The following is a 288,358-nucleotide window of genomic DNA, read 5'->3' as shown; positions in this document are numbered from 1 at the left end:
GTTGGCGAGTGTTCTTGATCTGTGTGTCCATGATCCGATCAGTTGCAGCTTGTTCCATGCAATCTGGATTTAATTCTGTGGGTTTGAGCTGTTCTGCAATGTCGGATGTGTCTAGCAATGGTGGAAAGTATGGCCGAAGGCGGTCCACATTGAACACTAGGTGCAGGCCAAGGAATGGGGGAATGCTGAGCTCAAATGCATTGTCTCCCATAGCCTTAGTAATGATGTAAGGACCATATCGGAGTGGTCTCAATTTCCGATAGGCTCCAGTAAGGCGTTCCTTTTGCAAATGCAACCAGACTTTGTCGCCCACCTGAAACTTGTGTGGCACCCGATGTTGATCATGTCGCTGCTTGTACTTGGCATTTGATTTCTCAAGAATTTCATGGACCTGCTGGCGAATATGTTGGATGTGCTCAATGAAGCTGGTGGCCTTATCTGTTTCGGACTGGACATGAGCTGAATTCATGTGAGTAGCTGCAAGTGGCATGGCCACATCAATGGGGCATAGTGGCTGGAATCCCAAACCCACCTAAAAAGGGCTATGGCCAGTGGAGCTGTGAAGAGCTCGGTTGTAGCTATGCTGAACATAGGGGAGGCTCTCGTCCCATGTGCATGGATGCTTTGAGTTATACATGCGCAGAATGTGCACAATCATCCTATTGACAACCTCTGTCTGGCCATCAGTTTGAGGATGGAAGGTTGTGGACTTCGTGAGTTTGGTGTCCATCATTGACCAGAGACTAGACCAAAATGTGCTGAGAAACCGACTGTCCCGATCTGAGATGATAGACTGTGGGATCCCAAAGTGCACCCACACTCGTTCAAAGAAGAGCTTAGCAGTGGCTTCTGCTGTGATATTCTTCTTGCAGGCCATCATAATGGCCATCTTTGAGAACCTGTCGACGACCACAAAAACACAGTCATTTCCATGCTTAGTGGAAGGAAGGCCTGACATGTAATCCATGGAGATGGATTCCCAAGGTCGACTAGGGGTAGGCAACGGGGTGTAGAGGCCTTGCTTCTTAATGGTCGGTTTGGCAATGGCACAGGCAGTACATGATCGGATGTACTTCCCAACATCCTGTCGAAGATTCGGCCAATAGAAATAATTTTGCAGTACTGCCACTGTTTTCTCGACCCCGAAATGCCCAGCAGCCCGACTGTAGTGTGCTTCCCAAATCATCTTGGCACGCTCGCTTGAAGGAACACAAAGGTGACCGAGGTGGCATAATAGGGCATCCTGGAGGTGAAAATCTGCAACCTGCCGACCCTCCAAGAGTGTCTGGTATGTGTGGCCGAATTCTGGGTCGCTTTTGTAGAGAAGTGGCCAATTAGAAGTCTCGTGCCCGCAGGAGTTGAGCACGGTGGTTAGCGCCATGATCGGTGGTCGACTGAGGCAATCTGCAACATTATTGGTGCTGCCCTTTTTGTACTTGATATTCAAGTGAAACTGTTGCAGGTATGTAGACCACTTCTGATGGCGATCATTTTGCAATTTCCCTTGGGTCTGTATGAACTGCAGAGGTCGGTGGTCTGTGTGGATGACCGTTTCCTTCCCCAAAATGTAATGCTTCCATTGTCGGCAGGCCTGTACAATGGAATACATCTCTTTATCATAAGTGGGGTACTTCCGGACTGTGTCTGAAAGTGTTTCACTGTGATATGCCACTGGATGTCCATGTTGAGTAAGGACTGCCCCAATAGCATAGTCAGAGGCATCTGTCTCGACCTCAAATGGTTGTTGTAAATCTGGTAACGCGAGCACTGGTGCCGTGCAGAGGCGATCCTTCAACTCCCTGAATGCCTTCTGTTGAGATTCAGACCAAAAGAATTTTGCTTTTGCCCCGCCCTTGGTGACTTGACTCAAGGGCCAAGAAATATGAGAAAACCCCAACACAAACCTGCGGTAGAAGTTGGCAAGACCTAGAAAGCTGCGTAGCTCTGTTAGAGTGGTTGGAGAGGGCCAATCCCGAATGACTTGGACCTTGGCTGGATCGACATGCACCCCCTGTTCATCAATGATGTATCCCAGATACTGAACCTCGGTCATGCCAAAAGTGCATTTCTCCAAATTGGCACATAGCTTGTGTTGCCGCAGTGTTTGGAGAACCTGTCGGATGTGGTGGAGGTGCTCTTCCCAACTCTGGCTGAAGATCAGAATGTCATCCAAGTATACTACTACAAAGGAGTTGGTGAATGGCCGCAAGATGTCATCCATTAGCCTCATAAAGGTTACAGGAGCATTCGTCAATCCGAAAGGCATGACCAACCATTCGAAGAGGCCCTCCTTGGATTTGAAGGCAGTCTTCCACACATCTGAGGGTTCGATTGGTACCTGGTGATATCCTGACTTCAGATCGATCTTGCTGAAATATTTCGCCCCCTTTAGTTGGTCTAGGAGGTCATCAATCCGTGGGATCGGGTACCTATTACGGACAGTGATCTTGTTCAGTGCCCGATAGTCAATACAGAGTCTCCACGTCCCATCCTTCTTTTGTACCAACACGATCGGGCTCCCACAGGGCGATGAACTCGGACGGATGTGACCTTTCTGCAGGAGCTCCTGAATCTGCCTCTTGATTTCATCGTTCTCCAGAACGGAGCACCGATAAATTGGTCCATTGGGTAGCGGCGCACCTAGGGTCAGATCGATGGAGTGCTTGACTTGACAGTGCAGAGGAACCCCTGCCGGGGAGGTGAAGATGTCCTCGTACTCCTCCACAATCTTGTCCATCTGTAGTTGTCGTGCAGAGGGGCCCCGTTTGGAGGCCACGGCCACTATCTTCTTCTTTCCTTGAGGGCGTATCATCAGGAAAACAAATTTCCTGGTTTTGGAAATGATCTTACTGCATTGTTTTGCAGTAATCAAAGAGAGGGCGGCAGGTGGTGCTACCTCTGGTATCCTGAACAACTTATTTCCCAATGTAATAATAACTGCACGGGGCCTCGATTCATACACAGCATGTCGCTTCCACAAGTATGGTTGTCCTAGTAATACATCACAAACTTCAAGGGGAGCAATGTCACACAATACCTCATCCGCGAAGGGCTTGATGTTTTATGGAAGGCGACACTGCTGGCTCACGCGAAGATCTCGTCCTTGGTGAAGCCACCCAATGGTGTATGGTTGTGGATGTGATGTGGTCGGTAAGCCCAACTGCTTCACGACCTCTGCCGAAATGAGGTTCTTTTGACTCCCGCTATCAACAATGAACTGTATCGGGGAGCCCTTTACCCACATCTGGGAGTGGAAGAGACGCTCCTCCTCCTCTGGATCTTCGGGTTCATTTTTCTGGATCTTTGCGGTAGCAACAGTGGCGCTGGGGTCCGCATCAATGATCTGCTTCCCTTTTTCATACCCCTTATCGGGTTCTGACTCCGTGTCGGAACATGCATCTGATTCTGAAACCTTTAGCTCAGCCACCAGTGACTGCTTGGCCCGACACTCACTTGTGTTGTGAGTGGAGCTCTTATGGAACTCGCACCATTTTCCAGTGTCCTTTCTCGGCTTCGCGGCGCTGTTCTTTGCTTGCAGCTTCGGCTGGTTGTCTTGGGCTGTCCCACCTTGGATTTGTCCTTTGTTCTGTGGTTTAGGGGCACCTTTCCCCTGCTTTGGATTCGCAGATCCAAAGTCTCGCTTCTTTTGTTTAAACTTCTGCTCGACCTTGACGGCATACCGGTATGCTGCGCCGAGCGAGGGGATGTTTAGGAATTGTATTTCTTCCTGGATGTACTTGTGCAGGCAGCCACGGTATTTGAGTATCAAATGTTGCTCCGAATCCTTGATACCCAACTTTGTGCGAAGGGTATGGAAAAGATTGGTGAACTCCGGCACGTCTTGGTCCCTTCCCTGCCGCAGCGTGGTCCACTTTATGTATTCATCCTCATAGCTCCCGACAGGGTAGTACTGCTCCTTGATAGCATCCCGGAACGAATCCCAGGTGGGTGCGGCTGAAAATAGTGAGCCAGTACTTTCATCCTTCTGCTCGCAGTAGGTTTCCCACCAGTCCTTGACGTGGGGGGCTGCTTTGAGGAGAGAAAAAACAATCTTTTCCCGACTCGAAAATTCATGAACAGAAAAATAACCCTCTAGCAGATTTAACCATTTATCTACGGCATCTGCGTCTATCTGACCTTCGAATATGGGGATTTCAAAATTAACTTGTACCTTAAAGGGTGTGGCGTTTCCAGAGTAGCTGCTGGAAGCCGATGCGTTGCTTCTCGGTAGCCGCTGAAGGATCTGAGCAAAACTGTCCATCATCGCGTTCCGTTGTCGCTCGAGGGCTTCTTCGAGCAAGATTTTGATGGGATCTCCTGCCCCCTCGTCTTTCTTCTCGTCCGCCATGGGAGGCCGTCGGGATTTGCGAGGCTGGTCTTGCAAAGGTTCAACCAGTTCAAGCCTTAACTCCTTATATCCCGACCTTGTTGGGGACATGCAAAGAAAAACAGAGAAAAAGCAGACCGCTCTGATACCACTGATCCGGATTTAAACAGGAACGCAACAAATTACAGAGATAACCATATACACAAAGATGCAGCGGAAATAATATTTCATTTCATTAATGGAAAATACTCAAATATGCTTACAACAGAAATGGAAATAAACTAGCTAGGGCGATGGTAGCTTATCTCTGAGAAGAGATGTGATGGCTACATGCCTCTGAACTGTCTTACAATGAGGCTCGGAGGCCTATTTATTGTTGAGAAACAATAGAAAACCCTTCACATTCCAAAACCTAACCCTAGAAGATGAAACGCCAAATTGTGGGCCCCGTTTTTGGGTAAGTTGGTACCTCAACTTCCCGGGGTCGCGAATTGGTCATACTATCTCCGTTTGACGTGCATGATAGCCCGTTGGAAAGATCTCTCCGAGGACTACGACGGAAAAGACGATTTTTATCAAAAAAATCATTGGCGGTAGATTTCCCAAAAAACGTCGTTTAGGGCCTCAAAACGGCTCTGGAAGTTCAGGACCCGAAAAAACTGCTAAAAATAGTAAGTTGTGCTACAATTAAGGAAACTGAAAATGCTGAGAAAGACAATGGTGGGGGTCCGGGTGGACTTGGCAGGTGGCCACCAATATCCACCTGGATCATGCATTGAGCATCTTAGAGTGTCTCCGAGGAGCTTCGAACCCTGCCTAAAAGGTTGATCTGATAATGAGATCTAAGAAAATTAATAAGGTATTACAAACTCATGTGCATGGATTTGTCTATGTTATTTTATGCAATGGATCAATCAAATTGTGAAATAAACAGACAATGAAGCAGTAAATAAAAACATAATAGACAACACATAACACAGCAAAATTTAATGAGGAGTTCACCCAATACTCTTGGGCTACGTCTCCTGGTCCAGCCTTTGGCCTCTCTATTATGTCTTCCAGCAGAGTTTTTACAACAGTTTGAGCTCACATGGAGACTCAATACACAACAGGTATAACAGTAAGAGTTTGCTTGAACCTCTCAAGCTTTCTCTGAGTACACAAACTCTATGAAACTCTCTCTATCTCTGTTTTGGCACTGCCTGCAATACTGCTTGCCTGTGTTTGCTCTTTGTCTATGGCTTTAGAGCCAATCTAGGCTGCCTGTTCATTTCAACTCCTCAGCTTTCAGTCTCCCCGGCCTCTGTCTGATTCAAATCCCTCTTCCAGTGTTACACAATCATTGCATAACTCCTAAAGGGGAGGTGGCCACCTATTCTGCAACGTAAGAGTGCCTCGGGCCCTTGAAATACTTCGTATTCGCAAACGCGATCGTTTTCTGTTTCACATAGGAAAATACATTTACAACTATGAAATTCCACCAAAACACAATTCATTTCGGACTTCAAAAGTCCTTAAATATGGTCTATTCCCCTATCGAGTCCGTCCTCAATCACTATCGCAAGTCGCTTCGGCCTTGCTCCAAGGTTCCCCTTTGTATTTTTAAAATGTGTTAAAACTGTGAAAATACATTAGAAATGGCTTTTCTCTAGACTTGAAACAACATATAATAGCCTTAAGGAACCCTTTCGAGTCCGGCTTATCGTGTCAGCCTTCATCCTTTGCAGTTCGTTTAATAAACGAAAATCGCGAAAATACATTAAAAATGGCTTTGCTATGGATCTCAAATTTTATGGAATAATATTCATATAACCGTCGGGTTCGGTTCATTGGATCGCATATAAATATGTGTCTGCCCTTCTGCATGGCTCCGATGCGACTTTGCGATGCGATTAGTTGCAGTTGCAAGTCGCAAGGGCCTCGGGTCGTGGTGAGTGCCGCTATTGCAATTTGCCGATGCGATACGGTCGTGCAACGTGGTCCGTCGATCTACACGCTTGATCGACGGTCCTCGTTGACCCGGCCAATTGTTATCACAACACACATGTGATCTCCGCCAATATCCGCTGATTGTGATTCACCGATCGGATCTAGACCGTTGATCGGCCAGATCTAACAGCCCCTATGCATTCATTGTTGCCACCGTCGATAGCTCTGTTTTTTATATTTTCTATGTATTTTTGCCTCCTGATAGTGTTTTTCAGGCTTTTTAATAGGTTTGATCATGCGATAATTTTGATCTTTTGAATAAATTTGAAGACTTAGAGAGTGTTCTTAGATCCATTTGGATCATGCCTTCCCACTGAAAAGGCTTTTGTACCACCAAAAGTTGGTTTTCAAGCATCACTCAAGTAAGGATATAAGTGCCTCACTTGTCCAATCTCTATCCATTTTGCACTGCTGGGTTTTGAACCTTTGAGCCTGAACCTAAGGTACTCCACGTCCCCTCTGCGCATAGTCGTCACTTTCCTGTCCAGAAATGTATCTTCCTGCATCTCATTGAGGTATTCAGGCAACAGATGATCAATGGAAGGCAATTGACTTTACTCTTCTAGATCTTCAATTAATGAAGGTTCAAGCTGTCTTAAGTTTTCTGCATTTACCACTGAATAGATGTTCATGTAAGCTGGAAAATCAAGGCGGAAAGCATTCTCACCAATTTTCTCAAGTACCTTAAAAGGCCCATACCTTATTGGCTTCAGTTTCTTTCCTTCACCTTGCATTCTGTCTTTGCTGATATACAACCAAACTTGATCACCAATTTGGAAGTTGTGCTCCACCTGATGCTTATCATGCCTTGCCTTGTACTTAGCTTGGCTCTTTTCCAACTGTTCCTGCACCGCCTGGTGAATTTCTTGGATCTGTTCAATGAATCTGGTTGCTTTGTCCACATCGCTGTGTCCAGCAACTGCTATGTGTTTTTCAAAGACAAAATCCAAGGGAGACCTTGGTATAAAGCCAAAATAGGTCTCAAATGGAGATCTCTATGTAGAAGAATGTTTAGCACGATTGTAAGCATGTTGCACATAACATAAATGTTCATCCCAAAGCTTGGGATGCTTGTTGCAATAACCCCCGAGCAATTGGATCACTGTCCTGTTGACTACCTCTGTTTGGCTATCTTTTTGTGGATGAAAGGTTGTGCTTTTCTTTAGTCTAGTGTCCATCAATTCCCACAGACTTGACCAAAACATCCCAACAAATCGGGAATCTCGATCAGATACTATGGAATTGGGTAACCCAAAATGCACCCAGACATGCTAAAATAACAACTTTGGTGTTTGTTCAGCTATAATATGCTTATTACAAGATATTAAAATACACATTTTGTTGAACCTGTCCACAATAACATATAAATAGTCATGTCCCTTTCTAGATTTTGGCAATCCCCCAACAAAGTCCATGGAAACACTTTCCCAAGGACGGGAAGGGACTGGTAGTGGAGTGTATAGCCTAGTTTTCTATTGCTGGGCTTACTTTTAGCACACATGGTACACCCTCTTACATATCTAGAAACGGTTTCATGCATTCTTGGCCAATAGCAGTATCTTTGCAGCTATGCAACTATTTTACTTACACCAAAATGACCTGATATCAGAGAAGTATGTGCCTCCCTAATTATGTTAACTCTTTCTGTTTGTGGAATGCATAGCTTTCCCAAATGATACAAGAGCTAGTCCTTAACACAGTAATCCAATTCTTCTACTTTTTTGCCATTACTTAAAGCTACATATACATCTTTAAAGTCTATATCTTGAGCATATTGTTCAATATAGCTTTCATGCATTACTGAGTTATGCTTAAGTATAGTAGATGCATTTATGATTGGTCTGGACAACATATCTGCAACTTTATTATGGATGCCCTTTTTATCTCTGATGACTAAATGAAATTGTTGTAGGAAACCCATCCACCTATAGTGTCTTGATTGCTGGAATTTAGTTTGTGAGTGCAAATACTAAAGTGGTTGATGATCAGTATGTATAACTATTTCTTTGCCCATTAAGTAATGTTTCCACTTTTTCACACTCTGGAGTAATGCATATAATTCTTTATCATATGTAGGATAATTAACTACTACAGAATTAAAAGTCTCAGAATGGTAGCATATGGGTTTACCATGTTGCATCAACACTGCTCCCATGGCATAGTCACTGGCATCTGTTTCGATCTCAAATGGTTGTTGAAGATTTGGAAATGCTAGTACTGGTGTTGTACTAATTTTTTCTTTCAAGGTGTCGAAGGCTTTCTGCTATTTTCCTCCCCACTGAAACACCTTATTCAATCCTGTCAAAGCATGTAAGGGAGCTGCAATTAAGGAAAAGTTAGCAATAAACTTTCTCCAATATTGTGCTGCTCCTAGGAAGCTTCTAACTTTTGTAGCAGACTTGCGTTTAGGCCAATTTATAATGACTGCAACCTTAGACGGATCTATCTTCAATTCACCACCCCCTACAATATGATCCAAATAATTCAAAGATGTTTTGCCAAATTCACATTTTGATAATTTAACATAGAGATTTTCTTTTTTCAAAACATCCAAAGTCTGCTTTAAATGTTCTTCCCATGTTTTACTGAATACAAGAATGTCATCTAGATATACAATTACAAAATCATCAATAAAAGGCCTAAGTACATCATTCATAATGCTCATTAAAGTGGCAGGAGCATTAGTTAAGCCAAAAGGCATAACTAGCCATTCATACAGCCCTTGCTTTGTCTTGAAAGCAGTCTTCCATGTGTCTTGCTCTGCTACTTTGACCTGATGGTAACCACTACGCAAGTCCAACTTGGAAAAGTAAACAACTTCTTTCAGCTGATCCAATAGATCATCAATGCGAGGAAGGGGATAATGATTCTTGATCGTTATTTTATTCAGTGCTCGGTAATCAATGCACATCCTCCATGAACCATCTTTCTTTCTCACCAACACGATTGGAGATCTGCATGGTGATGTGCTTGGTCTTATGAACCCTTTCTCAAGCAGCTCTTGTACCTGCTTCTTGATCTCTACATTCTCTAAAGCGGATAACCTGTACATTCCGATGTTAGGCAATGGAGCATCTTGCTGCAAATTAATGTCATGTACAATTTCCCTTTTGGGTGGCAGACCTTTAGGTTCTTGAAATAGTATATCATATTCTGAAACAAATTTTTCTAAATCAGCTTGCTGTTTAGTATCACAACCTTCAAATACATTGGTTTTATCAGGTTTCTTTTCCTTTACAACCATCAATAAAAACTGCTTGCATGAATTTACAATTCTTTTCATCTGCCCTAAGTTTATGAGAGTGTAATTATTCTTGAGTTTATGAGCTCTTACAATATATTCAATTCCATCTTTAACGAGTTGATACTTATTTTCATCTCTATAGAAAATGGCTTTTCTATCATACAAGTAAGGACTTCCTAAAACAGTTCGACATATATCCAAAGGAACGGTATCTAACTCAACCTCATCCACAAATATTGATCCAAAAGAAAACCTAAGTTTACATCGTCTAGTCACTTGTAGCTTTGCTTTATCACATACCCAACCTAATGGATATGGCTTCTTGTGAGGTGTGGTTAGTAGTCCCAATTTCTTTACAATTTCTTTAGAAATTGAGTTTACTTGTGATCCACTATCAAACAACGTATCAATATTTTGATGCTTGGAAATAACTCTAATATGAAAAAGCTCATGTCTTTTCCTCTCATTTTCTTCACTATCAATAGTTTGGGCAGAATTACTAGTAGATGCTTCAGAATTTTTACCTTTTATACTTGTGGCTGTGGTTGTTGTTTCATCACCTGAGTCTGACCCCAAATCTTTCTATATAGCAGCAACAGTCTTCTTCTTCTTGCCATCGAACTTCTTGGGTTTCAGCTACAGATGCAAAGACCAGCAAGGTTCATCATCATGTCCATCCTTCTTATAGTGAGTGGATGAACGTTTGGCCTTCTGTATAGAATTTGCCTTCCTCTCTTTCCATTTATGCTTCCTCTTTTCCTTGTTTTTTCTTGCAGTGGGTTTTGATGATCCCCCAATCTCTGGGTTCACATTCTTGCCTCTAGCCTCTAGATGGGTAGCCTGGACATATACCTCATCTATGCTAGTAGGGTTAAACATGAGAATGGTGTGCCTCAAATAGCTGTGTAGACCACCTATATAATTTAGCAAAGTTTCAGGTGAGTCTAAAGAAATGCCTAGAATCAAAGCTCTTTTTCTAAACTCTTGTGTGTAGCTTTGTACACTTTGCCCTTTTAATTGGAAAAGAGTTTTCCAACTCATCATAGCTTGCTGCATATAAGCTAGTGGATAGAATTGTTTTTTTAATTGCAGAAACAAATTCACTCCAGACAGAAAGAATTTTACCATGCTTCTTCAAGTCATCTTGTGTCCTGCCTTCCTACCATACCAAGGTAGTTCCTCCAAGGTGTAGGTTGTCCAGCTGAATTTTTACTCTTGTCTGAATCAATATTCTGAACCCTGCAATACACATCAATCTGTCTAATCCAGTTATCTAACTTCTTGGCATTTAATTCTCCATCATATATTGTCAAATCAAATTTAACATCTAATTTAATCAAAGATGTTTTCTTCTTATTATTTTCAAAGCTATCAGGAGGTGTGGATAGAGGAGCCTCTTTTCCTTTCCCTTTGCCTTCAGAATGGCCATCTAGAAGAGATTCTTTTGTTCCTTTGTCTTGTTTGGAAGTTGAAGAATCTTCACTTCGACCTTTCTTAAATTCTCTATACATTTCTTCTACCATGGCTCTCATGGTCATGAAGCTGTCCATGAGCTGAGAGTCTGATTCCAAGGGATTTTCTTTTGTCATTTTCCTCCTAGGATAGATTCTTCCTATTTCTGGGTTAGCTTCAACCAATTCTCCTTTTCCTAATTTGAGCTTTGACCTAGTTATCATTCACCAATCCAACACAAGCTTGTCTAACCTTAGTAAACCTAAAGCTCTAATACCACTTGATCTGATAATGAGATATAAGACAATTAATAAGTTATTAGAGACTCATGTGCATGGATTTGGCTATGTTATTTTATGCAATGGATCGATCAGATTGCGAAATACATGGACAATGAAGCAGTAAACAGAAACATAATAGACAACACATAACACAACAAAATTTGATGAGGAGTTCACCCAATACTCCTGGGCTACGTCCCCTGGTCCAGCCTTCAGTGGTGGCCTCTCTATTCTGTCTTCAAGCAGAGTTTTTACAACAGTATGAGCTCACATGGAGACTCAATACACAACAGGTATAACAGTAAGAGTTTTCTTGAACCTCTCAAGCTTTCTCTGAGTACACAGACTCTCTGAAACACTCTCTGTCTCTATGTCAGCACTGCCTACAATACTGCTTTCCTACGTTTGCTCTCTATCTGTGGCTTTAAAGCCAATCTAGGCTACCTGTTCATTTCAGCTCCTCAGCCTCTCCGGCCTCTGTTCGCTTCAAATCCCTCTTCCAGCGTTACACAATCATTGCATAATGCCTAAAGGGGAGGTGGCCACCTATTCTGCAACGTAAGAGTGCCTTGGGCCCTTGAAATCCTTCGGATTCCCAAACGCGACCATTTTCTATTTTACACAGGAAAATACATTTACGACTGTGAAATTCTGCCAAAACACAGTTCATTTCGGACTTCAAAAGTCCTTAAATATGGTCTATTCCCCTATTGGGTCCATCCTCAATTGCTATCGCAAGTTGCTTCGGCCTTGCTCCAAGGTTCCCCTTTGTATTTTTAAAATGTGTTAAAACTGTGAAAATACATTAGAAATGGCTTTTCTCTAGACTTGAAACAATATATAATAGCATTAAGGAACCCTTTCAGGTCCAACTTATCGCATCAGCCTTCATCCTTCGCAGTTCGTTTAATAAATGAAAATCGCGAAAATACATTAAAAATGGCTTTGCTACAGATCTCAAATTTTATGGAATAATATTCATATAACCGTCAGGTCCAGTTCATCGGATCACATATATATCTATATATATGTGTGTGTGTGTGTGTGTGTGTGTGTGTGTGTGTCCGCCCTTCTGCATGGCTCCGATGCGATTAGTCGCACTTGCAAGTCGCAAGGGCCCTGGGTCGTGGTGAGTGCTGCTATTGCAATCCGCCAATGCGATACGCCAGTGCAACGTGGTCCATCGATCTACGTGCTTAATTGATGGTCCTCGTTGACCCCACCGATCGCTATCGCAACACACCTGTGATCTCCACCGATTGCTGCTGCTGATTGCGATTCGTCAATCAGATCTGGGCCGTTGATCGGCCAGATCCAACGGCCCCTGTGCATTCATTGTTGGCACCACCGATAGCTTTATTTTTTATGTTTTCTATGTATTTTTTCCTCCCAATAATGTTTTTCAGGGTTTTTAACAGGTTTGCTCATGCGATAATTTTGATCTTTTGAATAAATTTGAAGACTTAGAGAGTGTTCTTGGATCCATTTGGATCAAAAGTGCTACATGAGAAAGCTACAGGTAAGCCTGCAATTGCTACAGGCGGGCTAAGAGGAGCTACATGAAGAGTTCGGAGGAGAAAAAGGAGTCACAATGGCTCGATACTATCTAAAAACCTTCATGCACACCCATAATTTCTCTGATAAGAAGTGATACCCTCCTTCATTGTTTCTACACCCAATTTCATAAGCAGTCTACTTGAAATTAAGAGCCTATAGCAGTCAATTGATCAGTAGGGGGTCATTTTGGAAGATTTTTGTGGTTAAGAGAAGAGAAAATAGTTTGGTTGATATCAATTTGAGCACCCTTCTTCCTAACTATTACCAAGCATCGTGCCACTATTTCACCACTTTTTGTGCCACTGTTTCACCACTGAGACTGTTTGATGTTTTTTTTAATTCCACACCTACATAGCATCAAGGAGTAATAGAGAAGAGATGTGGGAAGGAGTTAATAGAAGGGAACACCAAGACACCAGGAGAATTCACCAACACCCTCGTGTAGTTGACATCTTGAGGAACCACCAATGGTTGGGTTACTTTGAGCTGCTAAAGGGGTATGATGATGATATTGCCCATGAATTTGCAATGGCATTACATTCTCAAGAGGAAGACAATGCCACAACCATTGTCATGGGGTTGGCCATCTCTCTTAGTCCTGAAACCATCAGCAGAGTGACCACCTTACCTCTAGGAATTATATGGAGCAAAGAAGACACACAAGTAAATGTCATAGCTAGGAAAAACTTCTTCCTTTCAAAAGAGAATCCTATAGAAGACAAGAATGGAGTGAGAAGAGAAAGTATGCCTTACCCTTGGGATGAGGTAGCTTACCATATCCTTAAATATATATCTTGTGAAGGGAGATTAATTGCGGTTTATACCTACCACTTCAAGCTGCTCCAGCCGCTGATATTCAAGGAAAAACTACCTCTTTCTCAAAGACTTAGTGTCCCTCATTTATTTCTGCAGTCAATCATGGAAATGAGTCAAAAGGTAAGGGAAGGAAAACACCAACATTTATCTCACCATGGCCTCATCAAATTGATAGTGGTGGATTCTTTGAACCACTTGAGAATCCCTGTCATATGGAACAAATTTGTGGACATGGATAGGGAGACTTTCATAGAAACACAAGCCCTCACACCAGGAGAGACTCTAGCCTCTAGTATTGGAGGAAGAGAAGGAAAAATAGAGGAAGAAGAAGGAGCAAAGACAGAGGAGGAAGAGGCAGCAAGAACAGAAGAAGAAGAAAGAAAAATAGAGGAAAAAGAGGCAGCAGAGACAAAGGAAGGAGAAGCAGAGATGAAAGGAGAAGAGGAGGAGAAGAAAGGAGAAGAAAGAATAAGCCCTGAGGAGACTTCTCCACCCCAAGGAGCAGAAGACACTGAACAGGAAGTAGTTGCAACCTTAGCTACATTGGGCACTCCTATCAAGCCCAAGAGGAAGAAATCAAGACCAAGTCAAATGTATTTTAGAACCAGGAAGAGCACTATAATTAGACAAAAGAAGCCACAAACTCCTCCAAGGGTTCCTATAATTATTGATGATTCACCAAGCAAAAAGGAAAACCGTTATGCTCCTATACCAATAGGTGTCATATTTCATGATTAACTAGTTAAAATCCCTAATATGTTCATCCTTTCCCTGCTACAAAGGTTTTCCATATTTTGAAAAATCGGAAAGTTAAAAAATGTAAAGAGGGTATGCCCTAAAAGAAAAATCAAAGGGAAAAAAGAATGAAATGGTAAAAAAATGAAAGAAATGAACCCCAAATCAAATAGACCAGGAAAGTGTGCAAGTCCAAAACGCCACTACTATTATGTTTTTGCAATAATCTAATGGTGTGCAGCTTGTTGATTCATACCACTAATGATGAATGGCCAAACAGCTTAATCTTGGATAGTTCATGTTTCAATTTCCTGTTTTAGAGATAGGGAATAAAATCTGTCCACACTGTTCAATCTTGGCAGATAAATAGTTAGGTAGAGAAGCGAAGGAGCTCAACTGTTTAACCTGAGCCCTTGGAAGAAATAAGTGCAGATTTAGGTAGGCTTACAATGTAAAGAAAAGAAAAGAAGATTTATGAGGGTTTGCTAGTCCAAGTGCACCCAATACGAAAATAAGAAAAAATGTTATGTACAGTAGGCTGGGTAGGCAGTTTTGGTGTTGCAGAAAGAAACTTGTGATAAGTTTTGTCTCTCAGAATGTTAAAACTTACTTCTATCACAAGTATCATGGCAGGTGTTTGGATCCAGGTCAAGCAAAGCATAACTAACTCCCCTCCATCCTTTCTCCTAAATCACTCACTAATGTCCCCCAAGGTGTTGAGATCTGCTCAATATCCCCAACTCACTCCAACTCATTTCATGAAACCCTAAGTAAAACCCTTTTACTTAGGAAAATGTACAAACATCACAAAAAACCCCTCTTTTCCCTGTAGCCTAAGCTCATCACTCACCACTTCCCAGTTCATAAACCATATTCATATTAACTACTAAAATTATTTTATAACTCCCTAACACTTATTCCCCTTTCCCGTATAATATAAATCTATATAAAACCCCGCATTACTACATACCCCGCCCCGGTTTAAATATAAACCATATTATTATGAAAATGGGAATTAAAGGTTTATCAGAAACCTTATAATAGCCCTTCATGCGCAAACATGGGATTAATTAACCTTTGGTTAATTAATAACCAAGCCCGTAACCTCGCGAACCAATGGTAAATGACCCCGATATGTTTAATTAACGTTAAATATTGTATGGGCCCCGCGCCGTAACCCTGAGTCACCTCTGACGCCCGTCGACCGTCAGATCTGGGCCCACTCATCCAACGGCCCACGATCATATCGTGAGCCCCTCCGCCGCCAAAGTTTACCGCCCGGGGAGTCGGCGGTATTGCGCCCGTACCATGGACGCGTGGCGCACTCCCGCCGTGCTCGCTGCCTCTCCGCCCAAAACCACTCCAGTGCATAAGCGGTGCGGGGTGAAACCACTTACCACCCTCCCACTGACCCCCCGCTGACATCACCATCACGTCACCGCCACATCACCATTTCGTACCCCTGCTAAACGACAACCTATCTCCTCGCTAACGTCATCTATCATTAAATGTCAAAATTACCCGCCAAAGCCAAATTTTGTTAAATTATCTGGAAAATGTCATTTTTCATTCACTTTCTCTGCGAACTATTTCCATGCACATTACGCTCGTTGATTGCTCAAGCACCCAATCCACCACCCGACCAAGAAATTACAGTGTCATGCTCTACAACTCGTCAGTCAACCTCCGAATCGCATTGTTTTTCGCCTAAATACAGGTATTTACCCTGGTTTCACTTCCCGAACCTGTAAATTCATTTTTCTTCTATGAATTTTACCTAAAAAAGCGAAATTCAAGCTGCAAACAGTTCACAGTTGCCATATAAGGACACCAGAACCACTGTTGTTTTGCCCATTTGCCTACAGAAGCCCGACCTCCAGTTGGAAAACACAAAAACCAAAAATGGAAGCTCCTGTGGCCCTCAATGTGGCGCCCCTCAATGCACCTCATAAGGACCAGGATTGGTTACCCTTGGCTGACAGAGATTTTCAACTTAAAGAGTTATCTGGTGATATGAACCATCTCCGGGCATTTTGTCGAATTAGGAATAGTCATCTGAGCAACTATGATATCCTTGGAATATGGGAATCTAATCTCCCCAGGTATTACCTTCCCTCATTCAATGTGTTCCCAGATATTATTCACCATTGTTGTGCAAACTATGACCCTGTCAGTAAAGCAGTTATGACCCCATCCAGAACTGTTCTCTTTTACATAACTGTTGAATCTATCAATGAGATGTTACACTTCCATCCCACTCAGCCCCTTGCTCCTCTTTCCATGGGATTTTTGCTTGAGTAAGACTCTCAATTGCCCAATGCAGAAATAATCCAGATTGCTCGATTATTCATGAAACCAGATTTCCAACCCCAAGGCCCACCTCCCTATGTGCATTCCTAGTTCACTGAAATAGGCAGGCTTATTCTTGACATGATATCTTTTATCTTAGGATTCAAAACCAGTGAATTTGTTGATGAAACCATCCTAGTTATGTTGTCAATGTTTACTCCAGGACAGCCCCCTGCTATCAAATATGATTATGCATCTTTCATTGCCAATAAAATCAATGAGCAATTCATAAATCTGGACAGAGAAGGAGTCTTCAAGTACACCTCATTCATATATCACCTTCTGCTATATTATCAGCCAGACAGTTTTTCATTTCCCATCAGGAAATTGGATTCCAAAGGAGAGAGGAGGTCTGTGATCTTTTGGACCTCGATCTTCCACAATGTTTGTGAATCCCCTTATACCTACTGTGAATTCATTGATTTGTTTGTACATCCAACCTCCACTCTATTGATAGGAGCTCCTCCTCCTAGGCTCTCTGGTGATATAAAGAAGATTTTACAGCTCTCCAAAAACTACAGAATAGGTGACTGGTACCTCTACCAGAATCACACCGAAATCAGAATATATGGCTGTGAACTGTGCCCTTACAAGCTGCCCAAATATGTGCCCATGAGACTATTTGCACTGGAGTATTTCAGGTAGCTTATCAGTGCAGATTTAACTCACCTTTGCAATGTAAAGAAAAAAGCTTAGCTAAGAATAAGAAACCAGTTAGGCCCTTTTATCATCAATAAGAGGGAGGCATGGGAAGATGTTGATAAGATGTTAGGGGAAGACCTTAAATTGAAGAAAAGTTTCTGGTGGGTGCCATATGACCCAAATAGCTTTATAAGTGACAGAAAAGTAAGAAACAGGCTATCAGCTTACATACATCATAGGATCCCTAAAATAGAACAATTTTCTAATCAGGATGAGTGGGTAGAGGGTACATTAATAGAATAAATTACTGAACAAGAAAAGATGGAAAAAGCTATGAAAGATCTTGAAAAGACCCTTGACCTGGACTCTTTTGGACAGGTATCTTTCAAGCTGCCTCAGCAAACCGGAGTGGGTACATCCTCTGTTGGAACTTCACAGCAGCCTGCACAAGAAACCAGCGCACCAGTTACAGGGTCTTCTAAGGGCAAGCAAGTGGCAGGCATGGAGCAGCAAGCAATGACTGATCAGCAGGGGCAAATTCCTCCAGTCCAAACCAAAGCAGCAGAGATTCCTGCATTACAGACTCCTCTAAATGAGGAAAAGGGCAAGAAAAGAGGCAGGGAAGAAGCCACACCTATCAGTGGGCCTGCAGAACAACCAGGGGAAAAAAGGCAAAGACTGAATCCTCTGTCTGAAGAGGAAATCATTGAAGAAACAATAGAAAGTCTAAGAGGAGAAAGGATAGCCAACCAGCAGACTTCTCCAGTGATAGAAACATCAACTAGCTCACATAGGCAAGAGCTAGAAAGGCAGCATAGTGTGGAAGTTTCATCCATTAGGCCACCAAGTAAGCAGACCTCTGACATCAAAAGAACATTCACAGAGATAAAGGCCAGGAATGATCCACTAAGGCTGCAGATTTATAACCAGTATCTTAAGATGGCCCCCACAAAGCAGCAAAGATTGATGTCTTCCTATGACATTAAGGAGGGCAAAATGATCATGAGTTATTTCAAGCCCAAGGTGCAGCAACCACAATCAGCAGCTGACTACATCAAGACAAATCTGGAGGTTTTCACCAAGGATATTCATCCAATAGACCAGATTGAGAGCATAAACAGACTGGAGAGATGGTATACTCCACATTAGCTGATAAAGCTATATTAGCTTATAAATTGCAAAACTCCTTGAATAATACCTCTGCTCAGTTAGATTTGGAGAAAGCTTCTTCTCTAGCAAAGGACAACAGGATCAAATCCTTGGAAGAAATTATCATTGAACTGGGACATGATCCCAAAGATGCCAAAGGCATAAAGGCACTAATGAAGAAGAAAGAAGAGGACATTGCCGCCCTCATAAAACAACTAAAACTGCCTCCTTCTATGCATCCACAGACTGCAGAAGTTGTCCAATAGAAATCTGAAGAGGACATGATGGACCTGCTCATGAGACTGAATGAGAGATTGAGTGAGACAGAGCAGGCATTGGAGAAAGCTCTACAAGAAAAGCAGGGAGAGTCGACCTCCCAGCCACCTGAAGTAGCTCCAACAGTCACTACTACCCCCTCCACACTTATAACAGCATTGCCTCCCACTGTCTTGGCATCAACAACAGAGGTCATCGCAGGAACAACATCAATAGCAACAGCACCAAGCAGCAGTACAGGCATGAGCACAGAGCAATTAATAAAAGCCATGGAGGAATTGAAACTCCAAGTGTCAGAGCTGAAGCAAGTAAAAGAAAAATTGGCAAAAGTTGAATAGAGTTATGATAAATCCAAGATGAATGTGGCAGAGAAAACAAGGGAGATCAAAACATTGGAGAACAAGGTGAGAGCATTAGAAAAGGATCTCTCTCTGAATAAACCTCTAGCAGAAATCAGAGGAATTTTGTGGACCAACATCACTCAATCCCTTAGTGATGTGTGGAGGTCTATACAAACCATTTATGAGCAGATTGACTTGATAAGAGTGGCCCAAGTGGAGATTCAAAAAACAAGAGCTTTATTGGGACAGATGCCTGAACAAGCTAACCGACTAATACATTTTTTGAACACCAAGACCAATGAAGAACTGGAAGCACTGGAAATTAGAGACAAAACAAGCACCATTCTTGACATCAAGAGAGTTCTAACCATGAGAACTCTAATGCAAAATTTGGACAGAAGATGTCAGGACATGCAGGTAGAGATTAATTCTTTCACAGAAAAATTTACAGTCTTGCATGAAAAAGGTTTGCCAAGTCCTTTGGGAAGTAATGATCATTTGATGAAACAAAAAGACTATGTACATAAATTGAATACATATGCTATTGATCAAGTTAATACATCATCAAGTACTTCAAGAGAGAAGGCACTTCCATCTGGTCAAGCCCTCTACGACAGCCTGGAAAATTTGTTTTACATTGAGCATGAGGTGAAGCATCTGTTCACCATCCCACCTAATTTCTTCAGATACACAGAGGCTGACGAAACTTTAAGGAAGCTTCAGAGACATAAATTACCAGGACCGAAGTGGTGGCAAAGTATGTTAGAGATCCTATAAACTTATCTTTGGTCAATTGAAAATTTTGGACCATCTACTATAATGCAGAGAACAGAAATGAATCAGAGTCATGCGGGTCAAAGTGCATCACATCAGGGTCAAAGAAAGTTCGGCCAAGGCAGAATAACCAGCACAGAGTATCAATAGAAGACGACCGTGAACCGACTTGCAGCACCTACCTCCAGTACATCTCATAAAGACGGAACAGCCAGCACAGCATCAAATTTATTGCATCAATTTATTGTTCCCCTGTTTTCGAGACTGTCTGTCTCTATCTTTGTAAAACGCATTAATCATCACTAGATATTATCTTCTTCAGATATTTTATAAGATTTTTTTGATATTTTTGTACAAATACCCCCCCTGGACGAAGTATTTGGGGTTGGTTGTTGGTTGGTGAATGTTCATAGTATATGACTGTAATACTGAAGTTTTCTGGAGTAAAAGGATGTTGGAACCATTTTTGTCTGGCTTACTGAATGAGGAATTGATGCTGAGGACAATGTTACAGAATTCTTGAATCATCTTATGGATCAATAAGTCCCTTCTAACTTGTGTTTTGCAGTTTCTATGTTTATTATATCATATGTGTACCATGATCTCAATAACAAAGAAAATGAATAATTCAGAATTTGCTTGACTGCACTCTGTCTTCCATCTTTGTTATTTTCTATGTTTTCTGCAGAATTAGAATAAACAGTGAATTCTTAATTGCTCCTATTTCCCCTAATTCTTTCATCTTGAAAATTTGATAAGGAATTCTTAATTTCTCCTTAGCAGTAATCATCCATTTTCCCTCTGTCAAATATGATGAAGGATTCTTAACTGCCCTTCATCCAATTGACTCCATTCCATCTGATTCCAGCCTATAAATTGTTCCATATTTGAGTACCTTGCTCTGTGATACCTCCTCCAATAAGAAACCCAATCCAGGAACCTATTCTTCTTTGACTCCATCATGCCCAATGGACTGAAACTCTTCAATTTTACCTCACTATTCTATTGAATCTCCATCCCTCCAACAAAACACAAAACAAAATCCTTGTACTTCATAACTAGCCTAACACATATAAAAAAAACAAAGCTAAAACATAAAGAGAGAGCCCTCACTGCATGCAGATTGGCTAGAATCTGTATCTAAAAGATTGGTATGTGGTTACCTCGGCCGTATTCCCTTTCTTACAACTTTAGGGAACAACCTGAGTGATAACATCATTGGCGACTCCGTTGGGGACTTGAATAATTATTTGTTACTACTGTTTATTTCATAAGCTACAGATGGAGGCTGAAGTTAGCCAGGTAGCCTTTGAAACTGCTTTTGTTTTACAATTGCAGAAATAAATGAATGCTACTTCAGTCTATCTCCAGTCTAGTTTATGTATTGTACCAATTGTCTAAAATACTTGATCAGTCCCTTCTTTCAGTAGCTCTTTAGGAAAATTCATAGTCTCCTCATCTAAAAAATTCCTAAACTATTTCAAGAAAAACCAAAAACATACTCAGAAGCTGGCTCCAAAGAAAAAGATGTGTTACACCAGATCAAATCCTGATCCAAATCCCCTACCTGTATTTGAAAATCCTAATCAGATTCCCAGGATCCTTAGAGAGCAAAAGAGCCAAGAACATTTTGCTAGTTCACACCTTGACACACATCAGCAGAACCCTATCCAATCTGAGCTTACTTCTGGAAAAACACCAATCCTTTCTGCCATTGTTGTAGCTTCTTCAAGCTCACCATCAACACTTCAAACCATTTTTTCCACTCCTCCATCCTCAACTTACATTTCCACTGTTATCCCTACCCTTCCAGTTGCCACTCTTATATCTGCAAATATGGAAAACCGATATGCTCCCCTGCAACTACCTGCAAATCCAGGGGCCATGCCTCAAGATTATCAAAGAAAAATCACCTATTTTGATGGTACTGGCACTTACACAGCTCAACAACACACTAAGAAAATGACAGATTATTTTGAGAACTATGAAATTGATGATGATGATGTCAGAATGAAAGTATTTGTTCAAAGCCTAACAGGAGAGGTTAGGACCTGGTTTAGAGCACTGCCTGCAAACACTATCAATGATCCAGAAGCCCTTTATCAGACCTTCTTGAACAGATGGGAAAATAAGAAAGATCCTCTCCATATTTTATCAGAATATGAAAACTTGAAAAGAGGCCCACAAGAAACTGTTCAAGATTACTGTACCAGATTTAATAATGTATACAATGTTATCCCTCAGAATCTCAGACTTCCTCCAGATTTGGCCTTGATCAAATTCCCTGATGAATTTGATTCTGATATGGCATATCAGCTTAGGGAAAGAGCTCCTCGAAGCCTAGAAGACATACAGAGTATAGCTGTCAGTGTTGAGGCCAACCTGATTTCCAAATGAGCTCGAGCCAGAGCTGAAAGAAGGACACCTTTCAAAGAAGAACCTTCTGCATTTGAACAGAAATTAGATGCTATAATCAAAGGAATGGATAGACTTGGTGATAGAGTAGAAACAATTGAGAGAAAATCCCCTTGGGATGGTCAACCGAGCAATACTGAGAGAAATCCAAACTTCAGAAAAAACCAGAATCCGAACACTGGAAAGACTGGGCCTGACCAAAACATTAGACCCCCATTCCAGGAAAATTACGCTGAAGTTTCAACTTCCAGTGAGCCAACAGAGGATACTCAAATTAACTTAATGGGTCTCAATAGTGAGCAACAATTTTTTTTGACCCAAGAAGACCAAGAAGCTCACACTCTTAATCAATTCCAAATCCAATCAGGTGAATCATTTGATTTTATGGAGGGATATGACACAGCCATCTATGAGGTCCACAAGCAATATAATCTGAGGAGCATAAGGATAGATGTTCCTGAAACTAATAAACAAAAGGATACTAAGCAATCTAGCAAAGCTAAAAACAAAAATCCTCCTGTACAAACCCTTCCTAGAATAAATCCTAACCCAAATAATCCGACAGTTGAAGATGTATCAGACAATCAACAACCTTCAACTTCCATTTCTGCCAAAGAAACTGTGGAAGAAGTTCCAGAAATTGATTTGGAAACAGCTTCAGCCCATAACAGCACTCTTGGAAAAGAAAAAGGTACAAAAATTACAGTAGACAAAGAAAATCTCACTGCCCGGGATGCAAAAATTCAAATAGAAAAACCTTTCAACCTTGAGATCGAAATAGGCAAATTAAAGATAGCCATTCCATTGTCAGAATTGGCCAAGCATGATGTCTACAGAGATCAAATTAGCAGATCACTCCCGATTTCGGAAAACAAAGATGCAGTAAATGTCCTTGATGACCAACCAGAATTAATTTTCGGCCCTGAGGTAAACAGTAAACTCAGTAGATGGAGGGGTCCTTCCTTTCTATGTAAGTCTAAACATTCATGATAAAGTACTTCATAATGCCATGTTTGATTCTGGTGTTTCTCATAACTTAATGCCTAAATCTGTAATGGAAAAATTGGACCTAGATATTACCAGGGCATACAAGGACTTATTCTCTTTTGATTCAAGCCAGGTCAGATGTCTAGGACTGATCAAAGATTTATGTGTATCATTAGTTCAATACCCTGCCAAGACAATTTTAATGGATGTAGTGGTAGCTGACATACCACCAAAATATGGCATGTTGTTGTCCAGATCGTGGGGTGCAAAGCTCCAGGGATCTTTACAATTGGATATGTCCTATGCTACCATTTCGGTATTTGGCCAACCAAAGAGATTGTATCGAGAATCCCTAATGAAATATGTGGTGAGTAGTCAAGAGAAACCCCAGAATTTTCCCATCTACTCCATGCATTCTGACATGGACTCCTTCATCTTATACAATGCTGAAATTTATCCCCCAACTGATGTCAAGGCTTTAGCATTAGAACAAGAAAAAATCATAAATGAAAAATCTAGTGTTCAAACTCAAAAAATTTCTAAAATAATTGATATAACAGACACTCAAGAGAAACTAGATGAAACTAAAAATCCAAATTTCCCTAGTAAACAAATTTCCAAGACTCCTGATACTAACTATGAACATGAGGTCCTCTGGTACTTGGAATTTGATGGATCAGTCAATAAACTAGGAGCAGGAGCAGGAATTTGGGTACACAATCTAGAAAATGATCATGCTGAAGGGCATGCTTACAGGTTGAATTTTAGGTGTACTAATAATATGGCTGAATATGAAGCCCTATTGCTAGGACTTAAATTGATCAAGAATTTAGGGGCAGTTAGGATATCAGTTTTGGGAGACTCTAATTTAGTCATCCAACAAATAAAAGGGAACTTCCTCACAAATGATCCTAGATTAAGATCTTACAGAGGGGCAGCAATTGAGATCCTCAATTCATTTCTGGAAACACAGCTTGCCAAGATTCCAAGGAAACATAATTTGCATGCTCACAGTTTAGCAACATTTGTCAGCACTTGTAAATTACCATTTGAACCCAATCATCAGTTTACAGCTGAGATTAGGCACAGGCCAACCATACCAGACAATATAAAGAATTGGCAAGTGTTTGACAATGATACTCAGATTAACAATTTCTTGACCCTTGCGGAAGAGTTTTCTGGCACTTATATAGACATGGATGCTGTTAATTATGTTGATCGAATAGATAAGATTGAAACAAACATTTCAGCAGAAAATGCAACTCAATTGCTGCACCCAACAAAATTTACCAAGAAAAAGTTGCAAGATATTAAAGAGGTAGACATTGATGAGGTTATTGGAGGAGAATATGAAGTTATTGATTTAAAGGATAATTATTTGCCCACAGGATTAACTCCGTTGGAAGATTTCTTTGATTCAAATGATATCCCAAGGAAACCCAAAATGCAGCCTCTAAATGCAGACATTGAGGACTGTAACATAGGAACCGCAGAAAATCCTAAAATGATAAAACTATCCAAAACCTTGCCCCCTTACCAAAAGCTTAAATATGTTGAACTGTTCAAGGAATTCCAGGATGTTTTTGCATGGAGCTATGAAGATCTCAAATCTTATGACACTTTTGTGATCCAACATACAATACCCCTCAAAGAAAATCAGAAGCCATTCAAGCAAAAACTTAGAAGGGTCAACCCTGTACTACTCCCTCTAATTGAAAAAGAAGTCAAAAGAATGTATGAAGCTGGGATAATTACACCTATCAGATTTTCAGAATGGGTGTCTAATTTAGTGCCCACTAGGAAGAAAACAGGAGAAATTAGATTGTGTGTTGATTTGAAGAATCTAAATAAAGTTTCTTTAAAAGACCACTACCCCTTACCTAAGATGGACTACCCCTCGCCCGAGTTTTCTGCACGAGTTTTTCGCCCGAGTTTCTCACCCGACTTTTCTAAACGAGTTTTTCACCCAAGTTCCGTCCGTCATGCGGGCTCATCCACACACCACGGAACTCCTTGTTCAAACTCATGTTGATTGAATGATGATCGAATGATGGTCGTTTGCCTCCAAACGCCCTTCAATATATACGAGCGGGTAGCAGGTTATGTCACCCGGCCAACCCATGCCCAACACCCAAGCCGACTCGTTCAACATGTTGCCTTCACCGGAGTGGAGGGTCGGCCCGCCCAACTCATGGGACCGCCCTCTCAACTCACCCAACATCGTATAAACTCGTCTCCAAGACACTTCGCATGCATTTGTTCATGTCTCCTTCGCACGGTGGAGTCGCCCTGCCTGTCGCACGGACCGCAGGTCCTTACACCTCTTGTGGTGGTGGCCGGGTGGTGGTTATCTAATTCTCAGAAGACGAACTTCTTCAACTTGGTTGGACAATGGAGCAGGATGAAGTTGCAGATTGTGCTAACAAGGAAGAAGAAGTCGTGATGTTTGAGGATGTTGTGGATATGAAAACGATGGAGGATGAACTTGAGATTGATCAAGTTGGACCAGGATCATGCAGTTTGTAGACATGGATGGATGAGGATACTCACATGGAGGAGCCTCATGATGATGATGAGAGCATCTTACCATGGATGTCTATGATGAGACCTTGTATGGAGAAGCAAGGATTGTTGATTGTTGCAGGACTTGTTGGGGTTGTTTGTGACCTTATGGTAGAAGGTGCAAAGGCCCGTGACAAGGGAGGAACATGATGATCATTGCGGAGGAATGGGTCATGCTTTAGCCACATGGAGAATTGGCTAAGTGCCCGGCATGACTCATGGACAGATTGGAGGAGGGCACACACTTGAGGTATGATGATGCTTGGGTGGACTTCTCATGGCCGAGACCAAGAGATAGTCTTGGTGGAACCTTTAGTGGGGGAGCTATGATGGAGAGACTCATGTGATGATGATATGGTTGGGTGACCGAGTTCACTAGACCGAAGATTGCAGACTTGGATGAGGATGACCGATTGTTGTGATGGGTCTACTTAGTTGGACTACATGGGCAACTTAGTCATGGACATCAGGTTGGAGACATGGAGCATGGCAGTCTATGCAGGGACATTGTGCAGGAGCACTTATAGAGGTGTCGTATGGGCATCCAATGAGGAGTGCCAAGGCAGGGATGTTGTGCAGGAGAATTTGCTGATGTGACATGGAGATGTTTTATTTATGAGCCGATGGAGAGGTTGTGCATTGTTGTACAACAAGGCCATGGACTTGGATGGAGTTGTGAGAAGACTATGGAGCATTCCTACTACATGGAGAGCTGAGGCATATTGCAAAGACCTTTAGGCCAAGACTTGTATTCTTGCTGAGATGTTGGTTGGAGATGACTCATGGAGCTCATGATGACATGAGGTTGTGACTTCCAGGGAGACTTCATATATAGTGGACTTGGAGGATCTGATGCATTGAGGAGCTGAGGTCAGAGACTTTGATGCAGAATGGGATGCATACTTTCGAGTACATGTATGGGTGTGGCTTGGAAGAGTGACTTGATGTGGAGGATCAATATGAGACACTTTGGAGTGATGGAGTTACAATGATGATGATGCCTTGGTGGCAACACTTGGGCATGGGTTGAGCCGAGACTTAACCACTTTTGACACATGGGAGCTGATTGATCTATGATCATGGGCAGCACATGGATAGATGAGACAAGTGTATACTTGTTTCTATGGCAGACTTGAGGGATGGCACATACAGATATGATGGAGGTTGCTTCATGGACCTGGATGTGGCACATCGAGAGTCGGGATTTTGATGAGATGATCTCTTCACTTTGAGGAGATGGATGTTTTGCAGATGGATGATGTTGGGATGGATGCGGTTGATTTCATGCAGCACATTGGTACCAAACATCATGGACAACATGTTGCAGACGAGATGGAGGTTACTTCATGGACCTGAGCATGGCTTATACTTGTATGGAGATGGATTCTTGATCGAGTTGAGGATGTGACGGGATGTTCTGAGAAACGACTGATGATGGCATGAGGATGTTCACTCTCATGGTTTGAACGTGACGGTTGGATTAGCTACCCAACTAGTTCAAACACGGGGACGCGTAGTGTGCAGAAATGTGTTAGCATTATGTTGGAGTATCATGGCAGCAGTTCACACGATGACAACACATGATGGGGTCGACACGATATGTTGCAGTGGGCATGTAGCTTGAGATGGAGGGGCTAGCCTTCCACGATGGGAAGCAGCATGTGGAGATTGTGATAGGGTGGTTGATGATCATGGATTGAGATGATTTCTGATGTACGACATACCGATGGGGTGTATGCCTTGGTATGGATATCTTGGTGACAAGTAGTTGCCGGGATGAGATATTGTCGAGGACGACAATGACTTCAAGTGGGGGAGGATGTAAGGACCTGCGGTCCGTGCGACAGGCAGGGCGATTCCACCGTGCAAAGGAGACATGAACAAATGTGTGTGAAGTGTCTTGGAGACGAGTTTATACGATGTTGGGTGAGTTGAGATGGCAGTCCCATGAGTTGGGAGGGCCGACCCTCCACTCGGGCGAAGGCAACATGTTGAACAAGTCGGCTTGGGTGTTGGGCATGGGTCGGTTGGGTGACATACCCCGCCACCCACCCGTATATATTGGAGGGTGTTTGGAGGCAAAAGACCATCATTCGATCAACACGAGTTCGAACAAGGAGTTCTGCGATGCGTGGATGAGTCCACACGACGCGTGGAACTCGGGTGAAAAACTCGTTCAAAAAAGTCGGGTGAGAAACTCGGGCGAAAAACTTGTGCAGGAAAATCGTGCAGAAAACTCGGTCGAGGGCGAACTCGGGCAAGGTTGTTCAGACAGAACTCAGGTGAGATCATCGGGCAGAAAACTCGGGCAAGGTTGTCGAGCAGAAAACTCGAGTGAGGTCGTTCAGGCAAACCAGGTGAGGTCGTCGGGCAACCCGGGTGAAGTCGTTCGGGCGAACCGGGTGAGGTCGTCGGGTGACCCGGGTGAAGTTGTGTGGTGACTTGGGTGAATGATTTTAGGTGAACGAGTGGACGTGCGGATGGGCGGCTGGGTGAGGGCGCGCCATGCACGCCGAAATGAAGGATCATGCAGACGGGCGACCCAGGTAGGGCGCGTCGTGCACGACAAAACGGTGGAAACGGTGAAGTGTTGGAGTTGTGAACAGAGGTGTGACTCGTGCGGAGGCACCCGTGTGTGGCGACTTGGTTACGACGAGGTGCGCCCAAGTTGGGCAAACGACACGATCGTGCGACGAGGCGAACAAAGGGTTGGTGAGTTGTGCGGAGGCGCCGACGAGCTGGGCAACCGAGTTTGCCGAAGTCGAAAATTGTCTAAGTGTAAATTTGGGATTTCCCAAGATTTAACTTGTACTTATAAAAAGATTATATCTATTGATTCGGGCAGACTCATATTGCAGGGAGTTGCCCTTCCCTTTATACTGTTGTGCAATTATATATGTGTTAATTGCTGTTGATAATGAATATGTATGGGTTTTCATCTGTATAAAGGCTAATAATAATACTTGGTAACGAAAATAAACTAAATATCGAATGTTAATGCGTAGTCTATGAACATAAGTATTGGTGAAAAGAAAGTGTTCGGTGGTGCCGCACCTCACCATAAGCGGTTGAAAGACTACCGGAGGTGTGGGGGCGTGACAGGCGGGTGAGTGGTGGTTATCCGATTCCGAGAATCAGATAGCCACCGTCCAACCGCCCGTGGTGGTGGTCGGGAAGTGGCTATTCGATTCTCGGAACCAAATAGCCACCGCCCGGCCGCTCATGGGGACGGTGGCCGATAAAATTGGTTTTTTAAAATAAAAAATAAATTTTGTTAAATATGTTTATTGTACTTAAAAAAAACCAATTTTATCGGCCACCGTCCACACGAGCGACCAGGCGATGGCTATTTGATTCTGAGAATCGAATAGCCACTTCCCGGCCACCCCCATGGGCGGTTGGGCGGTGGCCTCGGAATCGGATAGCCACCGCCCAACCCCCCGTGGGGGTGGCCGGGAAGTGGCTATTTGATTCTCAGAATCAAATAGCCACCGTCCGGCTGCTCGTGTGGGCGGTGGCCGATAAAATTGTTTTTTTAAATAAAAAATAATTTTTGGTTTTTTTTAAATACAATAAACATATTTAATTGAATAGCGGCCGGGTGGTGGCTATTTGATTCCAAGAATCGAATAACCACTTCCTGGCCACACCCAAGAGTGGTTGGGCGGTGGCTATCCGATTCTCGGAATCGGATAGCCACCACTCAACCGCTTGTGGGGGTGGCCGGGTGGTGGTTATCTGATTCTCAAAATTAGATAGTCACATCAACGACAATCAGGGGGTGGTTATCTGATTCCGAGAATCGGATAGCCACCACATGACTGCCAATAGGGTGGTTATCCGATTCTCGGAATCAAATAGCCATCGTCCAACCGCCCAATTTGGGTGGCTATCCGATTCTCGGAATCAAATAGCCATCACCCGGATGCTCGTGGGGGTGGCTATTCAATTCTTGGAATCGAATAGCCATCGCCCGGTTGCCCATGGGGGTGGCTATCCGATTCTCGAAATCGGATAGCCACCACCCAGCCACCCGTGGGGGTGGCTGGGCAGTGGCTATCTGATTCTCAAAATCAGATGGCCACCGCTCAGCCGCCCGTGGGGGTGGCTGGGCAGTGGCTATCCGATTCCGAGAATTGGATAGCCACCCCCATGGGCAGTCGGGCGGTGGTTATCCGATTCCGAGAATTGGATAGCCACCGCCTGACCGCCCGTGGGGGCATGGCCCTGGGTGGCGGAGCTGCGTGCAAATATATTTTTTAAAGTTTTAATCGTAAATATATGTTTTTTAAAGTTTTAAATGTTTTTTATTTTTTAAAAATTGAAAATATATGTTTTTTTTTAAATCATATATAAATATTTTGAATTTAAAATGTTTTTAGGTTTATATATATGTGTGTGTATTTTAAATTTTTTTTTTTCTTTTTTTTTTCTTTTTTTTTTTAAGTATATTTTGTTTTTTTAGGTTTTTTTTTTAATGTTTTTAATCTTGATTTTAATAGTTTTTTAGATTTTTATTGGCTTTTTTTTTCCTTTTTTTTTTTTTAATCTAGTTTGTTTTTTTTTTTTTATTTTTTTTTTGTAGTTTTTTGTTGATGCTTTTTAAAATTTTTCTATTTTTAGTTCCTTCATTTTATATTTTTATATTTTTTTGTTGGTTTTTTTGTCAACATTTTTTATGGTTTTCTCACACACACACACATATATATTTTATGTTTTTTTCTGTCTTTTTTTTTTTATATATTTTTATATTTGTTTTTTTTAAATAAAAAGTTTGACATAAAAAATTTAAAGTGTCAAAATTTGTTAAATTTAGAAAAGAATTATTTACATTTCATACATTAGAAAATTTAAAGTCAAAAAATAAGTCTTTTAAAAAAAGGGCCTGATGTAGAATCACTACTTTTTTAAATCAGTATGCATATTACTAACATTCTAAAACGTAATGTACATAAAAAAAATTTAAAGTGCCAAAAACTATGCTTTAAAAAAAATATGTGTGTTCTGCATCCCCCCTTTTCAAAATCGGGTCTCTTTTGCTATCTCTACGAAACGGGTAACAGTATCAGTTCCCGTTTCAAAGTTTACATTGTTGGAATAAATAGGACCCAATGAAGGAAAAATTGAAGAGGTCCATCCTCCTAAAACCAAAACCAAGTCACCAATAGCACCTGTGAGTAGGCCTACCACTAGGTCTGTCATCTTCAAGAAGCCAAGTACATAATTTTCCTTTGAGGAAGAAGAAAAAGAGAAGCTACAAGAGGATCAAGGTTTGCTATAGGAGAAACAGAGTTTCCTACAGGAGGGGTAGAGTTTGCTACAAGCAGGATAGGGGAAGCTACAGGAGCACAAGAAATATTCACAAGAGGAACCCACCACCTCAAAGACTATTGGAAAAGACCTACATGAGCTCCAAGAACCTAGCCCACAACCTAGATTAAACTCCTACTATAAATTCATTGGAGGAAGGATTATTCCTGAAAAATTGCAATCCCACTTCTTTATGAGTTGGAGATAGAGAGAGGTAGAACCCACAGGTGGATGGAAATTGCTAAAGCTAAGAAAGTAGAGGATGCAGGCCTCATGGAAGAAAAGGTTATTGAAATGGGCAAAGATTCAAGTGATTTGAGAATGAGAGAGTCTATGATGAAGGAGCAACTACAGGCAGAAAACATGAGGTTAAGAGAGAGGTTGCAGGAGAAATAAGCATAACTTGCCACCATGGCAAGTTTCTCCATGGAAGCACTGCAATGCAGACACCATCAAAGTCTTATGTCCTCTTTCTCAAAGAAACGTGGTTGCAGTTCCAAATCAAAACTTTGGCATAATATGGATCTCTGCCTTTTCAGGACTACAGGCAGTTCATTGAATTTTGCAACCAAACTAATATGGAAGACAGAGAAAAATTGGTTGAATTTTACATGCACGACCACTTTGACAAATGTGAATGTTTGGGATCCCAATTCAAGATTGGGAGATATGCGGCTGATGGATTTAGCATCCTAGATGACTCATGAGGACACAAGATCCAAGAGGTGAAAAGGGTAATGGAAAAGGAGGAAAAGGAACCATTGTATATTAGGGCAGAGCTAGTGAGCCCAAAGGATGTCATTAGAAATCATAGCCTCATCTCCAATGATGTTGCTTTAGCACCCAAATACATTGCTACCCAGGAGAAAGCCATTCTACACTTTGAAGACACATTCAGGATGTTGGGAATAGAAATTTTGTAAGCTTGCCAGAGGAGATGGCATGCCTTACCCCACAATCTACAGATCAGAGAATATCACTCTCCTAAAAGGCTAAGGAATGCCTTGGAGAGAACACCATTGTACAAGAGGATCATGCAGAGGATGAAAATCAGGTGGATAGGACTCAAGCTCAGTCCACCCTTGTTGTTAGGCTTACAAGAAGGAAGAGATGAAGCAGGAAAGAGGAAGGAGTGGACAGAGATAGAGAGGAATACAAGTTTTTACCCCCAAGAGGGCACACCATCTGAGGAGCCTTGGGATGTCAGGGAGGCCACCAGGGCCATGAAAGAGATGCACATGGATGACTGAGTTGCTCAGAGGATGAGAAACACCTTCAGTAGGGGGGTGATGATGAGTCCCATCAATAGGTACATTTTGAATATCAATATGCCATCCTCCAACCTTAAAACTATCCTTCTCTTACATTAATTCAAATTTTTTGTTATATTATGCTTAGTAAGAGGAGAAAAAGGTGTTTGTCATAGTATGTGGCGTAATGTGGTTTAATTGTTGGAAAATGAAGCTTTTTTAAGGCTATTACTATGCAGGGTCTTGATGGAGACAACTAGGAGAGAATCTAAGGGGTTTTTCCACCTCCTTAACTCCCTAAACTCGGCTTGGGATCACAATATCCTCTCTCACCAGTTCGAGTTCATTGGTAGCCGAGTGACTCCTAGTCCAAGTGAAGACCAAGAGGGACAAGATCCACCATTTTCGAGATCAAGGAGGGAACCAATCCTACTTTCAAGGGAGTTGCTTCAGCTTCCCTTTTTTATAAATAAACTAGAAGAAGATCTCATTAGGATTCAATTTTTTTGTTCATCTAGGTGTAGCTATTGAGCTTCAAGCTTGACATTGTTATTTTAAACTTTTATGTGATGTATTATACCTGTACTTTTTGATAATGAGAAGTTGGATTTTAAGCTGCATTTGAGTTAGTTTCATAAGGCTGAGAGCCTTGGGTTTGGGCCCAACCCAGAGGCTTTGGTCCCTCTTCTTGTACTTATGTTTCTTCTTAATTCCAAGCAGTTCATATTTTCTTGCATTTTAGTAGAGATTAATCTATAAAATCTTGTGGTTGCAACCTCTACATCACCTTTCTTGTGGGAGAATGAGTGGAAGGATTCACAACCACAGTCCAAAATGATTATGTTTACGATTTCTTGGAAATATATTATTGTTAGTTGTCTTGTTTTACATTTGCTTTTTGTAGCTTAGAAGTTAGTTTAGTGATTAGATCAATGGTATTGCATAAATTAGATGTTATTTAAATTCAACTAATCTTTTCCATCATAAGTTATTCCATTTTGTCAAAGATAAATGGGTGCATGTATGTGATTGATTGTAGGGATAGTTGATCTGCAGGGAAGGGCACCTTCACCACTTCTATCTTAAACTCCTTCATCTTCTCCTTCCACTTCCAAACTCTGTCCCAAAACCCTGTTTTATAAGCCATTCTTCCTAGTACACTGAGAGCACTCATCTTAGTGAAAGATAGGCCTCTAAGAGGTCCTAAGATTGTCTAGGGGCTCAAACCAGCCTCCCTCCATTTTCTTCAACTTCCATCTACCTCTCGATACACTTAAGACAACATTTTCACCTTCAAAAACCACTTGGATGCCCTCCTGTAGCATTGCAGGCCTCTTGTAGCACTCGTCTTTAGCAATATTGTAGCGGCATTTTCCTTCATCAATTTTGATCCCCACTGCAACTTTGACTTAGTCTATATGCATAATGACCCCCAGTTGTGATTTTATTATCAGGGAAAGCTCTTAGGCCACTCTAACCTTTCCTTTTCTTCACTTCAAAAACAAATTATAGTTAGTTTCTTTATCATGCAAGTAGGTTATTGATTTATAAGCAAGTGTGAACTAGGTAGATGGTACATACAATTCTAATTGGTAGTTTGATGAACTATGAAAGATAAATTAGCTTCCTTTCTACAAGTAGATGTGGTAATTTGATGAATTCTGCAAGATAACATAGTTTTCTTTCTGCAAGTAGATTAGCCTTTGTCCTTTCATGAATTGATTAGTTAGCATTTACAAGTTGAGTCAATGGCATTTCTATTTTCATAGCTAGAAGAAATTTCCAATTGTACCTTTATCAGTAAGCTTTCATTATAATTTAGTAGGAGGAAGGGTCTCTGAGCACTTTTGATCTAATGTCATAATTGAGGGTGGCATGAGTGGAATCCTATCTATTGTGCATATAGCATTGTCACCTCGAAGTTTGTACAAACCTTGGGTTGATAATTTGAGTTGAGGAGCCCTTGGGAGTTGCAACATTCTTGATGCAATACCAGGGCTCACTAGGAGGGTCCATGAAGAAAGCTCACCATCAAAGTGGAGTAAACTTGGGAAACCCTTGCTATAAGAAACTTGGTTAATTTAATCTAAACAACAATTTTAGAAGAAATTATCCGACCAAAATCCTAGAGCATTACAAGTGGAATTCAAGAACCAAACATGAAAATTTCTTATACATTTTAGTAAAGAAAAATTGTTGGCTCTCTTAGCCTGAAGCTAGGTTATAATTTACCAGTATGAAAGACCAACTTTCACCCAGGTGGTACCAATTTTTCCCAGAAAATACATCACCTGCCAAGTGGCAAAGGATTAGAAGTATGAAAAAGGACAAAAACTTCAAATGTGAATAGCAAGAAGGAACTCCATTGGTAGGGTTTTAATAAATCCAACCTCACCACACTAAGTGAAATGAGAAGGTTGTCGTGCAGAATAACAAAATGTGTCACGAAACAATACACTCATAGTAGCATGTTTTCCACAAAGAAACATGAGAATAGTTAGTACCATGAGAAAAATGATAGTAAAGTGAGAAGGGAATATAATTAATGTAAAAACAACGACTACTCATAAGGAAGTGTCTATTCATGCCAAACTGGTCTCAAAAGGGTCATAGATTTTCAGGAAGGATTCCATCCAGAAATGCACAAAAATAATTAAGTTCTGAAATAACAAACCCTGGAACATTAGCAACGTTATCCCTTCTAGACTCTTGACCTGCAAGCAGCCATAAAAAAGACGATTAGCTAAGAAAGCCACCTAGTATAGGGAGGATTGTTAGTTTTTGATATTTGGGTAGCATCAGATAGGTGTTCTAGTCTCAACTTTGGTTGAAGAGGCTCAAAAACATAAGAACTCCAGAACCCAGAAAAAGTTTTAGGAGAAAACACCTAGAGATGGATCAATTAAGTTAATTAGTCAGTAATTAATTTTTCATAAGTCTAACTTAGTAAAATGATTAATTAAAAAAAAAAATTAAGAAAGGTGAGAGTTGTTAAATAGTGAATCCATACAGGTGAGGATGGTTTTAGAAAGAGGAGGAATGACCTGTTGTGGAGTTTTGTGAACCCAACGTTTTGGACTACAAAGTGAGTCCATCATCATGAGAGTTCTCTAGAAACTTGCATGGATCAACTCAGAGATGATCTTAGCCGTTGATGAACTTAACCATGGTTGTTTGTGAGCCAACGAGAGATTATAAGAGGAGGTCGATGGGATTGCAGTTAGATACTTGAGACCAATTTTCCTTGGCAGATTGAGTTATCCAACAACAATAATTGAGTAGAGAAGAGGAGTTCAAGCCAAAGGAGAAGCAGAGTCAGTGAGGGGCAAAGACAGTGATTCCAGTTCTTGAGAGGCAAAAACAAGTGATAGAAGTATTCCATAGTGAAGATTCGTAGGGGTTGTGCAGTACAATTTAGCTAAGAGGTAGGTCGATTAAGCTTCTAGAGGCTGCAAAATTTTTCCATAGGTCCAGACAGTCACTTCTTACAATAAAGATAGGCATGAAAACTTAATCGGAGGCTGAACAGAGCCACATGTGCGAGGGGCAGCGCAGTGACTGTGCAAGGGTTTGGATGAACAAACTTTATAAGGCAAGAAATATCGAGATTTCTTGTGGAGAGAGAGAATTTTCTCTCTAACTATTTTTATCAGATATTTACTAATTGGATATCCAGCTAGGCATCCATAGTTTGTACTCAGAGATTTCATTGTTGCATAATAATAGAACCTTCATCTACTACACTAGTTTTCCCACATTGAGTTTTTCTTGGGACATTTGTCCAAAAATAATTGTCATATTTTTGTGTGTGTGCTCTATATTTCTTAGTTTCCAATTTTTTATTTCCTACAACATTTTTATTGTGAAGAATTAGCAGCGTGAATTATTCGTTGTTTGTTGTAGAAAATAAATTGCATAATAATTAACCAACTAGAAGAATAATTTCCAGTTGCTGCCTTTTTAAGGAATTTTCACACGGTATCAGAGAAAGTTTGAAAAACTAGTGGCTCATATATGAAGAGGGAGAAATTAGCAGTTTAGAGGGAGCAACAACACAATTTCTCTAGATTTCTTAGTATGGTTGCATATTGAGGACCACCTAGATGCAAAAGGGTGAAGGGGTTACTCCTTATCTCACTAGAATTCAGAATGTACAAGATGAGTTGTCAGCAGTTGGAGCAACACCTCAAGAGGGTGAGCTGTTGCGCATAGTCATTAATGGGTTTACATTAGAATGGGAAACTTTGATATAAGGTATTACTGGACGATATCATATGCCTAGTTGGGAACGATTATGTTTGATTTCACATAGAAAGAAATGAGGCTCACTCTAGTTGAGAGAAACATCAGTGACAATAGTAGCACATGATCGAAGAGTGTGAAGGAGGAGGAAAATGTATCCCTTGCATCAAAGGGGAAGGCAAAGAAAGGTCCCAGTAAAGGATAAGGCTCACAGGGAGGAGACAAGAAGAAAAAGGATATATTGAAGACCAAATGTTTTAGGTGTGGTGAGTTCAGCCACTGCAATACTCAATGTCCTTAGAGGAAGAAGGATAAGAAGGAGAAGCAGGAGTAGGCAAAAAATTCAGCAGAGATAGATAATTTATCTTCAATGTTGGAGGATGAATTCACACTATATGCAGCCATACCTCCATGAGAGGGATGGGGTGATATGAATTTATAATTTCTAGAGTTGCAGAGTTTTGGGTAGGGTCCAAGGAGGATAACATTGGACGGGTGCTCCATCTTGGGTCATTACTGTTGCTACAAGGTCCGACAATATTTAGTAGCAGATGAATCAACATCAGATGCCACAATCAATTCTAGAGGGACAATTGTAGTAAGATGCTAAGGGGTGCAGATTAATTGCAAGAAAAATAGACTCAGTAGACAATGTAAAGGCTAGTAGCAGTTAGACACTCAGGAGACAATTTTGATCCATCGACACAAATGATTTATATTTTCAATTCTTAGCTATAGTAGTTGCAGAAACAACAATAACATGAGATAGTTGCAACGTAGAGCAGAGTTGGCGTTAGTACAGGGTGTACAATGTAGTGTCAATAACAACGCACAAGCAACATGGTTCAACTACAGTTATGGCAAATGAATCAAAGTTGCGAATTAGTTGATGGGCAATGGAAAATTATCATAGTTGTTAGACATCAGCATTGTGTATAGGAGAAGATGTTATGAGGTCATCTAAAACACCTTCCTTGCTAAGAGGGAGTGTTAGTTTTTTATGGTTGTGTGGCATCAGACATATGTTTTAGTCCCGAATTTGGTCTAAGAGGCTCAGAGACTCAGAAACCCAGAAAACGTTACAGGAGAAAACACCTAGAGATGGCTCAATTAAGATACTTAGTCAGTAATTAATTTTTTTTGAAGTCTAACTTAGGAAAAATGATTAATTAAGAATAATTAATTGAGAAAGGTGAGAATTCTCTAGAAACTCATGCTCGCATGGATCAACTTAGATATGATCTTAGCCATTGATGAGGACTTATTCATGGTTGTTGGTGAGCCAAGGAGAGATTATAAGAGGAGATTGATGCGGTTGGAGCTAGATACTTGACATCGATTTTCCTTGGAAGATCGAGCTATCCAACAGCGACAATAGAGAAAAGAAGAGGAGTTCGAGCCAAAGGGGAAACAGAGTCAGTGAGGGGTAGAGATAATGATTTTGGAGGAGATTCCAGTTCTAGAGAGGCATCAACAAGTGATAGAGGTATTCCACAATGGAGTTGCGTAGTGGTTGTGCAGTAGCTTCAGTGAGAAATTTGATTTAGTTGAGGGAGGTAAATTCAACTTCCAAAACCTAGGAAAATTTTCCATATGAACGGAGAGTCACTTCCAACAGTAGAGATAGGTAAGATAACTTGATCAAAGGTTGAACAAAGCCACATGTGTGAGGGGCAGCGCAGTGACTACGCAGAGGGATTGTGCAAGGGTTTGGACGAACATACATTTTGAGGCGGTCAATGTCGGGTTTGCTTGTGGAGAGAGAGAATTTTCTCTCTGATTAATTTTGTCAGATATTTGTTGATTGGATAGCTAGTTGGGCATCCATAGATTGTACTCAAAAATTTCGTTGTTGCATAATAATAAAACCCTCATCTATTGCATCGGTTTTCCCACATTGGGTTTTTCTTAGTACATTTGTCCAAAAATAACTGTGCCATATTTTTGTGTATATGCTTTATATTTCTCAGTTTCCAACATTTTATTTTTTGCAGCGTTTTATTGTGAAGAATTAGAAGTGTGAATTATTCGTTGTTTGTCTTAGCAAATAAACTGCATAATAATTAACCAGTTAGAAGAAGAATTTCCAATTGCTACTTTTTCAAGGAATTTTCACAAGGACAAGGAGGAATGGAAGAGAGAAAATGCAAGTGAAGCCAATGTTTACCTATAAATGTTGCGCATGACATTGGCCAAACCCACCCCATGAAGATAATAACATATTGAAAAATGGAAAAGGAGGAAGCCATGGAAAAAGGGTAAAAATTGTTCACGGTTAGAATGCATAGTGGGAACTGGGGTAGTGACAAAAGGAGAGATGACAATGAAATGAAAATGGACATAGATCCAATTCCAACCCTAATCCTAGATTTCCATGGGATTCACACCGCACGATCTAAACCTTTCAAATTAATAACCAAGTGGTGGTCACGTGATAATTTCAAATGTGGAACAATGCCATGTTACCAATTAACTTGAGTACATGTCATCGTATTGAGTAGAGGCCACCAGTTGCTAAGTGGCCTAGGTATTAGGGTTATACATTAGTTGTATTAATTGGAGGACTGAGGTTACGAAAATATGTCAATTCTAGGATGTCAACATGGTGTTAATCATAAATACATCATGTTATTAGTAGTCATGTTCAATACCTAAGAGATGTGGGCAATAAATAACTATATAGTCCTGCAACATCTAAGTGGAACACGTCTCATTCAAAGACCATTAGGTATGTTACAAGTCATTAATAGTGTAGGAACCATGTCTAAAAGACCAAAATAGGCACACCTAGTTACATAAGGGATTAAGAAGGTAAGCCAAACTTTAATAAAGACCCTTGTGGTTACTTAGAAAAGATTTTCGATGGGAGGAAAAGGTGCCAATTGATAAAGTAAGTAATGGTCATAATTGTCCACTAAACAAATCCACTATATATATATATATATATATATATATATATATATATATATATATATATATATATATATATATATATATATATAGATATATATATATCCTCTCGACTAGCAAATGAGGTATTATTAATGGTGGTAAAAATCCCCCATAATTATGTAACCATATTTAAAGTAATAGAGACGTTGTCCATAAATTTTTGTTATGGGGTTGCTTTGAGAAAGCCTCAGTTGTTATTTATAGCAATAAAACAAAAAAAAAGTGTGTGTGAAATAGTTATGTTACATGTGGTATCAGAGTTATAGATTTAAATGTGAAGCCTAAGGGTCAAACCATAGCTAAAAGTATTTTTAGAAAATGTTGTGTTCTAAAAAATTAAATTGGTTTTGTTGTAATGACGTACAAACCATTAACGTCTATGGGCCAACCCACAGTCAAAAACTTAAAAAGTTACTGTGTAAGTTACACATAACTAAGAAGCAAAGAATACATGAATGATAAAAACATGTACTAGACATGCTGATAAAGGAGAGTAGATCTATGTGCAAATAGGAGATCAACTGACATCTCCTACATCTCAATTATTGAAAGAATTAAAAGACTAAGGAAAATAAGTCTAACTGGTTATAAAATAAATTGATGGAAGATTGTTATAAATGGGAGCAAGGGGCCAGAAGTACGCTCCATTAAATAAACCATCCATAGAGATTTTAGTAGGGGATTAACTACATTGAATTGGGTGAGACAAGTGTAAAAAGTGTGTGCGGGTGATATCTAGGCCGAAAGAGCAAAGTCTCTTGTTGTTTTAATCTAATAATTATACCAGGAAAAAGAATAAAAATAAGAATTGGCATATATACATGTTTGGATCCAAAGAGAATGCAATAGTATTATATAGTAGATGAGAAAGAAGGATGGAATGACAAGATTAATAAAATCATTCCATCTTTCTTTCTCATCTACTATATATATATATATATATATATATATATATATCACATAGACTTCTTTAGTGCTAAAGCACTACAATTTCAATAAAAAACCTATAGTACATAACATTCAAACACATGGATTTAATGCCAACACAATAACACAACAACACATAGACTTCTTTAGTGCTAAAGCACTACAATTTCAATAAAAAACCTATAGTACATAACATTCAAACACATGGATTTAATGCCAACACAATAACACAACAACATGGTTACACCCATATAAAAAATTTCTATAAGAAAAGAGGCAACCTCTTTAGACAATTTGGAGTTCATGGCCGAGGCAAGTGAAGTATATAATAACAGAAAAAGTTGCATCATTCCTGGTTTTGACTATAATAATAGTTAACGGTTGTTGCAGGAAGTGTAAGGAAGGTAATACACATTGGTAGTAAATAGGCTATTGAATGCATATGGTATTGAATTAATCTTAAACTCCAATAGGGAGGACATAAAAATGATAGAAACAACCATTATAAATGCAATATCAAAAAGGGAAAAATGAAGAATACCCAACAAAGGATTAAGGGGGAATTTTGCCTTCGATTCATAATTTGACATAATCAAGAAAAGAGATATAGTATAAAGCCTGTCTCTATAAATTGAAGTATCTAGTGTGTTGGCTAGTTGAATTGTTTATTGATTAACAATCAAGTACCACATTAAATTGTCAACCTGGGAAAGTCTTTTATTTCAAAGGCTACCGCGTACTGTATGTACTTAACTCTAAAAGCATCAAAAAGTTGTAGTATACATAATTCTCACGCTATGTTATAACAGTGCATTGCAAAGATAAAATGAAAGCAGTTAATTAAGATTATAAATCTGAAAAGAAAAGTGATGGATGCTCTGTTAGCAGAGGATCAGGACCCTATCCTCCAAGCAAGGACGTTCAGCACCTGCCCCTGTAACCAGATTGCTAATACACACTGCAATTCTAATTCACCGGTGAAGTACAGTTTCAAACGATTAACAAAACAGAGTGCCAGCAAAAAGGAAATTATCAGAGGTAATGCTACAGAATCCAAAACAGAGTATCAGCAGAAAGAAATTACCAAACACACTTACACACTTGACAGAAAAGTAAATGGGTGAATCTTGTGAGGAAGGTGGGCCCGGTCCCTCTCACAAGATTCCCCAGAACACAATTGCTAGATTAGGTGCTCAGAACAATCTTCTATTCATCTGCCAAAAGATCCAGTTACAATAAAAGTTCAGACTTTGCTGTTGTCTTTCAGAATTCCCCTTACAAAACTATTTTTCTCCCCCCTTCTCTAATGTAGATGTCTCCTCTTTATAGAGGAGACATCTATTACAATAGACTATCACAGTTCATTCAGTTAGACCTTTCTGTCAAAAATAAGAGTTACAGGATGCTGTTACAACAGTGTGACAATGTATTCTTTCTTGGGTTTCTTGTTGTTACACAGCTGGTAACCGAACTTCGACCGTCTTCTTGGGATCCTCGCACTATCCTTTTCCGTTTCCCCATGGTTGTTGATTTAGTAAACCCGTGCTGTTCCTGATATTTTAGCAACTGTAACTGTGTTTTGCCCTTTTTGGACAGTTGCTGATCATGCTGCATCAGCGTGGAATTCTGGCGATCTTCAGATAGTTGTCGTTTGTTATTTCCAGTTGTTGCAAAATAGCATTCCCCTGCTTTAGATAGTTGTCGTTGCTGGCTGTAGCAACTGCGTAGTTGCTGCTTCTGGTGTTGCAGCAACTGCGTAGTTGCTGTTTCTGGTGTTACAACAACTATGAATTATAATTCCTGCAGACTTTAGACAGTTCAATGGTTACTTGGCAACTTAGTCAGCTTTTCCAAAGATAAATATAAAGATACTCATGAATATGCAATGAACAATTAAACATATAGATATGCGGAGAGTTACTTCGTACCTTGGGGTGATTAAGTCATTATGTAATCAAAGCTTTCAAATATTGAACTGAAAAAGGATAGTATTATGGCAAAAATATAAGGTCAAAAATGGTCAATTCTGAGTCCTAACATAGTGGTTTATAAGTTGGAAATGCTTTAAATTCGAAATGAATTTATAAGCCCTATTGTTGCTCAGTCTAATACGAATATAATCGAAATTTACTTTTGACTAACCTTGTTAGATAAATAGTCTATGCGCTTTGTCCATTTATAACTACCATTTTAAGTTCTTTTTACCATACTGGTATCTCGTATAGTCAAGGAGATTACCTGAGGGAGATGACCCCTTAAATGTTAAATTCCAGACTTGTGTAGGGAAAAGATTTCATCAATTGGTTAGTTGTGATTAAGAGAGAGAGAGGTGGAATGAAACTCATGAATAACATGCAGAAAATATTACATAGGAAGAGATAAATTATCTATTGTCTGGAGAAAATGTATATGTATATCATTTTATAGCATAAAATTGTTATCAAAGTTTTATGGTCATTATTAAAATGTCAAAAAGGGATGTTAAACAAGTAAGTTTCTCGTTTAATACTGTTTTTGTTTTTTGTTTTTCAAGTGGTCTGAGTTCATTAGAGATTACATCAGGCTTAACCTGTGGCTTGAGAAATCGCGACCTAGGGGAATCTAAGCCATCAAAATCACCCAGGGATCGCACTAGGCCTGGGCCACACCAGCCCTTAACATGACTAGATTTTTCCCACAGAGTTTTGAACCGGTGACCTTCACACGGGGGCTTCTCTCAATGAACCTCTGACATATCACGTGCATTCGTGTCATATTAAATAATACCCATAATTTGACTACATATTGGAAAATACCTCTAAAAATCACATAATTTACCCCCCTACCAATATGTACCCAATATACCTTCCCTATTAAAAAAAAAACCTATTTTCACTAAATATTGTAGGTATCCATTTTTTCATTAATATTTTTTATACCCCTTTATTTGTTTTCATTAACTTTGAGCTCCATTTTTTATACCTGCCAATATAAAAACCCTTTACCCCTTATATATCCCCCAATATATTATGTCATTTTTACCTCAATATATATCCCCCAATATGAACCCACGTGCTATGATATTGCTCCCCTAGTGAAGCCCCCCGTGCCTTCACATCACGGAGTGACTTAACACTACACCACATCACCGTCTATTCTACGCCTCGTGGGCTTCTCGTTAAACACTGTTAAACCAAAGTAAATTGTGACATAAATACTATAAGGGATAATATTGGGAAGAACCTATATAGAATAGGTACTTATTAATTACATTATTCCAGGTATAAATATTTGGGTTCCATTTATTACTTGGAAAGTGAATCTTAAAAAAATATAGGGTACTAAAGAGGAAACCACATTATTAGAAGTGTAAAGATAAGATAAACATTGTGGAACTAGTTGTTTCAAAATGCTTGGAGAAGTTCTCTAAAAATGGTGGAAGATTGGCGAAAGGAAGCCAAATGACTCAATATGTAGTTATAAAAGTAAAATTCCAAATCCCGTATAAATTTTGATAAGTACTACTATTCTATTGAGAAATAAGACAAAGGGAGAGAAAAACTTGTGGATAATCTCATACAAGTGAGATGTAAATTGGATAGAAAGGTTTGGGTAAGCCTTATTAGCCAGTAAGTTGATACAAAGATGGAAATTGAGAAAATTAATGGTACAAGAACCTACCTTATAACTATTCTTCCATACAAGGTATGGTTCAGGGGGAATTTTGTATATTATATTGAATATTTTTGTAGAAAAGAAACAGAAATTACTAAAAATAATCATGATGCTCTAAAAGAAATATATCCAGGAGTATATTCAAATTATAATATGAGAATGCAAGAGCAAGAACTTAAATTAGAAATAGAGAATGCAAAGTATTTTTATGTACAAATGATCTCTAAACTGAGTTTCACACACATTCTCTAGAGATTCATTGGACCAATATAATTATGTAAGAAGGGTTGAATCCTGAAATTAATAGTGTGCTTTAGGTTGAGCATACAGAAACTCAAAACATCAATTGTTGAACAAAGGAACCATGACCACAAGTATCCTCAGGTAGTATCAATGAGGTCTCTACCTGGAAAAATAATCCATAATGCCATAATGAAAAACTCAAGAGGAAGTCTCAAATTCAAACTTGCTTGGATAAGGGATTATTCGTAGGACCCTTGTAAATGTATATATCATAGACCGGGAAAACAAGTTTGTAACCAAGAGAATTGGTTGGTAAGAGGATAACTTAAGAATAAATGGATAGTCACATATGTGAGAGACCTACTGAATAGGTGATATGTCATTAAAATGGGATGGAATATCACAATAAATTCCTCTTGCCTCTATCCACTAGATATTCCTTCAACTAGAAGAACAAAAGAAGTTGGTATACCTTCAACATATCAAAATTAAGCTGCCAGGTCCATAGGATTAATATAACAAGGGAGGTTGCTAACAGGAGAAAGCAAGGTTGCAGGGGGAGTCCATTAATGCCTTTGTCATTGAAGTCAAAGGGGGATAATTCTTGGTGATTAAGAAAAAGACAATAGTATTCGTGGAAAGTGAGCATGTTTCACAACAATGGAACAATAAAAGAAAAATACATCACAGGGGGAGCAACATCCACATGATGAGAAATTGATGATGCATACAAAGGAGAAATAAGAGCACAAGCACATTTTGTAGCCCACTTTTTTTTCATGATGATGTTTTGTTTGATCATGTTGTTCCATCAATGCTAAAGGGGAAGAATGTTAGAAATGTGTTGCCATTGATGGAAAATGATGGAAAAGGTGTTAATAGATGATGGTAAAAGACAAGATGACTGTAATATGAGCAAAGCATGGATGGAGAAGGTGCAGTGACTTTTAAGCCATTTTTAGAGTATAATAACGCGTCAAAGTCAAGTGGAACCAACTTAGATGGGAAGAACTCTAAAAGTGATTTCTAGTGGTATATGGAAGTCAGAAAATGGCTTCCTGGATTAGGAGATATGGCCAATCAAACCCAGGCACCCTACAAAGTTAAAATGTAAAGCTAAACATGGTAGAGGTATTTTGGAGCAGGTTTAGTTTGGCAGTATTTCCAAAATTGGCGGGGGAATAGAGTTAACCATCAGGCAAGTTTGTAAGTTGATAACGTGCCACACCTTCCCACCGACAAATCGTTAGAATTGTGTGGGTTCAGTGTGCGCAACTGTTAATGCGCAAGGGGGGGGTCATGCAATGGTTGGGTTTGCCCATACTGTTGATCATTAGATCGATGATGGAGGTTAACTGGGTGACCCCCCGCCCCTCCCCCCACCCCCCTATAGACCACAAACCAGGCAGGGCAGTGTGCAAACCACTAATCGGTTGCTTATAACCGTAACCATGACCATTAAGTGACCACGACATATGATCGTAAACCAAACAGGACACCTAGGTTATACGGTGACACACGATGGACAAAGAGAGGACTGGTAGACAAATGAAAATGGGACCAACAACGACATGGACACATAGGTGGCAAGCATAGGTCAACGCTGATGACATCGATAATAGTGGCGTGGCATGTCGTACTAGTGACACATGGCATATATTTTTGGACTTTTCATGTGGCCAAGTGTGCCATTTCTCAGTGACACGTGGACCACTCACAAAAGGCCACGTGGCACTAGCGACATAACATGACAACAATAGGACAAGGCACAAGATGGCTAAGCCCTTAGGGGGATTAGACTTGGCTATAACACCTTGGTCTGATGGGATAAGGGGCCAACATCATGGGTTTAATGTGAAATTCAACAACATGGGAGTATTTGGAGCTATATTTGGCATTTTCTCTATATTTGTAATTTAGCCAAATTAGTAAACTCTAGTTAAATTTTGATAAAGTGCCAAAATAAGTAGAATTGACAGAAAAACTATGAGATTGAGTTCAGTTCAACAAATCAGTGCTTGAAAACTTGGAGAACACACTCAAACAATTAGAGAAGAGCTATGATAAAAACAAGAATAAATTTTATGCATGAAGGAAGACCTGAAGTTAACTATAAGGCAAAAAAACCTAAATTTAGCAGGAAAATTTCTTTATAAGTTGAATCAATTAAGGAATTCTTTGAGTGTAGTGTATTGTGCAATTGTGTGTTGAAGGTGTTTTGATGAGTGTTTGAGAAGATAAATTTAATTGTTTATGTAAGGAATTGGCCTTCTTGATTTGAGTATGAAAATTATATGAAAGATGAATCATTGAGGTCAAGCAAGTTGTAGCTTGCAGATCAGGGGTTCTAGCTCCTTCCAGTAGTTGTTGGTAAATTTTTAGGGGTTGGAGCTCCTTTTAGTTGAAGTTGATAAATCACAGAGTAGTTGCTTACTGTAGGTTGTAGCCAGAGAATTTTGTAACAACAAGTTGTAGCTTGCCTTGTGAATATATTTCAATTTTTTTTGAAGAATTTGTATGTTCCTCTGTGTTACTTATATTATTTCTTGTCAAGCTGATACGAATTAATTGTTGAATTATTTCATGGTGTCCTAATATCCTTGCACAAGTGAAAGAAAATATAAAATTCATACAATACTGTTTGACCCCCCCTCTCAATGTTGTCCTGGTTTCTAACACTTGACCCTGTGGTAAGTTTTTAAAAATCCTGAGTGCCCTCCTATAGGAGATTTGTGCAATTCCAAAAGAACCTTTTGTTTGAGTTGGGAGTTCTTACATAGATATAAGAAATCTTTGTACCATATTGAATCATTCTTTGAGATAAATGTATCAAATGCATTGGAATCTTGCTGCAACTTTTGAATGTGTAACAACCCCAGGTTAAAATTTCATGTAATAAAGGTTAATAAAGAAAAAAAATGAGCAAATTCATGGGACACATATTCCAAGTTGAATGTTGGGAAAAACTCTATAGTGGGCATCACTTGTTATTTATTATGGCTAAGGAAATTGGAAAAGACATTGGAAAATGCTTTGGAAAGGCAAAAGGCATTTATTAGCATTTATTTATGAAAATAAAGGAAAATAAGAGAAAAGGGAGATGAAGGGTCACATATTTGCATGAGGAGGAAATTGAAGGAAAAATAGAGGAAAATGAAGAAGATAGAGACATCAATAATAAAAAGGCTCTTGAGGATTGGTTCACAAATTTTTTCAACCTTTTTTCCAGTTTGGCTTTGGAATTTGTTTCAAAGAGGAGAAAATCACTAAGAAGAGAAAGAAAGCTAGCAAAGGAAAGCAGAAGGACAAGGAAAGCAAAGGAAAATCAAGATAGGTTAGATCAAGCTACATGAGCACGAGGATTTTGCAGGTAACAAGTTGTATGTGTGATTTCCTAGTTGGGGCATGAATTCATGGTACATGCATTTTTTATTTGGTTCATTTATTGTCATTGACATGGGTTATTCTTGGTTTGACATTGGTTTCAGCATTGCCTTGCCATCTCCTGGATAGCCATGGTGTGATGGGATTCATTTGTGGTTGAACTTTGGATTGCCAGAAGGTTTTGGAATCGCATGAGGTGGTCTTAGGAAAATTCCCAAGGGTTGGGGGTGGAGGTGGTTTAATGTCTGGTAAGCCCTCAACAGGTGGGTGGAGACAGGAAAATTCCTCAAGGTAACAGTGAAGAAATTTTCATGCATCCAAGCTTGTTTTGGGCTTAATGATCTCTTGACTAGTTTTGGCGAGATCGTGATAGCCTGAGGGTGGAGGTGGTTTAATATCTAGGAACATTGGTTATTTATGTCTTGAGATCCCACATTCATGCTTGGAATATGACACTAGGTTGATTGACTGAAAGAAAGATTTGGTTAAGCCCAATCTATGGCTAGGTGGTACGTGGAAGTCCCTAACTTGGTTATCTTTTACATCAGTTAATAAGAGTTATTTTCCTATGGTAATCTATGAAGACTTGTACTCATTATTATGAAGATTTGATGGTTTTTTTGTCATGGTTAATATTCCGGTTATTTTCTAGTTATAGGTATGGATCTATTATGTGCTCTAGCTATGGCTTTGTTCAGGATTTCATAAGTATTTGATGGTTGATGAATGCATGGGCTAACAATTGTTGTTGTAGCTAATATGAGAGGGCATTAGACCTTCTTGGTGATTCTCAAATATGGTTAAGACTAATATTATCATATATGCATTCATACCCTATAGCTTACATGTTTGCCATATGTTTGATGAAATGACTGTTATGGATTCAGAAATATAGGTAATTTTTTTTACTCCAGTTTGATTGAATGGTTTTGTCATCATGTCATTTATGATTCTAGAAAGTTTCATTAAATTCTGGGCAGTGCTCTAGAGACTAGCCCTGAAAATGTGGCATTGATTCTAGGACCACATGCTCAGAACTGGAGAAATTGGGCTATAACCGCACGAATGCAGTGTTGTGCATGTGGTTGGAGTCCTATAACCACATGCATGTCTTTTTGTGGGTGCGGTTATGGATCCAGGGTAAAGGAAAAAGGTTCCATCTCACGGTTTGGTCACCTGGTGATTGTTCAACCTCTGAGTGACTTGTAGCCCCTGTAGGATGTCAGTATGTGGTCAGTTTGTCAACTCCAATTCCTTAATTGGATCTAGGAGGTTGGGTCATGTCATTGTATCCCTTAGCTCATGTTTACCCTGGAAGGCCGGTTAATAGTGGGTAAATTTGGGGGGGGGTGGGGTGGTTACAGAATGAGTGTCCACTCCTCTTCGTCATTCTTCCATTCATCCCTTGCTTCAATTATCCAATGAGGGTGGATAACAGAAATGGCACAAAGCAGTTCCTCCACATCCTCACCCCTTCTTCAGAGTGCAATTGTAACAACATTTTGCATCTCTTTTTTGTAAATGATTTCAAATTCATAACTCAACAACATTGTCCTAATACTTCTTTTTCTAAGAGGTGATTATGACAAATGTCCTTATTACAATCAACAATTAGACTTGAGGTAGGTCACAAGCTTCTTGTTGATCACCTTTATTACTTCATCATATCAATTAGATAACCTCACCACTATCTTTGTAAATCAACAAAGATTGCATCAAATGATAAAATTTATCGCATATACGGGACTTAGAAAGTTTTCCCTACATGGCCAAACAAAATACAAGTTAGTAAGACTTATGTGACATCAAATAAGTCTTTACAAAATTCAGTGTTAAAACTTTAAATATACAATGGACAAGGTAAATGGAAGCATAATCTACTCAAGTGAATTGGGTTTTGCAAAATTCGATAAAATTATAAGCAATCTTGCAAGCCCACGTGGTAAGAATGCTTCAAATGTCCCTCTTAAAAAGGTAGCATGCAGTATAGAAGGTGGAGCTTTGGAGAGATAATTTACATACACAAACAAGTCCTTCCTCCAAAGAGATCATCACTCAAGCACACGAATGATTAAAGGGATCAATACACAATTCACATCATAACATAATGATGCGTGATGCAACCAAAGATCAAGAACCTAGATGGAATATGGCTAGCAACACAAGATGCATACCATAGGGATATGAAGCTTTAAAAGAGTGTGAATGAAGCAACGCCTTTGAAACCCTAATGTGCTCAGGAGAACATAAACATAACTATGAAGGCTTCAAAAGAAAAAGGGGGACCCCAAATTTGGGTGTTGTTGTAGCAGCTACAATAGGTAAATTATTTATTTTATTTTATGTTTATTTGACGAAGTTAAAATGTTTAGATTATATAACATAACATAACAAGATATTACAACATCTCTTCCATTCTAGGTTGGAGAGTGTCTTTCAGCGCAAAGATCCATAATCTTAAAAGGTCCTTTAGCTCTTTAAAACTGAGAGCTCACTTACCTTTCAAACGAGTAGGGATATAGAAGCATTTAAGAAATGAGAGTGAGTGCATTCATTTAGGATTCTAAGCCATGACTCTAACTTTATTTGTCCCTAAAGATGAATGGAAAGCCCACTCCAAATATTGAATGTTTCAAGTTAATACATAGTTCATTTCATAAATCTATCAACAATATCACTGAGTGTGAAGATCTACACTAAAAAATATTAGAAATTATGACCTTTTAATAATTAAACCCATATTTATATAAATATAATTTAAATATAATTAGTAAAGTATTTAATACAACCATAGTATATCATTTATAAGTAGAATCACGAGTTGGAGTTGTGAACTCTTCAAAATCCAAGTGTCCTTGGGTTTTTCAGGATGCTAAATCCATATATACAGTGATAAAAATTATTTCACCAAATTCCGACCAAAAACTCCAGAACTTATAATAAATAAAAAACACCTTTAATATATATTTATGCTTATAAAAATATTCATATTCTTCCATGTGATTGCACCAAGATGGTACATATGCCAAAATGTATAATAAATAAAAAACACCTTTAATATATATTTATGCTCATAAAAATATTGATATTCTTCCATGTGATTGCACCAAGATGGTAGATGTGTTGTAATGTCATGTAAACATTTCACCTAGTCAAAATAAAATAAAAATAACCCCATGTTAAAATAAAAATAACTTCAAACTAAAATAATATATATATATATATATATATATATATATATATATATATATTACTCAAATTAAGTGTGATTTTTGAGCTCCATGTTTATGAGAACCCATGGTATTCATGTGGAATATAGCCTATTTAAAGGGGGAAATTAAACCAACCTAGACTCATCTTAACTTAAAAGCCTCAAGAGAAATCAAATCTCTTGAGATATAAATATCTTTTAAAATGAAAAGAAACTTGATACCTCTAAACACTTAATAAATCCAAAATTAAGATTAATTTATGCTAATTATAATAAGTCTTTTAGTCATATTAAAAATTAAAAAATGTAATTGCTTCTAATTCATCCATAAATCAATCATCCAAATTAAAAAAAATAAATTATTATTTTAAATTAAAAACTAATAAAAATATTTATAAAAATAAGAATTATCTAAAAACTTAATCCTTAATATCAATCTATACATATTATAATAAATCTTTTAATCATATTGAAAATTAAAAAATATAATTGCTGTTAAATAATGAATCCATACATGTAATGATGGTTTTAGATAGAGAGTAGGAATGACCTGTTACAAAAGATAGGCATCATTCTAATTCGATGCATATCTTTTATTTAAAGTGGTAATGGGAATTAGCATGATGCCTATCTTTTGTAACAGATCATTCCTACTCTCTATCTAAAAATATAATTGCTTCTAATTCATCCCTAAATTAATCACCCAAATTAAAAAAATCATTATTTTAAATTAACAAAATAAAACTATTTATAAATATTTCATAATAATAATAATAATAATAATTTAAAAACCTGATATTTAATTAAAATGGACCTCTAATTTACTTTTATACCAACCTACACTTTTTTTTTTTAACACTTTGTTTTTTTTGTTGGCATTTCATGCTTTATTCTATTTCTTCGTATCTCATATACGAGAAAAATATTATTCACTGATACTTTTAATGTAAAATTTTACAATTTAATTATCCATTATTATAAATATCTAAATATTTCACAATTTCAACATTTTAAATTAAGTAATATTAAAATCCCAATATTAATCAAACGCATTTTATTAAAAATAAAATATTAAATAATAAAATTATTTCTTTTAATGAAAAATATATTCAAATGCTACATTCAAATAAAAAAAATAAAATTAACAAGTCGCGAAGATTTAGACGTTTATGAAATGCCACGTGGCTGGCAACGTGCATACATATGGCGGTGACGACATGGCATACTCATAGCCGTTGATAAGTTGACGAAATAATAGATAAGAAGAACAGAGTTAATAAGTACAACGATAACACAGCTTGAAATTTGATGAATGGAGAGAGCATGGCGAACGCTCTTCCTACACAATCCCATTCTCACAGAACCGCCATTTCGTGCTTATGCAATGGCCCGGCGACGTCTCGAGTTCGAATCCAATCCCGGACCGCCCCTGCCCCTTCCCAGTTTGATGCTAAAGGAAACGACGAAGCCGTAGCGAAATGGCAGGGAGAAGCTACAGTCCCTCCCCGGTTTATCACTACCAACAGGACGTTCAAGGTTCGAGCCCGCAGCCATTCATTATTTGGCAGGAGCACGCCCGACTCTGTTATTGACTCAAGTGAGGATGAAGATAATGAGGTAAGTTTGTACTAATCTCGAACCAAATTTGACTAAAGGTCAGTGCAATAATTTTGGTATAGTAATCTTATCGGGAATTAGTAAAATGAAATTTATCTGGAGACATAGGGTTTGTGTGAAGCGGCGTTCAGGCTGAGAATTTTGAACAGAGCATCTGTTCTTGTTATCATGTCTAATATCATTATCAGTGTTTAAAACTCACCTCGAAGTGGAATTCTTTGGAATTAGGCTGGTTGCTTTATTTACACTTCATACCCTAATCTGGAATACGAACTGCGGAAGACATAGATACCCGTTAGACCAGTGACAGGATATAAGTTACTATCACCAAGGAGGCATCCTTATAGTGGTATCCGCCATTTCTCTTATTCCCTTTCACATTCTTTTGAAGTAGTCATGATACAGAAAATAAACACTGAGAGATAATTAAATTGAAATTCTATTCATATCGAGGAATGTTGTCACAGAGGGTTTGACTGGCTGGTCAGGCAGGTGGGGTGATGTTGCCACTACCAGGATTCAATTCCCCTTGAGACTGATATGTTCAGCAGAAGCTGTCATAATCGCTTAAGTGGTGGAAGTTTCTCACCTCTTAATAGCGGGATGTATGCTCTGGACTGGTAAACAAGAAGCATCTCAAGTGTTTCCATGACCAAGGATGACTAAATTAGGTCAATGGGACTTCAGAGTACAAAATGTACTAACGTCTGATGCATCGCATGCAAACGAAACAACAAAAGAGAAGTTAATTATAAATCGAAATTTAAATCTGAAGACATAATGATAAATCATAGCTAGCAAAACTGGTAAACCAAAGCAATTAAGCCCCCCACAAAGTGAAGGGCAGCTAATTGCTTTCATTGTTAATACCTGTAAGAGAGATGTTAAGTGACGAAGAGTATGCTGGGTAATTTCTTGGTGTGAGTGGCAAGGCCAAGGAATTGTCGACAACATTAAAGAAGCTAGATATATGTCTCAGAGATAATATTTTGTGGTGACGTTGATTCCAATTGTGTTTGACCCTCCTTGAGTTATTGTTACAACGCAATCTGACATTTGTGTGACATGGGTCAAGGAGCAGTGTCCAAAAGAACTGTGCTTATCAGAGTGGGTAGTAGCTGGAAGGCATTGGTCCTGACTCCTACTAGTGCTTGCCACAGGAGCAAGGAAGCTTAGGAAGTAATCTACGTAACTACAAGGGGGCTTTGAAAGGTAGCTGCCTTTGTAATGTACAAACCAAGCATCATTGGTCAAGATATCTAAAAACGTAGAAAAGATGAATAGGGATTCACTTGATTCTCTATGAAGGCAATAATATCTTCCGATGATCTCACACTTAAATGGGCATTTGAATATAAGGTTATGATACCTTCCTATGGTGCCATCTCAAGTTGCCTTATTTTTATTAATTCAAAAGTCCTAGGCTACATATAGTAAGGTACATTCTAATCAGGACCACATGATTAAATATTGTATCACTCACTAGGGTAGAATGAATCTATAAACTTTGTTTGTTGAACAGGGTTGAGATATAGGAACATTTCATCTTCAAATGCCTAGTTTAGTAGTATGATTTAGTATATGTAACATCCTCAGGATGACCCCTTCTATGTACTCAAATATCTTATTGTTAGGTTGGTGAGCAAGATTGTGTGGGGCTTGTATGCCCATGTATATTTAATTGTTTATTTATTTTGGGGTCTGTGTGCCTATGTTTATTATTTTAAGGCAAGCGAATCTAATGTTGTAAATGCAATCACACACATGATCATAAAAATACTTCATGGATGCAGATAATTTGACAAAAAGAGTATAGGGGGCGAGAATCCACAAGAGGGAAAGGTGAGAAGGTAGAACCTTGACATGGATCTTAAGCCTAGGAAATGACAAAAAAATCATAAAATTACTTCATGAATGAAACCATAGCCTTCAAGGATAATATATCCCATGACCAAAGTAAGGGGAGTGAGTCCCATTTGTGCCACATAGTAGAGGAAGTACATGCACATGTAAGTCAAGTTTTCCCACCATCTTGGAAGAGCCTTGTACCATTCAACCATGATTTCTCGGAGATCTAGGTAACATATATTGGGGGAATGATGACTAGCACCTAGTGGTTGGATCTCCGGCTCATTTTCTGGTTGCAGGTTGTATGTGTGGATTTGGAAAATGAGAAAACAAAATATTGTGGAAAATGCACTTTCAAGAAACGAGGAAGACACAAAGGGTTTACTATGTGCTATTTGTTGGAAAAATGGTAGCCATGGTCACTATTTTCATTATCAAAGTCAAAGGAGATATTATTGGTTTTTGCTATCCAAGTCGGCCTTATTTCTAAACAGGTCAGACCCACCTCTTGAAGGGGTTTGACCCTTGGGCAAAACCCCTCCTATTGGACATGTATATATTGGAATTCGTCCCTCCTCTTTTGAGCATGCATCCAACGTCAAAATTCGTAAATCTTCTCTAGTATTCTATTCACACGTGTGAGGGAGAAGGAAGACATCTGTTGACCAACGAAGTTTGATTTTTCTCCTCTCTACTTTGACTAGTGTTGGCTTGGACTATTTTGTTGTGGTTTGACCAAATCTCTATCTGTGATTGGAGGTTGAACTATTCAGGGATATTTGACCATATGTTGATCGAGTTTGAAGCTGTGTTTCTATGGTGTTGACTGTGCTTTGACCACAGGTCAAAAATCATGGCGTTGACCAAATTTGTTTGAGGAATTACAGGACCGAATTTCGGCCCTTTGACCATTCTTGAACTAAATGTTGACTGTCTCTCTCCCCTTTGACTTGATTAGACTGAGCATTAAATGTGGTCTATTGTTTGATATTTTGACTGGAAGATTAAGATGTACAAATTGATTGAATTGAAAATTTCTCATAAGGAAATATTACTAGGTTTTCCCTTGTGTGGAGTTTTGTCTCAAGATTTTTTTTTTGTATCTCTTGTATCATTGTTTCATTGTGATCTCTGCTGCTCTATGGAATTTAAATGGTTGAAAATTTTCATAAGTGTAACTGCTTGATGATTTGAATGCTCTAAGAAGTTAACTTGTATTATTGGAAGTAGTTATTTGGAAGAAAATTGTTCTAGTCTACCTAGCTACTAGAAAATCAACACTATTCTATTCCACAATTTGATGGGCCAACTGAGATTGTGAATAAGCGTTTAGAAGGATATCTATGTTGCTTTGCATTTGATAGATAAACACAATGGGTCAAATGTTTTCCCTTGGCAGTGGTACAACACATCCTTCCATACTTCTTCATAAATATCACCATTTATGGCACTTTATGGATATCACCCTTCCTGCATCACATCATCCTTGAGGGGCTATAAAGGCTCAAGTAGTAGAGGATCACATACTGCACTAAAAAGAGGTTCTCAAACTATTGAATGACAACTTGGTTATACCACAAGATCAGATGAAACAACAAGCAGATCAATATTGGAGTGAAATAAAATTTGAAGTGGGGGCTTGGGTATTTATGAGACTACAACCATATAAATAAATGCCCCTCAAGCAACAAAAGAAGGAAAATAAGTTAGCATTGAGGTATTATGGCCCTGTTACCGCTCAAACTAGCAGGGGGCCTAAAAGGGACTGCTTAAGTGACAACTACTAGATCAAGGGCAATAATGGAGACTTAGCCCATCGTCACCTCAGCTAAGACTCCCTACTCTACGGATTTTCACCGATGGGAGGAGACCCGGTATATGGAAAGTCACTTGTGAAGGATGAATCAACAAATGGATGTGAAGTGACCTTTATGATCCTTTTCCTAGAAGGAGGTCAAGAATGGAGCTTTCTTTCTCTTTACCTAAGGTACGAAGCTTTCTAGGAGAAGGAGATGAGGATTTAAGGGCTAGGTTGAGGGGATTTAAGGGCTAGGTTGAGGGGATATGACTTGTAAAGGAGTTTCCCAATCCCTAAAATCCTTATTGAACTTGGTATCCCAAGTGGTTCTTGAAGGCTTGACTTTTCAAAGGTATGGGACCACGCGGGACCAAGTGGACCCAACCTAGGTTAAGGGGAGGGAGTTTAGTAACCAATGATGATCTTAACCCAGACAAGGAAGGGGAAAGGATCAAAATGAGAATTTCCACTTAAAGGTGTCAAATTGATCCTTTGAGGTACTAGCCTAGGGAACACCAGGGCAAAGTTTGTGTGAAAATTCCTAAACCAGAATCCCTACTACAACAACGGATGATATTTATCCTACTTGTCAGATTTACATGAACAAGTTATTTGCAGTTTCCTATGACAAATATTGAAATACATACATTGCAGCCTTCACTTAATTAATTTATATGCAGAAACAAGAGACCGAGCAAGAAAGAAAATACAACACAATAACACCGTTATTTTTGGACAAATGTCCCCAGAAAAACCCAATGTGGGAAAATCGGTGCAGCAGATCTGAGGGTTTTATTATTATGCAGTAGTAAAATTTGAATACATCTTTGGAAGCCTTCCTGACAATCCAGTTACAGAGAATAAACCTGATAGAGAGATTTGTGAGATTACCTCACACTATCACTGGAAATCCTGGCTGATCTAGCCCTAGAAAGATTGCCCCCGGCTTTTTTGGCTGCCTCTGCGCTGTCTTTGTGTCAGCCCAACGTCAAGCTCACTGGGGACATCGTCAATCCTCTGGTTGATCGATTTGCTGCCCAAGTGATTCAATTTTTGCCTCCTAGTCTCATACCCCGGCTCTCGGCTTTTGAAACTCGAATTCCCTCTGCAAATTTTGGACTCCCTCTTGGCTCCTGTGCTGCCTCTGCGTGGCTCTACATCAACCCCTCTGGCTCAACGTCGCCACTGTTGGATCTCCCTCTGTCTTCTCTGCTGAGTATCCTCCGATTGGGAAGGATTTCCTTTTGGATACTGTCGTTGCCCCTCACTGCAAAAGCTCACTTCGAATCTCTCTCTGGCAGTTGCTCTGTTTTAGAAATTCGATCTTCTGAACTCTCTCGATGTGTTCTCTAAGTGCCCATCAAGCCTTCTCTTATAATCCTCTTGCTGATCAGTCAATGACCCAGATTAGATTCTAATCAATGGCTAGGATCATATTGACTTGATCTCCACCTTCTTCTAGAAGTTTCACTCACAGTTTAGATTAATACCCATTAATTATTTTAATTTCCTAAATTTAGACTTAGGGTCCCAGGAATTTCCCAAAACAATTTCTGGGTATTGGAGAATGCATGTGTCTAAGCCTCCCTGCAAATTTTGAGACTTAGAACACATCTGATGCTATCAGAAATCAACAATTTGATCTCAGAGCTAGGGCTTGGGATATCTCACAATCCCACCGTCGGAATTTCTTCAAATTTGGAAGAGGCCTTGGGGGCACACCAACGCAGTAGAGGTTAGGAGATCGAACTTTTTTTGTGGCTACTTTGTCGCGAAAGTGTTGCCTTAGGTGACCCAACTTGGCTAGACCTAGAAGAGAAAGGGAAAGGTGAAGAAAAATGGTTCTTTGAGTGACCACCTATTGGTAGACCAGTGTCTAATCCCTTGGGGAGAATGGAGTCTAGGAGAATAATGAGAAAGGACTTTTTTTCTCGGTCAAGGAGGCCTCAAGGACTACTTCACTTGGCCTTTAGTGCAAGAAGAAGTGACCTCAAAGCTTTATACTTCGCTTTTCAAAAAGAGATGGCATAGCAAGATAAATTCAATGGTATAATTATCCCTAGGAGATTTCTTTCAACATACATGGCCAATACATTGAGAGATGCTATATAGAAATAATAATTCCACAATTTCGCAATTATGCAATGTAGCAATTAGCCCTAATAGCGAAAATCCCATTCCAGTGCATATGGCACAGTAAAACAAGAATAACATTAAATGTGTGTACTTAAATGTAAGAGAACATATCCAACCATCAACAATTTGACAATAAAGAAGCTCCAAGATAAAATAACCCAATCTAAACATCAAAATTCATCCATGCTCCAATTCATCCTCCAACAAAGAAGTGTGAAATTCTCAAGAGAGAAGAATGATCCAATCCAAAGTGATGATACAAATGAATTCAAGTCTATCCTATTAATACACTCATTAGGAGTTCGAATTACCTAATTTGAGCCTACATTAGCCCATCAACTAAAATAATGTGCAAATAACTATCTATTGGTGACAAGACCACCAAACTAGATGATAAATAAAATAATAAGCCTCCTAGGAGGTCGAATAATTAATAATGCATGTCGTTGGCCTCTCTAAGAGGCTTGATGAAGTCCATAAGTGCCAAAATTATGAGTTGGACTTCCAAAAGTAATGGACAAGGGGTTGGCCCCTTGTTCTCCACATAATAAACCTGTGGTGCTCCCAATGGCTGTGAGGGCGCACACAAGTGACCGCATGGGTATCAAAGTAAGTCGAAGATGCCTGTAGACCATTTGTAAGGGCTCAAATGATGGTGTAAGTGATGCCACATCAGCATACAGGTCTTAGGTCATCTGCCAAGTGCATGGTACAACTGTGGGGCAGACTAGGCAAAGGTGAACTAGGTGCATCTTCCTCGTCCAATAGGTGAATCTCGAGCAATCTCTAAACATATATGGGGATCGATGGAGTTACATTTGTCAATGTAGCCCTCTGGAGGGTTAGGACCTCGTATAGGGAGACCAAACCCAAGATGGAGACCACCTGCAATCCTGCATAAGATCCAACGCATCTCCTAGCCTTCTAGCAGAACAAGTCATCAAGGAAATCGAGTAAAAGAGCTTACAAACCATGGACCACAAGTGGGGACTTCATAATGGCTTGCCCTTCCAGAATGGGCTTTGGTAGGTGCTAATGTCTCCAAGCTTTAAATGGGGTTAACCAAGTATCCCATTAGGTGGTTTCTACTCCTAAAGGGGATAATATGTCCAAGGTACATCCTTTAAAAGGTGGCGGCATCTGATAAAGAGATGAATGGAGTAGGGAATGAAAAGGGGCAACCCTGGGCCACATGCTGGGGTACAAGGGTAGCTAGTAAAAGGGAAGCCCACACTTGGGTATATAATGTATAAAAGGGAGCAATCGTGGTACATGAGGTGACCCGACCTTGACTTTTCTACCCTTTTTGATCCCTTTGCCTTTTTATGATTTTTCTTTAATTAACTGCTCGAGGGGTAAGACAATCATGGGTTCCTATATGATGAAGGAGGCTCATAGAGCTTGTAGGAACCGGGGTGATGGCCATGATGATGGGGTAGAGCTCATGTATTGGATTTTTTCCACGTGCTAAATGTGTTTGTCCCGACCATCTTTTGCATTTTGTGGTACATTTCTTGTTGAGTGTGGCCAATCATGCCTTTACTTTTCTTTTTAGCTGCATCAACCTCTGGGGCATCATTCCAAGCCCAACCCAAGGTGTGGGCAAGGGGAAGGAAAGAGCTAACGCTATGTGGACCCAGTGGAGGAATGTGGACCCAGGTGGGAGAAATGATGAATGGGGTCATAATGAGTGGCAAGGGGGCAATATATGTGGATGAGGGAGTGGGACCACGCAACCAAAATCAGGGTTTCCCATGAAGTACCATACTTAAAGCCAAAAGGGTCAGTAAAAGAGATAGCATGGGACTAGAATCCAAGGTTAACATCTAAAAAGGGTCTAGGGGACTAGAGCACAGACCTAGCCCATTCCTTCCCCCGAATTCCCCCATTAATCCATGCCCATAAGTGTCCATGATAAGCAAACTACAATACTCAATTACCAAATGACAAGGCATACCTTTAGGTTCAAGAGGCCCACATTCAAACATACGATCATGGCAGATGGGTGAGGGACCACATGGCTAGCTCAGGTGGCGGAGAAATGGCACAACGAGCTAGTTGGTGGTTGCAAGGGGCTGCTGGCTACTGGCTAAGGACCATCTTAGAGAAAAAAATTCTCCTAGGGATATCACCCACAAAATGGTGTGTAACATGGCCCTACTAGGTGTCGCAGAGGATTGGAAGTATGGCTTACAAATTGGAGTTGCCTCCATCTTCATGTGTACATCTAATTTTCCATGTTTCTCGCTTGAAGAAGGTAATCAGTGACAAGATCCTAATCCAAACTATATTACTAGAGATTAATGAAGAAATGAAAATCATATTAGAACCAAAAACATTCCTGGAAATAAGGATTAAGCAACTGAGAAATCGAGCAATTAGTGAGCACCTCAACAAATGGACGAACCTCTTAATTTTCCACTATTCTATGTTGTTACAATCACTTTAGCCAATTCTTAACTTCAATTAGTAATCAATTCAATCTTCCAGTGATCAGTAGCAATTGTAGATAGAATGGTAAATGCAATGTACAATAAGAGACAATCATGAGCAATGACAAAAGGCACAAAAATTGGTCAAAGACTAGGGAAAAACACCACAAGGGGGAAACCCTTTCAACTTCTTCTTATTAGATTGTCATAAAATGTTCAACAAAGAGAGTGCAATGATCTAATTCATCAATGAGTCAAATTCAATCCTTTGACTATCAAACAATGTTAACCAACCAATATCAAATGATGACCCAATAGTCAAATTTGTCCCATGTCAAATCTGGTCAAAGTCAAAGTCTGCAAATCTGTCAAAGTAAAAAGTAGTCAAATGTGCCCTAACCAGTTCAACAATCAACGGTCAAACTGTCCTCCAAGAGCTTAGTCAATAGTCAATAAACTCGGCCTCCAATGCTAGTCAAACCTCAGTCAAAACAACTCCAAAAATCATAGTCAAATCTGGTCAACGAAGAGAGAATGTCTGCGGTCAACTGTAATCAACATGCCCAAAAAACTTCGGTCCTTGTGCCAATAAATGAGGCCTTCCAAAACATGTCAAAGTCTAGTTAAAGTGTGTCAAAACGTCCCAAAATAAGGCTAGTCAATGCTAGTCAAAGTCACCCAAACAGAAGTGGCCAACAAAAAAGAAGACTTCCTCCTTCGCACGTGTGAAGAGAACCCTACATTTTTTCAGATGTACGAACCAATGAGATAAGAGAGGGATGCTTGATGATGTCTCCAAATAAGGTGCCTTGATGCTATATTTATATGTGTTGGATGACGACAAATTAGCCTTTTAGGCCGACCTTGACTTTTGTGCCATTGTGGGTTTTCACTTCAAAAATTAATTTTTCCTTAACCAAATTAAATTCTTCCAAGGGCAATTTGGGGCTACTTTGGATGAGGAAGATTGTCTAATGGAGGGAATTTGTCCTTGAGCTACCAAATTAACACTCCCTCTCGGTTAGGGAGAAATTTCCGACTGCAATAAATGTTGCATCTCAAACATCTCATCATCGTCAAGTCATTCGTCACCTTTTCTCATCTCTGCTCATCTTTGATGAACACTCTTGAATTTAAAAGAAGAAGAATTTGACATCATAGGGGAACTCTAGCTACTACCCTCTATCCAATGGCAATAGGTGAGATCCACATGCTAAGCAAGGGTCACAACCATCCTATTGTTTAATCAATAGGAGAGATATAACTTGCTATAGAAGGAAACGATCACATCCATCCTATCGTCCAGTGACAATGGGTGAGATCCATGTACCGGTAAGGGCAAGGATCACATCCGTCCCATTGTCTAGTCAATAGGCTAGATCAACTTGCCGTATAAGGTAGTGATCACATCCATCGTAATTTCTGTTGATCTTCGCAAGTTGAGCCTCAAGAGTCAAGTGGTAGAACACCTGCATCCTCTATGCTTGAGTGAGATAACACTTGCTATGCAAGGATCACACCATCTCAAGTCATTTCAACCCATTGGCTAGATGGGGAGGCAATCCCAACAAGCCCTGCTTGTGGGTAGGATACATAATGAGGTATGCTTTGTCAATCATGATAGGGGGAGATACACAACTTGTCATAAATGAGAAGGATCACGCACACCCTATGGTGACAATAGGCGAGGTACTACTTACCTCAGAAGGTAAGGATCACAACCATCCTATTGTCCAGAGATTCCTCAACCCTAGGAGCTCTCAGGCTCAATTCCTCTCCTTGTGAGGTCAAACAGGGGGAGAGAGCATAACTCAATTTTCTCGATCAGCCGAGACCCTTACTCGAGAGGGTCACATCCATCAGTTCAAGCTGCTCTCTAAAGACCAAGAAATTCCCTTTCGACAAAGCCTTGGAGAGTATGTCTACTATCTGCTCATCAGTCAAAATGTGATGGAGTCTTACGACTCCTCTTTGTACCATGTCTCAAATGTAGTGGTACCTGATCTCAATATGCTTGGACTTGTCATGAAATACAAGATTCTCTGCCAATCAAATCCCACTCTTGTTGTAGCAATATATCACTCTAGTATTCAGGACCTGCTAAAATAGCTCTACAAAGAGCTTCCTCAAACAACCTGCCTCACAGCTAGCCATGCTAGTAGCAATGTATGTTGAGATTTGTAGCTTGGGAGGTACTCCAAGCCTTGAGGATAAAGGGTTTGGAGGAAGGAGCTCCACAAGTGGCCTTGTGGGCTTGAAACCCAAGCCTGGGGTTTTGCACCCAAAGTTGTTGGGCCAAAACCGTGATGAGATTTCTACATGTGATGATTTGAGTTGATAGAGGACTCTGAGAGCAACCGGATGCAACAAAAATCACTTGAATTGGAGTTGTAGAAATGGAGTTATTAATTTTTGAAGTTATGGTATGGGATCGTGGCACAAAGTTAAGGTTGGCTTGATGTTTTAGAGGCCTTATGACAGATTGTCAAGCTCACCAAGGGTATTTGTTGGAGCCCTTGAGAATCCTATTTAAGGAGGTGAGATGTGAGGCTAGAAAAGTCAATTGTGTGCATAAGAAGGAGCTCGCATTAGGTGAGGAGTTCTCTAATTTAGCCGCAGGTTTGGGCAGACTCCAAATGAAGGGAAAGGAGGCTAGATTTTGGTGTCCTTCACGACTGTTTGGAGGCCGAGAAGATAAGATAGGTGTTGAGCAGTGAAAAGGGGCTTTTTAACCTCTATTTACCTTAAATTAATTATCAATCCAGGTATGATTTTTTATCTCAAGAGTGTACTCAATCTGAGGCGGTCACTTGTTCAAGAGTAATGTTTGCAGTATAGCGCTTTACAAAAGTAAATAAATGCTAGAGACAAACTCTAATTGTAATGGCAAGAAACTTAAATGCTTTGAAACTAAATCATTCACTTAAGAAACTACAGCAATCATCAGTCAAGGATGCAGTAATGATAACTCTTTCCCTTGTAAACTGATGTAAATGAAAACCAATCAAAGGCAAGATCTCCAATTTGAGAACTAGACAGCAGTAGTCAATGTTCGCTACAGTTGTAGATCTTTCTATTCACACCAAAGAAAATACTTGAAATAACAATTCAATTAACAGAAAATGAACAACAACTAAATCTATTGGAAAGATCGAACAACAAAGCTTAATCTACAGGAATTAAGCAGCAATCTTAACCGAAAGGAATTGAACAACAATCTTTAACTAATAAAGGAATTGAACAACAATCTAAGAAAGGAACAACAAACCTAAGTAAGTCTATGGAAATTGAACAACAATCTTAATCAAGTGTAAACACACAGTGACTATAGAATCAATAATCTTACTCTAGCATAATGGGCATTAACCACAGTTATAAAGGAACAACAATTGCAGTTATAATGGAACAGTAATCAAATGAACAACAATCACAATTGTAAGTAAACTGTAGCTAAATGAACAACAATACCAATCGGTAAATGAACAACAATATCAATCTGTAAATGAACAACAATATCCGAGTTAGACAATGCGATATTGTTTCAGAATGAACAGCATAACATTTTCAGTTGCAAATAATAATCTTGCTATTTCAATTACGAATTCGATATAACAGAGCAAGTCAATGAAATGTTCAGGAACAGAAGATTACTGAATAAAGCGAATTTAAAGGAATGCAAAGGAAATCAAACCACACACGACTGTAATCGGAAAATAATGATACAGAAAGCAAGTGATCCACTAGGGTTGGGCCCTTAGCCACTAGGGACGCACTGCTGCGGTTACTCCAGGATCAGATAATGGAACAACAACTGAGTTATATATTAATCATAAAGGAAAAGTTACAGCTATCGCTCTTTAAAGAGAGTCGATGATCAAAGTTCAGATTACAACAGTAAATTCTACAAATCAACAATAATATCCGCCCCTTGGGCTAGCAACGTTGTCCCTTTTTATAATGGCCAGGCGGAAGTATAAAAAATACAGATAAGTCTTGAGGTAGCGATCCCTTAGGATCCTATTCGCTATATCTTTAATCTTTAGTTATTGTTTTGTCCTCTTGCGCTGATACCGCGTTTCTTCTTCCTTTTCCTGGTCCATGCGCTCCGATCTTGATTTCCTCGTCTGGATGCGGTTTCTTGTCAAAGGGACAACAGTTGGTTCTGCTTTGTCTTTTCCTCCGGAATGGTGATTTTCCATTTTCTTCACTTTCTGCATAGAAAAAGACAATAATTAATCATTTTACATCAATCACAAATCTCCTTAATTCTATCATAATCCTTTAACATATTACCATCTTAGAATGTAAAGAAGTTATGATTTAAAGGAAAAGATAAAGAAATAGATGGTAAATACATACCTTTTCCAATGCTCAACACACCCCCTTGCTTACCCTTTTTCATGCCCTCATGAAAACATTGTAATTGACATGCAAGGCAGTTAGGGAATAGGCTGGAGAAGGATTTTCATGCAGTGGTCTAAAACCATGATTTCTAGCTAAGACTTCAAAAATATGCCCTGTCTGACCTTCAGGCAATTCATATAGGGCTCTATACCCTGGTGCAGGATACCAGATGATTGGACTTTGAAACCTATAGCCTAACCAAGACGGGCCCTCTCTCAATATGAGGTTACTATAGGTAACCAGGCGATCAGCAGCTAGCTTAAAATTTTCGTAATTGAATGGCTCTTTGTCTTGGACATTCCGATTGGAAGTCTTGTATCGGAATTTGGCTGCTGCTATGGCAAGGTCTTTGATGGCTAGGAAGTATTCTACCCCTTGCTGGACAACTGCTTTGTGAATAGGTCCCAATGTCTGGATCACACCCTTCTTTCTCATTAAGCTTCTATGCTTATTTCACAATTGCAATGGGTTTCTAGGTTCACCCCTTACCCATAGATCTAACCCGTTCTTCTGTCTCTGGAAGGTATTGTGGGCTTTAAGCCACTTTATCTGGTTAACAGCAAAAGAGATGAATGCCTGAAGCTGGATATCACCCACAAAAGGGCTAGGGTTCTTTTCCGTTTCACTGTCCAACACAAGATTATGCAAATAAAACTCACATAGCAATCGTTGGACTTTCACCCCATAATGCTTACAACAGTTTATGAAATCATCAATAGTTTTTAACTCTATAGGCACCCCTAACTTGACAGCCTTAATTTTCAATTGTAAATACCTTTCCATAAAAAACAAAGCATAGTTTTTGGCAGGTGCCCTATATGCTAGAACATCAATATACAGAGAACATAAGGTATCCATTTGACTCATAACTATGTCTAGTCTATTGGTTACCTTTTTAACTTTTTCCTCTGCCCTACGCCATCTATCGAAGGCCTTGCTCTTTGATGCATTGATGTTCTTTACTTGCTGCTGTAACTTCTGATATTTCTCTTGAGGAATAGTTTCCTCTGTGAGCTTTTCTATCGTTTGTTGGGCCTGTGCCAAATCCTTTTGAAGTTTCACTATCCTCGGATCATTGTCCATCATAACATTTTTGGGCTGGAGATCTACCTGGATCTCCTTATTGCGACATCTGGTTCTTATAGTTTGTGTTTCCTTCTCATGAACTATCCGATCGGTCATGATGCTAGAGGACAATGCCTCTGTCTGGACGTCCTTATTACAGACTGGTGTGTTTTCTGTTTGGGCTTCTGCATTTGTAATAGCCACATGTTGTTCCTTGCGGTCCTGAATAATAATGGGTTTGACTTGAGTCCTTTTGATCTTCTTTTTATGGGATTTCGCCTTGGTGGCTGCATCCTTTGCTCCAGGGGTTCTTTTTGAGATTTTCCCCATTTTTAGGACCCTTATTTGTTGTCTGAGTTGTTTAATTACATTTAGCAGTCTCTGTTGTTCCTTTCGCAACTTTTTGATTTCATTTGTTTTCTTCGAAGGAACAACTGTTTCTTTTCTTGGGCTTGGGCTTTGTTCTTTAGGGATTGTACCCTCGCCCTGGCTTATTTCCATGTTTTCTGCTTGGAACACTTCTTCAGTGTTTTCGTCCTCCTGATTAGGTTTTTCAGGGGTGGAAACCCTGGGTTGATCTGCTATTTCCCGGGCAGCTTCTTCTTCTACTTCTTCTTCATCATGCATTTCTTCGGATGTACTCTGACTGTGAGCAGAGTGTTCCTGTGATTGCCTTTCCTCTTCTTCCTCACCATTCATTTCTTCAGATGCACTCTTATTGTGAGCAGAGTGTTCCTGAGATTGTCCTTCTTCTTCTTCCTCATCACACATCTTCTCAGATGCACTCTTGCTGTGAGTAGAGTGTTCCTGCGGTCCTTCTTCGATATCGGGGTTGAGTGGGCTGGACATACTCACCCATATTGGCCAAAATTTGGGCCAATTCGTCTTCTTGCAGAGGGTTTTGTAATGGGCTTTCGCTGGGTTGCTCTGCTTCCTCCCCTTCTTCCTTGCCGGAGTGCTCAGTTTCCTCTTTCGGTTCCTCTTCTTCATTTTCCCCTCCTTCAAGTTGTGGAGGTTGCTCGTCCTCTGAGTCATGTATCTCTAATGGCTAGCTACTGTTTCCTTGGGGATTTCCCAACATTCCTCTGCTTCTCCCCAATTTGACGAATTGTCTTCATTTCTGTGGTCTAATTGATGTGCTAACAGTGCTTTTTCGTTTTGGGGCTGGCAAGGCCAGTCCCCCATCTATTGAGAAAATCAATTCTTCCCAACTACTCTGCTGTTGGGCGAGACTGTAATTGACTATCAGCCGAATTAAGCTGTGATGACTTACTACTGATTCTACATGACGAGATTTTCTTATACTTCGAGCAGCATCATGCAATAAAAAATTTAAGTATGCGGGCAAATTCACAACACATTTTTGTTTTAATATAGCTAACAGTTTGAGATGGCGTGGTCTTACCACGTCTTTTCTGCCATCGCAAGTGATGTAGCTTTGCACAATTCTGGCTAATTCTGCCCAAGGCTCTCCCAGGGTTGCCGACAAGACTCCTTTTCCTTTGATAGTAAGGCTCTGTCCTTCGTCTCGGAAGATGGTTATAGTGTCTTGAAGTCTCATTTTTTTCAGGGTCCATACTGGTCCAACAACTGGCAGTCCCGATACTTCAGCAATTATTGCATCTATTACTGTTATTTGCCTCCCCCTCACCATGGAATGATTTTCCTGCAAATTCTGCAGAAATTCAATGGCCACTGTCTCGTTAGACTGCTGTAGTCGGTTAAGGTAGGCAATCCATCTTGCTCTTACTAAGATTTCGCGTGCAGTGTTGGAGACCATTAACACCTGCAGTTCGCTATGTATTGATCTGCCTCCCATTTTGTTCAAGCTTAGCACACTGTTAATTTTTCCAGAGAAAAAACACAGAGATGACGATGGAACAACAAGCTGTTCAAGCTTTAGCTCACTGTTAATTTTTACAGAGCAAAAACACAGAAATGGTAATGGAACAACAAGCTGTGCATATTGGGAAATACAATACCGTTAAACTTGCTATTCCTGAGTTTTGATGGAGTCATAGTACCTCCAAATGAGGAGTTGACACGTATGCCAGTGCATTATGGAGGTCACCTGCGCCCCCTTGAAATGTGATAGGCTGTCCTCGGCCGACAAATAAAGGAGCAGCATGCTGGACTGCAGTTGTATAGGAAAATAAAGGAATGGCGTATAGATTCATGACATGTTTACAAAAATCAATGGATTACTGAAATCGAGGCTTATGATGGAAATCGCGAATAAATATGGAAATGCCGTGATATGATGCGAAAAATAGAGGATAGGATAGCTTGACGTAAGTAAAAGTTCTTATGCGATCATTATCCACTTTAACCATTATGATTGATTTATAAATGATTTTCATGTATAAAAGGTTCGAAAGGGTTATATAACATAATCTCATTTGAAATCAATATAAAGATATAAGAAGAAGGGTTTATAATGACTATTGGTGTATGAAAAATATGACTTCAATACCATCAGCAGAGCTCTGTTGCCCACAGGTGTCCATAACCTTGACAGAGTTGCTTATTTCACCCTTGGAACCATAATCCTTTGTGTATGCCTAGGAAAGTGCTGTGCGATGTCAGAATGGAGGCCATTGTGCTGGCTTGGTAACCAGATGAATCACAATGCCATTCACCAGGAAGGAGTGAAAGGTGGGCAGGCCGGCTCGTGATGAGACCTCCTGTTCCAAGGACTTTTTATTTTTCTGATATGCCTCTTGGATCATATCCCTGGTGTGGTGGCCATAGTGGGAATGCCACTTCACTTTCTTCCTTATGATCATGGTAGGCTGGCTCTTGGTGAGACCCCCTATCCTTCATCTAACAAATCATGTTAGTAATCATATAGATATATATATTTTTCTCTCTTTTATATAGCACTTTCCTATTTATATACAGAGGGTGGCTCAACACTCCTTAAGAGTAGGGATGGTGGAAGAAGTCTGAACATCTCAATAGAAGAAAATATGCCCTTATTCTTATTCAATAATAATGATCAAAGAGAATTATGAAGATTTAAGGAAGAACCAACATGATAAAAATAATCAATCAAATTGGTTTTAGTGAAAACAAAGACAACAAAGTAATATAAATAGTTGTGTCATTTCCTCTTTTTCTTATCAATTCAAAGCAATTTCTCTAAAGATAATGATTTTTCTTGAGTTTGCTGATTTCAGTATCCTCTAGTTTTTTGTATTCTTGCATAAATGTATAGTTGTGCTTTAAATGACCATCTTTCACAAAAAGCCTCTAAATGATGAAACACGCACACACAAAAACAAAAAAATGCACTCAAAAGGTGTTGTTCCTTAGATGGAACCGCTGCTGTTCCTTAAGAGGGACAACAAAAGAACATTTGCACGTTAGAACAACTTCAAGAAGTATTATCGAAGTCTCCAGTCATTTCAGTCCAAGTTGAAGATAAAGAAACAAACACTGATCTAGTCAAAACCGTAACTCAAGTAGAGGATAAACATACTGAAGTGAAGACACATGCAGAAATTGTAGTTCAAACAATGGACATTCCAAATCATGATTTAGTAGCCAACTCAACAACAACGACGCCTAAAAGAAATCAGGTAACAACCACTAACATGATAAGGAAAAGTCCAACCAGAAGAACTATTTATCGACATCTGAATCACAAGAGAAGACTTTTGTTAAGTTACGGTATGTTCTATGCTTATAACAGTTTACTTATCTTTCTTATTATTATCCACAGATTATCAATCACATGTACATAAAGTAAAGTGCAGATAGAACATTAAACGATCGACAAAAAACAAGCCAAGACAAGAGACACAAGATGTGGCGGCTAGCCAGGGACAAACCCCAATGTGGGGAAACCCTTTGATCAAATCTTCCTTTATCTTCAATAATTCAGCAGAGAGAAATAGTACATAAATCTGATTTACATCAATAGCAGCAAACCTTAGATCAGCCAAACTAGGGCAAACAATATCTTGCAAATCGACTGTCGGATCGGCTTGATTTCTTCACCAAAAAATGCGGCCTTCAGAGGAGATCCAGATTCACCTACAGCGCAGTTCTGAGAGGCAGACTGATGGTCAACGCTGGTCAAACTTTGGTTCTGCAGTTGTAGCCCTAAAATTGCGTCCTTCCTTCCACGTGTGAGAGAAGAGTCTCTTTCTGCGCAGTAGGAGAAGAGCCTCTTTTCTGCGCAAGAGAGAGAGAGAGATGTGATGAGATGAGTGAGTCCAAATGAGGAAAAGACCTCCTGTATTTATACACAATTGTTGATGATTGAATAGATGCGACTGTTGGGCTTCTGAGCCTACATGAGTTGTAGGTTGGCTTGATAATTATTCCATAATCAAAATAAATTCATATCTCCATAAATACTTATCGGAATCGGATGATATTTAGATCAATCCTACACCTCTCAACGAGAGGAATCTAATAAAAATATTATCAGCCATGAATAAGATGACCCACATGGAGTTTGGCCCTAGTTTCCAATTTTATCACTCCCTCTCAACTAGGGAGAACTCCATCTGCAATGTGTCTGTCGATCGCTACTATTCATCCATTAAATGCACTGCCTTGTACAGCTTGACCCCTGCTCTGTTTTGCTCTATCCTGCCTGCTCTGCTCTGTTCTGCTTTGTCTGAATTATGAAGAGGAAGAAATGATCGAGGATGTATCATACTGACTCAAAGTCAGTCTTAGAGTGTGTACCACTGGTCCCAGACCAGTCTCAACCGACCCGAAGTCAGCGTCATAGTGGGTACAACCCCTACCACTGGTCCAAGACCAGTATCATCCTCCACTGACTCAAAGTCAGTCTCAGAGTGTGTACCACTGGTCCCAGACAAGTCTCAACCAACCCAAAGTCAGCGTCATAGTGGTTACCACTCCTAATATTGGTCCCAGACCAGTATCATCAGTATTAGAGAGTGTATCATTGGTCCCAGACCAGTCTCAATCGACTCGAAGTCAGCGTCATAGTATGTACCACTCTCACTAGTCCCAGACCAATCCTCCACTGACCCGAAGTCAGTCTCAGAGTATGTATCACTGGTTCCAGACCAGTCTCAACCGACCCGAAGTCAGCATCATAGTGGGTACAACTCTTACAAATGGTCCCATACCAGTATCATTGATCCCAGATCAATGAAGGTCATCCTAGCATAGGGAGTACGGTAGATACAACGATGCGTCCATCGGTACTACGATGGTCCCTATCCTCATTTCCTTGCTCATTGATCAGCTGAGAGGTACTTCCCATGAGTCCCAGATTGCATGGGTAGGATGCCTCGACAGGAGAATTAATCAATCTTGTCCTCACAGGAGAACTAATCATCCTGCTACACAATCGTCATGGAGAACACATCATCCAGACCTCACAGGAGAACTAATCATCCTATTACATAATCGTCATGGAGAACACATCATCCAGACCTCACAGGAGAACTAATCATCTTGCTACATAGTCGTCATGAAGAACACATCATCCAGACCTCACAGGAGAACTAATCATCCTGCTACATAATTTTCTTGGAGAACACATCATCCAGACCTCACAGGAGAACTAATCATCCTGCTACATAGTCGCCACGGGGTGACATAGGGAAAGTTTTGATTCTTTTACCCTATTCGTCATATGTCGCTCCAAGAAGTACCCCGCACCCCCCTCGGAGCTCCTAGATCTCAATACATCATACAGGACCCTCATCAAAGGGTTTTTGAACGACACCAAGTCGTTCTCGAAAAGTCAAAAATTTGACCTTTCCTAGGGGCTTTGTCAGAATGTCGGCGACCTGTTCATCTGTACCGATATGTTGGAGCCTTATAGCTCCCCGCTGCACCATATCACGAATATAGTGGTACCTGATATCGATATGCTTGGAGCGATCATGAAATACATGATTCTCTAATAAACGAATCCCACTCTGGTTGTCACACAGGATCACGGTGGTATCCAATGTAAATCCAAATAGTTCACTGAAGAGCTTTTGCAACTAGACTGCCTCACAAGAGGCCATGCTAGCAGCAATATACTCTGCTTCGGCGGTGCTCAAAGCCACCGACTTCTGCTTCCTGCTCATCCAGGATATCGAAGCAGATCCTGAGGAGAAACAACACCCGAAAGTGCTCTTATCGTCCTCCACATTGCCTGCCCAATCAGCATCAGTGTATCCAAGTAGTCTCATATCTCTGGTAGTGTATCTTAACCCATAAGTAATTGTGCCGCAAAGATATCTCAACACAAAGATTGGTGAGGTTCAACCATATGTTGACTCAACGTGTTGATTGCGAAGCATATATCTGGACAGGAGTTCACTAAGAACATTAATGTTCCGACGAGTTGACGATACTCGGTGGCATTTCGCAAAACAGGTCCAGCAACACTACCGCTTAACTTTTTGAAGTCAAGCTCCATCGGGGTAGTTATAGGCTTGCAGTCCACCATACCGAATCTTTCCAATATCTGCACCACATATTTTCCTTGAGATATGAAAATTTCCCTGGTTTCGTCCATACTTCAAGTCCTAGGAAATAGTGCATCAGTCCTAGGTCCTTCATTTCAAATTCAGAAGCCAACTCCCTCTTACATTTGTGAATGAGAGGGTCTGTGCCTGTTAGGAAGAGGTCATCCACATATAGCACCAGTATGAGAGGTTTGTCATCTTCAACCTTAAAGTAAAGTTTAGGATTGGCTTCACTCCTAGTGAATCCCAACTTCATCAAGTAGCTATCGATCCGATCATACTATGCTTGGGGTGCTTGCTTCAGCCCATAGAGAGCTTTCTTCAACTTGCATACATGAGATTTTCAATCATAAGTCTTCTTCGGGTTGCTCCATGTAGACCTCTTCTTTGATCGAACCATGCAAGAACGCGGTCTTGACATCCATCTAATGTAGGTTCCATCCTTGTGAAGCTGCAAGGGCTATGATCGAGCGGATGGTGGTATATCTAGCAATAGGTGCATATATCTTGTCATAGTCTATACCTTCCTTCTGGGAGAAACCACGAGCAACAAAACAAGCCTTATACTTTTCCGTACTTCCATCTGTTGCATGCTTTATCTTGTAAAGCCATTTAGAAGTGACAATTGTCTTGTCCTGGGGTTTTCCCAGACATCATTCTTCATAATAGACTCATATTCTTCAGTCATAGCATCCTTCCATACTTGATGCTTGACGACATTTGAGAATGATGAAGGCTCATTTTGTATGATCGTGCTCATGATGGTCAGGTATCCCTGATACCTGTTAGGTTTCTTACTTTTATGGAAGGTTCCTCAGGGTGCAACATGTCCTTCAGCATCATCAAGTAACCCCCTAAGCCATGAAGGCCTCTTCCTAGAAGAAGAAGGCTCATGTGGAGGAGGATCAATTGGATCCATGGGTTCCTCCACATCGGGCATTGTTACATCATCTGCCCATAGAATCTTCGGAAATCTTTGATCATGGAGCATGGCACAGACAACTTCCACAATCGTACGGTTCTTCCTTTCTGCCACACCATTTTGCTAAGGAGTATATGGTGTAGTAGTCTCCCTCTTAATGCCAACCTCAGATATGTCTGAGTGAACCAACTATAATATATCGGAGGTCTTGCTTGGGCTTGAGGGGAATGGTCCTCTTTTGAGCTTTCCTTTGGCACATCCCGGACATACACCTTCTTTCTCTACTCAGAATTCGGGCATCCCTGTCACCATTTGTCTTACATCGGGTAGAGCTTTATAATGAAGGTGGGAAAACCTCCGATGCCAAAGTTCGGACTGAAGAGATGTGTCACAAGACATGACACCTAGCGGACTTCCACCGACCTGATATAATGAATCAACTCGAAACCCAAGAGTGAAGGCATCTTTAACATTATTTTTCCATATATGTACCTTGCCATCGCTGAAGGTTACCTTGTAGCCTTTGTCTTCCATTGCCGAGATGGACACCAAGTTCTTTTTGAGGTCAGGTACATATAATACATCCTGTAAGTGGATCGTATTACCTTGATTCAATTTAAGAGAGACGTTGCTTACACCTTTCATGGGATATTTCATATTATCTCCAAGGACAATTTCTAGGTTAGTTTCTTTCTCTATTAGATTATGGCGAACTTCTTTGTAACTAGTGAAGTGCCTTGAGGCACCACTATCAATGAGCCAAATTCCCATTGAGTCCTAAGGAGCAGAGGTAGATAGAGCAACTGGTAGATAATATTCATCCTGCTTATTTTCAACAATGTTGGATTCATACCTGGAATTTCTAGCCTTCTTGAATGGTTGTCATCTTCCTTGATTTCCAGCACTCCTTTTACCTTTGCTATTGAATTTGCCATTCCTTTGATTACCATGAGAGAGATTTAGATCGTCGTCCCGGTGTGAGTCCTTTCTATCAGGGCACTCCCTTGCATAGTGACCTACTTTATCGCAAATGTAACATCGTCCTTTTCTTCCACCCTTAGGTCCAGCCTTTCTTTTTGATTTAGTCCCGGAATTATTTCTTTTCTTAGCATGAAAAGAAAAGGCAGTAGGAGGACCTTTAGGCATGGGCATTTCTGGCTCTTCTACCCTTGTTTCTTCTTGAATGCATCTAGCCATTAATTCCTCGAAACCAGGAATTACATTATTGTTCAGAAGAGTAGTCCTGAACACGTACCATTGGGATGGTAATCCTCCAAGAGTCGTGAGTGCCATTTCCCTATCAGTGATAGTCTCCTCAATAGATAGGAGATCGTTCTTGATCTCGGTGATTCTTAAGAAGTATGCTTGCATACTCTCATATTTTCCCTTCTTAATTTCCTTCAGCTTATTTCTAAGAAACAAGACTTGATTTGCATCATTAACATTAAATAAACTCACCAATCTATCGTAGATTTCCTTGGAGGTGTTCAGGTCGGAGATGTAGGCCACCAAGCGCTTGTTGATAGAGTCCCCGATGATCTTCTTTGTTTTGACTTCGCCGGTTTTCCATTTGTTCCTGGCAGTAGCAGGTGCATTTGATGGAGGCTCAACAACATTGCCTCTCACATGGTCCAACACTCCTTGATCTTCTAAGGTTAGATCGATAGAAATCTTCCATCCGTGATAGTCAGCTTTCTCACGGAGCTTGTCTTCGGCAGGGAAGAGTGTTGAGGACCCCATAGTTCTTTTAGGATAGCCTTGCCAATCTTCTCTTCGGTGATTGCTCTTGCTCTTGCTCAGGCTTTGTCTTCACCTCAGCTCCGATACCATGTTAAGTTATGGTATGTTCTATGCTTATAACAATGTACTTATCTTTCTTATTATTATCCACAGATTAGCAATCACATGTACATAAAGTAAAGTGTAGATAGAACATCAAACGATCGACAAAAAACAAGCCAAGACAAGAGACACAATATGTGGCAGCTAGCCAGGGACAAACTCCAATGTGGGGAAACCCTTTGATCAAATCTTCCTTTATCTTCAATAATTCAGTAGAGAGAAATAGTACATAAATATGATTTACATCAACAACAACAAACCCTAGATCAACCAAACTAGGGCAAACAATATCTTGCAAACCGACCATCGGATTGGCTTGATTCCTTCACCAAAAAATGCGGCCTTCAGAGGAGATCCAGATTCACCTACAACACAGTTTTGAGAGGCAGACTGATGATCAACGCTGGTCAAACTTTGGTTCTGCAGTCGCAGCCCTAAAACTGCGACCTTCCTTCCACGTGTGAGAGAAGAGTTTCTTTCTGCGCAGTAGGGGAAGAGCCTCTTTTCTGCGTAGGAGAGAGAGATGAGATGTGATGAGATAAGTTAGTCCAAATGAGGAAAAGACCTCCTGTATTTATACACAACTATTGATGATTGAATATATGTGACTGTTGGGCTTCTGAGCTTACATGAGTTGTAGGTTGGCTTGATAATTATTCCATAATCAAAATAAATTCATATCTCCATAAATACTTATCGAAATCGGATAATCTTTAGATCAATCCTACACCTTTCGACGAGAGGAATTTAATGAAAATATTATCAGCCATGAATAAGATGACCCTATGGAGTTTGACCCTAGTTGCCAATTTTAACAACTTTCCAATTAATCTATGTACCAGTATCACTCAGAACAAAAGCGACAAATCTATGTTCCCAAGAATACTAAAGTTTGCAGAATCCAGTCCTATAATAACTATTCATCACAAATTTTCAGAGATTAGAAGATTCCACAAAAGATTAATTTAGGATGGTCTGATCTGTTCTCATTATGATAATTTTGTCTATCACTCAGAGCATCCTATCATCTTGTATCAACGAAGATGAAAGTTCAGAGACGCAAAGATATTCTCAATAAGCTTTGAGGACAACCTCTTGAAAAGAGGCAATGTTATGAATATAATTCATATAAAACAATAAATATAAATATAAATATAATAATAATAAATAATAATTAATTAACTAATGGTTAATTAGTTAGTAATGAAGAGGCATGTCTTAGAGACATGACTATTCATGAAAGGGCACCTGCCTAGGGTATATAAGCAGACCCTCATGCTCATTTGTAATCATCTCATATCTTACATCAATTCAATATACAATATTCAATATACACTTACATGTCTTACAATGGACATTTACCTCTTTGAAGTATTTTAAAGATTTTCGTTGCATATACGACTTTTGGTCGTCACAACAATATTTGGTAAAAATTGCATTTGGAACATTACATAGTATAATTGCCAACTTGATCTTCCAAGCAACAAAGTTTGATGAATCACCCAAATTCTCATTATCCTTGAAGAAAGATGTAGTCATTTTGATCAAAAGGGATGTGCTCCTTTAGCTTCTTCCAAAGATGATTGCTTTAGTCTCTTGCCTCTTTTGGGTTGTCTTCACCTTGGCTTTGATAGCATGTAATTGTCCACTATTCTATCTTATTACAATCACTTTAGCTCAATTCTTATCTTCAATTAGCAATCAATTCAATCTTCTAGTAATCAATAACAATTGTAGATAGAACAGTAAATGCAATGTACAATAAGAGACAATCAGAAGCAATGACAAAAGATACAAGATTGGTCAAAGAGCAGGGTAAAACCCCACAAGGGGGAAAACCATTTCAAATACTTCTTATTAGATTGTCATAAATTTTTTAGCAAAGAGAATATAATGATCTAATTCATCAATGAGTCTGTTGTTTCCTCACTTGCACATCTAGGTTAGTGTGGGAAAAATCCTCAGCTTCATAAAGTGTGACTTAGTGGCAAACTAAGAGAAGAGGTTGTCACCTATTACCAACCCTCTCCGTTAAAGCTTTCTCCTAGTTAAAGGTAAGGGGGGTGGTCCCTAATGAAGGTTCTTGGATGAAATGTGAGTTTCTAAGAGTCTAAGGTTAGTGGAACTACTTCAAGATATAAGCAAATTTGTGAATATATGAGCAATATAAAGATGTGTATTCAATGATAATCAATGCAACATCCAAGAGATAAGAATGTAAACTAGTGCCTTGTAAATAATTGCTCAAATGAAATAATAAATACTTGCTCAAATGGACATTCAAGGTAAAATGATAAGTAGTCTCGCAAAAGAGAACAATGTTAGATGAAATATGAAATATCACTTGCAAGATACAAATGAAATATTGTACTTGTAAAGAAATGCTCAAGTAAAAGATAATATCATTCCATGATCATAAGCTAAACATCAAGTACATATGATAGCTGTTGAGAAATCAATGCTTATAGGAATTAGGGTTTGATTCATCTTTCTTAATAATTACTTGTGAATTATATGTTGGCTTTTTTTACTTTTTAATTAGTTTATCTTTATCAAGAAATTACTAGATTATATGTATATGAAGATCACAAGAACAAGAGGCACAAGATGTACGTGCACAACTAGGGAGAAAACCCTATAAGGGGAAAAATCAGTCAAGAACTCTTCATTCAGTAGATTCAAATCGAGATGAGACACTTCCAGACTTCTTAGACCTAGACCAAAACCTCCTTCCACCACCGAGTTAGCCCTTCCCTTCAATATATGATCTTCACAAAATACTCCAAGTGACAACTCCCCAGCTGCAGCTTCAGTTCAGAATTTTGCTCCCCCAGCAGCAAAACTTCGATCCCAACAATTGCCAAGAACTTTGCACTTGTGAGAGATAGATAGCCCAAAAATTTCGATTTAGGTCTTCCTAGCAAACTTCGTCCTTCTCCAGCTACTTCGCTCTTTTTCTGCTTCTCTTCCTTGAAGATCGAACTTGTTGAGTGAATACTCTCCAAATGAAGTCGAGTTGCTCAATATATAGGCTTCTTGTGAGGTCGAATTTCCCTAACCCAGGTCGACTTGATGAGGGTAGGGCCGACTTGGTGTGGAGGTGACAAATGACCATTTTGACTCAAAAATAAATATTTTTATATGATACAAAAGCCCAAGAAGGGTCTAATAAAAATGACATTAACTCTAATGATTCAAGATAAAACCTAAAAGCCTTCAATGGAGGTTTTGACCTAGAAAACATTGACCCAAGCATGAAACCCATGCTTTAATAAGTCATTTTCTTTTTGACAAGTACAATAATGAAGACCAAAGCTAGTTACATTCTTCAACAATAGTAATTTGGCATGTAAAGTAAAAATGGTAAGATGAAAATCCATACTATTTGCGAAATTCTACTTTGAAGGAAAGACAACTTGAACTTGCAAATGAGATTCAATGGATCCAAACTATTACTTGCAAAATATAAGTTAATGTTGCACTTGCTAAAGGAAGTACTCAACAACAAAAGATAATACCATCAATAGACAATGCAGCCATCCATCATGACAAGTACATTAGATAAATAAATTTGCAAGTAAATTTAAAGTTCTTTAAAGTGAGTAATTTAGAATGATATGCAATCTATGTAATGGGACATGCAATTATCTTGGTTAATTTTACTCTATATGCCTATTCTAAAGTGAGAGATTCTCTCTTCAAGTTCTTACCAAGGGGTAAAGAATCAAGACTGGGGTGACTTGCAAGGAAGAGGGGTTGAGGAGGCACTAGGTCTGTCTTTAACGATACCCTTCCCCTAATCCTTAGAAATCATGTGTTTCGTCGTTCTTACAAGAGAACAAAGCCACCTTCATAACTGCAGGGTCACACACTTTACCTTACTCTGTACCAAATGGAGAAATTTTCAATGAAAACTTTGTCCTATTATGTCTATACAACCAAGCTTATGCTTGGAGGTAAGTTTTAAATGTGTAAGTCTAAACTAAAGCGCCTAAATGAAATGCTTGAATGCTGTTTTTTCCCAAGAGAGTGTAATGAGAGAAAAAATTTCAAGTATCCAATGTCTCTTAATGGAATCAATGAATTGAAATTAACATCAAATCATAAGCTTTGAAAAAAGTAAATTGCATGTGAATATAAGTTTACAAGTTGCCCAAAAATAAGTAAATGTTAACCTTGCAAATTTGCTCCAAGTAAATAAAAATGCTTCAAAAGGATATCAATGAGCAATATAATTAAGATAACATTGAAGATAACATTCACTCACAAGTTGACATAATATAGTGAAGCATGTATCAACAAAACATATGAAGCAAATGCTAAGTGAATGAAACTAGACCAATCAAAATTGCCAATGTGAAATGCTTGCTTGTGACATGTTGTAGCAAATAAAATGAGTTGCCCAAAAAGATTCGAATTGTTGTAGCTTAAACAACCATGAAAGTTAATTGCCCAACATAAGAGATCTAACAAATGAGGTAAGCAAACTTGATTGCAAAAAAAGTTAAGATGTTGTGAGTGCTATATGTTGAAATTATGATTTAAATCATGCACAAGTTAGATTAGATTAACATGAGGAAAAACATGCAAGTAAGTTAGAAACTAAGCTAAGAAAATCAATCCACCCAAAAGAGAAGCCCTTCTAAATAAGGAGGCGGGATGCCATGGGATAATTCCCAAGCTCCCTCACAAGAAAATAAATCTTTTTTTAAGGAGAGAATTACAAAGTTGAACCTCCTTTATATGTGAGAGGAAGACTTCAAGGTTTGGGAACTTTTTCCAATAAACTTTAATCTCTAGTCACTAGGATCCTTCCTTTAGGAAATAGGAACAAAATTTTGCAAAAAGGAGATGACTACAAGATGCCAATGATCCTTTCTATTGAATTCGAAACAAATTTCTGAATTTCGTCCCAAAAATTTCAGCCTTCAACAATAAAAAAAAAAATGTGCAAGGAGGAGAGGGTAAGCCTCGCTCAAGCCCTCGATTTTGCTCGAGATAAATGGAAGCCTTTAGAACCTTTTGGACAATTGTAAGAACCGAAAACTGAAATGCAGATACAGTAAGAACCGAAAAACTGAAATACAGATACAAGAAGAATTTTAAATCAGGTACCTACTTGAACTGCTACCTGAACTGCTGCAGATGATGTTGCCTGCGGCTACGCTGCTCCAATTATCGGGAAACCAATTCCACCCAGCCAGACTGAGCAGAGCTTGGCTGCTTAATCCAATAAGCTTCTCAACAGAAGCTCACTGTCCCCCATGCCCAAAACCTCAAAATGTGCTTAAAGCTCTTCCAATGGTCAATTTTCTTCCTCCTGGTTTTCTCCTGATCTCTGTTCCCCCCCTTCTTAGCCCATTATCTGCGGTTTATAGGCTGCGTTTAGCGGTGGCCGCCCTGCACACCAGCGACTCCACCGCTTTCTCTCGTGGTGACAACATTCCTCATGAGCGTGAGTCACACTCCCGTTACAGGTGTTTATATGTAGCATTAAGGTATTTAATGTTTAAACCTTATATATGTGTTATTGTCATTATAACACTATCACGCCTCATTATAACCATATAGGGTATCCTTTATAACTTTATAACAGTTATATGTTACTTTATCATATTGTTTGTCATTTAACTTTATGATATTCATATATACTTTTGTTTTATTTATATTTGTTTTTAATATAAACTTTATAACTTTATATTAATTAATTATTGATACTAATACTTAATCTTTATTCTATTTTATTAATATGATTTTTTTTTAATATTCTGGAGCGTATAATATATGTATTTAGAGATGGGTCGTTACATACACTCCCCCTTCAGAAAACTTCGTCCCGAAGTTAGAGTTTTTATCTTATCTGATTACTTATGATAGTAATTAGTACCCCCTTCTTAGGTTTTTAAAATTATTATTATTATTATTTTTTTAAATATCAAGAGACTATAAAATTAGAGTTTTAGGTTTATGATTTTAATGGACATGCCTTGCCCTATCCAGGTTCCCAAGCTATTCTAAAATCATCCTATCCTTCCTAATCTCTTCTGCTCCCATCCTATTCGTCCTCTACTGGAGTATGCCATGGCGTCAGTTTTACTGACCTAACCATTCATAAACTCTAAGGTGACAGCGTCGGCTACACCGACCTGATTCCCAGTAGGCATCCGACAGTCATCATCACACGTCTAGGGGAGCGTGATTCGCACAGTCCTCCCATGACTCCAGGGTTCAGAGGATAAACGGTGGGCAACACCTCCACCCCTCCCAGTAGAACTTAGGGCTAACACCCTATCATAGAATCACTTGGAGCTTTAATTGTTCTGAGGTTCTGTCATCACGTGGTCATCCCGGTAACTGTTTATTATCTGCAATCATACACTTATCCATGCATTCGTAAAATGTGCATCAGCATATTCAAAATAACTCATGTATTATTCACATATGACACTACAGTATAACATATTTTACCATATTCTATGCATGTCTTTTGACTTTCATCTAAAATGTATTCACTTCCTGATTTCTATTCCATTGATCATATTGACATGTATAAATAAAACAGATTTACAATATCTTAATTTCTATTAGAAGTAAAATCATTTAACTGTCTTAACTTTACTTTGACAACTATAATTTAATAAAATGAACCACATATATCGTTTTGGTATCCATGTACCAGCAGAAGTTAAACATATATTATGTCACAAAATTTCACGTTTATCTATAATCATTCAAAATGTTTCTAAGTCTCTGATTGCAGTGAAGTAAATATATACTAAACATAGTTTAAAGTTCTTTCAAAATTGACATAGATTAGGGTATCCTTGACCTATGTCCTCTGTATTTTCCCAAGTTGCTGATCCCTAACATACATTCGCAACATGTCTTCAAGTACTTGATTTACTCTTTCAATTTTAAGTCAAAGCAACACTGGCCAGTTTAGAAGCCCTATTAAACACCTTTTCAGAGGCTTCCATGTTCTTTGTAGAGACGTTGCAATGCAAGACATAAATTTCCAAGACATGTAACAATAACCAATAATTTCTAATAATAACAGGAGATCAAGTAATCGACATAATATGCAAGTACTTCACAAAATAGAAGATTTTCGTTAGTGTTCACTTTGCAACTTCTAGACCCACAATTAGATGGAAAGATAGAACAATATGGAATCATATCAAGTAATTGACTCACTACGTGAGCACTTCACACTTTTTTTTTTTTGCTTGGTATTCATTTTGCAACTTGTCGAACCTATAGTAAGAGCTACCTGTTAAAATGAAATATCTTACTTAATCTGTATCTCTAGAAAAGATAGAATTTATGAGAACCAATATACTCGATGGGTTCTACAACAGTTTGCAGGTGGACATCCTTAATTTTAAGTAGTTCACATAAACGATAAACTGTTTTTATATTGCACTCCAAATAACAGAATCTACAGATTCTGTAGGTCTTGACAAACGGAAGTGACAATTTCTTATTATAACATGTTGTAAGTCTTGACAAACTGAACAATATATGTGATAATGCTTGTTTCGTTAATAAGAATTTGACATGTTTAAAATTTCTTCCCAGTCAATTCCTTAGCAGTTGAGTGTGGGACCACGAGAGGGAAAGTTAGGGTTCTACAGTTGTACAGAAATCTAGGTATGTAGATAGATAAAGAGCACCACATAATTAATAAGGTGCACATTGACTCGGAAATATAGAGGTCCAAATACTAGGAAATACTAATAAGCTTTGGCATCATCTAGAAGCTCAGCTATGGTAAAAACTTTGCTAGCTGAGGCACAACATATATAGAATACGTTTCTGTTATCAAAGAACATTTTAAAACCTCATTCATATCCACGTCAATTGAGAGCAATTTTTTCAGCCGCTCCGAGATTGTCAACGCCAATGTTGCCAATATCGCAAGAATATAGTCAATATCATGATATCTCACCTGGTACCATAGCAGTTTGACCTTTAGCCGGAAAATTTACCATAGACATGTCATGATTAAAATCTAGAAGAGATACAGTTCAGCAGTATATCATAAATGTAGATTGGGGTTAAACGGAGGAAATAAATTAGGATAAAATGTGATTATGATTGTTAGAACCAGTTTTGTTTAAGAATGACCCCGTCAAAGGATACAATTAGTACAATTTTGTTCTCTGAAGAATGCTTTGAAAAGTAGTTTTTATAAATTGCACATAACACTTTAATGGTTGATGCAAATTGGCTGCAATTGGATTTATAGAAAATTTTGTGCTATCATACGTTCAAATTTCACAATATTTGGCAGAAAACTTGCATAGATATTATCTGAGAAAGTTTAGTGTGTAGACTGGGCCCAAAGAAGGATAAGAAAACATAAGTCAACTTAAATCTGGCATAAAATTCGACTGGTATCCATATAAGGTGATTAAAAGATTTTTATAAGAGAGCATAAACAAGAATAATCTATGAGAAATTTGGACCATTCCATTTGGTGGTTGAAGAAATATCTAGTTTTGATGTTAAAGGTCTTGGAAAATACTAGCTTGCTGAGTTTAATCATTATTGTAGAACCTTCATAAATTTCAGCATGGAACTTAGTTTTGAAGAATTATTGAAGCAGTATTGATGATAACAAGTATGGATTAAACTTTTTACTAGTCACTTCTAAAGATTGCACAGATGTTGCAAAATTCATGATGATGGAGCAATTAATCCAAGAAAATGGTTGACCTCTTTCCAAATCTTTGCACTATTTTAAACTGATAACGCTGCCTTTTCTCGATTCCTAATTAAAGGAATTGATGCAATAGCAAGGTCTTGATGATTTCCTTATGGTTACAAAAGTGCCCATTGCAATAAATTACTATTGTTTTTATATTTATAGAAACAGGCCAAAATGGCCTCTTAGTTGCTTGCTTCTTGCAGGCAACAGCAATGGAAGGTGTGAAGAGCAGCCTTCAGACCGACTATATTCTCAAGGCAATGAATTTGGAGGCAAACCAAGCTGTAATTCAAAGCTTAAATAAATATTATAGGTAGCAGATACTGCGGACAAACTACCGGTTTCTGGGAAAAACTCTACTAAGTCTAAGAAACAATCTAATGAAAGCAAGCAAACTGTTGATGTTTTATTGCACAATCAAGTGGCTGTGAGCAAGAAACAGAGAGTGCTAAAGCACCTTTGACAAAAATGAAAATGAGGATTGCGAAGAATCCATGATTGAGTCAACTGCACCAGACAAGGTGTTGGTAGTAAAGTGGTGTCCCTTTAACTGTTTACAGTCTGATGAGCAATCTGATCATGGGTTTATACAAAATCTAGAACATTATTTGATACAATGCCATTTATGATATGAAAATACATGGATACTTAAGTTAAAATCCATTAACTAATTTTAAGGAATAGATTATTTTACAAAAATAGAAATCAAGTTCACAATTTTTTTTTTTAAAGTTGGATAATCCCAACACTACAAGGTACAGTCTGAAAACAGATTCACGAAAAAAACATATTCAAATCAACCAGCTACTAGGAATAAACCATAACAAGGATGAGAAACAACTGGAAGCAATTAGGATGGATGCAGAATTAATGACAAAAAGGGTCAAAAGATTTCAACTTAGACGACATCATAGGATACAGGAGTCCATCTGACAATAGAATCTAATCTTACTCTTAACTAAATCAAAGTGATAAAAACTTAGACCTATGAGTGAGATACTTCTCAGCTAATTAACGAACAATGTGAAGCTTCCTCCAACCAAAGGCTTTTGCATAAAGGAATCATGATAGTATGACTAAAGAAGTTAATCACATGTGTATGCAAAAGAGAGAGAGATCTTGCCAGGAAGTACCTATAAGCACATACAGGAAGAACCCGACAACAGAGACCTAGGCAAATATAAACATTATGATTCTCAAAATGCTTCAACCTTACATCCAAAATGCAACACATTCACTATAATTCCAAAGCCTATACATCCTCGGTATAGAGTATATATCAAGTCGAAATAAGAATATAAAATACTCAACACATTGGTTAAGGCACGCTCTTTGTGGAGGAGATGGCTTGAAGTCGAATCCTATGGAAAATTTTGACATATATCTGACTGAGGGGGTGGGTATTTCTGTTTTAATGTGTTAATCTCATAAAATTACTCTGGAAGAGTTCTGTAGATTTTCTTTCATAAACAGAGTCTGGAAAAAGGTGTCCGTCACATTTGTGCACATATAAAGATAGCTTTGATTTATCCTGCCGTCTCGTGTTAAGGTGTAAATGGAGCAGTAAGAGACGAAACTCTACTATAATTGATGCAGGCTTGTTGAAGACAGAGACATCCTTTCATTCCTTAAGACACGACAGAGGTTTATGATGGCCCTTCAGTCATATGGATAAATTTACAACTATAAGAAGACTTGGCTCCATCTCAACTTATTTGGTTCCAACAGAACTCGAGATTTTGGGCAGAACTGTACCCAACTGATTCTGAGTGAATGTATATGATTCAGAAATGCTCAAAGACATACATTGCCATAAGGCTTCTGTTCCTTACTATGCGATGATTATGTCAGTACATGGCTAAAGAAACTTGATGTCACACATGCTAAGATGACAATCAGTACAATCATAATTGTGAGCAATCATGCTATATTGCTGTTATAATAATGCTGAGACATGTGAATACTGATTTCATACATGGCATAGTGATGTGATCAATATAAGAGAGCTGAATGTCAATGCTAAACCAAGGTCCTGCATTTGTGCAAGTGTGATATAGTCATAAGGATACTATAGTGCGAGTCATAGTACCCAACTGATTCTGAGTGAATGTATATGATTCAGAAATGCTCAAAGACATACATTACCATAAGGCTTCTGTTCCTTACTATGCGATGATTATGTCAGTACATGGCTAAAGAAACTTGATGTCACACATGCTAAGATGACAATCAGTACAATCATAATTGTGAGCAATCATGCTATATTGCTGTTATAATAATGCCGAGACATGTGAATACTAATTTCATACATGTCATAGTGATGTGATCAATATAAGAGAGCTGAATGTCAATGCTAAACCAAGGTCTTGCATTTGTGCAAGTGTGATATAGTCATAAGGATACTATAGTGCGAGTCATAGTCTTGTAGAGTGTGTGAGGTCCAATGTCTACACTTACAGTGCACTGATCTATGGACTTTGCAGGGAAGGCAGACTGGAAGAGGCTGAAATGTTCATTGGTGAAATGAAGGAGAAAGGTTTACAACCCAACCAAGTAACATACACATCATTGATGGATGGCAACGTCAAATCAGGCAGGGTGGATCATGCTTTTAATCTATTTAAGTAGGATGATAAATTTAGGATGCCAACCTAATTATCGAACTTATTGAGTGCTTATGCATGATATAGTTCAAGAAAACAAGACACAGAAGGAACACTTGATTACTGATGAGGATGCAGTAGGTAGTTCAGATCCTGATAACTTAGATGGAATTCATGACCTGGATGGAATGCCACTTGAAATAAGCAGTGATCTCGCATTTAAGCTTCTTGACAAAATGATGGAGAAGCATTGACAGCCTACTGTAGATACTTATAGTGCCTTAATTGCAGGATTATGCAAGGCAGGCAGACTCCTTGAGGCAGACCAGCTGATTAAAATATGTTAGCGAGAGAGCTCTGTCCCAATGAAGCAATTTATGTAGCTCTTATTAATGGGTGCTTTAAACAGGGAAACTATATCGATTCTCTGGAGTTTTTGGATAGAATGGTTGAAAATGGTTATGAACCACAACCGTATATGTAAATTTAACCTGTTTTAGATCAATTATATACCGTGAATGTCCAAAATAGAATGACCATGTGCAAAAATAAAAGCTCCGATATGAATTTAATTTAAAAGCTATGAATTTAATTAAATTTGAAAACTCCGATATATTCATTAAAATGTAAATTTAATCCAGTAAAATTAATATGTATGAAAATCTCAGGAACAGCAGCAACCTCGGCGTTGTCTAATGGTAACCATATGTAAGAACCATCGTTGGAGTTAATATTTGCTTCCAGCGGAGACACATGGTCAAATCTATCCCGTGCCATGCCCAAAATAGAATGACCACGTGTAGCGCGGATAATAACGTCTTTGGAGGCGGATAGTCCCCATTTCAGTGAGGCGGATGCAATAAAATCCAAAATATTAGCCCATCCACCGTATCCGAACTTGATGGGAGCTTACATCGACTGTCAAAAGGGTGGGACTCCTCCCGAGTTGCGTTGCGTCTAGATGCGCTTAGCCATGAATACGAAAACCAACAACATCGGTCGAGTCTGAGCATCGGAATGGACCCAGAACGAGATTGGTAAGGCGTGGTTGATGGAACGCATAGGTTATGTGTTCAAATCCGGATCCGACCCAAACTAGATCAATTTATGGGGCTTACTGCGAAATGTTAACTAAATACCACGAGGAGCTCACAAAGCAAAGCCTTTCAAGAAGCGATGTCATTTTTTGAATAAGATTGAAGCCCAACTCAACCCCTTAAGCAAAGGAACAAAGTTACCCTATTGAGAGGAAAAGTAGAGTGAATTCGAAGAAAACCTAATATGCTGTAAACCATGCCAAGCGTAATTCAAGACGGCCAAATGTAAATTTGGAGATGTTCTAAAAAAACCTCAAGGCCATGGACCACATGGGGCATTTCAAATCTCTAATGAAAATATGTATTAATACGCCAATTTGAAATTCGGTACGGATATTCAATGTACAGGGACAACACAACAGTTAAGAAATCAAAATTATCGATTTCATGTACCCATCTGTTCTTCATAAACCCATTAGCATCCATTTCAACTGCCCTTTTCTCATTACCACTGTAAAACGCCGTAGAGAACTCACGCGTCTAGGGTTTAGTGGTAACACACAACGCTTGTAAACATGGGGTCTTAGATTCAAACCGCAGAAATGTAACCGAGAATTTCTTAAAAGTTTTTACGCAGCAGAATTTAACCACAATTTACACGAGCGTAGGGCCTGTGAGGTCCCGAAGGGTTTGAACTTGGCTCTGATACCATGTGTAAGAACCGAAAACTGAAATGCAGATACAGTAAGAACCGAAAAACTGAAATACAGATACAATAAGAATTTTAAAGCAGGTACCTACCTGAACTGCTACCTGAACTGCTGCAGATGATGTTGCCTGCGGCTACGCTGCTCCAATTACCGGGAAACCAATTCCACCCAGCCAGACTGAGCAGAGCCTGGCTGCTCAATCCAGTAAGCTTCTCAACAGAAGCTCACTGTCCCCCGTGCCCAGAACCTCAGAATGTGCTTAAAGCTCTTCCAATGGTCAATTTTCTTCCTCCTGGTTTGTCCTCCTGGTTTTCTCCTGATTTCTGTTCCCCCCCTTCTCAGCCCATTATCTGCGGTTTATAGCCTGCGTTTAGCGGTGGCCGCCCTGCACACCAGCGACTCCACCGCTTTCTCTCGTGGTGACAACATTCCTCATGAGCGTGAGTCACACTCCCGTTACAGGTGTTTATATGTAGCATTAAGGTATTTAACGTTTAAACCTTATATATGTGTTATTGTCATTATAACACTATCACGCCTCATTATAACCATATAGCGTATCCTTTATAACTTTATAACAGTTATATGTACTTTATCATATTTGTTTGTCATTTAACTTTATGATATTCATATATACTTTTGTTTTATTTGTATTTGTTTTTAATATGAACTTTATAACTTTATATTAATTAATTATTGATACTAATACTTAATCTTTATTCTATTTTATTAATATGATTTTTTTTTTTAATATTCTGGAGCGTATAATATATGTATTTAGAGATGGGTCGTTACAACAACAACAAATGAGGACAACAAAAAGAGCTGCAAATAGTCACAAAGAGGGCTGCAAATACTATGCCAAAAGTCCTGCAAAAAGCGTGTTAGATGTCTCAAATGGATGCTCTTTCAAGCTGCCACAAAACAAGTTAGTATGGCTACAAAACAAACCAAAAGTTAGCCTAAAAAAATCAATGAAGAGAATGAAATATATATACAATATAATCTACAAAGACTAAGCTAAAGAGTGAGTAAACTCTCATCATTGCTTAGCCATAATTAAACTCCAAAATAGCAAAATGATATCAATGAAGCACAATATTTTTAAAAGAGATGATTTTAAATTTGAGAATAGCTTGGCTTGTATACAAGCTATGGCTAGCACCCCTACAATACAATTGTATAAGATTAGACTATGAGGCTCAAAGAACAAATGGGATTTCCTTCATAAGCATATCGAGAGTAGGTTGGTCTCTCCAAAGATTTGCCCTCACACTTGATCATTCATCCAACTAAATATTTCCTTTCTACAAGACACAATCAAAAGATTAGCTCCACATATAGATTTAAAAATTATGCAATGAGAAGGAGGCCTAGAGATTTATGTGAAATCTACTAAGACTATCTAAATTTAAAGCACGATTTCTAAATCATGTATCGATGCAAGATAGCTCTACATCAAGACATATCCTAAAAGTATATGGAAGCATAAAATAATTAGCACATATAGAAGGAAAATAAACACAAGATCATACCACGCTCCAAGGAGGAAGAACTTCTCATGAATGAAACCCCAAAGTCTTTATTGATGTTTGAAAGTGTACAAAATAGCAGCGCTTCCGTAAGCACAATAACTAGTATCAAGAGTACATAGTGAGAGCCCAAAGCTCACTTAAATAGAAAAATGGGAGCAAATTCCAATGAGAAAACCATGTGACAAGTGGAGTTGGAGAAGATCCCAAGGCAAAATCGAACTCTTGAGTGGAGGATCCAAGTGTATCCAAATGCAATTCGAATTTCTTTCGCTGGCCCAACGTAGTCCTTAGAGGCTTCCACACATTTCTAGAGGAGGGACATGTGTGTACTAGAGTGGAGTAGTGGGAGACCACTCATCTCTTGGTGTAACTCAAGTCAAAGAACACCAAGTGGGTGACTCATCCATGAAACTCGAGCTGTCTCCCTAAAAAACTGCAATGTGCCTAGGGGAACTGGTGGTCCCCTCCAAGAAATTTGATTTATGGCTTAGGTGGAGTCCACATCATTTTCTAATTTGACTTTGACTTTTAGATGAATTTTCACATCATTTCCACATTATTTTAGCACGTGTGGATATTTATTTTTCTCCATGTATTTAATTGTTGGGCTAATTTATTGCCACATTTTCTACTAAACTTAGGAAAAGTGGGTTTTGAGGGTCTATAACTTATTTTTTGCCCCTCAAAGTGTGTCTTAATAGAAATTTGAGGGTGAGATGTGTAATTTTGAGCATACATAGCCGATACAACTTCTCGAGACATCACTTATTACATTTTACAATTAGAATTTATTAAAATTTCCTTCCATCGGGAATTTTAAAAATAAAAAAATTGACCCCTAGACCTAATCAAATTCTGCAAAATTTTACGAGTGATTTAGTATGGTAATATACAACGACTCTAGGCACTAGGACTCACCCAAGGCCTTTTCTCAAGTCGCACTCCGACTTTGGGGTTATGCTTGGAGGAAAAAAACTCAATTAATTATTAAATTGCTTGAAAGTACCTAATAATTAACCAAGCAAAAAAAACCCCCTAGGTAAACTCACTTGAAGACAATGTCCGAAGTTACCTAGGCCTGTTACATGACTCAATTCATCACACTAGCATCACTTTACATTATCCCCATAGGGCTTGTGGAATCTGAGTACTGTTAATTTTTGGTAGCATCGGAAGTGCTCTAGCCTTGAAAATTGATGGAGAGGCTAAGGCACATGAGTTCTAAAGAACCCAAAAACTATTTGCTGAAATTCCACCCAAATTGTATTTTATTTAAATAATTAATATTTTTAATGGAGTTCTTAAGTCTAAACTTAGGGAAATCAAAATATGGGTGAGAATGATCTAGAAGACGGATCAAGTCATGTTTTAATCTTAGCCGTTGATTAGAGACTTAATTTCGGCCGTTGAAGACTCAACATGAAAAGTATAAAATGGAGGCTTGGTGTTCATTTGGAAACACACACAGGGAGAGAGAATTGATCTAGAGTTCGATTTCTGGGGCTAGGAAGCTAAGAAATTCGAACTAAGTGATTGTTCAGCAGCAAAGGGGCAGTGAGAATCCAGAAGGACTTTTCGAAGAATACTAACAGAGAGGTGGAGAGAGCTTGTAGAGAGGCAATGCAATAGCCGAGAGAGTTGACGCTGGGCCAGTATAAGCCCACGCAGCCTTGACGCAGAGCCAGAGAGGCCTATGCAGAGTAGATAAGTTGCTTGTGACGTAGAATCCAGAACTGCCGAGAAGAACTGGAACTGTTGAGAATTGCTGGAACAATTGGGATAACTGATGCAGAGGGAAGAGAAGCTGACACAGGGTTGACGCAGAGCCTGAAAGGCTGATGCAAAACCTACGCAGGGTCAACGTAGAAATAGTCGGGGTTAGCCAGTTTTGTGTCTGATCAATGGGAATTCTGCTGGGTGAAGTGAGGTAAAACTCACTCAGATTTTCGCTAGTATTTTTCTCTGTAAATAATTGCTAGATGAGCATCCTAGATTTGTATTAAGATATTTCTCCTGCATAATAATAAACCCCCAGAACTGCTGCACTGATTTTCCCGCATTGGGTTTTCCAAGGACTATTGTGTCCAAAAATAAGTGTGTCCTATGTATCTTGTTCTTTGCTTTGTTTTCTATTTCATGAGATCAAATATTTAATTAAGTGTAGGCTGCAGAAGTAGTTTGTCTCACTATTCAGAAGAATAACTTCATGAATGTAATTTAAAAATCAAGTAGGTGAAGTAGATTTAGATTTGCTGTAGTAGGGGTTCCTTTGAGTCTAAGAATTTTCACAACTACAATATAGAAGAAGATGAGAAGAAGTTAGAGTTAAAAAACTCTGATGATATATGAACTTTGATGGTACATGAAGCGTTTAACATATCCTTGGGCATGGAGTCTTCAAAAAAAATTTAGGTGCAACTTTAGTGGTCAACAGAGTCAAAGTCAATCCTTTGACTATCCAACAAAGTCAACCAACCAATATCAAATGATGAGCCAATATTCAAATTTGTCCCAAGTCAAATATGGTCAAAGTCCGCAAATCTATCAAAGTCAACAATAGTCAAATGTGCCCTAACCAGTCCAGCAGTGAATGGTCAAACCGTTCTCCAAGAGCTTGGTCAACAGTCAATAAACTTGACCTCCAATGCTGGTCAAACCTTCGTCAAAACAGACCCAAAAATCATAGTCAAATTTGGTCAATGAAGAGAGAAGGTCTGTGCTCAAGACCTACGGTCAACTGTAGTCAACATGACCAAAAAACCTCAGTCCTCGTGCCAATAAATGTGGCCTTCCAGAATAGGTCAAAGTTTGGTCAAAGCGAGTCAAAATGTCCCAAAACAAGGCTGGAAAACACTAGTCAAAGTCACCCAAACATAATTAGATTTCGGCTAATAGAAAAGAAGACTTGAAGACTTCTTCCTTCACGCGTTTGAAGAGAACTTGCTCAAATGTACGAACCATTGAGAGAAGAGATAGATGCTTGATGATGTCTCCAAATGAGATGCCTTGATGCTATATTTATAGGCATTGGAGGAGGGCTAATTATCCTTTTAGGTTGACCTTGGCTTTTATGCCACTGTGGGTTTTCATTTCAAAAAATAATTTTTCCTTAACCAAATTAAATTCTTCCAAGGGAAATTTGGGGTTACTGTGGATGAGGAAGATTGTCTAATGGAGGGAATTTGTCCCTGAGATGCCAAATTATCAAAACCTACTAGTGGAAGAAGAGAGATGGCAAGATGAGTTGTTCATGCAAAGACACTAGTAGTTAGTTAAGTGTTGAGAACAACACTTGTTTGAAGGGGAGGGGCATGTGAAGCCCTATATAACCCCCATGTTAATCCTAAAACCCCTTATTAAACCCTAGATATTGAGTGATTACATTTCTATTGTTATATTATTATGTGGGTTAGAACCTTTCATGGTCCCATTTATTATAATTGTATGTTTGTCTCCTATATATACACTAAGGAGACATAGTTGTAGGATCATCAAATCTTTCCTTGTACCTTGTATTCATTGTAAAAGGAGGTTTCCCTCTTGAAGGTGACTGTAATTATTTGTTTCTTATCAATCTAGGGCACAATGTTCGTACCAGGTTGTGCTCCAACTCCGGGATGTGGAACAAAAAAAGGTGAGTACCTTTTGGTAGGTGAAGCCATGGAGACCCCCCCCGGCCCCAAAAAAAAAAAAAAACTTTCTCTGATGGATAGCCCTGAACCTCTGATTGCATGTTCGACCTTGTTTGTTAGTTGGATCTTCTTTTTTTCTATCCTTTGCATGATTTGAATCATGTGCAACTGTCATAACCTTTGGGCTAGGTTGAGGACAATTCCCATCATCATACCCGGGGATTTTAGTCAAATGGCATTTCGACCTGCTAATCCCTCCCATCATATGCTGCCCACACAATTTACAATTCAATCATTGCCGGTTTGTCCCATCTTCAAGTTTCCCATATTGCCAAAATGGGTCCAAAGCCTTTGTCATATTTGCAATTGAAATGGACAGCTTCAAAATCAAACTTAAGGCATCAAAAAGCACAAGAAGATGCCACTAAATCCCCACTAGAATAAATAACAGCCTATTGGTTTAAAATCAAACCTCTAGATTAGATTAATAGCAATGGAAGATGACAATAAGAGGGTGGATAAAAAATTAAAATCAAGTTTGCTATCCCATTAAAAAAAACCCTTACATTGTTTTATTGGCATGACAATCATGGAAAAATGACAAAAATAAGAAGAAAAATGTACGAAAGCAAAGAGGCAAGCAAGCATGCATAAATCTATGAAAAATGTCATTAACATGGTGGGATTAAATCAGTGAAGCAGCAACCTTATTAAACCCGCAGGTAAGAACGGGTCAGAAGGGAGGATGGATGACCCTCATTAAACCTGTGTTCTTTACCCTTACTCGGTGGGTTTTGTACAAGACCCGTTTACCCTTCTAAGACCCGTGGGTAGCCTATAAGACTCGCATCGGACCCCTATAAGACCCTTTCGGCAACAAAACCCCCAAACTGTCCAAAAATTCGTTTTTTCTTTTTATTTTTTTCTTTTTTTATTTTTTGGAAATGAGGTGGAGGAAAAGGGAAATTGGAGGGAGTCGTGCAACATTGGTATTAACCATTGATGGTTTGAGGAAACGATATTCTCTTGGTTTTGGCTTGTATTGAAGATCTTTGAACGACAATATGATTAGCAAAGTTTCATCTTATGTCTGGCATTCCATCTTCCGTCTCTTATTGATTTATATTCCCAGGATTCATGTTTAATGCTACTGCAATAAGAATTTGAAGCTAAGTGTGGTTTTTGTCACTTGGAAAAAGGCTTTGGATGAGGTGCATTGTATCTAAGGCTTTTGTTGCTTTTACTTAGTGGTTGACAGACCTTATCTATTACATGTCATTTCATTGCAAGATATATTAAGGCTTTTGTTGCTTTTACTTAGTGGTTGACAGACCTTATCTATTACATGTCATTTCATTGCAAGATATGTTATTGATTATCAGCCTAAAGTAGGAGCTCGTCTTAATGTTATTTCAAGTTCATTCAAGCACATCTTTGGAAGGGCCTTTTACTCTTTTATTTCCAACCATATTAAATCTGCAACCATTACTAATTTTCTGCATGTTATAACAACAATTATTTCTCCCAATATTTATCATCCATAACAAGTTCTCTTTATTGCTTCATAGCTCCATATGCCCTTTGGGATATTTGGCACTAGTCTTTCCCCATCAATCACCTTTAAAATAAAGCTAATAAACTCGATAAAAATTTATTTTACCAAAGTAACTCTTCACTTCACCCAAACTCTTCACTTCACACATCTTGGTCATGAGTTATGGCCTTAGTAGTCCCTATGATGGATTAGTTCTTTCAATTTGCAACCCCATTTTGCTTTGGTTTTTTTGGAACAATTAGTCTCCACTTGATTTTTGCCTCCTTGTATAAGCCCTCGTACTCCTTGGGGGTATAATCAATCCCATTGTCTAATTTCAAGACTTCGATCCTCTTCCTTGTTTGGTGTCAACTAGAGCTTTGAACTCCTAAAACTTGCTAATGACCTCATCCTTGGTCTTTGAGAAGTAGATCCAAATCTTTTGAGAGAATTCATCGATAAATGAAACATATTACATGCTTCCTAATATTCATGCTAATAAAATTAGTCTATAGACATCCAAATGCACCAAGTCTAAAATCTCCTTAGACCTATGCTCATTGCATGGGAAAATAGCCTTGGCATGCTTGCCAAGTGTGCACCCTTTCCATACTCCTTGTTGTTGAATGCTGAACTCTAGAATACCTGTGACTATCTCCCTTAGATAGGGAGTGCTTTATGATGCAAGTACCTCATTGTCTTGTGCCACAGGCACAACTCATACAAGCCATCTTTGTTATGTACTAGGGCTCGAATAGGTTCATCCTACGACTTGTATTAATTGCCTTCACTAACCACCTATCACTTGTGCTGCTTCTAGGTTAGATTCCTTTAGCCTGATGAGGACCTACTAGGTCTTGAACTCTACTGCATGGCTCCTATTCCCCATAACTTAAATTGAAAGCAAGTTCTTCATGAGAGCTGGAACAAACAGAGCATTGTTAAAGTCTAAAAGGTTACTTGATTGGAACTAGAAGGGAATGGTACCGACTCTTGCTACTGAGTACTTGACATCATCACCAAGTTCTACTTGAAGCCTTGAGTTGTGCCCTTTCAGATTGGAAAAATCTATTGAGCTCATGTCATATGCCGATATACCCCATTGTCCACATACCAAGTATCCCTTGGAAATGTGTTGGTAGAAAGGCAAGATGCCATCGAGAAATCCTTCTGGAATTTGGTAGAAAACTCATTCCTTTGAGTTTCTGCAGAGGTTGCCATTTGCTTTTGCTACTACTGCCCTTTACTCTTCTTCTCATTTGGACACTATGATGCACAATGCCCATGCTTATGATAAATGATGCATTTGATCTTGCTCAAGTCCATCTTCCTTGGCCATGAATTTGACTCCTCATTATAGATATGAGATGATGTTATGAATTATTGCATATATTGTGGTTTTTATAACTTATAAGGATTGGAATTGTCATTAGTTTCTTTTTTGTGCTTAAAATTTACCACATTTTAAGTTTTTTTTGTTTGTATTTTGACGAGTCTTATAAGGGTTGTTCCCGAGTCTTATACGAGTAGATGAGTCAATGCCTCGCCGAGTCTTATACGAGTATGAGTCGTGCAACATTGGATTAAATACATACCTATGAATGGAAGATTCAACACCAATTGGCAAATGAAATTGAACCCGCTGGGCCACTAAAATATCCTTGATGGTGATGATGATGGTTGTTTAGCTATCTCCACAATTAGTGATGATGACCACAAACCCTTCTTCATTCTCCAACAACCAAGAAACACAAATGAGAAAAATAAAAACCAAAACTGCCAAAACTCTGTGGGTTTTGCTGGCTTGGTGATTCGAAAAATTGGTGAAAATTGTGATTTTTTAGTAAACCAAGTGACGTTTACTTTGTAGGAGAAATCACGATTTTTTTGGGCCAAAAAATCATAAATTTTCGGCATACTGTCGATGTTATCAACATTGTTAGTGCTAAATGACTTATTCTTTTCAAAACTTGTTAACGTGCTGTTCGAGTAATAAATAACTTGGTGTGATTAATGACACAAAAGACTTGTTACAAGAAAATCATTCTCGATATTGGAGGTTGCCATTTTTAACAATTAAAAAGACATCTCTGACTACCCCTCATGACCAGAAAATCCTCTTGTCTTAATACCTGCCAATGTTAGGAATCGAATTTAATTCATTTATTCTACTTGCATATGCATATCAGCTTTTTCATATGACAAGGAAATTCATTAAGATGACATTATGAATAATATAGACAATTTAGGGCCATAAATAATGCTTAATAATGTGAATCCAACTATCTCTGATGAAAATAACAGACATGGGCACTCTTGTGTACATAAGCTCATACGCTGATCTATAGAAGAATGTGTGGTAAGCATATTGTTTAAGGATTCCTCTTTGCCAAACCTCATTCAAATTCTTCATAGAGTAGTCCTTGATAAATTTACAACCAAAATTATCTATTGCAATAGAGTAGGCTTTGACTTGCATGCTTGATAATGACAAGTAGGCAATAGACTTTTTGTTGGCCCTAGTCAAAACAAGGATATGTTCTTCTCTTTTCATCTCAACTAGAGAATGGTGGTAAGGCTAGGGATATTGTGCTGATAACAAAGTTTGATATTTTTAAATGTGTCAGAAATTCTTAGAACATGAGCTGTGATAAATATAGTTTTCCGATTATTGGCACATTCATTATTCATTTCTTCGATATCTATTCCATCCTATGTCACATGGTTCGGGTTTGAACTCGAGTTCGGCAAAGATTAAGTCTGATTTTAATTTGAATTTTCTAATGAGGGTTCGTATGAGGTTCGGCATTAAGTTCGATTATATCTATTCCATCCTATGTCACATTGTTCGGGTTCGAACTCGAGTTCGGCAAAGATTAAGGCTGATTTTAATTCGAATTTTCTGATGAGGGTTCCTATGAGGTTCGGCATTAAGTTCGATTATACATATTTTTCACTATATATATATATATATATATATATAAAAGAACATAAAATAATAAAAAATCAAAATCAATCAATAAACATATATGAGTAAGAATTCTGATTAGTAAACATACATGAATAACTTAATCATAATAACATCTAATTATCAATGACATTAGTTAAATGTAAACATACACCATAGTAGTTTGCAAATGCAAAAAGAAATGGCATAATTTTCAATCTTCAAAATTTAAAATAATGTCTATAATGTCAAAAGACATTATATACTTGTAATCTCTGAAAAAATCACAAAATTGAAACATAGACATTATATACTTGTAATCTCTGAAAAAATCACAAAATTGAAAAATTGAAACATAGACATTATATACTTGTAATCTCTGAAAAAATCACAAAATTGAAACATAATCAGAATTTAAACATACAAATTACAATACAACTATATTGCAAAATCATGGAGAACATCTTCAAATTTCAAAATTTAAAAAAGGAAGTCAATAATGTCAAGTAGTTATAATCCATAAGCGCGAACCTCATTTTTTTTTTATTATCAAATTTGGCTTTAGGTTTGACTTGAGGCTTGAATTTGATTAGATTTGAATTCGATCAGGTTTGACCTTTGGGTTTGGATTTCAGGTTCGGCGAACCTAAACGAATCTGAATTTTTTTGGGGGTTTGCCGAATTTCGAACCTCAAGGTTCAAATTCGGCAAACCTTATGACATTGATTCCATATTCACTCCTAAATCATCTTGGCAAATAAAGATGAGTAAACTATGCTAAGTCACATGGTTTGGGTTCAAGTTTGTTTGGCAATTGATGAAATTTGGTTCGAATTCAAATATATATATCACATTGACTTGATTTAGTACATTTGCAATATATATATCTTTTTTTGCTTAAGCAAGAGTCGAACCTTCTTTTCATTTCTCTGTATAAAATATATTACATAAAATACAAAAAACCCAGGGTGGAAAATGGCCAGAGATAAGGCTATCTCTAGGCGCCTTGGGAAAAGAGCCAACGGCTCGCGACCTGAGCCAAGAGACTACTGAATCACTTGACCCGTCCTCCAAGATCCAACGAGTGAGAAACTAAATGATTCAAAAGTACGTGACCCCTTCCCACATAGCAGTGTAATTAAAAAGGAGATATGGCCCACACAAAACAGAAATCGGGCCCGCTAAGGAAACCAAGTATCTGACCCGGACCCCCCAACATGCACAGTGATCCTGGGCCGTTGATCCTCCACTGCAAGATCCAACGGTTGAAATAGATATCGGGTAGAAAAGAAGCCAAGAATACCCGCCCGATGAGGGCGGTATTCTCTCTCTTGCTAGAGCCACGTGTTGCGTGATGAGTGGCATTGGGCTCATTTCTAGGAAACCACTTTCGGAGTTGAGGGCACCCGATGAACCGAAAACCACCTTGAGGGCGGTATAGAAGAACTAGTGGTGGACATAAAGAAGAAATAGATCTTATACCTAGAAGATTTCGGGTCTGCTGAGGAAGCCATGAATCTGACCCGGACCCACCAACATGCACCTTGAATCTCGGCCATTGATCCTCAACCGTTCGATCCAACGGTTGAGAGGGATATCAGATGGAAGAGAAGCAGGAGGAATACCCGCCCGATAAAGGTGGTATTCTCTTTCCTTCCTGCGACAAGTGTCGATCAATGAGTGGCATCGGGCTCATTTCAAGAAAACCACTTCAGGTAATGAGGCTTTCCGAAAACCCGAAAACCATCATAGCCGTGGTATGAATTAAAAAATCGTTGATTCGCTGCGTCCATTGCCGACATATCCATATCTATGGTAGGAATTCCACTGTTCCTTCTGACTGGAAACTCCCCACCCCATCTCCCTGTAGAGAAAAGCTGAGTTGATCCGTGGAGAAAGATAGATTAAATAAATCCTCTTGCTGTAAATCATCACCCACCCTAGAACCTTGGGTCTGAGCTGTTCTGGGCTGATATAGCTGACAACGGGCTGAATGTCGTTTTCAAAATTACCCCAGGAAAACCGCTTCCTGTTGATTGTGAATCTACTAAAACCCAACTGTTGCGATCTGCTAGCATCCCCTGTTCTGATGGATTTCTCGGTCCACATTCGCTTGGTTGAGACAATCATCCCTCAATCTACCCTGGGGAACCTCTTTCCATCTATACTTATTGCTGCTCTTAGCACAGAGAGCGCCTTTATTGGCTAGTATATCCGCCAATTTATTGGCAGTCCTGCGCACATGTGTGAACCTTAAGGTTCTCATGTTCTGAAGGTGGAGATGGATCCTTTGATAGACCTGAAGAAGCCTCCAATGTCTCGAGACTTTTTCCGGAGCCGAACCACAACAGATTCTCTTGACCGAATTGATAATCAACTCAGAGTCTGCTTCAATTATTATGTTCTGAAGATTGTTGTTCTTCAGGATTTCTAAACATTGCTCTAGGGCCATTAGCTCCGCCATATTGTTTGTGGCTCTTCCCAAATTACAATGAAAAATGTATTGTATACAACCCTTTTCATCCCTTATCACTCCCCCATAACCAGCCATGCCCGGATTTCCTTTTGAGGCCCCATCTATGTTACATTTCATATATCCCTGAGGGGGTGGATGCCAGAAATCTTTATCAGTGACTGGTTGCCCTACCAATCTGTTATTGCCCTGAGGAATAAGCCCCTGCATACCTAACTGAAGTAGTATTTGCACATCAACATTTGAAGGGAGGTTCTTAGGGGGTGTTTGCATTAAAGTCCCAACCGTCTCCTTGAGCTGTTTTAAAATTTGTTCCATGATACTCTGGGAGGAACTCTTTTTATTTTTGAAAATTCTATTGTTGCGTTCTTTCCAGACGTCCCAAATTAGGAAGCTGGGAGCTAAAGCCCAAGCTTTGTTTACCATTTCATAATCAGAGAAGTTTCTCCTCCAATTCCTTAGGGTATTGGTAATGCTTCCTCTGTCCCTATCTGTTTGTCTGAATATTGAGGCAATCCCATCCCACAACGTGGAAGTAAATATGCAGAGGTTGAGAAGGTGCTCCATAGTTTCCTCTTGTGATTCACATAGCTGGCATCTGGATGGGCCAGAAACACCCCTTTTTCGGATGTTCTCCCAGGTCAGAATTTTCTTATGATGCACTAGCCACATGAACAGTTTGGTTTTCATCCATCCTTGGTTCTTCCAAAGATTCTTCCAAACCCCATCCAGTTTTGTAGAATCAAGCTCAAGGGCTATGCGTTTTGCCTCTTTAAGGTTAAAGGTGCCTTCATTGTTATTTCCCCATCTTAGTTGGTCAGAATCAGCTGATATCAGGATCTTTCTTTGATCCAGGATGGCTGTTAGAGCATCAGCCTGTGCTTTCAAGAGGCCATTATCCCTGTAATCCATTTCCCTCCAAGTTCTCCATTTTCCTCTGCTATTTGTCTGATCCCAAAATTCATTTACTCGGAGTAACCCTTTGGTGTCAGTATCATGCTTGAGATCTGCAAAGTCTTCTCTTAACAGCTTAGGTTCCTGTTGCCATTTATCCTCCCAAAACCATGCAAGGTCTCCAGCTCTAATTTCCCAGAAGCTATTTCTCTGAACTATGCCTCTATTCTCCCAAGCTTTATTCCAGATGTGGGAGCCTTTTATGATTCCAGACATTCTTATATGGTCCTTGTCTTGCCAATTACTTGCATATTTCTGGTTCCAAATTTGTGCCCAAGGAGCATCTGAATCTTTTATCCATCTCCACCATAATTTTGCCCCCAAAACCTTGTTTAGCACTTCAGGATCATCCAGTCCTAAACCTCCGTGTGTTTTAGGTTTACATATCTTTTCCCAGGCAACCAAGGCCCATTTCTTCTTTTCTTCCCCTTTGCCCCAAAGAAAATCTCTTTGGATATTTCTGCATTGTTGCATAACTCCTTTTGGAGCTGGAAGGGCTGAAAACATGAAGATGGGAACTGATTGAAGGACAGCTTTTATAAGCACCAGCCTGCCTGCCAAGTTCAAAGACCTGCTTGTCCATTTTCGAGTTTTGTCCTGCAGCTTATTAATCACAGGCTCCCATACTGTCTTGTTCAGAGGTTTGTCTGTGAGCAGTACTCCCAAATATTTGGATGGTAGCATATCTCTTTGAAAGCCCAGAATTCTGGAAATGTTTCTCTGAATTTGCAATATATATATCACATTGCATTGACATAATTTAATACATTGAGTTATGTATACATTTATGATATTTTAAGTTTTATAACTAATGAATAACCTGTAACCTGTCAGTCCTGTGCATTGTGTAATTTGGGTTTAATTCTCATTTGACCTATAATTTGTAGATGTGTCTTATAAAACTTAAAATATCATTGGTTATAAAACTTAAAATATCCTAAATGTATACATAATATATATATATATATATATATATATATATATATATATATATATCACATTGACATAATTGAATACATTGACTTATGTATACATTTAGGATATTTTAAGTTTTATAAACAATGAATAACCTGTAACCTGTCAGTCCTGTGCATTGTGTAATTTGGGTTGAACTCTCATTTGACCTATAATTTGTAGATGTCTTATATCACATTGACCTGATTGAATACATTAAATTGTGGATACATTTATGATATATTATGTAACCAATGAATAATCCATAACCTGTTGGTCCTGAGCATCTTGTAATTTCGGTTGAATTCTCCCTTGACCTCCCTTGACCTATAATTTTATGTGTCAAAGCATTGAAAATCATGTACATCTTGTCAGATTTCCAAACTCACCTGACCCATGCTCATATTTAAAAATTGTATAGTCCAAGAATAGTCCAATTTCAAAGTTATTACAACTATTTTTTATGACCATGAGATCTTCAGCCCATGTTCACACTAAACATAACCTGAGCAAAATGTTTGCAGCTTTGAATTTTTTCTGATTATGTCACTTGTCTAGTCAAATGTTGCATATAATATACCATTTACTGTTTTAGCTTTTTATCAAAATCGTTATTTTGTATCCTGATTCCTTATATCTAGCCATCTTCTCTGGTTCCATAGATGCATCCCTATCCCATGCTCTTATTTGACTACTTTGAAAAGTGATATATTAGTATCCAGGATCCTCTGTTTTAATTTTTACTTACATATAACAGATCAAAAAACATAAAATTTGACAATAATCTTAGGGTTGGTGGTCATGGGTCTACATTTTATCTTGAAGACGAGTAATATGTTTGTTATTCTATTTTGGCAAATTCTTTTCGTACATTATTTTCAACTTTTGAAATAAACTTTAATGCTTGAAAATTATTCATGCCTATGTTTCTATGCCAATTTTTCTGCAGTTCACCTCCTTTTCTTATAGAAACAAACAAAATTTTATTATTATGCATATGCAGTACTAATTAGACTTTATGCATCCTTTTGCAGAAAAGTCCAGTGTCAACTTCACGCCGACTCTTAATATGTTCTATTTGCATGGGTGTTGCGTCAACAATTGTTGGTGGAGCTTGTTCTGGTGCAATTGAAGAAAATGATTCAAGCACAATGTTGGATGAAATTGAAAAACCTAGACCTGTATGCAAGAATTGTCGAGGCAGCGGAGCTATAATTTGTAAGTTCTTGCACATCAAGCTTGCTTAGCACAGTAGTGGGTTAGAGCTAGTATAATTTGTCAAGCTTTCAATTCCTTTATTTTAATACAAGAGTGGCATGAACCGTTATTCTAATCATGCTTGACTACACTATGATTATGATGCGCTGTTTATGATACTGATGATGATGCGAAGGAACTTTTGGAGTGGCCATCTTTTACAAATGCAAATTTGGAAAATTCTCATGATGGAAGCTTACACATAGAGTGATATTCTTGGTCAACAAGAGGAGGACATGATAACAGATTTGTTTCAACTTCCCTTGCTTCCTTATCTTGGTAATTTTCAGTTATCCCCATGCTTGGATTTAGATGACCATCCATTTGTCAAGTCAATATTGGAATGCCAGTTTGACCGAAGTTCAGAGGCTGCTGTTTTGGGCTGCGTTGACCAGCGTTGACCTCCCTTTGACTGCGCTTTGGGTGTGGCAGCTTCTCTTTGGCAGGCCATAGATTTGGGCATGGAAACCGAGGTGATATGACCTCTGGTTTGACCAGTGTTGACTGCCCTAGTTGCTGGCTGTAGTTTGACTTTTGTTGACCAGCATTTGACTGACATTTTCTAGGTTGTTTTGGACTGTTTGGGTTTGCTGTTGGAGGCCGCAGTTGACTGGGTTTCACTGAGCTGCTTAGAGGAAGATTTCTGCCTTGTTTGATGGGCGTTGACTTTTCTGGTTAGGGATTTATTGCTGCTGTCATAAATGATCAGACTTGTAAATTTGTACCATCTCTCTCTGCTGAACTATTGAAGAATATAAGAAGAATTGATCAAGGGTAACGTGGGTTTGTCCCTAGTTGGTGCCACATCTTGTGCCCTCTTGTCTTGGCTTGTCTTCTACTGTTTATGTTTATGTTCTATCTGCATTTTACTATCATGCTGATGTGATTGCTAAATTGGATATTGATATTGGGCTAATAAAGAAATTGAAGTAAATTGCTCTTAAGCATAGAACATACCAAAAATTAACATGGTATCAGAGCTGAGGTGAAGACAAAGCCCAAGCAAGAGTGAAAGAGCAATCACCGAAGACAGTTGGACAAGGACAAAAGGCTCAATGGGTTCCTCATCCCACTTCTCGGCTGAAGACAAGCTCCGTGAAAAGTCTGACTATCATGGATGGAAGATGTCTCTTGATCTGACATTGGAAGAACAAGAAGTGTTGGATTATGTGAGGGGTAAAATCCCTGAGCCTCCTTCAAATGCACCGGCTGCTACAAAGAACAAGTACAACAAGGTTGAAGTCAAAGCGAAGAAGATTATCAAAGATTCCATTGACAAGCGACTGGTGGCCTACATCTTCGATTTGAACACCTCCAAGGAGATCTATGATAGGTTGGTCAGCATGTTCAAGGTTAGTGATGCAAATCAAATTTTATTTCTCAAAAATAAATTGAAGGATATTAAGAAGGGCAAGGATGAGGATATTCAATCCTACTTCTTAAGGATCACTGAGATCAAGAATGATCTTCTATCGATTGGAGAAGTCATTCCTGATAGGGAATTTACTATCACTACCCTTAGAGGACTCCCACCCGAGTGGTATATATTTAGAACCACTATTCCCAATAATGATTGAATTCTAGGGTTTGAAGAAATAATGCAGGGTCTAAAGGTCATTTCAATCGAAAGCCTGGATCAAAGGGTGGAAGGAAGGGCAAGTGCTTTGTTCGCAAAAAGTTTGGGCACTATGCAAAGGAGTGTCCAAATGGAAGGGACACCTCACATGATGATGATCACAATCATTCTAGTGGCAACTTCAACAACAACAATCAAAAGAATGGCAGGTTCAATGGCAAAGGGAAAAGGAATGTGGGACATCAAGGAAATGGTCAACCCTCCAAGAAAGCAAGGAACTCCAGGTATGAAGAATCAAATGTTGTTAACAATAATCAAAATGAGTACTATCTAATATCGGCCCTCTCCACTACCTCTCCTTTGGACACTTTGGGGAATTGGCTAATTGATAGTGGTGCCTCAAGGCACTTCACCGAGTACAAGGAAGCTCTCTCTAATCTGATAGAGAAGGAGACAAACTTGGAGATTATTCTTGGAGACGATGCCGCCTATCCTTTGAACGGAGTAGGGAATGTTATAATTCAATTGAATCAAAGTAACACGATTCATTTACAATAATTTCTATATGTACCTGATCTCAAGAAGAACGTGGTGTCCATTTCGGCGATGGAAGACAAAGGATACAAGGTGGCATTCATTGATGGAAAGGTACGTGTTTGGAAAATGAATTTTAAAGATGCTTTTACTCTTAGGTTCCGGGTTGACACTTTGTATCAAGTTGGAGGAAGTCCATTGGGAGCCATGTCTTGTGACACATCTCTACAATTTGAGCTATGGCACCGGAGGTTTGCCCATCTTCATTATAAAGCTCTTCCTGATGTGAGACAGATGGTGACAGGTATGCCCGAGTTCAAAGTAGAGCATGAAGGTACATGTCCGAGATGTGTCGAAGGAAAACTTACAAGGGGACCATTCCCCTCAAATAATAGCAAGACTAGCGATATATTGCAGTTGATCCACTCCGACATATCTGGTATGATGCCCGTAAACTGTTTGGGACGATACTTATATTATCTCACTTTTACGGATGGTTATTCTCTCAAGACTTGGATCTACTTCTTGAAAAAGAAGGATGAAGTGTTCACCTGGTTCCATCACTTCAAAGCCATGATCGAAAACCAATCCGAGAAGAGAATCAAGATATTGAGGACTGATAATGGGACTGAGTATGAATCCAATGAATTCCATGACTATTGCAGAGAAGCTGGCATTAAGAGGGAGACCACAACACCATACACTCCCGAGCAGAATGGTGTGGTTGAAAGGAAGAATTGTACTATTGTGGAAGCTGTTCGTGCCATGCTTCATGATCAAGGGCTTTCGAAGTTTCTATGGGCCGAAGCTGTGAATACCGTTGTGTATGTTCAAAATCGATGCCCTCATCAAGCATTGAACTCCAAGACTCCCGAAGAAATGTTCACTGGTAAGAAACCCGATGTCTCTCACTTTAGAATTTTTGGAAGTCCCGTATATTTTCATGTGCTGAAAGAGAAAAGAAGCAAATTGGGTGCATTTGGGAAGAAAGGAATCTTTGTGGGCTATAGCGAAAATTCTAAGGGTTATAGAATTTATGTGGATGGTCAAAGGGAAGTTGAGATAAGTCATGATGTCACCTTTGACAAAGATATGGCTTTCAGCAAGATAAACAACCTTCTTATCCCAAGGAAGGACAAAGAAGCTAACACTGGAAGACAGGGTGAAAAATAGGATGAGACGATGCCGGATATTGATGAACCTATGAATCATATTGATCCTCCTCCCCAAGAGGCTTCCTCCTCCAAGAGGAGACCCTCATGGCTCAGGGAGACTCTCTAAGATGCCGAGAGACATATTGCATCGAGGGGGATTTCCCGTGAGAGCAAGAAGCCGAACAGGTATCAAGGATACTTGATCGCCATGAGAACTATCATTCAAAATGAACCTTCATCATTTGAAGAAACTGTGAAGCAACAAGTGTGGAAGGATGCTATGAATGAAGAGTATGAGTCTATTATGAAGAATGATGTCTGGGATGTGGTTCCTAGACCCCAGGACAAATCGGTTGTCATCTCTAAGTGGCTCTACAAAATCAGGCATGGAGCTGATGGAAGTGCAGAAAAGTTCAAGGCTCGCTTTGTTCCCTGAGGCTTCTCTCAAAAGGAAGGTGTAGATTACGATGAAATATTTGCAGTTGTTGCCTGATACACCACCATCCGCTCGATCATAGCCCTTGCTGCCTCTTAAGGATGGAACCTACATCAGATGGATGTCAAGACCGCTTTCTTGCATGGTTCGATCAAAGAGGAAGTCTATGTGGAACAACTCGAGGGGTTTGAGGTTCATGACCGGAAATCTCATGTATGCAGGTTGAAGAAGGCTCTCTATGGCTTGAAGCAAGCACCCCGAGCTTGGTATGAGAGGATTGATAGCTATCTGATGAAGCTGAGATTCACTAGAAGTGAAGCCGATCCGAACCTTTACTTTAAGGTTGAAGATGATAAACCTCTCATATTGGTACTTTATGTGGACGACCTCTTTTTGACAGGTGCAAACCCTCTCATTCACAAATGTAAGAGGGAGTTGGCTTTTGAATTTGAGATGAAGGACCTAGGACTGATGCACTACTTCCTAGGGTTGGAGGTCTGCCAAAAAGCTAGGAGAAATTTTCCTATCTCAAGGAAAATATGTTGTGAAGATATTGGAAAGATTTTGGATGGTGGACTACCCCGATGGAATTTAACTTCAAGAAGTTCTGTGGTAGTGTTGCAGGAACTGAATTGGGAAATGCTTCTGAGTATCGTCAACTCATAGGAGCACTGATGTTCTTAGTGAACTCCCGTCCAGATATATGTTTTGCAGTTAATACATTGAGCCAATATATGATTGAGCCTCATCATTTACATTGGATTGGTGCCAAGAATCTTTTGAGATATCTTTGGGGCACAATCACTCATGGACTGAGATACACTGCCGGAGATGTGAGTTTGCATGGTTATTCAGACACTCACTGGGCTGGCAGTGTGGTGGATTGCAAGAGCACTTCTGGATGCTATTTCTCTTTGGATTCTGCTTCGATATCCTAGATGAGGAGGAAGCAGAAGTCGGTTGCCTTGAGCACCGCTGAGGTCGAATACATAGTTGCAAGTATGGCCTCTGGTGAATCTGTCTGGTTGAGGAAGCTCTTCAGTGAGCTGTTTGGACATGTGTTAGATACCACTGTGATCCTCTGCGACAACCATAGTGGGATCTGATTATCAGAGAATCCTGTATTTCATGATTGCTCGTAGCACATAGATATCAGGTACTACTTTATTTGGGATATGGTACAACGAGGATCAATAAGGCTCCATCACATTGGGACTGATGAGCAGGTCGCCAACATTCTGACAAAGCCCCTGGGAAAGGTCAAATTCTTGACTTTCCGAGAACGACTAGGAGTTGTGGAGAGATCCTCTTATGAGGGTCCTGTATGATATGGACATTGAGCTCTGGGAGCTCTAGGGGCTTGGGGTACTTCTTGGAGCGATGAGCAACCATAGGGTGAGTGGTTCAACCTTCCCCTAGTGGTTTTCTTTGTACAAGGTGAGTGGTTCAGCCTTCCCCTGTGATACCCTGTGGTGACATGTAGGCAGGATGAGTGGTTCACCGTTCCCCTGCTGAGACATCCTACCCATGCAGTCTAGGACTCATGGGAAATACCTCTCATCTGGCCAATGAGTAGGGAAATGAGGATAGGGACCATAGTACTACCGATGGACGCATCGTGTACTACCGTACTCCCTATTTTAGGATGATATTGATCTGGGATCAATTGGAACTGACTTCGAGTCAGTAAGAGTGGTATGACACACTCTCTTTTGATTGTAACTGACTTTGGGTCAGTAAGAGTAGTATGAGACACTCTTTTATTTGGCATTGACTTCGGGTCAGTAGAGAATGGTATGATACATTCTCGATCACTTCTTCTTCTTCATGGTTCAGCAGAGTAGAGCAGAGCAGTGCAGGGCAATGCATTGATGGTAGAGATAGTACCGACTGGCGGATGGATTAGCAGATGGAGTTCTCCCTAGTTGAGAGGGAGTGTAAAATTGGCAAGTAGGGCCAAAATCCATATGGGTCACCTTATTTATGACAACTGATATTTTTCTTGGATTCCTCTCTCCGAGACGTGTAGGATTAATCTAAAGATCATTCGATTCCAACATGTAAAAATGAAGATATGAATTTATTTGTGTTATTGGCAAATTGTCATGGCTAGCCAACAATCAAAACATGCATTTTTACCCCCAGTTCATCCTCAATGTTGCATATAAAAGGAGGAGACCTCAAGGCATTATTTCATCATCTCATCTTCACTCATCTCTCTCTCCTCACTTGATTGGGTACGCAGATAAGGGTAGTTTTCTCTCACACGTGCGAAGGAAGGAGGATTTTCTGTTTAGTTGCGTTGACCAGTTTGACCGAAGTTCAGAGGCTGTTGTTTTGGGCTGCATTGACCAGCGTTGACCTCCCTTTGACTGCACTTTGGGTGTGGCAGCTTCTCCTTGGCAGGCCGCAGATTTGGGCACGAAAATTGAGGTGATCTGACCTCTGGTTTGACTAGCGTTGACTGCCCTAGTTGTTGGCTGCAGTTTTACTTTCGTTGACTAGCATTTGATTGACCTTTTTTGGGCTGTTTTGGATTGTTTAGGTTTGTTGTTGGAGGCTGAAGTTGACTGGGTTTGATCGAGCTACTTAGAGGAAGATTTTTTGTCCTGTTTGACTAGTGTTGACTTTTCTGGTTAGGGCTTTACTGCTGCTGTCATAAATTATTAGATTTTTAAATTTGTACTCTCTCTGCTGAACTATTGAAGAATGTAAGAAGAATTGATCAAGGGTTCCCCACATTGGGGTTTGTCTCTGGCTAGTGCCACATCTCGTGCCCTCTTGTCTTGGCTTGTCTTTTACTGTTTATGTTTATGTTCTATCTACATTTCACTATCATGCTGATGTGATTGCTAAATTGGATATTGATATACGGCTAATAAAGAAATTGAAGTAAATTGCTCTTAAGCATAGAACATACCAAAAATTAACACTTATCGCCAACTGGTCATTCAAGATGGAACTGAAAATTATATGTTTTGGATCGAAATAGCCCTGTGGCATAATTGTTTTCAATTTGTAGGGTTTTGCCAGGATCTTAAGTTAAACAAAAGGATGCAACAAACCTTAAAGTTGGAGCAATTCTTTTTTTCTAAAAACCTAAATTCACCCTTCTCTTTTCATCGACATTTTTGTGGAAAAACCTTGTCAGATTCTTGATGATTCTTTCTCAAGACTTTGGGGATGATGTCAACGCAAGCCATGAAGGTCATGTCATGGATAATATGTATCACTCTTATGAGATGATAGGGTTGCTTCATGAAAACCTTTCTTGGAGCAAGGATGAACCAATATTGTTTTATTTCAACCATACTATAGCCTGTCCTTATGATTTTGATTCTTTCCTAGATCACTGTGTGAAATGGATTTTAGCTTATGCCAACCTTGGGGCGTCTTGCAGTCTTTGTGGTACTTCACCTCTCTTGGAACCGTTGAGAAATCTAGGGCATCAATATTTGGTGATTTCTCTTCCTTAGATAACTGCTTGTGAATGTTTTTTACTTTCTTAGATTAGGATCTTCTTTTACTTTGATTATTAGTGTTCTTTCTCATCAAACAACTACCAATGTATAAACCACAAAGAGACAAAAGACACAGAATATAGGCTATTAGCCAGGGCCAAAACCTCTCTTTCTTGAGAGGAAAACCAGAATAAATTCTTCTTCTTATAGAGATTCCAATTGACGAATACCAAGACCAAGACCCTAGACCATGCTCCAAGACCAAGCCACAAGACCTCTTAATTTAAATCGTTTCTTCAATGGTCAAACTATTTGCTTCTCCTTCCTTCTTTGCTATCTTTCAAATCTCGGTTTCTTAGATTAGACCTGCTACCTTCAGTAGCCTTGGTTCCAGCACGTGTAATATATGATGTGTTAGTTTTTGGTAGCATCGGAAGTGCTCTAGCCTTGAAAATTGGTGGAGAGGCTAAGGCACATGAGTTCTAAAGAACGCAGAAACCGTTTGGTCAAATTCCACCTAGATTGTATTTTATTAAAATAATTAAATATTTTTAATGGGGTCCCTAAATCTAAACTTAGGGAAATTAAAATATTAATGGGTATTAATCAAAATATGGGCGAGAATGATCTAGAAGGCGGATCAAGTCATGTTTTAATCTTACCCGTTGATTAGAGACTTAATCTCGGACATTGAAGACTCAACAGAAAAAGTATAAAATGGAGGCTTGGGGTTCATTTGAAGACACACACAGAGATATTGAGGAAATTGATTTTCTGAGGTGAGAAGTTCTTAGGAGGAAAATCGATTGGGGAGATCTTGCAGTAGAGGGGCAATGAGAATCTCGGTGGACTTTTCGGATAATACTGATAGAGAGGCGGAGAGATCTTGCAAAGAGGTAGCATAGTAGCTGGAAGAGCTGAGGTTGGGCTAGTCTAGGCCCACGCAGAGCCGAAAAGCTGTCTGTCACGTAGCATCCAGAACAACTGGAACTACCGGAACTGTGGAACTGCCGGAACAACTGGGAGAGCTGATGTAGAGGGTAGAGAAGGTGACGCAGGGATGACGTAGATCCATCGCAGAAATAGCCGGGGTTAGCCAGTCTTGTGCCGAGTGAAGTGAGGTAAAACTCACTCAGATTTTCAGCCAATATTTTTCTCTATAAAGGATTGCTAGATGAGCATCCTAGATTTGTATTCAGATATTTCTCCTGCATAATAATAAAACCCTAAAAATTGCTGCACCGATTTTCTTGCATTGGGTTTTTCCAGGGACTATTGTGTCCAAAAATAAGTGTGTCCTATGTATCTTGTTCTTTGCTCCGTTTTCTGTTTCATGAGATCAAATATTCAATTAGTGTAGGCTAAAGAAGTAATTTACTTCAATATTAAGAAGAATAACTTGATGCATATTTAAAAATCAAGTAGGTGAAGTAGATTCAGATTTGTTGCATTAGGGGTTCCTTAGAGTCTAGGAATTTTCACATGGTATCAGAGCCAAGTTGATTTTGAAACAGACGTAGGGCCGATGCAGAGCCAGCGCAGAAATAGCCGGGGTTAGCCAGTCTTATGCCGGATCAGCGAGAATTTTGCCGGGTGAAGTGAGGTAAAACTCACTCAGATTTTCCACCAGTATTTTTCTCTGTAAAGGATTGCTAGATGAGCATCCTAGATTTGTATTCAAATATTTCTTCTGCATAATAATAAAACCCTCAAAACTGCTGCATTGGTTTTCCCACATTGGGTTTTTTCCGGGGACTATTGTGTCCAAAAATAAGTGTGTCCTATGTATCTTGTTCTTTGCTCTGTTTTTGTTTCGCGAGATCAAATATTTAATTAGTGTAGGCTGCAGAAGTAATTTTCTTCAGTATTCAGAAGAATAACTTGATGAGTATTTAAAAATCAAGTAGGTGAAGTAGATTCAGATTTGTTGCATTAGGGGTTCCGTAAAGTCTAGGAATTTTGACATGGTATCAGAGCCAAGTTGATTTTGAAACAGGAAGAGCAGATCCAATGCTGAGCAGTGAGGTCGAAAGCTGCACTTGGCAACAATTCGAATCCCCTAGAAGGGTTTGCGCTGTCCATGCCGGTAATCAAATCCAAGGAAATCTCTCTCTAAGTGAGACGACAAAGAGGCACGATTTCCAGTTCGTGAGTTTACAGAGGCAAAAGGAATGACACAGAGCCTCAACGCAATACATGAAGGGCGTAGTTTTTGCCGTGTCAGAAATTCGCTGGAAAAGAGCGAAGGCACGTAGAAGAGGAATTTTCTCCTAAGAACCTTTCGCCGGAAACTTCGAATTTCTCACTTGCTGAGCAGCTGAGGAGTGCTAAGCAATGACTAGAGGAGTCAGTTCGACAGTTGGGTGAGATGGCATCGCATGGGCTCAGAGATTAGGAGAGGTTGGACGGTGCCTCCAACTATGTCATATGGAAGACCATAATCTTAGTTGTTTAGGAGGAATATTGTCTTGAGGCCTACGTCAAAAGTGTTGTACCTGTTCCTGCTGACAACGATCAAAAGAAGAAGTATCAAAGAGGCTGATTCTCGATGGAGTTCGAGATCATGTGGTCTCACACTTGCAGGGCAAGGATACAACCCGAGAGATGTGGGAAGCCTTGTCTTCTCTGTATGAAGGCTCTTCCGAACAACGGAACATGTATTTGGAGTAGAAGTTGCGACAGAGTTTGATGCAGAAAGGAGAAGGGGTGAACCTCTATCTTCAACGTCTTCAGGACACTAGAGACCAGCTTGCTGTAGTGGGGACCACTCCTCATCCAACCACGGTGGTGAGGATAGCCTTGAATGGAGTCTCGGATGAATGGCAAGTTTTCGTCCAAAGCATATTGGGCAAAGAAAAACTACCTTCATGGGAGGAGATGTGGGAGGCTCTTCCACAGGAGGAGTTAAAGAGGGACCTAGTGAAGGTCAACCTCAATGGAAGCTGTGGGAGTCGCATAAAGATGAAGGAGGAGGAGGCGAACGCAGCTCTAACATCGAAGGGACAACAAAAGCCAAAACGAAAGGACATTTCGAAGGTGAAATGTTTCAGTTGTGGCGAGATGGGCCACTATGCATCCCAGTGTCCTTTGAAGAAAAAGGATAAGGATGAGAAACATGATCCTAAGGCTGCTTCAGCAAAGATTGATGAGGAGGAGTTTTCCATGAGTGCCCACGCATATCCAGGAGGAATTAAGGAGGGACCTAGTGAAGGTCAACCTTAATGGCAGCAGTGGGAGTGGCATAAAGATGAAGGAGGAGGAGGAGAACACAACTCTAACATCGAAGGGACAACAAAAGTCAAAACAAAAGGACATTTCGAAGGTGGAATGTTGCAGTTGTGGAGAGATGGGCCAGTATGAATCCTAGTGTCCTTTGAAGAAAAAGGATAAGGATGAGAAACATGATCCTAAGGCTGCTTCAGCAAAGATTGACGAGGAGTTTGCCATGAGTGCCCACGCATCTCCAGGAGGGAGATGGGGTGATATTGAGATGTAGCCAGGAGCACTATATGTGAGCAGGATCCTTGAGGAGTCCACCTCTTGGATCAATTCCTTGCTACGAGAGCCCAAGATTCAACAATAGCGAGATGGACTTAGTGCTAGATGATGTAGTGGATTGTTTGGAGGACAGATGCAGTAGCTTGGGACCAGAGACTAATCAATGCAGAGCAAGGTTGGCAGCAGTGCAGTTGGCATAGCGCAGAAGTCAACAACAATGCAGAAGATTCAGAGGGTCAGTGGTAGTCAGATTCCAACATTCATTGTATTATGCTGAACACAGTTAAGTTCAATTAATTTTGGATGTTTTTAAGTTGCTTCTCTTAGTAATTGAGTTGTAGTACGGATGCAGTGTTAGTAGTGGTAGTGCTAGCAGCATAGAAGATGTAGTGTTTGCGAGGGAGTTATAGTACAGATGCATCAATGGCAATGGCAGTGTCATGGGCAGCAATACAATAGCAGCAACAACACAGCGTTGGTGGAAGCAACAGTGCAGAAAGGAGGTGCTTCAGAAACAAAGCAGCGTGCAGGTGGACATTGTTGCTAGAGCACTTTCCTCTCTAAGAGGGAGTGTTAGTTTTTTGGTAGCATCGGAAGTGCTCTAGCCTTGAAAATTGGTGGAGAGGCTAAGGCACATGAGTTCTAAAGAACCCAAAAATTGTTTGGTCACGGATTGTATTTTATTAAAATAATTAATATTTTTAGTGGGGTCCCTAAGTCTAAACTTAGGGAAATGAAAATATCAATGGGTATTAATCAAAATATGGGTGAGAATGATCTAAAAGGTGGATCAAGTCATTTTTTAATCTTAGCCGTTGATAATCTCGGTCGTTGAAGACTCAACAGGAAAAACATAAAATGGAGGCTTGGGGTTCATTTGGACTCTGGAGACACAAAGAGATTGAGGAAATCGATTTTCTGAGGTGAGAAGTTCTCAGGAGGAAAATCGATTGGGAGATCTTGCAGCAGAGGGCAGTGAGAATCCGGGAGAAGGACTTTCCGGAGAATACTGACAGAGAGGTGGAGAGAGCTTGTAGAGAGGCAGCGCAGTAGCCGGGAGAGCTGACGCTGGGCTAGTCTGGGCTCACGCAGTCCCTATGCAGAGCCAGAAGGGCTAGCGTAGAGCAGAAAAGCTGCCTGTCACGTAGAATCCAGAACAACTGGAACTGCCGGAACTGCCAGAATTGCGGAACTGTCAGAACAGCTAGGAGAGATGACACAGAGGGCAGAGAAGGTGATGCAAGGCTGACGCAGAGCCAACGCAGAAATAGCAGGGGTTAGCTAGTCTTGTGCTAGATCAGCCGGAATTCTGCCGGGTGAATTGAGGTAAATCTCACTCAGTTTTTCCGTCGGTATTTTTCTTTGTAAAGGATTTCTAGATAAGCATCCTAGATTTGTATTCAGATATTTCTCCGACATAATAATGAAACCCTCAGAATTGCTGCACCGGTTTTCCCGCATTGGGTTTTTTCAGGGACTATTGTGTCCAAAAATAAGTGCGTCCTATGTATGTTGTTCTTTGCTCTGTTTTCTATTTCATGAGATCAAATATTTAATTAGTGTAGGCAGCAGAAGTAATTTTCTTCAGTATTCAAAGAATAACTTGATGAATATTTAAAAATCAAGTAGGTGAAGTAGATTCAGATTTGTTGTAGTAGGGGTTCCTTAGAGTCTAGAAATTTTCACATGATGTACCTTGTTATCACTTTCCTTACATACTTCAGTTTGATGTATACAATGAATCTTCCCTTGATTCGATTTCCCAAGTGACCTTGCTAGCCTCGAACCCTCTAGAACTCTTCTCGGCTTCTTCTGCAGCTAATATTGCCTTCCTTCCTTGCGCAAGTGACAGGAGACAACCCTAAAATAGATCTGTAACAACTCGGATATCTTCCCTTCTTCTTCGTTGGTGAGGAGGCTTCCTTCTTGAGCTTCTCACTGATTATAGTGTTGCTCTCCTTGGCTCTTCGCACTATTTCTAACTGCAGACCATTACAGAAAATACTTCTCTGAAATTCTGTCCCTAAATGAAATCCGCACTGCCCTATTTATAATTGTTGGAGCCTGTAATAAGTCGACATGACTTGGAGATGAGCCGACGTGTCTTCTGGAGAGATATTATTATTTCTTTTGCAACCGACTTGAAGGGAGATACTTGTGCTTGTCTTGGAGGGCTATTTATACTTATCTAAAGACTCATACAAGATGTGACATGCCCAAGAAGGGTCCTTCATACATGACATAGTCTCAAATTGACTTTTATGACTAGATGACAAATCCTAAAGGCTCACAATGGGATCCATTACTAAAAATAAAATTCCTTGCTCATGAAACCCATGGGACAAGCATTACAATAATAATTTTATTTTTCTTCTTTTTATCAATTACATAAAATCACAATTACACATGTCATTATGAAGACCAAACTTAGTTACACTTTTCAACACTCCCCTCTTAACTAATGAGGTATTCATAACCATTCATAGTCTGAAGAATTTCTTATAAGAAGAGTTGGATTGATAACCCATCTATTTAGCATCATATCAACCAAAATTGTCACATAGCAAGGCCTTGACTAGCAACTCTATCTCTCCATGAGATTTGGGCACAATGCTGGCGAGACCAATGATGTATAGACACCCACATCATTCTCTCTCGAAACATACCCCACTCGGGTTCTCAAGGTGTTTTCCACTAGGACTATTCTTATCTTGGATTCCTAGTCCTCAAAGAATATCAGTCCTCTACGACTACTCTTATCTTGGATGCCGTAACTCATCCTCAAAGAGTATTGGATGCCAGATGGTTACCCAATCCTCCATTCTGTGTTCCCAAGTGAAGATAAGAATGATGTGTCTATCTTTCCCTCTTAACTAGGGAGGTATTCATAATGGTTCTTGGTCACCATAATCTGAAGAATTTCACATAAGAAGAGTTGGATTGGTAACCCATCTATTTAGCATCATATCAACTAGCATTGTCACATAGCAAGGCCTTGACTAACAACTTTATCTGTCCACGAGATTTGAGCACAATGTTGGCGAGACCAATGATGTATAGACACCCACATCATTGTCTCTCTCGGAACATACCGCACCCAGGTTCTCAGGGTGTGTTCCACCAGGACTATTGTTATCTTGGATTCCTAGTCCTCAAAGAATATCTGTCCTCTATGGCTACTCTTATCTTGGATCCCCTAAGTTGTTGAAGGAAATGTAACTAGGTTTGGTCTACATAAATGTACTTTTGATATTTGTATTTATTCAAGAAAAGAAATATTATTTTTATAATATATGTCAATGAGTTTCTTGCTTATTGAAATAGGTTTAGCACATATTAAAGTGCTATAGGTGAGTCAAATAGTCAAAAGAAAATGTTGAAGACCTTAAGGGCATGTTACACCAATGTACGTTTATATATTAGAGTCAAGTGAATACCTCCAACCAAAGTTAACAAGTCTCCTCCATGCAACGATACCTACCAAAGAAGCAGTTCGAATTATAAATGCCTAGTCGGCCTAAAAGGAGGGACAATCCTCTATATATAGAGGTTTTCCACTCCATTACAACATCAAGGAAGCACCTCTGAAATCTGTGAAGAGAAGGCACAAGGAAAGGGTAGAAAAGAGCGAAGAAAGGGTCTCTATGTGTAGCGAAGGAGAAGGGTACATAACCGAGCTCAAGAGGATTGTTTCTAGGGCAAGCCACAACCAGACGTGTGAAGATAATGAGGGTATATCTGCTGTATTAGCAACCCTCTCTCACTCAAGTGAAAAGGAAGCACACTCAAGCGAAGAAGAAAGGAGGACCTCCACACAAGAATCTTGAAGGAATCCCCTCACATGTGCGAAGAAACAGTGATACATTGTTGTCATATTAGACCTGCATCTACATCTAAAGAAGGGGCTCGGTTGGAGGAAGGATAAAGTGCTCTTCATAAGTAAAGGAATCTACCAAAGAATAAAGAAGAATCTAGCATATATGTCAAGAAGGAAGCTACCACACTAAGTGAAATGTGGTCTCTATGCAAGACAGAGGAAACCAGACTTAAAGCCAAGGAAGATGTGGGATCAAAGGAGCAAGCATTTGCTACCATGGCCAAGAGAAAGGGAAAATTTGGCAAATTTGGTCCACAAAGAACAAACAACAAATATATGTCCAAAATCCAATGCTATGGATGCCAAGAATATGGACACTACAAAAGGAATTGTCCTAAGCTTAAGAAGGACCACAACAACAAAAGAAAGAGGGAAGAAGCTCACATGACTCAAGAGGTGAAAGAAGAAGAAAAGAAGCAAAAGATGGAAGATCCTCCAGATCTCTACTATGACTAAGTCAAACTCTTTACTTAAATTCTTCTTTCAAAGTTTTGAGTAGGATAGGAGCATGTAGGCATAAAATAAAATTGCATGGCTAGAAACATCTTCTAGAATCTAGAAGCATGAAGTACATAGAGTTCTAGATACTCATGTAGAAAGAACATTTATAAATGAGAACAAAATGCATGGTTAGAAATATCTCTAGAATATAGGAGCATGATGGACATATCCCAAGATATTCATGTAGAAGGAGCATACCTAGAATAGGACCTCATCCACAATAAAAGAAAACTGATCATGATTAAGAATCTTCGAAGACCTCCATCATCCAAAGGAAAGAAACATTTGCAAGGCAAGGGTCTTTAAGATCCTATGATGGAATCTTCAAAAGAAGGTTCATAAACAAAAGCAGATGTCTCATTGGGAATCCCATTCATGAGATTCAAGAAAAATATGATATGCAGGCAAGCTAAGCTGAAGCAAGAAGGGCCACACCAAGGACAACCAAATGAAGCTAAGATGATCAAAGGAGAATCAAGATGAGGTATGTATGCATCAAAGTTAGTCATGTTATTATATGTATATTATTGAGTCATGGTAGTAGTTCTATGACATGATCAAGTATGAAAGAGTCTCTTTCACCAATGACATGCTCGAAGGCATGTACTACAATGCAATGAAGGTCAACAAAAAGGAAATACTCACATAAGAAGTATAAGATTGCTGACTAAGAAGCAAGTAAAGAAGAAAATGTTGACTAGTCCTAGAAGCAAGCAATGAAGAAGTGCTCCCACAAGGAGCATAAGGTGGTTGACTAATCTATAAAAGAAGAAGCAAATGAAGAAGGAAATCAAGCATGTGAAGAACACCATGATAAAAAAGAATCACTATTTGATAAATATACTTTAAAGACATATCCCGAAAGGAGGCATGACAACTCCGACAAAGGAGGAAAAAGATCAAATGACCCTTGACACCTATGAAGGCCTTGGAGATATGAAAGGTTCAGATAACTGAGTCTACTCTACGAAGATGTCATGATGAAGAAGCCATCCAACAAAAGCACCATTTAATGTCGAATAAATATTAGGATGAAGTCATGAAGGGCTACTAGATCAAAGCATGGGAACAAGCAAGTACAAAGAAGCATCCATTTGAAGAGTAGTCCGAAGCATAGAGAAGATGACAAGGAATAAACAGATGAGAAGATAACCTGATATATGACAAGAAGGCCACTTTCCAGGAAGGAAGAAATGACATGACTAACCAGGAAACTGATCGATGGATGGTGCGCTGCCAGGAAGAAGTTCAAACAACAACTTCATGACATCAAAGGAAGGAAGGAGATCAAGTAGCTGAAGGACCCACGAAGAAGAAGTTGCTGATGAATGGACAGGTCCGTAGCTAAGAGGGAGTTATAACCAGTTCCCAATTACAAAGGAACTTGGACAAGTACCTTGTCAAAGGATACTTGGGCATGTCTTCCTCAATTGAGAGAAAGTGATAGACACAACATTCTTGTCTTCACTTGGGAAGAAAGAATGGGAGGATTGGGTAATCATTTGGCATCGGATACTCTTTGATGATGTGTAGGGCATCCAAGACAAGAGTAGGCAAGAGGACCGATATTCTTTGAGGGCTGGGAACCCAAGACAAGAATAGTCCTAGAAGGTCATACTCAGTGAACACCTGGGTGGGTATGTACCTTGGTCCTTGAGAGACAATGACTAAGGTGTCTATAAGTCATTGGTCTCGCCAACATTGTGATCTGATCTATTGAGAGATAGCATTGTCAGTCAAGGCCTTGTTGTGGAAACAAAGTTGGTTATTATGATGCTATGATAGATGGATTGCAAATCCGTTTCTCTTATGAGAATTCTTCAAGATTGGAACATAGCCAAACACCTTGTAATGTTGTATGAATACCTCCCTAGTTAAGAGGGAGTGTTGAAGGAAATGTAACTAGGTTCGGTCTTCATAAATGTACTTTTGAAATTTGTATTTATTCAAGAAAAGAAATATTATTTTTATAATATATGTCAATGAGTTTCTTTCTCATTGAAATAGGTCTAGCACATGTTAAAGTGCTATAGGTTAGTCAAATAGTCAAAAGAAAATGTTGAAGACATTAAGGGCATGTTACATCATGTATGTTTATATATTAGAGTCAAGAGAATACCTCCAAGCAAAGTCAACAAGTCTCCTCCATGCAACGACACCTACAAAAGAAGTAATCTGAATTATAAATGCCTAGTCGGCCTGCAGTCTTCTAGTCGGCCTTCAAGTCGGCCTAAAAGGAGGGACAATCCTCTATATATAGAGGTTGTCCACTCCATTACAACGTCAAGGAAGCACCTCTGAAATCTGCAAAGAGAAGGCACAAGGAAAGGGTAGAAAAGAGCGAAGAAAGGGTCTCCAAGCGCAACGAAGGAGAAGGGTACGCAACCGAGATCAAGAGGACTGTTTCTAGGGAAAGCCGCAGTCACACGTGCAAAGATAAAGAAGGTATCTCTGCTGTCTTAGCATCCCTCCACCACAGTCACACATATCTCATTGGTTGGGCTAGAAAAGTAGGCCTATAAGGCCTCTCACTCAAGAGAAAAGGAAGCACACTCAAGCAAATTAGAAAGGAGGATCTCCACACAAAAATCTTGAAGGAATCCCCTCACATGTGCGAAGAAACAGTGATACACTGCTGTCATATCAGACCTGCATCTACATCTCAAGAAGGGGCTCGGTTGGAGGAAGGATAAAGTTCTCTTCATATGTAAAGGAATCTACCAAAGAATAAAGAGGAATATCTCTTATAGAAGATACCTAACAAAGACTAATATCAGTTGTCAAAAGAAGGACGAAGTGCCGGGAAGCAAATTGTCGGGAGAAGGAAGACTAAGTGTTGGGGAACAAAGTGCAGAAAGGAGGAAGGACTTGACTTGTGCTTGGAGGACATTCTAGTCAGGGGTCTAGGGGTTGGCATTGATCAATAAGAAGCTTCAATAAGAGAAACTTACTAAAGGGTTTTCATCTCAAGAGAAGTGAGGTTTTGGCCCTCGCAGAGAGCCAACATCTTGTGTTCTTGTTCTTATGCTTTTGGTAGTAGTTTGATGAAGTACACACGCATGCATTAATAAGAAGAAAAAGATTAAGCTAACAAGAAAAGTTGTTAAATTATGGTATGTTCTATGCTTATAACAGAATAGCAATCACATGTACATAAAGTAAAGTGTAGATAGAACATTAAACGATTCACAGAAAACAAGCCAAGACAAGAGACACAAGATGTGGCGGCTAGCCAGGTACAAGCCCCACAATGTGTGGGGAAACCCTTTGATCAAATCTTCTTTTATCTTCAATAATTCAGCAGAGAGAAATAGTACAATAAATCTGATTTATATCAGCAGTAGCAAACCCTAGATTAACAGCATCAGCATTAGCGACTTCATCATCAAACTAGGGCAGACGATATCTCACAAACCGATCGTCGGATCGACTTGATTCCACCACCAAAAGTTGCGGCTTTCAGAGGAGATTTAGATGAACCTACAACGTAGTTCAGATGAGGAGATCTTCTAGTCCACGCAGGTCAAACTTCACTTCTGCAGTTGTAGCTTCAGTTTCGGCACTTTCGGCTTCAAACTAGGGTAGTCGATATCTTGCAAATTGTGTTGGATTGACTTGATTCCACCACCAAAAGTTGTGGCTTTCAGAGGAGGTTCAGATGAACCTACAACACAGTTTAGATGAGGATATCTTCTAGTCCACATTGGTCAAACTTTACTTCTGCAGTTGCAGCTTCAGTTTCAGCAGCTTCTGGCTTCACGTGTGAGGGAGAGACCCTTTTCTGCGCAGTAGAGAAGAGACTCTTTTTTGCGCAGTAGAGAGAGAGAGATGTGATGAGATGAGTGAGTGCAAATGAGGAAAAGTCCTCTTGTATTTATACACAAATGATGATGTTTGAATAGATGTGACTGTTGGGCTTCTGAGCCTACATGAGTTGTAGGTCGGCTTGATAATAATTCCATAATCAAAATAAATTCATATCTCCATGAATACTTATCGGAATCGGATGATCTTTATATCAGTCCTACACCTCTCGACGAGAGGAATCTAATAAAAATATTATCAGCCATGAATAAGATGACCCACATGAAGTTTTGCCCTAGTTGCCAATTTAACACTCCCTCTCAACTAGGGAGAACTTCATCTGCAATCTATCTATTGGTCGTTACTATTCATCCATCAAATGCACTGCCCTTGTACAGCCTGACTCTTGCCCTGCTCTGCTCTATTCTGCCTGTTTTGCTTTGTCTTGTTCTGCTCTTCTTTTGTCCGAATTATGAAGAAGAAGAAATGATCGAGGATGTATCATACTGACTCAAAGTCAGTCTCAAAGTATGTACCACTAGTCCCAGACCAGTCTCAACCAACCTGAAGTTAGCGTCATAGTGAGTACAACTCCACTGGTCCCAGACCAGTATCATCCTCCACTGACTCAAAGTTAGTCTCAGAGTGTGTACCACTGGTCCAAGACCAGTCTCAACCGACCCGAAGTCAGCTTCATAGTAAGTACCACTCCTACCACTGGTCCTAGACCAGTATAGCAGTCTCAGAGAGTGTACCACTGGTCCCAGACCAGTCTCAACCGACTCGAAGTCAGCGTCATAGTATGTACCACTCTCACTGGTCCCAGACCAGTACTGCACTGACACGAAGTCAGTCTCAGAGTATGTACCACTGGTCCCAGACCAATATCATTGATTCCAGATCAATGGAGGTCATCCTAGCGTAGGGAGTACGGTAGATACAACGATGCGTCCATCGGTACTACTATGGTCCCTAACTTCATTTCCCTGCTCATTCATCAGATGAGAGGTACTTCCCATGAGTCCCAGACTGCATGGGTAGGATGCCTCGACAGGAGAACTAATCAATCCTGTCCTCACAGGAGAACACATCAATCCTGCTACAATTGCCATGGAGAACACATCAATCCAGGCCTCACAGGAGAACACATCAATCCTGCTACAATTGCCATGGAGAACACATCAATCCAGGCCTCACAGGAGAACACATCAATCCTGCTACAATCGCCATGGAGAACACATCAATCCAGGCTTCACAGGAGAACACATCAATCCTGCTACAATCGCCATGGAGAACACATCAATCCAGGCCTCACAGGAGAACATATCAATCCTGCTACAATCGCCATGGAGAACACATCAATCCAGGCCTCATAGGAGAACTAATCATCCTGCTACACAGGAGAGCGAATCATCCTATTCCACAAGAGAGCGAACCATCTTGTCCCATAAGAGAGCGAATCATCTTGTTCCAGTGCGCACCACCAGGGCAGGGTGAGTCACCCTGTGGTCGTATGTTGCTCCAGTAAGAACCGCAAGCCCTCAGAGCTCCCAGAGCTCAATGTATGCAACATGCAAGACCCTTGTACAAGGGTTTCTTGATGACTCCAAGTCGTTTGGGAAAATCACAGATTAGATCTTTCCTCAGGGCTTTGACAAGGTGTATCGACTTGTACATCATCTTAATGCGATGTTGCCTCCTTGCTCATCGACTTACCATATCCTAGATGATGTCTATCTGCTGGAGCAATCGGCGAATATGGGATTCCTCAATAATCGAATCCCACCTCTGGTTGTTACAGCGAATGACAGTGGTATCCAATGTAAATCCAAATAGCTCACTAAAGAGCTTTCGTAACCAGACTACCTCACAGGAGGCCATGCTAGCAGCGATATATTCTGCTTCGACAGTGCTCAAAGCCACCGACTTCTGCTTCCTGCTCATCCAGGATATCGAAGCATATCCCAAGGTGAAACAACACCCAGAAGTGCTCTTACAGTGTACCACGCTGCCTGCCCAATCAACATCAGTATATCCAAGTAGTCTCACATCTCCGGCGTGTATCTTAACCCATTAGTAATTGTGCCACAAAAATATCTCAAAAGATTCTTGGCATCAATCCAGTGAGGCTCAACCAAATATGAACTCATAATGCTAACTGCAAAACATATGTTCGGAGGTTCACCAAGAACATCAATGCGAATGAGTTTATGAAACTCAGAGGCATTTCCCAAATCTGGTCCAACATCACTACCATATAACTTCTAAAAGTTAAGATCCTTGAGGTAGTCACAGGCTTGCAGTCCATCATACCGAATCTTTCCAATATCTTTACCACATATTTTCCTTGAGATAGGAAAATTTCCCTTGGCTTCTGCCACACTTCAAGTCCTTGGTCCTTCATTTCAAATTCAGAAGCCAACTCCCTCTTACATTTGTGAATGAGAGGGTCTGCACCTATTAGAAAGAGGTCATCCACATACAGCACCAGTATGAGAGGCTTGTCATCTTCAACCTTAAAGTAAAGGTTAGGATTGGCTTCACTCCTAGTGAATCCCAGCTTCATCAAGTAGCTATCGATCCTCTCATACCATGCTCGGGGTGCTTGCTTCAGCCCATAGAGAGCCTTCTTCAACCTGCATACATGAGATTTTCGATCATAAATCTCAAATCCTTTGGGTTGCTCCATGTAGACCTCTTCATTGATCGAACCGTGCAAGAACGCGGTCTTGACATCCATCTGATGTAGGTTCCATCCTTGTGAAGCGGCAAGGGCTATGATCGCGTGGATGGTCGAATATCTGGCAACAGGTGCAAATATCTCATCATAGCCTATACCTTCCTTCTGGGAGAAACCACGAGAAACAAAACGAGCCTTATACTTTTCTGTACATTCATCTACTGCATGCTTTATCTTGTAAAGCCGTTTGGAAGTAACAACTGTCTTGTCCTTGGGTCTGGGAACTACTTCCCAGACATCATTCTTCATAATAGACTCATTTTCTTTGGTCATAGCATCCTTCCATACCTGATGCTTGACGACATCTGAGAATGATGAAGGCTCATTTTGTATGATCGTGCTCATGATGGTCAGGTATCCCTGATACCTATTAGGTTTCTTACTTTCACGAAAGGTTCCTCGGGGTGCAGCATGTCCTTCAGCATCATCAAGTAGCCCCCTAAGCCATGAAGGCCTCTTCCTAGAAGAGGAAGGCTCATGTGGAGGAGGATCAATCGGATCCATGGGTTCTTCTACATCAGACATTGATTCATCATCCTTTTCTTTCGGTTCCCTGGTGTTGGCTTCTTGATAGCTCCTCAAAGTCGGAAGATTGTCCACCTTGCTGAGAGCCATATCTTCGTCAAAGGTGACATCATGACTAATCACGACTTCCCTTTGACTGGCTACATAGATTCTTTAGCCTTTAGTATTTTCACCATAGCCCACGAAAATTCTCTTCTTTCCAGATGCACCCAATTTATTTCTTTTCTCTATCGGCACATGAAAATATACAGGGCTTCCAAAAATTCTAAAATGAGAAACATCAGGTTTCTTACCGATGAACTTGTTGTAATATATTGGAGGCCCCCTTTTGAGCTTTCCTTCGACACATCTTGGACAATACACCTTCTTTCTCTACTCGGAATTTGGGCATCCCTGTCACAATTTGTCTTACGCTGAGTAGAGCTTTATAATGAAGGTGGGTAAACCTCCGATGCCAAAGTTCGGACTAAAGAGATGTGTCATAAGACATGACACCTAGCGGACTTCCATCGACCTGATATAATGAATCAACACGAAACCCAAGAGTAAACGCATCTTTAACATTATTTTTCCATATACGTACCTTGCCATCGCTGAAGGTTACCTTGTAGCCTTTGTCTTCCATTGCCGAGATGGACACCAGGTTCTTTTTGAGGTTTGGTGCATTTAATACATCCTGGAATTTCTAGCCTTCTTGAATGTTTGTCCTCTTCCTTGATTCTCCGCTGTCCTCTTACCTTTGCTATTGAATTTGTCATTCCTTTGATTGCCATCAGAGGGCTTTTGATCATCGTCCCGATGTGAGTCTTTTCTATCAGGGCATTCCCTTGCATAGTGACCTGTTTTATCGTAGATGTAACATCGTCATTTTCTTCCATCCTTAGGTCCAACCTTTCCTTTTGATTTAGTCTCGGAATTATTTATTTTCTTAGCATGAGAAGAAAAGGCAGCAGGAAGACCTTTAGGCATAGGCATTTCTTGCTCTTCTACCCTTGTTTCTTCTTGAATGCATCTAGCCATTAATTCCTCGAAACCAGGAATTACATTATTGTTCAGAAGAGTAGTCCTGAACACGTACCATTTGGATGGTAATCCTCCAAGAGTTGTGAGTGCCATTTCTCTGTCAGTAATAGTCTCCCCAATAGATAGGAGATCGTTCTTGATCTCGGTGATTCTTAAGAAGTATGCTTGCATACTTTCATCTTTACCCTTCTTGATTTCCTTTAGCTTATTTCTAAGAAACAAAACTTGATTTGCATCATTAACTTTAAATAAGCTCACCAGTCTATCGTAGATTTACTTGGAGGTGTCCAGTTCAGAGATGTAGGCCACCAAGCACTTGTCGATATAGTCTCGGATGATCTTCTTCGCTTTAACTTCTCCGTTCTTCCATTTGTTCCTGGCAGCAGAAGGTGCATTTGATGGAGGCTCAATAATATTGCCTCTCACATGATCCAACACTCCTTGATCCTCAAGGGTTAGATCGATAGACATCTTCCATCCATGATAGTCAGCTTTCTCATGGAGCTTGTCTTCGACAGGAAAGAGTGTTGAGGACCCCATCGTTCTTTTAGGATAGCCTTGCCAATCTTCTCTTCGGTGATTGCTCTTGCTCTTGCTCGGGCTTTGTCTTCACTTCAGCTCTGATACCATGTTAAGTTATAGTATGTTCTATGCTTATAACAGTTTACTTATTTTTCTTATTATATTCCATAGATTAGCAATCACATGTACATAAAGTAAAGTGTAGATAGAATATTAAACGATCGACAAAAAACAAGCCAAGACAAGAGACACAAGATGTGGCGGCTAGCCAGGGACAAACCCCACAATGTGTGGGGAAACCCTTTGATCAAATCTTCTTTTATCTTCAATAATTTAGCAGAGAGAAATAGTACAATAAATCTGATTTATATTATCAGTAGCAAACCCTAGATCAGCAGCAGCAAACCCTAGATCAGCAGCATCAGCATTAGCGGCTTCATCATCAAACTAGGGGTAGACGATATCTCACAAATCGGTCGTCGGATTGGCTTGATTCCACCACCAAAAGTTGCAGCTTTCAAAGGAGGTTCAGATGAACCTACAACGCAGTTCAGATGAGGAGATCTTCTAGTCCACGCAGTTCAGATGAGGAGATCTTCTAGTCCACGTAGGTCAAACTTCACTTCTGCAGTTGCAGCTTCAGTTTCGGCAGCTTTCGGCGTCAAACTAGGGTAGTCGATATCTTGCAAACTGTCTGTCGGATTCACTTGATTCCACTACCAAAAGTTGCGGCTTTCAGAGGAGGTTCAGATGAAGCTACAACGTAGTTCAAATGAGGAGATCTTCTAGTCCACACAGGTCAAACTTTACTTCTCTACTTGCAGCTTTAGTTTCAGCGGCGTTCGGCTTCACATGTGTGAGGGAGAGACCCTTTTCTGCGCAGTAGAGAAGAGACTCTTTTCTGCGCAGTAGAGTGTTATGGAACCAGCTCAAGAAAAGATAGAAAAGATAGATCAACGCCTTAGAATTCAGCCTCTTCGAGGGGGCAACCTCCTTTACATTACATAAATGAATAATTTTTCGATGATACAAATGAAAAGACCTCCTTTCTATATATATGAGTCTAAGGGGTCATAACATAATCAGATCCGACATAACAATAATAATGTAAGGGCACAATAATAACAATAGTGGGCTTCTATGGGGCACAATAGTAACAATATGGGCACTACATGGGTACATCAATATAATAAGTGGGTTGTACTAATAACAATAAGGGGTTACACTAGTAGTATAGGGGCCTAACATGCTCCTCTCCTTCAAAAAGCGTTGTCCTCAACACTTGACTAGTTCTTGATGCTTCTGTATAAAATTCTTGTCCTTCCATGTGGAATCTTCAGCGGGTAAGTTCTTCCACTTGATGAGATACTCTGAAATTGATCGATTTCGTAGTTGTCGGGTTCTTGTTTCTGTGACTGCTCCAGGTTCCAATATGATTTTTCCTTCCTCTTCAATTTCTGGCAATATTGTTTGAATTGGGATCTTTTGAAACTTTTGAATAAGTGGCCATACTTCTTCGTCCTTCTTCCATTCATCCTTTGCTTCGTTTATCCAATCTGGTTGGATAATAGAAATAGCACAAAACAATGCTTCCACATCCTCATCCTTGAAGAGTCTTCCCATTCGGCAAGGTCGCCATTTTTTAAGTGCATGTAGTATTGCCAACATTTCCTTCTCATAAATAGCTTGCTTGAGATGTGGCAGTAAAAATACCCAATCACCTACATCAAAACATTTTTCACTACGATGTTGATCTACCTGTTGTTTCGTTTAATTTTGCATCGAAGTGGCGTTATCCTTTAAAAGTTGGAGAACTTCTTGTTGATGCTTGATGTGATCTTTCATTGCTTGAACCTTTTTCTTCTTGATATGTCCTTCTATCTCTAGAGTTTGAGGAGTGGTAATTTCTTCCAATCCTTTACAAGATATGGTCGGATTCATTTCTTGATGCTCGATGTGATCTTTCACTTCTTGAACATTTTTCTTCTTGATATGTCCTTCTATCTTGATAGTTTGAGGAGTGGTAATTTCGAACAATGAATTACAAGATATGGTTGGACTCATTTCTTCTTTCTCGATGTGATCTTTCACTTCTTGCACATTTTTCTTCTTGATATGTCTTTCTATCTTGAGAGTTTGAAGAGTGGTAATTCTTGCCAATGCTTTACAAGATATGGTCTGATTTATTTCTTCTTTCTCTGGGGTGGGGTCCTGGCGTATATCTTCTTCTTTTGATGTTTCTTGATCCTTTTCTTCCTCCTCTTCATATTCTATGTAAAATAATTTCTTCTCAGCACACTTATGACCTTTAGTGCATTTGCTATCACAATTGTAACAAAGCCCCTTTTCTTTTTTTTTCTTCCAATTGTTGTGGTGTAACCCTTGTAGGTTGTGGAAGGCTAGGAGAAACAACACTTCTATCTTTATAGTTATGAGGGCTATGCTTTCTGATTCCATAATTTTGATTTCCACTATGTCACAAAGCCCTTTTACTCTTTCCAATTGTTGTGGTGTTACTCTAAAGAAGGTGTTGCTCTTTGTATCCTCATAATGTGTTATCATTTCCTCCGTGAAAATTGACCACGTAACAAGTTTTTTACGAGAACAAAGCCCTTCATACCATAAAAATTGATCCGGTTCTAAATATGAAGATGTAATACATACCTTTTGTAACAGTGGTACACCATGTAGATCAAAATATTGCTCCATCTGAAGTATCCAATTTACCGGATCCTTGCCATCAAACTTCTTCATCTTGCTTTTTCTTGATTTTAGGAGCTCGATCTTGAAACAACTGTAACTCTGTACTCTCGGATCTTTAAGTTCTGAAATTGTGACATGTAGTAGCTCTCTGTGTTCTCTTTCCAATGCCACTAGTCTGATCCAAATTGGATTCTCCAAGAAAGAGTTATGCACAATCTCCCAAGATGACCTGATTATAGACCTTTCCAGAAAAGCGAACTTGTATGAAGTGCCACGTGTCACTATTCGACCTTTGGATGTGAAAAAGATATACAAGAAACTACAGTCCGTCCTCTTTCTGTACCTTCTTACGAAATTTCAATCCGATGCTCAGAGAGAAAGTTATGACGATTTTCCCCAGGTCACCTGTTTGGATTGTAATTCAAGAGTCTGCAAAAAGACCAACTTCCTCAGATCATATCTCCGAAAATGTAGCGCGAAAAGCTCTAAAATTTGGATCCAAGATTTAGCACGATTTCCTCTCAAATGGGTTTTGTTTTTAGTTTCTGAAACGTCGTAGAAAAAAAGGTATAGCGAAAATGCCACGATGACCTGTTTGGAGCAGCGAAACCCTAGAATCCAAAGCTCTGATACCAAATGTTATGAAACCAGCTCAAGAAAAGATAGAAAAGATAGATCAATGCCTTAGAATTCAGCCTCTTCGAGGAGAAACCTCCTTTACATTACATAAATGAAAAATTCTTGGATGATACAAATGAAAAGACCTTTCTATATATAGGAGTCTAAGGGGTCATAACATAATCAGATCCGACATAACAATAATAATGTAAGGGCACAATAATAACAATAGTGGGCTTCTATGGGGCACAATAGTAACAATATGGGCACTACATGGGTATATCAATATAATAAGTGGGTTGTACTAATAACAATAAGGGGTTACACTAGTAGTATAGGGGCCTAACATAGAGAGAGAGATATGTGATGAGATGAGTGAGTGCAAATGAGGAAAAGTCCTCTTGCATTTATACACAAATGATAATGTTTGAATAGATGCCACTGTTGGGTTTCTGAGCCTACATGAGTTGTAGGTCGGCTTGATAATAATTCCATAATCAAAATAAATTCATATCTCCATGAATACTTATCGGAATCGGATGATCTTTATATCAAACCTACACCTCTCGACGAGAGGAATCTAATAAAAATATTATCAGCCATGAATAAGATGACCCACATGAATTTTTTCCCTAGTTGCCAATTTAACAACAGGCTCGACTGTTAAGGAGAGGACCTTTAGGTGCTCGACTGTTAAGGAGAGCCCCCCCACCCAATAAGTAAATTGAGAGAAAGATGTGAAAACCTCCGCCATCTTATCGGTCAATAATGACATATATAAAGAATGACCAACGGGAAAGGACATTCTTGCCTTCGGTCTGTTAGAAAAGAGCGGTACGGCGCTCAGCTAAGCGTCGGTCCCTATCGACCGTGGTCGGTTGTGGTCACCCGCCGTTCTACCCCTATCGGTCGGTTAGAAAGAGCGGTCACCCCCGTCGTTCCACCCCTATCGGTCGGTCCCGAGAGCTGGTTGAAACCGAGGAGAGCTGGTCAAACTAATCCCACCAGGCTGGTCGAAATAATAAGCCGAAGCTGGGCCAACAACCCGTTATGCTAGAACGCGTGGGGGCTGGTTGAACCCGGGCTGGGAGATGAAAGGAATACGGGCTGGTCAAGGCCGGGCACCGACCAGGGTGGAACGGCGGGTGACCGACTACTGACTTTCCTAAAGGCGGGAACGGGTCCTTATCTATATAAATGTTCTGGTCTTCCTCTTCCAGTGTAGTTGGTGCTAGTGAAACTTCCAGGAATCCTGCAGAACGTGGGGATTCTTCAATAGCCAAGGGGGTAACAAGGGTTTCTTTCCTTCTCAAAGTCCTCCGGACGCCGGGAACCAGATGTTGAAATTTGGTACCGGAGGACAGGTGGTTCCCTTAGGCTTTGATCTTTGGCCTAGGGAAAAGTGTCCAAAAGAATTTAATTTTTCTCCTAAAGTGACTTTATAATTTTATAAAGTTAAATCTAATTTAAAAGTGACTTTAAGTGATAAAGTTATTAAGTCTAATTTTAAAGTGACTTTTATAAAGTCAATGAAAAATTAGAAAGGAAAAGTGACTTTGGAAATAAATGACTAAGTGGGTCTTTATTAAAGTGGGGTGAATTAAAAAATAGAAAGTGAGATTTAAATGAGCATTTAATCTCAACCATTGATCTAAATCTATTTCAGCCATTGGATTTAGAGATCACCCAAAAGTCACTTGGATCACCCAAAAGTCACTTGGAGTTATATTAAAGGAGGAAAAGGAGGAAAAGGTCATTCATTCTTTCATGAGCAGATTGGGAGAAGGAGAGCAAGAGAGCAAGAGAGATTTCTGAGCAGGAAGGAGTAGGAGACAGCAGCTTGGCACACATTCCAAGGCAGCAGTTGAGCAGATTTGTACAGCTGATTCAGCACATAGTGAAAGGCAGATTTTTGCACAAACATCGAGGAGCAGTTTGCTGATTTTTCTGCACACAAAATGGAGGTCGTACAGCATTTATTGCTGTCCTGTTTGCTGTAATTTCCAGATTGCTGTGAGGCATGGGAAAGGAGATAAGTTGTAAATTTGCTTGCTGATTTTTTGTTGAATAATTCTCACTGTAAAAAGGCAATTTTCAGAAATAAAGAAGAGCTCTCAAACTGGTTTTCCCCAAGAGTTGTAGGGGGCTTTTCCAGGGTCAAGTTGACCAAAAATATCAGTGTTTTAATGTGTTTTAATGGCTGTTTTTAATTGCTGATTTTTATTTCTGCAATTTCCAGCATTCTGAAAAATTTCCAGAATTTGTGTTTTCAGCCATATTTATTTTTTTCAGTCTGTTAAATGTATGGTTATGGGAATGGGCATTTAACTACATGGGAGAAATAAGGTGAAACTTAAAACCGGGGTGGGAAAACAGAAATTTTTACATGGTATCGGAGCTTGAGTGCTGAAGGGCAGTTTGGGACAGCAAAAGGAAAAATTACAGTTGCTGATTTTTCACTCAGAAAATTCCAGCAAGCTGATTTTTTTATAAACAACAGTTTTATCTTTACTACAGCAGTGCTATTTTTCAGTTTTAGGACAGCAGGATGTCATTGGGATTGAGGGTGGAGGATAGGTTGGATGGGCATACAAATTACAGTGTTTGGAAGGAGAGAATGCATAGTATCTTTGAGGAGGCAGAAGTCTGGGATATCATGGTGCATACCGCACAGAACCCTGTTGTTGTGCCCACTGATGTTACTCAGTTGGCTGAGTATAAGAAGAAGAACAATAAGGGTAAGAGGCTGATTCTAGACGGAATCAAAGACCATTGCATTCCTCATGTGAGAGGAAAGAGCAATGCCCATGAGATGTGGACAACATTGTCCAATCTCTACCAGAGTACCAATGAGAACCGGAAGATGGTCCTGAAGGAGAAGCTGAAGAACATTAAGATGGGGAATGATAGTGCAGCTGGATATCTCACAAAGATTACCAATGTGAGAGATGAGTTGGCAGCGATTGGAGAGGCCATTCCATCCACTGAGTTGGTGCGTATTGCAGTGAATGGCCTCCCCCGTTCATGGTTGAACTTTGCTGATGGGGTTTGTGCACGTGAGACCCTTCCCACATGGGAGAGGTTTTGGGATGATTGCATTCAGACAGAGATCAGGAAAGGACAGCTTGGGGCAGCCAAGCCAGTTGAGCAGGATGAGGACGTAGCACTGGTGGCAGGAGGCAAGAAAGGCAAAGGGAAGAAGCAAGCTTCCACAAGCAGTGGTGGGGGCAAAGGCAAAGGTAAAGGTAAACAGGGTAACTCACAGAAGGACTATTCCAAGGTGAAGTGTTGGAATTGTCAAAAAATGGGACACTATGCAGTTGTGTGTCCGGAGAAGAAGAAGAAGAAGGGGAAGAACCAGGACGTGGCAGCTTCAGCAGAGATTGAGGACTTTGCTGCTCGTTTTGACCGAGAGTTTGCGTTCACTACGTGTGAGTCCTCTAGTACAGGATTACCTGCCACACAGGTTCAGAGGGAGCATGCTTTTCCCTCGATTAGCGGAGCATCTTCAGGTATCTGGTATGTGGACAGTGGGGCTTCACGTCACATGACAGGAGTCCGGGAGTACTTCTCAGAGCTTTCAGAGAGTGGCACTGATATTGAGGTAGTAGTCGGTGATGACAGAGTTGTTAGAGCAGTTGGGGTGGGGACAGTGACATTTCAGAGGGAGTCCAAACCTCCCTTGAAGGTGTCAGAGGTTCTTTATGTGCCAGGGATGAGGAAGAACCTCATATCCGTCTCAGCTTTGGAGGACAGAGGATATGAGGTACTGTTTAGGGGAGGACAGGTGTTGATGTATCCCAGGGACGCTCCAGCTGATTCAGCTAGAGTGATAGGTGTACGCCATGCAAAGGTGTACAAGTTTGCATTCCAGCCCCTTTTGGCATTGAGCAGTAGTACCGACAGTAGAGCTAGCAGTTCTGAGCTGTGTGAGATTTGGCACCGCAGGATGGGACACATGTATCATGGAGCCTTGAGGACATTGCGGGAGATCACTACAGGTGTGCCAGATTTCAGTACTGATCACTTTGATACTTGCAGAGGTTGTGTGATGGGCAAGTTTGCCAAATCCCCTTTTCCCAGCAGTGACAGCAGAGCGACGGGGATACTTGATTTGATTCATTCCGATGTGAGCGGTCGGATGTCTCATGTTTCCTTGAGTGGATATGAGTACTATGTGTTATTCATTGATGATCACTCCAGGAGGACCTGGATTTATTTTTTGAAGACCAAGAGTGAGGTCTTCAAGCGGTTTCAGGAGTTCAGAGCTCTTGTGGAGACTCAGACAGGTCGAAAGATCAAGTCCTTGAGGTCGGACAATGGAGGAGAGTACACCCTTGGAGAGTTTGTTGATTATTGTGCGGAGGCAGGCATTAGGAGGGAGTTCACCGTTCCTTACAACCCCCAGCAGAACGGGGTTGCGGAGAGGAAGAACAGATCCATCATAGGGGCTGCCAAAGCCATGATACATGATCAGGGGTTGCCATTGTTTTTGTGGGAAGAGACCTGCAACACAACTGTTTACTTGCAGAACAGGAGTCCGCATCGTGCCTTGGGGCACATGACTCCGGAGGAGGCTTTCTCTGGGAAGAAGCCTGATCTTGGTCATCTTCATATCTTTGGATGCATTGCATACTCCTATATACCCAAGGAGAAGAGGACCAAACTAGAGCCCACCGCAGAGAAGGGTATCTTTGTGGGCTACAGTGAGACCTCAAAGGCCTTTCGGATTTACATCCCTGCACAGAGGAGAGTTGTTGTCAGACGGGATGTGAAGTTCGAGGAGGACAGGGCCTTTAGGAGGTCACGGGAGTTAGACTATCTGGATCAGCCAGACCCTCAGCAGCAGTTGAGTCAGTTGCAGGGATCCAGTGGGCAGGGATCAGGAGGATCCGGAGGTACATCTATGAGGATGTCAGGCCTGTCAGTGAGCAGTGGCTCGCCGAGCCAGAGGGGTGGTGCTCCGGGCAGCATGCGGAGCAGTTCACTAGGGAGTCCACTGATGGACAGTTCACACGGTACCTCAGCTTCTACAGGTTCAGGTGCAGGCAGGAGGACAACAGACAGACAGTCAGGAGTTCAGGCTACTGATGGTGATGAGGAGGAGGAGTTTCATTCTCCTATGGGAGAAGCATGCTCAGGGAAGAGGAAGCCCAAGTGGCTTCAGGACACCTTGAGAGATGCCACATCTGTTGCTGAGCCGAAGAGGCCGGTCAGAGAGAGTAGACCACCTGAGAGGTTCTGTAGCTATATGGCGATGGTTACCAGCATCCTTGACTCTGAGCCTTCTAGCTATGAGGAGGCAGCTAGCCAACAGGTCTGGAGAGAGGCCATGCAGGAGGAGTATTCTTCTATCATGAAGAATGATGTTTGGGAGGTAGTGCCGAGGCCTGAGGGCAAATCCGTGGTTACTTCTAGATGGCTTTACAAGATAAAGCATGCTGCAGATGGCAGCATTGAGAAATTCAAAGCGAGGTTTGTGGCTAGAGGGTTCTCCCAGGTAGAGGGAGTTGATTATGAGGAGACCTTCGCTCCCGTGGCTCGATATACTTCGATCCGCTCCATTATATCGATAGCAGCAGAGATGGGTTGGAAGATCCACCAGATGGATGTGAAGACCGCATTTCTCAATGGCTTCATACAGGAGGAGGTGTACATTGAGCAGCCACAGGGCTTTGAGGTGCATGGGAAGGAGTCCCATGTGTGCAGATTGAAGAAGACCCTTTATGGCCTGAAGCAAGCTCCCAGAGCTTGGTACTCCAGGATAGATGCATACTTGCAGGGGATGGGTTTCACAAAGAGTGAGGCAGATCCGAACCTTTACTTTATTGTGATTGGTGAGGAGCCTCTCATTCTGGTGCTGTATGTGGATGACTTGATCATTACAGGTGCAGAGAGACTCATAGAGCACTACAAGAGAGATCTTGCGGCGGAGTTTGAGATGAAGGACATCGGCTTGATGCATTACTTTTTGGGTTTGGAGGTGTGGCAGGAGGAGGGGCATTTCTTCCTGGGGCAGGGGAAGTATATTGTGGACATCCTTAGCAGATTCCACATGGAGGATTGTAGACCCATGTCGACACCGATGATCACCAACTGGAAGAAGCTTCATGCTTCGGATTCCGAGTTGGTGGATCCCACATTGTACAGGCAGCTGATTGGTTCCTTGATGTATTTGGTCAACACTAGACCAGATATCTGTTTTGCAGTCAACACGATGAGTCAGTTTATGTGTGAGCCTAGGAAGGTTCACTGGGTGGCTGCAAAACACATTTTGCGGTACTTGCAGGGGACAGTGGATTATGGTCTGGACTACAGGCAGGGAGATGGAGTGAGATTGGCAGGATACACTGATTCTGATTGGGCAGGTTGTGCTTCTGATAGGAAGAGCACTTCAGGGTGTTGTTTTGGGTTGGGTTCAGTAGTAGTGTCATGGTTCAGCCGGAAGCAGCAGTCAGTAGCACTGAGTTCAGCGGAAGCAGAGTATATGGCAGCCAGTCTAGCTAGTTGTGAGGCTATCTGGCTTCGCAAGATGTTGTTTGGCTTATTTGGTTAGCCGTTGAGACCTTCAGTGATTTACTGTGATAATCAGAGTTGCATTAAACTCACGGAGAATCCAGTATTTCATGACAGGTCAAAGCATATCGGGATCAGATATCATTTCATCAGAGACTATGTTCAGAAGGGAGCTGTGAAGCTTGAGTATATTTCCACTGATGAGCAGGTTGCAGATATCCTTACAAAAGCCTTACCACGGGGCAAGCATGTCTACTTCAGAGACAAGATGGGTGTGGTGAGGAACACCTTCCTCGGTAAGAGGGAGTGTTGAAATTTGGTACCGGAGGACAGGTGGTTCCCTTAGGCTTTGATCTTTGGCCTAGGGAAAAGTGTCCAAAAGAATTTAATTTTTCTCCTAAAGTGACTTTATAATTTTATAAAGTTAAATCTAATTTAAAAGTGACTTTAAGTGATAAAGTTATTAAGTCTAATTTTAAAGTGACTTTTATAAAGTCAATGAAAAATTAGAAAGGAAAAGTGACTTTGGAAATAAATGACTAAGTGGGTCTTTATTAAAGTGGGGTGAATTAAAAAATAGAAAGTGAGATTTAAATGAGCATTTAATCTCAACCATTGATCTAAATCTATTTCAGCCATTGGATTTAGAGATCACCCAAAAGTCACTTGGATCACCCAAAAGTCACTTGGAGTTATATTAAAGGAGGAAAATGAGGAAAAGGTCATTCATTCTTTCATGAACAGATTGGGAGAAGGAGAGCAAGAGAGCAAGAGAGATTTCTGAGCAGGAAGGAGAAGGAGACAGCAGCTTGGCACACATTTCAAGGCAGCAGTTGAGCAGATTTGTACAGCTGATTCAGCACATAGTGAAAGGCAGATTTTTGCACAAACATCGAGGAGCAGTTTGCTGATTTTTCTGCACACAAAACGGAGGTTGTACAACATTTATTGCTGTCCTGTTTGCTGTAATTTCCAGATTGCTGTGAGGCATGGGAAAGGAGATAAGTTGTAAATTTGCTTGCTGATTTTTTGCTGAATAATTCTCACTGTAAAAAGGCAATTTTCAGAAATAAAGAAGAGCTCTCAAACTGGTTTTCCCCAAGAGTTGTAGGGGGTTTTTCCAGGGTCAAGTTGACCAAAAATATCAGTGTTTTAATGGCTGTTTTTAATTGCTGATTTTTATTTCTGCAATTTCCAGCATTCTGAAAAATTTCCAGAATTTGTGTTTTCAGCCATATTTATTTTTTTCAGTCTGTTAAATGTATGGTTATGGGAATGGGCATTTAACTACATGGGAGAAATAAGGTGAAACTGAAAACCGGGGTGGGAAAACAGAAATTTTTACACCAGAAAGGCCATTTGCATGCGTTTTACGGCTACTTAAAAGGCCCAAGCTGGGAACCTAGCCAAGTAAAAAGACTTCATAAATTCTTATCTAGTCAAGAAGAATCACACTACACCTAATTGCCCTTGATTCTTCAACATAATTCATCCTCAAAGAGTATTGGATGCCAGATGTTTACCAATCCTCCATTCTATGTTCCCAAGTGAAGACAAGAATGATGTGTTTATCTCTCCCTCTTAATTAGGGAGGACATGTCTATTCCAATAAAGGAATATACTCATTCCTATGGAAGGAATGTACCTAAGCTCCCTCTTGGCTTAGGAATTTCCAAGTTTCTTCCAAGTAAGAAACTTGTTTCCAGGCTCCCTCTTAATTAGGGACCTACAACAGCTCCTTAGGTGGAGATGATGGGACAACCAATTGCTTGAAGAACTCCTCCTCACAATGTCATGAACTTCTTTTCATTATCTAGGAGTCTTCATGTTTGGGACTTCTACATAGGGCACCGACCATCCATCACTTTCATCCATGAGTCAACCATGTCATCATCGAAAAGTGATCCATTAATCCATATCTGGCCTTCCTTCATGCCATGTTTCTTTCTTCATGTCATGTTTACTTAAGGATCTTTCATCCTACTACATGTGCATCGGTGGTGGAAGACATCCATAGATCTTCCCTTGGCAGCCCTGCATAAACCCGTTCAGATATTTGTTCAAAAATAAAGGAATGGACATTAAAATCAACATCAACTTTGTCATGGTATTTCATCTTGACATCTTCTAGATTGCATCAGCATCCTGCATATTGTGAAAATTCCTAAATCCGGAATCCCTACTGCAAGAAACTAATGTTACGTCTCCTACTTGTTAAACCATACAGGTTATTTACTGTGTTCTACGGTAAATATTGAAGTAAATACAACTGCAACATTCACTATTTAAAATAATATGCCGAAACAAGAAACTGAACAGGAAATAGATACAACACATTGACACAGTTAGTTTTGGACAAAAGTCCCTGGAAAAACCCAATGCGGGAAAACTGGTGCACTAGTTTTGAGGATTTTTATTATTTAGCAGTAGTTATTTATGAATACAAACTCTGGATGCCTTGCTGGCTGTCCAGTACAGAGGATATCACTCAGCAGAAGAAATTAGTGAGATTACTTCACTCTACATTTCAAGTCCCGGTTGATCCGACAAATAAAACAACGAGTCCTCGGCTACCTCTGTGTTGTCCCTATGCAATCACTGCGTGGGCCTGCATCACCGCCTTTGAAGAACTGCATCACTTCCTATACTAGATCGATTTACTCTTAGGAGCCTCGACTTCAACCCTCCCGGCTCAGAACATCGAACTCCCAGCTAAATTTCAGACTTCTGCACTGAAGACACTGCGCTACTCTGCGTGAGCCCTTCATGGCTTTGCGTCACCCTCACTAGGAATTGTGCTGCCTCCCTCCGTCTTTCTCTGCCTCTCTGCTACATATTCTTGGCTCAGGAAAAGATTCGCCAACCAAAAACAATCTTTGCCCCTCTCTACGTGATCACCATGAAATCATTGCACTATTCTAGCCTCAGCAATTTGATCTGACTGATCAACTCTCGGTGTGTTTTCCAAATGACCCTCAAGCCTCCTTAAATAATCTCCTCGTTAAAATTCAATGACCCAGATTAAATCTTAATAAATGGCTAATATGATTTTGGCTTGATCCTCGTCTTCTTCTAGAAGTTACACCCACAATTTAGATTAATACCCATTAATTATTTTAATATCCTAAGTTTAGACTTAGGGTCCGATTAAAAAATAATTGATTTTTTTAATAAAACTGTCTCCTGGTGGAATTTCCAAAAACGATTTCTGGGTATTGGAGAATGCATGTGTCTAAGCCTCCCTGCAAATTTTGAGACTTAGATCACATCCGATGCTACCAGAGATCAAAACTCCCTCTTAGCGAAGAATGTGCTCTAACAATGCAACCTGCTGAAACATCACTTTGTTTTGTAACATCTCCTTCTGCGTCGCTAATGTCTGACATCCTATCCACCAACTACTGCGCAAATGCTGTGTGTGTACTGCTACTGAGCCTGCCACTGTTAACATTGCATCCGTATTGCAACTTCCTCTCAATTCTGCATCCACGCTGTTGCTGGCATTGCCACTGCAAACTGCATCTGCACTGCAACCTTCTCCAACTGCTGCTGCCTGCATCAACAACGGAAAAGCATCCCAAATTACTGAACTGGTGTTTAGTATGATGCATCACACTGCTGGAGTCTGACTGCTGCTAGTCTCTATGTTGACCCTCTGAATCCTCTGTGCTGCTGCTGACCTTTGCTCTTTGCCATCTGCATTGCTGTTAACTCTGCTCTGCACTACTCAGTCTCTGGCACCCCTAGCCACTACAACTGTCACTCCTGCACTCCTCTGCACTGACACTGGTCCATTCTGGTGCTACTGATCCGGGCTCCCGTAGCAAGGAATTGATATGAGAGGTGGGCTCCTCAAGGATCCTGCCCATCTATAGCTTTTTTGAACCACATCTCCAAATCAACCCACCTCCCTCTTGGAGGTATCTTAGCTGTCATGGAAAACTCATCCTCCTCGATCTTCGTGGGCGCAACCTTCGAATCATGCTTCTCATCTTTGTCCTTTGTTCTGAGAGGACACTGTGTTGCATAATGACCCATTTCACACACCTGAAGCATTTAATCTTCGAAACGTCCTTCCGCTTTTGCTGCTCCTGCTGCCCCTTGGATGCGAGGGCTGCATTTTCTTCCTCCTCCTTGGGCTTTGACCCACTGCTGCTGCTTCCGTCAAGTTTACACTTAACCAAGTCTCTCCTCAACTCCTCTTGCTTAAGATCTTCTCACATCTCATCCCAATTTGGCAAAGTTTCCCTGCCTAGGATACTCTAGACAAAGACTTGTCAGTCTTCAGAAACAAAATTTAGGGCCAGCCTTACAATCTTGGACCCTTGATGTGTAGACCCCACAACTGCTAGCTCCTCACGGGTCTCCTGAAGCTTTGCGAGGAATAGATCTATGCATTCCCCCTTCTTCATTTGTATGGATCTCATCTTCTGCTCAAGGTACATCTTCCGCTACTTGGAAGATCCCTGATACAACGTAGACAATGCATCCCACATCTCCTTTGCACTCCCTCTGCTAGCGATGTGACAGACTACATGCTCCTTCACTCCATCGAGGATAATTCTTTTTGCTTTCGCCATTTCTCCTCTGTACTTCTTGAGCAGATCTGGATGCGCGGGCACAACCACCACGCTGTTGATGTAGGCCTTGAGAAAATTCTCATTTAGAAGGCACAACATCCTTGCCTTCCAAATCACATAGTTGGATGTCCCATCCAACCTGTCCCGATCTCTCAACCCACTGGCTACCATCTCTGCCAATCGAAAAGTCAAATAGCCTCCTCTCTCCTCTGCGTAGCACTGGACTGGCCTACGCACTCCCTTCTAGAGCTTGTATATTTGCCCCTTCACTACTGCTCAGCTAGTGAGAATTCAGACTCCTTGGCTGGAAGTCCTTTGAGGAAGAATTCCCTCAACTGTGTCTCTATCTTCCCTCTGACGTCTTTCTACCTAGCAACTGCCTGCTGAAAACTGTGTCCCACCAGAAAAACCTCTTTGCTAAAGCTTCTGCTGCGCTGCTCCCTTTGTTGCTGACAAATCTCGATCGGGCAATCTTACCTCTTTGTCGACTCACTCAGAGAGAGATTACCATGAAAATCTTGCCCTCCTGGCCTAACTACGCAAACCCTCTGGGGATTCGAATTGCTGCCTCTTCAGGAATTTCGAATTCCCTTCTTCCTTCAGTGTTGGATCCTCTGGCTCTGTTCTTCTTGCTTCACCCGCAGCTCTGATACCATGTGAAAATTCCTTAACCTGGAATCCCTACTGCAGCAAACTGGTGTTACTTCTCCTACTTGTTAAACCATACAAGTTATTCATTGTGTTCTATAGTAAATATCGACGTAAATACAACTGCAATTTTCACTATTTAAAATAATATGTCGAAACAAGAAACTAAACAGGAAATAGATATAACATAATGACACAGTTATTTTTGGACAAAAGTCCCTAGCAAAACCCAATGCGGGAAAACCGGTGCAGCAGTTCTGAGGGTTTTTATTATTAAGCAGTAGTTATTTCTACCATGGAGATATCCTAGTCAAATCTTCTTGGTCTTTCGGATGTTGATTGCTTTTACCATGGTTGCATATTCCACGATCTTTTCCTTCCTTTCTTCACACATTTCATTTCCGGGGAGCTTCCAATCAGAGTTCCTCAATTGTATTCAACCACCTCATACTTCATATGAGGACATATTATGTTGATTTCATCTAGTGAATGTGTGACCCATGCATTCCTGCATCCCTTTGAGGGAGGAGATATTTTCTTTTGATCATGCTCTTAAGATAGAGCATTGGTTCATGATATCTGCAACCATATGACATGACTTCCACAATATCAAATGTAAGCACACATACCTCATTTTTCCTTTGGGTCATCCAGACTTCCTGCAACAGCTTCCTTGATTGAAAGAGCTTCAATCCCTTGATCTACTTCACTTTTATGTCATCATACCATCATCCCATGAATTCCACAAGTTTGGAATTCTTGATGAAACACTTGCTTCCCCTCATGATCGGTGAACCTTTCAATGAAGATTCCATCAGAGAATCTTGAGGATCTAAAGTATCCCCATCAACAGATGTTTCCTTTTGACAAATGTATGATGAACCTTGAACTAGATGACCTTGCCACTTATGTTTCCAATGAGATTCCCAAGAGCTATATCCTTGACTTCCATAGATTCTAACCATCTTTCATGCTTCTCTATGATGATGTCCCAAGCTCTTTCTTTCAATGCTTCTATGATGCCTTGATGCATCCCATTTAGTGAATCATGATAGCCATATCTTACAATAGAAGACTTAGGAACTTGAAAAGAACTTAGGTGAGGAAGACTATCTCAATAGTGGAGATCTATTACTTCCTCCTCCTTGGATTTCTTCTTTTCAACTTCCTCCACTTCCTCAGTGATGTGGGCTTCTTCTCTTCCTCTTTTGTTATTGTCCTTCTTGAGCTTAGGACAATCTCTCCTATAGTGCCCATATTCTTGACACCCATAACATTGTATTTTAGCCATGTTCTTCTTCTTTTTCTAAGGACCAAACTTTCCAAATTTTCCCTTTCTTTTTGTCATTGCAGCATATGCTTGATTTTGCTCACCTGCTCCCACATCAGATTTGGCCTTTAGTCTAGATTCTTAAATCTTGCACAGTGACCATAGATCTTGGAATGGAGTAGCTTCTTTCTTCCCATAAATACTTGAAGTAAAGTTACCCCACTCCTCCGGTAGTGCATTTAATACAACTGTAGTCATTTCTCTATCAGACATGACTTCTCCCAGATCTTGTAGTTGATCTCGGATTTCAGATATCCTCATAAAGTATGAGGCTATTCCATCTTCCCTTGACATCTTCAGCTTGTAGAGTTCTTGCCTTAATGAGATGACTTCTCCAACAATGCTTACGGAATACAACTCTACCAGTTTGTCATAGATTTATTTTGAAGTTTCAAGTTTGGATACATATGGGATGAGGGGATCCTTGATAGATTCTATGAGAATCCTTTGAGCCCTAAATTCCCCTTTCATATACTTTGCAAGAGCTTGAGCATCTTCCTTTCTTGGTTTAGTGATAGATCCTTTGACATGTTCCATAACCTCATTTTCAATGAGATTCAGATCTGTCCTTTTCTTCCATTCAAGATAGTTTGAAGCACTAACCAATTTGTTGCTTCCTTTGCAAAAATACATTTTGACAGATTCAGTTACTTACTTGAAAGGATGCTCCTTCTCCTTGTTGCTTCCTTGATGTTGATGATGATATAGAGAGAAGAAAGCTTCTCCTTGATGAAGGTAGTTTTCTTCAAGAGTGATCCTTTGAGCCCTAACTTCCCCTTTCATATACTTTGCAAGAGCTTGAGCATCTTCCTTTCTTGGTTTAGTGATAGATCCTTTGACATGTTCCATAACCTCATTTTCAATGAGATTAGATCTGTCCTTTTCTTCCATGCAAGATAGTTTGAAGCCCTAACCAATTTGTTGCTTCCTTTGCAAAAAGACATTTTGACAGATTTAGTTACTAACTTGAAAGGATGCTCCTTCTCCTTGTTGCTTCCTTGATGTTGATCATGATATAGAGAGAAGAAAGCTTCTCCTTGATGAAGGTAGTTTTCTTCAAGAGTGATCCTTGATCCCACAGAGAGTGAGATCCCTTTGGATCCTTTGATGAAGATCAATGATGATTTCTTGGTGATGTCTTCAATGGTAAGGACCTTGATTCGCAGATCTCTTGAACATAGCCTTCTTTTCTTGATGATGATCCCTAGACTTCTTTATAGACTCCTCCTTCGATCTAGGTTATAATGCTTCCTTTGTAGATCAGTAGATCTTGTCTTAAAGATTATCTTTGCTTTGATGCCTTCCTCAAGATTTGATCCTTGAGTGTCCCTTGATAAGATGCCCTTCCTTGACTTTGTCACCTTAGCTCTAATACCATGTTGAGAAATCTAGGGCATCAATATTAGGTGATTTCTCTTCCTTAGATAACTGCTTGTGAATGCTTTTTACTTTCTTAGATTAGGATCTCCTTTTACTTAGATTATTAGTGTTCTTTTTCATCAAACAACTACAATGCATAAACCATAAAGAGAGGAGACACAGGATATAGGCTATCAACCAGCGCCAAAACCTCTCCTTGAGAGGAAAACCCGAACAAATTCTTCTTGTTATAGAGATTCCAATTGACGAATACCAAGACCAAGACCCTAGACCTTTTTGCCACTCCAAGACCAAGCCACAAGACCTCTTAGTTTAACTCCTTTCTTCAATGGTCAAACTATTTGCTTCTCCTTCCTCCTCTTCTAACTTTCAAATCTCGACTTCTTAGATTAGACCTGCTACCTTCAGTATCCTTAGTTGCAGCACGTGTAATGTATGATGTACCTTGGTATCACTTTCCTTACATACTTCGGCTTGATGTATACAATGAATCTTCCCTTGATTCGGCTTCCCAAGTCACCCTACTAGCCTCGGCCCTTCTAAAACTCTTCTCGACTTCTTCTGCAACTAATTCCGCCTTCCTTCCTTGCACGAGTAAGACCAAGACCCTAGACCTTTTTGCCACAAGACCTCTTAGTTTAACTCCTTTCTTTAGTGGACAAACTATTTGCTTCTCCTTCCTCCTCTTCTATCTTTCAGATCTCGACTTCTTACATTCTTCAGTGTCCTTAGTTGCAGTATGTGTATTGTATGATGTACCTTGTTATCACTTTCCTTACATACTTCAGCTTGATGTATACAATGAATCTTCCCTTGATTCGGCTTCCCAATTCACCCTACTAGCCTCGGCCCTTCTAGAACTCTTCTCGACTTCTCCTGCAACTAATCCCGCCTTCCTTCCTTGCACGAGTGACAGGAGACAACCCTAAAACAGATCTGTAATAATTCAAAAATTTTCCCTTCTTCTTTGCTGGCGAGGAGGATTCCTTCTTGAGCTTCTCGCTGATTATAGTGCTGCTCTCCTTGGCTCTTCGCACTATTTGTAACTGCAGACCATTACAGAAAATACTTATTTGAAATTCTATCCCTAAATGAAATCCGCACCACCCTATTTATAGTTGTTGGAGCCTGTAATAAGTTGACATGACTTGGAGATGAGCCGATGTGTCTTCTGGAGAGAGATACTTATTTCTTTTGCAGCGGACTTGAAGGGAGATACTTGTGCTTGTCTTGGAGGGCTATTTATACTTAACTAAAGACCCATACAAGATGTAACATGCCCAAGAAGGGTCCTTCATACATGACATAGACTCAAATTGATTTTTATGACTAGATGATTAATCCTAAAGGCTCGCAATGGGAGCAAAAAATAAAATTCCTTTCTCATGAAACCCATGAGACAAGCATTATGATAATAATTTTTCTTCTTCTCATCATTACATAAAGTCACAATTACACGTCATTATGAAGACTGAACCTAGTAACACTTTTCAACAGAAACATCCTACTCAAATGCACAATGTTTCGGGCTTTGGAGGGAGAGGAGAAAGTCATCATCTATGCTCGATACATCCCAAGTTCAATGATCATTAAAGGGTGATTAATGTCCTTGCTCTGGTGCCCAAAATGGTCATCAAATGTGATTAGACATCCTTTCTGAAGTCCTAGAGTAGTCTTATACAATCCCTCAAGGGATGCCAGCTGTGCCTAGGAGTAATTATCTAAAAAAAACCTCAAAATCAAGTGAGATAATCATCGTAGGTAAATAGCCATAAAGTGTCATAGTGGGCCATATTTAATGCAAATGGTACCTGTTATTACTCAAACTAGTAGGGGACCTAAAGGGATCCCTAAAGGGAAAATGCTAGACCAAGGGCAACAAACGGAGACATAGCCCACTGTCACCTCAGCTAAGACTCCCTTCTATTTACAGACTTTCACTGATGGGAGGACACCTAGTATATTATGGAGTCACCGATGAAGGAGAAATCAATGAATGGATATGAGTGACCCAAATAGTCCCTTTCCCAGGAGAGCTTGAAAGATGGGGCTTGCTTGCTTTATAAGAAAGGTACAATGTCTTTTAGGGAAAGGGAGGATTTGAGGGTTAGGTTTATGGGGTATGACTTGTGTAGGAGTTTCCCAATCCCTAAAATCCTTATTGAAATTGGTATCTTGGATGGTTCTTGAAGAAATGTCTTTTCAAAGGAACAGGGCCACACGGGACCAAGTGGACCCAGTCTAGGGTAGGGGAGCAGAGTATGACAACGAATGATGTTCTTACCCTAGACAAGGTGGGGAAAGATCAAAGAAATAATTTTCACTTGAGGACGTTGATTTGATCCTATGAGGTATTAGCCTTGGGGATGCTAAGGCAAAGTTTGATCTTGGAGCTAGGGCTTGGCTTTTCTCCCAACTCCACCGTCGGAATGGCTTCCAAATTGGAGGGGCCCTTGAGGAAATACCAATGCAGAAGACTCTAGGATATCGAACTTTTTGGAGGGCTAGTTTGTCAGAAAAATGATGCCCTAGGTGCCCCAACTTGGCTAGACCTCGATGAAGGTGAAATAATGTGATTTTTGATGACCACCTTTTAGTAAATCAGTGCCTTATTCTTTGGGAGAATGGAGTCTATGATGAATATGAGTAGGATTTCTTGGTTTCCAGTCAAGGAGGCCCCAAGACCACTTCGCTAGCCTTATAGGTCTAGGATAAGCAATCTTGCAGCGTTTCTGTTTCGATGTACAAAGAAAATGGCTTATCAAGGTCAAATTCTTTGATAAAACTAACCCTAAGAGATTTCGTTCATATTACATGGCCCATACATTGAGAGATGCTATAATAGAGACAATTCCGCAATTTTAAGCAGTAAATGCATGCAGCGATTAGCCCTAGAACAACGAAAATCCTAGTCCAATGTATATGACAAAGTAAAACAACAATAACATTAAAAACATGTACTTACATCTAACAAAATATATCCAACCATTCACAATTAACAAGAGAGAAACTCTAAGAGAAGATAGACAAATATCCACACATCAAAATTCATCCATAAAGCTCCAATTCATCCTCTAGAAAAAGTGTGAAAATATCAAGAGAGAGGAATGATCCAATCCAAAGTGATGATGAGCAAATGAACTCATCTCACTTGTATTTATACACTAATGTGGAGTTCAAATTAGCCTTCTTTGGCCTACATAAGCCCCCAAAATAAAATAATGTTCTAATAATCTAACTTTTGGTGACAAGCCCACCAAACTAGCTCACAAATGAAAGAATAAGCCTCTTAAGAGATCAAATAATAATCCATGCATGTTGTAGGGCCCTGTAAGAGGCCGAATGAGGTCCATCGATGCCATAATAAAGAGTAGGACCCTCAAAAGTGATGGACAAGGGGTTGGTCCCTTGTTCTCAAAACAATAAACCTGTGGTGTTGTTGTCAATGGGTGTGGGGTCACAATAATAACCTCATGGGTCTCCAAATGGGTTGAAGATGCCTGTAGATCATTTGCAAGGGCTCTAATGATGGTGTAGGTGATGCCACATCATCTTGCAAGTCCTGGATCATTTGCCAAGTGTATGGTGCAAATCTGGGGCTAGCTAGGCATGATGGATCAGGTGTGAAAATTCCTTGGACCCAAAATCCCTACTACAACAACTGATGATATTTCTCCTACTTGTTAGATTTACATGAACAAGTTATTTGCGGTTTCCTACGACAAACATTGAAATACGTACTTTGCAGCCTACACCATTTAAAATAATATGCCAAAACAAGAAATTGAACAAGAGAAAGATACAACACAAATGATAGTTATTTTTGGACAAACGTCCTCGGAAAAACCCAATGCGGGAAAACCGGTGCAGTAGGTCTGAGGGTTTTATTATTAAGTAGAAGTTATTCCTGAATACAACCTCTGGATGCCTTGTTGGCAATCCAGTACAGAGAATATCACTTGGTAGAAGAAATTAGTGAGATTACCTCACTCTACACTGCAAGTCTCGACTGGTCCGGCAGCTGAACCAACGAGTCCCCGATTACTTCTGTGCTGCCCCTACGTAGTCACTATGTGACCCTGCCTTAACCTCTAAGGCAATGCATCACCTCTGCTTGGGAATTGATTTCTCTCAGGAGCTGACTCCCCCCTTGGCTCAGAACGTCAACCTCCTCAGCATATTTTGGACCTCTGCATGGAAGCCTTCTGCATTGCTCTGCGTGAGCTCTTCCTGGCTCCGCGTCACCCTCTCTAGGCACTGCACTGCCTCTCTGTTGAGTATTCTTGGCTCTGGAGAAGATCCTCTAGCCAAAACTCCCTTTGCCCCTTTGCAAAAGATCACTTCAAATTCTCTTCCTGGCAACTGCTGTGCTTTAGAAATTCAATCTTCTGATCTCCGATCAATGTATCTTCCAAATGCCCATCAAGCCTCATCTTATAATCCTTTTGTTGAGAACCAACAACCCAGATTAGATCCTAATCAATGACTCGAATCATTTTGGCTTGATCCTTGTCTTCTTCTTTTAGAAGTTTCACCCATAGTTAGATTAATACCCTTTAATTATTTTAATTTCCTAAGTTCAAACTTATAAGCATCCATTAAAAATAATTAATTATTTTAATAAAATTGATTCCGGGTGGAATTTCCCAAAATGATTTCTCGGTATTGTGGAATACATGTGTCCAAGCCTCCCTGCAAATTTTGAGGCTTAGAACACATCCGATGCTGCCAGAAATCAACACTCCCTCTTAGCGAGGAATGTGCTCTAATAATGCAACCTACTGAAGCATCACCCTTCTTTGTAACATCTCCCTCTGCGTTGCTAATTTCTGACATTGCTGCCCACCAACTACTGTGCAAACGCTGCATTTGTACTGCTGCTTACCCTGCCACTGGCAACACTGCATCTCTACTGCAACTCCCTCTCAAATTCTGCGTCTGTGCTGCTGCTGGCACTGCCAATGCCAACACTGCAACCTTCTCCAACTGTTGGTGCTACTGCATCAGCAACAAAAAAGCATCCAAAATTGTTGAACAAGTGTTCAGCATGATGCATCTGTTGTTGGAGTTCTGGCTGCCGCCAGCCTCTGCGCTGACCCTCTGAATCCTCTGCGCTGCTGCTAACCTCTGCTCTGTGCCATCTGCATTGCTGCCAACTCTAGCTTTGTGCTACTGCTGACCTCTGCGCTGTCCCATATGCACTGCTGCCAACTCTAGCTCTGCGCTGCTCAGTCTCTAGCGCTCTTAGCTACTACAACTGTCACTCTGACACTCCTCTGTACCAACTGACACTGGTCCATCTTGCTACCTCTGATTTGGGCTCCTGTAGCAAGGTATTGATCCGAGAGGTGGACTCCTCAAGGATCCTACCCATTTGTAGTTTTTTCGAACTACAGTTCTATATCACTCCACCTCTCGGCAAGCATGGCAAAGTCCTCCTCGATCTGTGCGGATGCAGCTTTCGTATCATGCTTCTCATCTTTGTCCTTCTTCCTAAGAGGACATTGTGTTGCGTAGTGACCCATTTCACCACACCTGAAGCATTTGATCTTTGAGACATCCTTCTTCCACCTCCATTGCTCTTGCTGCCCCTTGGATGTAAGGGTTTCATTTTCTTCCTCCTCCTTGGGCTTCGACCCACTGTTGCTACTTTTGTCAAGCTTGCACTTGACTAGATCTCTCCTCAGCTCTTCCTTCTTGAGAGCTTCCCACATACTATCCCAGTCTGGCAAAGCTACCCTGCCCAGGATGCTCTGGACAAAGACTTGCCACTCTTCTGAGATTGAGTTTCGGGCCAGTCTCACCAGTTTAGAACCTTGAGGTGTAGACCCCACAACTGCTAACTCATCCTGGGTCTCCTAAAGCTTTGTAAGGAACAGATCTATGCGCTCCCCCTTTTGCATCTGTGCAGATCTCAGTTTCTGCTCTAAGTACATCTTCCGCTTCTCAGAGGATCCTTGATACAGCGTTGCCAAGGCATCCTACATCTCCTTAGCAATCCCTCTGCTAGTGACGTGACAAACCACGTGATCCTTTACTCCGTCAATGATCATCATCTTAGCCTTTGCCATTTCGCCCTGGTACTTCTTCAGCGGATCTGGATCTGCCGACACAACTACCACGTTGTCGACATAGGTATTGAGAGAATGCTCATTTAGAAGGAATGTGTTAAGTTATGGTATGTTCTATGCTTAGAGCAGTTTACTTCTTTTTATTATTATTATCCACATATTAACAATCACATTTACATTAAGTAAAGTGCAAATAGAACATTAAACAATTGACAGAAAACAAGCCAAGACAAGAGACACAAGATGTGGCGGCTAGCCAGGGACAAACCCCAATATGGGGAAACCCTTTGATCAAATCTTCTTTCATCTTCAATAATTCAGCAGAGAGAAATAGTACAAAAATATGATTTGCATTAGTAGTAGCAAACCCTAGATCAGCCCTAAAATAGGGCAGACAATATCTTGCAAACCGACCGTCGGATTTCCTTGATTCCTTCACCAAAATGTACGGCCTTCTGAGGAGAGTCAGTTCCACCTACAGCGTAGTTTTGAGAGAGAGTCTGATGATCAACACTGGTCAAACTTCCGATTTTGCAGTTGCGGCCCTAAATTCTGCGCTCTTCCTTCCACACGTGTGAGAGAAGAGTCCCTTTCTGTGCAGTAGGAGAAGAGCCTATTTTTTGCGCAGGAGAGAGAGAGAGAGAGATGTGATAAGAGTGAGTGTCCAAATGAGGAAAAGACCTCTTGTATTTATATACAAATGTTGATGATGAATAGATGCGTCTGTTGGGCTTCTGAACCTACATGAGTTGCTGGTTAGCTTGATAATTATTCCATAATCAAAATAAATTCATATCTCCATAGGTACTTATCGGAATCGGATGATCTTTAGATCAATCCTACACCTCTCGACGAGAGGAATCTAGGAAAAATATTATTAGCCATGAATAAGGTGACCCACATGGAGTTTGGCCCTAATTGCCAATTTTAACACTCCCTCTCAACTAGGGAGAACTTCATCAACAATTCGTCTGTCTGTCACTACTATTCATCCATCAAATGCACTGCCCTGTACAGCTTGGCCCTTGCTCTGCTCTGCTCTGTTCTGCCTTGTGCTAATCTGCTTTGCTTTGCTCTCTTCTGCTCTGAAGAAGAAGTGATAGGGGATGTATCATAACATCCTACATTGACTCAAAGTCAGTCTCAGTGTGTGTACCATTGGTCCCAGACCAGTCCTCAACCGACCCAAAGTTAGTGTCATAGTGGGTACAACTCCTACCACAGGTCCCAGACCAGTATAATTGATCCCAAAATGAAGGTCTTCCTAGCATAGGGAGTACGGTAGATACAGCGATGTGTCTATCAATACTACTATGGTCCCTATCCTCGTTTCCCTGCTCATTGATCAGATGAGAGGTACTTCCCATGAGTCCAGGACTGCATGGGTAGGATGCCTCGATAGGAGAACTAATCAATCCTGTCCACAGGAGAGCGAATCATCCTGTCCCATAAGAGAGCGAATCATCTTGTCCACAGGAGAGCTAATCATCATGTCCACAGGAGAGCAAATCATCTTGTCCCACAGGAGAGCGAATCATCCTGTCCATAGGAGAGCGAATCATCCTGTCCCACAAGAGAGCGAATCATCTTGTCCACAGGAGAGCGAATCATCTTGTCCACAGGAGAGCGAATCATCCTGTCCCACAAGAGAGCGAATCATCTTGTCCACAATTGCCATGGAGAACACATCATCCAGGCCCACATGAGAACTAATCATCCTGTTCCACAGTTGCCACGGGGTGTCACAGGGAAGGTTTGATCCTTTTACCCTGTACAAGGTGCACCACCAGGGGATGGTGAGTCACCCTGTGGTCATATGTCGCTCCAAGAAGTACCCCGCGCCCCCCCCCCCTCGGAGCTCCCAGAGCTCAATACATCATACAGGACCCTCATCAGAGGGTTTTTGAACGACACCAAGTTGTTCTCGGAAATTCAGGAATTTGACCTTCCCTAGGGGCTCGTCGCTGCACCATATCTCGAATATAGTGGTACATGATATCGATATTCTTGGAGCGATCATGAAATACGAGATTTTCTGACAAACGAATTCCACTCTAGTTGTCACATAGGATCACGGTGGTATCCAATGTAAATCCAAATAGCTCACTGAAGAGCTTTCGCAACCAGACTGCCTCACAGGAGGCCATGCTAGCAGCAATATACTCTGCCTCGGCGGTGCTCAAAGCCACCGATTTCTGCTTCCTGCTCATCCAATATATCGAAGCAGATTCCAAGGAGAAACAACACCTGGAAGTGCTATTACAATCCACCACACTGCCTGCCCAATCAGCATTAGTGTATCCAAGTAGTCTCACATCTCCGACAGTGTATCTTAATCCATAAGTAATTGTGCCACGAAGATATCTCAACAGATTCTTGGCACCAGTCCAATGTATGTGGTGAGGTTCAACCATATGTTGACTCAACGTGTTGACTGCGAAGCATATATCTGGACGGGAGTTCACTAAGAACATTAATGTTCCGAGGAGTTGACGATACTCTGTGGCATTTCGTAAAACAAGTCTTGCAGCGCTACCGCTTAACTTCTTAAAGTCAAGCTCCATCGGGGTAGTAACAGGGTTGTAGTGCACCATACCGAATCTTTCCAATATCTTCACCACATATTTTCCTTGAGATAGGAAAATTTTCCTTGGCTTCTGCCAGACTTCAAGTCCTAGGAAATAGTGCATCAGTCCTAGGTCCGTCATTTTAAATTCAGAAGCCAACTCCCTTTTACATTTGTGAATGAGAGGGTTTGCACCTGTTAGAAAGAGGTCATCCACATACAACACCAGTATGAGAGGTTTGTCATCTTCAACCTTAAAGTAAAGGTTAGGATCGGCTTCAATTCTAGTGAATCCCTGCTTCATCAAGTAGCTATCGATCCTCTCATACCATGCTCGGGGTGCTTGCTTCAGCCCATAGAGAGCCTTCTTCAACTTGCATACATGAGATTTTCGATCATAAATCTCAAATCCTTCGGGTTGCTCCATGTAGACCTCTTCTTTTATCGAACCATGCAAGAATGCGGTCTTGACATCCATTTGATGTAGGTTCCATCCTTGTGAAGCCGCAAGGGCTATGATTGAGCAGATGGTGGTATATCTGCAACAGGTGCAAATATCTCGTTATAGTCTATACCTTCCTTCTGGGAGAAGTAACGAGCGACAAAACGAGCCTTAGACTTTTCCGTATTTCCATCTGCTGCATGCTTTATCTTGTAAAGCCATTTAGAATTGACAACTGTCTTGTCCTGGGGTCTGGGAACTACTTCCCAGACATCATTCTTCATAATAGACTCATATTCTTCGGTCATCCTTCCATATTTGATGTTTGACTGCATCTGAGAATGATGAAGGCTCATTTTGTGTTATCGTGCTCATGATGGTCAGGTATCCCTGATACCTGTTAGGTTTCTTACTTTCATGGAAGGTTCCTCGGGGTGCAGTGTGTCCTTCAACATCATCGAGTAGCCTCCTAAGCCAAGAGGGCCTCTTCCTAGAAGAGGAAGGCTCAGGTGGATCAATAGGATCCATTGGTTCATCCACATCAGGCATTGTTACATCATCTTTTTCTTTTGGTTCCCTGGTGTCAGCTTCTTGAGAGCTCCTTAAAGTAGGAAGATTATTCACCTCGCTGAGAGCCATATCTTCGTCAAAGGTGACATCATGACTTCCCTTTGACCGACTACATAGATTCTATAGCCCTTCGTATTTTCACCATAGCCCACGAAGATTCTTTTCTTTCCAGATGCACCCAATTTATTCCTTTTCTCTTTCGTCACATGAAAATATACAGGGCTTCCAAAAATTCTAAAATGAGATACGTCAGGTTTCTTACCTGTGAACATTTCTTTAGGAGTCTTGGAACCCAATGCTTGATGAGGGCATCGGTTTTGTACATATACGGCGGTGTTTGCAGCTTTGGCCCATAGAAACTTCGGAAGTCTTTGATCATGGAGCATGGCACGGACAGTTTCCACAACCGTATGGTTCTTCCTTTCCGGCACACCATTCTGTTAAGGAGTATATGGTGTAGTAGTCTCCCTCTTAATGCTAGCTTCTTTACAAAAGTCATGAAACTCGTTAGATTCATATTCGGTCCCATTATCAGTCCTTAAGATCTCGATCTTCTTTTCAAACCTCCGATGCCAAAGTTCGGACTGAAGAGATGTGTCACAAGACATGACACCTAGCAGACTTACACTGACCTGATATAATGAATCAACTCGAAACCCAAGAGTGAAGGTATCTTTAACATTGTTTTTCCATACACGTACCTTGCCATTGCTGAAGGTCACCTTGTAGCCTTTGTCTTCCATTGCCGAGATGGACACCAGGTTCTTTTTGAGGTTAGGTACATATAATACACCCTGTAAGTGGATCGTATTACCTTGATTCAATTTAAGAGAGACATTGCCTACACGTTTCACGGGATATTTCATATTATCTCCAAGGACAATTTCCAGGTTAGTTTCTTTCTCTATCAGATTATGGAGAACTTCTTTGTAACCAGTGAAGTGCCTTGAGGCACCACTATTAGTAAGCCAATTTCCCAGCGAGTCCGGAGGAGCAGAGGTAGATAGAGTAGCTGGTAGATAATATTCATCCTGTTTATTGTCAATAGTGTTAGATTCATACCTGGAATTTCTAGCCTTCTTGAATGGTTGTCCTCTTCCTTGATTTCCAGCTCTCCTTTTACCTTTGCTATTAGATTTGTGATTCCTTTGATTGCAATGAGAGGGATTTTGATCGTTGTCCTGGTGAGAGTTCCTTCTACCAAGGCATTCCCTTGCATAGTGACCTGCTTTATCGCAAATGTAACATCGTCCTTTTCTTCCACCCTTAGGTCCAGCCTTTCTTTTTGATTTAGTTCCGAAATTATTTCTTTTCTTAGCATGAGAAGAAAAGGCAGCGGGAGGACCTTTAGGCATGGGCATTTCTTGCTCTTCTATCCTTGTTTCTTCTTGAATGCATCTTGCCATTAATTCCTCGAATCTAGGAATTATGTTATTGTTGAGAAGAGTAGTCCTGAACACGTACCATTCGGATGGTAATCCTCCAAGAGTCGTGAGTGCCATTTCCCTATCAGAAATAATCTCCCCAATAGATAGGATATCGTTCTTGATCTCAGTGACTCTTAAGAAGTATGCTTGCATACTCTCATCTTTGCCCTTCTTGATTTCCTTCAGCTTATTTCTAAGAAACAAGACTTGATTTGCATCATTAACTTTAAATAAACTCACCAGTCTATCGTAGATTTCCTTGGAGGTGTTCAGGTCAGAGATGTGGGCCACCAAGCGCTTGTCAATAGAGTCCCGGATGATCTTCTTTGTTTTGACTTCATCGGTTTTCCATTTGTTCCTGGCAGTAGTGGGTGCATTTGCTGGAGGCTCAACAATATTGGCTCTCACATGGTCCAACACTCCTTGATATTCTAAGGCTAGATCGAGAGACACCTTCCATCTCTGATAGTCAGACTTCTCACGGAGCTTGTCTTCGGCAGGGAAGAGTGTTGAGGACCCCATAGTTCTTTTAGGATAGCGTCGCCAATCTTTTCTCTGGTGATTGCTTTTGCTCTTGCTCAAGCTTTGTCTTCACCTCAGCTCTGATTCCATGTTAAGTTATGGTATGTTCTATGCTTAGCGCAGTTTACTTCTTTTTATTATTATTATCCACAGATTAGCAATCACATGTACATTAAGTAAAGTGCAGATAGAACATTAAACGATCGACAGAAAACAAGCCAAGACAAGAGACACAAGATGTGGCGGTTAGCTAGGGACAAACCCCAATATGGGGAAACTCTTTGATCACTCTTCTTTTATCTTCAATAATTCAGTAGAGAGAAATAGTACAAAATTCTGATTTGCATTAGCAGCAACAAACCCTAGATCAGCCCTAAATTAGGGCAGACAATATCTTGCAAACCGACAGTCAGATTGCCTTGATTCCTTCACCAAAATGTACGACCTTCTGAGGAGAGTCAGTTCCACCTACAGTGCAGTTCTGAGAGAGAGTCTGATGGTCAACGCTGGTCAAACTTCTGATCTGCAGTTGCAGCCCTAAATTCTGCGTTCTTCCTTCCACACGTGTGAGAGAAGAGTCCCTTTCTGCGCAGTAGGAGAAGAGCCTCTTTTCTGCGCAGGAGAGAGAGAGAGAGAGATGTGATGAGAGTGAGTGTCCAAATGAGGAAAAGACCTCCTGTATTTATATACAAATGTTGATGATGAATAGATGCATCTGTTGGGCTTCTGAGCCTACATGAGTTGCTGGTCGACTTGATAATTATTCCATAATCAAAATAAATTCATATCTCCATAAATACTTATTGGAATCAGATGATATTTAGATCAATCCTACACCTCTCGACGAGAGGAATCTAGGAAAAATATTATCAGCCATGAATAAGGTGACCCACATGGAGTTTGGCCCTAGTTTCCAATTTTAACAGAATGACATCCTTGCCTTCCAGATGACATAGTTGGATGCCCCATCCAACCTGTCCTAATATCTAAGTCCACTGGTTGCCATCTCTGCCACGAAACTGCCCTCTCTGCTTCTTACTGCTGCTGCTCAACCAATAAGAAAACGGACTTCTTGGCGGGAAGTCTACTGAGGAAAAATTCCCTCGCTGTGCTTCTCCTGTCTTTTTTGACGATTTTCTACCCGACAAACTGCCTGCAGAAAGACTGCATCCCACCAGCTCTTTCCTCATGCTGAGGCTCTACGCTGCTCCATCTGGCACGACAAAATTTCGATCTGGAAGCCCTTCCTCTCTTTCAACTCACTCAGAGAGAGACTTTCCTCGAAAGTTCAGCCTTCCGAGCTTGGACAACGCAATCCCTTTGGGGATTTGAACTACTGCCTCCTGCAGCTATTCAATTTCCTTCTCTACTCAATGTTGGGTTCTCTGGCACTATTCTTCTTACTTCACCTACACTGCTCTGACACCACGTGAAAATTCTTTAAACCTAGAATCCCTCCTACAACAACTGATGATATTTCTCCTACTTGTTAAATTCACATGAACAAGTTATTTGCAGTTTCCTATGGCAAACATTGAAATACATACACTGCGGCCTATACCATTTGAAATAATATGCCGAAACAAGAAACTGAACTAGATAAAGATACAACACAAATTACATAGTTATTTTTGGACAAACGTCCCCAGAAAAACCCAATGCAGGAAAATCGGTGCAACAGATCTGAGGGTTTTATTATTAAGCATATGTTATTTCTGAATATAACCTCTGGATGCCTTGCTGGAAATGTAGTACAAAGAATATCACTCAGCAAAAGAAATTAGTGAGATTACCTCACTCTACACTGTAAGTCCTGGCTGATCCGGGAGTTGAACCAACGAGTCCCCGGTTACTTCTGCGCTGCCCCTACGTAATCATTACGTGGGCTTGCGTCAGCCTTTAAGGCACTGCGTCACCTCTGTTGGGAATCGATTTTCTCTCGGGAGTTGACTCCAACCCTCCCAACTCAGAACGTCAACCTCCTCAGCGAATTTTGGACCTTTGCGTGGAAGGATTCTGCACTGCTCTGCGTAGGGCCTGTGTGAGCCCTTCCTAGTTCTGCATCACCCTCTCTGGGCACTACGCTGCCTCCTCTGTGTGTCTCTCTACCTCTATATTGAGTATTCTTGGCTCTGGAGAAGATCCTCCAGCCAAAACTCTCTCTGCCCCTCTCTTCAAAGGATCACTTCGAATTCTCTTCCCGACAACCGCTGTGCTTTAGAAATTCGATCTTCTGATCTCCACTTGATGTATCTTCCAAATGCCCATCAAGCCTCCTCTTATAATCCTTTCGTTGAGAACAAACAACCCAGATTAGATCCTAATCAATGGCTCAGATCATTTTGGCTTGATCCTCGTCTTCTTCTAGAAGTTTCACCCATATTTAGATTAATACCCTTTAATTATTTTAATTTCCTAAGTTTAGACTTAGGCATTCATTAAAAATAATTAATTATTTTAATAAAACTAATTCCAGGTGGAATTTGCCAAAACGATTTATGGGTATTGTGGAATACATGTGTCCAACTCTCCCTGCAAATTTTGAGGCTTAGAGCACGTCCGATGCTACCAGAAATCAACATCAGGTGCATGTTCCCTCACCCAATATGTGAACCACGAGCAATCTCTGACTGGCTGCGGGGATCCATGGAGTGTTGTCTCCTACAGTGGAGGCCCATGGCTATCAATGCACACCCTACATGTGCCAATGTAGCCCTCTAGAGGGTTAGGACCCCATATAGGGAGACCAAACCCAAAATAGAGACCATCTGCAATCTTGCATAAGATCCTATACGTTCCCTAGCCTTCTAGTACAACAAGTCATTAGAGAAACTGAATAAATGAGCTTACCAAATCATGGACCATAGGTGGGGACTTCATAATGGCCTGCCCTTCCATAATGGGCTTCGGGATGTGCCAATGTCTCCTAAACTCCCAATGGAGTTAACCAATAATCCTATTAGGTGGTTTCTAATTCTAAAGGGCATAATATAGTCAAGGTACATCCTTCAAAACGTGGTGGCATGTGACAGGATAGGTGAATGAAATAGGGTATGAGAAGGGGCAGCCCTGGGCCACATGCTGGGGTACAATGGTAGCTAATAAAAGGAAAGCCCATACTTCGGTTTATAATGTGTAGGAGGGAGCAATCGTGGTACATGAAGTGCCTCAACCTTGATTTTTCCACCCTTCTTTATATGCATTTTGCATTTTTATGATTTTCTTTGATTAACTGATTGGGGCTCAATGGGTAAGAGCATGATGCATAAGATATAGTAGTGAATACCCCCCTGTAATGGTAGGGCAGTTCATTTCCCACTAGGGGTTGGGACAATCATGGGTCCCTATATGATGAGGGAGGTTCATAGAACCTGTAGGAACTAGGGTGATCGCTATAATGATGGGGTAGAGCTCATGTATTGGCTTTTGCCCACGTGCTAAATGTGTTTATGTCGACAATCTTTTGCATTTTGTGGTACATTTTCCTATTGAATGTGGCCAAATATGCTTTTATCTTTTTTTTTAGCTGCATCAACCTTTGGGGCATCATTCCAGGTCCGAGTCAACGTGAGGGCAAGGGGAAGGGGTGAGCTAACCCTATGTGGACTCAGTGGAAGAATGTGGACCCAAATGGGAGAAATGATGAATGGGGTAATAATGAGTGGAAAGGGGGGAAATATAAGTGAATAAGGGAGTGGAACCACGCAACCAAAATCGAGTTTTCTCGTGAAATACCATCCCTAAAGCCAAATGGTCAGTAAAAGAGATCTCACGGGACTATAATCCAAGGTTAATATCCAAAAGCAGCCTAGGGGACAGGAGCACAGACCTAGCCATTCTTTCCGCTGAATCCCCCCATTAATCCATGACCAGAAGTGTCCATGATAAGCAAACTACAATACTCAATTACCAAATGACAAGGCATACCTTTAGGTTTGGGAGGCCCATCTTCAAACATACGATTATCACAGATGGGCGAGGGAGAACATGGTTGGCTAAGGGGGCGGAGAAATGACACAATGAGCTAGCTGATGGCTGCAAGGGACTGCTGGTTGCCGACTGAGGACCATCTTGGAGAAAACATTTCCCTTAGGGATATCACCCAAAAAATGGTGGGTGACATCTGGCTCAAACTGGGACATTATCTCTCAAAGAAGTGGGCAAAGCTACTCGAATGGGAGGTCAAGAGAACTCCAACAATCTCTTTGCTACCATAGACTTATCAACTGCACATGTGATGGATGAAAAACATGGGGCAACATGCTTTCGCGACGTCTCATGATCGCACATGCTATATGTTAGGCCATAAAATCAACAAAAAATAAAATATGCAAATATTCATCTATCTACCATGAGAAATATCATATAACGTTAATTCTAATGCAGAAATGAGCATGCAATGCATCCTACCCTAACATGCATATGGCAAAGCTATTATTAAGTGTGATCATAAAGCTAGTGCAACCAACATATCATCAAGTGAAGTCAATATAAATATGCCTACCTATATGATTACCCATGCAACAAGTCCCAAAGCGAATGCAAACCCAAAAACATGGAGGATGCTGTGGGCTGGAGGTGGGAAAATATGATGCCCACATATGGATGATTATGTCAGAAGAGGTAGGAAAAGGATGTAATATAGTCCATGAGATCTTCTCTTGTAACCAAAATATAGAGATGTCAACAACCAAGCTCATAAAATTTCGATGGATGGCGATCTCCAGCGTATCACTTCTACCATTGTCCTTACTATTTACGTCATGGCTTATGGCCTTCATCGGGTTATTATTAGCAGGAAAGGGAGGCTGATGAGATGGAGAAACACAAGTAGGTTGCACATGATGATTACACTGGAGAGGGGATACTATGGAGTGATCAAAACCCTGAGGGTGCGTCCAAGGAGGAAAAGTATAATCCATGATGGGATTTTCCTTGACACTATACTCGAGAAGGGGAAAGGGCTCATAGTTACTTGAGATCATATGACCACGGGTGAGGAAATCACTTGATGAAGACTCAAGATGATGACCAATATGAAAAAGGGAGAAAGAAATATTGCATTCAAAAAATTGTGTTTTCCCAAAGTAATAATCTAAAGGCTCAAGTGATTTGAACATAGAATCATACTTAAGGGAAGTGGGAGCCTTATCAATTTCCTTAGTATCAAAGATTGGGTCTCTACTAAAAGGAAAATTGATTCCAAATGCCCCTCTTTATGCAAAGGAAAATGAAGATTCTCCTTCCCAAGGGTATCAATGGGCATGTCATCGTAAATAATGCCCGAGGGGAAGGGAAGACCAATCTCATCCTCATCCTCCTTGTCGGTGTTGTAAATGGGAGCACAATCAAATTGACGACCAACAATTTCCCATTTCACCTTTTCAATGTGGAAATAATCTTCAATGTCATCTTTCAAGGGGCTAAATAGGGAATGGAATTGGGTGCCATACCTTCCTTAACATAGAAAATCGCATTCGTAAATTAACTTTGAATTAGTACCACACGTTGCTTCTTGGATTCTTCTTCACAGCTACAGAACAACCAGTACAAAATCTTCTAATACTCAATCATCATTTATGGAAACCCTTATTGAATCATCGATCCTTTGCATTTTATGGATTTGAAAAAGACAACATGCTCTTTGTAAAATCACAAGGATAAGACCTAATGTACATGGAATAAGATAAACGATGTATATTCAAGGAACGTCATTGGCATTGATCCTTTTTGGGTCAAAAAAGCTATGAATTTTGTTCTAGTAGACCATGGTGGCTTTTCCTTCAACAAACGACTTTGTTCATTTCCCAAAAAAAAAAACAAAAAAATTTCCATTCACAGCGAACGGAAACTACAATACAAAATTTATATGAAAAAAATCACTGCAAAAGACTTCCTCACCCATATATCAAATATTCTTCAAAAGAACTTATCACCTTCCAAAAACATTTTTTTCAGTGTAGATCTTGATTTTTTCCAAACGCAGGCTCCATGTAGACTCAAATCAGGTCTTTAAGTCTTGTTATCTGGCAGGCTTCATGCACATGCTACTTCTTCAAGTCCTCAAATAGATCAATTATCAACTAACACTACGAGCACAACATGATTCTCCCTTGTGAACCAATCTTTCACATAGTTATAGTGTGGGTTGTTTATTCATTTTCCTAGCTCGTTGTAGCATTTGAGTGTTGTTGTCAGGTAGTTGATACAACAATTGTCCAACCCGTCCAATAGACTGAGGTCATCCAAAACAATATGCAACTCTCCAATCTAGTTTCCCACAATCCCTATTAGTCACATACCACCAAGCAGCCATAGTCTCTGAGAATGGAAATTTTCCCTGCAACCTTCACCTCTTTCTAGATGTTTATATAATTGGTCGCTCCAACGATCCACACAACGACAACACAACTCACGGTCTTTATGTATACGAACAATCACGCCATCAAATCTTTGATGCAATCCATTCTCCAGGCAATCTTTACAAATCCAAAATCTCACAAATAGTGAAGGTAAACTTCTACGTAGTCTCTTCACGGGCTCCACAAACAGTGCAATACCTGCAAATCTACACTACAACAATTCATAATTCATAACACTATTGTAGGTCCAAATGACTCTCAATTACTGTGCTAATATCAATAGCATATAGGCAGCGATTTTAGTTAATCACTCTAACAATTCAATGATATAATAGCACTCAAATTCCAATATAGTGCCACAACAAATCCTAGGCTCTGATACCAAAAACTGATTTCGCACGCTGGGGGCCTGCAAGTTGAAAATTAACATACAACATAAAACTGAAATCCACACAATATGTATGCACATAAATATCCAAAATAGTTCATTAATAAATAAAATATTTACAAGAGAACTATTGGCCTACTCATTGGCCTCTCATTCCTCTCTCTCACTCACTTACATGCCTCATGGGCTCTCCTAGATTTATACAAGTGGATATGAACCCAAAGTAGGTTCTAGATCCTAAACAAACTCCCAAATATCTCTCATGATCCATAAAAAGTCTTTAGATCCTCCCATGATCCATAAAAATCTCACCTAATCCCTTATCTCTAGATAAGATCTAACTAACCCTCAAATCTCTCTACTCTTCCGAAATATTTTCGAACTCTCTCCTATTTACAATAATTCTCATTCTCATACAATTCTCCTAAAACCATAGGAAAATACATTAAATAATTAAATCTTAACTTAGGGAACCAACTCCCTTGGTAAACATGTAACCCTAGGTTAGATGCTCCTGCATGACTGCCCCTTCTCATCCCCTATTTCATTCACCTATTTGTCACATTTTGAAGGATGTAGCATGACTATATTATCCCCTTTAGAAGTAGAAACCACCTAATAGGATTATTGGTTAACCCCATTTGGAGTTTGAGACATTGGCACATTCCGAGGCCCATTATGGAAGGGTGGGCCATTATGAAGTCACCACCTGTGGTCCATGATTGGTAAGCCCATTTACTTGATTTCTCTAATGACTTGTTGTACTGGAAGGCTAAGGGACAGGGACGCATTGGATCTTATGCAAGATTGCATATGGTCTCCATGTTGGGTTTGGTCTCCCTATATGGGGTCTAAATCCTCCAGAGGGCTCCCGACACATGTAGGGTGTGCGTTGAGAGCATTGGGCGTCCACAATAGTAGAAAACACTCCATGGATCCCTACAACCATTCGGAGATTGTTCGTGGTTCACTTATTGGATGAGGAAGATGCTCCTGATCCATCATGCCCAACTGGCCCCAGATTTGCACCATACACTTGGCAGATGATCCAGGACTTGCACGATGATGTAGCATCACCTACACCATCATCCTAGCTCTTGCAGGCAATCTATAGGAACCTTCGATTTGTTTGGAGACCCATGAGGACACTTGTGTGCCCCCATATGTCATTTTGAGTACCACAGGTTATTACAAGGGGCCAATCCCTTGTCCACTGCTTTTGATGGTCCTATTCTTCATTGTGGCACCCATGGACCTCATTAGGTCTCTTAGAGGGCCCTACGATATGCACAGATTAATATTTGACCTCTTGAGAGGCTTACTCTTTCATTTATGAGCTAGTTTGGTGGGCTTGTCACCAAAAGTTGGATTATTAGAACATTATTTTATTTTTGGGACTTATGTAAGCCAAGGAGGCTAATTCGAACTCCTAAGTTGTGTATAAATACAAGTGAGATGAGTTCATTTTCTTATCATCACTTTGGATTGGATCTTTTCTCTCTCTTGAGATTTTCGTAGTTTTTCTAGAGGATGAATTGGAGCATTATGGATGAATTTTGATGTGTGGATATTGGTCTATCTTCTCTTGGAGCTTCTCTCTTGTCAATTGTGAATGGTTGGATATATTCTGTTACATGTAAGTACATGCTTTTAATGTTATTCTTATTTTACTTTGTCATATACATTGGACTAGGATTTTCGCTGTTCTAGGGCTATTTGCTGCATGCATTTAATGCTTAAAATTATGGAATTTTGTCTCTATTATGGCATCTCTCAATGTATGGGTCATGTAATATGAAAGAAATCTCCTAGGGGTAATTCTATCAAAGAATTTGACCTTGATAAGGCATTTCCTTTGTGCATCGAACTATAAAAGTTGCATGATTGCTTCTCCTTGACCTAGAAGGCTATCGAAGTAGTCTTGAGGCCTCCTTGACTGGGAACCAAGAAATCCTACTCATATTCATCATAGACTCCATTCTACCTAAAACTTAAGGCACTGGTCTACCAAAGGTTGTCACCAAAAATTACATTCTTTCACCTTCTTCCAGGCCTAACCAAGTTGGGGCACCTAGGGCATCAATTTCCCGACAAGCTAGCCGTCCAAAAAGTTCGATCTCGTAGGGTCTCTTGCGTTGGTGTTTCCCCAAGGTCTCCTCCAATTTTGAAGCCATTTCGACGTGGAGTTGGGAGAGAAGCCAAGCCCTAGCTCCAGGATCAAACTTTGCCTTAGCATCTCCAAGGCTATTACCTCATAAGATTAGATCAACACCTTCAAGTGAAAATTCTTTCTTTGATCCTTTCCCCCACCTTGTCTAGGGTAAGAACATCATTGGTTGCCATACTCATTCCCCCTATCCTAGACCGGGTCCACTTGGTCCCATGTGGTCCCATTCCTTTGAAAAGATAATTCTTTAAGAACCATCCAGGATACCAATTATAATAAGGATTTTAGGGATTGGGAAGTTCCTTCATAAGTAATATTCCATAAACCTAACCCTTAAATCCTCTCATTCCTCTCCTAGAAGTCATTGTACCTTGTTTAGAAAGCAAGCAATATCTATCCTTCAACCTCTTCTGGAAGGGAATCATTTGGGTCACAACACATCCATTCGTTGATTTATCTTTCATTGGTGACTCCATAATATATCAGGTCTGATAAAATTGGAAACTAGGGCCAAACTCCATGTGGGTCAGCTTATTTATGGTAGCTAATATTTTTATTGGATCCATCTTGTCGAGAGGTGTAGGATTGATCTAAAGATCATCTGATTGCAATAATTTATGGAGATATGAATTTATTTTGATTATGGAATTATTATCAAGTCGACCAGCAACTTGAGTAGGCTCAGAAGCCCAATAGACATGCCTATTCATCATCTACGTTTTAGTATAAATATAGAGGACTTGAAATCATTTGGAATACACATCCTCTTCATGGGTTCTCTTTTCCACGTTTTGGGTTTTTGGAGAAGAAGGGACACCAAGAATATACGCTGGATGATGCCCTAAACACAGTGATGAAGGCCTTATACGCAGCCCTAATTTATATGCTGTAATGGAGACACCAAGCCGTAGTAAGGGAAGGAATAAACACAGTCTCTCACTCACTGTCTTGAAGACTTTCATATGCAGGGCATAGAGTTACCTATCACGCAGTCATGGAGACAGTGATACACAAATCATGGTGATATATATACACTTCTCATGGAGACATATACGCAGGAAAATGGAGACACACTTAGCCGTTGTAATTTTACACGTAGAAAAGTAATGGAGTCGTAGTCAAGATCAAAATTCGCAGTAGGGTATTGACTGCACCATGGTTTTAGGTGCAGTCATGGCCTCATGAAGAATGCAATAATCGTTTGAGACAATCCTGTGATGTTCTCGAATCTGGCAGCATAGATCAGGCTACGTAAGCATCTGGCAACGTAGATTTGGAAATGATGAAGCCGTGTGTGATCTAGCAGCATAGATCAGGCTACGTAGATCTAACCGTGTAGAGTGGATCTGGCAGCGTAGATCAGGAGTGTGTGATCTAGCAGAGTGGATCTAGCAGCAAATAACATGTGAGTAGATCAGGCAACATGTGATCTGGGCACTCAATTGAAATGATGATTCTCGGACAATGTTTTAAAAAACGACCGAATCGAATCCGAAACGACCGAGTTGATCTGAGTTGTTGGGATTTTTTGTGACCCGGCAGAAAAAACGGAACGGGAGGCCGAGTCAGTCATGACTCGGTCAACCTAGCCGGTTCTGCAATAACTCGGCCGAGTCAATGAATGCGGCCTGTAACCCCAAAAAAATGTGATTTTTCATATTTTTTTAAAAAATTTTAACTGTTAGCTGAGTGTTGGGGACTCCAAGGTGTTTTCTAAATTAGTTAAATGCTATTTGGGGTCCATTCCCCTCTCCTAGTATTGATATGCTATTCAAATTTCATGGTAATGTTAAATTCTTAAAGTAAAAGTGACATTCTCCTTAATCTTCATTTTCATCCTTTTACTTAAATTTTTAACATTACCATGAAATGACTCAGGATGTTTGAGAGTGGTTCCGGCCTCATTGGATTTCATATGGAGAAAGTAGAATTTTAGATTTCATTCAAAATCCAACAGACTTATTAGTTTTTCAGGATTTCAGGATTGGAGGATTGCAATGTTTCCATTGAATTTTGTCATGTATTAGGGTATGGAACTCATATTTAATCAAGAGCACCAATCCCTCTATGTACCTTGATGTTAGTGACATTGGTTGTCGAACTCCTCCGGATTCGCTCCCAAACCCGGAGCTTCTGAAAATGTGACTCCCACTCCCGTTTTCGCTCTCGCTCCCCACTTTCTCTCTCGCTCCCAAGTAACACTGAGCCAGATGATGTTGGCAACTCTAGCAGTAGCCAGTAGTACTGGTCACAGACTTTTGTTGTAGAGGCCATGTATAGCCTCCTTGGTTATGTGTTTTTGTCTTGATCTCTATATCATCATCGTGTATGTATTGGACAGTGCACTGGGTGCCATTTTGATATAATGGATATATTCATGAGCCTACTTTGATCATATGTTGTCGTCTATCTATATTCTAATGTTGTGTGTTTGGAAACATGAATGAAAATCTTTAAAATTATGTGTTTTTATAAAAAAATAAATATTTAATGTATTTTTTACAATGATTGAGTCATTGAAATCGAGTCGGCCCAGTCGATACCGAGTCGGAGTCGGAGTCGGAGTCGACCCTTGGCCGAGTCGGAGTCGGAGTCAGAGTTTTAAAACATTGTTCTCGGCATGAGGATGCAGTCACCATGAATAGAATACCCTTGGCCTACACATATCTATGATATACCTGTAGCAGCTTCAACACAATATATTGCAATTCTTAATGAAGCAATCATTGTGCAACTGTGAGCTAGCTGGAGGAACAACAAGATGATAATGTCCTTATGCCACATTGTTGTAGGTAACAACGTGATTTACTTGAGATTTGTTCTGGGCATGTTGACATTGTTGTTGAGGGGCAGAACAGTGCAGCCTCTGAAAGAAGTCACAATGACAAGGATCATAAGCAGTAATGTTTATGATGGTTACAGTCTCACCTTAAGGAGAATGATAAGGATGATCAGTCTCAGATCATGATGGGCATGGGCAGCATGATGATGAGAGCAGGAGCAGCTCAGTCATCAAGGTTCAACACATGTGATAGTACAACATGGTGTCACACGGTTATGTGTAGCAAATGGACGAAAGGCAACACTATGATAGGTGAAGGAGTCACCTTAGAGAATCAGTTGAAGCAATATGTCTTCAATTGATCTCATGCGATAGCAAAAGTCAAAGTATTGACTTCTATTGTAAATGTACTATCTCTCTCACTTTCCCTGCTGAACTATGAAGAACATAAAAGAAGAATTGATCAAGGGTTTCCCCACATTGTGGGGTTTGTCCCTGGCTAGCGCTACATCTTGTGTCCTCTTGTCTTAATGCTGATGTGATTGTTAACTGTGAAAATTTAAATAAATTGCTCTAGCATAGAACATACCTAAACTTAACATGGTATCGGAGCTGAGGTGAAGACAATGCCCAAGCAAGAGTGAAAGAGAAATTACCAAAGACAGTTGGGATAGGAGGAAAGGATCAATGGGTTCCTCATCCCTTTTCTAATTCACCTATTGTGAAGTCGAAGAAGAGAATATTATCAGAATGGCGTAGTGGAAGTTTCTGATGGCCTTCGTAAAGATCACTTCAGTGGGAAGTACGGATCTAAGGGTGGAAGAAAAGGCAGATGCCTTGGTTGCAATAAGTTCGGCCATCATACGAAGGAGTGTCCGAATGGCAGAGACACATCTATTGATGAAGATAAAAATCATTCTAGGTTCATCTTCAATGATCAAAAGAATGACTGGTAATGCAGGTCATCAAGGAAATGGTCGACTCTTCAAAGAAAGCAAGGAACCCCATAATCTCTTTTATGTACCTGATTGCAAGAAGAACCTGGTGTCCATCTCAAAAATGGAAGTTAAAGGCTTCATGGTGGCACTCATCGATGGAAAGGTACGTGTTTGAAAATAGATTTTTCAAAGATGTTTTTGAGTTCATGGTTGTATCAAGTTGCAGGAAGTCCACTGGGGACCATGTCCATTAACATAGCACCAGAGGTTTGTGAGTCAGATGGCAACAAAGATGCTTGAATTCAAAAAGAGCATGAAGGTACATGTCTGAGATGTACCAAAGGAAAATCTTACAAGGGGACCATTCCCCTCATGTAGCAGGTCCACAGGTTTCGACGTGGAGTTTGAGATTCATGAACGGGAATCTCATGTATACAGGTTGAAGAAAGCCATCTATGGCTTGAAGCAAAACACCTCGGGCGTAGTATGAGAGAATTGATAGCTGTTTGATGAAGCTGAGATTCACTAGGAGTGAAACCAATCCAAACCATTACCCGAAGGTTGTGGATGATAGACCTCTCATACCGGCACCTTATGCGGACGAACTATTTCTGACAGGTGCAGACCCTCTCATTTGCAGAAGTAAGAGGGAGTTGGATTCCGGACATATGTTTTGCAGTTAGCATGGTGAGCTCATATTTGGTTGAGCCTCACTGGATTGGTGCCAAGAATCTTCTGAGATATCTTCGGGGCACAATATCTCATGGATTGAGATACACTGCCGGAAATATGAAAACTGCATGATTATTTGAATGTTGACTGGGCAGGTAGTGTGGAGGATCACTAGAGCACTTTTCAGTGCTGGTTCTCTTTGGATTCTGCTTCGATATCATGGATGAGCAGGAAGCAGAAGTCGGTTGTTATAAGTACCGCCGAGACCGGATACATAACTATGAGTATGACCTCGTATGAAGTTGCCTGGTTGTGGAAACTCTTCAGTGAGTACACATGATGAATACCACTGTGATTCTTTGTGACAACTAGAGGTGGGATTCGATTATTGAGGAATCCCGACATATGATACTCCCTTATCTGGCATATGGTAAGTCGATGAGCAAGGAGGCTCCATCGCATTGAGATGATGTACAGGTCACTACACTTTGTCGGAGCCCTGGGGAAAGATCAAATTTGTGATTTTCCTGAACAACTTGGAGTCGTCGAGAGACCCTTGTAAAAGGGTCCTGCATGTTGCATACATTGAGCGCTGGGGGCTTGCGGTTCTTATTGAAGCAACATACAACCACAGGGTGACTTCTTGTCGGTTGAGACTGGTCTCGGACCAGTGGTACATACTCTGAGACTGACTTCGGGTTAGTGGAGGACTGGTCTGGGACAAGTGAGAGTGGTACATACTATGACGCTGACTTCGGGTCGGTTGAGACTGGTCTGGGACCAATGGTACACTCTCTGAGACTGATGATACTGGTCTGGGACCAGTAGTAGGAGTGGTACCCACTATGACGCTGACTTTGGGTCGGTTGAGACTGGTCTGGGACCAGTGGTACGCACTCTGAGACTGACTTCGGGTCAGTGGAGAATGGTATGAGACATTCTCGATCAATTCTTCTTCTTCATAGTTCAACAGAGCAGAGCTGAGCAGAGCAGTGCAGGGCACTGATGGCTGAGATAGTACCGTCGGACATATGGATCAACAGATAGAGTTCTCCCTAGTTGAGAGGGAGTGTTAAAATTGGCAACTAGGGACAAACTCCATGTGGGTAAGCTTATTTATGCTAGCTGATATTTTTATTGGATCCCTTTCCTCGAGAGGTATAAGATTGATCTAAAGATTATCTGATTCTGTTAAATTTGGAAACTAGGGCCAAACTCCATGTGGGTCAGCTTATTTATGGCAGCTGATATTTTTATTGGATCCCTCTCGTCGAGAGGTGTAGGATTGATCCAAAGATCATCCGATTCCGATAAATATTTATGGAGATATGAATTTATTTTGATTATGTAATTATTATCAAGCCGACTACCTCTTACGTAGGCTTAAGAAGCCCAAACGTCATGTCCATTCAACCTATACGTTTTTGGTATAAATAGAAGAGGATTTGATGTCATTTATAACACACATTCTCCATGTGAACTCCTCCTCTCCACGTCTTGGGTTTCTAGAGAAGGAGAAGACACAAAAGAGAATACATTGGATGCCCTAGCAGCAGATGTAGTTGTAGTAGAAAGTGCCGCAGTCTGTTAGCACCTATATCTGCACTAGGTTGAAGGAAGGCAAAATTCAGGGTAACCACAAACCACGCTCAGTCTGGTAGCTAGCCCTACTAGAACAGGAGAGGGCTCTCTCCGAATCACGCTCAGTGAATGGATAAACGAAACGGTCTGAGATGACTTACAGTGAAATATTTATCTTAGGCTAGTAAGTGAATATGGATACAAGAAACGATTTTTATGAATGACTGAGCTTCTGGGATGGTATGGGACCAACGATCAACAAATAACAGAGAATTTAATACAAAGGAACAGATTACTTCGTGAGGCAAGGCAGGCGGAAAGTGTAGCAATTTAGTTTGGAATAACGTGGAACAGAGAGATTGCTGAGGAGTGTGAAAAGGGCATAGGAACATGAATTCTTTTCAACAGAAGAAGAACACTGAACATGAAATTTTCCCAGAGGTAGAGCAATAAAATTGAATTCTACCTAATCTCACTCAGAAAATTTCACTGGAAATGAATATGAATTGAACTATGAAACACAACGAAATACATATGAAAACATAAGAGACACATTTGCTACACTCACAACCACAAGAATCTCATGAAACAGAGCCGCTGCCTTTCATTAATTATCTGTCAAAAATATACAGTGAAGAAACAAAATTTCTTTCCCACAGTGTCCCAGAAGTTACAAGCCAACCAACCCTTTGCAAATAGCTTGCATACAATATATAGAGTGTGTGAGGAAGAGATAGAACGCCCAAGGGTTGGGGAGTTACTCGAATCATTACAAAATGGAGATGAAGAGCCAACCATCAGCTACAGGTGCAGCGTTACAAACATGAAATTTGGCTTGGGTGACCGTTTGCCTTCCTTAGCCACTTGGATAGAAGCCAATCTGGAGAAAAAAACACTTTAAATGCCGCCTTTGGTGCCAAAAAACCGAAGTGTAGATGAGTGGGCCCACTTGGAGAAGTCGCGAACCGAAATTTCGCAAAACGGGAGCAAAAATGGCAATTTTTCCTCTGTGCGCCGCACCATTTTCCCTGTGCGTCGCGTTACTTTGGGGCTTGTTTTGGGGCACTTGCAGGTGTCCAAAATGTGCCCAAGTGGGCTTGTCGGAAAGCCTGTCCTATCTACTTTCTAACCCAACTGGAATTTTTGAATTTGGTGCTCATTTGCCCCTCCAAATCTCCATTCTCTCAAGACTGCTTTCTGTGTGTCAAAAAAGTGGCAGAGAGGCCATTTTTTTGGGTGTTTTTGACCTCTAAGAGACTCAGATCTTGCCCAAATTTCTTGCCCGGATACCAGTAGTCGTGATTTTCCATGCTGAATCCAAAAATGCAAGCCATTTCTCATTTGGAGCTCTAGAATTTTAGCGTCGCGCCAGCGGTGCGGCGCACATGGAGAAAATCCCTGTTTTTTGCCCAAAAAATTACCATGTGACCAAAAATTCCCCAAATTCCTTGAAATTTGGGTTGGAGGTTCTCTATGGGGTGCTATGATGGGCCAAGGAAGCCTCAGCCAAGATTCGAAGCCGATCTTGCTCTTTTGCCTTTCTTGTTGCTTTCCTCAATTTTGCCTTCAAGTTCCTTATCCGGGCCTGTGCACTCATATTTCGTTCTCTGTAACGGAAAGCCATGTGTCTCAGTAAAGCAAGGTCCTGGTCGGCCTTGTCTAGCAGCCTCTCCAAGTGCATGTTGGCTCTCTTGAGATTGGCCTCCCGATCCTCATTGATTTCTTGTTCCAATGATGTGAGCTCAGCTTTTCTTCTTTGAGCAGCTTGGCTATGCTCACGAATGTTTTGCAGCTCCATAATCGCCTGCTGGTCCTCAAGCTGCTTGTTTCTCTGCTCCAGGTACTTCATGTTCCACTTGGCCCTATCCAAGTCAAGGGATAAGGCCTCAATCACTGATTGCTGCTCCTGGATGATCTCTCCAAGCTCTGCATTTGTCGGTTCTGTATCTGTCTCATCATCATGGAGGAGAACGAAATTGGTCTCTTGTTCATCTGATGTCCCTTCCTCCTGCACTGGCTCCTTACCTCTGCCCTGCTCCTGTGATGCTGATGTCGGAAGCAAGGCCCCTTCCACCCCGGGTGGAGATAACACTCGCTTTGCTGCTACAAACAAAGGTCTACTGCCTTTCTGGTAGGTGATGTATACTGGCATGGTAGCAGTCTCATGGCGCTCATACTGATGTGAAGGACCACCTACCTCATGCTTTGCCCCTGATACTACTTGTGGAGTGCTGAAGAAGTCATGGGAGATGAAGTCATCCCAAGCAATACCCTGCAATCCCAACTGATGGTCCACCAAAATCCGGATAAGAGCAAAGTGATAAACACTGTTGAGCTGCTGTCGAGGGGTCTTGTGCTGCATGAAATTTTTCATCCTCTCTATGTTCCTGCAAATGAAAAATGGGAGGTTCATCATTCGCACCCTGGTAAAGTGCATGAGCAACCTGATGTGATAGGTATAAAGGCGAGAAAACCTCCCCTCACAACTGAAGTACTTCATGATCAATTTCATGAGCGGAGCATACTCATCTCTCAAAAATCTGAATGGAAAAACTCTCGTGAGCTGGCTAAAACAGCTGGCCTTAATGTAAGGGTCATAATGATGCCTCTCCGCCTCTTCTTCTTATGCCACTGTTCTCCAATGTTTGGTATGCCTGTTGCCACTGATATGGTTTCGGGTGTCAATGTGAAAGTGACCCCAGCCAAGATAGACTGACCTCCATGTAGGTGAAGTGCAAAAAGACGGGCCAACTCATGATGGACTCTGACATTTGCCACCCTTTGACAAAATTCAAAACATGCTAAGTGCTGGAAACAAGACATAGCAAGAGGGCATGCTTGCAACTCAGTGAGGGTGTTTGGCTCATCTCTAAGATGTTTGCCACTCTGGTGATGTCTCATGTGGGCCCTTTCTCATGAAGCTGTGTCACTGTGGGTCTCCTCCTCATATTCTGATGAAACCTCAGATGCCATGACTGCTGTTTTATAAGTTGAATTTGGGCTGCCCTTTGATTTAAATGAAGCTGGTAGTTGCTTTGACAATTTGCCACCAAGGGGACAATTAAAAAGGGAGCATTAGGATGGGGGATAATATAATGGGAATAGGGGTTTATAGGAAAATTTTATTTAGGGATATACAAGGGGTTTTGGGGTATTTTGATAGGGTAGTGTTTGTGTTATTGGCAAGGTAGGGTTTGGGTTTTTTGAGCAATAGGAGGAGGGGGAAAGGGAGTATGATTTTAGTAGTGTTAGGGTAGTGATTATGTGGAAAATGGCATAAGGGAATGAGTAATAAGGGTAGGGTAGGAAAAACACCTTGGCAGCAATATCACTGTAGCACAAACCCTAGCATCATGGTTTTCTTAATGTCTTGTGTTTGTTTTATAATTTTTTTTTTGCATTTGATTATAATCATAAAGCCATCGTATCTCTTTCAAATTTGATGCACAAGTGGAGGTAGGTTGCCTACCTTTCAATTGGATGAGCTCCACAAATTTTTTTGGGTGAAATAGGTGGTTTTTGGGGGTTTTACCCCTGTGCGCCGCGCGCAAAGCCCAGTGCACCGTGCGCTCTGAGTGCGTCGTGCCAGTGGTGATTTTAAACTGTGGGCAGGCTCTGTGTGTGCCGTGCCCGGTGAGTGCGCCGCGCTCCTGTCTGTGTGCCCCGTGTGCCCAGAAATCTCCCCAAGCTGCTCCAAATCGCTCCAACCTTCAACTGACGACCTTGCAACCTTCCTCCAACACCTTGCTTGCACAATGAGTTTGTTTCATGATGGAACTTGGTGTATATAGGCTTGGGGATTATGTTTTAAATTCACTTTTCAAAAAACCCACTTTTCTAATGTCCTGTTCAACACCTTTTCACTGACTTTAATATAACCTTGATTTACACCTTTTCTCTGAATTTTGGGCTAAAATGATGAAATTTTCGACACTTTTTTGCAGGGATTGCATGACAGAGTACTAGGCCATGGAAACCATGACTGCACCTGAAGAAATTAATTGTCGACCCTTTTTTGAAAATTTTGTCACCAATAGCACTGTTAGACTTTTCTTCAAAACAGAGTTTTGAAGAACCGTCGATTTTTATCAATAAGATGATGGAAAGCTGCAGATCATTACTTTGCAAGAGCATCTCTCTGGCCTGCATGGCTTTACTGGACATATTTCAAGACCAAACTGATCAATCCCTAGACCTAATGACCAAAAGTGACCTTTGTCCGTTGAAGGACCAAACCTTGACTGTTATTGACTTTTTGATTATTTGACACAGACTTAAGCCAGCAGGAACCAGACATGAGGGGAAATGACTATCATGACCTTCGTCAGATTATGGCATGCCCCTAGCAAAATGCAGTTGAGTGAATGGAGCGGGACACCTAAAAATGAAATGCATAAAGAGTTTTGATCTCTGACGGAGGGCTGACCAGACCGACTCTTAACACAGTCCATATGCTATAATGAAGGCAATCCATAGGCTGTAATGGTGACCTTATCCCCGCAACCATATGTTGAGAAGAACAATATCTATACACAGCATATGAGGGCATATCCACGCAGGCATATGAGGATTCCACTCAGCAAAAAAGGATGATCCACATGGGCATATCCATGCAGTTCCACGCAGTAGCAAAGGATGATCCACGTGGGCATATCCACGCAGGCATATGAGGATTCCACGCAGCAGCAAAGGATGATCCACGTAGGCATATCCACGCAGGCATATGAGGATTCCACGCAGCAGCAAAGGATGATCCATGTAGGCATATCCACGCAGTAGATGAGGCTGTAATATTCTCGGATCTGGCAGCGTACTTATAACGCAGTCAAAGTATATGGAACTACGCTGCTCGTTGAAGACCTAGCCGCAGTCATAACCACAGCCGCAGTTATCTAAGGACCTAGCTACGATCTTCATGAAGCACCCATACGCAGGTCAATGGGACATAGATACTATACGCTGGTCAATGAAACAATGATACCCTGTGTATTCAATAAAACATAGATACGTTGTCATGAATATCACGCAGTCATGAAGGCAATGGCAATAGCTATATATACACAGGCAATGAACGCAACAATGAAATATATATACGCTGGTCATTAAGATAGCTTACGCAACAAGATACACATATATATATGCACAGGTAAATGAAACATATATACGCTGACCTGTAGCCTAATACGCAGGTCATAAACAACATGGAAGTGAAGCCGCAGTAATACAAAGTTGTAGGTGACAGCGTGGTAAATCCAAGGCTGTCTATGAAAGAAGCAGTCTTTCTAAGCATATTGGACAGTGTAATACAATAGTGATCTGAAGATGAAAATCTTGGACGAAGGGACTATGTTACACTCAGCATCCTGAGATATAGAACTCAGTGTATTATGACAAGGGCAACATGATAATCATGCACATTAGCAGGGGCAGCATAATGATGATGATGAACATTAGCAAGGAGCTACATGATGAATGGGCAGCATGATGGATAAGATCATGGACATGGGCAGCATGATGATAATCATGATTAGTGCAGCATGGTGCAGTATGCAGTGGTGCAGCAAGAGGACCAGATGCAGCACGATGATAGGTGAAGGAGTCACCTTGGAGAATTAGTTGAAGCAGAATGTCTTCAACTGATCTCATCGTTATAGAGATGATCTATGCTCAGATAGATAAGTCAAAGTGTTGACTTCTGTTGTAAATGTACTATCTCTCTCACTTTCTTTGCTGAACTTTGAAGAACATAAAACAAGAATTGATCAAGGGTTTCCCCACATTGTGGGGTTTGTCCCTGGCTAGCGCCACATATTGTGTCCTCTTGTCTTCTGCGATTTATATTCATGTTCTATCTGCAATTTACTTTTATGCTGATGTGATTGCTAATATGGAAAAGAAATTAAATAAATTGCTCTAGCATAGAACATACCTAAAATTAACATGGTATCAGAGCTGAGGTGAAGACAATGCCCAAGCAAGAGTGAAAGAGCAATCACCGAAGATAGCTGGGATAGGACAAAAGGATCAATGGGTTCCTCATCCCTCTTCTAATTCACCTAGGGTGAAGTCGAAGCAGAGAACGTTATCAGAATGGCGCAACGGAAGTTTCTGATGGCCCATCTAAAGATCACTTCATTGGGAAGTTCAGATCTAAGGGTGGAAGGAAAGGCAGATGTCTTGGTTATAAGTTCGGCCCTTATGCGAAGGAGTGTCCGAATGGCAGAGATGCAGGTCATCAAGGACACGACCAACTCTTCAAGGAAGCAAGGAGATGCAGGTCATCAAGGACACGACCAACTCTTCAAGGAAGCAAGGAACCCCAGGAATGGAAGTCGAAGGTTTTAAGGTGGCATTCGTCGATGGTAAGGTACTTATTTGAAGATAGAATTTTCTAAGATGCTTTTGAGTCCAGGGTTGTATTAAGTTACAAGAAGTGTAATACCCTAGACGAATTTCAGCAAGTATCGAATTACTTATAAATTTAAAAAAAACAATAATGCATAAAACTGAAGCTGCACCTACCTGAACTGCTCGCTGTCTTCCGGTTTTGCTGCTGAACTGGAGATCCTGAACTGCTGCTGATTTGATCCAATTTCGGGATGGCCAATACCACCCTACCAGACAGAGCAACCTGGTTGCTCGATCCAGAGAAGCTCTCCACAGAGGCTCTCTGTCCCTCCGTGCCCAGAACTCAGATCACTCAAAACTCTGCCATTTCAAGTTTACTTCTCCTGTTTTTGCTGATCAATTCTCAATCCTCTCCGGTTTTTCTCCCCCTGCTCCCGGGTCAGGCTGCTGTTATAAATATTCCCCCCTGCTTGGCGGTGGCCGCCCTCCCACTTGCAGCCATAACGTGACAACAGGGATGACAATCACAATATATATATATCACATATAATGGGTCGTAAAAACAAAATATCTGAGCTAATAAAGACTACCCTACCTACTGAAAATTGATTGCAAGAAATATCGCGGAGGAACTTCAATGCTGAGGGGCGGCCACCGCCAAGCAGGGGGGAATATTTATAACAGCAGCCTGACCCGGGAGCAGGGGGAGAAAAACCGGAGAGGATTGAGAATTGATCAGCAAAAACAGGAGAAGTAAACTTGAAATGGCAGAGTTTTGAGTGATCTGAGTTCTGGGCACGGAGGGACAGAGAGCCTCTGTGGAGAGCTTCTCTGGATCGAGCAACCAGGTTGCTCTGTCTGGTAGGGTGGTATTGGCCATCCCGAAATTGGATCAAATCAGCAGCAGTTCAGGATCTCCAGTTCAGCAGCAAAACTGGAAGACAGCGAGCAGTTCAGGTAGGTGCAGCTTCAGTTTTATGCATTATTGTTTTTTTTAAATTTATAAGTAATTCGATACTTGCTGAAATTCGTCTAGGGTATTACACATGGTATCAGAGCAAAGTTCAAACCCTGCCGACCTCATAGGGCCTTATAGTTTTCAAACCCGGGTATTTTTTTCTGCTGTTCTATCAACTTTTGCAATGTGTCTGCAATTACTCTGTTGCAGAGGTTCGACAGAGCAAAATTTACAAAACCAGGTACCGACCCGTATGAACTCGGCATAAAAAAAAATTCCCTTAGTTGATTCGGAATCGCCACATTTTGTGCATGGCTTCCATTCTCTGTGTAGGTAACCCCTGCGGGTTATCTGAAATTTGGCGGTGCGCCCACTGTTACCTAGATCATGGTCATATAACACGGAATTATCACCGCTGGTTCGGTGCAATGGGAGACCCGAGTTGCCAATCTCAGGAACCAGCGGATTTTTATTACACACACCATGTAACCTGAAGCATTCCGAAGAGCACGAACAGCTGCTATTCCACCAAATCCACCACCGATGGCAATTACCGAAGGAGAGGTAGAATGATCCCTGTTCTAAAGCAGCGGAGTCGTTTCATACGCGGCGACCTTCAGATCTTCAGTCTGACGCTCTCCCAACTGAGCTATTCCCGCGGCGACCTCTATATCAATAGTCTGGCATCAGCGTCTGGGGGGAGGGTCTCAACTCTTAGCGTGTTGATTTTAGGGCGGTTGATCTCGTGGGTTATGTATTCGATACCTGTCCACTTTAGCGTTAGCGTGAATCGAACACCAAACTTCCCCGTAAATAGCAGCCTAAATGTCAAATGCGTATTTCGAACATATTTAATTATGTCGGTTCATTTTATTTTCTGATATTATATTTATTATGATTTAATTTAAAGAAAAAAAAAATATATATGTGCGGTTACTATATAACTGATGTTTTAAAATTTTTTTATTTAAAAACGGATGCGGTTGTCTGCAAAAACTGGTGGTAGTAAACCAATTTTTCGATTCCACGGTGAAAGCAGTTCAGCATATCTTCCTGGCAACACGTCTGCGGAATCCACCCCTAGAGTGTGAACCCGCTCTCAAGCTATTAAAACCCAGGCTTAATACCGGGTGAAATATCAATGAATTGAGCATGCTTCAGCGGTAGAAATGACCGTGTCGGAATGCACGCACCAGTTGAGCGACGGATGGACCTTGTTAAACCGTAGAGGTGATATTATATTTAAGTGTTGTCGTTTTTTTTTTTTGTATCCATTAAGCATCAAATGTTATCATATAAATCGCCAGAGTCCAAACAAATGATAAACGAGGTGAAGTTTCCAGGTTTATACGATATATATTATATTGTAAATATATATACGATATAATAACCATATTAAAGCCAACGATATACCAAATGCCAATCCATATCACATATATGATATATATATTATACGAAGTAAAATGTGGAAGTGTCGAGCGGGGGGTTTCGACCCACCAACCTCATGCCATCAGTTCGAATATAAAAAAAAAAAAAAAATTTGTATTGCTGACCATCATTATGTAATTTCGCAGAATGGGTTCTGAATTCTGGAGTTAAATTTTTTTTTTTTAATTATTATTATATATAGGTGTAAAGCTGTTGAGATGGCCGTCCGCATAGTCTGTCTTCAGGAACTGAAATACTCAATACTAGTGTGCAAGTGCCCTCCTTGACCACCAGATCAATTTGATGAAGTCTAAAACATAGCAAAAGCATATATAGGAAGAAAAATAAACCAAGGTAAAGTGATTAGTGTTTGTCTTGTCCAAACTAATGATTAGGTCAGAGAATAATAATTATAAATTATATTTAAGAAAGATGTATTACATCTGTATCTATGAATGAAGAAATAAGGCAGAAAGAGCCATCAAACACCCCACTACCTTTTGAGTTTCGGGGACCATCAGCTAAATGAAAAACCTTAGTATTCCAGCAGATCCGCGACATCTTCTATCAAGAACTGAATTTTCTTATTAAAGGTATAATAACCATTCTACCCTTAGTTTTTGTCATGGCAGGAATCGATAAATTGGCACACTTCCATCACCCGAAGGAAGAACTACTTCTGGGTTGATTACTTCTGACTTTTGGAAATTCAATTAGCTAATTCATGCGCCAATCAGTGGAGGCACCAGCATGTTGGAACCTATAGCAAACTGCTTGCAATTTATTGCCAAGTTGTCAATGCTGGTAATCATGCAAACTAAAGATTTAATCCATACCCTTGTAATTTATACGGGGTATGGATACAGATGACCCCCTTAAAAGTTATGGCCACCGCCAAGCAGGGGGGAATATTTATAACAGCAGCCTGACCCGGGAGCAGGGGGAGAAAAACCGGAGAGGATTGAGAATTGATCAGCAAAAACAGGAGAAGTAAACTTGAAATGGCAGAGTTTTGAGTGATCTGAGTTTTGGGCACGGAGGGACAGAGAGCCTCTGTGGAGAGCTTCTCTGGATCGAGCAACCAGGTTGCTCTGTCTGGTAGGGTGGTCTTGGCCATCCCGAAATTGGATCAAATCAGCAGCAGTTCAGGATCTCCAGTTCAGCAGCAAAACCGGAAGACAGCGAGCAGTTCAGGTAGGTGCAGCTTCAGTTTTATGCATTATTGTTTTTTTTAAATTTATAAGTAATTCGATACTTGCTGAAATTCGTCTAGGGTATTACAAGAAGTCCACTAGGGACCATGTCCATTTACATATAGCACCTGAGGTCTGTGAGTCAGATGGTGACAGGGAAGCCTGAATTCAAAAAGAGCATGAAAGTACATGTCTGAGATGTACCGAAGGAAAATCTTACAAGGGGACCATTCCCCTCATGTAGCAGGTCCACAGGTTTGAAACAACTCGTGGAGTTTTGAGATTCATGAATGGGATCCTCATGTATACAGTTGGAAGAAAGCCCTCTATGGCTTGAAGCAAAACACCCTGGGCGTAGTATGAGAGGACTGATAGCTGTTTGATGAAGCTGAGATTCACTAGGAGTGAAACCGATCCAAACCATTATCCGAAGGTTGTGGATGATAGACCTCTGATACTGGCACCTTATGCGGACGAACATTTTCTGATAGGTGCAAACCCTCTCATTTGCAGAAGTAAGAGGGAGTTGGAATCCGGACATATGTTTTGTAGTTAGCACGGGGAGCTCATATGTGGTTGAGCCTCATTGGATTGGTGCCAAGAATCTTCTGAGATATTTTCGGGGCACAATCTCTCATGGGTTGAGATACACTGCCGGAAATATGAAAACTGCATGATTATTCGAATGTTGACTGGGTAGGCAGTGTGGAGGATCACTATAGCACTTTTCAATGCTAGTTCTCTTTGGATTCTGTTTCGATATCATGGATGAGCAGGAAGCAGAAGTCGATTGTTATAAGTACCGCCGAGACCAGATATATAACTACGAGTATGACCTCGTATGAAGTTGCCTGGTTGTGGAAACTCTTTAGTGAGTACACATGATGAATACCACTGTGATTCTCTGTAACAACCAGAGGTGGGATTCGATTATTGAGGAATCCCGTATTCGACGATTGCTCCAGCAGATAGACATCAGATACTACCTTATCTGGGATATGGTAAGTCGATGAGCAAGGAGGCTCCATCGCATTGAGATTGATGTACAGGTCACTGACATTTTGGCAAAGCCCTGAGGAAAGATCAAATATGTGATTTTCCCGAACGACTTGGAGTCGTCAAGAGACCCTTATACAAGGATCCTGCATGTTGCATACATGGAGCTCTGGGGGCTTGCGGTTCTTATTGGAGCAACATACGACCACAGGGTGACTCACCCTCCCCTGGTGGTGAACACTGGGACAAGATGATTCGCTCTCTTGTGGGACAGGATGATTCACTCTCCTGTGGACAGGATGATTCGCTCTCTTGTGAACAAGATGATTCGCTCTCTTGTGGGACAAGATGATTAGTTCTCCTGTGAGGTCTAGATGATGTGTTCTCCATGACAATTGTAGCAGTTCTCTTGTGAGGACGGGATTGATTAAGTTCTTTTGTCGAGGCATCCTACCCATGCAGTATGGGACTCATGGGAAGTACCTCTCATCTGATCAATGAGCAGGGAAATGAAGATAGGGACCATAGTAGTACCGATGGACGCATCGCTGTATCTACCGTACTCCCTATGCTAGGATGACCTTCATTGATCCGGGATCAATGATACTGGTCTGGGACTAGTGGTAGGAGTTGTACCTACTATGACGCTGACTTAGAGTCGGTTGAGGCTGGTCTGGAACCAGTGGTACATACTCTGAGACTGACTTCGTGTCAGTTCAGTACTGGTCTGGGACCAGTGAGAGTGGTACATACTATGACGCTGACTTCGTGTTAGTTGAGACTGGTTTGGGACCAGTGGTACACTCTCTGAGACTGCGATACTGGTTTGGGATCAGTGATAGGAGTTGTACCTACTATGACGCTGACTTCGGGTCGGTTGAGGCTGGTCTGGGACCAGTGGTACATACTTTGAGACTGACTTCGTGTCAGTGCAGTACTAGTCTGGGACCAGTGAGAGTGGTACATACTATGACGCTGACTTTGGGTTGGTTGAGACTGGTCTGGGACCAGTGGTACACTCTCTGAGACTGCGATACTGGTTTGGGACCAGTGGTAGGAGTGGTACCCACTATGACGCTGACTTTGGGTCGATACATACTATGACGCTGACTTCGGGTCAGTTGAGACTGGTCTGGGACCAGTGGTACACTCTCTGAGACTGCGATATTGGTTTGGGACCAGTGGTAGGAGTTGTACCTACTATGACGCTGACTTAGAGTCGGTTGAGGCTGGTTTGGAACCAGTGGTACATACTCTGAGACTGACTTCGTGTCAGTTCAGTACTGGTCTGGGACCAGTGAGAGTGGTACATACTATGACGCTGACTTCGTGTTAGTTGAGACTGGTTTGGGACCAGTGGTACACTCTCTGAGACTGCGATACTGGTTTGGGATCAGTGATAGGAGTTGTACCTACTATGACGCTGACTTCGGGTCGGTTGAGGCTGGTCTGGGACCAGTGGTACATTCTCTGAGACTGACTTCGTGTTAGTGCAGTACTGGTCTGGGACTAGTGAGAGTGGTACATACTATGACGCTGACTTCGGGTCGGTTGAGACTGGTTTGGGACCAGTGGTACTCTCTGAGACTGCGATACTGGTCTGGGACCAGTGGTAGGAGTGGTACCCACTATGACGCTGACTTTGGGTCGATCGAGACTGGTCTGGGACCAGTGGTACGCACTCTAAGACTGACTTCGGGTCAATGGAGAATGGTATGAGACATTCTCGATCAATTCTTCTTCTTCATAGTTCAGTAGAGCTAGGTTGCGCAGAGCCAGCAGACCTGAGCAGAGCTAGCAGAGCAGAGCAGAACTGAGCAGAGCCAGCAGAGCCAACAGAGCCAACAGACCTGAGCAGAGCTAACAGAGTAGAGCAAAGTTGAGCAGAGCTGAGTAGAGCAGAGCAAGCAAAGCTGAGCAGAGCAGAGCAGAGCTAGTAGAGCTGGGCAGAGCAGTGCAGGGCACTGATGGCAGAGACAGTACAGTGGGTCATATAGATTAGCGGGTGGAGTTCTCCGTAGTTGAGAGGAAGTGTTAAAGTTGGCAACTAGGGCCAAAATCCATGTGGGTCAGCTTATTTATGGAAGCTGATATTTTTATTGGATCCCTCTTGTCGAGAGGTGTAGGATTGATCCAAAGATCATCTGATTCCGATAAGTATTTATGGAGATATGAATTTATTTTGATCATGTAATTATTATCAAGCTGACTAGCTCTTACATAGGCTCAAGAAGCCCAAACGTCATGTCCATTCAACCTATACTTTTTTGGTATAAATAGAAGAGGATTTGATGTCATCTATAACACACATTCTCCATGTGAACTCCTCCTCTCCACGTCTTGGGTTTTTGGAGAAGGAAAAGACACAAAAGAGAATACGTTGGATGCCCTAGCTGCAGATGTAGTTGTAGTAGAAAGAGCCGCAGTCCATACACTATAATGAAGACAATCCACACGCTGTAATGGTGACCTTATCCACACAACCATACGCTGAGAAGAACAATATATATATGCAGTAGATGAGGGCATATCCACGCAGGCATCTGAGGATTCCACGCAGCAGCAAAGGATGATCCATGTGGGCATATCCACGCAGCAGCAAAGGATGATCCACATGGGCATATCCACGCAGGCATATGAGGATTCCATGTAGCAGCAAAGGATGATCCACGTAGGCATATCCACGTAGGCATATGAGGATTCCATGCAGCAACAAAGGATGATCCACGTAGGCATATCCACGCAGCAGATGAGGCTGTAATATTCTCGGATCTGGCAGCGTACTTATAACGTAGTGAAAGTATATGGAACTACGCTGCTCGTTGAAGACCTAGCCGCAGTCATAACCACAGCTGTAGTTATCTAAGGACCTAGCTACGATCTTCATGAAGCACCCATACGCAGGTCAATGGGACATAGATACTATACGTTGGTCAATGAAACAGTGATACCCTGTGTATTCAATAAAACATAGATACGCTGTCATGAAGGCAATGGCAATAGCTATATATACACAGGCAATGAACGCAACAATGAAATATATATATACACTGGTCATTAAGATAGCTTACGTAGCAAGATATACATATATATATGCTCAGGGAAATTAAACATATATATGCTGACCTGTAGCCTAATATGCAGGTCAAACAACATGGAAGTGAAGCCGCAGTAATACAAAGCTGTAGGTGACAGCGTGGTAAATCCAAGGTTGTCTGTGAAAGAAGCAGTGTTTCTAAGCATATTGGACAGTGTAATACAATAGTGATCTGAAGATGAAAATCTTGGACAAAGGGACTATGTTACACTCAACATCCTGAGATATAGAACTCAGTGTATTATGACAAGGGCAGCATGATAATCATGCACATTAGCAGTGGAAGCATAATGATGATGATGAACATTAGCAAGGAGCTACATGATGAATGGGTAGCGTGATGGATAAGATCATGGACATGGGCAGCATGATGGATAAGATCATGGACCTGGGCAACATGATGATAATCATGATTAGTGCAGCATGGTGCAGTATGCAGTGGTGCAGCAAGAGGACCAGATGCAGCACGATGATAGGTGAAGGAGTCACCTTGGAGAATCAGTTGAAGCAGAATGTCTTCAACTGATCTCATTGTTATAGAGATGATCTATGCTCAGATAGATAAGTCAAAGTGTTGACTTCTGTTGTAAATGTACTATCTCTCTCACTTTCTCTGCTAAACTTTGAAGAACATAAAAGAAGAATTGATCAAGGGTTTCCCCACATTGTGGGGTTTGTCCCTTGCTAGTGCCACATCTTGTGTCCTCTTGTCTTGGCTTGTCTTCTGCGATTTATATTCATGTTCTATCTGTAGTTTACTTTTATGCTGATGTGATTGCTAATATGGAAAAGAAATTAAATAACTTGCTCTAGCATAGAACATACCTAAAATTAACAGGCTCTAGCATAGAACATACCTAAAATTAACAGATTCCGATAAGTATTTGTGGAGATATGAATTTTTTTTAATTATGGAATTATTATCAAGTTGACCAACAACCTGAGTAGGCTTAGAAGCCCAATAGACATGCCTATTCATCATCTATGTTTTAGTATAAATATAGAGGACTTGAAATCATTTGGAATACACATCCTCTTCATGGGTTCTCCTCCTCTCCACGTCTTGGGTTTTTGGAGGAGGGACACCAAGAATATACGCTGGATGATGCCCTAAACGCAGTGATGAAGGCCTTATACGCAACCCTAATTTATATGCTGTAATGGAGACACCAAGCCGTAGTAAGGGAAGGAATAAATGCAGTCTCTCACTCACTGTCTTGAAGACTTTCATACGCAGGGCATAGAGTTACCTATCACGCAGTCCTGGAGACAGTGATACGCAGATCATGGTGATATATATACGCTGCTCATGGAGACATATACGCAGGAAAATGGAGACACACTTAGCCGCTGTAATTCTACACGCAGAAAAGTAATGGAGTCGCAGTCAAGATCAAAATCCGCAGTAGGGTATTGACTGCACCATGGTTTTAGGTGCAGTCATGGCCTCATGAAGAACGCAACAATCGTTTGAGACAATCCTGTGATGTTCTCGAATCTGGCAGCATAGATCAGGCTACGTAAGCATCTGGCAGCGTAGATCTGGAAACGATGAAGCCGTGTGTGATCTGGCAGCATAGATCGGGCTACGTAGATCTAACCGTGTAGAGTGGATCTGAAAGCGTAGATCAGGAGTGTGTGATCTAGCAGAGTGGATCTAGCAGCAAATAACATGTGAGTAGATCAGGCAGCATGTGATCTGGGCACTCAATTGAAATGATGATTCTCGGCATGAGGACGTAGTCACCATGAATAGAATACCCTCGGCCTACACATATCTATGATATACCTGTAGCAGCTTCAACACAATATATTGCAATTCTTAATGAAGCAATCATTGTGCAGCTGTGAGCTAGCTGGAGGAACAACAAGATGATAATGTCCTTATGCCACATTATTGTAGGTAACAACGCGATTTACTTTAGATCTGTTCTGGGCATGTTGACATTGTTGTTGAGGGGCAGAACAATGCAGCCTCTAAAAGAAGTCACAATGACAAGGATCATAAGCAGTAATGTTTATGATGGTTACAGTCTCACCTTAAGGAGAATGATAAGGATGATCAATCTCAGATCATGATGGGCATGTGCAGCATGATGATGAGAGCAGGAGCAGCTCAGTCATCAAGGTTCAACACGTGTGACAGTACAGCATGGTGTCACATGGTTATCTGCAGCAAATGGACGAAAGGCAACACTATGATAGGTGAAGGAGTCACCTTAGAGAATCAGTTGAAGCAATATGTCTTCAACTAATCTCATGCGATATCAAAAGTCAAAGTATTGACTTCTATTGTAAATGTACTATCTCTCTCACTTTCTCTGCTAAACTATGAAGAACATAAAAGAAGAATTGATCAAGGGTTTCCCCACATTGTGGGGTTTGTCCCTGGCTAGCGCCACATCTTGTGTCCTCTTGTCTTGGCTTGTCTTCTGCGATTTATATTTATGTTCTATCTACAGTTTATGTTAATGCTGATGTGATTGCTAACTGTGAAAATTTAAATAAATTGCTCGAACATAGAACATACCTAAACTTAACAAGGTCTCCTCGCATCGGTGAAAATTCGTAAAGAGTAGGGAGCCTTAGCTGAGGTGACAGTGGGCTAAGTCTACATTTGTTGCCCTTGGTCTAGCATTTTCCCTTTAGGTCCCCTTCTAGTTTGAGCGGTAACAGAGCCAAAACCAAACATCCCTTAAATGATGTTTTAACCTCTAGTTATTTGATAATTAAATAAGTCTTTTGTTTAAGTGAAATACACTGGGGTAGTCCACACGCGAAGGGCTAATAGGTCAATCATTATTTATTTGGCTTTTCTAGAGAATAAATGTTACCAATAAACCAATCATCAAGATGCCCTTATCTTTTCCTTTTTAGGGACCTTGACCAATTTTCAGGGCACAAACTTTGATCAAGCATATCTCTTCAACCGTGAAGAGTTATGGGGAGTTCCACCTATCTTTGGAATCGACATGACGAGGAGATGCTCTTGAGCCCAAACATACTGATCTTTCCAATCAATTTCCTCAATGAAAGCGAGGCTTCTTTTGGCTGTTGCTTGGGTTTACAACATTGACAACCAAATTCCAATATATATATATATATATATATATATATACACATGAAGTAACATAATAATTTATACAAAACTGCAACATAAACATAAAATCTGTGCGAGATTGGGGACATCTTGTTGAGAAATCTAGGGGTAGCAACATTGGATGATTTCTCTTTCTTTGATAACTGTTTGTGGTATATTTTACTTCACTTAATTAGCTTCTTCTTTCACTTGTTTATTGGGACATCTTGTTGAGAAACCTAGTGGTAGCAACATTGGATGATTTCTCTTTCTTTGATAATTGTTTGTGGTATATTTTTACTTCACTTAATTAGCTTCTTCTTTCACTTGTTTATTATTAGTGTTTTCTTCATCAAATAACTACCAAACCATAAAGAACAATAAGACAAAGGACACAAGATATAGGCAATCAGCCAGGGCCAAAACCTCTCCAACTGAGAGGAAAACCCACAAGAATTCTTCTTTTCTTATAGAACTTCAATTGACGAATTCCAAGACCTAGACCCTTGACCAAGACTCCTCCAAGACCAAGTCAAACCTTGGCTCTTTTGCCAAGTAAAGCTAGCAACTTCTTCTTTGTCTTCAATTGGCCTGGAACACCTTGACTACAACTTTCAACTCTCTTACTGCAATTTCAGGCTACTTGAAACTTCTGCAATTTTCGGCCCCACTGTAATTTCCTGCAATCTTGCATGCGTGAGAAGATGAAGGCAAAATTAAGTGGTTTCCCTCCTTCACTTGTCTCTCCTCCTCATGAATTCGGCTAGCAAAACAATCCTTTCTTAGGCTATATCTCACCTCTTTTAATGTCTGCAATACCTTACTACAGAAACCCTAGTTGCAGTCACATGTGTGAGGTGAATGGCCCAAAAACTATTCTTAAAGACTTCAATATTCTCCTTCCTTTCATTCGTTGATCAAGAGGCATCCTTTCTTCCTTATTCACACTTCTTTCCTTGACATTGATACTTGATTGATTCACCTTTGAATGAGGCTGAGACCTCTTATATATAGGCTCCTCACCCATGCTATTAGGCCGACTTGACATTCTACGTAGGCTGGCATGTGCTTTTGATCGGCCGACTTTCTTCTTTTGGAGGCCGATTTTGTTTGTAGCCCATAGACAAGGTCTTAGAGGGTCTTTTGACTCTATCTTTGATTCAAATAATTTCTCTTAACAATATGTAACATTCCCAAGAAGAGTTTTTCATACATGACAAGGAATTTCTTGACTTGTTGACTCGATGAAAAGCCCTAGAAGCTCTCAATGGGAGCTTGACCTATAAAATAAATTTCCCTTGAGCATGAAACTCATAAAATAACTCAAGAACAACAATAATAAATTTATTTTTCTTTTTACATAGAATCATGATTACATATTTCATTATGAAGATCGAACCTAGTTACATATTTCAACACTCCCTCTTAATCCATACAAGGTACTTAGACATTCTCAATCTGAAGAATTCTTATAAGAAGATTCAGATTGGTAACCCATCTGTTTAGCATCATATCAACCAACATTGTCACATAGCAAGGCCTTGACTAACAACTATATCTCTCCACAAGATCAGAGCACAATGCTGGCGAGACCAATGACTGACAAGCAAAATTGTCATTGTCTCTCAAGGCACAAACCCCACCCGAGTGTTCTCTGTTGAGAAATCTAAGGGGCTTGAGATGTTAATGATTTCTCTATCTTGATAACTGCTTGTGAAGTAATTTCATTCGTTAGACAATACAAACAAGATCTTTTATATGTTAGTGATCATAAACTTCATCAACCAACGACCATGCATAATACACAAAAGAACAATAACACGAGATATAGGTAGCAGCCAGGGCAAAACCTCTCCAAACCTGAGAGGAAAACCCACGATAATTCTTCTTATAGTTTCTTCACTTTGACAAAATTTCCAAGACCAATACAAAGACACTTTGACTAAGTGACTCCAAGATCAAGGCTAGAATCCTCTCTTACTACTGTCCTCTGATTTGCTGCAACATGGATCAGATCTGCTACCAAGAATGGATGATCTGGCTTCCTTCTTCCTCGCTCTTCCTCCTCCAAACTTCCTTTGCTCAAGATGGTCCACTAGCCTTGTGGATCTCCTCAACGCTTGCCTTGAAACAATGTGATCTGTTGGATTGCTCAGAAACCCTAGCCATGGTTTTGAAAATGTCACTGTCTTCTCACGTGGGAGTGGGCTATTTTCTCTTGTAGCCTTCCTCTTGCCTCGCTATGATTGGAGCTTCCTTCTAGTCAAATATCCGAACTCTTTAGGCCTAGAATTAATCCCTATCATTAAGATAACCTAGGACTGTAACACAACCCTAACCGTGATCTGTTCCTTCACACGTGTGATAGGGTTATGGCTCTTCTAGCCCTCCAAACACTTCGTTCTTGATGTCTCTGCTCTCCAAGCAAATTTGTCCTCCAAACAGACCCAAAATCGAACTCTTTCTTTGATGATGAGAGCACATATAGTGATGCCCTAGCCTTGCACAGAATCCCTGCAGTTATAGACAGTAGAACAAACCTTCTACTTATGGACCTACGACTCCTTGAGATGATCCTTTCTTCGCACCTTTTGACAGACTTCTTCGCATAGGAGAGAGACCCAATCAAGTGTTGTGATCGTGTATCCGAATAGATGAGGAGAGGCCTATATTTATAGCGTATGAGGGTTGTTCATTAGGCCGACATAAGATGCCTCTAAGCGATGTGAATGTGATATGAAGCCAACATGAACACTCAAATATAAATATATATTTATGCCGAAAATACATTACTTCTTCCATATTTGTTTGGAGGGGTTAATTGCTAGCCTTTTGATCTTGACTTGGAAGGAGTCTTGCACCATGATTTTGCCCTTGATCTTGGAGTCATACATTGTACATCTTTAAGTGTAAAAATTTACATCAATTACACAAACCTATCACCTAGGATAGAGCTCATAATGAGAACTACTAAAACAAATACATTTTTGAGCATGAAACCCATGACTCAAATTCACAAAATATTTTGCTAGATATAATTTACATCATTCACATTGGAATGTGTCATTATGAAGACCGAACCTACTTACACTTTCTTCAACATTCTCATAGTATCTCCTTCTGGGATTATTCTTATCTTGGATTCCCAGTCCTCAGAGAATATTGGTCCTCTTCGACTACTCTTATCTTGGATGCCCTACCTCATCCTCAAAGAATATCAGATGCCAAATGCTTACCCAATCCTCCATTCTTTCTTCACAATATGAAGACAAGAATGATGTGTCTATCTCTCCCTCTCAACTAGGGAAGATATCCATTCCTATGAAGGAATGTTCCCAAGTTCCCTTTTGACCAGGGATTTCTCCAAGCTCCCTCTCAACCAGGGACTTGTTTCCAACAACAACTTTTCTGCCTTTGGTAGAGATCATGAGACCTTTAGTCGCTTGTTGAGCTCCTCCTTTCGATGTCTTTGTAGGGCATCAACTATCCATCACTTTCCTTCATGAATCATGTCATCGTTTTGTTCATCAGAAAGTGATCTTCTAATCCACATCTAGCTTTTTCCACATCATGTTTCCTTTAGGATCTTCCATCCTACTGTTGAAAAATGTGTAACTAGGTTCGGTCTTCATAAATATGAAGTGTAATTTTGATTCTTGTATATTGTAAAATGAAAGAAAAATTACTATTGTTATTTTTTGAGCATGGGTTTCATGCTCAAGGTCTTTTATTTTAGAAGACAAGCACCCATTGAGTGCTTCTAGGGTTTGTCCTAGGTCAAGAAGTCAAAAGAGTCATTGGCATATGTTTAAGACGGGCACATTGTAGCTTGTAAAAAGAATTATTTTGTATTTAAAAGTGTTAAAATACCTGCCAAGACCAAGTCGGCCTGGTAGCTAAGAATTCGACCTATTTTGAGGAGCCACGTCCACCTTAAAAGCCTATATAAAGGAGGAAACTCGACCTCCTTTGGCGATACGTTAACTTCTCATCATCCATGTGAAGGAGAAGAAGGCTAGCGAAGGAGGAGGACGAAGAAAGAAGTGTTTGGGCTATTTTCTCCCTCTATCCATCTCACACGTGAAGAAGGAAGGCTAGGGTATACTGCTTTAAGGTTGAAATCCTCAAATTACTGGAAGAGGATCAAAGTTGCTAGAAGAGGAGCCTAATAGGTCACCTACTAGCCTTAGACAAGGAAGGAAGCCAAGCGAAGTTGCTGGGAGGCCTTGGAAGGCTAAATTTTGCTCACACTTGTGGATGCAGCAGCAGTTACAATGGGCCAAAAATTTCAGACCTGCAGTGGAGGACGCAATTCTGTAGTTGGGGGTCAAAGTTATGTTGCTGGAAGATATTTTACTGGGTTTGAATTGGACAAAGGAAGCACATCATTAGGAAAGGTTAGACTTGGTCTTGGAAGGGTATTGGTCTTGGTCTAGAGGTCTTGGAATTCGTCAATTGAAGAAACTATAAGAAGAGGAGATTTGTGGGTTTTCCTCTTAAGTGGAGAGGTTTTGGCCCTGGCTTGCAACCTATATCTTGTGTTCTTGTGTACTATTGTTCTTCTTGTTTTGGTAGTTTGATGATAAGAACAAAAATAATAATAAGTGAAGAAGCTAATCAATATGAAAAAGTAAAAATATATCACAAGATCTTATCATGAAAAGATAAATCATCCTAACTGCTTCCCTTTAGATTTCTCAACATGGTATCAGAGCTAAGGTTGGCTAAGGGCGTGATGAAGATCTGTACTACATTGAAGAAGTTCCTGAAGAGGTGTTCAATGGTGGCAAGCCATTTCAAGAAGGGCATCAAAGAATTATGGGATCTCCTATTTTCTCTCAAAAAGGATGTGGCCAAGTCTACAAAGGATGAAGGACTATTCTCAACACTTACTGGCACATTTGAAGATGAGAGTAATTTGGTGTGTTAGAAAATCAGAAAGGTAGACAGATTTTCTTATACTTGATAATTACTTGTGATGTTCTTGACTTCTTATTAAGTTTTATATCTTCTGTCTTTTAGTTCATCAAACAATTACCAGAGAAAAAGAACATAAAACAATGGACACCAGATATAGGCACTATGCCAGGGAAAAACCTCCTTTGAGGGGAAAACCCCATCAAAATTCTCCTCCTTTCAATAGTGTTCTTTGAGACTCTTCACCCTAGACGAAGACCAAACATTCCCTCCACACCAAGTCAGCCTCCCAGATCTTCCACCTCTCTTCTAGCAACTTCGACTATGTAGCAGCGTCCAACATCAGGAAAACTTGGAAGACTTCGATCTCCCAAACTAGGCCACGAAACAAAGAGGGAGAGAGGCATCAAAATTTTGTTTTTCTTCTTCTCCTTAGACTCCACCCAACTCGCTCTTCCTTTGGCTTCCTTAGACCCACTTCGCACTTTTCTGGCTTCCTTAGAGATATCAAACTTTCTTGAGATGAGATGCTCCAAATGAATTCAACTTTCTTGTATTTATTGGCTCCATGTGAGGTCAAATTAGTGTCCTTAGGCCGACTTGATCTCTTCTAGGCTGACTTGATGTGAAGGATACATAAATTACGTGTGACTCAATACTTAACCTTTTTACATGATTCAAAAGCTCAAGAAGGGTCTCTTTAAAAGTACATTGACTCTATTGACCCAGAATAAATCCTACAAGTCCTCAATGGGGACTTTGACCTAAAACATGGTGACCCAAGCTTGAAACCCATGCTTTAATAAGTCACAATAATAATAATAATAATAATAATAATAATATTTCTTTTCTTTATTCTTTTGACAAGTACATTACAAGATGACTCAAATACATTAAATGAAGACCAAACCTAGTTACATTTTCCAACACTCTCTCTTAACTAGGGAGCTATACATTATATACAAGTACAAGGAAGATCTCAACTATATGAACCATGAAGAACTTTTAGGCACCGCAATACCATGAACTAGATTCTTGACCAGGGCAATCTATCCATTGGTCTCTCAACAATTTAGACGCCACAATGCCACAGACTAGATTCCTAACCAGGGAAATCTATCCAAGTGGGAATAAGGTGGACTCAAGCTTTCAACCTCTCTAGGTACCATCAGGCTTACTTATTAACTGTCAACCTAGGGCCCTAGGTGCATATCCATGGTTAGAGCTCTATGACCCACGCCACCCTCCCTACTTTGGGACCTAGACATCAACACAGAGTGTCGGCTACATGTCTTCCCAGGAAATGCTTCACTCACAAAGCCTTAACACTCCAAGTTCCAACAGATCAAGGATAACCAATCTCCCCAAACAAGCTGATTGGTAACTAGCATGCTATCAACACCTTCGAGAGATTCACCTGTACAAAGACAACCCCAATCAATAATATGCTTTCATATGTACATAATCAAATACAAACCTTTGGGGTCTTCCAGACAACTTGATGTTGCTTCTCAATGTTGATTTTGGGTAGCTTCAGATGTGCTCTAAGCCTCAAATTTTGCAGGGAGGCTTGGGCACAGGTATTCCAAAGAACCCAGAAAGTGTTTTGGGAAATTCCACCCAGAAGTGGCTTTATTAAAATAATTAATATTTTTAATGGGGTTCCTAAGTCTAAACTTAGGAAAATTAAAATATTAATGGGTATTAATCTAATCAGGGGTGAATCTTCTAGAAAAATCCACAGATCAAGCCAAAATTATCTGAACCTTTGATTAAGATTTAATCTAGGCCGTTGGTTGCCCAACAGGAATTATAAGAAGGGGCTTGAGGGTCATTTGGAAAAAGCACTAGGCAAATACTCAGTTGCCCAAGAGAAATCGATTTTCTCACTGGTTGAAGTTCAGCAAGAGAAAATCGATTTAGAGGGAGAGTTGTAGGTGGAGGAGAGACAAAAAGAGTTTAGCGTCAGTCAGGGAGACATGGACAAAGACACAGAGCAGCGAAAGGAACAACGTTGGGAAGATTGACACTAGGAGAGGCAGTGCTGGCTTGAGTGACACAGGGATAGTGCAGGCCAGTTCAAAGGCTAGAGAAAATGACATTGGGCAAGCTAGAGAGACGTAGAGGGTGAAGGAACCTCTCTCTCGGGTCAGATACTTGTTCAGGAACGTCTGTAAATATTTCTCAGTTCTATACTATTGGGTGAAATTTTGTACATGCTAATTTTTGCTGAAGAATAATAAAACCCTCATCCGTTGCATCGGTTTTCCCACATTGAGTTTTTCTTGGGATTGTTTGTCCAAAAATAACTGTCATTGTGTTTTTATATGTGCCGACATTTTCTTACATTTAATTTCTGCAATGTTTTAATTGTGAACGCTGCAGTAGAATATGTTTCGATATTTTCCATAAGAATACAGTAGATAACTTATCTCTAAAGTAATAAGTAGAAGAAGTCATATTAATCACTGCAGTAGGATTTCCATTTTAGAAATTTTCACATGGTATCAGAGCTACAGGGAAGCAGAAGAGAAAAGCCGGAAGATCCAACGCTGAGAAAAGAAGGGAATTTGAAATTCCTGCAAGGGCAGAAATTTGAATCTCCCAGAGGATTGAGCAGTTCAAACCAAAGAGATTGGATTTCGTGGGAAAACTCTCTCTGAGTGAGCCGACAGAGAGGTAAGTCTTTTCCAGTTGAAATTCATCAGTGGTAGAAGGAACAATGCAACAAAAGATTCAGCAAGGAGGATTAATTCAGGTGGGATGCAGTTTTTCCTACAACAGTTGCTGGGATAGGTTAGCGTCAAAAATTGGCACAATATGGATACTCAAAATGTCCCAGATTTATCTACCAGATTAGATGAAGAATTCACATGCTTAGCTAATTCAACATCAACAGATGTTTGGTACATTGATAGTGGGGCTTCAGCTCATATGACTGGAGTACGAGAACATTTCTCAAGTTATCAAGAAGAACAGATGGACTTCCAAATAACTATGGGAAACATAACGAAATGTACTCCAGTAGGGAGAGGCACCGTAGCTTTTCAGACAGAAGCAGGGACCAACATCCGAGCCAACGATGTTCTGCATGTGCTAGGATTAGGAATAAATTTAATTTCATTGTCCCAGTTACAGGACAAGGGATATGATGTATACTTCATCGGGAAGAAAGTATACGTTAAGCATCCAGGCTGGAAGAGGAAAAAGCAAATTGGGGTTCGAAGCAACAAGTTGTATAGGTTGCAGCTCGAATCCTCAATGGCACTGATGGGAAACAACTATAATGGTGAGAAGGAGCGAAATGAATTATGGCACAGACGAATGGGCACTTACACCATGGAGCATTGAGGATGCTCAAAGAGACTGTTATAGGGGTACCAATCCTAAGCAATGAACATGATGACTTATGCAGAGGATGTGTACTAGGAAAGTACGCTAAAGCAGCTTTTCCTAGAAGTAACAATAGAGCAAAGGATGTATTAGGATTAATACACTCAGCTGTGGTCCTATGTCTACAAGGGCTCTTAGTGGTGGCAAATACCTTGTCACTTTTATTGATGATCACCCTAGAGAAACTTGGATCTATTTCTTAAAGACAAAGGATGAGGTATTTGATTGTTTCCGAGAGTTCAAGGATCTTGTTGAAAATACAATAGGGAAAAAGGTAAAGGTATTGCGTTTAGATAACGGTGGAGAATATACAGACAAGGCTTTCATAGATTTCTGCACAAAGGAGGGCATCAAAAGAGAGTGGGCAACTCCATATAATCCGGAGTAGAATGGAGTGGCAGAACAGAAGAACCGAACTATTGTTGGGGAGGCCAAGGCCATGTTGTATGATTAGGATCTACCTAGGTATCTATGGGCAGAAGCTTGCAACACGACAGTATATATCCAAAATAGAACTCCTCATAAAGCATTGGGGCAGAGAACGCTCAAAGGAGTATTCAGGGGGAAGAAGTCAGAAGTCAATCATCTCAGGATATTCGGGAACGTGGCTTATTGCCACATTCTAGACGAGAAGCGAAACAAATTGGATCAAACCGCAGAAAAGGGGTATCTCGTAGGATACAACGAGACCTCAAAGGCATATAGAATCTACATTCTAGGCAGTAGGAAGATTGTAGTAGGACGGGATGAAAATTTCATGGAAGATAGGAAGATTGTGGTAGGATGGGATGCAAAGTTCATGGAAGATAGAGCTTTCAAGAAATCTTGTGAAATGCCTGCAGAAGATCAGTTAGGAGATGTTTCGTTAGTCCAAGAGCAGTTGGGGCAGCAAGAAGGACAAGCATGAAAACATACACCTGGGTCAAGTACAGTGACCAACACTAGTATTTCCTCAAAAGGAGGAAATGCAGATGCTTCTCAACGGACGGAACAACAAGATCAAAAGGAAGAATTGGTTGAGCCTCCCACGATTAGTGGTAGAATGAGCATAGAAGTGCGACAAACACTGAGGGATGTAGAGGAGTTTGTTGGAGCTCCTAGAGCTGAGAAGAGGCAATTCAGATAACCAGATAGATACCAAGCATTGGTAGCTTAGGTTGGAGAACCCTCTAGCTTTCAGGAAGTTGTTCAACACCAAGTATGGGTGGATGCCATGGTGGAAGAGTACAACTCCATCATGACGAATGATGTTTGGGAAGTAGTACCTAGACCAGAAAATAGATTAGTTGTAGGATTACGATGGATCTATAAGATCAAGTATGTTGCAGACAGCAGCATAGAGAAGTAAAAGGCAAGGTCCGTAGCAAAGGGGTATGCTCAGAAAGAAGGGATAGACTATGAAGAGACCTTTGCCCCAGTTGCTCATTACACCTCTATTAGATCTGTTATATCCCTAGCAACTCAAATGGGATGGGAGATTCACCAAATGGACGTCAAGACAACATTCTTGAACGGGGTGATAGAAGAAGAGGTGTATATAGAACAACCTGAAGGCTTCGAAACTCATGAGAAAAAGTCTCATGTTTGCAGGTTAAAGAAAGCCTTGTACGGGCTCAAGTAGGCACCTAGAGCATGGTATGGTCGAATTGATAGTTACTTGCAACAGTTGGGATTTGTCAAGAGTGATGTTGATCCCAATCTCTACTATTTACTGGTAGAGAATGAGCCACTTATTCTGGTACTATATGTAGATGACTTGTTTCTAACTGGATCATCTAGGCTCATCCAGGACTACAAGAAGAATCTTGAAGTCGAATTTAACATGAAGGACTTGGGATTGATGCATTATTTTCTGGGGTTGGAAGTTTGGCAGAAGAATGGGGAGATCTTCCTTGGTCAAGGAAGGTATGCTACAGAAATTCTGAAAAGATTCAGAATGTAGGATTGCCGACCCATGGCTACTCCCATGATCACCAACTGGAAGAAAATAGATGCATAATGGAATAAAGAAATAGATCCCACCTTGTACACGTAGCTCATTGGGTCACTTATGTATTTGGTCAACACTAGGCCAGACATTTGTTTTTCTATTAACACTCTTAGTTAGTTCATGGTGGAACCAAAAAGGGTGCATTGGGTAGCAACAAGACACATACTTAGGTATATCAGCTTGAATGGGTTCACCGATGGAGATTGGGCAGGTAATTCAGTAGATCGAAAAAGTACCCCTGGGTACTGCTTCAATGTTGGACCAGGGATGATATATTGGTGCAATAGGAAGCATAAATTGGTAGCATTGAGTTCAGCAGAAGTAGAATATATGGCAGCCAACACAGCTACGTGCGAAGCCATATGGCTCAGAAAATTGCTTGTGAGCCTATTCAGAAAAAGGATGGAGGCGACCAAGGTTTACTGCGATAATCAGAGTTGCATCAAACTCTCTAAGAATCCAGTATTTCATGATCAGTTGAAACATATAGATATCCGTTGTCACTTTATCAGAGACTGTGTTCAGTGTAGGGTAGTACAACTACAGTATGTTCCCATAAGAGAGTAGGTGGCCGATATACTCACAATTTACAAAGGCTCTTGGAAGAGTTAAGTTTACTTAGTTTAGAGAGCAGTTGGGTATGGTTGAAAATTCATTTCAGTAGCAGCAGCAGGATGCAGTGCAGAGATGGTTGCAAAAGTAGTGCCAACAACAACATAGATGCAGCAATTCAGAGGGAGTTGTAGTACAAATGTAGCATTGGCAGGTAGTGTCAAAGGCAGTAGTATAGTTGCAGCATCAGCGCAGTAGTTGGTGGACAGCAGGTCAGACATCAACAACGCAGAGAGGATGCTTCAGAGTCTGAGACGTCTGCAGAGAGGAGGTGTACTGCTAGAGTAGATTCCTCGCTAAGAGGGAGTGTTTATTTGTAGTAGCATAAGATGTGCTCTAAGCCTCAAATTTTGCAGGGAGGCGTTTTGGGAATTTCCACCCAGAAGTGGTTTAATTAAAATAATTAATATTTTTAATGGGGTTCCTAAGTCTAAACTTAGGAAAATTAAAATATTAATGGGTATTAATCTAATCAGGAGTGAATCTTCTAGAAAAAGCCATGGATCAAGCCAAAACGATCTGAGCCTTTGATTAAGATTTAATCTAGGTCGTTGGTTGCCCAACAGGAAGATATAAGAAGGAGCTTGAGGGTCATTTGGAAAAAGCACCAGGCAGATACTCAGTTACCCAAGAGAAATCAATTTTCTCACTGGTTAAATTTCGACAAGAGAAAATCGATTCAGAGGGAGAGTTGTAGGTGGAGGAGAGATAGAGAGGGTTCAACATTAGTCAGGGAGACAAGGAAAAAGACACAAAGCAACAGAAGGAACAATGCTAGACATATTGACGTTGAGAGAGGCAGTGCTGGCCTGAGTGACGTAGGCATAGCGCAGGCTAGTTCAGAGGCCAGAGAAAGTGACGTTGGGCAAGCAAGAGAGACCCAGAGGGTGAAGGAACCTCTCTCTCGGGTCAGATACTTGTTCAGGAATGTCTGTAAATATTTCTCAGTTTTATACTGCTGGGTGAAATTTTGTACATGTTGATTTTTGTTGAAGAATAATAAAACCCTCATCTGTTGCACCGGTTTTCCCACATTGGGTTTTTCCGTGGACTATTTGTCAAAAAATAATTGTCGTTGTGTTTGTATGTGCCGACATTTTACTTACATTTGATTTCTGCAATGTTTTAATTGTGAAGGCTGCAGTAGAATATTTTTCGATATTTTCCGTAAGAATACAGTAAATAACTTATCTCTGAAGTAATAAGTAGAAGAAATCATATTAATCATTGTAGTAGGATTTCCATTTTAGAAATTTTCACACTCAACTTTTCATAGTAGGACTATCAACCGAATCTCTGACAGAAGATTCCTCAATCATACAATTTCCTTTCCTACTTCCCATGTAACTCCGAAATTCATTCTTCAATCAAAACCTAGCTATGCCCTCCCTCTCAACTAGGGAGCAACTCTTTATCCAGACTCCATCTTAATCTAAGGGGGATCTCTTCTATTATCGTCATCAGAGAATCTTTCGTGGCTTCCAACCATTTGATCAGAGTTATCATCATCGTCATCATGCTTATCACATCAATGAACATCTTCACCATATTGAAGATTGTGTACTTGAACAACTTAGATAACAAGTACAACCAAAACCATAGAAGCATGAAATTAGCCATATCGGAATCACAAAAGCATTTCAACTTTATACATATCAGATACCCAAACTTAATTATAAACAAGAGACATATACTCTTCAACATCTTGCTAGGGACTTTGTCATAAACCCTAGACTACTTCGTAACATTTTTCATGCCATCTAGGGTTTCAATGTTTCTTTCAAAGGTGTAACATACCCTACTACAACATTTAACAAACCCTAGAAACAATTCAAATAAATATAGATTGACAAGGTATCTAACAACTCTCAGAATTCTTATGTTAGAATTTGCACTAAGGATTCATACAAATCCTAGATTTCATATAAAGAATCCATCAAAACCAATCACAACTTAGTCATTATCATGAGCAACTTCCACTAGGGTTAGTTGCAAACCCTAGATTTTCAATCAAACATCAATCCTAATCAAAACTCACATTCAACAATCTTACATAAATCTCAAATCATCATATTGTCATCATACATTAGAGATTTTACTTCTACTAAGGTTCAACTCCAAAACCCTAGAATTTCATTCTCACAATCTCAACAAACAATAGATCTCAGATTGTTATATCACACATACTAGAGAGTTTAACTACCACTAGGGTTTAGATGCAAAACCCTAGATTTCCAAATATCAACCTAGAATCTCAGACAAGGACTTATATTAAATCCTAAGACTTATGACCATCAATAATTAGGTCAACGCATGTATCTAGGAATTCATTATCATGGATAAGCATATCATATGTCATACAACATTAATACATTAGACATATATTGACCTAGACCAAGCTAGGTTTTCGATCAAATGAACACACACACACACACACACACATATACCTAGGGTTTAATTTTCAGGATCTCTAAATACATAACAAGGGTTTTGCTTATCAACCAAACCCTAAGAATCTAGGGTTTTCATAACATAACAAAGGAAACCCTATATTACCAAAACTTCAAAGGTTCAGGATCTCAGACAAATATCATTCAACCCTAACAAGTTAGGTTTTCATGATCATATCGAAATCCCAAACATGACATCATCAACAAGAATTTCAAATACCAGTTCATGATAACCTTAAGCAGGCCAACGCTTCAGACATTCACATTAACATACCCTTAGGTTAGGGTTTTTCAGAGAATTTGTCTAGGGTTCTATAAAATCAGTTAAGAGTATGAATGGGGTAGATTTATCAAGTGATGAATCACCCAAAATAAGAATCAATTTGATTCACTGTAGCTTGACACAACAATCTTAGTAATAGATTGTCAATGAATAAACATTTATTATAAAGAAATCAATGTTTTAAAGCATACCTTTGTTCCTTGACAAACCTTGTCTTGAGTTCATACTCCTTGAGAATATAGTAGATGTTTTCCTAATCAAGACAATAGAGGGAGAATGGTGATTAGTATTAATATAATCAAAACTAAATGAGTACATGAAACCAAAAACTGAAAGGCAATGAGGTACTGAGGGGGCTCCCTCCAAATTTTGAGGGATACCTATAAACTTACAAAAACAAACAATGTCTTTTTCCAAAAACATGTTAAAAACCTATAAATTCTAAAACATCAAAAATACAAAATAGAATATCTAGGACTAGAAGCAAAGGACTTAATAGTGTAGGTCCCTTATATTAGATTCTTCAGGTTTGACTTTCTTTGGATCTTCTTCTTCAGCAATGTTAGCATGATCTCTATCTCTCTTCTTATTCTTTGGATTGTTGGGATAGTCACTCCTGTAGTGACCCTTCTTATGACATTGATAGCATTCTACTTTGGACATGTCTACTTTCTTCCTTGGTCCTTTCGATTTATTTCCTTTGTATTGAGCAGTGTAGGCATTAGATACTTCTTCAAGATTGGAAACTAGAGAGATCCTCAATTCTTCTTTACTGCAGGTAGTCCATAGTTCTTCAAAAGTGGGAGCTTCCTTCCAACTGTTAAGTCCTGCAGCAAATGCACCCCAAGGAGGTAGAAATCCTAATAGGGCAGTGATCACGAGTTCTTTCTCTCGAACAATTTCATCAATGACCAAAAGATCATCTCTGATTCTTGCTATCTTCATAAAGGAGGACGCCACTGTATCAATTTTAGTCATTTTTGTGGTGCTTAGTTCATTCTTCAAGCTTGCCACTTGACCAATGTTCTTAATAGTGAATAACTTTGACAAGGCTTCATACATTTCCTGAGCATGATTGATGTTGGCTATAAATGGGACAAGATTGTCCTTTATTCCTTCTACCATTAGAGTCATGGCCACCAATTCTAATTCTCTGAATTTTACTTTGTCAGCATCACTAGAGTCATCTGTAGGCTTCTTTACTTTTCCTTTGACCAAGTCTAGTACCTTGTTATTTTCAAGGATGAGGTCAATCCTCTTCTTCCAAGACCTGTAGTTTGAGGCTCCTTCAAGTTTGTTCTCTCCCTTGATTGTGTTAGATATCTTCCTTGAATATAGTAGACTCCTTCCCTGAGATGATGTTTTTGAATGGTTCCTTGATCAAGTGCTTGAGACTGCCTTTTTCTACTTTCTTCACCAAAGCTTTGATACCATGTTAGATCAGAAAGGTAGAAATATTTTCTTATACTTGATAATTACTTGTGATGTTCTTGACTTCTTACTAAGTTTTATATCTTCTTTATTTTAGTTCATCAAACAATTACCAAAGCAAAAGCACATAAAACATTGGACACCAGATATAGGCACTATGCCAGGGAAAAACCCCCTTCGAGGGGAAACCCCCATCAAAATTCTCTTCCTTTCAGTAGTATTCTTTGAGACTCTTCACCCTAGACAAAGACCAAACCTTCCCTCCACACCAAGACTTCCCTCCACACCAAGTCAACCTCCCAGATCTTCGACCTCTCTTCGAGCAACTTCGACTATGTTGCAGCTTCCGGCATCAGGATAACTTGGAAGACTTCGATCTCCCAAACTAGGGCACGAAACAAAGGGAGAAGAGGCATCAAAATTTCATTTTTCTTCTTCTCCTTATACTCCACCCAACTCGCACTTCTTTTCGCTTCCTTAGACCCACTTCGCTCTTTTCCGACTACCTTAGAGATATCGAACTTGCTTGAGATGAGATGCTTGAAATGAATTTGACTTGCTTGTATTTAAATGCTACATGTGAGGTCGAATTAGTGTCTATAGGCTGACTTGATGTGGAGGATACATAAATTACATTTGACTCAATACTTAACCTTTTTACATGATTCAAAAGCCCAAGAAGTGTCTCTTTAAAAGTACAATGACTCTATTGACTCAAAATAAATCCTTGAAGTCCTCAATGGGGACTTTGACCTAAAACATGGTGACCCAAGCTTGAAACCCATGCTTTAATAAGTCACAATAATAATAATAATGATAATTCTTTTCTTTATTCTTTTGACAAGTACATTACAAGATGACTCGAATACATTAAATGAAGACCAAACTTAGTTACATTTTCCAACAGGGTGACCGACAGTGGAGCATCAAGGCATATGACTGGTCAACACAAGTAACTAAAAACATTTTCAAGAGGAAAATCTTCTTACTTCGTTGAGCTTGGTGACAAGAAGAGCTACCCTGTGAGAGGAATTATATCAACCTTGCTAGAGGTAGAGAATGTAGGAAATATTCATCTCAACAACATCTATTTGTTCCAGGATTTTGCATAAGAATCTACTTTCCATTTCATGTTTAGAAGATAAGGGAGACAAAATTGCTTTCATAGATGGAAAGGTTGAAGTATGGGATAAAAACTATAGTATCGAAAATGCAAAGATGATTGGGTCCATGAAGGAAGACTGTACAGATTGCTAACCCCCCTTGCTCAAGCTTTGGTTCACATTGAAGTTAGCCCATGTGAACTTTGGCATAGAAGATTTGGTCACCTTCACTACAAAATCTTACCAACTCTAAATACAATGGTAAATGGCATCCCCAAACTCAAACATGAAGGAGTATGCAAGGGATGTGCATTGGGTATAAATACGAAGAGACCATTTGAAAGCAGTGCTTCTTGGTCAAAAGAAATTCTGGATCTCATTCATTCTGATGTTTGTGGTGCTATGACTCCAAAGTCTCTTGGAGGTCATCTATATTATGTAACATTCATTGATGACCATTCAAGGAAAACTTGGGTTTATTTGATGAAATCTAAGGATGAAGTATTCGTCAAATTTCAAGAATTCAAAGATGAAGTAGAGAACCTTACAAAAAAGAGAATCAAGATATTAAGATCCGATAATGGAGGAGAATATACATCATAAGAGTGATCTGATAGTCCCATATAATCCTGAACAAAATGGAGTTGTAGAATAAAAGAATCGACCCATTGAAAAAAATGTAAAAGCCATGTTACATGATCAAGATTTGCCGAAATTTCTTTGGGGTGAAGCAACTAATACTGTTGTATACATTCAAAATCAATGTCCCCACAGGTCACTAGATAACATGACTCCTGAAGAAGAATTCATTGCGAAGAAACCAAGTGTGGACCATCTTTGGATTTTTTGTTGTCCTGTCTATATTCATATACCAAAGGATAAGAGAAAGAAATTGGATCATTCAGGGATGAAAGGAACATTTGTTGGCTACAATAATACTTCAAAGGCATAAAGGAAGGACACCGAATATAAGTTAGTCGAGATGTGATAATTGATGAAAGTATCACATTCAAGAAATCAAGGGATATCCCTATGGACTCTAATGATGAAGAACTTCCTATATTTGAAGCGGAAGGTACCAGGGTGGAAGAAGAATCAATTCATGAAGATAAAGGTCCCAGTGAACCCGTACAACCTGTGGTCATCCCCGAAACTAGAAATATACCTAACTTGTTGAAATCCACTCTATTAGATGCAGAGGGACATGGAGCAGCGAAAGGCACATTCAGAGAAAACAAGAAACCCAAAAGATACTCTGGGTATTCAGCCTATATGATGAAGCTGATAGAAGTAGAACCATCCACCTTTGAAGAGGTTGTCAATCATCAACAATGTAAAGATGCCATGAATGAAGAATATCAATCAATAATGAAGAATGGGGTTTGGGAGATCATACCTAGGCCTGAAGACAAATCAGTGGTAACTTCCAAATGGATCTATAAGATTAAACATGCGGCAGATGGAAGTATTGATAAATATAAGGCAAAATTTGTGGCTAGGGGTTTCTCTCAACAAGAAGGCATCAATTATGAAGAGAAATTTTCTCCCACTGCAAGGTATACAACTAATACGATCACTGGTCTCTTTGGTAGCATCGATGGGATGGAATATTCATCAAATGGCAAAATTGATGAAGAAGTCTATATAGAGCAACCCTTGGGATTTGAAGTGAAAGATAGAGAGGCTTATGTTTGCAGGTTGAAGAAGTCATTATATGGCCTTAAGCAAGCACCAAGGGCATGGTATGCAAGGATGGATGCATACCTACAAATATTGGGCTTCACAAAGAGTTTTGTTGATCCGAATCTCTATATCAAGGTTGTGAAGAATGAGCCTATTATCATTCTTTTGTATGTGGATGATCTTCTCTTGACAAGTGTGGAAGGTCGAATCCAAGAGTGCAAGAAGAAACTAGCAACAAAATTCAACATGAAGGATCTAGGGTTGATGCACTACTATTTGGGATTGGAAGTTTGGTAGGGACCTGATGAGATTTATCTAGGTCAAGGAAAGTATGTGATCGAGATGCTGAAGAGGTTTGACATGATGGATTGCAAACCTATGACAACCCCCATGATCACAAACTTGAAGAGGCTAAGAAGTTTTGAATCAAGCCCAGTGGATCCAACCAGGTATAGACAATTGATTGGCTCACTGATGTACTTGGTGAATACTCGACCAGACATATGTTTTGCAGTGAATGTTCTTAGTCAGTTCCAAGTTGAGCCAAAGCATGATCATTGGATAGTAGCCAAGCATATACTGAGATATCTGCAAGCAAAAATCTACTACTTCCTGAAGTATGATAGGAGGAATGATTTCCACTTGATTGGATATACAGATTCTGACTGGGGAGGCAGTGAGCAGAATGGAAGAAGCACTACAGGAGGATGTTTTAGTTTGGGATCCTCCGTGGTCTCATGGATGAGAAGAAAGCAAGAATCGGTTGCTTTGAGTAGTGCTAAGGGTGACTATATTGCATCCTGTGAAGTAAGAAGAGAAGCTGTTTGGTTGAGGAAGTTGTTCTCTGACTTGTTTGAAGGACCAATCGATCGTACAATGATACATTGTGATAACACCAGCCATATAAGGTTGTTTGAAGACCCACTGTTTCATGGAAAGACAAAGCATATAAATAACAAGTATCACTACATTTGGAAGCTAGTACAAGATGGTGTATTGCAGCTACGGTATATCTCCACCGATGAATAGGAAGCTGATATATTGACAAAATATCTTCCTAATAAGAAGCTTGTGTATTTGAGAGACAAGCTCGGTTTGGTTAATATATCCTCCCTAGTTGAGAGGGAGAGATAGACACATCATTCTTGTCTTCATGTGGGAAGAATGAATGGAGGATTGGGTAAGCATCTGGAATCTGATACTCTTTGAGGATGAGGTAGGGCATCCAACATAAGTAGTCGTAGAGGACTGATATTCTTTGAGGACTGGCTATCCAAGATAAGAATAGTCCTGGAAGGACATACTTTGTGAACATCTGGGTGGGGTATGTGCCTTGAGAGACAGTGATGATGGTGTCTATAAATCATTGGTCTCACTAGCATTGTGCTCTAATCTTGTGGAGAGATAGAGCAGTTAGTCAAGGCCTTGCTATGTGACAATGTTGGTTGTTATGATGCTAAACAGATTGGTTACCAATCCGACTCTTATGAGATCTCTTCAGATTGAGAATGTCCATGTATCATTTATGAATACCTTCCTAGTTAAGAGGAAGTGTTGAAAAATGTGTAACTAGGTTCGGTCTTCATAAATATGAAATGTACTTTTGATTCTTGTATATTGTAAAATGAAAGAAAATTATTATTGTTATTTTTGGAGCATGGGTTTCATGCTCAAGGTCTTTTATTTTAGAAGACAAGCACATATTGAGTGCTTCTAGGGTTTGTCCTAGGTCAAGAAGTCAAAATAGTCATTGTCATATGTTGAAGACCCCATTGGGCACATTGTAACTTGTGAAAAGAACTATTTTTGTATTTACAAATGTCGAAATACCCTCCAAGACCAAGTCGGCTTGGCAGCTAAGAAGTCGACCTATTTTGAGGAGCCGGTCTTCATAAATATGAAATGTACTTTTGATTCTTGTATATTGTAAAATGAAAGAAAAATTATTATTGTTATTTTTGGAGCATGGGTTTCATGCTCAAGGTCTTTTATTTTAGAAGACAAGCACCCATAGAGTGCTTCTAGGGTTTGTCCTAGGCCAAGAAGTCAAAATAATCATTGTCATATGTTGAAGACCCCATCGGGCACATTGTAACTTGTGAAAAGAACTATTTTTGTATTTACAAGTGTCGAAATACCCTCCAAGACCAAGTTGGCCTGGCAGCTAAGAAGTCGATCTATTTTGAGGAGCCATGTCCACCTTAGAAGCCTATATAAAGGAGGAAACTTCTCATCATCCAAGCAAAGGAGAAGCAAAAGAAGACTAGCGAAGAAGGAGAAGGATAAAGAAAGAAGTGTTTGGGCTATTTTCTCTCTCTATCCATCTCACACGTGCGAAGAAGGAAGGCTAAGGTTTAGTGCTTCAAAGTCGAAATTCTCAAATTACTGGAAGAGGATCAAAGTTGCTGGAAGAGCCTAATAGGTCACCTACTAGCCCTAGACATGGAAGAAAGCCAAGCGAAGTTGTTGAGAGGCCTTGGAAGGCTAAGTTTCGCTCACACATGTGGATGCAGTAGCAGTTGTAGGGGGGCGAAAATTTCAAACTTGCTGTGGAGGCCGAAATTCTGTAATTGGGGTTCGAAGTTGTGCTGCTGGAAGAGATTTGATTGGGTTTGAATTGGACAAAGAAAGCACACCATCAAGAAAGGTCGGACTTGGTCCTGGAAGGGTATTGGTCTTGGTCTAGAGGTCTTGGAATTCGTCAATTGAAGAATCTATAAGAAGAGAAGATATTTGCGGGTTTTCCTCTCAAGTGGAGAAGTTTTGGCCCAGGCTTGCATCCTATATCATGTCTTCTTGTGTACTATTGTTCTTCTTGTTTTGGTAGTTGTTTGATGATAATAACAAACATAATAATAAGTGAAGAAGCTAATAAGTAAGAAAAAGTAAAAAGATATCACAAGCACTTATCAAGAAAAGAGAAATCATCCTAACTGCTACCTTTTAGATTTCTCAACACTAACCACATGAGTGCGAGTTGTCTGCGACATCCACTGTGAAAATTCTATCACTGCAGCAACTGATTTATTTTTCCTACTTATTCCACAATAAGTTATTTATGAAATAACTTCAATAAACATTAAAATAAATATTGTTGCATATATCACACCGTAATACAGAAACAAACATATGCAGAAGCATTAACACATGGACACAAATATTTGGACAATAGTCCCCGGAAAAACCCAATGTGGGAAAACGGGTGCAGCAAAGGAGGATTTTATTATTCAGCAATTCTTCAGTACAAGGTGCCAAACTGGCTTACCCACAGAGAGAAATAATTCTCCAACACTTCTCCCAATCCTAGCGTCAGCCCGGCTGACCTCTGCGTGGCTCTCAAACCCTCTGCGTTAGCGTTGGGCCTCTTTGCATCACCCACACAGGCCCAACTAGTGACTGCGCAGTCTTCTGCTACCTCTGTGTCTGCCTGAAAAGCCCTGCGTTTGCCTCTCCTGCCTCAACGCTGATCTCCAGTGGCTGATCCCGCCTCTCTGATCCGTACTTGCTGCCCCCTAACTACTCACCAGACCACTGGTTCAATTTCTCAGCTAACCCTGCTCCAGAAATTGAACTGACTGGTCTCCCTCAATGTATTCTCCAAGTGACCCTCAAGACTCCTATTATACTTTTCTCGTTGACAAATCAACAACCAAGATTAAGTCCGTAATCAACAGCTAAGATAAGATCTAGCTTGATCCATGACTTTTGGACCATTCTAACACAGTTTTATATTAATTCACATTAATATTTTATTTTCCCTAAGTTTAGACTTAGGGACTTCATTTAAAATATTAGTTATTTTAATATCTCCCAAACTGTTTAGAATTTGTCCAAGCCCTCTCTGGGTATTGGAGATCTCATGTGCCTTAGCCTCTCCACCAATTTTCGTTGCTAGAGCACATCCGATGCTACCCCAAATCAACACTCCCTCTTAGCGAGGACTGTGCTCTAGTAATACTCCTCACTGAGTATCACCTTGATCATCCGGCATCAGTCCCTGTGCTGATGCTAAGCCTCCCTGCCCAACATCCTCTGCACTGCTGCATCCTGTACTGCTTCCCATGGCTCTACTACTGCCACTGCTGCATCTGTACGACAACTCCCTTTGCATCCGTGCTCCTGTTGGTCCTTTCTCCCAACACTGCAACTCCCTCTGCATCCTTGCTGTTATCACTCCCATTTCTGCTACTGAAACGGGTTCTTTACCATCCCCATCTTTTCCCTGAAGTAGTCAAACTTTGTCTTTCCAAGGGCCTTGGTGAGGATGTCCGCCACCTGTTCTCCTATAGGAGTGTAGCTCAATTGTACAGCTCCTCGTTGGACATAGTCCCTGACAAAGTGACACCGGATATCAATATGCTTCGACCTATCATGAAACACTGGATTCTCAGAGAGCTTGATGCAACTCTGATTATTGCACATGATCCTGGTCGCCTCCATATTCCTTCTGAATAGGTTCACAAGCAGTTTTCTAAGCCATATGGCCTCACACGAAGCTATGCTTGCTGCCATATATTCTGCCTCAGATGAGCTCAGAGCCATAGACTTCTGTTTCCTACTGCACTAGGAGGTCATTCCTGATCCAATGTTGAAACAATACTCAGAGGTACTTTTCCAATCTACTGAACTTCCTGCCCAATCTGCATCAGTAAATCCACTCAATCTGATATCCTTAATCCTGGTGTAAAAGAGTCCATAATCAACTGTTCCCTATAAATACCTGAGAACATGTTTGGCTGCTGCCTAGTGCGCCCTATTCGGTTCCACCATGAACTGATTGAGGGTGTTGACAGCGTAACAAATGTCTGGCCCAGTATTGACCAAATACATCAAGGACCCTATGAGCTGCCTGTATAGGGTGGGATCAATATCCTTGTCTTCTGATGCATCAATCTTCTTCCAGTTGGTGATCATTGGCATAGCCATAGGTCTATAGTCCTCCATCCCGAATCTTTTCAGGATTTTTGTAGCACACCTCCCTTGCCCAAGGAATATTTCTCCCTTTTGTTGCCAAACTTCCAACTCTAGGAAGTAGTGCATTCGTCCCAAATCCTTCATATCGAATTCTGTGGCTAGATTCTTCTTGCAGTCCCTAATGAGTCTGGATGATCCTGTCAGAAAGAGATCATCCACATACAATACTAAGATTAGCGGCTCATTCTCTACAACCAGATAGTAGAGATTTGGATCTGCGTCACTCTTGACAAACCCCATCTTCTGCAAGTAGCCATCTATTCGACCATACCATGCTCTCGGTGCCTGTTTCAGCCCATGCAAGGCTTTCTTCAATCTGCATACATGAGACTTCTTCTCATGAGTTTCAAAGCCCTCTAGTTGTTCAATGTATACCTCCTCTTCTATTACCTTGTTCAGAAATGCCGTTTTGACATCCATCTGATGGATCTCCCATCCGATCTGGGCTGCAAGAGATATCACGGTCCTAATAGATGTATACTTGGCTACTGGGGCGAAGGTCTCCTCATAGTCAATCCCTTCCTTTTGAGCATACCCCTTAGCCACAAACCTGGCCTTGTATTTATCAACACTGCCATTTGCAGCGTATTTGATCTTGTAGATCCATCTTGATCCTACCACTGATCTGTCTTGAGGCCTTGGCACCACCTCCCAGACATCATTTACCATTATGGAGTTGTATTCCTCTACCATCGCATCTAGCCAAACCTGATGTTGAGTTGCCTCCTTGAAACTGGCAGGCTCTCCATCCTGAGCTACTAATGCTTGATATCTATCTGACTGTTTTTGCTCCCTCTTATTGTTTCTTGGTGCACCGATGAAGTTCTCTGCATCTCGCAGAATTTGACGAAGTTCCCTGCTAGTTCTTCCTCTGCCAGCAGGTGCTAGTTCGCTCCTCCTCCTCATCCTGAGAATCTTCCTGTCTCGAGGAAGAATTATTTACTTCTGTTGTTTGAAGAGGCTTCACCAATGGCTCCTCTTTCGACTACTCCTCGGAAGGCATCTCGCGAGATCTTCTGAAAGCCCTGTCCTCCATGAACTTTACATCTCGTCGTACTACTACCTTCCTGCTTCTTGGATGATAGATTCTATATGCCTTAGCGTTCTCGCTATATCCTACTAGATATCCCTTTTCCATAGTCTGATCCAACTTCTTCCTCTTTTCTTTGGGTATGCGGCAATACGCTAAACTCCCAAATATCCTGCAATGACTGACTTCAGGTGTCTTCCCTCTGAAGACTTTCTCTGGAGTAATCTTTCCCATTGCCCGATGAGGAGTCTTGTTTTGAACATAGACTGTTGTGTTGCATGCTTCTGCCCATAGGAATTTTGGCATATCCTGATCGTACATCATGGTTGTAGTTACTTCTACAATAGTCCTGTTCTTTCTTTCTACTACCCCATTCTGCTTCAGATTATATGGAGTTGTCCACTTTCTTTTGATGCCCTCCTTAGCGCAAAAATCAGTGAAGTCCTTATCGGCATATTCTTCACCATTATTTGAGGGCAAAACTTTTATTTTCTTCCTAGTCAGATTCTCCACCAGAGCCTTGAACTCCTTGAATCGACATAAAACCTCATCCTTAGTTTTAAAAAAATAAATCCAAGTTTTCCTTGAGTGGTCATCAATGAAGGTAGGGAATTACTCGACACCACTGAGAGCTTTGACGGACATAGGTTCGTAGATATTAGAGTGTATCAATCCTAGTACACTCTTGGCCCTGTGTTTGCTCCTAGGAAATGCTGCCTTGGCATACTTTCCTAGAGCACATCCCCTGCATACATCGCCTCGTTCCGTACTTAGATCTGGAACTCTTGTTACAGTGCTCCTGAGAATTCTCAGAGCTCCATGGTGCAAGTGACCCATTCTTTTGTGCCATAGTTCGTTCAAGTCCTTGTCTCCATCACTGCCTATTAGTGCCATTGGTGATTCTAGTTGCAATCTATACAACTGATTACTTTTAATCCCAATCTGCACTTTCTTTTTCCAGCTCGGGTGTTTGACATATACCTTCTCCTTGATGAAGTAGACGTCGTAGCCCTTGCCTTGTAGTTGTGACACGGAAAGTAAGTTCATCCCCAATCCTGGTACATGCATCACATTTGTAGCACGAGCCGTTCTCTCGATTCTGTTTGAAAAACTATGGTACCCTTCCCTACTGGAGTACACTTTGCCTTGTTCCCCATGGTGATCTAAAAGTTCATCTTCTCTTCTCGATATTCTGAGAAACACTCCCTGATTCCCGTCATATGCCACGAAGCTCCACTGTCGATATACCATACTTCTGATGATGCATCACTAGTTGTACACGTCACTTCCTCTTCCATCTTGGAAGCCAACATAGAGAAATTGAAATCTCTTTCTCTTGTGCAATCTTCTGAAAATTTGTGTGAGTCCCCTGATGTGGATGCCTTTGCATTGTGGTATTGACCCATAATTGATTTTCCCTTTCTGTCTCTGATTACTCGCTCTGATACCATGTGAAAATTCTATCACTGCAGCAACTGATTTATTTTTCCTACTTATTCCATAATAAGTTATTTATGAAATTACTTCAATAAACATTAAAATAAATAATGTTGCAGATATCACATCGTAATACAGAAACAAATATATGCACAAGCATTGACACAAATATTTTGGACAACTGTCCCCGGAAAAACCCAATGTGGGAACACTGGTGCAGCAAGGGAGAATTTTATTATTTAGCAATTCTTCTATACAACAGGGTGCCAAATTGGCTTATCCACAGAGAGAAATAATTCTCCCACACTTCTCCCAATCCCAGCGTCAGCCCAACTAACCTCTGTGTGGCTCTCAAACCCTCTGCGTCAACCCCTACTTGACTGCATCAGTGTTGGGCCTCTTTGTGCCACCCACGTAGGCCCAGCTAGGGACTGCGCAGTCTTCTGCTACCTCTGCGTCTGCCTCTCCTGCTTCAGCGTTAATCTCCAGTGGCTGATCCCACCTCTCTGCTATGTACTTGTTGCCTCCTAACTGCTCACCAGACCACTGGTTAAATTTTCTCAGCTAACCCTGCTCCAGAAATTGAACTGACTGGTCTCTCTCAGTGTATTCTCCAAGTGACCCTCAAGTCTCCTCTTATACTTTTCTCGTTGACAAATCAACGGCCGAGATTAAGTTCCTAATCAATGGTTAAGATAATATTTGGCTTGATCCATGACTTTTGGACCATTCTAACACAGTTTTATATTAATTCACATTAATATTTTATTTGCCCTAAGTTTAGACTTAGGGACCTAAGTTTAGATTTAGGGACTTCATTAAAAATATTAATTATTTTAATATCTCCCAAACTGTTTAGAATTTGTCCAAACCCTTTCTGGGTATTTGGAGATCTCATTTGCCTTAGCCTCTCCCCCAATTTTCGTGGCTAGAGCACATCCGATGCTACCCCAAATCAACATCCACAACTCTCTTTCAGTCGTCCTATATCAACCCATCCAGATCTTGTTCAAAAAATAAAAAAATGAACATCAAATCAAATTGACGATTTTGTAATGGCTTTCCTTATGACGTATGTTTCTTACAACATCAACATCCTGCATACATATTGACACATCTCCAAGATATTCAATGTTAAGGGTCTCCTTCCTTTCAAGACTTCGTCAAAGTCTTCTTTTCCATGGAGATGTCATGGTCAATTCTTCTAGTCATCAGATGTTGATTTCTTTTTCCATAATTGCATCTTTTATGATCTCTTTTTTCTTTCTTCACATATTGTTACCCAGGAACTTCCATCCATAGTTCCTTTATTTTTGTCAACCACCTCATTTTCCATAAGAGGGCATATTATGTTGATTTCATCTAGTCAATATGTTAACCATGCCTTCATGCATCTTTCCAAAGGAAGAGATCCCTTTTCTCCAAATATGATCATGAGTTAGAGAACTTACCCATGCTATCTACAACTATATGATTGTTAGTTTTTGTAGCATTGGATGTGTTTTAGCCACAAATTTTGGTGGAGAGGCTAGAATACATGAGATCTCCAAAACACATAAATCGCTTCTGGAAATTCCGTCTAGAAATGACTTAATTAGATTATTAACCAGTTTTTAAATATTTCCTAAGTCCAAACTTAGGGAATATGTTTAATTAATTTGTATTAATTAAGTAAAGGTGAAAATTATCTAGAAACTCACATGGATTGTTCTAGAGATGATCCTAGCCATCGATTATGTTTTAATCTTGGCCGTTGTTGCTCCAACAGAGGATTATAAGAGGAGTTCGATGTGGTGATGGAGAAAACACTCTTGAGCAGTTCAATTTCTTTGCAGATCGATTTCCAGAGTAGCAGAAGTCAGTTGCCAGAGAGAAACAGAGATTGAAGCAATGTGAGAGGGGTAGAGACAGTGAGGTTGGAGGAAGTATTCCAGATCCAGTGAGTGCATTTGCAGATAGGTAGAAGAACCACAAAAAAGCTAATGTAGGGGCTGTGCAGTAGCTTCTAGAAGCAAGTTCGATTTGCTGTGAGGGGAAGACGTCTTCAGTTCCAAAGGTCGGGAAGGAGTCCCAGAGGGTCGAAGAAGCATTTTATGCTTCTCCTATCTAGCAGAGGGCAGAACGACTTCATTAGAGAGTAGTCAAAGGCTTGACGTTAAGTAGACCGTGCAGGATAGCTCAAAGCGTGAGAGGTCTGAATTTCTAAAGGAAGTTGTGCCGAGGTTTTCCTGTGGAGTGAGGAAACTCCTCATTAAATTTTTGCCAGTATTGTTCTTTGTAGGATTGCCAGATTTCGACTAACATTTGTACTTAGAATTTCTCACCACTGCATAATAATAAAACCCTCAACTGCTGCACCAATTTTCCCAAGTTGGGTTTTTTGGGGACTTCTGTCCAAAAATAATTGTGTTAATTTTATGTGTGTGCTAGCTCTTCTTAGTTTCTAGCACATTACCTTTCTGTAGTATTTTATTTTTGAAGGTTGCAGTGTGTTTATTTCGATATTTTTCGTAGCAGATAAATTAATACCATTATTAATTAACTGGTATTTGTTGAAGTTTCTAAGTCTAACAGTTAGAAACCCTCCATGCACTTTACTGATTTATTCCTACCTACTTGTTCTGTTAATTAACAAGTTATTTACCATGTAAATACTGAAAATAAATACAAGTGCATGCTCAACACATTACAAATCATCAACTGAAGGAAACAGAAACAAGCACACAAATGACACCGTTATTTTTGGACTAATGTCCCTGGAAAAACCCAATGCGGGAAAACCGATGCAGCTATCTGAGGGTTTTATTATTAAGCAACTCTTTTCTGAGTACACTGGGTGCCAAACTGGCTAACCCGACAGAGATAAAAAATTTGGCAGCAATACCTCTCTTCGGAAATAGGTATTCAGAAAGCTTGCTACACGAAATCCCTCTCTAGCACAATCTGAAGCTCAACGTCAGCCTGAAACCCTCTGCGCCATCCTACTGAGGCTGTGTGCAGCCTCTCTGACTCTTTGCGTCACTCCTGCGTGGATGATGTAGGCACTTTTAGCTCTGTGCAGTCTCTGCTGCCTTTGTGTGGCTCCCTTTGGCTCTGCATCTGCCTCTCTCTGCTTCTGCGCTGGCCTCTCGGCACTGCCCCTGCCTCTCTTCCTCGTACTCATTGCCCCTCGCTGCAACTAATCACTAATTCTATCTCTCTTAGCAAACCCTGCTCTAGAGAATAGAATCACTGATCACTGTGGTGTATTCTCCAAGTGACCCTCAAGCCTCCTCTTATACTTTTCTCGTTGACAAATCAACAACTGAGATTAAGTCCCTAATCGACGACTAAGATTAGATTTGGCTTGATCTATGTCTTTTGGACCATTCTAACACAGTTTTATATTAATTCACATTAATATATTAATTTCCCTAAGTTTAGACTTAGGGACTCCATTAAAAATATTAATTATTTTAATATCTCCCAAATTGTTTAGAATCTGCCCAAACCCTTTCTGGGTATTGGAGATCTCATGTGCCCTAACCTCTCCACCAAATTTAGTGGCTAAAGCACATCTGATGCCACCCCAAATCAACACTTCCTCTTAGCGAAGACTGTGCTCTAGCAATACCCCTTACTGAGTATCACCCTGATTATTTGGCATCGGTCCCTGTGCTGATGCTAGGCCTGCTGCCCATCATCCTCTGCACTGCTGCATCCTGTATTGCTGCCCATAGCTCTGCCACTGCCATTGTTGCATCTGTACGACAGCTCCCTCTGCATTCGTACTATTGCCCATGTCCCGCCACTGCCAATGCTGCGTCTGCACTACATCTCCTCTCATCATGCTGCATCGTGCTGCCCATAGCACTACAACTGCTAACTGCTGCACTGCAACTCAGTTACTGAAGTAACTGATCTCCCAACTCTGACCTCTATGTCAGGCTAGAGTACTCCTGATGCTGAAGCTCTCTCTGCTCTGACAAGTGCTCCCTTTCTGACCTCCGCGCTGCTGCAACAACTCCCTGCATCTCGCACCGTTGCACACCTCTTTGTGCCATCCTGCACTGGTGCAACACTCCCGTGCGTCTCGCACTATTGCAGCCTGCTAGCCTCGCGCTGTCTTGGGAATTCTGCACTGTAGCTCTTTTTGCCGCTTCATCTGCATCTGTCTCTACCCACATTTGGCAGTCTTGCTACTTCTCTTCGGGGCTCCCGTAGCAAGGTATAATCCAAGAGGTTGGGTACCTCAAGGATCCTACCCCTCATCGCCTGTAGTCCGTCTGACTACAGCTCGATGTCTCCCCACTTCTGCTTAAGTGGCGTGTGTGCACTCATGGCACAGTCATCATCTGTCTCCATTTCCTTCTCTGCCCTTGTTGCCACTGCCTTGGTCTCAGATGCCTCTCCCTTGTTCTTCTTCCTTGGACACTGGGTCGCATAATGACCCAGCTACCCACAGTGGAAGCATTTGACCTTGGAGAGGTCCTTCTTCTTCTATTTTTCTTGCTTTCCCCTTTCCCTCAGATGATAGGGCAACATAGTCCTCCTGCTTGACTTTGATCCCCTTGCCACTGCTTCTCGTCTTTCTTAGCCTTCTGATCTCTTCTTGGTGAGGAGCTGCCCACATTTCCTCCCAATGTGGAAGGGTCACTCTGCCCAGTATACTCTAGACCCATGTTGTTTGGGAGCGGGAGCGGGAGCGAAAATGGGAGTGGGAGCGACCATTTTCAGAAGCTCCTGCTTTGGGAGCGAATCCAGGAGCGATTTTTTAAAAATATATATATATTTTATATTTTTTAATTTTTGATACATATATGTCAACAAAAACATGTAGAATGATGAATTAGACATAAAAAACATAAAAAAACATAGATTGATCATTGAACCATATCACATCAATCATCTAGAAATTATAATCGTCATCAACCATGTCCACAAGTTAGTAAAATACATATTACAACTGCAACATATTGAGTCTCGTGAATCATGATTCTTCAAGCTTTCAAAATTGAAAATTCAATAACATTTATCATCATTGAGCACCAAAGTTGTACTTGTAAGCTAAGTTTAACCATTACAAGAAGTAATATCTTAGATATTTCTAAGTCCTAACTTCTAACTGTTAACATGATATGAAATGTTATAAATTTATAAAATGAAACATGAATAATGAAATGAAATGAAACAACTTTAGTCTTTCATGAAGCATCATATTCATAATTCACAATCATTACCAATGAGTTATAATTGCCAAGGCCCAACTTCAAACTTCAAATTTTCATTGTCACAGTGATACATTGTTTACAAAAAATATCATTATGATATGAAAGAGTCAAGGGTCAAGAGTCAAGGACTCAAAACTCAACAGTTATGAAAACTAAAGTCTAATAGAAACTAAAAAAGACAAGTAAACTGTAAATCTACATGTGGCCCTTCCCACGAGAGTCTCCAGGAGTATCAGTAGGTCGTGGTGGTCTTCTAGGAGTCTCCCGCACAGACCGACGACCAGAACTAGAACCTCCACGTGAGGGTGTAGATGGAGGTGGCGACAACAAAGGAACAAGACTCAGACCTCGAGCACTACTACTGGATGGTGGAGGTGGAGGTGGCATGGCTGCTGCAGCTGCTTCATCTTCATCGCTTACAAGTTCCTCGTCCAGTTCTTCAAGATGTACAATTCCATCCTCCAAATTGTCATCCTCTGGGTGATTGTCCCAAATTTTATATGTGGGATCCTCATAAGCCCGATCACAGTAATGACTCAACAACCTCAATTTGTAGTGCACATAAACCAAGCTTTCTGCTCGGTTTTCATTGAGTCTGTTTCTTTTCACATTATGTATGTCGCTGTAGGTGCTCCAATACCTCTCTGTAGAAGAAGTATTTACAACCTGTGAAAGAACTTTTTTTGCCAATTTTGGCAAAAGTCCCTGGTCGCCATATGTTTCCCACCATGTGAGAGTATCAAATCTATCTCTGTCGTCCATTGCATGGAAGTTACCATACAAACCAGTGACACTGAAGTATCTGCCTATTTCAAGGCGCATAGCTGCACATTCCTCCCTGTCAGGTACCAACTTTTCTAATGCTTCCAAATATCCTCTAGTTACCTCTGGATCTAAATGGGGTTTGGTCCTAATCCCACCCCCTGCTGTAGGTTGGCCCAACCAAGATGTAGAGTAGTATTTTGGCGTAAGGATATACGCCAAGCAATGTAGTGGAAGATTAAGTTTATTCCACCGTTCACACACACAATCGTGAATCAGTTTGTACAAGTCGGGATCTCTGTTATGAACAATATCTTTTATTTGCCCCAACATGGTATCCATCTGCTCATACACCTCGCCAATCACTGGTTTGTCTGTATCTGCAAACCAAATCATGTGATAAATGGGCTTGGTGAAATCCAATACTTGCCTCACACTTGTCCAAAACTGACCATCAAGAGCGGCCTCCTCCACCAGTTGAAAACCTCGCCTGTCAGCTGCATTTGTAGCCCTTTCCTTTAATACCTGCCCATGTGGACTTGATACCATGCTAGCCAATGACTCTCTTACCTTCAAAAGGCGCCTGAAGGTGAGGTAATAGCTACCAAATCTGGTCTTTGCAATCTTCAACAACTCCAATCTCGAGTGACTGCGGAAAAGGCCATGGGTATTGCTATGATTCGTAATAAATTTGATCATTTGTTTGCCTTTCTTGTACAAATCACCAATCCATTGGTATTGTTCATTTTTGTTCTTGACAACATCATGCAACAGAAGGTTCAATGTGTGAACCAAACATCTAGACCAAAATATGTTGGGGTATTTATCCTCAATAACTGCTCCGCTGCCTTACAATTAGGAGCATTATCAGTGATGACTTGGATGACATTGTATGGCCCAATACGGTCAATTGTTTCAAATTTCAAGTAATGCTTCCGCAATGTTGATGGCGGTCTTGAACTTGTTTGAGTAATCATGTGCAGTTAGAAAGATGGGACCACTAACAGACACAGCAAGAATTCTTATCAATGGCTTGCCTTTTACATTTGTCCATCCATCAGATACAATGGACATCCCATGGTCAGTCCAAGAACTTGTCATTCTATTCAAAGAATGTGATATTTTTGCTTTTCATGATCAAGGCCAACGGTTCTTGCCTTGTCATACCCAGGGCTCTTTTATCCTTTAGGGGCATCATTTATGGCAGAAACCATTTCGTGCCAATAAGGTGAGCGAAGAACATTGAATGCTATCCCACATGCATAGAGAAACCTGTAAACCTTTGAATCCACATCATTCCTACACCCCTCATCAAGGAAACCTGATATGGTTCTACGCCTTAAAGATGATGACCCTGTGCCTCCATATCCACTGCCTTGGGAGGATGCTGAAGGAGTTCTTTGTGATTGTGAGCTTGGTTCAAAGAAACCCCTTGATTTTTTTGATTTGTATTGGGCTTCCTCCTCTTCCCTTATGTATTTGGCTCTATCTGCTGTTGACACCGCTGTACAAGTTTTGATTTCTATTTGTTTGTCTCCATCCCATGGCCTTTTCCTGCAGAGGTGTCTTCTAGCACGGGTGTATGAACCTGTGTAATCAGTGTTGCAATGGGGGCAATGAAATTTAGTGGTTCCACCCCCTCTCCCTGTTTTAGCCTTGTTAACATATTTCCACAATGGGGTTTGGTCTTGTTTAGTTTTTTGAGGGTCACGTTCACCCTCCTCCAGCTTCTCCTCATCAGGGTTTTCATCAATTCGACTTTCTCCAACTTCTTCATCCCCCTCTTCAGTTTGGGCCCTCCGTTTCCTACTCTCCAGCACCATAATAACCATAAAAGGGACCAAGAAGAGGAAAATGCCAAGAAATATAGCCAGGTCCATGGTGTTTGATGTTTTGAATCTGCAAATTAATTTAATAATTAATTTATTGGGATTAATTAATTTAATTTAAATTCATGATTTTTAAACTAAATAAACTAAATTAAATTAACTAAATTACTACCTAACTAAATTAAACTAACTAAATTACTGAGTTACTTACCTCTTTGCAGGGTTGCTCCTCGCTTCTCCTTGCTCCTCTGCTCTTGCTCTCCAAGAAACTCAACTCAATGAAGTGATAATGAATTTTTTTTAGGCCCATTGGGCTTTTAAAACATTTTTTTTAAATTTAATTTTTTTTTGGGTCCGCAGAATTATTATTATTATTATTTTTTTGTTTCGCCGGATCGCTCCTGGCACCGCCTGAAATGCTCCCGGAGTGATTTTTTAATGCCCGGGAGCGATCGGGAGCGATCGCTCCCGGGCTTAAAATTTTGCTCCGGGAGCGACTGAGCGATTGCTCCCTACAGCACTCCCAAAAATGGCAGGGAGCGCAAATTTTTTTCGGGAGCGCGCTCCCGAGTCGCTCCGGAGCCGCTCCCGCCCGGAGCGCGATTCGGGAGCAGGTTCGAGGGGGGGGGGGGCGCGCTCCCCTGCAACTATGCTCTAGACAAATACCTCCCAGTCTTCTGAGACTGCGTTCAGGGCTGTTCTCACCATCAATTCCTGATCCGGCATGGCCCCTATGGAAGTCAGCTGATCCTAGATCTCATTCAATCGACCGAGGAAGGTGTCGATCGGTTCTCCCTTCTTCATCTGGTATGACCACAACTGATTTTCTAGTAACATCCTTCTCTGCACAGAAGTATGTTGGTACAATTTCTTTAGGGCCTCCCACATCTCATTTGTCGTTTCCTTCTCGGCAATGTGTGGTACTACATGGTCCTTGACCCCGTCAAGGATGATGCTCTTGGCCCTCGCCATTGCCTCCTCGCACTTGTTGTTATCAGCTGGGTCAACTGGGATCGCTATCGTCCTTAAGGCAAAGTGCTTGACATAATTTTTGTCAAGTACAGATAAGATTCTAGCCTTCCAGACTACGAATTTTGAGGCTCCGTCTAGTTTGTCCTGATCTCTTACTCCGTGCAGTGCCATGCTGCTCTTTTACTTCCACTCTGGAAGTTCTCGATGTGACTCCCTCTGAGCCTTGATTTCCCTCCTGGAAACCCTTCTGGCGATGTCGAGATGCCGCCTACACTGATCGTCTATGCAACTGCACCACTGATCTGGATTTCTCGGCTAGAAACCCTTGGTAGCAACTCCCTCCTCCTTGGCCTTGCCCTGTTAGGTATTGTTCTGACTACAGTACCCCACTAGCTCCACTCTACAACTTACCCACAACCTCCTAAACCCCAACAACTTGAAGGTGAGAGCTCCTAGGCTTTGCGCAGTCCCGGTACCAACAAACTAGCTCTCGCAACCAACTGCGTCAGCCCTCCTGGCCTTTGCGTGGCTCTACGTGAGCCTGTCCTTGCCTCCTTCAGCCTCTGCGTAGCCTCTTCTTGGCTTGAACTTGATGACGCAGGCACTGTGTCACCCCTTCCTTGCTACTTTGCTGCTAGGAACAACTTCCGTCACTCGGGACAACTGTTTTCTGCTGTTGCTGCTCTGCTCTGCTGATGTCCTTAGTTCTCCTGTGATCTGCAACCACGCTCTGATACCATGTTGAAGTTTCTAAGTCTAACAGTTAGAAACCCTCCATGCACTTTACTGATTTATTCCTACCTACTTGCTCTGTTAATTAACAAGTTATTTACCATGTAAATACTGAAAATAAATACAAGTGCATGCTCAACACATTACAGATCATCAACTGAAGGAAACATAAACAAACACACAAATGACACCGTTATTTTTGGTCTAATGTCCCTGGAAAAACCCAATGTGGGAAAACTGGTGCAGCTATCTGAGGGTTTTATTATTAAGCAGCTCTTTTCTGTGTACACTGGGTGCCAAACTGGCTAACCCGACAGAGATAAAAAATCTGGCAACAATACCTCTCTTCGGAAACAGGTATTCGGAAAGCCCTGTTGGCCTCTGCATCAGCCTACTGAGGCTCTGTGCAGCCTCTCTGGTTCTCTGCGTCACTCCTGTAGCGTCTGCGTGGATGATGCAGGCCCTTCTGGCTCTGCGTGGTCTTTGCTACCTCTGCGCGGCTCCCTCTGGCTCTGCGTCTGCCTCTCTCTACTTCTGCGCTGGTCTCTCGGCACTGTCCCTGCCTCTCTGCCTCGTACTAACTGCCCCTCGCTACAACTGATCACTAATTCTATCTCTCTTAGCAAACCCCGTTTTAGAGAATAGAATGACTGATCACTTTGGTGTATTCTCCAAGTGACCCTCAAGCCTCCTCTTATACTTTTCTCGTTGACAAATCAACAGCCGAGATTAAGTCCCTAATCGACGACTAAGATTAGATCTGAATTGATCCATGTCTTTTGGACCATTCTAACATAGTTTTGTATTAATTCATATTAATATTTTAATTTCGCTAAGTTTAGACTTAGGGACTCCATTAAAAATATTAATTATTTTAATATCTCCCAAACTGTTTAGAATCTTCCCAAACCCTTTCTGGGTATTGGAGATCTCATGTGCCCTAACCTCTCCACCAAATTTCGTGGCTAGATCACATCTGATGCTACCCCAAATCAACAGTATTAAGAACAATTAGGAGAAATAATACCAGTTGCTACAATAGGATCCAGTGTAGGAAGTCTCACATGGTATCAAAGTGCAGTTGATCATCTGGAGAGCTCAGAAGCGAGAGAAGGAATTTCGTTGTTCAGTAAGAGTAGCAGGCCGAAATTCCCAGAGGCAGCGCAGTCTTTTTGCCAGGAGGCCGAATTGCTTAAGGAAGTTCGATTTTTCTTAGAGGGGCAAAAAAATTCGATCTTTCTAGATCAAGTGATTCCAGAAGCAGAGGGAGCAACTTAGTCATTTCGTTGGGCAGATCCAACATCAGAGTGGAAGAGAGGAGCACACAGAGGGAAAATTTTCCTTAGGGAACTTCTGGTCTCAAGAAGTTTGATTTTCCTTGCGGATCACCAATAGTTGTGAGCAAATCTTCTCACTCTAGAAGGAAGTGCGGGTAGCAGTCGAGCAAAAGGAAAGAGGAAGTTTTCGACAGTTCCTTGTGATGGCCACCGCTGGGCTTTGTGATTAGGACAAGTTGGATGGAGCTTCCAACTACACCATTTGGAAGGCAAGGATATCCTTCATTCTAGATGAATATGGCCTGAAAGCCTACATTGATGTTGTAGTGGCAGTTCCCCAGGATGTAGATCAACAGAAAGAATACAAGAAAGAGATGGCGCGTGTGAAGCGATTGATCTTGGATGGAGTCCGAGATCATATAATCTCACATATAGCTGGCAAAGATACTGCTAAACAGATGTGGGGTGCTCTCTCCACGTTATACCAGGGAACTTCCGAGCAACGGAAGATGTTTCTTGAAGAGAAGCTGAGATGCACCTAGATGTAGAAGTGGAAAGGCATAGATCCCTTCCTTACCAGGATTCAGGTGGTCCGAGACCAACTGTCAGTTGTTGGGGCAGTGCCTCAATCCACAAAACTAGTGCGATTGGCACTTCATAGCATCTCAGAGGATTGGCAAGTTTTTGTGCAAAACATATTAGGCAGAGATAAGCAACCAAAATGGGATAGAATGTGGGACGATTTGCAGCAGGAGGAATTGAGACGAGCTTTGTTAAATAGTTCCATTAGTGGCAACAGTGGCGAATCGAAGACGGTGAAGGAGGAGGAGAATGTGGCCCTCGCATCAAAGGGTCCTAGTTAGGGACATGGGGAGCAAATAAGGAAGAAAAAGGACTTGTCAAAGGTCAAGTGCTTCAGATGTGGTGAGCTCGGTCACTTCAGTACCCAATGTCCTCTCAAGAAGAAGGACAAAGAGGAGATGTAGTACCAGCGGGCAGCTTCAGCAGAGATTGATAGGCTTTCCTCCAGACTGGAGGAAGACTTCGCAATGTTTGCTGATATACCTCTAGGAGTGAGGTGGGGTGATTTGGTGTTGTAACCTCAGAGTGCAACAGTTGGGTAGGATCCTTGAGGAATACACCTCATGGATCATTACTTGGCTATGGGGTCCCACAATGTTCAATAGCATGATGGATCAGTGGCAGTTGATGCAGTGAGAGAACTAGTGACAGTTGCAGAGACTAGTAGCAATCAGATGCTAGGGAGCACAGTGCAGAGTTGGCAGCAGTGTAGTTCGCAAAGTGTAGATTCAACAACAACGCAAATTCTTTAGTGGTAGTGCAAATGCTAGTGGCAGTCAGAGACTCGGGAGACAGATGCATCATATTGATCACAATTGATTCAGTATTTTGGATGCTTTTCAATTGCAGATGTTGCAGTTGCAACAACAACAGATGAGAGGGAGTTACAGTGCAGATGCAGTGTTTGCAACAATATGGCAGTGCCAACAACAACACAAATGCAGCGTATATCAGAGTTGCGCAGTGGTTGGTGGGTAGTATGGCTAGACATCAGCAGCGTGACAGGAGATGATGCAGAGACAAGGTGTTGCGGCAGGGAGTGCAACACTAGAACACATTCCTCGCTAAGAGGGAGTGTTAGTTTTTGTAGCATTGAATGTGCTCTAGCCACGAAATTCGGTGCAGAGGCTAGAATACATGAGATCTCGAAAACCCAAAAATCATTTTTGGAAATCCCGCATAGAAATGAATTGATTAGATTATTAACCATTTTTTAAATATTTCCTAAGTCTAAACATTTAGGGAATATGGTTAATTAATCAGTATTTATTAAGTCAAGACTAGAATCATCTAAAAACTCACACAGATCAATCCAGAGATGATCCTAGCCATTGATTATGTTTTAATCTTGGCCATTAGAGGACTGTAAGAGTAGGTCGATGCGGTGATGGAGAAAACACACTTGAGTAGTTTGATTTCTTGGTACAACGATTTCCAGAGTGGCGGTAGACAGTTGCCAGAGAGAGCTAGAGATTGAAGCAGTGTGAGAGGGGCAAAGACAGTGAGGTTGGAGGAAGTATTCCAGATCCAGTGTGTGCATTTGTGTTAAGTTATTGTATGTTCTATGCTTAGAGCAATTTACTTTTATTTCTTATTATTATTCATAGATTAGCAATCACATGTGCATAAGTAAAGTGCAGATAGAACATTAAACGATCAACAGAAAACAAGCCAAGACAAGAGACAGAAGATGTGGCAGCTAGCCAGGGACAAACCCCACAATGTGTGGGGAAACCCTTTGATCAAATCTTCTTTTATCTTCAATAATTCAGCAGAGAGAAATAGTACAATAAATCTGATTTATATCAGCAGTAGCAAACCCTAGATCAGCAACATCAGCATTAGCGGCTTCATCATCAAAACTAGGGCAGTGGATATCTCGCAAACCGACTATCGGATCGGCTTGATTCCACCAACAAAAAATGCTGCCTTCAGAGGAGGTCCAGATGGACCTACAACGCAGTTCAGAAGAGGAGGTTTGATGGTCAACGCTGGTCAATGTTTGGATCTGCAATTGTAGCTTTAGGTTCAGCAACTTCCTTCCACATGTGTGAGAGAGAGTCTCTTTTCTGCGCAGTAGAGAAGAGCCTCTTTTCTGCGCAGGAGAGAGAGAGAGATGTGATGAGATGAGTGAGTGCAAATGAGGAAAAGACCTCCTGTATTTATATACAAATGTTGATGTTTGAATAGATGCGGCTGTTGGGCTTTTGAGCCTACATGAGTTGTAGGTCGGCTTGATAATAATTCCATAATCAAAATAAATTCGTATCTCCATAAATACTTATCGGAATCGGATGATCTTTAGATCAATCCTACACCTTTTGACGAGAGGAATCTAATAAAAATATTATCAGCCATGAATAAGATGACCTACATGGAGTTTGGCCTTAGTTGCCAATTTTAACACTCCCTCTCAACTAGGGAGAACTCCATCTGCAATCTGTCTGTCAGTCGCTACTATTCATCCATCAAATGCATTGCCCTGTACAGCCTGACCCTTGCCCTGCTCTGCTCTATTATGCCTGTTCTGCTTTGTCTTGTTTTGCCCTGTATTGATCTGTACTGCTCTGCTCTGCTCTTGCCCGAATTATGAAGAAGAAGAAATGATCGAGGATATATCATACTGACTCAAAGTCAGTCTCAGAGTATGTACCACTAGTCCCAGACCAGTCTCAACCAACCCGAAGTCAGCGTCATAGTGAGTACAACTCCTACCACTGGTCCCAGACCAGTATCATCCTCCACTGACTCAAAGTTAGTGTCAGAGTGCGTACCACTCATCCCAGACCAGTTTCAACCGACCCGAAGTCAGCGTCATAGTATGTACCACTCCTACCACTAGTCCCAGACCAGTATCGCAGTCTCAGAGAGTGTACCACTGGTCCCAAACCAGTCTCAACCGACCCGAAGTCAGTGTCATAGTATGTACCACTCTCACTGGTCCCAGACCAGTCCTGCATTGACCCGAGGTCAGTCTCAGAGTATGTACCACTGGTCCCAGACCAGTCTCAACCGACCCGAAGTCAACGTCATAGTGGGTACAACTCCTACCACTGGTCCCAGACCAGTATCATTGATCCCAGATCAATGAAGGTCATCCTAGCGTAGGGAGTACGGTAGATACAGTGATGCGTCCATCGGTACTACTATGGTCCCTAACTTCATTTCCCTGCTCATTGATCAGATGAGAGGTACTTCCCATGAGTCCCTGACTGCATGGGTAGGATGCCTTGACAGGAGAACTTAATCAATCCCATCCTCACAGGAGAACTAATCATCCTGCTACACAATCACCATGGAGAACACATCATCCAGGCCTCACAGGAGAACTAATCATCCTGCTACATAATCGTCATGGAGAACACATCATCCAGACCTCACAGGAGAACCAATCATCCTGCTACATAGTCGTCATGGAGAACACATCATCCAGACCTCACAGGAGAACCAATCATCCTGCTACATAGTCGCCACGGGGTGTACATGTATACCACTAGGGATGGTGAATCACCCTGTGGTCATATGTCGCTCCAAGAAGTACCCCGCACCCCCCCGGAGCTCCCAGAGCTCAATGCATCATACAAGACCCTCATCAGAGGGTCTTTGAACAACACCAAGTTGTTCTCGGAAAGTCAGGAATTTGACTTTCCCTAGGGGCTTTGTCAGAATGTCAGCGACCTGTTCATCTGTACCGATATGTTGGAGCCTTATAGCTCCTCGCTGCACCATATCTTGAATATAGTGATACCTGATATCGATATGCTTGGAGCGATCATGAAATATGGGATTCTTTGACAAACGAATCCCACTCTAGTTGTCACATAGGATCATGGTGGTATCCAATGTAAATCCAAACAGCTCACTGAAGAGCTTTCACAACCAGACTGCCTCACAGGAGGCCATGCTAGCAGCAATATATTTTGCTTCGGTGGTGCTCAAAGCGACTTCCCCTTCCTGCTCATCCAGGGTATCGAAGTAGATCCCAAGGAGAAGCAACACTCGGAAGTGCTCTTACAGTCCTCCACATTGCCTGCCGAATCAGCATCAGTATATCCAAGTAGTCTCACATCTCCGACAGTGTATCTTAACCCATAAGTGATTGTGCCACGAAGATATCTCAACAGATTCTTGGCACCAATCCAATGTATGTGGTGAGGTTCAACCATGTGTTGACTCAATGTGTTCACTGCAAAGCATATGTATGGACGGGAGTTCACTAAGAACATTAATACTCCGACGAGTTGCCGATGCTCGGTAGCATTTCGTAAAACAGGTCCAGCAGCACTATCGCTTAACTTCTTGAAGTCAAGCTCCATCGGGGTAGTTACAGGCTTGCAGTCTACCATACCAAATCTTTCCAATATCTTCACCACATATTTTCCTTGAGATAGGAAAATTTCCCCTGGCTTCTGCCATACTTCAAGTCCTAGGAAATAGTGCATCAGTCCTAGATCCTTCATTTCAAATTCAGAAGCCAACTCCCTCTTACATTTGTGAATAAGAGGGTCTGTGCCTGTTAGGAAGAGGTCATCTACATACAACACTAGTATGAGAGGTTTGTCATCTTCAACCTTAAAGTAAAGGTTAGGATCGGCTTCACTCCTAGTGAATCTCAACTTCATCAAGTAGTTATCAATCCTCTAATACCATGCTCGAGGTGCTTGCTTCAGCCCATAGAGTACTTTCTTCAACCTGCATACATGAGATTTTCGATCATAAATCTCAAATCCTTCGGGTTGCTCTACGCAGACCTCTTCTTTGATCGAACCATGCAAGAACACGGTCTTGACATCCATCTGAGTAGGTTCCATCCTTATGAAGCCGCAAGGGCTATGATCGAGTGGGTGGTCATATATCTGGCAACAGGTGCAAATATCTCATCATATTCTATACCTTCCTTCTGAGAGAAACCACGAGCAACAAAACGAGCCTTATACTTTTCCGTACTTCCATCTACTGCATGCTTTTTCTTGTAAAGCCATTTAGAAGTGACAACTTTCTTGTCCTGGGGTCTAGGAACTACTTCCCATGCATCATTTTTCATAATAGACTCATTATCTTTGGTCATGGCATCCTTCCATACTTGATGCTTGATGGCATCTGAGAATGATGAAGGCTCATTTTGTATGATCGTGCTCATGATGGTCAGGTATCCCTAATACCTGTTAGGTTTCTTGCTTTCACGGAAGGTTCCTCAGGGTGCAGCATGTCCTTTAGCATCATCAAGTAGCCCCCTAAGCCATGAAGGCGTCTTCCTAGAAGAGGAAGGCTCAGGTGGATAAATAGGATCCATGGGTTCCTCCACATCAGGCATTGTTACATCATCTGCGCATAGAAACTTCGGAAGTCTTTGATCATGGAGCATGGCACAGACAACTTCCACAATCATATAGTTCTTCCTTTCCGCCACACCATTCTACTCAGGAGTATGTGGTGTAGTAGTCTCCCTCTTAATGCCAGCCTCAAATATCCTTGAGTGAACCAACTGTAATATATCGGAGGTCTTGCTTTGGCTTGACGGCAATGGTCCCCTTTTGAGCTTTCCTTCAGCACATCCTGGACATACACCTTCTTTCTCTACTCGGAATTCGGGTATCCCCATCACCATTTGTCTTACATTGGGTAGAGCTTTATAATGAAGGTGGGCAAACCTTCGATGCCAAAGTTCGGACTGAAGAGATGTGTCATAAGACATGACACCTAGCGGACTTCCACCGACTTGATATAATGAATCAACACGAAACCCAAGAGTAAAGGCATCTTTAACATTATTTTTCCATATACGTACCTTGCCATCGCTGAAGGTTACCTTGTAGCCTTTGTCTTCCATTGTCGAGATGGACACCAAGTTCTTTTTGAGGTCAGGTACATATAATACATCCTGGAATTTCTAGCTTTCTTGAATGATTGTCCTCTTCCTTGACTTCCAGCACTCCTTTTACCTTTGCTATTGAATTTTCCATTCCTTTGAATGCCATGAGAGGGATTTTGATCATTGTCTTGGTGTGAGTCCCTTCTATCAGGGCACTCCCTTGCATAGTGACCTGCTTTATCGCAAATGTAACATCGTCCTTTTCTTCCACCCTTAGGTCCAACCTTTCCTTTTGATTTAGTCTCAGAAGTGTTTCTTTTCTTAGCATGAGAAGAAAAGGCAGTAGGAGGACCTTTAGGCATGGGCATTTCTTGCTCTTCTACCCTTGTTTCTTCTTGGATGCATCTAGCCATTAATTCCTTGAAACCAGGAATTACATTATTGTTCAGAAGAGTAGTCCTGAACACGTACCATTCGGATGGTAATCCTCCAAGAGTCGTGAGTGCCATTTCCCTATCAGTAATAGTCTCCCCAATAGATAGGAGATCGTTCTTGATCTCGGTGATTCTTAAGAAGTATGCTTTCATACTCTCATCTTTACCCTTCTTAATTTCCTTAAGCTTATTTCTAAGAAACAAAACTTGATTTGCATCATTAACTTTAAATAAACTCACCAGTCTATCGTAGATTTCCTTGGAGGTGTTCAGGTCGGAGATGTAGGCCACCAAGCGCTTGTCAATAGAGTCCCGGATGATCTTCTTTGCTTTGACTTCTCCGGTTTTCCATTTGTTCCTGGCAGTAGTGGATGCATTTGATGGAGGCTCAACAATATTGCCTCTCACATGGTCCAACACTCCTTGATCTTCTAAGGTTAGATCGATAGACATCTTCCATCCGTGATAGTCAGCTTTCTCACGGAGCTTGTCATCGATAGGAAAGAGTGATGAGGACCCCATAGTTCTTTTAGGATAGCCTTGCCAATCTTCTCTTTGGTGATTGCTCTTGCTCTTGCTCGGGCTTTGTCTTCACCTCAGCTCTGATACCATGTTAAGTTATGGTATGTTCTATGCTTAGATCAATTTACTTTTCTTTCTTATTATTATTCATAGATTAGCAATCACATGTGCATAAGTAAAGTGTAGATAGAACATTAAACGATCAACAGAAAACAAGCCAAGACAAGAGACACAAGATGTGGCGGCTAGCCAGGGACAAACCCCACAATGTGTGGGGAAACCCTTTGATCAAATCTTCTTTTATCTTCAATAAATCAGCAGAGAGATAGTACAATAAATCTGATTTATATCAGCAGTGGCAAACCCTAGATCAACAGCATCAACATTAGCGACTTCATCATCAAAACTAGGGCAGTCGATATCTTGCAAACTCACTGTCGGATCAACGACCAAAAAATGTTGCCTTCAGAGGAGGTCCAGATGGACCTACAACGCAGTTCAAAAGAGGAGGTTTGATGGTCAACGCTGGTCAAAGTTTGGATCTGTAGTTGCAGCTTCAGGTTAAGCAGCTTCTTTCCACATGTGTGAGAGAGAGTCTCTTTTCTGTGCAGTAGAGAAGAGCCTCTTTTCTGTGCAGTAGAGAAGAGCCTCTTTTCTATGCAGGAGAGAGAGAGAGATGTGATGAGATGAGTGAGTGCAAATGAGGAAAAGACCTCCTGTTTTTATACACAACTGTTGATGTTTGAATAGATGCGACTGTTGGGTTTCTGAGCCTACATGAGTTGTAGGTTGGCTTGATAATAATTCCATAATCAAAATAAATTCATATCTCCATAAATACTTATCGGAATCGGATGATCTTTAGATCAATCCTACACCTCTCGACGAGAGGAATCTAATAAAAATATTATCAGCCATCAATAACATGACCCACATGGAGTTTGGCCCTACTTTTCGATTTTAACAATTTGCAAAGAGGTAGAAGAGCCATAGAGAAGTTGACGTAGGGTCTGCACAGTTGCTTCTATAGGCAAGTTCGATTCGCTGTGAGGGAAAGATGTCTTTAGTTCCAAGGTCGGAAGGAGTCCCAGAGTGTCGGAGAAGCATTTTTCTAGCCAACAGAGGGTAGAACGACTTCATCAGAGACCAGTCAGAGGCTTGACTTCAAGCAAACTGCGCAAGGCAGCATAGAGGCTGACGCAAAGGGTGAGAGGGACAAGTTTCTGAAGGAAGTTGTGCTGAGGTTTCCCTGTGGGGTGAGGAAATTCCTCACTAGATTTTTGCTAGTATTTTTATCTATAGGATTGCCAGATTTTGACATCCAGTTGTACTTAGAATTTCTCACTGCTGCATAATAATAAAACCCTCAGTTGCTGCACCAGTTTTCCCAAGTTGGGTTTTTCTGGGGACTTTTGTCCAAAAATAATTGTGTTAATTTTATGTGTGTGTGTGCTAGTATTTTTCAGTTTGCAATGCATTATTTTTTCAAAGTATTTTATTTGTGAAGGTTGCAGTGTGTTCATTTCAATATTTTCCGTAGCAGATAAATTGTTAATTAATTAACAATTAGGAGAAATAATACTAGTTGTTGCAATAGGATTCCAGTGTAGGAATTCTCACAATGATGTCTTAATTTATCGAACATATGCATACATACCTCTTTTCTTCTTTTGCTCATCTAGGCTTTCTTTGGCAACTTTCTTCCCTGGATTGAGAGTACTTCAACCATATTGACATGTTGCACTTCTTTGTCATCATACCATCATTCTTCCAAACAATGAATACCATACAAGGGGGAATTCTCAGCAAGACACTTGCTTCTTCCAAGAGGTGAACCTTCTAATAAATATTCTAACAGAGGATCTTGATCATCCTGCAAATGCTCCTTTCTAATGATGATGATGTATGATGAACTCTTTGCTAGATGGCTTTCTTTTGACCATAATTACTAATGCTTTTAATGAGGTTACCAAGAGGTACTTCCTTCTTATGATGATTGCTATAGACTTATACTTCATCTATCTTTCAAGCTTATCTAATGATGTGATGAGTCCTTGCTTCAACAATATGCTTCTAGTATGATGCCATCTTCTTTTAAGATGCATCTCATCGTAATGCTTCTAGTATGATGCCATCTTCTTTTAAGATGCATCTCATCATAATGCTTCTCATCTTGACTGCCATGGTGGAGGTCTTTTCACCTCCCACTTCTCCTTGCTATGTATTGGGGAAACCTTAATAGTGAAAATCTATCCCTTTGTATTTCTTCTCATCAGGTTCTTCCACTTCTTCGGTGATATGAGCCTCATTTCTTTCTTTCCTTTTGTTGTCCTTCTTAAACTTTGTACAATCTCTCTTGTAGTGCCCATATTCTTCTTCTTTTTCCTAGGACCAAACTTCTCGAATTTTCCTTTTCTCTTAGCCATTGCAGAAAATGCTTGAACTTGTTCATTTGATCCCACGTCACTCTTTGCTTTTAGCCTTGTTTCTTCAATTTTACACAATGACCAAAGTTCATTGAATGAGGTAGCTTCCTTCTTTTCGTAGATGCTTGATGTAAAGTTGCCCCATTCCCTGGGTAGTGCACTGAGCACTATGGTGGTCTTTTCTTTATCATACATTATTTCTCCCAACACTTGTAGTTGGTATCTTATTTTTGACCCTCATAAAGTATGAGGCTATTCCATCTTCCTTTGATATCTTCATCTTGTAGAGTTCTTGTCTTAATGATATCACTTCTCCAACAATACTTATGAAGAATAATTCTACTAGCTTCTCGTATATTTCTTTTGATGTCTCCAACTTTGATACATAGGGTATGAGGGGATCTTTGATGGATTCTATAAGGATCCTTTGAGCCCTTACTTCCCCTTTCATGTACTTTGCAAGAGCTTGAGCTTCTTCCTTTGGAGGTTTAGTGATTGAACCCTTAACATGATCAATGACTTCGTTTTCTATGAGGATCAAATCTGTCCTCTTCTTCCATGCAAGAAAGTTTGATGACCCAACCAATTTGTTGCTTTCCTTGCAAAATGAAGTCATTTTGATAGATTCATATGTGGACATAAAGATACTTACTTGTGAAGATACTCCTTGATGACAATATCTTCAACTTAATGCCTTCTTTATTTTGATGATGATGTTGATAATAGAAGATGCCTTCTTGATGAAGATGTATTCCTTCAAAAGTGATCCTTCAAGGAGAGGGAGATCACCTTGGTTCCTTGATGATGATGACAATGCCTTTATCCTAGCTTTTCTTTGATGTAGAGGCTTCAAGATGCTCCAATTTGTAGGGTCTTTGAGGTCTCCTTCTTCTCGAGGTGATGATTGTGCGAGGTTCCCAAGAATGCTTCAAGTGTAGAATCCTTCTTTGAACGAACTAGGGTTTTGAGGTCTTCTTTAGTAACTTCCTTCAAGATGATGATGTAATCTTTGTCCTTGTGGTGCCTTTGAGATGAGTGGTCCTTCTTGATGATTGATGCTCTTGATGATATTCTAGTGCTTCGACCCTTGAGTGTCCTTTAAGCCGCCTTTCCTTGTATTGTCACCTTAGCTCTGATCCATGTTGAGAAATCTATGGGAAACAACATTGGATGATTTCTCTATCTTTGATAACTATTTGTGGTATATTTTTACTTCACTTAATTAGCTTCTTCTTTCACTTTTTTATTATTAGTGTTTTCTTCATCAAACAATTACCAAACCATAAAGAACAATAAGACAAAGGACACAAGATATAGGCGATCAGCCAGGGCTAAAACCTCTCCAACTGAGAGGAAAACCCACAAGAATTATTCTCTTCTTATAGAAATTCAATTGACGAATTCCAAGATCTAGACCCTTGACCAAGACCTCCAAGACCAAGTCAACCTTGCCTCTTTTGCCAAGTCAAAGTAGCAACTTCTTCTTTGTCGTCAACTTCGGTCCTGCAACACCTTGATTGCAACTTCAACCTCTCTTACTGCAATATTGGCCTACCTGAAACTTCTGCAATTTCAGCCCCACCGTAATTTTCTGCAATCTTGCACGTGTGAGATGATGAAGGAAAAATTAAGTGGTTTCCATCCTTCGCTTGTCTTGGATTCTTCTCCTTATGAATTTGGCTAGCAAAACAATCCTTTTTAAGGTTTCAATGTCTGCAGTACCTTACTGCAGAAACCCTAGTTGCAGTCACACGTGTCAGATGAATTTCCCAAAAACTATCCTTAAAGACTTTGATCTTCTCCTTCCTTTTATTCGCTGCTCAAGAGGCTTCCTTTCTTCCTTATTCGCACTTCTTTCCTTGACATCGATGCTGGATTGGTTCGCCTTTGAATGAGGCCGAGTCCTCCTATATATATATAGGTTCCTCACCCATGCTAGTAGGCCGACTTGACATTGTACCTAGGCTGACATGTCCTTTTGATAGGCTGAATATCTTCTTTTGGAGGCCGATTTGATTGTAGCCCATAGACAGGGTCTTTTGACTCTATCTTTGACTCAAATAATTTCTCTTTACAATATGTAACATGTCGTAGAAGGATCTTTCATACATGACAATGAATTTCTTGACTTGTTGACTCAATGACAAGCCCTAGGAGCTCTCAATGGGAGCTTGACCTACAAAATAACTTTCTCTTGAGCTTGAAACCCATAACTCAAGAATAACAATAATAAATTTATTTTTCTGTTTACATAGAATCATGATTACATATCATTATGAAGACCGGACCTAGTTACATATTTCAACAAATCTAGCAATATTTCCTAAGCTAGCTTTTATATCTTAAGAATAAGATTCTTTGTATTGATGAAACAAATACATTCTTTCAATCATTATGTATCTCCAATATGTGGAGGCATATTTCAATGCTCTGTTTACGAGCAATCAAATATATGCTCAGAAGCTTTTATTGTTTTCTTAAAACAGATGTATTCCATGAGTAGTTCCTTGTGCCAAAGGTGCTGGTACCAAGTTATTATTTGAAAAAAATATGCTTATCATATCCAAGTTTCTTTAAGTTTCATTTTAGTTCATTATCATTATGGTTTGACAGAATATCCAAATAAACCCTTGTTACGTAGAAGTTACCTATTCTGTTTCCCATTTTTCATTTGCAGCCCAATTGAGAAGTCTTGTCCATTGAAGATTAGTCCTTACCTTACAAAACTTAGATCTATTTTATGAATAGCTTGCCATGGTTACTATCTGATGATCATGTAGTTTCCTTAATCACTATATAATGGAATTGCAAGTTCAGTATTTTACATTATTTGATTGACTTCTCTCTTCAAACCAAGTGTAAACCACATACTGTTCTTGTACCTTGCTGTCACTTTTTGATTTTTTCCATCAGAATGCTATATTTTCATTGATGAACAATCATTCCCATTGTCAAATTTTAAATTCCTGACTTAGATATGTTATGCAGGTGATATGTGTGGGGGGACAGGCAAGTGGAAAGCTTTGAATAGAAAACGTGCAAAAGATGTTTATGAGTTCACGGAGTGCCCAAATTGCTATGGTTAGTATCTTTCTAGAATAGTTTAATATCACTTAGTGTATCAAAAGGTGGCAGCAACATGTATTCACCAAAGAAAACTATAATCCAATTTCATATTGTAGAAAATGACGATGATAATATCACAATGTCAACTAGGCTACAGTACATGGTGGTTAATGTTAGTATTTTTTTGTGCTCCTGAACTTGTACTCCAGAAGCTTCCTTATACGAGAAGCTTCATTGTTCTAGAAGATTCCTTGTTCTTTCTTTATGCATGCCTTACAGAGGAGTAAATGTGAGACCTGAATCTGGATGAGAAAATGTGAGAAGAAATGTGAAGAAGCAATGTGAGGCAGAAAATGTGAGAGCAAATGAATGAAAGCAATGAAAGCAAAGAAAACGATGCTTGAGAACTATGAGAAGAAGCAATGCAAGTCTATGTTTTGAGTTAATAAATAGATGTGATTTTGAGTGCTGCAAATTTCTAGTTTTCTGTTTATTGTTTTTAGTTAGACGTGTTGTAGATCTTGTATACTAACAACAATATTGATAGTTTGAGTTTCTGGCCTTCTAGGGATTTTTGTTTGTAGTTTGCTTACCATGCACTGAAATTTTAGACATGCGTATCAGTCATGTTTTCAAGGAACTTTCAGGAATCCGTGTATGGATATATCAGCTGTCTGCAAGAAATAGTTGATAGAGGGGGGTTCAATGGATGTGATGCCCAAGAGTTTCCAGTGATTGAATGAACCTGTGAGATGTTCTAAGGTATGATACCCTAAGTGCTTCAATGATTAGAGTGTTGTTTCCGAATTCATTCTCTGAATATTTTTTTTGGCTTGAGTATGTTCTAAAATCAACATGATGAGCAGTGCTGGTCATAGAGAGTGAGATCGTCTAGGTGTTTCCAGCTTTACACCATGGAATTGTAGAGTACGGATGCTGCTTGAGGAGGTTCGTCTTTGGAGATGTGGATAATTAGATTATAGTGCCTATCACTTCTGCATTGTTGGCCAAGCACAATTAAAAGGTAGGCCAAGGCTAAGAAAATGCTAAATTATCCTTGATTTGGTGAAGGACCAATTGATCCCTCACATCACCAAGAAGACAACTAGAGAGATGTATGTTCTCTAGTCACTCTATATTAGAGTGCAACGATATCTTGGAACATGCTACTAAAGAACAAGCTGATAGATACATGCATGAGTGATATAGACATATTGGCTAGTTACCTTATGAAGATCACTAGGCTTTGAGATCAATATGATACTATTGGGGTGAAGGTGGAGAATGAGGAGTTGGTGCTTTTTACCTTTCAAATTGTACGTTTAAATGATAAAAGCTCCAACCCACACCATACATTATGACTGGAACCCCAATAAGTCATTCATTGTCACGACCTACCTTGCCTCTTTAGGTTGGCTTTCCTCTGGCTTCTAGGAGCCTCTCCTAAAAATCTCTAGGGCCTAAGCAGTGAGGAGAAAGGTGATATCACAAGTAACCTTAGTGATTGAATTTTTTTTTAAAGAAAAATGGAAATAGTGGTGATGGAGGGATGTGAAGATTAGTGCCAAAATTCAGGCGAGATGGATTCAAGGGAATGTTAGGATGAGAGGATATTAAGAAGAATGACCCTCTTTAGGGCAATTACTTGGAATAATGGATTGGGGAGGGGAGGGGGAACTAGTACCTAAGGATGGGTAGTTTCAAATTGTACGTTTATATGATAAAAGATCCCACCCACACCATACAGTATGAGTGGAACCCCAATAGGTCATTCACCGTTGCGACCTACCTTGCCTCTTTAGGCTGACTGTCCTCCGACTTCTAGGAGGTTCTCCTAAAGATCTCTAGGGCCTAAACAGTGATGTGCAAGTTGATAGCACTAGTAACCCTAGTAATTGAATTGGTTTTTTTGTAAAGAAAATTGGAAATAGTGGTGATGGAGGGATGTGAAGATTAGTGCCAAAATTTAGGGGTGATGGATTCAAGGGAATGTTAGGATGAGAGGATATCAAGAAGAATGACTCTCTTTAGGTCAATTACTCAGAATAATGGATTGGGGGGGATGACTCTCTTTAGGTCAATTACTTGGAATAATGGATTTTGGGGGGAACTAGTATCTAAGGATGGGTAGTTTCTTGGCCAATCAGGGTAAACTTACAAGTCAATAACTCACTAGTGAGGATTCCTCAATAGGATTTCCCTCAACTCAAGGATCGACTATGGCATGAAGCAAACCAAGCCTTTACTAAGGGAACCCTTGCAAGAAAGAGGCTCAACAATTACTTCACACAAACAATGGAGATGTGAAGACTTACGTATTTGACACCACCTTTCATGTGACCATTGTCCCTCAATGGATTGATCATACTAAGATTTGTGGTGATCTTGAATCATTCACAAGTTCAAACACTTTAAAATACTATAGATGAAACCAAGGGAGAAGAGCCTTCTAAGTTGAAACATACATCACATAGTAAACTTTGAAACCCCAATAACACCAAGAAAATTTTCATCAAGCCCCAGGGAGAGGAACAACCCCACTATCCAATCATGAAATACAAATGAGGAAGTCCTTCATATTGAGGAGGTAAGGAGCTTCCTTTACATTCGAGAGGTAAGGAACCTCTAGAAACTAAAATTAATCAAATAAGGTGGTCAAAGCCACATGTGCAATGAGAATAATAGATCACCACAACAAAGTGGATCAATCCATCCATCTATGGAAGAAGAAAATAATTGTTTTATTCCTTTGAGATAATGTTCAACATTCCCATGAAGAAGATAAACATGTCCACTTTGAAGAAGTCAGTCTCCTTGATTAATGGAATAATATTTCCCAATGGTCCTTTGAAGAGGTCCACCTACTTAATTTGAGCAATGACTAGCTTGAACCTTTGACTTGTGCAATGTCCTCATTTGATATTTGTCACCTTTAAGATAACTCTATATATCAAGTGATATAATGGTCCAATACCTCCAAACAATGTCCCAAATAAATGGCCATTGTCATATCTCGGGTCAGGGGACTTCCATGAATCATGCAAGCGAAATAAATGGCCATCGTCATACCTTGGGTCAAGGGACTTCCATGAATGTCCCAAATAAATGGCCATGGTCATATCTTGGGTCAAGGGACTTCCATTAATCATGCAAGCCAAATAAATGACCATGATCATACCTTGGGTCAAGGGACTGCTTAAGCCAAAATTTTTGTCATTAAACCTCATATTAATCATCATTTCCAACTTATTTTTTTTCGAACCAAAGATTCAAAACAAGCCCACATCACCAAGCCATGCCAAGAGAGTAACACACCATCCCAACTATCTCGTTCATCCTCTCTATGTCGTCAAAATATCCTTGTTGCTGTTATAAGTGTTGTAACTACAAATCTACCCTCAAAAGATGTTAATGAGGACAATGCTCTAGCTTCTTCCACATGGCATACATAGAACATGTCCATGTATGCAAAATTAGCTCCAATAGTGTCTCGTGAAGCATGACCAATGCCGCAGTAGCGACATTACCTTGGGAAACATGAAAATGACCCAAAATCATAATGCAAACAGATTTCGACGCTCATCAAATGCCCGTGGAAGTGAAAATTTGTACTATAGGTACCTGTGCCAAAAGGGAGGAACAATAGTGCCCATTGCTTTAAATGAGTTCTCTTAATTTTAAGATCTTTCTCTTTTGGGGAGTTTGTGCCTACAAAAGCTTCCCACCTTTGAGAAGCTTTTGGATGATTTCATCTAAGAGGAGAGTAGATTGGCGATTGTTTTAGCTAGTGTGGAGGAGTGTCAAAACTTATCCCTCATTAGGAAGATGAAGAAAGGTGATAAGAAAGGAAGAATTGGGAGGGGTTAATGTTAGATTATGTAGCTTGGACAGGTGTTCTAGTCCTGGATTGTGTCTATGAGGCCAAGGAACATGTTTTCTCCAATACCTAAAAAAGGTTTCCCAAGAGAAGGCCTTGATTATAATTAATTAGCCAATTAATTAATTTTCCTAAGTCTAACTTAGGGAAATGGCTCAATTAATCAATATTAATTGGGGTAAATCAATTTTCCTCTAGAAACTTTCAAAAGAAGTCACTTGAAGGAGTCAGATGATCTTAGTCATCGACTGAGATTAGATCATGGTCATTGATTCATCAACAAGAGATTATATGAGGAGATTGATGGGCAATTGAAGAAGACATAGAAGATCAGTGGGAGATCACGACACAATATTCCTGTGATAGGAAGGGTGTGTTACCCACCATTTTGTGGGTAATATCCCTAGGAAAATTTTTTCTCCAAGATGGTCCTCAGCCGACAGCTAGCAACCCCTTAAAGCCACCAGCTAGCTCATTGTGCCAGCCATTTTCTTTGCCACTTGAGCTAGCCATGTGGTCCCTCACCCATCTACCATGATCGTATGTTTGAAGGTGGGCCTCCCGAATCTAAACCTATGCCTTGTCATTTGGAAATTGAGTATTGTAGTTTTCTTATCATGGACACTTCTGGGCATGGATTAATGAGGGGATTCGACGGAAAGAATGATCTAGGTGCATGCTTGTGTCCCCTAGACCCCTTTTCGGAATTAACCTTGGATTCTGGTCTCGTGGGATCTCTTTTACTGACCATTTGGTTCTAGGGATGGTATTTCACAGAAAACCCCAATTTTGGTTGCGTGGTCCCGCTCCCTTATCTGCTTATATTACCCTCTTTCCATTCATTATTACCCCATTCACCATTTCTCCCACTTGGGTCAACATTCCTCCATTGGGTCCACATAGGGTTAGCTTGCACCTCCCCCTTGCCCACACCTTGGGTCATGGCCTGGAATGAAGCCCAGAGGTTGATGCAGCTGAAAAGAAATATAATGGCATATATAGCCACATTCAACAGGAAAATGTACCACAAAATGCAAAAGATGGTCGGGACAAATACATTTAGCACATGGGCAAAAGCTAATACATGAGCTCTACCCCCATCATCATGGCCATCACCTTGGTTCCTACAGGTTCTGTGAGCCTTCTTCATCATATAGGAACCCATGATTGTCCCAACCCCTGGTAGGCAATGAACCGCCCCACCTTAAAAGGGGGAATCCATTTCTTTATCTTAAACATAATGCTCTAACCCCTTCAGCCCCGAGTAGTTAATCAAAGAAAATCATAAAAAGGGCATATAAAGAAGGGTGGAAAAATCAAGGCCGAGGCTCCTTCTGTACCACAATTGCTCCCTCCTACACCTCATAAACCCAAGTGTGGGCTTCCCTCTTATAAGCTACCCCTGTGGCCGAGGATGTGACCCAGGGCTACCACCTCTCATCCCCTGCTTCATTCACCTATCTACCACATGGAACCACCTTTTGACAGATGTACCTTGACAATATTATCCCCTTTAGAAGTAGAAACCACCTAATAAGGTACTTGGTTAACCCCATTGGGAGTTTAGGAGACATTGGTACACCCAAAGCTCATTATGGAAGGGCAAGCCATTATGAAGTCCCCACCTGTGATCCATGATTAGGTAAGCTCATTCACTCGATTTCTCTAATGATTTTTGGTATTGGAAGCCTAGGGGATGCATTGGATCTTGTGCAGGATTGCATATGGTTTCCATTTGGGGTTTGGTCTCCCTATACAGGGTCCTAATCCTCCAGAGGGATACATTGGCACAGATAGGGTGTGCATAGAGAGCCATTGGCCTCCATAACAGTAGAAAACACTCCACGGATCTTCATCGATGCTCAAAGACTAGTAACGATCCACTTTAGGGATGATGGTGATATGCTTGGTACATTATGCCCAGCAAGCCCCCACAGGAGCCCCACACTCTTGACAGGTGTCCTAGGACTTGTACGATGTCATGGCAGCATTCATTCCACCACTCAGACCCTTGCAGAGTATCTATAGGCATCTCCAATTCATATGGAGACCCATGGGGTCATTTATGTGCTCTCAGACCCATTGGGAGCACCACAGGTCTACTACTTGGAGAACAAGGGACCACCCCCTTGTCCATCATATTCCGAGGAATCTATTCCTCAATATGGCACTTCAGGACATTATTAGGCCTTTGGAGGGCCCCATTACATGTACATATTATTTGGCCCCTTGTGAGGCTTATTTTTCCACTTGTGGGCTAGTTTGGTGGGCTTGTCACCAATAGGGGTTTTATTTGCACATTATTTTATCATTAGGGGCTGATGTAGGTCCGTAGGCTAATTCTAACTCCTTAAGAGGCTATATATTGATGTTAGATACACTCATTTGGATCATCTCTTGACTTGGGATCTCTCTATCTTTAGAGGATTTCACACTTTTCCTTGGAGGACTATTTGGATGATGGATGAATTTGATATATGGATTTGGGTTATTTCTATCTTGGAGCTTCTTATTGTGCAAATGTGATGCTGGTTGGATATACTCTCTAACATTGTAAGTGAAAATTTAACATTATTTTCTTGTTGCTAGATACATTTGAATTTCACTATAATTAGGGCTGATTGTTGCATGTATGAAATGTGGAATTATGTGTCTATTTAGCTTATTCTTTGTATGGACCGTTGTTAGATGAATGAAATATCTTGGAGCTTCTTATTGTGCAAATGTGATGCTGGTTGGATATACTCTCTAACATTGTAAGTGAAAATTTAACATTTTTTTCTTGTTGCTAGATACATTTGAATTTCACTATAATTAGGGCTGATTGTTGCATGTATGAAATGTGGAATTATGTGTCTATTTAGCTTATTCTTTGTATGGACCGTTGTTAGATGAATGAAATATCCTTGAGATCATGTTATCTTGATAAGCTTGCACCATTTGTACGAAGTATAAATGCTTGAAAGTCACTTTTCTTCTCTTTCCTCTAACATTGGACGAAGTTGACTTTTGGAGCCTCCTTGAACAAGAAACTAAATCTTTCTTCATTATTATCCTTGAATCTATATCCCCAAGTGAATTAGGCACTAGTACCTCAAAAAGGGTGATCATTTTAATCCTCTTTTTACCCCTTTTCACTTTCTCCCTAGGTCTATCCTCATTAGGTCATCTAGGGCATCAATTTCCTGGGGAACTGGCCACAAGAAAACTTTGATCTCCTAGATATAATTGCATTGGTGGGTCCCCTTGCTGTCCTCCAAATTAGAAGCAATTTTGACTGTGGAATCTCCGGATACCTCAAGCCCTAGCTCAAGGATCAAGTTTTGCCTAGGTGTCCCCAAGGCTAGAACCTAGTTGGATCAATTTGACACCTTTGGAAGAAAATTCTTGTTTGATCCTTTCCCCTCACCTTGACCAGGTTAAGAACATCATTGGTTGCCTAAATCCATCCCTTAGCCTGGGCTGGGTCCACTTGGCCTCATGTGGTCCCATTCTTCACCAAAGCCTATTTATCAAGGACTACTCGAGAATCCAAGTTCCCAAAAGAATTTTAGGGATTTGAGAACCATCTTCATAGGTATTATCATTCTACCTCAACCCTCCAATCCTCATCCCCTTTCCCTAGAACATCAAGTCCCTTGCTTGAAGAGCAAGCAAGCCCTATCCTTCAAACTCTTCTAGAAAGGGAATCATTTGAGTCACTTCGCCTCTTCATTGTTCTATACTTTATATGTGATCTCCCAAATACTGGGTCTCCTCCCATTGATGAAAGTCCGTAAAGAGTAGGGAGACTTAGCTGTGGTGATAATGGGCTAAGTCTCCACAGTTGCCCTTGACCTACAATTGTCCTCATAGGAACCCCCTTTAGGTCCCCTGCTAGTTTGTGCGGTAACAGGGCGCAGAGGTAGTGTAGCGGCATCGACAAAACGAGTTCAACAGTGCTTGGAGATAGAATTATCGAAGGATTTTTAAATAGTGATTTCCATAGTCTTTAAAGGGTCGATTTTTCTGCAGAGAGGCCGATTTTCCAGTGGTGTGAATTGCTCTAGAGAGGGGTGTGAATTACCCTAGCAGGAAATGTGAATTTCTTCAAAAGAACGAGTTGTAGGAGCAAGGAGAGATTGTAAGAGAGATTGATATGCATAGGGAGATCGATTTGCCAAGTAAAGTCGAATTCGAGTGGAGGCTGAGTTAATTCCTAGCTAGTGCAAGTTTGCCAAGGAGGGCCGAGTTGCCAGGGCCACACGTGTGGCTAGATGCAACGATCCAGAGGGACGCTGAGTTGAATTAGGAGGGCCGAGTCGTCTCCAGGAAGACAAATTGACTTGCAGAAGTGATCAAAATATTTTTTTCAAAGGTTTGCCAACTTTTGGCAATGCGAAAGTTCCTTGAACTGCTGCTATTAGAATTTATTCTCCTAACTGATTAGCAGTTTATTAATTTTCTTATTAATATCGCATAAATCGCACTGCAATTCCTCACAACAAAATAAATACTCTACGGAAAATTAAACTGGAACTGAGAAGTTCATGCACATAATTAACACAGTTATTTTGGACTAATTTCTCGGGAAAAACCTCGAAGGGAAAACTGGAGCAGCAGATGAGTGTTTATATTATTATTATGCAGCAATAAAAATCAGAGTTAGCTTGGATGCCCAACTGGAAATCCTCTAGAAAATATACTAGAAAAATAATTTGGAAAATTTTTCTCCCTTCTGCCACAATTCAACCTCCCTCTAGCCTACTCAAACTCTCTCGTTGGCAACACACTTTACCAAAATCACGCTGCGTGGCCTGGGAAAATCATACAGCTTGCTAGCTGACTCCTGATGAGTCATCTTGCCTCCCTCTGCCTCTGGAATGAAGTCGGTTATCCTTCTGGACAATCTTCTGGCCTCTAGCAACTAAATCAAACTCATTTCCGACACTTCGCATTGGGTTCTGGCTCACTAGCACTAGCTATGCAACCCTCTTTGCAGAAATATTCGACCTCCTCTCCATTGCCAAACCGGCACTAGAGAGACACTGAAAAATTCTTCAAATCTCTTTGGTTGCTGCTCCCTCAATCACTAATGCTTCTCCACTAGCTTGAATTCTTCCCTCACAATCACTGTGCGTTGGTCTTGTGTCTCTCCTCATCCCATCAATTTGCTCTTATAATCTCTCGCTGGAGCTTCAACGACCATGATTAAATCCTCATTAATGGCTGTGATCATCTTAAAATTGATCCATGTGAGTCTCTAGAGCATTCTTGATTATCCTCAATTAATTTCCATTAGTTAATCAATTTTCGTAAGCTAGACTTGGGTAATTTTTAATTATTGATCAATTAATTTAATTGAGGCATTTCACAAGATTATCTCGCAAAACCTTTTCTGGGTTTTGGAGAACTCGTGTTCCCTAGCCTCTTAGACACAAATCAAGACTAGAACACTTGTCTGATGCTACAAAAACTAACACTCCCTCTTAGTGAGGAAGGTGTTCTCTCTACCAATACTACTCTCCTGCATCTGGACAGTCCTGCGCTACTGATGTCTGATTGACCTTCTCCACTTCTCCAAGTTGACCAATCTTCCTGTCACTGGAAGTCACTGTGAAGAGAATGTTGTCTATTATGCTACTGTGCAAAATCTGATCTCCTGTTGCTGCAACTATTGCAATAATGAGTCTGATCTCCCTAGATTCTGAAGTGCTAGCTTCCATAGGGCTACTCCCTTTGAAGCTATATTCGCTCTGAGTTGATCTCCCTATGGGAATTATCTCTTCTCTCTCACATCAACTCGCACTGTCCTCTTGCACTAGAAATTGGACTGCGTAGTTCTGCTCTGGGAATCTTCTGGCTGGAAGTACACTTGTGCATCCTACAACTGGGCAATTTGCATTGCCAATGTCACTGCAATTAGCTCTGCAACTGTCTCATGTGTATTGACTACAACTAGTTTTGCAACTGTCAACTGAATGCATGCTGCTGACACTGTGTCATTGCAACTAGCTTTGCGTTGTCTCACGTGTATTGATTGCAACTAGCTTTCTTCATGTTGACACTGAATCCTGCTTCTATGATACTATGGGACCCTCTAGCAAAGGTTATGGTCACACTCAATGTTGCATGAAGTGGGGACAAAGCAGGGACGTTTTTGGGAAGCAGGCACGCAGAAGTGTCGTTTCCCAAAAATATAGGAAGCGAAGCGTCTACTATATATACATATATATATATATATATATATATATATATATATATATATATATATATATATATATTTATATTTTTTTGAATTTATATTAAAAAAATCCAAAATACCAAATTATTCGTAGAAGACATGAAAATAGGGATCTTTTTACACAAATCAAGATAGATATGGCATCCATTGTACATCAATGATTAATTATTTGAGCATCAACCATCTAGGTTCTAGCAATTACAAACATGCATGAAATTTTTAAGCATATCATAAAACATAAAACATTTAGAAGATAAAATCATCAAACATTCAAGTAACTTATCTAGCAAGTGAGGAATTGTCAACATGAGTCATGTCCAAAACTCAAATAATAATGTTTACAAAATAGGCCACTTGGCCACCACCAAGACTCAAGTACACATTGAACTAGGAAGAGTATGACATAAAAGTTCAAATTCACAACAAGACTACACACCTAATCTATGACAAAAGTAGTAAACTATGAATATATCTACTAATCTCTCCTCCTTCCACCACGAACAATATGTGAGCGTCCACGTGATGGCAATGAAGAAGATGGTGGCTCTGGAAGTTGTGGTCGTGGAACTGATGAAGATGAAGCCCATATTGTTGGTGTTGAAGCATGGAACCTAGGAAGCATGGAACCAGATGGGGGTGGCATCTCAACTTGATCATCATCCTCTTGGATAAGAGCATCCTCCAATTGCTCTAATCACAACAGTCCATCCTCCAAATTGGGCTCCTCTAGATTTTTGTCCCAAAGCTTATGGTCTTTATTAGTCTTTGCATCATCACATTAATGGGTAAACAATCACAAGTTGTAGTGAACATAAACCAAGCTCTCTGCCTGGTCTAAAGTTAACTTGTTCCTTTAAACACTATGGACGAAATAATAAGAGCTCCAACACCTCTCTACAAAAGAAGTGTTTACCACCTGTGATAGCACCCACAATACCAAAGTTTGTAGAAGTGGAGTAGCATCTCCATGCATGTTCCACCACTCAAGAGAAGATAAATTCTCTTGATCTCTAATTGCATGCATGCTCCCAAATGGACCAATGCTAAGTGTATAGTTTCTCAAATGTTTCCATAGCATGGCAGACTCCTCCTCATCAGGGACTAATTTATCCAATGCTTTCATATAACCAGATAGAACCTTTGGATCTAGGTGTGGCTTTCTCCCCCCAGGTGTTGGTGTTGAAATCTATGATGGATGATAGTATTTAGGTGTCAGAACATATGTTAAGGCATGCAATGGAATGTTTAGCTTTTCCCATCATTTTTCCACCTCTACACAAATATAATTGTACAAGGTGATATCTCTAGGCTCAACAATGTCTTTAATTTGCCCCAACATGTTATCCATCTGTTCATACACCTACCCAATTATTGGCCGATCTGAATCTGCAAACTTGATCATGTCATAAATTGGTTTGTTGAATTGCAAAACATATTTAATCTGTGACCAAAAGTAGTGAAAATTTTTGAATCTTTACAAATAGAAATCCTACTGCAGTCACTGGTTTAACATCTCCTACTTGTTATTTCATTCAACAAGTTATTTAATTAGATAAACAGTGATGTAAACAATAATGCAGACTACACTAAAATACAAATCATAAACTGAAACAATAGATGAGACAAACACACAAGGGACACCGTTATTTTTGGACAACACGTCCCTGGAAAAACCCAATGCGGGAAAACCAGTGCAGCAGATAGAGGGTTTGTATTATTAAGCAAACAAAATCTGAGTACAACAGGTTGCCTCTCACACTGGCTAACCTTACAGAGAAATCACGGCAACAAGAAATACATTCGAGGGTTTACCTCGTTCCCCAAGTCACAGCTGATCCAATGAGTGATTTGACCCTCCCGACAGACACTGCAAAGTCCCTGCGCAATCACTGTGTGGGCCAGTGTCTTGCCTCTAGAAGACTGTGTCACCCTTTCTTTTGGATCGATTTGTTGGATGATGACTGTTGTTCAGCACTTCTGGCTCAGAGCCTTGCTTCTCCAACAAAATCTCAGACTACTGACGAATACTCTGCACTGCCACTGCAAGAGCCCCTCTAGATTGCATCAGCTCTGCGTGAGCCCCTCCTAGGCTGCATAGGCCTTTGCATTGCCTCCCTGATGCTCAAATTGCTTCTCTGCTACGTACTCTTTGGCTCGGAACTTCCTCTCTGATCCAAATCTCAACTTCTACCCCTCTCATTGCAACTCAGATCACTTGTTCGATTTTCTTAGCAAACCACGCCTCTGAAAAATCGAACTGACCGATCAACTTGGCGTTTCTCCAACTGACCCTCAAGCCTCCTCTTAGATTTCTCCCGTTGATGAATCAACGGACGAGATTAAGTCTCTAATCAACGGATAAGATTAAAAAAAACTTTATCCTCGTCTTTTAGAAGCTTCTCGCCCATATTTTTATTAGTACCCATTAATATTTTTCTTTTCCTAAGTTTAGACTTAGGAACCCCATTAAAAATATTAATTATTTTAATAAAACACAAACCGGGTGGAATTTCACCAAACAATTTCTGGGTTTTGGAGATCTCATGTATTCTAGCCCCTCCACAAAATTCCAAAGCTAGAGCACATCCGATGCTATCCAAAATCAACACTCCCTCTTGGCGAGGAATGTGCTCTAGTAATACTTCCCAACAGAATTATCACACTGATCCACGGCATTGATCCTCCGTGTTGCTGATTCTCGACCTATAGCCCTTCATCCAATGCACTGTTGCAACCTGTACTACTGCCCATGACACTGCCACTGCCACTGTTGCATCTGTACTACAACTCCCTCTCAATATGCTGCATCATGTTGTCCATAGCACTGCCACTGCTAACTGTTGCACTGCAACTCAGTTGCTGAGAAGTAAGAAACTGAAAAAAGTCACCCAAAAGCTCACATGCTGGTCAGTATGGATGCCCCGTAATGCTGAAGTTGCCTCTGCTGCTAATCTGTGCTGACCCTCTGATGCTACTGCGTTGTTGTTGTATCTGCTCTGTGCCTTCCGCACTGTTGCAACACTCCACTGCACTACTTCAGACTTTGGCACTCTAGCTCTACCACTGTTGCTCCATCATCCCTCGCACCAACTGACTCTCGTCATTCTGCTACTGTCATTAAGGGCTCCTGTAGCTGTATGTGATCCAAGAATTTGGGCACCTCAAGGATCCTACCCCCGTGTAGTCCTCTCGACTACAACTCAATATCGCCCCACCTCTTCTCTAGAGGTGCATGAGCACTCATGGCGCAATCCTCATCATCGTCCTCCTTGTCAACTTTCACTGGAGCAACCTTTGAGTCAGACTTCTCTTCCTTGCCCTTCTTTCGAGGGCACTGAGTGGTGAAATGTCCCAGCTCCCCACATCTGAAGCATCTGACTTTGGTTATGTCTTTCTTTTACCTCTTCTGCTGCCCTTGCTGTCCTGCTGATGCGAGAGTTGCATCCTCCTCTTCCTCCTTCTTGACTCTGATTCCTTTGCCACTACTTCCCGCCTTGGTTAACTGCTTGATCTCTTCCTGTCGAAGAGCTGCCCACATCTCCTCCCAACCGAGGAGAGAAGCCCTGCCCAAAATGCTCTAAACAACATCTCCTAGTCTTCAGTGACTGCATTTAAGGTAGTCTTGACCGTGAACTCAGGATCTGGTGTAGACCCCACGGAAGTCAGCTGGTCTCGAATCCCTTGCAACTTGAGAAGGGAGGGATCGATTTCTTCTCCCTTCTGCATCTGATACTATCTGAGCTGGTTCTCAAGCAACATCTTCCATTGAACGGAAGTTCCCTCATACAAAGTGGTCAAGGCCTCCCACATCTCCCTTGTTGTGTCCTTTTCAACAATATGTGGGACCACATGATCCTTCACCCCATCCAAGATCATGCACTTCGCCTTTGCTTGAGCCTCCTCGTATTTCTTGAGAGGATCATAATCGACTGGAACAACAACCGCCTTCAAGGCATAATCCTTAATGCGATTCTTGTCCAAGATTGCCAGGATCCTAGCCTTCCAGATGACAAAGTTGGATGCTCCATCCAATCTGTCCTGATACCTCAGTCCATTAACTGCCATCTCTGCTTAAATGAGTGTCGAACCGGTTCTCTTCTCCCTCTTTCGTTTCTGCCCAACAAAACTTGGATCTGGATTTCTTTGGCGCTAGAAATCGTCTAAGGAACAAGTTCCCTCTAGACTCCCTCTGAGTCCTGATTTCCTTCACGGAAATCCTTCCGCCAAACAATGTCGAATCACTCCTCTCCAATCCTCCTTTGCTGTTGCTCAACAACTTGGACCTAGATTTCTTTGGCAAGCAATCTATTAAGGTAGTGCCTCTCTCTACCTTGGTTCAGTCTCCTCAGACATCATTCTGCACCAGCAACAATAGTGTCCCTCGATCACCTCAGATCTGATCTGCACTGCTCCCTCTACCCCAGCAACTGAAGAATCTCAGGCTCTGCGCAGTCACTGCGTGAGCAAGATCAGCTCCTCTTGGCCACTGTGTCACTCGTTCCTGGTCCAGAAAGATGACGTGGCTCTGCGTGAGCCTGATCTGCCCCTCTGCTTTTGCGCTGGCCTAGATAGCTGACGCAGTTACTACGTGGGCTCCTCCCAGCTATTGCGTCACCCTCACCTGGCTCAAAATGCTAACGCAAGCACTGCGTGAGCCTCTGTGTCACCTCTTCTGCACTACGTTACTCTCCCTCTGTGTCTCTGGCTCTGGAACAACACTGTCACTTAGGACAACTGCCTCTTTGCAACAGATTTGTTGGATCTCCCGGCTGATGGCTTTAGTATCCTATGATCTGCAATGCTCTGATACCATGTGACAATTTCTGAATCTTTACAAACAAAAATCCCACTACAGTTACTGGTTTAACATCTCCTACTTGTTATTTCATTCAACAAGTTATTTAATTAGATAAACAGTGATGTAAACACTACTGTATACTACACTGACATACAAATCATAAACTGAAACAATAGATGAGACAAACACACAAGGGACACCATTATTTTTGGACAACACGTCCCTAGAAAAACCCAATGCGGGAAAACTGGTGCAGCAGATAGAGGGTTTGTATTATTAAGCAAGCAGAATCTGAGTACAACAGGTTGCCTCTCACACCGGCTAACCTTACAGAGAAATCACGGCAACAAGAAATACATTCGAGGGTTTACCTCGTTCCCCAAGTCACAGTTGATCCAATGAGTGATCTGACCCTCACGACAGACACTGTGAAGTCCCTGCGCAATCACTGCGTGGGCTAGCGTCTTGCCTCTAGAACATTACGTCACCCTTTCTGCTAGATCGATTTGTTGGATGAAGATTGTTGTTTAGCCCTCTTGGCTCAGAACCTTGCTTCTCCAGCAAAATCTCAGACTGCTGACGAATACTTGGCACTGCCAGTGCAAGAACCCCTCTGGACTGCGTCAGCCCCTCCTGGGCTGCGTAGGCCTCTGTGTTGCCTCCTTGATGCTCAAGCTGCCTCTATGCTACGTACTCTTTGGCTCGGAACTTCCTCTCTGATCCAAATCTCTGTTGTTGTCCCTCCCACTACAACTCAGATCACTTGTTCGATTTTCTCAACTTAGTGTTTCTCCAACTAACCCTCAAGCCTCTTCTTCTACTTTTCCCGTTGATGAATCAACGACTGAGAAAAAGTCCCTAATCAATGGCTAAGATTAAAATAGACTTGATCCTCATCTCTTAGAAGCTTCTCACCCATATTTTTATTAATACCCATTAATATTTTTATTTTCCCAAGTTTAGACCTAGGAACCCCATTAAAAATATTAATTATTTTAATAAAACACAAACCGGGTGGAATTTCACCAAATGATTTCTGGGTTTTGGAGATCTCATGTATTCTAGCCCCTCCACAAAATTTCAGAGCTAGAACACATCCGATGCTACCCAAAATAAACAAAAGTAACTGTCAAGAATAGTATCCTTGGCTACATTAGCACCATCTCTATTAGTGTTAATGTCATCTCATGATTCAGAGGTCACCATATTTGTTAAAGCTTGTCTCACCTTCACTAACCGCCTAAAGGTGAGGTGATGTTAAGTTTGGTATGTTCTATGCTTAGAGCAATTTATTTCAATTTTTCCAAATAGCTCAATATCATTTCCAGATTAGCAATCACATTAGCATAATAGTAAATTGCAGATGGAACATAAACATAAATCGCAGAAGAGGACACAAGATGTGGCGCCAGCCAGGGACAAAGCCCAATGTGGGGAAACTCTTGATCAATTCTTCTTATATATTCTTCAATAGTTCAGCAGAGAGAGAGATAGTACATATACATCAGAAGTCAACCTTTTGACTTATCTAAATAAGAGCAGAGATCTTCTCTAAGAAGATAGCATATGAGGTAGCTGATCTGAGCTGAGTAGAAGGCATACTGCTTCCACTGATCCAAGGTGACTCCATCACCATGCTGCTCCTCACTGTGCTGCACCTCACTGTGTTGCACTCAATCATCATGCTGGACCTCATTACCATGCTGCACACATCATACTGTTGCACCTTATCATCATGCTGCACCTCCCTGTGCTGCATCATCAAGTTGTACCTTATCATCATGCTGCACCCACCAGTGCTACCTCACTGTGCCCATCATGCTGCATCTCATTGTAGCATTTATTATCACTGTGCTGCACTTTGTTACCAAGTGCTGCACACAACATGCTACACTACACTTCATCATGATGCCCATCATTATGTAGCAGCATTCAACATCATGCTGCACCTTGCTGTCACATCTTATCATGGACTGCATTAGTTCACTGTTTAGGGTCTCTATTTGCTGCATTGGATGGTAGATGGGACAACCTTCATCATGGATTGTTTAGGCCATCAAGACAGTCCTACCAACCCTCACACATAGGCAGCAACATCAAACTGATCCTTGCTGCTCCAACCTTGTTTGTTGTTGACTGTTTGTGACTGTTTGGTTAGGGCATATAGCTGTAGCCTTAGATTTCTCCAACAGACCCCAAACAACCCTTGAAAGACTGCAGCATGCTTTAGGTGAACTCCTCCTTTGCTACGTTGCTGCCTTAGGGCATATGACAACGCTTTACTGCCCTACGCAAGCCCAACTGTGGTGCTATGGCCTGCGGCCTAGCGCAATAACATTCGGTCCTTAAAGCATCAGCTTTTAGCGCTCAAGAACTCAGCCTAACAGTTAGCTAAGATGACTGCGTTTAGGTCTGCGTTTAGCTATGTATAGAAGACGGTGGCTAGGGCTCTTTTGAGGCTTCCTTTGACAGCGTATGGAAGTCTCCTTGCTGCATTGAAGAGCCTTCTTTTGGGACAGAGGAAGAGTCTTCTTTTGCTATGATAATACCTGCGGCTAGGGCACATTTTACATCAGCTATGGCTCCTCCAAAGCTGCGGCTATAACCCTTCCTTTAAGACTGCGTTTAGGGCAGCGTTAGCCCTTCCTTGATTGCGGATTAGTGCACAACTTAGACAACGGCTTCAACTCCTAGTCTGGACTGCGGTTAGGGCATCATACCTCTATTTAGGACAGCGTATATACCCCTTCTTGACTGCGGCCAAAACATCTCCTTTCCTCCTGCGTCTAGGGCTTCATCCTCTTAGATTTCTCTTGCCACTAAAACCCAAAACAAGTGGAGAGAAATCAAGAGTGAAGTGTGTCTAAATGATTATCAAACCACCTCCTATTATACTAAAAACGTTGAGCACAATTGGGGGTTATTTGGTTGTTGGCCGACCTTGACGAATTGTCCCATAACACAAATAAATTTATATATTCATGAATACTTATCAGAATTGGATGATCTTTAGATCAATCCTACACCTCTCGATGAGAGAAATCCAAGAAAAATATCAGTTGCTATAAATAAGATGACCCACGTAGAGGTTGTCCCTAGTTGCCAATTTTAACAAGTAAAAACTTGCAAATCTTATTTTTGCAAGTTTAAGCAACTGCAACTTGGAGTAAGTGCCATAAAAGTAGTTTACCCTTGTATGCCCTGTGATAAAATGAGTTGCTTCCCTCTCTTGTAAAGCCCATTAATCCGCCCACATTCTTTATGCTTCACAATATCATTTATCAAAAGGTTCAATGTGTGCACCAAGCACCCAAACCAAAAGATATGTGGATGAGTGCGTTTAATAATTTTTCCTGTTGCCTTACAATTTGCTGCATTATCAGTGATCACTTGAACCACATTATTAGGACCAACATCTTTGATTGATTTCAATAAAAGATTTGCAATGTGTTGGGAAGTTGCATTGATGGAGGAGTCATGACTTGCAATAAAAATTGCATCACTTTTCCCATCTGGGTCCACATTTGTCCACTAGGTCCACAAGTAGTTAGCCTTCCCATCCACTTGTCCACACTTTGGTTCCAGCCTGGAATGATTCTCCAGTGGTTGATGCAGCTAAAAGAAAAGAAAAAGCATAATTTGGCCACTCTCAACAGGAAATGTACCATAAAATGCAAAAGATGGTCAGGACATACACATTTAGTACGTGAGCAAAAGCCAACTATGAGCTCTACCTCTTTCATTATGGCCATCACCCTGGTTCCTAAGGCCCCTCATATTGGCCCCTTACATCATTAAGGAACCCGTGATTGTTCCAGCACTTGGTGGCCAATGAACCGCCCCACCTTAAGGGGGTAATCATTGCTATATCCCACACATCATGCTCTCATCCCCTGGAGCCCCAAGCAGTTTCAAAAGAAAATCAATAAAAGGCGGAAGGCATATGAAGAAGGGTGGAAAAATAAAGGTTGGGGCAACTCATGCAACACGGTTTCTCCCTCCTGCATTCATACCCCAAGTGTGGGCTTCCCTTATTATGACTACCCTTGTATTATGGCATGTGGATTTCCCTTGATGCCCCATTCCATTCCACCATTATATCACATGCTACCTACCAATTGATGGATGTACCATGGACATGTCATTTCCTTTAGAGGTAGAAACCACCTAATAGGGTCATGTGTTAACTCCCTTATTGAGCTTGGAGACACCTGTACATGCTAAAGTCCACTATGGAAGGGAATGCCACCATGAAATGTCCATTTGATTCCATGATTTGTAAGCTCTTTTACTCGATTACTCTGATGATTTGTTGTATTGAAAAGCAAGGGGACGCATTGGATCTTATATAGGATTGTAGATGGTTTCCATTTAAAGTTTGGTCTCCCTATATGGGGTCCGAGCCCTCTAAAGGGCTATTTTGGCACTTGTAGGGTGAGCATTGAGAGCCATGGGCCTCCACCATAGCAGAGAGCAGATTACCACTTCATGGATCCCTTAGCACCATTCATTGATTGCTTGTGTTCCACCTTTTGGATGAGGATTATGCACCTGGACCACCATGCCCAGCCAGTTTCACACTTGCACCACACACTTGGCAGATGTTCCAAGACCCAAATGAGGATGTGTCTCACCATGGGAGATAGAAAGAGGGCTTATGTCATCCTTTTAGCCCTTACAGATGGTATACAAGCATTATCGATTCACTTGGAGACCCATGAGGATGTTATTGTGCCCCCACACCCACTTGGGAACACCACATTGGATTTACTTGAGTATCAAAGGTCCCCCCACTCTATCTCTATGTTTGGAGTCTATTCTCTCACATTGGCATGCTTTGGACTCCACTAGGCCTCATTAATGGCCCAATGGCTCATTATATCTATGTTAAAATTGGCAACTAGGGCCAAACTCCATGTGGGTCATCTTATTTATAGCAGCTAAATATTTTTCTTGGATCCCTCTCATCGAGAAGTGTAGGATTGATCTAAAGATCATTCGATTCCGATAAGTATTTATGAAGATATGAATTTATTTGATTATGGACAAATTGTCAAGTCGGCCAGCAAGTTATGTAGGCTCAGAAGCCCAACAGACATGCCTATTCAACCTCTACATTGTATAAATAGAAGAGGATTTGAAGTTATTTGTCACACACACACTCACTCTTGTGATCCCACTTCATCTTGTTTTGGGTTTGATGAAGATAAGAGCTAGAGGGAGTGCCCTAGGGTATACGCTGCCCTAGATAACATGCCCTAGATCTAAATGCAGTCATGGGAGAATAAGCTCTACGTTGCTCAAAAAGGCTAAAAAGTCGGAACTGCCGGAAAAGCCGGAATTGCCGGGACAGCCGGGACTGCCAAAACTGCCAAGAACAATCGGAACTGCCGGAAAAGCCAGAACTGTCGGAAAAGCTGGAAATGCTAGAAAAGCTAGAACTGTCAGAAAAGTCGGAAAAGCCGGAATTGTGGGAAAAGCCGGAAAAGCTGGAAAAGCCGAAAAAGGCGGAACTGCCGAAAAAGCTGGAACTGCTGAAAAAGCCAGAAATCGCGGAAAATCCGAAACTGCTGGAAAAGCCGGAAATGCCAGAAAAGCCGAAACTGCCAGAAAAGCCGAAAAAGCCGGAAATGGCAGAAAAGCCAAAACAACCGGAACTGCCGGAATTGCCAGGAATAGCCGAAACTACTAGAACTGCTGGGAATTGCTGAAACAGCCAGAGCATCTGTCTCCGAAGGAGAGCAGCATGCAAGAGACAACTAACTGACGTTGGGACAGTTGTATGGTACTTAGCAGCAAATACACCAAGCATGCAATGCTAGAGCTAGCATGCAAGGGACAACTAGCATGCAACAACAAGCGTGCTAAGGACAACAAGCATACTAGGGACAACAAGCAAGCAAGGTGCAGCCAACACATAGGTCAGGATGGCAACATGGTGCAGCAATTGCACATAATACAGTACAGTGATGGGTACAGTCATGATTAATGAAGCGTGATGAGATGCAGCATAGTGATGATGGGTGCAACATGGTGCAGTGCGGTGAGGTGCAACATGATGACGAAATGCAGCACAACGATAGGTGAAGGAGTCACCTTGGAGAATTAGTTGAAGCAACATGTCTTCAACTGATCTCATGTATCATCTTCTTAGAGATGATCTATGCTCTTATCTAGATAAGTCAAATTGTTGACTTCTGTTGTAAACGTACTATCTCTCTCTCTCTCTCTCTGCTGAACTATTGAAGAACATATAAGAAGAATTGATCAAGGGTTTCCCCACATTGGGGTTTGTCCCTGGCTAGCGCCACATCTTGTGTCCTCTTGTCTTGGCTTGTCTTCTGTGATTTATGTTTATGTTCTATCTGCAGTTTACTTTAATGTTGATGTGATTGCTAATCTGGAAAAGATATTGAGCTAACTGTGAAAATTGAAATAAATTGCTCTAAGCATAGAACATACCTAAAGTTAACATGGTATCAGAGCTGAGGTGAAGACAATGCCCAAGCAAGAGTGAAAGAGCAATCACCGAAGATAGTTGGGAAAGGACAAAAGGATCAGTGGATTCCTCATCCCTCTTAAAATTCACCAAGGGTGAAGTCGAAGCAGAGAATATTATCAGAATGGCGTAGCGGAATATGGCCTACCTAAAGATCACTTCTTTGGAAGACCGGATCTCAGGATGGAAGGAAAGGCAGATAACTAGTTTGACCATTATGCGAAGGAGTGTTCGAATGGCAGGGACACATCACTTGATGATGATAACAATCATTCCAGGGACATCTTCAATGATCAAAGGAATGACAGGTAATTCAGGTCATCAAGGAAATGGCCGACTCTTCATAGAAAGCAAGGAACCCTAGGTATGAAGAATCAAATGTTGTTTTTGATAAGATAAAGAAGAGTTATCTTGTATTGGCCCTCTCCTTCAGATTCTTTGGGAATCTGGCTTATAGATTGTAGTGCTTCAAGGCACTTCATCGAATAGATGGGTGCACTCTCTAATTTGGTAGAGATGGAAACAATCGTGGGATTATACTTGGAGCCGATGCCACCTATCCCGGAAAGGGTGTAGGGAATGTTAACTCTCAATTGAATAAGGGTAACTCGATTCATTTACAAAATCTCTTTTATGTACTTGATCGCAACAAGAACTTGGTGTCCATCTCGGAAATGGAAGTCAAAGGTTTCAGGGTGGCATTCATCGATGGAAAGGTACGTGTTAAAAAATATAATTTTCAAAGATGATTTTTCTCATGGGTTTAGGGTTGGCAATTTGTATCAAGTTGCAGGATGGTCCATTGGGGATCATGTCAATTGACATGTCACATCTATAACACCGGAGGTCTACCTATGGGGCCCTACGTGATGTGAGTCAAATGGTGATAGGGATGTTTGAATTCAAGTAGACCATTCCCCTCATGCAGTAGGTCCACAGGTTTGGAACAACTCGAGGAGTTGGAGATTCATGATCGGGAATCTCATGTATACAGGTGGAAGAAAGCCCTCTATGGCTTGAAGCAAAACACCCTGGGCATAGTATGAAAGGATTGATAGCTGTTTGATGAAGCTGAGATTCACTAGGAGTGAAACCGATCCAAACCATTACCCGAAGGTTGCGGATGATAGACCTCTCATACCGGCACCTTATGAGGACGACCTATTTTTGACAGGTGCAGACCCTCTCATTTGCAGAAGTAAGAGGGAGTTGGATTCCGAATGTGGAATGATAAACTACAAGCCTATGACTACCTCGAGGATCTTAACTTTTAGAAGTTATATGGTAGTGATGTTGGACCAGATTTGGGAAATGCCTTTTGAGTTTCATAAAATCATTGGCGTTTATGTTCTTGGTGAACTTCCGTCCAGACATATGTTTTGCAGTTAGCATGGTGAGCTCATATTTGGTTGAGCCTCATTGGATTGGTGCCAAGAATCTTCTGAGATATCTTTGGGGCACAATCTTTCATGAATTGAGATACACTGTTGTAAATATGAAACTACATGATTATTCGAATGCTGATTGGGCAGGCAGTGTGGAGGATCACTAGAGCACTTCTCAGTGCTGGTTCTCTTTAGATTCTGCTTCAATATCATGGATGAGCAAAAAGCAGAAGCCGATTGCTATAAGCACCGCCGAGACCGAATACATAGCTACGAGTATGATCTCGTGTGACGCTGTATGGTTGCAGAAGCTCTTTAGTGAGTTGTTTGTACACATGATGAATACCACTGTGATTCTCTGTGACAACCAGAGGGGGGATTTGATTATTGAGGAATCCCGTATTCGATGATTGCTCCAGCAGATAGACATCAGATACTGCCTTATCTGCGATATGGTAAGTCGATGAGCGAGGAGGCTCCATCGCATTGAGACTGATGTACAGGTCGCAGACATTTTGTCAAAGCCCCGGGGAAAGGTCAAATCTGTGACTTTCTTGAATGACTTGGAGTCGTTGAGAGACCTTATAAGGGTCCTGCATGTTGCATTCATTGAGCTCTGGGAGCTCTGGGGGGCTTGGGGTACTTACAAGAGCAACATACGACCACAGGGCGACTCACCCTCCCCCGGTGGTGCGCTATGGTACAGGATGATTCGTTCTCCTGTGGGATAGGATGATTTGTTCTCCATGGCGACTGTGGAACAAGATGATTCGTTCTCCTGTGGGCCAGGATGATTTGTTCTCCATTGCGACTGTGGAACAAGATGATTCATTCTCCTGTTGGCCAGGTTGATTTGTTCTCCGTGGCGACTGTGGAACAGGATGATTCGTTCTCCTGTGGGCCAGGATGATTCGTTCTCCTGTGGGCCAGGATGATTCGTTCTCCATGGCGACCTTGGGCCAGGATGATTCGTTCTCTTGTCAAGGCATCCTACCCATGCAGTCTGGGACTCATGGGAAGTACCTCTCATCTGATCAATGAGTAGGGAAATGAGGATAGGGACCATAGTAGTTCTATCGATGGACGCATCGTTGTATCTACGGTAGTCCCTATGCTAGGATGACCTCCATTGATCTAGGATCAATGAAACTAATCTGGGATCAGTATGAGTGGTTTGAGACACTCTTGTGATATTGATTTGGGATCAATAAAACTGACTTCGGGTCAGTAAGAGTGATGTGACACACTCTCTTCAGATGAAACTGACTTCGGGTCAGTAGAGATTGGTATGAGACATTCGCGATCAATTATTCTTCTTCATGGTTCAGCAGAGCAGAGCAGAGCTCAGCAGATCAAAGCAGAGCAGAGTAGCGCAGGGCACTGATGGCAGAGATAGTACAGTCGAACATATGGATCAGTGGATGGAGTTCTCCCTGGTTGAGAGGGAGTGTTAAAATTGGCAACTAGGGCCAAACTCCATTTGGGTCATCTTATTTATGGAAGCTGATATTTTTCATGGATCCCTCTCATTGAGAGGTGTAGGATTGATCTAAAGATCATCCGACTCCGATAAGTATTTATGAAGATATGAATTTATTTTGATTATAGACAAATTGTCAAGTCGGCCAGCAACTTATGTAGGCTCAGAAGCCCAACGGACATGTCTATTCAACCTCTACGTTGTATAAATAGAAGAGGACTTGAAGTAATTTGTCACATACACACTCACTCTTGTGATCTCACTTCATCCTGTTTTGGGTTTGATGAATATGAGAGCTAGAGGGAGTGCCCTAGGGTATACGCTGCCCTAGATAACATGCCCTAGATCTAAATACAGTCATGGGAGAATAAGCTCTACGTTGCTCAAAAATCCGGAAAAGCCGAAAAAGCCGGAATTGTCGGAAAAACCGGAACTACCGAAATTGTCGGAAAAGTCGGAATTGTTGAGACTGCCGGGACTGCCAGAACTGCTGGGAACAACCGGAACTGTCGGAACTGCCAGAATTGCTGGAAAAGCTTGAACTGCCGAAACTGCCGGAAAAGCCGAAAAAGCTGGGACTGTCGGGACTGCCAGAACTGCCGGGAACAACTGGAATTGCCAGAAAAGCTGGAACTGCCGGAAAAACTGGAACTGCCAGAAAAGCTGGAAATGCTGGAAAATCCAGAACTACCAGAAAAGCTGGAAATGCTGGAAAAGTCAGAACTACCAAAAAAGCTGGAAAAGCTGGAACTACCAGAAAACCCGGAAAAGCCGGAACTGTCGGAAAAGCCGGAACTGCTGGAAAAGCTGGAACTGTTGGAAAAGCTGGAACTGTTGAAACTGTCGGAAAAGCCAGAAAAGTCGGAATTGCCGGAAAATCCGGAACTGCCGGAAAAGCCGAAAAGGCCGGAAATGCCAGAAATGCCGGAACTACCAAAAAAGCCAGAATTGCCAGGAATAGACGGAACTACTAGAACTGCCGGGAACTACCGAAACAGCAGGAGCATCTGTCTCCGAAGGAGAGCAGCATGCAAGGGACAACTAACTAACATTGGGACAGTTGTATGGTACTTAGTAGCAAATACACCAAGCATGCAATGTTACAGCTAGCATGCAAGGGACAATTAGCATGCAACAACAAGCATGCTAAGGACAAGAAGCATGCTAGGGACAAGCAAGCAAGCAAGGGACACCAAGCAAGTAAGGTGCAGCCAACACATAGGTCAGGATGGCAACATGGTGCAGCAATTGCACATAATACAGTACAGTGATGGGTACAATCATGATTAATAAAGCGTGATGAGATGCAGCATAGTAATGATGGGTGCAGCATGGTGCAGCGCAGTGAGGTGCAACATGATGACGAAATGCAGCACAACGATAGGTGGAGTCACCTTGGAGAATTAGTTGAAGCAGCATGTCTTCAATTGATCTCATGTATCATCTTCTTAGAGATGATCTATGCTCTTATCTAGATAAGTCAAAGTGTTGACTTCTGTTGTAAACGTACTATCTCTCTCTCTGTTGAACTATTGAAGAACATATAAAAAGAATTGATCAAGGGTTTCCCCACATTGGGGTTTGTCCCTGGCTAGTGCCACATCTTGTGTCCTCTTGTCTTGGCTTGTCTTCTGCGATTTATGTTTATGTTCTATCTGCAGTTTACTTTAATGCTAATGTAATTGCTAATTTGGAAAAGATATTGAGCTAACTGTGAAAATTGAAATAAATTGCTCTAAGCATAGAACATACCTAAAATTAACAATCTACTATTTTCCCTCTTGAGAGGCTTCATATTTGTATTATTGAGCTATTTTGGTGGGCTTGTCACCGATTCATGTTACTATTGTGCATTATTTTATTATTTGGGGCTTGATTAGGCTATTTAGGCTATTCGAACTCCCTTATGGATTGTATAAATAGATGAGAGGTCTATTCATTCCTCTCATCATCACTTAGATTGGATTAGTATCTCTTAAGAGAATTTCACATTTCCTTTTGGAGGACGAGCTTGGTTTCAAGGATGAATTTTGATGTTTGGTTACTATCTCTTGATCTCGGAGCTCCGAATTACGTCTTGAATTGATGATTGGATATACTCACTATACATGTAAGTGATTTTTTTCATGTTTATCTTTACATTTATCTTGTCACATGAATAATGTATGGGATTTATGCTCTCTAGATCTGAAATTGCCTTAAATTAATACGAAATTGTGGAATTTCAGACTTTTTGATGTGTTGCATGTATTACATGTGTCATGTATGGTGAATGAATATTCCAAGAGGTAAAAAAATCATTGACTTACCTTGATAAGTCATCAAATGTTGCACATTGAAGTATAAATACCTTTAGTAACAGACTTGATGCCCTAGAAGCTATGCGAAGTTTCTTAAGGTCTCCTTGAACATGGTTTCTCCCTCCTACATTCATACCCCAAGTGTGGGCTTCCCTTATTATGACTACCCTTGTATTATGGCATGTGGCTTTCCCTTGATACCCCATTCCATTCCACCATTATATCACATGCTACCTACCAATTGATGGATGTACCATGGACATGTCATCTCCTTTAGAGGTAGAAACCACCTAATAGGGTCATGTGTTAACTCCCTTATTGAGCTTGGAGACACCTGTACATGCTAAAGTCCACTATGGAAGGGCATGCCACCTTGAAATGTCCATTTGATTCCATGATTTGTAAGCTCTTTTACTCGATTACTCTGAAGATTTGTTGTATTAGAAGGCAAGGGGACGCATTGGATCTTATATAGGATTGTAGATGGTCTCCATTTAAGGTTTGGTCTCCCTATATGGGGTCCAAGCCCTCCAAGGGGCCATATTGGCATTTGTAGGGTGAGCATTGAGAGCCATGGGTCTCCACCATGGCAGAGAGTAGATTACCACTTCATGGATCCCTTAGAACCATTCGTTGATTGCTCGTGTTCCACCTTTTTGGATGAGGATTATGCACCTGGACCACCGTGCCCAGCCGGCTTCACACTTGCACCACACACTTGACAGATGTTCCACGACCCAAATGAGGATGTGTCTTACCATGCGAGATAGAGAGAGGGCTCATGTCATCATTTTAGCCCTTACAGATAGTATACAAACATTATCGATTCACTTGGAGAGCCATGAGGATGTTATTGTGCCCCCACACCCACTTGGGGACACCACATTGGATTTACTTGAGTATCAACGGTCCGCCCACTCTATCTCTATGTTTGGAGTCTATTCTCTCACACTAGCACACTTTGGACTCCACTAGGCCTCCTTAGTGGCCCAATGGCTCATTATATCTATTATTTTCCCTCTTGAGAGGCTTCATATTGTATTATTGAGCTATTTTGGTGGGCTTGTCACCAATTCATGTTACTATTGTACATTATTTTATTATTTGGGGCTTGATTAGGCCATTTAGGCTATTCGAACTCCCTTATGGATTGTATAAATAGATGAGAGGCTCATTCATTCCTCTCATCATCACTTGGATTGGATTAGTATCTCTTGAGAGAATTTCACATTTCCTTTTGGAGGATGTGTTTGGTTTCATGGATGAATTTTGATGTTTGGTTACTATCTCTTGATCTTGGAGCTTCGAATTATGTCTTGAATTGATGATTGGATATACTCACTATACATGTAAGTGCTTTTTTTCATGTTTATCTTTACATTTATCTTGTCACATGAATAATGTATGGGATTTTTGCTCTCTAGATCTGAAATTGCCCTAAATTAATGCGAAATTGTGGAATTTCAGACTTTTTGATGTGTTGCATATATTACATGTGTCTTGTATGGTGAATGAATGTTCCTAGAGGTAAAAAAATCATTGATGTTACCTTGATAAGTCATCAAATCTTGCACATTGAAGTATAAATACCTTTGGTAACCGAGTTCATGCCCTAGATGCTATGCGAAGTTGCTTAAGGTCTCCTTGATTGGGTAAAAGGTTCTCCAAACTTTGAAATCACCTTGACTCCATCTCTCCCTAAAGGCAAGGCACTGGTCTAGTCCTTGGTGGTCACTTAAATGAATATCTTTTCACCTTTTTCTCCTCCATTCTAGGCCTAACCCTAGAAGGTCTCCTAGGGCATCAAGCGAAATCTGTTGTAGCCATAAAAAATCCTTGCAAATCGGTCCACAACTGCGTTGGGTTCTTCTTAAGGGGTTCTCCAAGTTTGAGCTCAATCCAACCGTGGAATCCCGAGATATTGCAAGCCCTAGCTCAAGGATCATTCCTCTCCCTAGGTTGCTTTGGGTTAGTGTCCTCACTTGGATCATTGCAATTGAATTACAACAAAGAATCATTCCTTTGATCCTATTCTTCTCAAGGATCATTCCTCTCCCTAGGTTTCTTTGGGTTAGTGTCCTCAATTGGATCATTGCAATTGAATTACAACAAAGAATCATTCCTTTGATCCTATTCTCCTCCCTTACTAGGTGAACTTTGTCTACTGTCGATCAACTCTACACCCTTGACCTAGTTTGGGCCCACTTGGGTTCCTTGTGGCGCCACAACTTTGTGACTCAAATTCCACAAGCATACTGTCAATCAACTCTACACCCTTGACCTAGTTTGGGCCCACTTGGGTTCCTTGTGGCCCCACAACTTTGTGACTCGAATTCCACAAGGATCACATAGAAGCCATTCCTCCATTGGGATTCTTAGACCTATGATACCTCTTGTTAAGGGATATTCTCCAACCCTAGGTCTTGGTATCCTCTTAGCCCTTCTTAGAGAGCCAATCACCTTGCTTCCAAAGCAAGCAAGCCAATTATTTGAGCCTCTCTTGTGAATAGGCTTTAGGAATCACCTCATATCCTATCATTGAATCATCCATTCTAGTACCGAGATTCCTTCCATCAACGAAATTCTGTAAAGAGCAGGGAGCTTTAGCTAAGGTGACTGTAGGTTATTGCCTCATTTTTGCCACATTGTTGCCATTTGATCTAGTAGTTGCTCTATAGGATCCCCTCTTAGGACCCCTGATAGTTTGAGCGGTAACATGTTATAATCAAAGTTGCATTACTCTCTTGGACAATCAATCTTCCATGATCAATCCAAGCACGTTGAGATCTTTCAAAGTATAGAGGAAAGAATCTGAAAATATCATAAAATAGAACTCAGCCCTCAAGCTCCAATCCAAGCAAATTGAAATCTTTCAAAGTATAGAGGAGAGAATCTGAAAATATCATAAAATAGAACTCAGCCCTCAAGCTCTAAGACCAAAATATGATGAACATATTGAAGTTTAACACTGAACATGCCTAGGACAAATTCATGTTTGTAGGCATTACACATAAATCTATGATGTATGATCCCTAGCTATGTGTAAGTTCTAATGATTGTTGGCAAGAAATTTTCCTTGTGCCATCACTAATTGTAAGAAATTACGTTATCAAAAATATATATAATGTAGAAATTAGTGGCTATATGTGGGAGATAGTTGGAGCAAGTGAGGAGATTGGTCAACTTGTAGGCAAGTACTCACTTGTAAAAGTAAAATATGACCTAAATCTGGCTAGACTTCAAATCCTAATCTACGATATATGGGCTTGTCTCTTCATTCCATTTTTTGTTCCATTTGCTTGCCTTGCCCATACATGTACTTTTGTTTTTGTTTTTTTATGTATACCCTCCTGAAAGAAAACTACAACATAGTTTAGGCACGAATCAGGGTCAATACCAATGCTTTTGCGTGGGTCTTTCTTCTCGCTGGCATTCACTTCTTGTGTACTTAATATCCACTTTAAAACTTTTATCCTAGAAGAATCACATTGTGTTCGGAATGCCAGCATCCTTATCTTTTTGATTGCCTTTAATGACCTCATTGTTTACTAAGTTTTACCTGTTCTTTCCCCATATCTTTTGTTCATTCAACCAATGTTTATTAGCTAGCTCTGTAGATGCCATTCTTCCACCTGAGAGAGACCCATTTCCGTCTTTTCCAGTCATCCTTCACAGAAGGTACATATACCAATGATGACCTGATTGTTTACGAAGTTTTACCTATTCTTTCTCCATATCTTTTGTTTATTCAACCAATGTTTAGCTAGCTCTGTAGATGCCATTCTTCCACCTGAGAGTGACCAATTTCCCTCTCTTCCAGTAGTCCATCAGAGAAGGTACACATACCATTTAGTGCCTTCTATCCTATGCTTTTACATCTGATTATTTATCACGTTTCTTCATTGCATCCCTCGTCGTTGCATGAATCCAGATGTTGTTTCTTTAATTCCTAATTACATCGATATATTTTTCACACACATACACCCCAAACTCTCATTTGCTTCTAGAATCTATGTCCTTAATATCATCCTTAGAAAATGTGGGAGCTGCAGCACCCTAATGATTTCAAAAGATGTAGTGCTTATCATTTACATCCCAGGGTCGGATTGTTGTTATCAGTGGTTTTTTCCACTTCCCTTTGTTTGCTGGATGGTCTTTGTTCCTGTCCCCTTCTTGACATGCTATTTTGAATTCCCTTTCTTTCAAATTAATTGTTCTGCATTGCCCTCTTCTGTTTTTAATCATCATGCGATCGTTATCACGTGTTAATGACAAAGCATTCTAGGAATTTTTTTATTAAAGTTTTTTTTATTATTTTTATTTTGACGATGTTAAATTGGTCTCTAATTATATTTCCGTTATGCAGGTCGCGGTAAATTGGTTTGTCCAGTTTGTCTTGGAACTGGTCTACCGAATAATAAGGGTTTACTACGAAGGCCTGATGCTAAACAACTCCTGGATAAGATGTACCATGGTCGCCTTGTGCCAAATTCTTAAACTCATTTGTGACTCGTATATTTATCCCAAGTGTATAAATTTTCGAGTTGACCCAGAAGTCCAATCCGATTGAGTTCTTCTCAATTGAAAAATCTATTTGTAATCTAACTAGTTTATTGAAATTGAAAAAAAAAAAAAAAGAATTTTGATGTGACGGCCGAGAATGTTGTGCATTAGACTTAATTGGTTGAGAGGCTGCAAGGAGGTAAAACCCATCCTGATTTTACTTTCAAGTGATTAAAATTGTCCTATAATGGTGTGGACATTTTGTGGTTTTGGTTACAGCTTCGTTGGCGTTCCATCTTGTCTTTCGGTAATGAGGCACTCTATCAAATCGAGACAAACAAGCACTTCAATGCGTCACAAGGAACGTTCAAACGTGCCCAGTGAATGTTTCGAGATAGATATGGTTCTTTGCAGAGACTACGAAGGCTAGTGGATCTTGCAAAGGGAGATTTTAGTAACTACTTTATGTCTATGAATTGATTTATCAAAAAAGGGATGAATAAACATAGTAGTTATTTGTTCCATGTGTGATTGTCAAGAAAGCCACTTGTGAAGTTATAGACTTTTGTTTCTTCTATATCACCATACCATAGTTTTTGACAGTATCAACAATTCACTTGTTCAAATTACCTCATATTCATGTTGTAGTGATAGCTTTTGGGGTTTCATTTGATCTTTAGGCATACCATACCATAACTATTGGCATGAGATTTACGACTTCACCGACTTGGGAAAAGTGATTGGCATGAGAATTAAGACCACCAACTTGGGAAAAGTGACGACGGCTTAACTTTTGTACATCTTCCATTCTTAATTGCAACATAATACAGAACAAGATGTCTGAAAAGATAGCACTTAGTGTTTTAACTACTCCATTCTTATAATGGATGAAGGTTCAGATATTTAATGGAATATAACAAAAATATATTACAATGGAAAATATCTTCTTTTTTAATATAAGAGTATTTGTTCCATGTGTGATTGTCAAGAAAGCCACTTGTGAAGTTATAGACTTTTGTTTATTCTATATCACCATACCATAGTTTTTGACAGTATCAACAATTCTCTTATGCAAATTACCTCATATTCATGTTGCAATGATAGCTTTTGGGGTTTCATTTTATCTCTAGGCATACCATACCATAACTATTGGCATGAGATTTACGACTTCACCGACTTGGGAAATGTGATTGGCATGAGAATTAAGACCACCAACTTGGGAAAAGTGACGACTGCTTAACTTTTGTACATCTTCCATTCTTAATTGCAACATAATATAGAACAAGATGTCTGAAAAGATAGCACTGAGTAGTGTTTTAACTACTCCATTCTTATAATGGATGAAGGTTCAGATATTTAATGGAATATAGAAAAAATATATTACAATGGAAAATGGCTTCTTTTTTTATACAAGAGTATTTGTGTACAGCATTTCTGCCTCAAATATCATACAAGTGAATAATCATATGAACAGTTCGTAGTGGTTTTACAGATGTGTTCAATACATCAGTGAATAATCATATGAACAGTTCGTAGTGGATTTGCAGATGGGTTCAATACATCAGTGAATAATTATATGAACAGTTCATAGGGGATTTGCAGATGTGTTGAACAGGGGCCATTAATGAGGGGGCAAACCTTGGGGGACTCACTCAAAGAGACTTTAGATTTTGAAGGCTGTCCTCCATACATCAGTTTTATCAATTGGCTTTTACTTTGGTCAAGCAAGCGAGATACCTTGCTCTTAGCAGATAAGTAACCTTCCCCTCGTCACCCTTATGGGTAAGCAATAAATAGAAAAATAACCATTGTCAGGGTCAGGAATCATTCTAGAGCCATAAGTAAACAGGAGATTCCATATGCATGGACTTTGGAACCAGCAAGACCTGGCCTTTCCCATTCACGGATTTGAGGCAGAACAACCCCAAGTAACCTTTGTTTTTGTAAAGGTGGCACTCAAGGAAAATTTTAAGGATGGAAAATTTTCTTGAAGTTTAAAACATTGGCGAATCTTACTAATCCCTAATATGCAAATTATAAATGTTTATTGATATATTTGTAAAATTAATCAAATTTATAATTATTTTATATATAGTCTCTCTATAATGTTGGCGATTTTTAAGGTAAAATAATTTTATATTCTAAAATTTGGGCGAATCGTCTTTTAAAAAATTGGAAATTGGCGAATCTTTTTTGTGGAAAAATCATGGAAAATTAGCCCACTGGGCGAACATTAGCCCCTAAAATTTTCCATGGTGGCACTTCTTTTTGTTATCTGATATAGATCTTTATTGCTCCTATTTTTGTTAGCTGATATATTTTTATTCCTATTTTATTGAAATAGGAGTGGGAAGGCTATATATTCAAGCCTCAAATTGTTTTTTTACTTCTCAGAAATTCAAGATCATAAAATCAAATTATATATTCTTTAAAACGCTGTGCTGCAGATCTGACTTCCCATAAATTCAAGATCATATCATATATTCGTTAAAACGTTGTGCTGCTCAAGAATGTATCAAAAAGATCTTTATTGCTTTAAAATTTAATAGTAATGAAAGTAGTATAACTTAAATGAAAAAATTTAATAGTAATGAAAGTGGTATAAAAGTGAAAATTGCTCATCTCAAGATTCTTTTGCTTCCAATGCTTGAGTAATTTTGAGACGTTTCCAAGGTCATTTAAAGTGGTATAACTTAAGTGAAAATTGCTCATCTCAAGATACTTTTGCTTCCAATGCTTGAGTAGTTGAGTAATTTTGAGAGGTTTCCAAGGTCCTGGTAAAAGGCTTTGCAACATTACAAGATTAATGCATTATCATTCATTACAAAGAGATAAGTCATAAAAGCAAGAATAAACCATAAAAACAATAAAATGTTTATTGGGAAACATGTAGCTACTAGAATCTACCTATGGGGTTCTATGCCCTGCCCTCCTTTTCGTAAACCGGGTCACAACTGTGGGGATTTGAATCTTGGATATCTCAGTTTTCACAAATTTCACGTTACTTCGAGCACCAATTGAACTACCCTTTGGGATGAAGTATTTGTAAATTTGAAATAAATGTATGAAATATATTTTTACCATGTTGCATTTAAGAAATAGTTTCATTAGCCAAAATAAATAGTAAAGAAGGCTTCATGCGCAAGGATGAGGCTTCTGCAAATATGAAACGAGAGTAAGTTGGATGCAAAAGAAAGAGAAGAAAAATTAGTGCTTGGCTTGTGTGGTTGAGACATGAAATTAGTGCTTGGCTTGTGTGGTTGAGACATGAATTGGATGAACAAGGATGGTGAGAAGAAAATTGATAGGAAGAGCTTGAGACATGAGTTGGATGAACAAGGATGGTGAGAAGAAAAGTGATAGGAAGAGCTTTGCGAGTTTCACTTCTGCAAATATGAAATGAGAGTAAGTTGGATGCAAAAGAAAGGGAAGAAAAATTAGTGCTTGGCTTCTATGGTTGAGACATGAGTTAGATGAACAAGAATGGTGAGAAGAAAAGTAATAGGAAGAGCTTCGAGAGTTTCACTTATAATGAGGGAAGAAAATTTGTCTCGGGTCTTGAACCCCTTGAATGTCTTTTTTATAATTCTCTTTACCTTTTGAGATTTATTTTTTACCTTGTCAATATTTTTCTCTTTAATTCAATAATGACCTTGTTTTATCAAAGTGATCCTTTCTAAATGTGGACTTACTAACTTTTTCACTTTGCACATTCATAAATTCCATTAATAAACTTAAACCAAAATAGTTTTCTACCACAACTGGAAATAATCTAGATTATAATTTTTCAATCATAAACATGTATACTTTAGCTTTGGAAATTACTTTCAAGATGTTCTTCATGTCTTTATCTTCCCAACAAACTCTCATTTGTGCAATTTTGGCATATGCAACTCAAATTATGAGCTCAAGAAGTCAAGCTTTCAAAAAGAAATAACATAAACATCTGCTTTCTTAATTTTTGAGATGTACCTTAAAATTATGAATCTAAAACCACATCTATTCCATACTCTCTCTTTAGCTTTCTAATGAAATGCCACATCATATGCTCAATTTTGACATTAAGGGCTCATGTTATGACCTTGGGAAGGTGTGGATTCAATGATTGTTGTTTTGCTGCTTCTTGTAATGTTAGCCCTTATTTAAAATTCCACTTTATTTATCCCACATGCAAAAAGGAGATTGGATGGAGGGGCCACAAATTATTTATAATGAGAAAAGGGTTCTCCTTGTATTCGTGTGTGGAAGTGGAGAGAGTTGTATACCCAAATGTAGTGTTTTCAATCACGGGGGCTTCACGAGAGAGTTGTATACCCAAATGTAGTGCTCTCAATCACGAGGGCTTCACGAGAGAGTTGTATACCCAAATGTAATGTTCTCAATCACGGGGGCTACACTCAATGAACCTCTGACATATCACGTGTTTGTGACATATTAAACAAGACCTCTAATTTGACCACATATTGGATAATACCTCTAAAAATTGCATTATTTAACCCCCTACCAATATGAACCCAATACATCTTCCCAATTTAGAAAACCTTAGTTTCACTAGATATTGTAGGTACCCATTTTTTCATTAACATTTTTTATACCCCTTTATATTTTTTCATTAACTTTGAGCTCCATTTTTTATACCTGCCAATATAAAAACTTTTTACCCCCTATATATCCCCCAAGATATGACATCATTTTCTTGTCAATATATATACCCCAATATGAATGCATGTGGTATGGTATTGCACTCGAGTGAAGCCCTTGTGTTCTCAATGTACTTTTAGTTTCTTACTCACTACTTCGTCACCTTAGCATGTCATCACATAATTAACACTAGCGAACTTATACTTATTGTGATGATGTGAGATAAAAGAGGCGAGTGAGAGAGAGGGAGTAAGAGGGAGGGAGGAGAGAGTGAGAATGAGGGACTAGGGAGAGAGAGGGATAAGGAGAGAGTGAGGGAGAGGGAGATAGATCTAGAGGGGGGAGAGAGGAGGGAGGGATAGAGGGGTAGAAGGATATATAGGAAGAGGGGGGATGTGGGGGCGCGGGTAGAGGATGGGGGAAGTAATGTTATAAAAGCACACATATTCCAAAAAACATGTTTATTCTTGCGAAGGTCCACTACATCTGAAAGGATGAGGAGGAAGGTAGGTGTACATTAGTCTTAGGAACATGTGCTAGTTCCTTAGAATGCATTCATGCTTTTGTCAGGAACGTGTGCAAAAATTGGTCAGTGATTAACACATGTTCGTTAGTGCTTAATATTGTCCATTTCTATGTAAACCTTCAATGGTAAGTTTGATTTGAACACATGTTCTCATATACATCTACTAAATTATGATATTTGGTTCTATGATCATTTCAATTGCACCATATTATTTGTTGAACTATCTTCATAAATTTTTATGGTTTGAAATTGATTGAGGAAAGGAAACTTTTTAGTGTCTAATTTGTGGCCAGAACTTGTTTGAGCACAGGAAAATTGTTAGGTGCTAGCTAAACACTTTTCTATTATGGGGTTATTTAGGTTTTCAAGAGTTATGATGGGAGCGACATAGAGAAGTGAAGAGGGACTAAAAATCACAACCATAAGTGAAGATATCATTGAAGAAATACCAATTAACAAAACAGTGACCGAGGATTTTCAAAAGATAATGCTTAGATAGTCATTATAAGACATAATGAATGGAAATTTCACGTTGGAAAAGGTAAGGTATTAAGTTTTAGAAAATTTTCGTTTCTTGTTATGACTATAGATTTTTAACAAGGGAATTTCTTATGCATAATCATTCGTGTCTAGGATCGTCTGGTTTTTGAGGACTAGTTGTGCAAATGGTTTGGGGCAATGAAGATGTGTTGGATAACAAAATAGTGAGTGAAGACAAAGTTCAAAGGGGGTTGTTGTGAAGGAGGGATTGATGAAGTGAAGGAGGGGTAGAGAAAGACAAGAAGGGGGAGAGAGGGGGGTGATAATTAGGGAGGGAGGAAGATAGAGACAAAGCTAGAGGGGGGAGAGGGAGAGGTAGAAATAAAGAGAGATAAAGAAAGGGGAGAAGTAATATCACAAAAGTATACACACATTCCATAATGCATGCATGTCCTACCAACATTCACCAAAGATGAAAGGGCAAGGGAGGAAGTTAGGAAAGGAATTAATGATTATGGATGTTAGTATTATGAATGTGTGTGTTCCTAAGAACATATGCATTCATTTTTCAGGAACATGTGTACATTTTTCCAAGTCAAATTCGACCAGACACTAATGCTTTCCCCTTGTCAAAAATCCAAACAAAATTCTAGTGAACAAGCATATAAGTGCAATGAAAACAAACACTTGATACGATTTTTTGTGTAATTGGAAAGAAGACTTTTGTCCACTTTTGTTATTGAGTATCCAATTTTTTTGTTATTATATAACTAGAAGATAATTTTTTTGTAATTGGAAAGAAATTTGAGTTATTTGAAGATAATTTTTCTCTTGTTGAGTAATTGGAAAAAAAAATTGAAATTAATTTTGGTCCAAGAATTTTTTATCTTCTTGTAAAATTGGAAAACATTTTTTGTGCCATTTTGTAAGTTTATATTTAATTGGAGGACAATTTTGTAATTGGAATACAATTTAATCTTATTTTTTATTGGAAGACAATTATTGTCTGCTTGCAATTGCAATCCATTTAAACATAGGGAACCATTGTAATTAGAAAATAAAGTTTTCAAGGAAAAATCAACCCATCACAAAGATCATTGAAACAAGAGAAAAGGCTAGGGTTGGTATGGAAAAATGCATACTTTTAGGAAAGGAGAATTCTATTTCTATCACATCAGATGAACCTCCAATGAATATTCATTAGAAAAAATTGTTGTGAAGGGTCAAATAATGATGGTTTTGCTTGGATATTATTATAGTATGGATGGAATTAGAGAGGTGACTAGTGTACAACTTCTTAACGAAGAAGCTCATGTGTAGCAATGTCATGTTTGGTAATGTGACATTTCAAAAACTATGCTTGAGCATGTCCAATCCCCTTCCAAGAATGTAACTTTGCAATAGAGAGGTCAAGAGTGTTGGAATACAAGTCCATTAGTCCTACCTAAATTGGACACTATGCAATGAAGAACTCCAAAATGCCTTCAGGTGGATAAAATCAATTTATCTTTATTTGAAGGTCAACTATCTAATTGAATTATTCATTACAATTCTTGTAAGACTTTAAAAGAATAATTTGAATTGAAGTATGATGCAACCAAATGTTAATTAATTTTTTCTTTGTTAAAATTTATGAGTTTAACTATTGTTAGAAGAATTCTAAGCATTAAAACATTTAAAATTATAGAAACAAGTAATCACACTATTAGAAACCTTTTTGATTCTTTAAAAAAAATATGACAATACAACTCAATCCCCATACCATAATGCAACCCATCTTGCCACAATCAATTGTTAACAAGATTACAAGAAAATGTCAATTGCTAAAACAAACATCCATCTCATTAAATGCAATGTCAAAACCCTTTGAAAGTATTCTTTTAGATGATAAAGCATTGACAAAGGTGGCTAAATAGATTTGTGGCAATTCACTAGTAGGATACCTCCTTCTGATATGAATTCAATTGGAACAATTATATGACCAATGCAAAATTTATAGCATAACACTAGACTTTCTTCTAACTAAAAAGATGTAATAACATTAAGAAGGGGTTCTAGGGATTGTGAAACCCACATTAAACACTTTCTTGCCATGACATAGACAGTATTGTATGAGAGATTTATGTTTTTATATTCTACGCTTAATTTGGACAAATGATCATTTGAGAAATGCAAGCCTTGGTATGCTAGAATTATAAGAAAAACTTGTAACACATGTTGTAACCAATAACACATTGAATACTCTTTACTATTATGGTGTGCACGCACACACATATACACAATTTGTATTACATAAGACTATGTACGAATGTTGAGCTATATTACCATTGGCATCACCTAGATATTTTACTCATGGCATCATCTATACAAGACCATATGGTTGTACATTTGATAAAAAATGTTGCTTAGATGGGACATACCCCAATTGTGGTGGAATGGAATTATTAAGAAAGTGCATCCACATGAGCATGAGTATGAATTGGGAAGGAAGGAGATTCACTTGCAAAGCTTCAAATATGTTGCATATGATGTTGAGGTAGGGAACAAATGGAAAAGGATATATTTATTTGCTTCCTAGGTTAATAATGAGTACTTAAATAATAGAACAAGGAGGCAATATTTGGTTCAATGACATTCCAAAAGAAATCATGTGGTCAAAAATGAGGAAAAAATGGCAATTGAGGCATAATCATATGACACATTAGGAACACGTGCATTCCTAATAATCATGCATGATCATAATAATATATTCACATTCTTGATCCATGCCTACTTGGTTCCCTAACTAGCATCTTGGTTGGAAGTTTGATGCTTGTTGAAGCTTGACGACTAGGAACAAATGTGCACTCTTGGGAATGCACACATGTTCCTTCAAGCGCGAATTCTTGATGGCCCCATTTCCAATTTTGGGGCCATCATTATCGTGCGAGCACCCTTTGTTGTGGCTTATCTCATTGATCTAAACTTGAATTGTCATCTCTTTGTGAGTTAGATTTTCTATATCTAGCCTTGCTTCTACTATTCCTTCATTTTCCTCTATTGACATGACATGATTATGATTTGAAGGAATTCTCCAAGGAATCATCATCCGTATTCAACCATGTCTCATGGTATAACAATGATCCCATCAACTAATCTATGGAAAGTTGTGCTAGATTATTTGATTCTTCAATGGAAACTACCACAACATAAAATTTGAGTAGCATACTCCAAATTTTCTAAACCACCTTATGGTATATTATATCTTCATCATGTGTTCTTAATTGATTTACTAGATTCTCATATGATTGACAAAATAGTTAATAGACTCAAAATCCTTCATCTTCATATTCTCAACACACCTCCTAGGAGTCCACAACTTTGCTATTTTTATTTTGTCTATGCCTTGGTATCCCTAAAGTGTCCCATGTGTTTGGAATGATTTGTTACCACTAGTTTTAGAAGAATTGGCCCTTTTAATCCTTGTTGAATAAGCCATAATGCATTTGGATGCTTCTTTCTTTTTCCAATTAAATAAGATCTTTGAATATTTTCGATAGCCTATATGGATACTTGTTTTGGTTTTGTGAACCAATTTACAACTACATCCCAACAATCCTAAGAATGAAGAAATATTTTCATCTTTATTAACCAAGCTTCATAGTTTCTATCTATCAAAATTAGTCCTTAAGGTGAAACTACAAAATTTGAACCATGACTATTATTATTTACTATTCATATGTCCAAAGGCTTAGAATACCAAGGACTTTGTAATTCTAAACGTCTTTGCTAGTAGAATATGTAAATTCCAATCTAGAGATATCATAAAATTATTATAATTTTATCCACCAAAAGCGATGGACAATCAATGTAAGGAATTATATCACAAACCCCTAAAGAGAGACCCTAATTGAAACAAATTCATGGTGAATCAAATCATCTCCTTTGTAATTGAACTGGAATATTGTATGATGGAGCAGAGCATAGAATTGATCCACTCATCCTTCTCCTTATTATTTTTTACAATAAAAGGCTTGTAATTGGGTATGTTTCCAGCTCTCTTTATAGTCAAACAAGTGTTGAACAAAACAACATAAGGAGGATTTAAATCCCTCTTTGGTTGAGACAATGTTGTTCTACAAATTGAGTGTTTTAAAATTGGGGTTCCTTATCTAAATTATTCCATGCTTCGTCTTTTCATTGATAGGCTTACCTCTATGGGTACCTTGCTATAGAATCCTCTCAACACCATTTCATTTAAAAATCCTTCACTTGACTAGCGAAGAATGGCTCCAACCTTGATATGATACTAATCTAATGAAATGAGGAAGGGAAAGTACTCACATAAAACAATTACTACAATATATAAGAAGAACCACATTAATGCTTTGACTATTTTTATAGCCACATAATTTTGAACTATTGATCCCTTGATCTCTTCTATCCCTTTCATTACTTCATGTAATGATATTAAAGTACATTGAAGAATTTCTATCTAGAAATCACTAGATGTTAATAATTACATAGATGTAACTAGCATGAACTATATGGATGCAATGTATAGGTCTTACTGCTATTTGACCATGTCAACCTTGAGATACTAAAACAACAAATAAATCACTAAATCAACTAATTAGGATAGGGGGAGTAATCACGTTATTCTAACAACTTCCATATGCTCACAAATTTTTTTGGGATTGAGATTTGGAGACTCTCTCAAGTGTACACTCTATCTAAAGCATAATTGGATCCAAATGAAGTGAAAATTTAGCTAACAAGTCAACTACAGGGTTCAAGTTTTGTCCTATCCTTTACTATGGTCATGCTCTCTTGATTCATTATGCTTCCTTTTAGCCATCCAATTATGATTTTAAATCATTGTATATATCCACAAAATTTATACCATATTCCTAGGCTATATCCAGAATAGTGTTGTCTACTAGGAATTATACCTTGTGGTTTGTGACTTATCCTATTCCTATTAAAAATACACACACACACACATATATATATGATTGTTATTCGACAGGAGAATCCAATTCTACAGTGTTCTTGAATTGTCTTATGAGGTTTTATTGATGAATTCCCTTGCTTGAGAAGGGTCATGGTCTAGGTATAGGTGGAATCTTGGGGCTTTGGAAGCTTTCAAACTAGAAGGATGTGATTTGATTGCTTTTAATTTGTAAAAAAATATTTAAGTGTCATTGCTTTATTATGGAAGATATACTTATCTCTAGCAAGCCATATTGAACATATTACCTTTTTGACGAATCCTTTTTTTGAATTCACTGACTTATTTTTCCAATGGATTAGCATAATGAATGATGTTGTAAAGTATCCATCTTTGAGTTCAAGAATTGGGCTCATAGGACATTGCCCGAATTTACTTGGTGAAATTGTAGTGGATTAGTAGGTGTCAAATTGTTTCTTCATGCTCTTCACATAAGGTACATATGTGATTTTATTTTCAACATGCTCGAAGTAGAGGCAACATCTTTAATTTCAATAATTTCAAATGAAATAGTTTTGAGCATAAATTTTACTTTCCACAAATTTATTTAATAATAAGCGAAAAACTAAAATTTATATTTATGTTTAAAATTACGTAATTAAATGCTTGTTTGTAGACATTTTACATTTTGGCTCAATTAAAAAGTAAAAGATTAAAAGGTTAAAAGTAATATAGAGCCTAGTTATATGGGGGAGATGTTGTAGTGTTTGTGAATGATTGTGAATATTTAAATGTTGGCTCAATCAATAATAAAAAGTTAAAGAAATACGAATAATAAAATTCAATTTGTTGTTGATCTAGGAGGATCCTAAAATGCCAAAAATTCGAAGTTCTCAAATCTCAACGAAACTAGTATCAAATCGTAGTGCTTGACAAGATCTTTCCAAAGGCGTGAATGACACCTAAATCAAACTCTAAATGTGAAAGTTATGCCCATCTAAAGTTTTTGTCAAACAAAAAAAAGAATTGCAAGTGGGCCCTAGAGGGCCACATGGCACTTCCATAGGTTGCCACGTGGTAGCCCTATCAACAGCCTAGGTGGAAGTACAACTGGTGATTGGGCATGACATGGTGGACTGGGGAGACAACATGTGGTAGTGATTGGGCATCATTGGGCATGGTATGTGGTCCAATGGTATGGGGAAATGTGGCCCAATCAAATGGTGCTACATGGCACCCAATGGGCGACCAAATTTGGCCCCAATTGGCCAACTTGGCGACATACTTATTCTTGGCAGACATTTGGAGGTAACAACCAAACTTAGTAATGATTTGGCGGTCAAAGTATAAATTTGACAGGTAGTTTGGCCAATGGATTGGTGCATGAGTGTTTATAACGATGGTCGGGTCAGTGGGCCACCAACTTGGTGGACCTGCCAAACCCCACAACTATTTTATAATATAAAACAATTCATTAGTGGAGGGGTTGCGGGGTTTGAACCCAGGTCGACCCAACCAAATAAATCACATATAACCGTTGGGCCAACGACCCATTCCTCATTTGATCTGCCCAACAAAATATATAAAAGCCAACATTAGAGGAAATTTCAGCCTAAAAGTTCCCATGAAATTTTTATGTAATTTCCATGTCATAATATGTAAACCAATCAAAATATTTTAAATTTATAAAGTAGTACATGTAAATATTTTGGAGGGAAAAGAAGAAAAATTACCTTTTTCAATTGTATTTGTGACTTATCTCCTTATAAGTTTACTCAAATTTCAAGTGTAGACACTAGTTGGATGCAAAATTAAATTCCACATCCAACGAATACCCATTATTCATAATTTTGAGAAGGCCCACATTGATAAAAATCGAATATACATTTAGAAACCAAGTTGAACATGTTTTTTTTAATGTATCTTACATTTTTATCAATGTGGGTCTTCTTAAAAGTATGCGTAATGGTACTAGTTGGATGTGGAATTTAATTATGCATCCAATGAGCGTATCAACTTGAAATTTGAGTAAACATATAAGGAGATACACCAAAAATACAATTAAAAAAAGTAGTTTTTTTATTTTCCCTTCAAAATTCATAACTCTTATTTTATTATTTTAACTTTTATTTTATTATATTTCCTTAGGAGACCACTTTTAGGATGAAATGTGCTCTAATGTGACATTCGTGTGAATAAATAGAGGACTGATAGGAAGGGAAACAAAACCAAGATCTAGAATCATGCACAGAGGTGGAACCATGCAGCGGAATCATGCGATGCGATTTTTGAGACAAGATATATTCTATGGGAGTATTCCTTGGAATATTCCAAGAATATTTCTATAAGGAATCCATTGTGGAATCTAAAATATTCTATGAGGGGTTAGAGTTGATAGCGATAGAATATAGTCAATTTTATACTCAAATTACTCAGAATTTCAAAAGGATTTCACTGGTACAGTCTATTTCTAGATCTAAGCAACCCAATTTCAGGTCACTCCCAGGATTGAAGGTATAATGATGTATTTTTCCATGTATTCATTTTCATTTTTTCTAATATGAATGAAGAGGCCACCCCATTATTGAATCAAGTTCTAGAAATGTAGTCCACACAACGAACTGTGTTATCAAACGCTTTTGTGTGCATTTGTAACACCCTCCTCCCACATCTACCCAAGTAACTGACCAATCGGGGTAAACATGTGACAAGAGCCTACTATGATTGGATTCAACCTCCTATGTGACCTTAAGGAAGTGGAATCAACGGAAACAAAACATACAAACCTTCCACATCAGCTACATGACTCCCAAGAACCATCCCAACCACTCAGGTAGCTAGCTTCTAGCTCCCACTGAGGTTTTTGACCAATTGACCTCTGGACGCTCCCATGTTATGGGTCTGACAACATCCAGGAGGCTTTGGATGTTCTCATGAAAAGGCCTGCCAACGTCATGAGACTATTTTTCTTAGTGCCATGGTAGTGTCCCCATGATTTGAGCTGCTCTTTCAGGCCCAGAGTCCATGTCACTACCTAGAATTGAATGACACCTTCATAACAAAAATATAACAAGGAAACAATGATGCAAATGTAAATACTTGAGCAAGCCCTTAACTGGACCCCTACTAGCCATGATATGCATTTCGTCAAACATATCACAAATATGTAATCTACAGGTGTAAACAACATATTTAAGCATAGGGGTCTCATACTTATCTGAGAATCACTATGAAGCATTATTCCCTTATATCATTTGTTGTATTATCATATATTAGTTCATAGATACATTGTTCATTCATTTACAAGTAAAACCATGATGAGAGCCATACATAGCCACTGTCATAAAACATATACATAGCCAACATAATAGCAACAAAGATACCAAGGAAATCACAACCATATGATCCACATATAAACCAATATAATACTTATTGAATTACAAGTAAAGAAAACCTCATATTGATGATGCAGAATCCAAACTCGAGATGGGACTACCACATTCCACTCAACCATAGAATGGTTGAGCCAAATATCTCTTCAGTCATTCACCCCTGTGCTATATTCCAAGCATGAATGTGGGACTCAAACCAAAAGAACCAACCAGGGCATCTCGAGGCTAAACCACCTCACCCTCATTAATAAAAACCAGGCTTTATGGTAATCCATCCTGGATCACTAGGCCAACACAATAAACATGTAATAACAGGTTTTACCATGATCTCCAATTGATCACTAGGCCAAACAAGCATGGATGCCATCGGATCTCTCCACCTACACCGTGAGGAATTTTCCTGTTTCCTAGTCTCTCAGGATTTACCACAATCCACATCAGATCACTAGGCCCTAAACCAAGACCCACTCTCCAGAATTTACCACATATCCCAACCCAGGATTACTAGGCCCAACGGAGAGCAATCCACCTCTTGGATTTACTGCATATCCTACCATTCACTAGGAAGGATTCCTAGGCCTGCCGAGGTAACACAATCCTGGATTTACCATAACCCACAGTCTAACTCAGGGGTTACTAATCTAGTGGCTTTACCATGATCCACAATCCAGTTTAGGGACCACCAGGCCATGTTCTCTATCATCCAAAGATCCACCTCACGCAACTTCGAATCCATCCAACAATCCAGCTCAACCAAAACATGAGAACCCCATCACACCATGACTATCCGGAAATGGGAAGGCTAGGCTAAAAACACTATCATACCTCGAAAAACCCATGGCATAACAACAAAAGAACCACATGCAATACCATGCACACCAAATCTAGCAAGGAAAATACACATGCAAATTGATACCTGCAAAGAATCCTGGTGTAGTTGCTTGATCCTTATTTTTTTTGCTTTCTCCTTCCTTCTTCTTGCCTTCTTTTCCTTTTCTTGATCTAATGCCAAAATGCTCCAAGAAAACTCTAAGTGTCCAAGAGTGTGTGAGAGAGAGAGAGAGAATAATGAGAGAGCTCCAAAAATGAATTGACAAAAGGTTACAAACTAATCCTCAGAAGCCTTTTTATCAATTAGGCCTCTATTTTCTTCATTTTCCATTATTTTCCTTCATTTTCCTCCTCACATGCAACATGTGACCTTTCACCTTCCTTTTCTCCTAATTTCCATTATTTTCATTAATAAATGTGCCAAAAATTCCATTTTTCTTTTCCTTTGCCTTTACCAATTTCCTTAGCGATAATAAACCAAATGAACACCTACTAGGATGTTTTGCCCAACATTCAGCTTGGAATAAGTGTCCCATCAGCCGTGGTTATTATTTTTTTTCGTTTATTAACTTTTATTACATGTAATTTTCACCTGGGTTGTTACAGAACCCTCTCCCATGGGGGACACCGTCCTCGGTCTTCAACCACACCTATACCTCAGCAAAAATGTTGAAAAGAAAACGTATTGCCCATGGAGCTTTATAACATAGCTTGATGCAGTATTTACAATGATCGCCCTGCTGAGAAGCAAACCAACATTGACAAGGTAACAAGCATAACATCGTACTGACATGACACCAACACCGCTTATTGAGCTTTATAACACATCTCATGGCAGTATTTACATCCATCTACATATGTACATATATCAAAACATCACACAAAAACATATGCCAAAACATATACCAAACACCATACCAAACTACTTTGCCTCAACCGACAGAAAATGAAGGATACATAGCACGCATCTGATATTCCATCTCCCATCTAGCTTCATCGGGCCCAAAGTGCTTCCACTGCACTTTAACCTACTCAATTGCTCGGTTCCGGAGCATGAGCACCTTTTTCTGCAATATACACTAAGGCTTCGACTGTAATTCTCCATCTGGTTCCACCTACAATACAAACCAGTCAATCACATGATCAACATCTTTAACATACTTCTTAAGTAATGACACATGGAAAACATCATGGAATTTCACTGTTGGAGGCAATGCAAGTTGATAGGCTACTAGCCCAATCCTCTTAATAATACTGAAGGGTCCACAAAATAGTGGTGCCATCTTGCCACATGATCCAATCCGTAAGGAGCTCTTCTTTGGTTTGATGCACAAGTACACTTGTTCCCCAACCTGGAACTCCTTGAACAACTTGTTACGATTTGCATAGCTCTTCTATTGATCCTATTCTACCTTTAGATTCTTCTTTATAACCTGCATTTCATGTTCCATGTCCGCCAACATGTCTGGTCGAATCAACACCCTGTTAATTGGATCACTCCAACTAATGGTAGTACTGCAAATCTACCCATACAATGCCTCAAATAGACTCATCTTCAAATATTCCTAATACCCATTGTTTTAAGTGAACTCTACCAGTGGAAGATACTTTCCCACTTTCACTACTAATGCATTACGTACATCCTCAACATGTCCTGCAATATCCTATTGACCCCCCTCTCAGTGTGTCCATCTGTTTGTGGATGATAAGCTGTACTGAAGGCCAACTCTGTGCCCAAACTTACAAACAACACCCAAAACTTGGAATTAAACTTTGCATCCCTACCTGACACAATATTATTTGGAAATCCATGCAATCTGACCACATCTATAATGAATACCTGTGCTACATCGCTAGATGAGAATGTAGACTTCACTGGAATGAAGTTCGCAAATTTTGTCAACCTATCCACCACTACCATGATGGAATCATGCTGTCTCACTGTCCTTGGAAAACCTATGATAAAGTGCATGGAAATGACCTCCCATTTCCATTCTGGAATCGCAATCGGCTGTAGTGGTCCACCTGGATACTTAAACTCTACCTTCACATGCTAACAATCGAAACACCTAGCCACAAAATATACTACATCCCTCTTTATATTTGGCCAATAATAAAATTTCTTCATTGCGGTCAATATCTTCTGGTAGCTTGGGTGACTTGAATATTTTTTCGTGTGAAAATCCCTCAAGATCACCTTCTTAAGCTCAATACTATATGAAACATATATCTCGTCCCTAGATCTAACCAATCCATCTCCTGTAAGACAATATTCCACATCCTATGCACCTGCACATATACCTGTACCACTGCCTATACATGTACCTGTACTACTACATGTACCTATACCTGTACCTGTACTACTACATGTACCTGTACTATACCTGCTACAAATTGTGCACAATCTCCATATACCTGACATCCCACAGACTTTCTTGCAAGATCCTGTCCTGTAAGTCTATCCCATAAGAGCTCATAGCTGTTCAATTATTTACCTGTACCTTCCTATTAAGAGCATCTGCCACCCTGTTCTCCTTTCCTTTGATGTACCTGATCTCGAAGTCAAACTCACTGATCATGGCCAACCATCTAGCCTGTCGGGTGTTAAAATTTGGTTGGTAAAATAAATACCTCAACCGAATGTGGGCACTCATCAACACAAATATCCTACCAAGAAGATAGTGCCTCCACATCTTCAATGCATGTATGATCACTGCTAACTAAAGATCATGTGTCAGGTAGTTCTTCTCGTGCAGTTTAGTTTTCATGGCTCATAACATACCACCTATCCATCCTACATAACGGATCCACCAAGTCCTCTCTTGCAAGAATATGTGCATACTAAAAACTCTTTTTTTGGACTTGCAATCTATAACACTGGTGCATGTGTCAACAACTACTTAAGATGCTCAAAACTGGACTCACACTCCTCTATCCATTCAAACTTCTTACCTTTCCTCTGCAATGATGTAATATAATAAGCAATATGTGAGAATTTCTTGATGAACTTCCTATAATAGCCTGCCAACCCCATGAAATATCTCACCTCATCCACATTTCTAGGAGCTACCCACTCCATGATGACCCTTATCTTTTATGGATCTACTGCAATTCCCTCCTTGGAGACAACATGTCTCAAGTAATGTACCTTAGTCTGAAAGAAATTGCACTTGCTGAGATTAGCATATAACTGATGCTCTTGCAGCAAACTCAACACTGATGCTAAATCCTCGACATGATCTTCCTCATTTTTATAATATACCAATATGTCATCAATGAACATAATAAAAAACTTATCGAATACGGATGCAACACACTATTCATCAAGCACATAAATGTAGTTGGAGTATTAGTCAAACCAAATGGAACTACAACAAACTCATAATGCACATACCTGGTCCGGAAAGTTGTCTTGTAAATGTCTTCCTCTTTTATGCGTACTTGGTGATATAGAGATGGAGGATGGGGATAGAGATAGAGATGGAGGACGAGGATAGAGATAGAGATAGAGATGGAGGATGGAGGTTTTCACCACTCAAATATATGACGAAGTTGAGTAGAGAAAATTTAGTGAATCTCCGAAATCAATTGTAGGGATAGCTCCTTTGATATCGCTCCAACCATATCTAATCCTTCCTGATTGTAGGGATAGAGAGTGAAGAGAAATCAATCTATTTTTTTTGGAGTTGAGTAGAGAAAATGTAGTGAATCTCCGAAATTGGCATGGGGAAGGAGGTGGATCCAAGGTAAAGTCTAGTTCTCTGAGGTCTTTATCTCCAGCACTAGCATATTCTCCGATGGGTTTGAGTTCTCCGTAGGTCAAGGTATTGCGTAACCATAGTTAGGCTATATATAATGGTATTGCATAACCAACCATAGTTAGGTTATCTGTAATGATGGTATCCGTAATGCTAGGCCAATATATATTCCACTGTGAATATCAGATCAATCTTTGAGAAAACTATTTCTCCCTTAAAATTATCAAACAAGTCATCAATCCTTGGAAATGAATACTTGTTCTTGATAGTCACTTTTTTAAACTTCCTATAGTCAATGAATAATCTGAGAGTACCATCTTTCTTCTTCACAAAAAATGCAGATGTGCCCCATGGTGATACACTTGCCCTAATGTATCCCTTTTCTAACATTTACTTCAACTGAAACTTCAACTCTACCAACTCAGGTGTGCTCATCTTGTAAAGTGATTTTGATGCTGGAGCTTCCCTTGACACTAACTCAATAGATTAGTCTACCTCCATGTGAGGTGGAAACTCTGAAATGTCCTCAGGAAATACATCCTTAAACTGTTGTAGAACTAGATACTTACTCAAAACATCTACATCCTCTAATTCCTTACCTTTGTCACTAGAAATGTGCACTACGAATAACACACACCCTTTCCTGTGATTGCGCTTTCCTTGTAGAGCTATTACCATCCTAATTGATGTGGCTTTCTTCTTTCCCTATACGAGTCTTGGTTCTCGATTGTCATCCACACACTCAATGGATTTTTCATAAAAATCCTCCTTGTTCCTATGAGGGTACAACCAATCCATGCCCAACAACATAATGTATGATCCCAATGGTAATACATTCAAATGTGTTGCAGTAGGCATACC

General features: G+C 40.4%; 1 protein-coding gene across 1 annotated transcript; it reads left to right on the top strand.

Moving 5' to 3' along the window:
* The first annotated feature begins 52,349 nt into the window (after window positions 1-52,349).
* Window positions 52,350-270,352, top strand: LOC149171964 (protein PHOTOSYSTEM I ASSEMBLY 2, chloroplastic-like). The gene is made up of 4 exons (XM_089424164.1): window positions 52,350-52,686; window positions 103,712-103,895; window positions 237,797-237,889; window positions 268,803-270,352. The coding sequence occupies exons 1-4, from the start codon at window positions 52,378-52,380 to the stop codon at window positions 268,931-268,933; spliced, it is 717 nt and encodes a 238-aa protein (XP_089280290.1). The 5' UTR covers window positions 52,350-52,377; the 3' UTR covers window positions 268,934-270,352.
* The last annotated feature ends 18,006 nt before the right edge of the window (window positions 270,353-288,358 follow it).

Source organism: Pinus tabuliformis, chromosome 4_2 (genome assembly GCF_031772625.1).
Source record: "Pinus tabuliformis cultivar Carrire ecotype Pingquan chromosome 4_2, CPIR1, whole genome shotgun sequence".
In the NCBI taxonomy this organism is placed as follows: Eukaryota; Viridiplantae; Streptophyta; class Pinopsida; order Pinales; family Pinaceae; genus Pinus; species Pinus tabuliformis.
Note: the sequence above shows the minus strand (reverse complement) of the source record. Positions and strands in the feature narration are given on the sequence as shown.

What these genes read in the sequence shown, in the direction of transcription:
- LOC149171964 (XM_089424164.1), top strand. Translation starts at nt 52,378, where the DNA reads ATGAATGGAGAGAGCATGGCGAACGCTCTTCCTACACAATCCCATTCT. An exon ending in GTGAGGATGAAGATAATGAG is followed by an intron (nt 52,687 to 103,711) that starts GTAAGTTTGTAC and finishes ATCCTTTTGCAG; the next exon opens with AAAAGTCCAGTGTCAACTTC. An exon ending in GGAGTGCCCAAATTGCTATG is followed by an intron (nt 237,890 to 268,802) that starts GTTAGTATCTTT and finishes TCCGTTATGCAG; the next exon opens with GTCGCGGTAAATTGGTTTGT.